General features: G+C 28.0%; 2 protein-coding genes across 4 annotated transcripts; one reads left to right on the forward strand and one right to left on the reverse strand.

The window, feature by feature from the left end:
* Positions 1 to 29669: 29669 nt before the first annotated feature.
* LOC107441269 (lachesin) lies at positions 29670 to 237322 on the reverse strand. Of its 3 annotated transcripts, none has more exons than XM_043039280.3 (9): positions 236921 to 237322; positions 76929 to 77032; positions 75958 to 76165; positions 66463 to 66630; positions 65317 to 65445; positions 64062 to 64358; positions 36813 to 36863; positions 34832 to 34921; positions 29670 to 31059 (listed from the first exon to the last, which is right to left on the reverse strand). In XM_043039280.3, exons 1-9 carry the CDS (start codon positions 236997 to 236999, stop codon positions 30977 to 30979), a joined length of 1209 nt encoding a protein of 402 aa, XP_042895214.2. In that variant the 5' UTR covers positions 237000 to 237322; the 3' UTR covers positions 29670 to 30976. The 3 variants fall into 3 exon arrangements, with proteins under 3 accessions (XP_042895214.2, XP_087022197.1, XP_042895216.2); XM_087166071.1 differs by having other exon boundaries at positions 30830 to 31059; positions 64068 to 64358; positions 236921 to 237270; XM_043039282.3 differs by lacking the exon at positions 236921 to 237322 and adding an exon at positions 87490 to 88421 and having other exon boundaries at positions 30830 to 31059.
* A 16656-nt stretch (positions 237323 to 253978) lies between these two features.
* Positions 253979 to 255118, forward strand: LOC147808165 (uncharacterized). Its single transcript, XM_087166905.1, has one exon. The coding sequence runs from the start codon at positions 253979 to 253981 to the stop codon at positions 255116 to 255118; it is 1140 nt and encodes a 379-aa protein (XP_087023031.1).
* The last annotated feature ends 33240 nt before the right edge of the window (positions 255119 to 288358 follow it).

A 288358-nucleotide genomic window follows, 5' to 3' on the forward strand; every position in this document is an offset into this window, starting at 1 on the left:
TCTTTTGACTATTTTTGTATTATTTGCTCTCCTGTGAAAGAAATAATGATCACTAATACAATATTATATAATATTGTTGCACACAATATTATATCATATTGTTGCTTATTGTTGCAAGTTAATAAGAACTAACAAAGAAACTTTTTTGATCTAAAAAAACCTTTATATATTGAATTTTTTAACAATATTTAACAGTTAAAAAATCCTTTACTTCGGAATGACGTTAATTTCCTATGAGGGTCAAATTGACCTCAAATGGCAGTTTTAAGGAAGTCCAAATTTCGGCTGTTCTACTGTTAAAAGTTTCATTCATTATTTTTTAGTGATTCATCCTCCAAACTTGAACACTTTGACGATTTGAGAAGTCTTACAGAGTATATTTTTGCCACTAAATATCTTTTTCTGATCCGGATTGCACCATCTTATTCTTGCAAGTTTTTATTTTACAATCATGCGCGGTTTTGCTTTTGGAAAGCAAGATTGAAACAGTAATTTATGAAGATGTTTTAATGATGCCGATCTAAAAACATTAAATCTTTCTTTTTTCCATCCCTGATGCAAATATCGTACTCGTCTGAATCAATCTTTTTTATACTAAGTCTACATTTATCTGCCATTTTTAATCAAAATTTTTAAAGTTCTAATTTTCTCAAAAAATTTAATTTCCTTCTATGCATTAAAATCCCTTTGGATATAGCTAGATCAAAATAAATTTACAGCATTGCTGTGGCTAACTAATTCTTCTGATATTTTCAGATTGAAAATTTATGAGAGATATGGAAGAAAGAACTACAAGATACTACTACATCCTCCTTTTATTAATTTTCCATTTATAATTGAATTTTTTTCTTTATAATGATACATTATAATATTTAGATTTTTACTAAATAAATTGTTGTATTGTTTTAAGCTCATTTTGATTTTTTTAATGTTTAAAAATACTGTTAAATATGTAGCTGGAACTCGTTAAAATTGAAATTCAATTTAATTAAGCAAAAACACAAATTAATAAAATAAAGACTTTTTGTCAAACGTACCAATCATTCTGGAAACGGAGGCGTATGAATATCTGAAATTATTACAGGATATAACATTTTGTTTACTAGGTAATTGTTGAGGAATAATTGCAAGTACTACATAGTGATTTAAAGCTTCTACGAAGAACTTAATTTCAGTACCGGAAAGTTATATAAATACAGTTTGCACAGTTAAATTGTTTTTGTTTGTAATTATATCTAGTGTATTTGTTATCGATTGAGGAGGAGAGGAGTTTTCCGAAAGATTTATCAGTTCTTAAACTTTTTCCTCTCCTAATAATTCTGAGAAACGATTTTCAGCAATAAAAGTAGAAGATAGATCTTTAATGAAAAACTGTATGTTTAAAATACCCAATTTAAAAGAAAACAACGTAAAATGTATATCAAATGTAAATTAATGTATTTTTTCTTGCTGAAAAGTTATGTAGTCTACCTTAAGAGAATTTTCTTTTTGAAATCCATTTTTCATTATGGTGATTTAAGCTTAGAATTCCGCTCTGAGATTCATGTTGACAGAACAAAAATTTTAAAGCACATCTCCGAATTCTACTGAACAAGAAAAAGTATTTTATTTATAAACGGCTTAAACATCTTGAAATTAGGTTTTGAAAAAAAATATATATATTTAAATATAGAATTATAATTAAAAATTTTTTTAAAAAGTATTTTTGTTTCAGCAATTTTCACTGTTAGAATTTTCATTCTAAAATTATGGTAAAATAATAAGTAACAGAGTCTGTCCATCCAATTAATCGTAAAGTATAAGGTAAGGAATAATTTTCCCATTTACGGTTTTGAAACCGTTTACAACTATCGTTGTAATAAAATCATGAATTAAAACCATACGGCTTTTAACAATTTACAACCTACTTGGTTTCAAAACCGTACAGAAGAATTTTTAAATGGATATAGAAGCTGAGCTTTTTGCTGGGTAATAGACATTGGAAAGTGCAGCAAATTGGGGAGATCACATCACTGAAAGCACTTCTTAAAGCAGAAAATGAAAATAAGTTGAAGAGAAAGACGGAAATATTATTAAGTCAACGCTGGGACTTGTACTCCCGGTTTTTCGGTCACGAAACTGACAGATTAGACCTTTCGGGTACAATATGTATACCGCTGCAAGGGAATAAGTGAGTAGGTTCAATTGGTGCGATAAAATTCTGGTTGTTTAACCGTATTAGGTGAAGGTCGTTAATAAACGGTTTATCTCACAGTTAACAGCTTGAATAACATCTTCATATTCACGACTATTTGACTGTTTTGTTATATATGATAAAATAACAATTAAATAAATTTTTATTTAACCATTTGTTTCGAGAAATTTCTAACAGTGTACTGCATTAAAAAATTACTTGTACTGGTATCAAAAGCACTTCTAGTAATGTAAATTGCTACCTTTAAAAAAAGTTCCTCATAATGGCGTCAGAAGTAGTTCCAGTGATTACCCAGATCTGTTTATTTCTAATGACAAATTTGATAAGTGAGGAATCCTAATAAATGTATATTTTTACTCTAAGTTGAATTTTAAACTAATGATATAGTCTAAAACAAGAAAATAGTATTTGCATCTTTTTATCTGTAAAAGTTGTTTGAAAAAAGGAAAATAATTTCTTTAAAACATATTCCGTAAAGTTGATCATCACAAAAACGTTATATATTTTTTCTTTAAGAAATGGAATATCTTTAAGAGTTAGGTATGTATAAAAAATATGGCGTAATATGAAAGAAATAGTAAACTACCCAAATTTATGTTATTGGAATACTAATTTCAATACAATGGCTGTGCTGTTCAGTAATGTTATTAAACAATTAATCCTATCAAAATAAGTAACTCTAAAAAAACAGCTGCATTTATGATTTTGAGAATCATTTTATGAGATGTGCAGAAACATAAACTCCAAGATATATGATGAAAATTTTCCCTCAACTCCTAACCTCATTGAAGTGCATTCCTAGACATTGACATTGTTAATTAGAATGACGAACCTAGAATGAAATCTGGATGATCGAATATAGAAGGTCCGAAACAGGTTACCAGGATCCCGAGTTCGATTCCCACTTCGGGCATATATTATATTTAGATTGAGACGCCGTAGATCCACCTATTTGATGATCTTGAAAAACTGGTCAACAATGGAATTATTATTATTATTATTATTTTTATTATTATTATTTTGTTATTATTATTATTTTTTTATTATTATTATTTTGTTATTATTATTATTATTATTTTTCAAAAAAATCAAATGGCGAAATATCGCTTTACTTTACGAAGTTCGTTTCCTCGAAAAAGAAGTGATAGTTTCGTCTCTGATGAAATAATCGCTCGGTGTATGACAGAAAACTGTTTCATAAAAGACGAAGAAGGTTTTGTGGAATTTGAGTATTCATTTTCAAAGTGGTATGAATGAAAGTTTTATAGTTTAACTATGTCATGTATAGAAATAAATGTTTTATCAATTGGCTATTTTTCATACAATTTATTTTTCTTTTCTTATTTTCAAATGTTGCTGTATAATTTTCTACAATAATTAAAAAATGAAGTTAACAGTTATAAGAAAATGCTTTTAATATGTTGAAGATTTAAAGACAAATCTTTTTAAATTAAGCAGCGAAAGGAATTTAAAAATATTATTTTTAAATTCCTTTCGTATATATTCATCTATTATATATAGCGAATATATTCATCTATTAATGGAAACTAGGGGGCTCCGGCCCCTGCTCGCTACGCTCGCCAACCCCCAGAACTGCTTCGCAGTTCCATTGCATATTGCTTCGCAATCTTATAAAAACATTTTAACAAATTTAAATTTTAAAATAAAAATGCCAGATATTGAAATCAATTACTTAATGAAATTTATACACTTCTCTGCCCCTTCACAATTTGATTATCTTTTCTTCATGTAGCTGAGAAATTTGGAGCTGTAGCAGAGAATATATCTCAATAAGAAATGCTTTCTCGTTTAGAATTCCGCCATTCATTTCTCTGACGTCTGCCAGAGATATTTCGACGCCTGATAGCAGGCATTTTATGTAGGCAGCAGGCACTAAATAAATAAAAATAGAACTAAATAACTAAGATATCGTTTTAAATCTCAAATCAAAATAATTGTTTGTAGAAAGTTTGTTTTGGTTTGAATATTCGCACGTTTGTTTTGGTTTGAATATTCGCACGATGCCATAGCCATTCTATTGTAACGAAACAAAAAATTTATCATGAAACTAAAAATTTATCAAAGGAACTAAAGATATTGAATTCTTTTTTTAAGAAATTCAGTTCCGTTTTTTTTTATCCACTCTTATTTTTGTTTATCAATCTATTAATTCAGAAATGCTTTAAATCAAACGATGCTTACGGAAATAATGCTTATGCGAACCACCCGAAAAATGATTTGCTGAATTCTCATTGGTTGAAACTAAATTATTAATTTTATTAATTAATTAAAGGAAATTTTCATAATTTAAGACCTTATTGCACATCTACATAACAATACCTTTAAAACGACACCTTATTTGTTTAATTCTGTTGCGTAGTTTGGGAGTTTTTAGCGAGACAAAATATTGCTAGCCTATTAATATATAGATTAGGAAAAATACATCACAATCATTAATACAATAGTCTATGAATATAGACTAAGGAATTGGAAAGAGCTTATACTGTTTAAAATTGAACTATTATATTTTAAAAGCTAATTTAGTAGTCCTTGGGGAATTAGAAATAAAGTCAAATTAAATTTTCTAACTATCTAATGTACAGATATAATAAATGTAATTTGTTAACAATAAAAAAATGATGGATTTAAAATGATATTATTGAATTTAGTTCCAAAGATTGCTTAATTAACTAATTTTTCTAACTAGTGAAAAATAACACGTTATGTTTGATCTTTTAATGATATCTATATTAGTGTTCATTAAAATCTTTATAAGCAGTAAATAAAAATTACTGTGGAATTTTAATTTAATAGTAAAATCTTGTTTAACTTATTATTAAAATTAGATTTTATGCCATTAAGTGCTAAATTAATTATCTGAAAAAAATATTGAGTCAATTCTTAGGTTTTGTATTTTCGATATTATTTAATAATATAGATAATTGTAATTGGGTATAATATAGCCTACGTCACAGGTTGTGTTGTTCCTACTAAATTTAACCCATGAACGGCATTTTCTGCGAGCCTAACTTCAAGCCACAAATAAACAAACGAAGTGTTCGATCGTTTAAATAGCTGCTCGCCAGATTTTATTGCATTATAAAGAAAAGTTATTGAAACTAAATACAACTAAATAAACAACAACAACTAAAACAAATAACAGCAACTACCAATGACAATAACTAACTAAACAACAACTAAATTCCATTCGTTTAGCATTGCGTCATATGTTGTTCCTACTAAATCGAAGTAGTTGTGTTTTTTTCATATTATACCCAATTGCTCAAAATATATTTATAAAATTTAAATCATTTATACATATTTTTTATTATTTTTTTAATGTTTTTAGCAATATTCTTCATTATATTAATAAGAATTTTTCGGAGATAATTTAATTAGAATGCTGTAAGTTTCAAAATTTAATTTGTTTTAAATGTCCTTTAATGTTTTAATAAAAAATACATTAAGCGAAATATTGAGATAATTATTCATATGACTTGCGGTTTATTTGTCTAGTTTTTCTTATACTGTAATTTGGTTTAAACTCATTTTAATTGGATATTTAATTTTTCAATCTGCTATTATAATTAGTACTTTAACCATAACATTTATTTTATTTTAATTTGGTTTGAAAGTATTTTCAATGAGATGTGTAATTTTTAAATAATAGGTTAATATTAGTGATAATACATTAAAACTATAAAACATATTTTAAGGAGATAAATTAATTTGACTTGCTTTAGACAGTAGGTGTCTGAAATATATCACGTTTGATCGATGCGTAATTATTTGAAAGGAAAAGAAAAGATTATTATATTATATAAAGATCAATTTTATTTCATCTGATGGGATTTATATTTTAAACACATTGCATTCGAATGCCTGAAAGTCTTAAGTAAATTTTAACATGCTTTATTCAGATGCCGATTACGTTCAACACACACTCCCACGTGATGTCCCTAACAGGTAACCAATTAAATCTGATTTAAATCACACGGTAAAGCATAATCACTTTACAATTCCGTGTATTCCAAGTGTAATTTTTGACTTTTTTTCAAACTAGGCAGTAAAGTATTTTTAAAAGTAATTGTTACGATTATTATTTTACAAAATTACATTTTGCTGGCTGAGTGTTATTAGATAAATAAATGACTTTCAATAGAAAAGACTTTTGGATACATAGTATGAACAATATTTATGATATGCTTGAATAGTTTAAGATATGGTGAAACAAGCAATAAACTTCAATGAATATAATAAGAAACTTATAATTTCCGTCATTTTCTTATTTATTCATCGGTACCCTATTTTTCAGAGAGTATGTACCCCGCTTATTTTTAATACACTTCATAAGTTCTTATCCGTTCATCTCCGTCGATCAATTTAATCCCAATAGTTCATATACAAATCCATATCCGAAGTCTTTATAATACCTGCAAATAAGTCCATATCAATCGAAAACTGTTCGTTAATTTGAAAAAAAAAATTTATTTATTTCCTTATTTGAAAAAGTTGCACGATCACTAAATTATTTATTACATAACATTAAAGGTCTTTCCCTCGCAAGCCAATGACACGGAAATTTGGACATTATTTCACAATTTATTTCAATGCTCGATTCTTTCAATATACATATTAAACAAGATAGATGTTTTTTTTCATTCAACTAAAACAAAATGGCCACAGCAGAACGCTAACAGAAAAAAAAACATCAGTTTAAATTGCTTAATACTTGCAATATTCATAGAAGATAAGAGAATTAGTAAATAAAAACAAATAACTGAACTGTTTAATATATGTCCTAATGGTAAAATATGTTGATAAAAGTTATTTAAAATAGTTATATAGATACATTAAAAATCTAGAGAACACGTAAAATAAAAATTTATAAAAGTTAAACAATAGTTGTGTGAAATATGCAAAATGCATACGGGTTTCTGTCAATGTTTCTGCCATTTTGTACAAAGTACTTAAATGAACGAAGTACTTAAAAGAAATACATTGCAGAAATAGCGAGTACATTTTGTATCAATTCAATTCTAAAGTATAAAGTTAACTAACATATTAAAATGAAAAATCACTCTAAAGATTTATATAAGTCACTAAGCCACTAGATGGAAGCAACAATTAACAATCTTGTATTTACTTTGGAATCAAATCATTTGGGACTAATTCCGCACAGAGGAACATGCATGAGCTGAAGAATAAGTATCAGTTTATACATTGATGCTTGTATCATTTTGCCAATGATTCGTATCTAGCAAAATGATATAAGATGATAAAAAATCATAAAATTCGGAGCATGATACTAGTAGATATAAAATGATTCTAGTGGACATATGATCTGATTTTACTAACAGCAAAGTAACCGTCTTGATCTGGCTGAATCCATTTGCTATGGGTTTGTCAGTTTGAAGCAGTTCCTTTTTTAAGCTTGATTATAATAAGTAGAAAAGCGCAGTTTAAAAGTTATAATTAATAGAAAAGTTTCCATAAATATTTATTATAACATTAGTTATTAAAGCATTTTTTTTACTCTGAGTGAGTTTTTTGATTAAAATTATCACCCTTTTGCTTTATGTTAAAGTAAGTTTTTTCTTTTAATTTTTGTTTTTCAAATTATTATTTTTTATCAACTTTGTTGGTATAGATTCAGATATAAATTACAAAATGCTTTTGCATGAGCTGAAGAAAATTAAGCTTTTTTGCAGGTAATAAAATTGTTGGGAAAAAAATTAATTTAAAATGTTTCTTTTAGTCATACAATGGTTTTTTTTTTAATATATGAACTATGACTTTTATATCCGTAGATTTAGTGCATTTATTACAACTGCCTTAAAAACAACGACAAGGAATGCATGTGGCACATATAAATGTTTTAGTAAAATATATGTAAGATTGGTATTTGCCATAGGTTGAATTAAGAAAGTGGGAACTCTAGACCTTAAAATATTCTGCCTTAAAATTTAAAATATATTTTTTTACATTCGTTTTGATTTTAATGAAAAATTCTACAGGTTCCAAGCTTTTCTAAGATACAGAAGAAAAAATTTGGATCAAAAATTTGTTATTTTTCACCTAAATGAGCTTTCTTCAATTTGAATGTACGTTTTTAATTATTATTTTATAACAGTTAACTTATGTACATGAGGAATTTGTATTTAATGTAAGGGATTGTTTATGTAGATTATGTTTTTTGTCCTATTAATTGTGTTTTTTGCTTATAATGTTTTTTTGTATAGTGTACGGTGCTTTTTTGTTTCTCAAAAATACATACGATGCATATTTTTGCCAAATCTACTTGCCAAATCAAACTTATGGGTTTTGGAAATGTTAGCAGAACATGTTACCTCTATGTTGCGTTTTTCTAAAAAATTCTTAATCGTCGGAAATTGTTCTGTTAATATTTATTCGTGCACGAGAGGTATTTTTGTAAAATATGGCATCCCGTTTATCAGGTAAATAAGATAGTGCTAATAAAAAAATTAAAGACAAAAACATAAAAAAATTTTTTAATAACCTTCCAGGTATTAATTAATGTCAGCTGACCCAATTCAGAGTTTACGACAGTCAGTGCACAGCGTTTTAGCCTAATAATTTCGATGATCTACAATGACACGGGAACTCTCAAATATAGAATTGGGACATACTAGCCTTCATGGAGTACTTTTTGATGGAACTGCCCAGCATTTGTGATGCATAGAGGGTAATATTTTGAAGACCTTCCAGGGTTAGCCCGACTGCAAAGGGATTCTAACTCATTATTCGTCTAACACCGGTGATATTTTATATCAGTGTTGTGGTCGGTGCGACGCGAGAGCAGAATTCGTATCAATTTACTACGGTTAGGATTCAAAGCTCACCTCATTGTTAGGCAAACGCTCGATTGCTTCAGATACCGCAGTTTTTACCAGGTATTATTAAAAAACCAAGCTCCACTCAGGAAATTAGATAATACTTTCGGAGAAAAAGGTGCTACTTTAAAGTGCTATTAGCCGGAAAAAAGGGAACCGACGCAATCACAGTGGAAACCCATGTGCAGTGCACACACACAAAAAAAAATATTAGCCAAACTGAATAACTTGAATTTCAAAAAAGTAAATGAAATTGAATTTCCCAAAGTCAGATATTTAAAATTCAAATTCTCAGGAACAATTCTTTTGGTCTTGCTCTAATTTCGTATTTTGACAATTAAAATTATAATCTTTCAAATGATGTATAAAATTGAATACCTTACAATTCAAATTTTTTTAGACCTTTATGAAACAAAATAATGAAAATTTATAATTACATGCTTCTAAAAGTTATTTTTCCCATGGATGAACGAGTTTGGATAAACGGCAATTTTACAATTGAGTGGAATTTTTTTTAATCCACTTTTCTCGAGTTGTAGCGAAGAGAGGAGAAGGTAAAATTAACAGTAATTAGTCCAAACTTTGGAGCGATGTCCTAACCAAACTACTTTCCCATATTGCGGCTACCTTCCATATTTTGTTTCTCAGAATACCAAAGCCATCGTAAAAAAAGTATGTTTACTTAGTGAGTCTGATTATGTAACTTAAAATATCATCTACTATTATTAATTGGTATATAGGAGGGTCATAACCTCAAGCCATTATGATTGAGTCCTAGAACCTGACGATTCAATCATTAGATCAAAAGTTATTAAGAATAGTTCGTTTTTTTGCACTGTACATACACAAACAAAATTATTTTAAGCAAAAATTTAGTCATTTCAGCAAAAAGTAATATTAATTTCAAATTGTTTAAAATTTGAAAAGAAAAAATATAAAATAAATATACGCTCCTAGAAAAATCAATGGAGTTCTGCAATGGGATGTGGAATGAAAATTTCTTGTTATAACCCTACGAAATAACAACTTAACTAATGTAAAATATATATCTTAAATAACGATGCTTCAAAGTTTTAGTCTTTTCAACCATTTTTTTGGAAAAAAATAATTTAAAAATGTGTTATAAAATTTTTCTAGACATAATTTTGCACTTTAGAAAACCATGAATTTTTTTTTTCATGTAAATACCATTTTAAATGTTTCCTGTAATTCAAAATTCAATAAAAAAAATTCGAAAATGTTTGCCAGATCATATGAAACAATTTATTTCCTAAACAAAATTGAGTCAATTCGACACAAAAGAAAGGACATTTTTCGTATTTTAATCCTTAAAAAGCAGACAACAAAGCATTTTTCAAACTACTTATTGCGCATCTCCATGCCTACTGATATTAGTTGGGTGTTTTGTGTTACTTGTGTTGCTTGTTTTGCGTTTTTTTTACTAAAATGAGTGTCTTTAAAAAAAATGTTGAATGAACATGTAATTCTTTTTTAAAAAAAGACGCACTTATTTTCGATGAAACAAGTTTTTAAGTGAATTCAGTGGTACGAAAAATTCGCAATTAGCCCACTTGATGACTAACAAGCAGACTTTAGCAGACAGATAGGAAAAGAACAATTCAGCAAAAAAAATGACATATTCTATTTTTTGTCTAACAATTATATTCTCAATTCTTTTTCTTTCTATGGATTTATATTGTAAAAAAGAATACTTAATACTTTTAATAATGTAAAAATAATTTAAATATGCAAATTTTGAATTCAAAAATCAACAAAAAAGTTTTTAAAGTAATGATCAGTGCAACCTATAGGCTATTATTTATAGATTGTATCAATAATTAAGCTGTAATTTATAAGTTCTATTGTAGAGATATCACACGAAAATAAATTACTAGTATATAAAAGAAAATAATTATTTCCTTTTATGTACTATTAATGCAGCTTTCTTTCTTCACAACTTAAAAAGAAAGAGATTAGTAAACACGAAGTTCAGCATAATACCATCAGATAAACTTCTAAAGATCACATAGGGGCTCTTATTGTTTCTATTGATATCACGGCAATCCCAGTGTATTACTTCTAATAGAAGTCTCTACATTTTCTTTGTGAATATTAGAGGAAAATTAATTCCTAAAAATGAGTTTTTCAACAAAAACATTAAAAAAAACAAGCAATTTTCTAAAAAGAAATACATATTCTTTAAATTTATTATCCCCTTACAGTTATTATAATCTGCATATAATAGTTTACCTGATTCATTTGATGATTATGATATTTTTAACAAATTTATTTGAAAAAAGGTCTTTACATCATTCACTAAAGTTTTTTTTTTCCAAGACACCAATTTATTTTTCGTTTCAGTACTTCTGAAAATTTTATAAGTTCCTTAATGTCCAGGTAACATCTTTAAAATGTGTCTCGTTCTTGCATTTTGTTTTATATTAAACGATGTGAAACCAAGTTTAAAAAAAAAATTAAATTAAATTCTGCTGGTATCAATAATCTCGGACATAAGGGAGCATATAACTTAAAAATTTATTATAAAGCTTTTCCATACTAATATTAAATTGCTGATATAATTGAATATATACTTATTAAATGTTTTGAAATTAATCTTTGAATAGCACTTTTTACCCAAATAATGAACGAATAAATAGACATAGTAGGAATTCTATCATAGTTTTGTTTGGTCATTGTTGACCTTTATATTTTAAGAGTTTTATTTGTAGCAAATGACATATTAGAGTAACGGAAATAAGACTAATTTTGGTATTTTTCTTTTATCTATATATATATATTCATATATCTATATATATGAAGTTCAAAATGAAGATAAAACAAAGAAAAATTACAGACATATGAAGAAAAAAGGGGGGGAAGAAAAATGATAGTAAAAAACTAACAAACAACTGGGAAAAAAAAGGATAAATTATTTTTGAAAAAACCGGAAAATAAAAGATATAATCTTTTCATCAGCCCACACGATTATATTCGCAGAGAGAGTTATATTCGCAGAGATATATATATTTACAATTGAATTTTGGACAAGCAAAAATTATTACATTTTTCCTTTTAAATATATTCATTTGATTAAAAATAGCATTTAAATAAATGATTTTAGAAACAGTGGAAAAATTCCAACTAATTATTTTAATTATATTAAAAATATAATTATTGAATCACTTAGAAGTCTATAAACAAATTAAATATTACAAGTACAATTTCTTTTCATAAGTGGAAAAAAAGTTAGCTAAGTAGTTAAAGCTAAGAAAAAATAGACCGTTGCTGTTTTCCATTTATTTGAACAAAAATGTGTTTATAATCATAGTGAAAACTCAAATGAACATCTTTTAGTTTCTAAAAAGGAACGTTATTGAAGAGATCTGGAAAATCGAAAGTCACAATAAATTTAATTATTTTTGGATAAATTAGTAATAGTTTGACTATTAGTGATAATCCAAAAAAAAACTTTCTTTAAAAATTTTACTCAAGTAATTAGAAAAAATAGTGCCAGGTTTATTTAAGTAAGTATTAGGCCCATAAGTGATCGTCTTAAATATAAATGGAATTTTATAAATTTTTGCTTTGCTAATTAAGTATGGAAATTGTATATTTTTAATTTTAATTTTAAACCTCTTATCGAAAGTAATTTTTTCAATGACGATATTATTATTTAAATTACTAAATTTAATATTTGAACTATTTTTGAGCTCCTCATTTAAAATTTTGTCATTAAATTTTTTTATGGATGATTACATAATTTTTCTGCTCTGTGTTGATAATTACAAAATTCTTTTGAAGTTGGTTAATTTTTCAATATATTTTAGAAATATTTTCTGAATTGTTACTGTTATTTTACTTTCCCTTATTATTAAAAACAAGGTTTTTAAAGTAGTCATAAGCACTTAATTTACATTCTGTTAACTTGCCTAAAAGTAAAAAGAATCTTTTAGATATCTTTAATAAAAAATTATAGAGATCATTAAGGAAGTATTTTAAAATTTTATTAATTGATATACGATAAATGTTTCTAAACTTTTTGCCATTTTACTCGAAGTTTCTTTGTTCTAAAGAATTAAGTTACCAGTAATAATAATATATTTATGATCTTTATAAGCAAATTCAAAATAATTCTCTTATTCACAGTGCCATTCATAATTGGATTTATTAATTTTGCCCGAATTTTTGCTAACATCATTTTCATTAAAAAATAGTTCTAACAAGAGTTAAATTATAATTATAACTTTTAACTATTAAAATCTTTTAACGAAAGCAATTTTTTTTTAAGTTGACAAATATGTTATGAAATTTAAATGTATAAAAAATTGGGTTTCGAAAATTATTTGAGAAATATAAGTTACCGACATTTTTCTTTTTATCTGGTAAAATTTTTCTCAGCTTGGCTTTCACAAGATCGAGACAAAGAATTTTAAAGTGTATATTAATAATATAAAAGTTGCAAATAATATCTTGAAGCTTATCGATATCAATCCAGAATACGAAATTCAACATGAAGCTAAATGAGTATAATTTTAAACGAATCAGAAAGCCGAAATTTTGATTTTTATTTATATCTTTAAATTTAGATGCATTTAAGAAATGTATTTTTTTATTGAAATAGCGGAAGCTATAGTTCTAAAATAAAGTATTAATGATAGAGTTTTTTAAAATACTTAAAATATACCATAGTGAAATTTTCCAGCCTTTTGCTCTAATCAAAAAAGTTGTTTATTTCGCGATCTGTAATACTCAATTTGTATTTGTTATGACAGGTTACCTGAATTATCAACGTGGAGATGGTGTCATAGAAGGTCTAAATCCCCAACTAGAAGATTTCCATCAACGATTTTTCCATTTTCCTATGCCGATAATCCAAAATATTGCAAAGTTTTTCTTTTCACAGAAGATTTTGCTACTAACTGGTGCTATAGTGTTTTCCACTGTCAATAGTTTTTTTAAGTGAATAAATAAGTATTTGTAATGTCTTTAATGTAGAAGAAATTCATTTACTTAAGCTTGTATGTATGTTGTAATTTTTCTAGATTACTTAATGGTAAGTATTTTCTTATAATCTGAAGTATATATATATATATATATACTCAAGAGCCAAAACATTATGACCACCCCTACATTTTGCAATGAACTCTCCTGGATGACGTGGAAGGCACGTGATCCGGTGGAAGTGATATTTAACTGTTGCTGGAGAGTTTGAAGAATCATTCTTTCACTTACTTCTGTGTGTGATGGCAAGAGCTGCGGATCTAAAAGACTTTGATAGAGGGCAGATTGTAATGAATCGAAGGCTAGAAACAAGTATTTTCGAAACTGTACGACTCGTGGGTTATTCGCGATCTACAGTTGTTAGTACTTATGCAAAAAGGATGAATGACGGTGAGACCAGCAGTAGACGACATGGTGTTGGACGTCCGCGCGTTATCAAAGAAAAAGTTCGTCGGATATTGTCTCGCTTGGTGAAGCAAAACCAGAGCCAGACAGCGGCTCAGCTGACAGCCCAATACAATGCAGGGTCAAGTAGAATAGTATCAGAGCACACTTTTCAGCGAACACTGTTGGATATGGGGCTACGCAGCAAACTCCCCACTCGTATGCCTTTGCTGACCAAGCGTCACCGCCAACTACGCCTGCGCTGGGCCCGGGAACATCGCGACTGGTCCATGGATCAGTGGGAGAGAGTTGCCTGGTCAGATGAATCACGGTTTGTCATTCATCACGCCCATGACCGTGTCAGGATACGCCGTCTTCCAGGCGAACAGTTGCTCCCTCAATGTACAGTAGGTCATACACAGGCCTGGTGGTGGCGGTATTATGCTTTGGGGGACGTTCTCTTAGGGGTCTCTGGGACTCGTTGTTGCGGTAGAGTAGACCATGAATGCTACAGAGTATCTGAACATCATTGCAGACCAGTTGCACCCTTTCATGACCACTGTTTTTCCAGCTGGAAATGGAATTTTCCAACAGGACAACAAGCCGTGTCACAAGGCTCAAATTGTGTTGGACTGGTTCCAGGAACATGATGCTGAATCCCAGTTAATGTCCTGTCCACCTAACTCACCTGATCTCAATCCGATAGAACATATTTGGGATGTCATGGAACGGCAGCTCAGAGTTCAAAGACCAATAAGTCGCAATATCTCGGATTTGCGTGACCGTTGCTTAAACATCTGGTACAATCTGGCTCCGGCCATCTACCAAGAACTTGCGACATCCATGCCAAGGTGAGTTGCAGCTGTGCTGCGGGCTAAAGGTGGGCTAACTCGTTATTTAGAGGTGGTCATAATGTTTTGGCTCTTGAGGGTATATATATATATATATATATATATATATATAGTGGTCACCACGGTATCAACAGTAAGGAGATTTGATCCACGTATGTCAGTATTATATTCGTATAAGTATGTCTACGTGGTATCCAAAAGATATCGGTGGGCCAAATCTCAGCGCTGTTGACATTATGGTATTCATACTAATCACATCACTATCGCATTTCATCAACACTACGTTCTGACTACTCGCACCTTAGAGCTAGTAGTCAGAATGAAGCGAAATTTCATATACGCAAGTACAAAGGTGATATTAGCAAGTAAATAAAAAATCAAAGCAGAATCATTTATAACAGAAAAAAGTACAAATGGATGAAGATTTTACTATTTTCTTGGGCTACCTCTAGTGTGAAAGCAAGATCATATAAGATCGGGAATTGATGCATACAAGTATGATGTCCTGCAAGTATGATATATGAAAATATTACTTAAATTGTTCATATATTGAGCAATTCTTGGAAATTATTTCAATAATATTTGTGTTATTAATTAAAATTGACTTTAAAAGTTTTGTTTGACTTTATTGAGTATTTCTGCAAGTATAGCAAAAACACGTAAGTCAAAAAAATTATAAAAATGAATATTTAAGCAAAGTTTGCAAAATTCTGCACAGTTATTTCACTTTTTAATCTACGTAATTGATATAAGTTACAACCTGTATTTTTCTTCACAGGGAATTCAAAAAAAATTTTTTTTTCGGCTGAAAATTTTTCCTTCAAAGAACATACATTTTTTTCCCCTCTAAAATTTCTCTAAAACATTGAAACTTTATCTATATATATATGAGAAATCGCATGGGTCCCGCAGTGGACTGATCGTTAAGACACGGTTCCCAGCAGACCACCGAAGTCAAGCATCACTGGCTACGGTCAGTGTGCGGGTGGGTGACCACTTGGATCAGTCTGCGTAGGGACCGAGGGTGTGCGGTATTGGTCCTCGTTAAACTGTGCTACCGTAAAGTGCTCGACTTCGCGCGCAGGTCGTCGGGCTACCGAAGCGGGGGTGCCATCCCTTCCGCAGAGGATCAAAATTGTGATGGCATGTCTTCGGATCATCCTCCGGGATGTTTCCCAGACCGTCGCCAATAGCCCATTGTGCAGCTCTAGTGCGTCGTGAAGTAACAACAACAACGAATCGCATGGCTTAAGTTTTGAAATAAATTTCCAAGTATTACGAGAAATATGAAAAAAATATTATATATAGAATATGTTACTATAAAAATGTAGACTTCCAACGCTTTATTTTTATTTTTTTTATTTTACTTATTTTTTTAAACACGAGGGTATTAAATAAAATAAAAATAAAAAGTTGAATGTCTTAGCACGCGGTTAGCCGAAAAGTACAGAATTTTCTTAATCAATCCTATAAAGATGAGCCTCAAAAAGAAGTCAGTTTTCTTTTTACCTGACTCTCAAGTGCTGATTTTCCAGCTGTTATTTTTAAAGAAATAAATTAAAATGTTTCTGTAAAGATACTGAATTCTTCTGATTTTAACTGCTCATAAGTTTCATATTTTGCCTTTTTTCTTCAATAGTGAATCAGCTCAGGATTTACCGTTTTTCTCACATTTATTTATGTGACGGTATTTTCAAATTATAAGATCATGTGGGTTAATCAGCACTTCCTGATGTACATGGTAACAGAGACGATCCTGGATTATTCAATGTCTTAGTAGGATTTTCTAATTGATACGAATTATTAATGAATTAGTGATTTAAACATTGGAATTTAAATATAGCAGACAAATTTGATAGTACAGGCGTGTTAAAGCAAATTTTTAGAATTTATTCTAAAATGAAAGATTTTTTTAAATCGACAGAAAACTAATTATTAAAATAGCTAAACGTTTTGCATTATATATTTCTCTTAAATTCACAAATTCTCATTGAATAACTATAGAAAAAAAAATCGTAATTTTAATAAGAAAAACAACAGGTAAAGCAACGTCTTAAGAGATCGCAAATGTTAGATATGTTTCGGCAAAAATGAAGAACTTTGGTATGTAATCTAATGAAAAAAAACAGCAACATACAATTTAAATTACATCCCTTGTTTATTCAGAAATAATTATTAATTAAAGCATGAGCTGTGACGGATAAGTGATAGAGCGCTCGTACTTGTGTGACTCAGGTTCGAAGCCTATTGATGGCTGGTCGATACGAATTATCTCGGCTCTCACCAACTGCAGTGGTGGCATTAAAATAACCCCAGTTATAAATATTTTATGGGTTAGGATCCCTTTGGCGACAGGCTAGCCGTTGGAGATTATCATGGTTTTCCTTCTCATGTAACGCAAATGCAGGTCAGTTCCATCAAACAATCCTCGGTGAAGGCAAATTTGGGAATATGTAGGAGTTCCCATATCTGCTGAGTTGGGTTCAAAATTTCAAGACTTTGGTGCTGGAAATGGATAATCGAAAAGTCAGAATGGGTTAGCTGTTCAACGTCGATTTTAAAATAAAATAAATAAAACATGCTTGTTGATAAAGAGTAAGATTTTATTTTGTTTATTTGATTATATATTTGCTAAAATAATTCGTAAAATCTACTAAGATTCGAATGTTTAAATAATTAAGACTACTTCAATTAAAAATCCATTTTTTTCTCTTCAAATGGCTGTTTTAATAGAATTAAAGGAATTTGTAAAAAATTTAAAAGTAAGAAACCCTTCTAAAATCAATAATTTAATTGAGAATTTGCTTAAAAAAACAATTGTTAATAAGAGAAATGCAAATTTATTAAATTTCATTTTCTGAATGAAAACTTTTCAAATCATATAATAACTACTCTCAAACGCAAAAATAATTCCTCTTTCTATTTTAATTTAAAGAATAAATTGAATTAATCAATATGTACACAATCCAATTTTGGCTTAAAGAATGAGAGCTAATAAAATTTCTTAAATTATTTGTTTTATGAACTTCAGGAAAAAGAATAAACTTCTTGCTTTAATTTTTAAGAGAAAAACAAATATGGTATCTTTAATCATTTTTCTATTTTAGTGGAAATATACTTTAATTACAATTTCTAGTTCATTGTATTTGTTGATTTCGAGAGTTTTCAAGTTATAAATGAAATTGGAATTTATTATTTCTTAAAACATTAGAATGCGGCACTGAATATGTATGCATAGTTGTATTTTAAGCTGAAAAGTTATATGTATTCTTTCAAGCATATTTATGCTTATATTTATATATTTTTATGATGCAAAATTTATTGTTTTGTTTAAAATAAATAGTATAATATTTATTTCTATCTAAACCATTATTTCATGAAATTGCTTTCATTTTATGTTTCAACTGAATATAAGTGTTTAAAATGAAATCTCTTGAATTGATGTTTACACATTTCTTGGTATTTCGAGACTTGAATTTTACAGCGATGGATTGCTTAACAATGCAATATTTTAAATTTTAAAATATCAAATTTTTAAATTTTTAAATACATCAGACAAACTTAAAATATGTTATATATTAGTTTTTTTAAAGATAGAAACTTACAATTTATTTGCGTTCTGGTATCTTTAGACAAAACAAATACTTTGGAAGTTTTGAGCTATTTTAGCTTTTAAATGAATAATTTTCCGCAGAAAACAATGTTTTTTATTCCCTTTTTTTTCAAAAAAAAAAGAAATAAACATAGGTAAAGTAAAGTTTTAGCAATTTTCTTCTACTTTTTATGCAAAGGAATTTTTCTTTGAACAATAGATGTTTGTGTCTTCTTTGTTTTGTCGATTGCTGGAAAAAACGATTCAAATTCTTTATCACTAAAATTGAAAAACGGGAAACTATTCTATATATAAGAATTGCAGAAATTAAAATATTTTTTATGATATAAAAAATTATTTTCAAAATTATTGGCTCTAACAAAATTTATATTCACGTTGACTAACATTGACTTTTTAGACGAAATGTATTTTTAAAACTATCCCAATATTTTTTTGAATACACGGATAAACAGTAAAAAATCTCATATAAAATTACTGTAAGAAGTACCGGCTCGATAAAAAGTACGGTATTTTTCCCCATAAAATTCTTTCTTACCGGAACATGTCGAGGAACGAAAAATCTAACCAACTATAGTTTCCGTAGTAATATTTACGCTAAAGTCACAGAATGAATCTAAATAAATTAATATTAAAATAAAAATTACCGTGTAAGATTTTACGGTAGAAATAGATTTCACTGTAAAATAAATTGTATTGAGGATACTGGTACGCTATACCATAGTTTGATCCATAATTATTTACAGTGTAGATAAAAAATTCATGAAACGAAGTATAAATCTAAGAAATTTTATCGTTACAAACTACAAATTAATTAAGACAGGTATTAAGGCTTAATTGGCATTTTTTTTTTCAAAAATAAAAGTAACAAGAGCATTAAACAAACTTTTTCGCCATGACATAGACATCTAAACTCACACAAGAATGACGCCAGACACATTTATCTGCCTTTTAAAAACACAATAATGGTCCTCTTATTTCATATTTGAATTCAATGGATTTTGACTTAGTTTATCTTGGAAACAAGGATGTCTGTTAAACCTCGTAAGACATTGAGGCATTCTAAAAATGAAAAGAAAAGGGCAAAGTATCAATAGCTATCTTTTAACTGAAAGTAAAAAAAAACTTTTCTTAGGTAATCAGATAAGTACTGTTATTTCAACAAACTAACTCCATTATTTTAATAAAAAGTTTAAGAAATTCACATAATTCAGCTTTGTGGTCGGTGCGAGTCAAGAGCAAAATTCGTACTACCAGTTGACGCTGAGAATCGAACTTGCGTCACCCACTGGGAAGCGCAGCTTTGAGGTACCGCAGCTCTAGTGTCTCATTACACAGAAAACTTTTGAACTGTTTTTATCATAAGAGTCTTAATTATTTAAATAATATTTATTGTAGAAACGTTCAAAACAATGTTTACCATCCCTATAAAAAATTTATGGCCACTTAAGGTAGGAGATATAATAATCAGGTAGAGAATCAGTTAGAGAATAAATTCGCAACGATATTTTTTTTTATAGGATGGCCAAAACCATAAAATAATTTGTGAAGAATAAGGTCAAGTATAGATAATAATCTCTAAAATTGATTGAAAACTGTGAGAGTTATCGTACGGTAACGAAAATTGCATGGTAAAAATTAGAATTTGTACTATTTTGCGCCCTTTATGATCAGGATGAAAAAAAAACTCTTTAAAAAAACCCTCTTTAAATTATCAAATATACATAGAAAGTCGCCAAAAAAGGGACTTTTTTATGTGCAAAAAAATATCATGCAAAGAATGACTTAAATAACAATAGTTAATTTTCAGCTCATCGCAGGAAATATTGTAACGTGTTTATCACCCTGCATTATGGAAATTTTAAAATTTGTGAACTATAAAAAATTTTTTTTGCTTTTCATATTTATTTGAAATGCTAGTGAGAATTTAATAAGCATTAACAATTTATTTCGCCTAATCTCAAGTTAATTGATTATATTCTATAACAATCATTTGTTGCAGAATAATCAGTTTACGATGATTGGGTAAAATTCTGTATGATTTGTATCGTTTCCGATAAAAATTCAGTTTTAATACATTAAAAGTTAAATTTTTTTGGTATTGTGATAAAATTGAACTGGAGTAACATTGCATTGAAAAAGCAGTGTATGCATTCTTTGTAGCAAAGTCTATGGGGCGAAACCGATTCGTTAAAATAAAAAGCAAATGTCTGTAAAAATAGGCACGTTTTTAAAAATCGACGCTTCAAAATACACTGCTGTAAATTCATCATTTCTGTTGTAAATGAATAGCAATTTTTTAAAATTTTATTTAACCATATTTATCCAAAATAGTCAAATAACTATGAAAAAGATGATATTCAAACTGCTAAGTAAGAAAAGAAACGCTTATTGATTGTTTTTTTTTTCTAATACGGTTAAAAAACCAGAAAAATATCAACACCAACTAAGCCCATTGTATGAAGGTATTTTGTATCGTACAGCATTGTAGATGAGAAGGCTAATCGGTCAATCTTTTGATCTGTAAGCCGAGGGTTTGAATCCCAGGGTTGATCTACAATATTTCTTTCATTCAATCAATAAATGAGTCAATTCAATCAATTCAATCAATTTCCTGTGTCATGCACTTTTCTAGCAGTGACTCTCAACTATTCGAATACGAAATTATCATTCACACATAATGGTGTAGCACTTACAGTGCTCCTAAGTCCGTTTAAGTTTCATTTTAGAAACTATACTAGTTGTGAATGGTTGCAAAACCGTATAGCTTGCTTCGTAATACATGAGTACATCATGGTTTTTTAACCGTAACAGTTGTAAACGGTTTCAAATGGGAAAGTTAAGAAAATGTTCCTAACCATAAAATGTATGGTTAATCGGATGGAGCCAATTATGTTAGTGAAATTTCAGAAGAAAATCAGTGTAGCTTAGGCAAATTCCGCACTCTTCCCCATTCACAATGTAGAGTCTATCAAAAAGGAGATAAAATAGCTATCATATAATCAAAATTGCATCAATATGCTTAAGGTGAAAGTTATATACTGTAAAAAACTCTGAATCTAATTATGATAAAAGGTACCGGCACTCAGGGCTTACCAGAACTTTTTTGGGAACAAAAGATCTGCTATACTGTATTTTTTATTGTACTAATTACCACGAAATCAGGGATCCACTCTATTTAAAAAATGTTAATGCATAAATTACTGTTAAAACGGATTTTACGGATGATGCACCCAAACTGCAAGTACTTTATACCGTTAATTGATCCTTGCAGTGTGGTTTTAAAACATTATGATACAGTATTTATGATTTTGCTTTTTCATTTTAACCCATTTATTCAAACAAGTTTTATTTCCTTGCCTTCCATTTTTAAACATAAATGATAAGTAATTTATAAGTATACAATTATAAGTTATTTATAAGTGTTAGATTGTTGTAAGTAATTTTAAGCTTAAATTATAATACTGTTTCATAACAAATAATAACTAAACTCCTTCATATGCCTAGACTTACTTTAATAATAAATGAGAAAACTAATCTTTTTTAAGATCACCTAGTAGTTCCTTTAGGCAAGCTAAATACAAAGAAAGCATTGAAGTTAGCGAAAATGAAAGCACACACAAAATAAATTTAAAAAAAAAGAAACTATTTTATTTTTGGTGCCTGTGAATAAGCATATATTCCACATCTGATCCACACTTCGAATTCTGAACAAATTTGGAATCTTTATTTGCTCCGAGGGAAAGAAATAGTGCGAGACTGCTGGGAATTCAAGTCAATAGCATAAAATATTTCCTTAAAGCAAGCGATTAATTTAACATTTAAAGAAATTCTTTTTCTCAAGCTTATTCAATTCTATTTCGGAGGGAAAAAAGTTATCTCAATTTTAACTTTATTTCTCCTTTAGGACGCAATTTAGGACAATAAGAGGATACCATTTGTTTTATAAAATGACTCTAAGCTTTAAGAAGATGGAGAAAACTAGTTTTTTTTTTATTACTTGTTTGATAGGTAGAAGAATATTTTTAAGATTGAAGTATTTTTTGGAAGCCATATAAATAATGGAGAGTAAGTTTAGTACTCTTGATTGAGATGAACTTTCCAGAATATAAAATGATGCCTTTTATTGTTTGAGATATTTCCAGCGTAAATAAGCTCTAAAATAATAATGAACGAAGTTATCAGAAATATATAGCTTCGAAATTCAATTCGAAAAAATACCAATTCAAGAGACTTTTGGTAACGACTACTGGGATTAAATAATTTTGGTAATATTATGATTTTGCATGGCATTGACATTTCTGTCAAAAAAATAAGGATCCTGATAATAAAACAAAGGCATACGGTATTTAAAACATTCATTTCATAATTTTTCCAAGTCATATGGGAATGGTTTAATAGAAATTATGTTGTTTTTTTAAATTATAGTTCTTATTACCGCACACCTAGTTAATAATACAAAATAAAATCTAAAAATCTAAATTTGGTGAAAATATAAATTTAACCAATTAAATGGTAATTATGCCATACTCTAAGGTACCAAGAAGAGGTAATTAAATTTTATGACATATTATAAGAATTTTATTTTTAATTTTAACAAAATCAGCAACAAAGCGCTTCTGTAAAACAATTGCCAAGCTTTTTTGGTATTTTCAATCGAGACAGATTACCGTGCTTTTCAGTATTTCTATTAAACAGGATTCATTATACCGTATTCAATTAGTTTTGTCCAAGCTTTTTTCATGAGTGTAAGGGGAATTGTCGGTTTAATCATTAGTTTGTATTCCGTAAAATCCCAATTCTTAATTATATTAAAACATTTAAAATACAAAAGGGGGTTATTTAAAGTTAAGAATAATTGGTAACTCTAGAGAAAGGTAGTGAATACAAATTTTAACTATGATATTAAATACAGAATTAATAGAGTTTAGTAATTAACACGGTACTTAGTAAAGTTTCAATGTTATGGGCGAAAGAATATAATCGTTCACTCCCATTCTATCTCTCTGTGTTAAGTTAGTGTTTTATTCGTAACTGAATTTATAAAAAAGTAATAATATTTACAGTTATTTCGTAAGACAAAATTTATCTTGATTTTAAATTTATTCCTCGTATACGTCGTAATTTAAAATAATAATAAGAGACTAATTATTGTAAGTGAATCTAAGTTTTAATAAGGTGACAAAAACTTATTTTTCATTAATTATTTGTTTGGGGTATGGTATAATATATTTCAAATTTAGGATTTTCTTCTTTTTTGCACGCTGTGCTAATAATGTCTGCAAAATAAGTAGTCTTGGTTAATATGAACTTCCAAGATTTAAATTTACCTACTATACTGTTTCATATATTTCCTAGAAAATACATTCTAAAATATTCTTTAACAACGAGAATTATAAGAACTCTAGTTTTGAGTATCAATTAAAAAATAATAACAGTTAAAGAGTTTTTGGTACACTAACCAAAAATAAAATTATAGGAAAACTAACTAAGTAATTAACACGGTACTTAGTAAAGTTTCAATGTTTTGTGCCAAAGAATATAATCTTTCACTCCCATTCTATCTTTCTGTGTTAAGTTGGTGTTTTATTCGTAACTGGATTTATAAAAAAGTTATAATATTTACAGTTATTTCGTGGGACTAAAATTTATCTTAATTTTAAATTTATTCCTCGTATAGGTCGTAATTTAGAATAATAATAAGAGACTAATTATTTTAAGTGAATCTAAGTTTTAATAAGGAGACAAAACTTATTTTTCATTAATTATTTGTTTGGGGTATGGTATAATATATTTCAAATTTAGGATTTTCTTCTTTTTTGCACGCTGTGCTAATAATGTGTGCAAAATAAGTAGTCTTGGTTAATATGAACTTCCAAGATTTAAGTTTACCTACTATATTGTTTCATATATTTCCTAGAAAATACATTCTAAAATATTCTTTAACAATGAGAATTACAAAAACTCTAGTTTTGAGTATCAATTAAAAAAATAATGACAGTTAAAATGTTTTTGGTGCAATATCCAAAAATAAAATTGTCAACTCAATAGCTCAATAGCTAATTATTTTGATCAAAGTCTAGGTCTATATTAATTATAAGTTTTTCCGAAAACTAAATTTTTAAAAAAAGTATTTTTAAATTAAAAAATGCTGTTAAATTCCTGAGAAAGATTGATGGTACAAACTCAAACTTCGATGATAAATTGAAGTAAATTTAAGAGTATGTTTAAATATCGTTTCACACTGTTCTCAGTTATGTTATAATGTTATACATAGAAGGCAATATTTATCTTTCATTGAGACAATACAATTTAATTAACTTCCGTTATTAAACTAAATCAAAAATGTAAAACATGTTTAGGATTTATTTTTACTTAAAAATATTCTTTTTATTTTATTGACTTCAAGAAATTACGCAAGTGAAATAGCAACAAAAAAAAATTTATACTTTCAGACATTTATACTTTCAATAAAAATTTATACTGTCGGAAATATCTGATTAATTAAGTTTCATGTGATTCACAAAAAAACTATGATTGTTAAGGAATTATTAACATGAAGCTTTTACTAAGGAATGTTACTGAAATTATATTTCATACATTGTTATTTGGATGGTACTTTTATTGCATGTTAAGATTCCATTTATAAAATAATCGAAAATTAGCATTTAAGTTTCTGGTATAAAAGTTAATTAGTTATCAGTATTAAATTTCAGCTTTCTTTAAAATGTTTCTACATTTTGTTCTGTGTTTTAGTTTTTTCTATTGAATCTAAATAACTTCTCTATAATCGGCTTTAAATATTAATAATTATTTTAAAAGCAAGATGATCAAATAAAAGTTTTTAATTTAAAATTAGGTTCAAGAATTTTTTTAAGATATCTGAATCGATTAATGTAAATTTATAATAAGTTTTCTTAAACACATTTGAAATAATTTAGCACTTCAAACAATGCAATTATTTTTGATGATTTCTAGAGTATGGAGACGTACTTACAGTAAAATGGCTTTATCTTTTTACAGCTTGAAGTATAATGTTAGGGGAGTAAAAAAAGCCTTTTTTTCTAAAAGCACTTTTATCCTTTTTGCGTGCATTTAATAAATTACTTTTTTGCGTGAATCTAATAAACTAAACGGCGTGCTATTCATGATTTGGAAGAGGTTTCACGATTGTTTAAAAATTTAAGTAAATCTTTTTAGTACTTTCAAAGGTCTGAATTAATTCAGATTTCTTATTTTTACTGGGATTTTTCCAGTAATTAAATATATACTGCTAATTCAAACTACATGTTTTGAACATATTTTAAATTTATCATTTAGCCTTATAATAATCGATTACCTTTTACGATTTTTCATGTAAACATTAACATCGTCTGACAAATAAAAGCAGTGTAAATTAATCATTCAATATGTTACGCATAACTTGTACTTATTTTATAAAAAAAAATTCCTTCATAATGGTACTACTAATAAATTGATCCATTTACAAGTTATTAAAGCGTTGCATAAAGATATATCAGCGTATAACGCTTTAGGTTTTCAATTGCTTCCTGAAAATTATAAGCTCTTGATAATAATATCACCATTTTCTAAGATATCATAAGAGAAAAATTGTTTTTATTCTTGGTGTTAGAAGGAGGTTTTAAAATGCATCATCTTTTCAAAAATCTAGATAGCTAAACTTTGTAAAGGATCATACGTTTCTATATACTGAAATGATAAAAGACGTTACATTTATTGCATTAAAGTAACATTTGCGACTTCAAAGATCTTTTAGGAAATTTTAAAAATATTTCAGATAAAGAGTGACTTATGTACCTTTATAAAAGGTTTTAATAACTTTCTAACAACGTTTCAGTAAGCTTCGAAGGTAAGGAGGGTGATAATATCTGCTTACTGTTGCTTATTGGATGTTTGGAAAGGCAGTCTTAAGATAAGCATATTATATTTTATCTGGTGTAATGCATAAAGTGTTATGATGAACTTTCAGAGACAGTGCCTCAATTTCCAGATAACACAACAAGCAAAAACGCAATTTTAAAAAAATGCTGTAAAAGCTGAGTTGAGGAAGGTTGTTAGTAAAATTTTTTAGGAAAGTCTAAATGGTCTCAGATGCAGATTCAAACATGTCTAGCATTCTAAAACTCCTAGAGAGTAAAAGCTAAGAAAAGGTGCGAACAGTTTAAATGCATTCAGGATGTATAGATTTCTCCTATTAGAAGTTTCATGATGGGAAAAAAACAAAGTAATCTGCACTTAAACTGAATTATGAGTTCAGTTCTTTTTATCTTTTTATTGATCAAATTATATATAAAAATCATATGGAATTATGAATATGCACGCATACTGCAAGCAAATCCAATCATAACATTAAAAATTATATTGGCTTCTAGGTCATCGTTTTGCAAGTTGTAAATGCATTACACTGAGCGTCTTGCTCTGTTGAAAAATATAATGCTTTTAATGTTTCAGGAATGCAAGCATATAAATTCTAGAAAATACCATACCCTCCTACAAGAAAATACCTTACATTCTTAACTAATTTCACTTTTATCTTGTAACAGTAGTAGCCAATGTTACAGCCAATGGCCAATTCAATGTTAATATTCGATAGTTTGGTTCAGTTTGGCACTATAAAAGGTTGCAGTAAATTCGAATAATTATATCATTCCAAAATTTCCAACAGTACACACTACCTCTTAATGTTATGCATTAAATTATCTCCAAAAACGTACTGAAAATGCAAAGAAACGTAAAAGTTGAGAATAATTGTTAGGCTTATTTTTCTAAATTGGTCAGTTTTTGTGTGTGAGTCGGTCGTGTCCTAATGTAATGTATAAATGTCTATTAGTTTCTCTTAGTTATTTAAAATTCAGCTTGAAAATTCAAAAAACAATAAATAATATTTTTTTCACCTATTATATGATTCTAAAATCCTATAAAAGGCAAGTACATTATGAAAAAAGGGAAATAATGCGATATCTTTACATTAAATCGAGAAAACAAAATATAAATTTTTTACATTAATTATTTTTTTATCTACAGTTTCAAACATTAAAAAAATACAGCAGTATAAAAACAGAATTTTATTTTATACACTTAGACAAGATACAAATGCATATTTGTTCCAAAATACATTCTTTAATACTTTCAAAAATACGCTTACTTAGCAACAACACTTACGTCCTCATTTAGTGTCTCTGATACTATGTCACATTTAACTTTTTCTGGCACCACAGTTTGCGTATTTTTAAACTTTAAACCATGCTTACAACTTATATGAAAAATTTATTAGTTACAACAACATTTGTACACCAACAGAAACGTCCATATTCAATGACATAAAGCTCATAACATTTTTTATATACGAATAAATAACAGTTATTAAATCACATTCAACAGATTTACTTAAATGCAGTTTTTAAGCAAATATATTTGTTAAATTGAAGTATAAATTTTTATTTATATCATTTGATAACAAAAATTTATAGGTTTTAGGAATCAAATCAATTTCGTTCATTTGCTTTCATATGTACATACAATTTTGAGCTTTAACGTGTCTTGCAGTCATGTCTCAATGTATAAATACGATTTGAATAAAGACACAAAAAATAATTCAAATTGGAGATTTCCAAAAAAACTGCATTCAAATGTTCACCTTTTTTAAAGTAGCAACTCATAACATTTCGTTTTTTTTCAAATAATGTGCTAAAGTATAAAAACTACATTAATTTAAATTTATGCAAATCATTCAAAATAAATTACATAATACCTTTACGTAATACAAGAATAATGAATTTAATTTCATAGATATAAATTGGAAATTCTCATTATCATAGAATTTTAATTCTTATCTATTTTTCAGACATTGTGTTTCAGATTATATTTTTAAAAAAATTGCCTAAAATTAATGTTCATATACTTGGATTCTCATAAATATTTTGTTTCAAGTGTACATTATGTATGAAAACAATTGCTTTCGAATTAAAACATCCTTTTTCTATTTTTAAATAATGCATTGAAGAATGAAGTTGCATTTAACCTCAAATAAGGCAAATCCTTTGAATATTTTTATATTTTCATCATTTCTTAAACCATATTTTATAAGTTATTGTAATTTGTAATTTTTAAAAGTGCTAGATAACTTAAAATATATGTTTATGTTTTATTTTAATAAATTGAATTTTTAACTGTAAAATGTTGCATCTAAAAGTACATGTTATATATTATTTCCGACAATAAAATGTTTACATAGTATTCTTATTTTTAAACTAAGTAAAATGCATCGAAAAAAAAAATTTGAATGAAATTATTATTTTTTAACACATGTGTTTTCGTTCATTTTTCTAGTGCGAAAATATTGACATAAAATGCAGTAATAACTTCATGGTAATATCATTATTATTTATGCAACATAAACATAAACTAAAATCCAAAGGGATTGTATGCAATAATTACTTCGAATATTTTGCTGAGAAGTTTGAGCCAATTAAAAAAACTTTGAAATTTGTAAAAAAAGTTTTAAAAAAATTAAACTGACAGCAATCAATACACGTGTAGAAAACCTTTATCATTTTCACTGCCAAAAGCAGAAGCAACCTGGAATACTAAATAATGCATTACTTAAAGTGTTAATAAAAATAATCTAATGTGGAATTAAAAAAAAATCCCAGGATATGTTTAAAAGCTAGAAAATATATAAAACATGGTACATAAATAGATTTCCAGTGAATGGCGTTACTGAATGCTGATTTTTTCTTTTAATTACAGATTAAATGTAATCCACATTAGAAGATTCTTGGAGTTGTTTTCCATAAATTAAATTTACTTTTTTTACTACTTTTAATTTTAAGTAATTAAGCTAAAATTCGTTATAACAATAGAGTACTGATGCACTTAAGCATTAAAAAGGCAAAACCACTTTATCATGTTGTATAAATTATAGTGCCTAATATTTTCCTCTCGCAGTAATTTAAAAAAATGATCAAATACATTTCTTTGAATTTTACAATCCAACTTTAAAACAAATACATTCTAAAATGTGATTATTTTTAGTAATATTATAAAACGATGTAAAATAACAATATTTTGGCTGAGATGGGCATACCTTCTTTTTGGTAATAAATTAGTTAAAAGCATCTTGCTTCTTACCAATTCTTATTATTCCAGATCTTCTTAATACATGAAAATAATGTTTATTTATATTATTTTTTCTTACAAACTGCTTTCAGAAAAAATTTAGGAAGTTAGAAAAAATATAAAAAATATAGTAATTATAAAACTTGTTGAATTCATATTATAAATAGTTATTTCCAAGGGCATAAAAACAGTGTGTTTTGGAAATTCTTATTAAGTAATTTTAATGAACTCAAAGAAAAATCAGAACCTCTTCTCTTTCTGCAATGATATGTTTCATACAAATACTCCATCAAATAAAATATACTCGAATTTATTTCATTTATTTTTTGATTGAGAATAACAATCGAAGATACTTTATTAGAAAACATAAATCAAAGAAGGATAGAAATTTTTCCAGAAAAAGAATTGTCATCACATTGTTTCAGAAAGATTTTTTTAATAAAATGTCAATTTTATAGAGGTGATATGCTTAGCGACGAATTTCGGATTCAATTTATGATTAATGCAACTTACGTTTTATTTTGTATTGAAATCAAGCAATACAAAGATTATTTCTTATAATTAAATTTCAATTTCCTCGTAACTTATACGAAAACATGATATAACATGATATTTTATCGTTTAATGTAGCAGTGGACGATTATATATATATAGATATATATATATAATTTAAATTAATCAAAATATACTTAAGTATTAAAAAGTTTATAAAGTAATATTAAAAACAAACAAATATTTTGGAATGAGCACTTGTCCATATTTTCAACACAATATGAAACAGTATAGTTTCTCAGCATTCTTTGGCAACAATGAATATGTTTTCGATTTTTCTGCACCATAATTGGAAGATTGTTCCATATCGTATCCAATCTTCTTGAACACTATAGTGTTATTTGTGTATTGAGCGTTTCGACTGTCGTCACATATACATCAAACATATACATCAAACGACGGACAGAGCATACAGAATAATGGTTATTACAGTAAATGATGGGAGAACTGCAACTGTATCGCTGAATATTGTATCTGCAAAAAGGATTTGTATGAAATCTGAATTTTATTCAAATAAATTAACATGAATTGATAAAACATTCTATTCCTTTTAAGCTCTTTAGATATGCACATATTTCGAAGTGTAAGATTATATTGTAAATATATTCAAATGAATGATTTTATTAAATAACTAGTTTCCATTATATATGCATATAGAGTTTATTATCGTATATATTAAACATTGTTATTTTAATCTAAAAAATATATTGCTACGAAATAAAGAATGCACTATTTTTGAAGTACAATTTGCATGTTTTGCTAGTTTTTGTATGTCTTTTTATCTGTAATTCAATAATTGTTCCTCTTAAAATTTTAAACAAAACTTTTTTTCGTTTTTTATCTTACAAAAGTCTACTTGTTTGGTTTTGTTTTCTGACTTTAGCAGATTATTTTCTTACATTATATCAGTGTGTCTTAACCTTTTTAATCAATATACGCTTAAAAAATGAATTTGTTATAATTTTTTTAAAGAAGGTTCAGAAATAATTATCGAAAAATATTCTTTTGAATGAAAATAGCTATAAAATAGAAAGCTAAACGAAAAATGTAAATGGTGAAAATATGGCAATTAAAAGAAAATATTGAAAAACAATCAAGTATTTAATTTCAGAAAAAAGCAAAAGCAACAGATTATTTGATTCATAAAAAGGAGCTCCATTTTGTTGTTCAATTCATTATTGACGATACGAAATATTATAGTATCTTTCCATAACAAAATAGTAATTAAAATTGTTTTAATAATATTTATTTTTAACTAACCCACGTATGGAATATAGAAGCTAAAATTAAATCAAAAAAGAAATATTAATGAAAAAAATTAAATTGTGTGGAAAAAGAAATATATAGCGGCTATGTATTTAAATATACGATAAAAAATGTAAACTAACTCTTATCTCTCTTTAGAAATGAGTCTAATTTAAATAATGTTTATAAATATCACAAATTTTCACATTACAAAAGATGAGCGTAAATAAAACTAATTAAATATAATTTAAATGCAATTTGACTTTAATTTTTTAAAAGTAAGTTCAGTTAAACATTCATAAAATTAGTTTTTCCTTATTTCTGATAAATAAGTTGAAGAGTCAGAAAATTCAACTTTATAAAAAAATCGTAATGAAATATATTTTTACTCCTGTCTCTAATGAGCAAAAATAAGGTATTCAGAATTCTATGTTGTTTAAATAATATAAAATAATGTAAAAAATATTAAAAATAGAAATTTAATCAAATCTTTTTTTCTTATTTAAGTAATGTATGAAAATGAATTTAAACAGAAATAGTATTTACTTGATAAAAATTTTTTATATTTTTCCATGCATGTCTTCAAGTTTTATTCGTCTTCAACTATTATTATTATTTTCTATTATTAAAACTAAAAATATATATTTAGTTTCATAATACTTCAATATTTTTTAGAAACAAAATAGCAAACAATTAACCTAATTATATGCCCACTATTACTTAAAATGTGAAATTTCGAATGTCAGTCAATTTAGGTATGCAGTAGGGAGTAGCAAAAAATAATCGTTAGTCGAAAAGCACTATTTTCCGAGAGTGGCATGTGAACTAACATATGACACGTGAGTTTTTTTTCCGAATTTTTATGTCCCATCTCCATTTCTCTCAAAAGTAATAATAGTTTTAATTCTGTCAAAAAAGTACGTTAAGCTGTGATCCAACTCTTGCTGGATCACAGCTTAACCCCGTCCCGCCACCCGTGAGGGCACATCCGGAGAATACAGTAGACTCTGAGTGCGTGCACGTGACCTCTCAGCAAAAGAAAAAGAGGATTCAAAAAGGTAGGCTTGGTGGCGATTCATGACAACACGTCGGGAAAATGGGCAAGGAAGGCAGAAGCAACTCCAGGGAAAACCCTGGTTTGTAGGTTGGGCGCCGCGCTTACAGAGCAGCGACCTCACGAAGATCCAAAGATTCCCTGCCCCCAACCTCAGAGAAGCCTCAGAGAATTTAGTGAAATCTTAAAAATTAACAAACGTAGTTACTCATAAAATAGAATTTAGGAGTTTGAGTGTTCCAACATAATAGGCGAGGCATCAGTAAACGTTAAAGAAAGGTAACAAACATAATGTGATGATGAAAAGTACCAGAATTTGTTCAAAGCCCGTGAAAACAGAAGCAATTTCAAAAAGAGTTACGGCGACAACTCTTGTTGGATAAAAAGATATTCACATAGGTTTACATTAAATGAAATATGACTAGCAAATTTCCCAGCGTTTACTTTTATCATTCTTTGATTGTCCGCCAAATCCTTGCATTGAAGATTACTTCCGAATCCAAATACATAGTGATACGTTTGTAGTTTTGTTTACAGATCAAAACTTTAAACGCTAAAAACATCCAAGGCCTTTAGATTACAATAAACAGGAAATTTTATATCAGTGGTGGCTATTTTGTTTTGAAAAGAATTTTTGACAAGAGTGAAATTCACTTCCCCTCGTTTTGCAGAAGACTGCTTGAAAAATTTAGCATACAGTTTAGCACAACAGCTCAAGTTTGAATTTCCACAGGATGCATATTATGCGAAGGAGTTAAATATGCTTTAATTCGAGATAAACTGAAGAGTTCTTTTTTCTGGTAGTTCAAAAGACACCTCACGTCTGTCACACCTCACATTCGTCTTGGGACATTAGCAAGAACATGTGAAAGATATAGAATTCCGCACAGATTTGAAGATTTGTGTGATGACTTGATGACAAAATAATGAAAGTTGATAAAGTTGATAATAATGAAGTTGATAATAATGAAGTTCCCTTGATCGGATATGAATTTCAAAATCAAAGTTCGAAGAAATTTGGGACAAAATATACAATGACAATTTAATTACCACCGTGAATAGCGTCATTCCGCGTCACGGTTATGCCGCATGAGTCCCTTTGCCAATTTCGTATATTACTGTTTCAGGAAATAAAAATATTGCAAAAAATTCATCAGAAATTCCGCAGAAATATCTCATTCAATATACAATTTTTAAAAAAGTAACTTGATTTTAACCCCCATTAAATTTTGAAAATTTGGTAAATTATAGCTTTTAATAGTCCATGTACAAATTTTACGCGTTGAGCTTTTCATTCATGGGATTCTTCTCGCAGCTCAGAAGCATGAATTCTCTAATTCTCTATTCTATTCTCTAGAATATATTTCAAAAATTTCGGAAAATTTTGCTAAAAGAAGCTAATCGTGTTGCATTGAAATCAATTATCTTTTTTTTAATTAAATAAATAATTAAAAAATAATATTTATTTCTTTATTTTGAATGGAGGCATTTTCTTGAAGGCTTTGATATGTAATGTTTCAAAATGCATTTCTTAAACAATTTTAAATCTATTTGAAAAAGCAATGCTATTTAACTTTTTTTTATTTTCCAATATTGAAATTTTATTTTTAGTTCAAGTTCATGATGTTAAAGAGATATACTACTTCAAAAAATTAAATATCAAAGACATTTTCTGGAATATGAAGGTATTTAAGATACGTTATTTCTTTATCATGCTCTAAAGAAGCATTAAAGTAATTTAAGTATTATTTGCTTCCAATTTAAATTCATATATTAAAAACATATATATATATTTTATTACAAAATAAAACTTATTTATCACTTTGGCGTACGAATAAAATGAGACTCATAGGGTAAATAGTAATAACATTTTGTACGTCAAAAATAATTTGATTTCGAATTTTAAAATAAAGAGACGTTGATGAGCAGTTAAAATACTTCAAATACCTTGTGCACTGGCAGGTGGATATGAGTATGATTGGTTGTGTGCATTTCTTTGGCTTTTTAAAATTCCATCCTGTAGTTGTGAATTTGTGTCTGAAAACCATAGCATATTAATATGATTACAAACAAATCTGGTAGTCAAAATTAACTAAATTAATTAATACCGCATTATGATTAATACATAGCATTTATTCTTTATTAAACTGATTTACCAACGCAGCTGTCTTATAGAATATTCAATTTAAATTCATAATTTAACTATTCAATTTAAAAATCAGTGCGAATTTTTGAACTCCAAATATGCTTGCTATTTTACATTAGCGTCTCAGAAATTCAAATAATTTGGTTGAAGTAAATATTACAATACATTATTTAAGGCAATAAATAAAGCATTTCTGAGAATATTTTAAATTTCAAAGACATCAGTATAACTATTTGCTACGTTTTTGTTCTGAATTACAATCATTAAGATCATTGCGATGTACTTTAGATATCAACGCAATTCTTTAAACGTTTAATGGAATATTTATGTATATTATATTCAATGATATTTAATTAAAATTTGAAATTAACATATTTACTTTACTATATCGATAGATGGCATAGTTAAAAGATGGAGACGAATGGTCTCCTTTTTGGTATCAAATCAACTAAATGGAATAATCAGAAAAATGAGTGTATTTATTATATCGCGAAAATAGTCCTTTATAAAATTATATAATTTTACGTAAATTAATTTTTTCGAATGGCAAATGCATTTCATCTCACGATATTTTTCAAAAATATAAAATTAACAATATTCCAAGCGTCATATTTTTTGAAATTTTATGAAGCTACGTTTGGAAAACATATCAAAATGTAAATTAAAAATATGCTTTCTATTTGATAATTAAAATTCATGATTAACGTAATTTTTAATACTGAGTTACGGGTAAAAAGTTAATAAACTTATATTGGTTCACTTAGACGCATGATGGCACTACATTCTACTACATAATGACTCCAAACTAACGAAAAAAGAGTTCTTGAAAAGAAAGACTTATTTTGCAGGTTATAATCTTTCTAACTACTCAATAAAATTGTAGACAACTTTTTTAAGCTTTTTCTTTTTACTAACTTATAAAATTAATTTTTAATTAAAAATATGAAGTTTTGAAAAATTCCCTATTATAAGTTATTTTTATTACAGATTTTTTTTCCAAATTAATTCACTTTTAAGTTTAATATTACACAATATAAAAAAAATATATCTTTTATTAACTAAAGGCAGATTTAATTCGTAAAACAATATTCCTATCTTTTGATTCAAAATATGTTGTTCGCGTTAAATCTAGTAAATACATAACCGCTCAAAGATTAATTACTAAGTATTCTTTAAAAAAAGTAAATATTATGGAAAATCCTCGAAATGAGAGGCCTTAATGAGTATTATAATAATGAAGCCTTAATGTAAAAAATTCACAAAAATATTTACATATATATTTCTGTTCATCGAACTAGGATTGCTGAAATAAAAATTTAATATGAACTTATCTTAATTCAATAACAATAACCATTTCGTCCATTTTTTTCATACTTCTATCATAAGCAAAATTCTATTTGTGTTTCTTTAAATTTCTTTCTTTCATTTAAAGTGATTAAAGTAATTTATCACTCAATTTAATTAATATTATTAATTTAAGTGAATAAAAGCAATTTTTGCTTTTGATTTTCTGTTGAAAAAATACTTAATTAGATATCACGGTATAGAGTAAATAATAATTAAATGTCTAGAAAATATTATCGTTTCTCAATTTCATTAAGAAGAGAAAGACTCTAATTTAATAAGAAGCAATTGTGAAGAGAAAAAATACGGAAAGAATAAAGAAATAAGACCCTTTAGCATTATTACATACTATGCAATGTTTATGCAGCATGTTTTTGAAACACATAATGTAGGAATATTAAAAACATTGTTTAATAAAATGGGAGAATGTAACTTTACCTTCTGCAGGATAAAGATTTGTTGTTGTTGTGCTTGATGAGTCTGATATATCTGAAAAGAAATGTTAACTTTTGTCAGTGCTATTTTGATAGGAAAAAGTCTTTTTTTCTAAACAAATATAAATGAAAAATTTATATATATATACATATATATATATATATATATATATATATATATATATATATATATATATATATATATATATATATATATATATATATATATGTATATATATATATATATATATATATATATATATATATATATATATATATATATATATATATATGTATATATATATATATATATATATATATATATATATATATATATATATATATATATATATATATATATATATATATATATATGTATATATATATATATATATATATATATATATATATATATATATATATATATATATATATATATATATATATATATATATATATATATATATATATATATATAAACAGGGTGTTTATGAAGTTTCGGACACATTTTGAAGCTTAATAACTCATAAAATAATAAAGATAGATTAAAATTAATAACATAAATGTTTAAATAGACTCTAAAAGTTTCAGGACCATTGTCAATGAACTTTCACGTGCGCCCCCTTCGTCTCACGGAATATATCAAGGCGATAGTCAATTTCCCGCCTGGTAGCGGCAAGCGTTATGAGTTATTAAACATCAAAATGGGTCCAAAATGGGTGTTTCTGGCATTGTTAATCGCCATAATGTGCGCATATAGAGATCTGAAAATCCCCATGAATAGCGGGAGACAGAAAGGGTTTCCCCAAAGGTTAATGTGTGGTGTGGACTAATGCACCACCGAGTCATTGGATCTTTCATATTTACAGAAAAGACGGTCTCATTAGTCGTATACTTAGACATGTTTGAAAACTTAGTATTTAAACAACTAGAAGATCTTCAGCCTCATGTCTTTTTGCAACAAGACGGTGCACCACCTCATTCGGGTATCATCGTTCGTAGTTCTTTGAATGACTTTCTTCCAGGATGATGGATTGGGCAAGGAGGTCCAATTCCTTGGCCACCCAGATCACCTGATATAACGCGGCTGAACTTTTTTCTTTGGGGATTTATAAGAGACAATGTTTACAGGAGGATCGTGTCGAGAATTGATGACCTTAAAGCCAGAATTACAACCGCAATAGCCTCTGTGGATGCCAACATGCTTGCCGCTAACTGGCGTGACATTGACTATTGACTTGATATTTTCTGTGCGACGAAGGGGGCACACGTTGAAGTTCATTGACAAGGGTCATGAAACTTTTCGAGTCTATCTAACCATTTATGTCATTAATTTTAATCTATCTTTATTATTTTATGAGTTATTAAACATCAAAATTTGTCCGGGACTTCATAAACACCCTGTATATATATATATATATATATATATATATATATATATATATATATATATATATATATATATATATATATGAGCAATTCTACAAATAAACGCCAGTTAGGCGGGCAAAAAAAAATAAAAATTTTTTTGGGAGGCACACTATTTCTACATGAATTTTCTTCTTCTATACACCCTAAAAAGGCGAGAAAAAATCGTGAACATGAAATTTTTTCTTTGTGACATACTTTAAATGCGACATACTCTTTCTGACATACTCAGATAAATCTGAGCCGTTTATTCAGATAAAACGATTTTTACATAAATATAATATTATTATAATGTCTCTCTAATATGTATTTATAGAGATTTCATACTATAAGATTATATTTTAGTATAAAAAACAAAAATAAAAAAATTTAATCAAAGTTCGTAAATTGAAAAAATCGGGAAAAATTCAAAATTGGTATTTTGTCATTTAAAGTATGTCACAAAGAAAAAATTTCATGTTTAATATTTTTTCTTGCTTTTTTAGGGTATAAAAAAGAAGAAAATTCATGTAGAAATAGCGTGCCCCCCCCCCCCCCCAAAAAAAAATTATTTTTGTTTGGCCGCCTAATTCGCGTTGATTTGTAGAATTGCTCATCTCGTCGCTTTGAAACAAAACCGTAAAACTCAAAAAAAATCGAAAAATGAGATATTTGGGTCACTTTGTGTAAAAAAAAATCACCCTTTTAGAGAAACAAAGTATTATCTTCATAGTTCAATAAAATAAATTTAGAGAGCAGATAAATCGTTATCGCATTGGCGCGATCAGCATTAACGCAGAAAGTTAGAAATTGCTCTCCTGAAAAATTTGCTTTTTTGAGTTACCACGGTTTAGTTTCAAGGCGACGATATGAGCAATTCTACAAATAAACGCCAATTTTTATACTAAAATATAATCTTATAGTATGAAATCTCTATAAATACATTTTAGAAAAACATTATAATAATATTATATTTATGTAAAAATCGTTTTATCTGAATAAATGGCTCAGATTTATCTGAGTATGTCAGAAAGAGATGTCGCATTTAAAGTATGTCACAAAGAAAAAATTTCATGTTCACGATTTTTTCTTGCCTTTCTAGTGTGTAAAGAAGAAGAAAATTCATGTAGAAATAGTGTGCCCCCCAAAATTTTTTTAATTTTTTTTTGGCCGCCTAACTGGCGTTTATTTGTAGAATTGCTCATATATATATATATATATATATATATATATATATATATATATATATATATATATATATATATATATATATATATATATATATACGACAAAATTTTGAAAATATTTGTTGTAATGATGTTGGTAGTACTGCTAACTTTTTTGATTTGGATATAGTTTTGGACCACGAACCCACTATCTTTGTAAGATCTCAAATTTAAAATACTCATTCAACAGAACTATTTCAGTAGCGTTAGTGTCAGGGTACTCAGAGGTTAAACCCGAATTTTAAACAATAACATTCCCACTAATTTTATCAAACGTCTTTTGATCTGATTTAATATTTAAGTTTAATATCTCTTTTCGGGAATTCCACTGTCCGCAAATTTCTAAACTTTAACCACCACTTATATTCTTTTATGAAGCGCCATCTTCAAACCATTAGTTTGGGAAGACGGCTGTTGATGAGCTTGTGTGTGTGAACGTGGACTTGAGTTTAGTTTGGTTATGCACTGATTACGGATTAAAAATAATTTTGTTATTATTTTCCTTATCTTTGAGTTCTCATGCTTTCATTGCTTGTGTAGGGCTCAGCCAAAAGCAACATACCAACAACCATATATATATACCTTGTAATTAAGCTTTTGAAGCCAAAGTTTTACGCAAATTATTGATGTAGATATTTGAATAGATATTTAGAATGTTGATGGCATTAATGCAAAAAGATTAGACTGTTCGACTAGGTACGGATAGATAAAATCAATAATTAAAAATGTGCTATTTCAAATATTGATTTATTGTCGCGCATACAGATTCATGTCTGTTTGCTTATTGCAAGCTATGATTTGTAATAGGATCAAGTCAAATTGAGCAACATGAAGCACAAGTTAGAGAAGATCATTATGAAGACACATCGATTGCAGCACGGGCGTTCTTCTTCTCCTTGGCACGACGGCCAAGGATAGGTTTTGGCCTTCTCACCAAGCCTATGCCAAGACATTCTTCCCTTGCCAAGGTTCGTCAGTTTATTATCTTTAAAAACACGTGCGTTACTGGTTTGAATCCAGTCGTATTCCGTCCTGTATACGACAAAAAATTGTGCTTCTCCATCAAGTGTTATCTGTTTTTCAGAGTGACAAGGGCTTGCAAGCCGTAATTTGCAAGGATCACACAAGCCTGTATATATATATGTGCAGTAATAAATAAATAAACATAAATAGATACATCCAGGGTGGTGGTGTGATTCGAAAATGATACTCCCGCTGCGCCATTATAAATTGTTTGAACAGCTTGATGTGCTACATTTTCTTTGCTGAACTAGTTCAACCTTACCCAGATAAATGTATCTTTATAAATAAAAAATTTTTTAGTTGCAAAAGTTGATAGATGTTAGCTTATATCTTACATTGAAATGAAAACAATTAACCGAGCTAAACGTTAACAAGCATTTACTTAAAGGAAAGAAAACGTAATAACTATCTAACTGAAAATTTTTACGAAATTTAAGATTCTAGCATTGTTAAAATTACCAACTGTTTAGGGAAGATTACAATATTTTGCTGCATTTACTACCACACAGCACAGTAATAAAACCACATTCAACTGTTAATTTTATCAAAATTCTCAACTGATGCGCTGGGGTAAAAATTACCGTAATTGTTGGTATTCTCGTAGAGTGAAAATCATAATAAATTTTACAATAGTCAAGTAGTTTAGGCCATATTTTTTTTCTCCATGATCAATCATACTGTTCAATTTTACACCAATTTTTTTATGAAAGTAAAAAAAAAAAATAAGTTTGACAAATGATAATTCAAACAATGTATATGTTTCCTGGACTAAAAGCCCCTTTAAATATTATAGGTTTATTTGCTTTGTAGGGAAAAAAACTTAGTTTTTGAAGTCTATGATTAATTTTAAGTGTGACATTTGTTTCGTGCTTCCGATAAATCTACCCGATCTATCCAGCGATGAAATAACTTAAATTTACAAGAAATACCTGCGTACACATATTTACAAAAGCAACCATTTTATTTTCGTAGAACACATCTCGCACAACATTATTTCCGTTGCCACTCACACTTTTCATATATACACAGGCTAAGAAATCATTTTAGTTAATATTTACACTTTAAATGAATGACGTCATCTTATGAGAGTGACGTAACACTCCCACCTTTTGATTATGTGTATTCCAATAATCAAAATAACAAAAAATCTAATATAAATTTAAAATTATGTGTCTAAATATCTTGATGGTATCTTAACAGTTCGGCCACATCTTGTGGTAACGATGTTTCGTAAGGTACTTGAGAAATTATTATGTTTGTCACCTTCATTTGAAGTTGCGCTTTCGTTTGGAGTTGAACCTTCATTTGGTGTCGAACGTATTTCCAGCGGATAAATCCGCTGCACTGGCCTCAAAAACTCGGTATGTGCTGCTTTAAGTCGAGCCACGCGTATCCTTTTATCTTTACCAGGATAGACGGCAATAACTTTAGCCATCGGCCAGTGTAATCTTTTCTTTAAGTCATCTTCGATTAACACAATCTCACCAACCTTTAGATCATAATAGTTATTCTTCTTGCGCGGTTGAAGGAGTGTCGCTAGGTATTCGCGGCGAAATCTTCTTCTCAACTGTTCTCTTAACGTCTGTTGATACCTATAGCGTTTTTTAAGATCTATTGTATCCAGCTGATCCAAATCAGGTACTCCCACCGTCGAGATCTCTTGTAAAAACATGGACGGAGAAAGAGGTATTAAGTCATCCAGATCTTCTGAGAGGTATGTGAGAGGTCTTGAATTGATAACGGACTCGCAGTCACACAGAACACTAATCATTTCTTCGTATGAAAGGCATGCTTTCCCCAAAATTTTTCGAAGAATATTTTTTACCAATTTCACCATAATCTCCCAAAAGCCTCCCCACCAGGGAGCAGATGGTGGATTAAATTTCCATTCAAGTTTGTATACTGATGTTTCAGCTTCAATTGACTTCCAATCTAAGGACTGAAGTAGATTCTCAGCTCCTATAAAATTACTCCCGTTGTCACAATAGATGATCTGAGGTCTTCCTCGGCGAGCAATGAATCTTCGTAAACTCAAAAGGAACGCCTTAGTTGAAAGTGACTGCACCAGTTCGAGATGTATTGATCGATAAACGGCACATGTGTAGATGACAATCCAACTTTTCACACCTTCCTTTAAATGAATAGGTCCGGCAAGATCTATCCCGACCACTTCAAAAACAGAAGCTTCTTTAACTCTGTCTTCAGGTAAACCTACGGGAACAGTTTTTATACTTCGTGCATTATATCGTTTGCATCTAACACAGGTTTTGAGGATGCGACGAACTGCTCGACGTCCATTAATAATCCAATAATTTTCTCTTAAATTGGACAGTAAAATTTGCAGTCCAGCATGTAAACATTTCAAATGCTTCTCTTTGATTAGCATATCAACCAACATAAGTTTTTCAGGAAGCAAAATAGGCAGTCTAAAATTCTCGGTATCATTTCTCTCTGTCAATTTTGTTTTAATTCTATAGATTCCTTTTTCATCTTTGAAGACATTCAATGATTTTAAGCCTTTTATATAATCTGCAGTAAATGCTTCATTTTGAATAACTTTTATAAGTTTGATTTCTGCATTTTCTACTTCAGCCAGAGTTAGTCCACCCTTTTTCCTATCTTTTTCAGACAGTTTGCAATTTTCAAGGAATCTTAGAATCCATCCAAACATTCTGACATTTTTTGTGTAGCTTGAAAAATAAGAAAAAAACTGATTTGTTCCAAGCAAATTTTTACTTATGAGTATGGTTGCTCTTTTTTCTTTTTCCTTGTTGATAACTTGTTCATCAATTATATATTCAGATAGAGGCCATGTGTTTTCAGGTAATTTCAACCAGGAAGGACCTTCCCACCACCTTGAACTCAATAATTTTGTTACCGAGCAGCCGCGTGATGGTAGATCGGCTGGATTAGAGTGACCGGGAACGTGTCGCCAATTTCCTGATGAAAGAGCACGGATTTCTTTTACTCTATTTCTGACAAACACACTCCATGGCTCATCTTTCTGGATCCATTGTAAAGCAGTTGTAGAATCGGACCAATAATGAATCTTGACATTTTCTATTTCTAAGCTTTTCTTAACGAAATCTGCTAGACGAGTACCAATGCAACAGCTTAGAAGCTCAAGTCTAGGAATAGATACTCTTTTTAAAGGTGCTATTCTTGATTTAGCAAGTAACAATTGTACTGTTGTTTGATATTCTGTCTCACATCTAATGTAAACAACAGCTGCATAGGACAGACCACTAGCGTCGCAAAATACATGAAGACTTAAGCTACTATATCTCAAAATAGCGTGACGGGGAATTTTCACTGTATGCAGTATATTCAGGTCTTCCAACCATTTGAGAAATTTCATTTTTATATCCTCAGAAACTTTTGAATCCCAACCTAATTTTGATTGCCAACTTGTTTGCAATAAAATCTTCGGATATAACATAATTGGACAAGTAAATCCGATTGGATCAAATACTCGATTAGCAAAAGATAACATTACTCTTCTGGTGATAATTTCTGGAGGATCAATAATTGTTCGAGTGTCACAAAACAATACGTCCTCTAATCTGTCCCACAAAAGACCCAACACAGGTGACGGTTCAAATTTTTCAGTTAAGTTTTCTTTCTCTGTAAACTCCCAACCTCGCAGTTCGAATTTTGCTGCAGCCATTAAGTCTGTCGAACACTGAATGAACTCTTTTAACTGTTGTTCAGAATCTACAGACGTGACACAATTGTCGACGTAGAAGGATTTTTTCAGCTTCATAGCCACCTCTTGGACATTGGAGGATTCATACTTGTTCAAATGATGTTGAATAACAGCTCCCAGTAAAAAAGGACTGCAATTTAAACCAAAGACAACTCTGTCGTGTTGAAAAACTTTAACTGTTTTCGCTTCCTTATCCTCCCACCACAGAAATTTTAAATATTTTCTATCATCTTCATTTACGGATATCTGGAGAAAAGCCTTCCTTATATCTGATATAACTCCAATTTTCTTTTCTCGAAATTTTATTAGTAAGGTAGGGATCATTTTTAACAAGTTTGGTCCTTTCATCAGGTAGTCATTTAACGATAAATTATCTCTTGTTTTACAAGAGGCGTCAAAAACTGGTCTGACGTTCGTGGTGGAATTGGACTTGAAAACTCCTCTATGAGGAAGATAATGGCCGGTACCTTCGTTTGATTCTTCGATGAAACCTTCTTTTATCCATTCCCCAAAAACTGCATTATAACTATCCAAACGGTTATCCTTGATAAGTTTAGTTGTCATCGTTTTCAATCTTCTGCCCGCAATATCTCTGTTACAAAGCATATCGCTTACATCTTTCACCCATGGAAGACTAATTTCATATCTACCATCTGGGTGTATTTTGACAGTTCTAGAAAAGTGTTCCGTTGCTAGAGCATCGTATTCTTCTGAAGTAATTGTCTCGCAAGGATCAGATATACCAATTGTTTCCAATTCCCATAAGTCAGTAACCGAAGTATTTTGAATGAAAAGTGATGTTGAGATAAGCCCAGTGGAACTATAAGTATGGTTTGGTTTTCCCATTACCGTCCAACCAAGGTACGTTTCCATTGCTACCAGTCCGCACTTTAATTGCATGGTTTGACCAGTGTATAGTTTTCCAATATAATCCGCTCCTATCAAAAGTTCGATTTGTTGAGAATCTTTACCTACATCAGAGATATGGATTCCTTTACTTCGTAATTCAGCTAACCAAGGACCATTCTTCAAACTTGGAATATAGCCACAGATTACCTGTTGGTCTAAAACTTGAATTTCGAACTTTTTATCTTTCTTCATATTTCTTATCCACAATGTGTATTTTTTATGTTCTTTTCTGGAACTAGCTCCACCAAAGACTACGTGTGTTAAAGTTTCATATTTGTTGGTCCTCCATCCCATTTCATTTATTGTTGATTTCAGGATGTACGACCGTTGAGATCCTGTATCACAAAGTGCTCTAACAGTTTTCCGTTGTCCATTGGCTTCAATAACTACCATAAGGGTTTGCAATAAGACTTCAGGTTGACTTTGATTCGACAAAGTAGTATTTTCTTCAGCTGATGTATCCACAGCCGATGTCTGATTTATTTGGCTCAAGTCTGGGCACATTACAGGCCAATGTCTTTTGTTACAGACAATACATCGAATATTAGCCCTGCAGTGTTTCGAGCGATGCCCCACCTTCAGACATAAAAAACAGGCCTTCCGTTTCTTTATTATTTCCTGTTTCTCATCTAATGATAAATTCTTACCTTTAAAACAATTTTCTGAATTATGTTGTTTCCCGCAAAAAATGCAGTTGCGTTTAAAATGTGGTGCTATTGGCCTATTCTCAGAGAGCAAATCATTTGCAGTAAAAACAGGAGTTGATATTTCGAAATCTTTGTCTCTTTTACGATGCGAAGAGTCATAATTTTTAAAACCAGTTTTCGCCATAGAAATACGTTCTTCGCCTTCGACTTCGGCTCTCAAAAATGTTAATAACTGCGATAATTTATTGCCATAGGAATCACTTGAATCATTTTCCTTAGTAATTACAGGATTTCTCAGTCACACTCTTAATAAATCCTCTGGAATACATGATTCCACAAGCGGAAACAACATTGCTGCGTATTTCTCTTTTGTTACGCCAATAGACTCCAGTGAACGCAGATATGACTCCAATTTATCGTAAAGTTGCATTATGTTCATCTTTGCTTTTGTGTTCATTACATTTTTCACCACTAAATTTAATAATTCTCTTACGTAATATTCAACGAGGAGTTCTTCCCGCCCAAATCTCGTTTTTAAACTTTCTACCACTTTGGCATAATTATCAGCAGACGGCGGATAACTGTCCACAATTTCCCTTGCTCTACTCCCGACAACCATGCATTGAATGAGATATTGGAATTTGTCCTCATCACTCATACATTCATCATCATGGATTCGACTAAATTGGCTCCAAAAACTTAACCAATCCTTGACTTCCCACTAAATTTAACTAATTCTATTTTGGGAAGCTTTAATTTTGTCTTTTCAGCCGCCACAGACAAAGCGGTTTCGGGAAATGTGAGAAATTTTTCCAAATATATTTTCACTTCAATACGAATTACATCAGTTTTTTCCTTGTACTCTTCAATTTTATCATATTCTTCAGATAAGTTTTCTGATTTGGCGTCAACTAATAATTTATATATTTCTTCATCTAATAATGCCAAATCGTTTGTAATACGTTCAAAAGATGAAAATTTAATTTCAATATCTTTACGAGTACTTTTATTTTCCTTACACATCGCCAATAACAGATTATAACGTTTTGTAAATGTTCCACGAACAGGAATTCGTTTGGCGATAAGAGAATCCATAATTACAGTCGCCAATTAATATTGCAAATGAAAACTAACCTTTAAAATCCGGGTCACCACAATGTTTCGTGCTTCCGATAAATCTACCCGATCTATCCAGCGATGAAATAACTTAAATTTACAAGAAATACCTGCGTACACATATTTACAAAAGCAACCATTTTATTTTCGTAGAACACATCTCGCACAACATTCTTTCCGTTGCCACTCACACTTTTCATATATACACAGGCTAAAAAATCATTTTAGTTAATATTTACACTTTAAATGAATGACGTCATCTTATGAGAGTGACGTAACAACATTGGCAATGAGTTAAAAAGTGAAAAAGTTAATAACATCAAACTCTGTTTAAAAAAATCTTAAATATTTTTTCTTCTTCAAAGGGATTCTAACATTATTTCTAACCCGTTTCGACAGAAAAAAATATATCAGCGTTGCCAGGTTCCTTTTCCGAAACCAATAAGATTAAGTTGTGACAGGTGCTGTCACATCGTTTACCAAGATATTGAGATAGACGATTTGGATAAAAAAAAATATTTTTGAATGGGGATTATTTAGGGATAAAAAAGAAAACTGCCCTAGCTTTTTATTGATAAATCTCTAACTAAAATCTTGCTAATCAAAAAAATAGCCTAGTTTATTTTGAACAATTACGAATCGGAAATTATTCATTGTTACAATGTCATTATAAGGAAAATTAAACGGTTTTTATTACACAGTGAATATATATATATATATATATATATATATATATATATATATATATATATATATATATATATATATATATATATATATATATATATATATATATATATATATATATATATATATATATATATATATATATATATATAATATATATACAGTAGAGTCCCGATTATCCGAGTTAATGGGGACCGCAACAAACTCGGATAACTGAAAAACTCGGATAAAGCGGAGAGTATAAAAACGGAAAGAAAAAGAGAAGGTATATACGTAATATATTTAAGAAATACGAAATGTATACGAGTATACCACATACAATTCATATTATAATTAAAAAGCTTACTTAAAAACATTTAAAAAGCATACTTTACGAGAATTAAATAGTTTTTACTTAAAAAAAGTCCTTAATCGTTTTTCATTCTACGTAACTTTGGCGCTTTTCTGTAGTAATGTTTCGCCTTTTTTAGGGATAGCAGGAAGGCTGGTGTCGCCTCTTTTTGTTGTTCTATATATTCAATAGTACATTCGATAGCTTTTAGTCCATTTGTATGAGAGATTTTTATATGTTGATTTTAATAATCATTGTCTTCATCATCTTCGCTAGATTCATTATCATTATTGACGATATTAAGGATGATTTCATCAGACCAAGTTGTTGGATTTTGTTTTTCTGAGTGTTTGGAAGATAAAATTTAGATTTATTTTTCAGCGGTTTTTTTAAAAATAAACTAGAACAAAAAAAAATCCTTGAAATATTTGATTGCTCGGTTAAAGCGGAAACTCGGATTACCGGGGCTCGGATAATCGGGACTCTACTGTATATATATTTAAAAAATGCACTGAAATGTATAAAAAAAATAATGTTTCAGTTGATTTTATACCGATTAATATCTTTGCAACGTAATAATGTAGATATTTTGAATTATTCCCACATTAAATACAAAATGTAAAGAGCGAAAAAAATATAAAAGAATTATTTGAATTAATTTAATACAGATGTAGACTTTCGCAATTTAATTTTCCTTAAGGTAATTTAGTACTAACTGTTAAATTCAGTAGGCGTCTAATTTGCTCAGAGGTGCACTAACAACATCCCTAATGATTTACGAAAAAGTAAATATCCTTCATAGAACTTCCTTTATGCAACATCACAAGAAAAATATTATCTTTCCTACCACAGCAACAAGGTAACGTGATTAAAATCAAATATTTATTCTCCTGTTAAAATTATAACATTGTTTGCACGTTGAAAACGTATAAAAAGAAGAATTATTTCTTTAGTCATATACTTCAGAGATTAAATACCTATTAACGTGATTTGAATGAAATGGCGTTTATTTACGAACATAGAAGAAAATTTGCTAACTGCCGATGTGGAATCCTTGTTAATCGACACTCGCAAAATAAAGTAAAAAAATTGCAAGGAATTCAAGTCCTTTTTTTTTTACCCCAAAAATCTTCTTTCAGTTGAAAAACTTAGTTTGTTAATCATGAAATAAATTCTTCAAAATGCGTGTTTTTCACTTTTTAAATTAAGATGTTTTTCTCTTTTTTTTTACATATCTTAAACATATTAAGGTGCCTCACTACCTTGAAAAGTCGAATTTCGATGAAATTTTCGAAATTGAGATTTTTTACTTTTAAAAATATTTGGAATCTTATCTTTCGATTGGTGGTAAAATTTCGTTGATACGATAATTCTAACCCGAGATATGTGCATTTGAAAAAGTATTAGTTTCAGTGAAAATTCACCGGAAGTGAAATTTCGAAACCGAAACTAATCATGTTTTTGACAGATTCAGTGCATAAATCATTGTTTTCCATTTTTTTTTGCTTTTAAAGAACTTTTTAAAGTAATTATAAGCAATTCGAAATATTTTAATAGTCTGTATTGTTTTTATTACTTGAAATATGGCAACAAGAGATTGTTGTCATTTGGCTCTCTTGTGATTTCGATTGTTGTTTGGAGTTAGTTTTCTTATTTTGATTTGATTTATACTAGATTAAATAGCTTTATTTTGGGTTATTTCATAATAATTGTTTTCAGCTGATATGGCAGGAAAAAATTATCGCAATAAAAAGCGAAAGTTCTATGGAAATAGGTATTCAAATTTACCTAACAAAAATAACGTGGATGGCACTGAAAAGGAGAAACTTTCTACTGCTAGTTTCTCTAAACTGAAAGATAAATTACAAACAGTGGAAAACCATGAGCGAGTTTCAAATGCTAACATTCAAGGTAATAGAATAATATCGATGGAATTCCTTGTATGCTTACTTTCTGCCCTATCTTGTTCTGAATGTTTTCAGCAATTGCTGTCAATAATTGAAGATTCAAGGTATGGACTTTTGTCAAACTTTACAGTGAAGTGTAACAGCTGCTCTTTTATGGTTCCTTTCCCAACATCAAAGAAAATTGATAAATGCTCTGAAATCAACACTCTTCTTGTTTATGGGTTGCGATTGATTGGTAGAGGTTACACTGCAGGCAGAAAGCTATTTTCTATACTTGATTTACCTTTCTTAGCGCCATACAGTTTTCAGAAACAAGTGAAAAAGTTATCTGATGCTGTTGTAAAACTGTCCAAAAGCAGCATGAATGAGGCTGCAAAAGAAATAATTGCAATGAAACAGTCTAATGAAGTTGTGACACCTTGTGGAATTTCTGTCGATGGAACTTGGCAACGTCGAGGTTATAGTTCATTGAATGGTTGCGTCTCTGTCATCTCCATTGATACCGGTAAAGTACTTGACTGTGAGGTGATGTCATCCTATTGTAGAATGTGCTTAGCATCAACAAATTCTATGAAACCTCATATTTGCCGAAATCATACGGGCTCTGCTGGAGGTATGGAGAGTGTTGGTGCTCTTAGAATCTTTCAAAGATCGGCTCTACTGAATAGCCTTGAGTATAGAGAGTACTATGGCGATGGAGATGCAAAAGCATATGAAACCGTTAAAAACGTATATGGAAAAGACAGTGTTGTGAAGTATGAATGCATTGGACATGTGCAAAAGCGTGTTGGTTCCCACTTACGAAAGGTAAAAAAAAATACAAAAGGACTTGGCGGGAAAGGCAAACTGACAGATAAGTTCATAGATAAACTACAAAACTATTATGGGATTGCAATTCGAAGCAATAGTGGAAATCTTCTGGAGATGCAAAGATCAGTAATTGCTGCTTTTTTCCACTGTTGTTCTAGCTCAAAAAAGCCAATGCATGTGCAGTGTCCTCCTGGCTTGGAGAGTTGGTGCAAGTACCAGCAGTTTCAGGCGTTAGGAAAAAACTATAAAGAAAATGTCCAAGGTTTACCTGAGAAAGTAATGGCGGCTATAAAGCCAACATACATGAAATTGTGCAATCAAGAGTTGTTGAAAAAATGTTTGCATGGAAAAACTCAGAATCAAAATGAAAGCTTCAATGGTGTTATCTGGCAAATCTTGCCAAAGAATGTTTTTGTTGGACTGGAAACTCTGCAGTTTGGTGTGTCATGTGCAATTTTGCAATTCAACGATGGGTCATGTGGTTTACTATCTGTTTTAAGATCATTTGGAATAAACCCTGGTTATTTCACTACTCTTGCATTCACAGAAATGAACAAACTGCGGTTAAATTCTGCTCACCGACATTCTTTACCGTCTACAAAAATTCAAAGAAAAAAGTTACACGCTTCTAAAAAGCGTAAGCTTTCAAAAATCGAACTGACAGAAGGGGTTACATACCAAAGCGGTTGTTTCTAATATTTATAAGTGCCTTCTTTTGTTAAACTCTTACTTCAAAACTATTATGTTCTTTTTCTAAACTGTGTTTTTTAAATGTGTGTTATAATACTTCTAAGTCATTATCTTTTACGAAGTGTATGCTTGTTTTTAAAAATGTTATTGACCGAAACTATATTTTGTTTAATCTTGTAATATAACTAGCATTTCACTTTATAAGAAAGAAGTTCTAACTAGCAAATATATTAAATGTTTACAATGATAAATGATGTTTACAATTTAAAATAAAACATCAAGGTTACTCCTTATTCATATTAGTAAATCTGATAATTCTCATTGGTAAAAACTTAATTAATAAAAAGGAAATAATGTTTTTATGAAAATGTTTCTACTTGAATAACAAAAATGAAGGTGTAAAATATCATTGATATGATTTCCTTGCATATTTATTACAATAAAAAATTTTTTTATGCAATTGTTTACTTTAAATGCATTTTCTGAAGTTTTGATTTTTTGCAACTTTTGAGTTACGATTTACATCATAACTTAAAAAGTTTTAGTCCCAAAGTCTTGAAATTTTGTGTACAGCTTTTTTATAACATTCTTTCAAAGATAGACTAAAATCTTTTTCATAAATATGTAAATTTCTTTGTTTGAGCAATTTTTGTTTATTTTGAACTGTATTTTTTTCGAAATTTTTAAATGAAGATATTTAAAACGCCATAACTTATAGTTCCTCTAATTTAGAGCTTAGCTTTTAGTCTGTTTTTAAGACACATTAATTACGAACGTAATAGTGAAGAAAATTGTTCAATAACTTAACTTGAAAAATTTTTAGAGCGTAAACAGTGGTTTCATAAAAACAGCATTTTTTACCATATTTTTCCCCAAATTTACAAAAAATAAAATTTTTTTTGCTGAAACAACTGCAAAAAAGCAGTTTTTATACTACAAGGCACCAAAAAAACCCTTAAGGTTTCAATTAATAAGGATTTTTAAAAAAAAAGTTGTCGAAGGTGTCCAGATACCTTAAGTAGGTAAACAAGATAAAATATTCCTGCATATATATATATATATATATATATATATATATATATATATATATATATATATATATATATATATATATATATGAAGGAGTTTTGAAAAGAAAGGCTGACAATGAAATAGAGAATTATCCCAAATAATTGCAAAAAAATTTTTCTTTGAACAAAGAAGTTCCTGATATTCAGAGATCTTACGGATTTTGCAACAGCAAAGAGTGCTTAAAACATCCAAGAATGGTATACACGAATTCCTACATCACAGGAATAACTATCACATTTGGAAACTTGAATTAAATGGATTATTACGCATGATCCATCTTAGAGACAAGGATTTTGTGCTAAACTTCACAAAATTTTGAAATTTTTTTAAAAAGTTCCTTTTTAAGAAGTTAGGCTAAATATTAGTTTGCAAACTGTAGCCCAAAGCAAAACAAGAAAAAAAGAAAAGAAAACGGAAATAAAACGTGTTTCCAAACTTGTCTAAGAGTTTTTAATTTACATTTCAGCATGTCACATCCATCCTATTTATATACTATCATCCTGTATAAGAAAATAACAATTTGCACTTATATGTAAAATGAAGAGAAAATAGCGGTTTCGCAGCAATTAACTTTGCAACAACTATTGCCAGTTAAAGAAATTCATGATAAAATTTCGGAAAAACAGAGTGGCACTCATTGTTCTGGAACTAAACTTATTTCTCTTTTTTACTGGAACATGTTGCACACAAAAAATCTGGTATATCATACTTTGCACAGTAATTATTACCATAAAATCACTGAATCATTACAATTTAATATTACCGTAAAAATTACTACATAATATTTGATGTTAATAATTGATTTTATGGTAAAATATATATTTTACACATGATGCGCTGAATTTTTTTATATTTTATACCATAGTTTGATATGGAATTTTTAATAGTTTTGAATAAAGTAAAGTGTAAAGAAACTATAAATGACAATTGCATGTAAAATAGAGTGTTACGTCTTTCTTTTAAAATATTTAGCAAAATATCCCTTTATCTGCTGAAAGGAAAAACAACTTTTTCCTTTCAAACTTGCTTACCCTTTTTCGACCAATTGCATTCCATATCATTATAGAGCTCCTTCTATTTTTCCTGCGAGGTTCCAGTTTCTATTCTTCCACCGTATAAGAATCCAGATTAAATTTTTTCTTTGGAAGAAAATAACTTTTCACCAATCAAATCCATTGCCCATAAGGTTTCCACCAAATTCTTTTCGATTGGTTTTGGAAAGTTAACATTGATTTCCACAGAAGTTTCCTTGAGAGAAGTCCCACTTGATTCAGAGCAGTCAAAGAACAAAAACTGAGAAATTTAATTTAAAACCAGTCACGAAACGATTACAAGTCTTTTTGATCTCAAGAGTTTCTTAAAGGAAGTAAGTTAGCCTCATATTTAAAATTTATAACATATATTTGAAATATTTTTGAGACAGGAAACTGGATAATCACTATTTCATATATTTTGAGAAAGGAATTAATGCTTTGTAAATGTAGACGTTTTTAATTTTTTTCGCTTACGGAGTGATCACAGTAAACTTTACATAATAGTAAACCTCAAAAAACACCCAAATATATAAGCGTAATGAGTTTATTTCTTCCTAAATTTTATACTCATCTATCGTTTACAGATCTTGAAGTTCATTACACATATTAGCGCCTCTTTTGAAAGTAAATTAAAAAGCAGAATAAAAGGATTCGCAACATGCTGCTGTAGCTTAAGTTTACCGATGCTTAAATTTATTACTCACACAGGAAATATAAGTATTTTAAAACTTGCATGCCTACAAAATTTCAGGGTGTGACAAAAAGACCCGGACAAACAATTTTTAACATAACTTTATTAAAAATAAATAATTAGCAAAATATACGCAACATAATAACGCAAATAGCATTAAGAGTAGACTTTTACTAATAAATAAATTTAATAGTTTTCATAGGTGCCGTATGTTGCAGCGACGCATTGCTAATTACAATTTCAGCAATAGGCTTCAAGTCTTTTTCAATATCTCCCGTTCCTACCGAAGCAATTGTTATAGGGAAACCAGACTTTAAGTGATTTATTTCAGGTTCTAGACTCCAAAATTGACCATGGTTTGGTTTTAAGTTTTCATAGGTGCCGTATGTTGCAGCGACGCATTGCTAACTACAATTTCAGCAATAGGCTTCAAGTCTTTTTCAATATCTCCCGTTCCTACCGAAGCAATTGTTATAGGGAAACCAGACTTTAAGTGATTTATTTCAGGTTCTAGACTCCAAAATTGACCATCCATTGTAATCCACAGGATTGAGATGTATCCTTTCTTCAGAAGATATCATGTCTGAGGATCCTTATCTCAATGCCCTCATCCATAAAAACAATGCTTGCTCAAATTCATCCTTTATTATAAGAAAAGGAATTTCTCCCTGAGGTGAGTTGTGTCCAATTGCTCCAAAATTTCATAAGTGTTTACATCTCTGCATCACTGCAAAAAGCTGTTACTTTGTAGCCAATTAAATACCTTTTTTTTATATATATGTTATGTTTCCATATACGCGTGATTGAATTTTTTTTATAATTATTAATTGACAACTATCTAGCATTTTACGATTTTGTTCCTCATTCTTTATTTAACTTATTAAATACTAAGTATGGTTTTAAATTTTAAACTTCAATATTTACAGACACATTTACATTGACATTTAACTAATGCAGAGCCTTTAAACGGAAGAATTATAATATAGATTAATTCTAATTTCAGATGAATTTTATCCGGAATAAGTTTAAACAGATGGTCATTTAAACGAATGCAGAAATCTGTGCTATATATATTGCATTAAAGAAACGTTTCAGCTTTTTTTTTTGATGGAAACATTTACAGATTTTGTTATCTTAACTGACCTGTGACTGTATACGAATAGTTTCTCAAATAGGTAATATTTTACATACTAATATAGTAAGAATATACCCAAAAGTGTCTACCGATTTTTTCCGGCGATGTTTAAAACTTTTATCTGAACTTAGCATCAAATGTGAAAATGTGTTGATCATCAGCAAATAATTTGAGACAACATAACTATGGAAAATGAAATGTTTCATAAATTATTGAAAGCGATAATACAGGTTATTGATATGTAAAATCCAGAAAATATTCGACAAGTTGTGTTCTAATAAGCCCTGCTTTGCCATATGAAATCACTGACAACTGCATCCCTTAAACGACAAAGACCTTCAATTCAGCATTATTATACTCATCTCTTTTACAAACTCGCTCATTAAGCAGGAAGCTTAAAGAAACAAGCAGGCATTTTTTACCATAATAAATGAGTTGGAGGTTAAGAGTTTATCCATGGATGATTGCAGCCCAAAATATGTGAACCACTAGACTGACACTTTGACAAATCGAATTTTTAAAAGTTCTAAAATTTTCTTCATTCCGATTCCATATCTGGCTCACTGAACCATTCAGGTTACATCCTTGCATTATTTCCCTCTGAGATAATCACTGCTCAAACGTCTAATGAAAAATATCACAGAATATTTTGTTTCTTAAAGTGAAAAACCCAAAAATTTATTTCTCTATTCAATTAACATGCGCATTCATTATTGATTTAATTCAGTCATGTAATTTTCTAAACAGTGAATAACAAGTATTTATTTCCTTCAGTTATTATGATAATCAAGACATTTTTAAACAGTTTAATTTCTTTAATAATTGAGGTTTAAATAAGTATTGTGTAATGAATGTAGTCAATTTTAATTTTTAAGTAATTATGTAATTATGAATTTATAAAATTTTAAAAACAATTTATTTTCAAGGAAAATTTTAATTTATGTATTTTATAAAGCATTTAAGTTTCTGTCTTTCATAAAATGTTAATTTAATTTTGTTTTGTCAAACAAAATTCCAATAAAATAACCTTTGAGGGTTTCTGCTCTTTACATTTTCAATTCTTTATGAAGCTGAATGATTTCAGAAAAATTTAGCTTTAGTTTTCGCGAATGAATAGTATGTATTTATTCGGTTTCTTTAAAAACTCATATTCATGTGAGGAAAATGTCTTTAATCAGAGATTGTAAAATGTTGATTAATTTGATTAAATAAACTAGTTCAAAATTTTGAGTAACTGCATGAAACTTCCTTTTAAATAGGACCAGTTAATAAATTAAAAGTATACATTAAAAGTTGCTTAGCACTCAAATTATTTTCAAGCGCAAAAAATGGTTTTTAAAAGCAATATTAGCTATATGAAATTGGAAAGGTAAAAATAAATAATTAAACACATTCCCAGGTGCATTTCGAAAAGTCGAAGTCCAGAAGCAATGAAAAATTAAAATTTTATATATTGAAAAAACAATTAAATTTACTGAATTGAATGCTAAAGAAATTTCCGGTTAAAAAAAAGCATTTTATTCTGGAAATGAAACCAAAAAATATACGTGATTCAAACCATTCATATGGTAATGATTTCTGTTCATAAGATAACGGCTTACTGACAATATTGGCTATAAAATTATAGTTTTTATGAAATTATATTATTAATTATAGTAGTTGCGAAACGAAATTTAACTCAGTTATTTAAATTATAGTAGTTGCAAGACTGAAAAGTAAATTTAACAGAATAGATGGTTTTTATTCTAAGCTGAAGGGTATCATGACAGAATTATCAAATGTTGGCACACATTATAAAACAATATTTTACTGCAAATTTTGCCAAACTCTTAACCAAACCACTTTGATAAGAAATACCGTGTTTTTAAGTGTCCCCATACAACCAGAAGCACAGTAGATTTTGCTATATTCTGTTAGTTTCAACCATACATTTTTCTCGGTGTACAGACAACGATTCAATACTTCAGTTTATACAGAAATAGTATTTTCATTTTTAACTGTATAGCCAGAGAGGTTTACCTTGTTTGAATTTATTTATTGAATTTATTTATTTATTTACTTTACATAATATATGTATACAAAACGAAATAAAGTTGTTTTTTGCATTTAAAGGAACTCATTAAACTTACTGATTCTACTGTCAACTTTGATGTAGTTACAAAGAATTTTACTGCTATCTGATTCTGATTGATTCTGATAACATAGTTTTTATTAGAGTAAAAAGGAAAGTTGGTGAGAAAGTACTCCCAGAGTCGAAACTGATTTTGTACTATTGTTTTTCACGAATCTAATTCGAACCTTTTACAAATGATGATTTTACGAAAGCCTTTTAAGCTGTTTGTGATAACTGTCTTTAGATATTAGGAACTCCATTCCGAATTAATAACGCAGTTTAAAAAATAGGTTAACATACATATCTTAAAAAGAAAAAAAAATGCATTTTTGGAAAAATAATTTTCAAATTATATTTTTCAAATAACCATGCCTATTCAATCATTTATTATTTATTTATTTATATAAAGAATCATTTCCTTCTGAATTAACACGAAGCTCAAAATAAAAGCGAAGCTAAACATCTTGCTCGTGGAGTTCATACTGAAGCAACTGTATTCGAGAGACGCAATGAAGCATAAATTTTGTTTAATAAATAATACTTCAAGGTTAAAGAAAAATAGGTATAATGTTAAATTTAATGTTATAAAGCATTTTCCAACATATTTTCAGAGCAAACTAACTCAATTAGCTCGTAGAACTTTCTTATGAAACGAAACCACAATATTCAGGTTTAATCTAATTTTTCTAAAATTAATCGTATTTGATACAAAAACAATTTTTTTCGAATTTATTAAATGAATAAGAAATCAAAATATCTATGCATTATATATTTTGCCTGTGAATATGTTCAGATTACGCTTTAAGACAACATGTTTCGCATTAAATAAGGGAAAATAAATAAATGCGTCTTTTTTCGACAAGTTAGGTACAAAGAAATGCAGATTAATCCATGTATTTATAATTTAAATCAACAAAATTATAAACAACATGAGTGTTAAAAATTCTTTCGCGTTGCTAAATGTTTTTCAGCTTCCCTTTATGCAAAAAGAGAAAATTAAAACTGAATTCTGAAATGCTCTCAAAGTGATTCATTTTCCATTTTTTTATTCCAAATTTTAATATTTATATTTTTCCGTAATTAATTTCAAGTAAAACATGGAATTTTCAGCATCATAACCATTTTCTGTTTTAAGCTAATAATAACTTCATTTGTTTCTTTTATCTACATTAATTTCAATGATTTTTTTATTTTATTTTAATTTACTCAAATAATGCTTTTACTTATACGTTTAATCATATTTTCCTGCAATATGTAGTAGTTACAACAAAAAAAAGTTAGAGATAACATTTGTCTTTTTAGACTCTTCAAAGCAAAAGGCTTAGAGTAACATGTCAATTTTAGGTACGTGAAAAATGCTCAACAGATCATCATTGTTTATGCTCGTTTTTTTTATTTTGTTATTTAACATTCCTTATTCTTAAAAAAAGTTTAGGAATCAATTCTTTATATGAAAAAAATGCAAACAAAAATGAAAAGGTAATATTCCAGAGATTTATTTGAGGCTATTTTTTAATTTCAGTTCCTTATGATTCACTATTACGTTTATAGCTATAGAGTCAGAATGTGTCAGAAAAATTATTTTATTGATTTGTAAAAAAAAAGACAGGCATGTCAAATTCTATAAACGAAATAGACATACTATGATTTTCATATTTATAAAATGCACAACATTTCGCAAAATGATTCTTTCGTCTGAAAAATTATTAAATTATATAAAAATTTTATAAATAATATAAAAAGTAATCATTATTATAAATTATATAACAATTAATAGACAAAGGAAGATTAAATTATCTATTTTCTAAGGGTATAGGAGTAATGTAGTTTTCGACATAATATAAATATTGAAACAATCAAATCATCTTCTTTATATATTAAAATGTTGCCTTATAGTTGGTGTATACTGTAGAAAATTCCGGATCAAATTACGTCATAATATACTTAAGATGCATCATCAGTAAAAATCATTTTTACCGTAAAATATTTTACAGCATTTATTGCATTATTATTTGTTTAAATAGAGGGATTTATTGATTTTGCGGTAATTACCACTGCAAAAAACTACGGATTTCAGACATTTTGTTCATCATCATCTTTCGATTAAATTAGATTTTGGAGTTAAAGTATCGGCACTCAGAGCATACACGGTTTACCGTAATTTGATTAGAATTTCTTACAGTGTACTCTATCGATGTCATAGCAACTGTTTTCGGGAGTGACGTTGGAGATACAATTCTGAATATTGTAATATATGCAGGAATATAATCTTGTAAATTATGTTGATGTATTTCTGCATATTTTGCAAGCAGCACTAATTGATAACTCAATTAGTTATAAAAACGGAACAGATTAATATTACGTAGTAAAGGCACAAATAAATTTTAAAAAATGCTAAGCAAAATTAAATATTTTTTTTAAAACTAATTTGGTAAATCTTATTTCTACATATAATATTTCATGTTTATTTTATCATCCATACGTCTTTAATATGTATTTCATTTATAATGTAAGAAAATTATTAAGAAAAAACTGAATAAATCATATATATATATATATATATATATATATATATATATATATATATATATATATATATATATATATATATATATATATATATATATATATATATATATATATACAAGTATATATATATTAAACCTTGGCTATTCTTTTTGATTATATGCTTTGATCTGTATGTTTTTATACATCTTTCATTACGTTGATGTTGACGTATGCCTGTTTCGGCAGAGGGGGTGCGATTGTTCTTGTTTTCCAGTGGCGTCACCTAAGAATTCGACTTCTGCCGCACCATACGTTGCACCCGCTTATAGGGAGGAACCATTCATGCATCCACTCATTCCTTCACAAATCGTAATCTTGACCTGAATCAGAGAACGATGGATCTCCAATCCAGTACCCCCAGATGTATTGAAATATTTGTTACATATTTATTATATAATAATGATATAAAATTTTTACATGTAATTTATATTATATAAATAACATTATGTAATATTCGTTATAAAATTTTTATAATATAAAATATTCGTATTTTGTTAGAAAAAATATTTTTGAATAAGCCTTAAAACAAATTGTTTGATAAAAATGATTTGATTTGGAAATAAAATCATCCGGTTCCTTGAACCAAAATGCAAGGCTTCGTTTCTTCATTCAACAATGGTTGCGAATTTATTTTTAATATAATTACAATAAACTAGAAATATTTCATTAAGCTGTATAGTTACATACTTGAATCTCTAAAAGAACATTTTGAAATTAACTATGATGGAATTTACAATTCAAAAAAGTTATAACATAAGCTATTTTTTATTCTTCTTTACAAACATGTTAGGTTCGTAGCTTCCTCACAATAAATAAAGACTTAAACAATCAACATTTTCAGAAGTTTTGGTGTTATCACGGTGTCATTATATTCTATTTAATTGACTATAACTAAGAATCTTTCACAGATAAGAATGTTGGGATTAGGACGAAATTTTATATTTTTAGGGATTATAAACAAATTTAAATTTTGAAATGCTTGAATTACATAAAAAAGTTTTAGAGACAATTTAAATAAATAAATCATTAATATCCATTTGTATCATAAGTTATCTAGTATACTCCTGACTGAAACACCAATTCTCCCAGCAATTTTCGAAAAAAACTTTTTTGTGCACTGTTTTGTTGTTTACGCAGAATGGTAACTCTCATTGTGAAGAATTTTGAGTTTTGTTAAACAACAATGCAAATTTAGACCAAGGTTCCCTTCGTTGAAAGTTTAATAGTGATCCCCAGTGGGACATAAACATTCACCTAAAAAATTCTGACTCACTTCAAACTAGTTAATAAGAAATTGGAAGGAATTTGCTTTTCGGTTAGATATGCACCGTGAAACTAATGGAGCACATGTTAAACGGGTCTTAAGAAAAACTTAGTTCATATTCAATTTTATGTGTCATTGGTTCTAAATAGTCTAAATTAAGCCATTGAATTATCTACAGTTCACACCAGCAATGAAAGTATAATAGTCTAATGGGACAGCCTTTGGGAATAATTTAATGGTCCAATAACTTGATACGGTAAACAAATTTGAATATTATTAAAATTAAATTTTAAAAAAACCTAAAATAATATAAGTAAAATGATTCAATACAGAAAAAGTGAAACCGAACAAAATATTATATCAGAAATTAATTATCTAAAAATTATAAAGTTTGAAATTAGATGAATTCTTAAAAAACTAAAAAAAATTATTAATGAAAACATTGTGCTCTCTATACAGGAGTGCTATGCCCTATGAAAATGTAAATTTGAAGTTTTAAAAATTTTTCCAAATTACTCAATAGATTATTTGATTTTAATTTTTGAGCCAGTCTCTTTCTGTTATGTCATTTAAATACCACGTATATGAATTCCATACCTCGAAAAACGATAAAATTAGTTCATCATTACGTTTCAAAAAATTCATATAATTTGATACAAAAAAGTATAATTCACATATTTTTTCACGAATATATATGTAAAATAATATATTACATATCATTACGCAAATTTTTCTCTTATTCATATAATTTTAGCGATATTCAAAGAGCACTGTTGCCATATTACAATTGTTGTCATACAGACATGAATCCTTAACATTTTTTTCTTAAACATATTTTTTAAAACAAACCCCAATTTTTTTAAGAAAAATAATTAAAAACATGCATTAAGTTTGCATTATACATCAAACAGGTTTATTTTTGTAGTATTTCATTTTATATGAAATTATTACAAGAATAATAGCCATTCAAGATTGAGCCAGATAATAGCCACCTGTCCAACTTTTATCAAAAACTAAGATATATTAGACAATTAAACATTTATTTTTTTTTAATTGTTCTTCTAATTTAATAAGTTTTTTTTATGTTTTCTTAATTATAAACATGGAATATATTTTTCAGGTTTATTAATGAATAAGTTCTGCATGCAATGAGAGCAAATTAATTAAATTAGACAGGCTTCAAAATGAAAGTGAATAGAGACTGAAACATGAGTTATTTGAAATTAATTACATGTATTAGCAACCAATTACATTCTACAAATAAACATTTCTAAAAAAACGTCATGTTTTAAAAAAAACTAAGGAAATGATAGGCGAATAAAAATTATGATTTTTAATGTGAAAAATTTGTTTAAAAAGCTATTTTACGCAGAATTTTCTCCGAATTACAAACATTAAATATGTTTCGCAGGCGTATTTATAAAGAAGTTCTGCATACAATGAGAGTAAATTAACAAATTTAGACAGGTTTCAAAATGCAGGTGAACAGAGACTGAAACATGAGTTATTCGAAATTAACTACAAATATCGGCAAACCATTCTATACTAAGGATAAACCATAGGAGTGAAAATATAATAACATTCTGTTTGTGACCTTGCTTACTCTACACTAACGAAGGTAAAATGAATCAATATTATACGAGTTTGAAACGGGTGGAGTAATGTTACAGGTAAATATTTAATAATTCAGGATAAACATATTTCCATGAGTACAGAATAATGATGTATGTTTTAATTACGTATTTTTCCTCAAAGTAAACTGCAGAAATATAGCTTTGCATGATTCTAAAGCGAAGGAATAATCGTTTTTTAAATAAAAAAATATCCTAATTATCTAAAGATTATCTAAAGAAATAAGGTCTGAGACTACGCACGCGAATGTAGGAATTAAATTCACATAAAATTGATTCTATCAGTAACTTTCAAATTGTGCATAAGTTTTAAACAATTTTAACTCATGAGTGTTATGAAACGTGTAGTAAAATTTTTAGATTTTACATTAATGATGGAAACCGTAAATATAGTCATGGAGTAAAATTATTTGTAAATTGTCGCACTGTATGACATTTCTGGTAAAAAAATGAGTAAAAAATAAGTAAATAAAAGATAAATTTACAAAAATGCGTAATTCCGGTTAATTGAGACAAAATAAGCATTATTCAAACATTTAATTTGGCATTTTTTTTTAGTAATATAATAACCATATACCTGAAATTCTGGTTTTCAAAAGTATGGTTCTTTCAATGCAGTATAAAAATCAAAACTAAAAAATAAATACAATTGAAAAAATGGTTCTTATGCCATACTCTAGGGTATCGTGAGAAATTAACCGAATTTTAAAGCATTTACAAATTTGGTCTCAAGTTATAGAGCAGTATCTTTTCCAAGTTATAGAGCAGTATCTTCGCCAATTTCTTTATTTGTTTGCTTCTTCAATCAATACGCACATGAATATTTTTTTATTTTATTATTAATTCATGGATAATTTAAGCATAAAATTTATATCGAATTTAATTTTTATTGCAGAGAATAAATATCGTAAACATTTTTAAATATAAAAAATGTAATTGTTATAGTATTTTAAGTTGCTTTTAAGTAAGCTAAAAGCCTTCAAAATATGTATAATTTCCAGCTGAAATTAAAATCTTTAATCCCTATTTTTTTAAGAAAATAGGGCACGATAACCATTAATTGTATTGTAATTGTAAATCAACTTTTTGCTGTTTCAAAATATTAATTTAAAATTATGTACTTGAATTTCTATGTTAAATTTATCTATTTCATAATTTGTCGTAGTTACCACACAACGTAGATATCTATTTTTTATTTATTATAAAGTTTCAAAGTATTGTTTTTAAACTAAAATCTATGCATGGATTTCGTTTCTTTTTGAAGATATATTTAAAAATTTTGCTTACTTGTACCATTTATCCTTATGACACCTGATGTGGAACCTATGGAATTCTTGGCTAAACATGTGTATTTTCCAAAGTCTTCTGCTCTCAGTTTTACTATTGTAAGTCTCATGTGCATTTTATAAGTACTTTCTTGAATTGTAGTTATAAAGTGATTTCCTGAGTTTACTAATTGATCATCCTCGTGTCTTGTCCAATAGTTTAGAGATTTTGGAAAAGCTTCTACGAGGCATTCAAGAGTGATATTGTCTCCTATTTTACCTACAAACAGCTGATTAGGAATCCATAACATTGGCGGAACTGAAAAAGTTTGCAACACATGAGTGCTTATTGAGGCATAAAAATTTTAATATTATTATATATAAATTTTTCTGTAGTAAATAAGGAAAAATGACTACATTTTGGTTTAAACATATATTGACGAGACAGTGTAGAAAATGGACATCAAATTCGTTACTAATTTTAACTTTATAGCATATAAGCTGATAAAGTCATGTATTTTGAAATATTAATATTAAGTAATAAATAAAAGTATCTATTATTGTGTCTTGGTGGCTCAGGGTATAGAGCGTTTGTCTTCCAATGAAATAAACCTGGTTCGAATTTGCACACGTCAGGGGTTGGGCACAATGCTGGCATAAAATAAACTCAGCTATTGACGGATCATGAGTAAGAATCCCCATGCTGCGGGGCAAATTATGGGTGGTGTTCGTGATTTCCATCTGCATAGAACGCAAAAGTGGATTAATTCCATGAAAAAGTCGTCCCCAAAGGCTGATTTAATCTAAAAAAGTTCACTTGACTTTTTGAAAAGAATCAAGCTTATAAAGCTATGGAGTTAAACATTGATAGTCTCAGAGCAAAAACTCAGTCAACTGCTTAACGCCAATTGTAAAATTTTTTAATCTATGTACTATTAAATTTTTGAATAACATTATTATTATTGCTTAGAAAGAGAGAAACAGATTGCAGATCCGTTAAAAAGAATCTCATACGAAAAGAGGAAATTTTTTTTCTCAGTGTAATGGAGCAAATTTAACTTTTTAGTGGACAAAAAAATGCTGGATACTACTAGATTTTCCCTTTTTTACTAAAATAATTATTGTTCAATAATAATTTATTACATGCGAAATATAATTTCTTATAGTTTAAATTGTGGTTGAAAACCCTCACAAATAGTTTAATCTTTTATATGAGAATATTATATATAAAAATATTGCAGAATTTGAGATTCTCAAAATTGCTACAAAATACGTACAATTTACATATAACTGTGTTCTTCTTGATACAGATGGAGGCACTCCATTGTCTGCTGTGCAAACATATGTTCCCATATGAAGTCGACTTACTTTATTTATTAATAAACGTTCTCCTTCAAATGTGCTTTCTAAAAGACAAAAAAAAAGTAATTCTTTCAATAACTGAACCTCTATGCAAGCATAGCTGTAAAATTAATGATTGAATATTGAATATTATAAAATACGTAACTAGGTCTAAAAATATGCTTATGTGACCCATTTAAATTAATTTAAAAAAAATTTTGGTAATGCAAACTTTATGATAATTGATAATTTTTGAAGAGTACACTTTTGTTAATTTGAATACACCCTTATGAATGTCAAAAAACATAAATTATATTTTATTTTTAAGTTCTTTTATTAATTTAAAGCAAATAATTATTATTCAAAGATAATTATTATAATAATTCAGTCATCGCACTCAAGGAATATATATTATGATATTTAAAATGTTAATATTTTTAGTTCATGATGTGAGTTTTTGTTAGTGTTAAAATTAATTAAAAATTAAAAAAAAAAGAATTTTCACAGCTTATACTTAGAGATTATCAATTTATTATGAAATTTATGTTTAAAGGAGCAATATTTAACTAAAATACATCTTTAAAATTCATAATCCATGCATTTAGGATACAAATATTTTGTGTCAAATTGACATTAGTTTGCTAAACTGATACAGATTTATGTTAAAGTTTTTAATCCTCACTAGTTCCTTGTTTTACGAGGAATGTTAATAAATTGTCTGAAATTTAAAAAGCTTCAATAAAAGTCTCGTTTTGCCTGGAAGGATATTAATAACGATTACTACGTATATTATTGCGATTTTTGTCGAACATGTTTTCAACATTAATCAAAAATCAAACATTTATCTGTGATTAGCAACGACAAATGATCATTTAAAAGATCGTAAGCACTGTGACCGCTTTTGAAAGAGTTGAGTTTGAAAAAAAAAATTATCATTAACCTTTTGCATTATGGTTACAGTTTGCAAAATAGTTGATTTTTTACCTTGCAAATATACAAAAATAGTTGAAAAAGACGCATTCTTATAAAATTATTTCTGAAACCAATGAATGTAATTTAACAAATATTTAAGAGCTCCTTACGTTGAATGATAGGATTAGCTAATCCTGCATCAAAATTTTTTCCGTCCTCCCTATGCCACGTGACTTTTGGTGTAGGATATCCTTTAACAAAACACGTCATTGTGACATTTGTTCCTTCATGAGCTAATACTTCTGTCGTTCGCTCTGAACGAACGAACTGTGGAGGCACTAAAAATTAAGTTTTATTAAAAAAAATATTACAACAACTGTAATTTCATTATTTTATCAATATAATAACAAAAATAATGATTGAAATGAAATTCATTTAAGACTGCTTCCAACATAATCAATACATGATAAAATTACATTCTTTTTTTTAAAAAAAAGTAATATAACTATTTTATATATTCACATTTTGATAGATATATGCTGTGAAATCTTCAGGAAAGACGACCTCTACGCAGCGACCTCATCTATTTACGACCACTTTAGGGAGGCAGGGAATTCTTTCCAGAATTTGTGATAAAGGAAACCTTTAAGAGAGGCTGTTAAGACCTCTCCCAATGACCGGTAAAATCTCTGCACCAAATGCAGAATAGGTTAAATAATGAATCTCAAAAAAATATCAAAACAAAAACTATTAACAGGACAAATAAGTTAATTAAAATGTATTCAAAATATTTGAGTGAGGTCCTCATTTACATTGCTCTTTTTGACAATCTCTGAAAGAGATCTACAACCTCATGTTGCAGGACGAGTACACTAAAAACAATGTTATCAATGATTTATTTTCAGAGTTTATAATTAAATTCGAAAAATAAGTTATTTTAGAAGACAAACATTCCAACAAACAAACTTCTCATTTTTTAAAGCTAACTGATTTTTATGCGATAAAATTAAATGCAATTTTAAAAGAAACATAAATATGTTATTTATTTAAAATAGTTCTATCATTCATAATTGGTAAATTTGGTTTTAATTTTAATTACATCAAAAGGGATCATTTTTAATGAGGTTAAATTTTATTCATCGATCCAGTTTTCACTACGCCAACACAAGTTGCATTTTAGCTCCAAGAAAGAGACAATGAATAAAATTAAAATTTCTAACGAGAAATCAGGTATCTTCTATAACATTTTGAGGTCAAGATAACATCTGAGAACAACCAACTTCCATTAACGACCGTTTTACTGTGGAACAGAGAAGTGGTCGCTTCCGAGAGGTTTCACTGTAGTTACAAAATATTTTTTACCTAATTATTAAAAAATAAGTTCCATGTTTTACTTGGGAGAAAAAAACGGTAGAATAATCTTCTCAACTAATCCCAGATTCCACCTGATTTCACATTTTCCCAAGTCTTATTTTCAGGTACACTTAACTTGAAAGTAATACCAAGAAGCATAGGCGGTAAGTGATAATTGTTAGTGGTAAAACTTCATTCGCTACAAAAACTTAAATAGAAAGAGTTGACATGTTTATAGTTTCTTTTAAATCATTCTGAGCGCGAATAGTAAGAATAAAACATATTTGAAAAAATAATGAGACGCTGGAGTGGGATAAAATAATGAAAAAAGCAATGCAAGGCAGAACAAATTTCCGGTTGGAAGTAAAAGTGTAATACAAAACTCGAATAAAAAATATAGTAGGAAGGGGATCAACATTGTCTGTAAACTGCAATGCAGGCAGGACACATTTCCAGTTGGAACTAAAAGCCATGGAGAAAGAGACGACATTGACAAGGGAATGAGCAATCAAATGAATAAAGCAAGATTCCAAAATATCAAGATGAGTTGGGATGAGAAGAAGGGAAAATGTTCCCGTTGCAGACGTCGAAACAGTTTCACCTGAAATGTACGTGTCCTGATTTGCCATTTTCGGACTGAGTTACAACTCTTGCTTACCGACGTCTTTCTTGCTCTGTAATTTCACTTTGATATTTTATGATTTTTTTTCACTGGCAACATAGTGTTTCTCTTATCAAATATTTCTTGTTTTCACTGTTCACTTATTAATTTGTATTAATAAAGGGCATCTATTTTGAGCCATCTAAAATTTTTTACCATATTTTTTGAAGTTGTATGGTTAAGTACAAATTTAACTTATTTGTGCTTCGAAGTATTTACTTAAAGCTTCTCACGCAAGTTTGCGGTACTTTAGGAAAAATTTTAAATTGTTCTGTCCACCTAAAAACTAAAAAAAAAACATTACCTATTTAAATCAATAACACATGGAAGATTTTTTCAATTAAAAATATATTAGTATAATCAAACCGTCATTACACATTAAAACATTAGTATAATGCAATGAAAATAAGAATCTTATAATAATAAACAACTCAGATACTATTTTATTTAATGTAAATTAAACTTACTATGTTTTATATTTTCAGGAAAATTTTAGTTTAAGTGCAATTCCCCCCAAAAAAATTATTTTAATTGCCAAAAAAATAAAATACTCTGTTTTAAAATGAAAAACATTCTTTAAAATTAATCGAATCAAGTTGTGAAGCAAAGCACTATTAAAATTGCTTAGTTTTTCAATATGTTTTCATTTAAAAGTTTAGCAACAATGGCAAACGGCAACAATGACAATATGAAAGTTGACAAATGTGAAAGAATGAATAAATATCGTTGTAACTTGTAGGTTCTCAAATATTTAAAATTGACATTTAAAACTAATTTTCAATAAATAAAAATATTTCAGTCGTATTAAAATATATTAAGAGTTCAAATTATGTCTGTAATACGGTAATAAATTAAATTTGATATAGATATTGTTTTATTTAAATTTATCTTACATTTAACTCATTCCAAAGAAACTTTTAGTTTACGCGTTCTTACACCAGGAAACATATATATTTACCAAAATAATAAAATTGGTCAGTTTCAAAATGAACATCTTTAAAGAACATCTTTAAAGATAAAGCAAATCAAATTTTCAAGCTATTTTTAAAACTACGTAGATTATTCGACAACAATTCTGCAACAAAGACTGAAAAAAGGCTATAACTTATATTTCTTTCTTATTAATTTAGCAACAATGACAAACGAAATATAAAAGTTGACATGCGTTGAGAAACATCTTTTTCAGTAACAAGACATTTTAATCTGAAGTTAAAACTTCGTTCAAGAAAAAGTAAAAGCTTCATGACAATTATTTCCGAAGTAAGTAAAAATATATTTTCCGTTGAAACGAAATCAATAATAAATTGAATAGAAATGTTTATTCTAGCGAAAGAAAAACTATTTTTACAAAGGAATATCTGTAGTGACAGCAATCATTGAAATAAATTGTTCTGTCACAATTAATAAAGCTGCTTTTTACAAGGTAAAATAAACGAGATGTTGGATTTGTGTGCAAGTGGCATAGATGAATAAGCATTTAAGAAAGTACAATGATTGGTAGACACATGAGAAATTAGTGGAAATTTTGACATTTGAAGATAAGTCAAAAGTTTGGAACTAATATTTTTGACATTTAAAGAAAATGATTACAATTAATCATTTTAAGTCGCTAATGAAAAATAATCAAATAAACAATGAAAAATTATCTGACGATAAATGTAAATTATAATTACAATTTGACATTATTACCTTAACTGAACATGAATATGTACTAATCTTAATTCTACATGTTTTTAGTAAACCAGTTAATTGATCAAAGCATGATTTGTCCGTTTATTTAATAACCGATTTCTATTTAATAAACTATTTCGTATATTATTATATTTGTCAGTTGAAAAAGAAATAAAACTTTTTGGAATAGCAGGAAGTAAACAAAATGATGCATGTTATGAAATGTAATAAAAAAAGTTAGACGAATTTCGTTTTATAATAGTTAATAAGTATATTTTTCTAGAAACTAAAGAAAAAGAAAACTATTTATTAAAACTTAATTCTATGTATTTTTTCTTTGAAATACATAATATAAATAAGTCATGTTTGCATAAACAAATAAATTGTTATAATGCGCGTGCATACCGATGTATACAATACGCTTTAGAAGAAATAATTTGCATAAAATATTTCTAAGCGATGAAATTACAAATTAATTAATGAAAGTCATAGTAAATATTTCACCCAAAATGAAATAATAATTAAAAAAATAATTATTTCTCACCTCCATCTCTGAAACGTTTGTCCTTTCACCCAAAAAATATATTCGCTAATTACTAAAATGTTTCTATCTGAATTGACTATACTCACTTAAAGGATTTGTGCGAAATATTTTAAGCACTCAAACTACAAACTAATAAATAAAAGTTAAAAATATTTTGCGAAAAACAAAAATGCATTTAAAAAGAAAATATATTTACTATATTCCACTTTGAAACTTCCAGCCATATCTCTTGACCAACTAGCTAAATCGTTCGACATAAATTAACTAATCTCAATTATACGATCCTAAAAGTATACTTTAAAGTTCTTAAATTATAAATTAATTAATAAAAGTCATAGATGTTTTGCGCAAATTAGAGCAATAATTACTGAAATATTAATTATTTACTACATTCCTTCCTAAAACCTCAAACCATATCCATAGACCAATTATCTGAAACGTTCTACATAAATTCCCTTATTTCAATTGTGTGATTCTTTTAATATATTTTAAAGTAATCAAAATATAAATTAATAGATAAAATTCCTCAATATTTACTGCAAAATAGAATAATAATTTAAAAAAAAAATTTCTTTTCTGCATTCCTCTCTAAAATATCAAACCTTATTTCCAGTTAATGTCTACCTATCGACTAAAACGTTCAACATTAATTAACTTATCTCAAATATTTAAGTTCCCTAGTTAACCACATGTCAACAAGGCACAGAGAATCCTGACATTCACACCTTTGATTGACACATAAATGATTACCTATTGCTTTAACACGCACCAACTTGAAAATAGAAGGGCTTTGATTTTCCAGCAGCACACGAGAGCTGATTGGTATATATTTACACGAGAACACACTGTGTAAAGCTTGAACGAATTTCTTGCTCATTAACTATTAAGATATTTCATTAAATATTTATTTTTAACTCGAATACTTTGTAGAAATATAACTGTTTTTTTGCGATTTCTTATAAAAAACGTTTTTATGAACATTTTCTAAATGATTCTTGAAATTTTATCTGCTATTTCCGTACCTTCGAGCTTTTTAATAGGAGTTTTAAAGTAGTATTACACATCTTAGCAATTCATAAATTACACTGGAGAACATTTGTTTTTGTTTTCTGCTGAATGAGATTTTTTAACAGACCTTAGATGCCTTAACGCTTCTAATTTTAAATTTGCATTCAGTTTCTCTCACCAAGCTACAATTTTCTTAAAATGATATTTGCAGTTTATTTTTTGCCGAAATATAAAAGTTTGAGAACATTATATATAAAAAGAGATTGAATTAATCTCGCCACAAACTTCCTAGTGAGTTAGGCTACATCATCTGGATTATAACTGCATAGAAATCTATGCCCGAAAACGCCATCGTACACTGCTAGGATCGCTTCCCAACAACGAATTGTTTCTTCATCTTTTTCTTAAAGTGCCATCGTCTAGACGCTAGACAAGCGCCTAGAAAATGGCATTTCCAGCATGGGTACTTATGCAATTTTAATCTTGAGGATGTGCCTTTTAACTCTACATGATACCCTGTTGTAAATAACGTTTTTAAAGTTGTATATTTCAACAAAAAAATAGATTAAAAAAGTCCTTTAAAATTTCTGCAGCTTCAGGAGCAAAACTAGTTTCAGATTTGAAACTTAGAGCCTGATTAAGGAAAGATCATGTATCTTTATAAATGAAACAAAAAAATTGCTCCCCAGAGTTTCCCATGATATTTTATTTTCCTTCAGAATAGCATGGAAAAAATCACTATTTTCACATTAAAGCGTTTTCAAAATAGTATTTGTTTTACAAATTTTAGTTAGAATTTTATAGCTATGGGAGTACTATGCTGCAAAATGCATGCCTTATATATTCTAATGAAAAGTTAGGATTAACAATATTCAAAGCTTTAGGAGAGCGTAAACTCATCTAATATTAATGTATTTTTTAAATTGCAATAACTATTATAAAATATATATATTAAGAATTAAGAGCTGATAGCTATTTTTATTCAAGCAGTTCCAATTTATGAAATGTCTTACATTAAAAATGAGTGTAAGCTGATTGCAGATAAAAGTAGCCGCATATGCTTATAATCTTATGGAAATTTAGAATCCCTTTTAAACTTATGTATCATGTTATTGCACAGTGAAATAGTACATATTTTATGCATCAGTTATTATGTGTAATGTTATTGTTGAATTTCGTTTTATGTAATATGCACACAGCAATATTTAATAAAAGTTACGAAGAGGCGTCTTGCTTACAATACTTGCACTTTACTTACAATCTATGCTTTATATTATGTATATAACTAAATTATTCAGAAAATTAAAAGTACTTTTATACTGTTTAGATATTTTAGATTTTTATCAAATTAGACTGTTCAATTAAAAAAAGAAACTAAACATTAGAAATATAGTGAAAATATCTAATAGAATAAAAGCACATATCTTATTTCCTCAACTGTATTTAAGGAAAACGTTAGTTGGTCAAAACATGCCAAACCTCAAAGTTTCATAGCTTTTTTTTTTTTAACTAAAATGTATAACGATCGGCATGAATATCTAATCTTATCTAGTTGTTTGCCATCTTTACGCTATTCACCGACAAAACGTATTTATCTGGAAAAGTCTATTTTTCTGACAAGTCAGATATATTTTATTGCTATCATTGGAAAAGTTTTTGTGACATATGTCAGCCTCAGACGACGTGATGAATTTTGTATATATCCCCAGTATCTATAAATTTGAATGTACTGGTCTTTGTGTTTCCTTTACAGTCGATTACTTTAAAAGATTTATCAGACTTTCATTTTAAAAGTGAAATTCTATAAATTAAGGCATGTAATCTATCATTATTTTGAACATGGGTGACCATGTAAATCCATCATTATTTTGTACATAAATATTGCTTTAAGGTTTTTGTTCTCTTAAGGAGTAATATTGAGCACTGATTTTGTTGCAAATTTGGAGGTTCATGCGTGTTCATATGTTTACATTTTTAAGTACTCTCGATCTTAGGTTGGAACGCACATATTCATGTACTGTGCAACAAAAAGGGACAACCCTACATAATTTTTGATCTAATTATCGGATCTTTACGTTCTAGGACTTAATCTTAATGGTTAGTGCGGGTGACCTCAAATATGCTGAATAGTCGCATTTTATGATAGTTAAAAAGATGAATATTTTATTTTTTTTTATTTCTTTGGAATTATTTAACCAATTTCACTAAAACTTTGTATTTTGTCATGCAAAATTACATACTTTAAAATGACGCAAAAAATAACTTACCTTACAATTCAATTTTTTTACTATTATTAATAAAATACTAAAAAAAATAATCAATATTTATTAAAATTTATTTTTTTACTTGACTATATTTCGTGTATCACTATATTTGGATAAACAAATTGTATAATTGTTTACAAACATTTTTAATTCGCTTAAACAGTTCTCGAGATACTGCGAATTACGCAAAAATTAAAAATAACTTTAAGGGGTCCAAATTTCCGATCGCTCTCTAGACCAAACTATGTGGATCATATTTCCCAGACCTGCCTACTATATTTTGAGGATCAGAAATCACAATCCGTCAAAAAAAAATATGTTCACTCTAAGAAAGTTAGTTTTGTGTTAGTTTTTGCCGATTGAATAAATGAAGTGAAATTGTCCTGTTTTGCTTTGTTGTAATTTGTAGGTAAGAAGGAAACACCGTCAATGATAAATCATAGATGAAGAATAGTCTAAATTGCAACCGTAGTAGCAAAATATATGAAAAAGCAGGAAAAAGTAATGATACAAAAACAACTAGGAATTCGACGACAAATAGAATAAATTCATGTTAATTTTTTCCCCTATCTTGTCGCTGTTTATTTATGAGGATGCTTGTTACCATTTCTATAATAACTATAGAAAAAATTTTCTATACTAAATATAATATACTAAATATTACATGCTAAATGCTTTATACCAAATATTGTATACTATACATTATATACCACAAAAAATTACTTAAATATATAATGTGAAATATTTTTGAATAACTTACTTTCTGACTGTCAATAAACTGAACGTTTAATGCCTGTTGTATTTATTGCTTTTAAAGACTAAACATCTTGTTTCTGGTTCCGGTAGTTATTTTTTTAAACCTATCTTGTTTAATACTCGAGTTCTTACAATGTTATATTAGACTTTATTTTAATTTTAGTTGATATCAATTTCAAATTTAAATAAAAAAAATTAACAATTTACACTTTTTTTATAAAGAAGACGACATCTTGTTATAATTACTCCTCAAATGTTATATTAAAAGTGACAAAATCTTCTATTCTAATATGACTTTAGCAACAATGCATTTAAATTTACTGGATTTAATACTTGAAAATTATTATACATATTATTGAATGCAATTGATTTATTTACTCCAAAATAAATTCAAAATTTTGCATCTTGTCCATTTTTAGATATTCCGTGTCTGCTTATATGCTACACTGAAGAGACAAAAAAACTGGTATACCTGCCTAATATTGTGTAGGACCCCCGCGAGCACGCAGAAGTGCCGCAACACGACGTGGCATGGATTCGATCAATATGTGAAGTAGTGCTGGAGATAATTGACACCATGTATCCTGCAGGGCTGTCCATAAACCAGTGGGAGTAAGCGGGGGTGGGGATATCTTCTGAACATCACGTTGCAAGGCATCCCAAATATCCCAGCGATGTCGTAGATTTGTTTTTTTTACCGGATTTCCGATACTTACGGTATATTCGTGAAATTGTCGTACGTGAAAATCCAAATTTCATTGCTATCTCGTAGTTTCTATGTCCCATCTCCCGTGCGCCGACTATGACACCACGTTCAAACTCACTTAAATCTGTATGACCTGGCATTGTAGCAGCAGTAACCGATCTAAGAACTGTACTGGACACTCGCTGCCTTATATACGCGTTGCCGATAGCACAGCTGTACTTTGATTGGCTCCATACCCCTTTATTTTCATACACATGCCTGTACCAGTTTTTCTTGGCTCTTCAGTGTATATTTCCCATGCTGAAAGTTTTCGCTTAACTGAATTATCTAACGCAAAGATAACTTTGGAGCGTAAAATAACTGAAAAAAAGTTCATAATCACGTCAAAATTATTTTGGCAATAGTATATTTCTTTTCATTTTTCTAGGAGGTTCCAATTATTAGTTTTTTAGTTATAAAAATGATAAGAATGCTCGGTAAAGTAGCAGCAGGAATAGAGATGGCGGCATTGCATTTGCGCAAAAAGGTTCCAGTTATTAGTTTTTTAATTATAAAAATGAGAAGTATGTTCGGTAAAGTAGCGGCAGGAATAGTGATGGCGGCATTGCATTTGCGCGAAAATTTCATTTTGCAGACTTATCATAATAAATTAAAAACATGCCAAAAAATAATATCGATTTATAATATCTACTAACAACTTACCTACTACTTCTAAATAACCGAGTTGTTTTTTCATGGGAACAGTATTAATTTGACACATATAACTTCCTCTGTCCGATTCTTGAACATTAATGATATGTAAATTCCAATACTGAAGATCTTTGTGTCTTAAAGATATCCTATAGTTCCTTGTGATAACGTGTGTATGAATGGACAATATTGTTTGACTCTCCACTCTTATCCACGCTACCTGCAAAAAAGGTAAGCTACTATTTTCTTCGTTTTGATTAGATAGTAATGCTAATAGGAAACAATATCCCTGTTTAAAATACAATTATTTTACCTAGAGATTAATTTATGGTAAAGAGAGTAATACGAACATGAAAAATTTACACGGTTATACAAACAATACGCAATCGAAGGTTTAGATTAGAAAATTTCATTGAAATAGAATACTATGTGTGTACTTAATTCAATTAGTTTTTTTTAAATAAAGCATAAAATTTTTTATTATAAACATATAAATTAAAAGCAATATTTTGCTCACTTTTGCAACTTACGAAATATGATATTTGTTTTATAATTGCATAGCTAACAAATTAAGATGTCTTAATAAATTCTAGAAATTGCCGAAATCTTACTCGAATTAAACTCGAAGGTTACAGTTACATTTATTTCTCAGAATTATTGAGTTAAATAATACGCAACGAAAATTTTAATCGTAACATAGTTTTGTTATTTTAACAATTACCGTCCTCAGAAAAGATAATATTTCACCAAATTACTTAAATCATTTTTATACTCTGATTCGAAATTATTTTTATATCTTGATTTAGTCGATTGCATTTGTTTGCAATAGGATTATGGCAGTGAATGTGCTTTGCATGAAACCATTTTCAAAAGAGTTCTTTTAAATAATAGTTTGCATGAAAAGTATTTGGTCACTGAAAAATTAATAAATATAGAATTATTTTAATGCTATTTTCTATAAATGTATATTTCTGTCCACTTACTCTATATGATCCCAAATTTTCAACTACGCAGCTTAACTCTACTTCCTGACCGACGATCGCTGTAACATTTCCAATTCTATCCACAAAATCAGGTTCAAGATCATCTAAAGATAAAAAGAAAATATTTTTATCAGCATTAATGAAATAATCCAACCATAAAACATAATAGAAATTTAATAAAACTTAATAAAATGCAGAAATTTATTACATAATTTTGCTTTGTCAAAACATTTTTATAATTGTATCTGCAAAATAGGTATGTATTAATGATGTTTGTATTAAGGATATTAGATAATTATTTCGTTTTATTAAAATTCGCATAAAAACTACATAGCTAGTTTTCTTATCAGTTTTGTTTAATTTGTTACGAGGCAAATCAAATATAGATATAAAGCTGTTTCTTTTTCAGTTTAATAATAAAATTCCTTGTACGTACAAGCATTCCTTGTACGTTTGAAAGGTTTAAAGGAAAGCCGTAAAAAGCGTTTTCATTCTTCAAAAACTGAAATAAAAGCTTTACATAAAAATAATCCATTTACTTATATTGTATAAATGTGATCCTCAAAGGACAATTTATGCATCTCTGCATTGTTTTATAAATAAAAAAATACGCATTTCCCAGCATAACAGGAAATTAAATATGTGCTATTTCAGGCAATTAGAGGGACTCTAAAAAATACACATTCTTTTATTTCCTCACATGAGTGGATCTTTAATGAGCAGCGGGAGCTTGGTTATCAATTCCAGACTTTGGAAAGACAGTGTAATTAATTGAGTATTAAATCAGCGTATTAGCGTTTTTTCTAAGAACTGAATTAAGTTTTGCCCAGTTCCCACAGGAAACCGCGGGATAAAATAGGATAAATTAGAATTAGGAAAACTGCGCGGACTAGATAATTTGAAAAGAAAATTACCTTTGAATAATTCTTTCAAATTTATATTCCCAGGAAAACCTTATAAATGTTTCCAGCTTAATTAAATTACGATAATACAGTTAGATAGTTATGATTACTAAAATTAGCAATTGCTATGGTGGTATTCTTCATTCAGTACATGAATATTAAGAATTAAAATATATGAAACATTTATGATAATATTTGGAGACTAATAGAGGTTGGTAGAGATATTTAAATATGCATTTTTACATTAGTCAATGCGTTAGATTTTAATAATAAAATTGAATAAACTATTTCAGCAGAATTTTTACTTTGTGTAAAATTTAGGGAATCTGAAACTTTTATGAAACATTTTATACAAAGTTAATGCAAAACTTTGTATTTTAATTTCGTTTAGTTCAAATTAAATTTGCAGTAGAAATAGTGGGAATTTAAAACTATATATTAATAAAATTTTAAACATTTAAATTTTATATCAGATTTTGAATTAAATCTAGCATTTAATTTAAAATCTGATCCTACGTTTTGGAGATACATTTATTTTTACATTATTTTGAGCATCCTGAAACCTTAGAAATGTCCGATTTTTTGCAATACACATGACGCGCTAATTTGGATCGTATTACCGTAGTACCTAATCGTAGTATCGTAGTACCTAAAACTGGATTCTCGTTTCATTTAGATCAACTTTAATATAAACATGTTTTATTTTGCACCGTTCATCAGGCTGCATGAAACTTTGATTTAAATAATTGTATTTGGCATGGAATTTATTATACTAAGAGTATAGCAAAAAACATATTCAATAATGTCTGATTTTCTTACTATATATAAAATTCTAATGATGGTGTCGCAGTTTTCCAATGTTGTCGGTGCATTTTTATTGGCCAGAAAATCACGTGGTAGGATCCAGTTTCCCCCCATTCATTTCCATACTGTTTAGGTTGTCATCAGCATAAAATTAACAAAAGTCGTAAATGTATTGTTTTCCTTTAAATATTTTTGTATCCCTAATTTAAAGTTATTTTTCAGTACTGCTTTTATTAGTGAAAATTTTAAATTATGGTTGTGAACTCATCAAATTTGTTTGAACAATATAATGTATTAGGAATATAAATGTTATTTTAAAAAAAATGATAATTAAAAAATCACTTCTGTTCACCAAGAGATCTAAATGTTTATAATACTAATAAATAGTAATATTTGGAGGTGGGAAGTAGAGGCGCAAGAGCGTAAGTAAACAGAAATCCTTTTAGTACATAGATATTAAGTGAATATTTTTAATTTTAGTAGAAAAACTGTTTTCTGGCAAGAAAAAACAATTATTGCGAAGCAATCATCGGGGTTGGTGAGCGGTAGCGAACAGGGGGCTTTGCCCCCTAGTATAATTATATTGATCGAAAATTAAAAGTTAAATAATGAAGTGGTAAATCGATTTCAATGAACTCATAAGTTGACTTCATAAATCGACTTCATAAAATTTTCATGCAAGTTATTACAAATCATGTTTTTTTTCACAAATTTACTTATTCCCTTGACACTTAGTTGCGTTTTAATTTTACGGTTTGCTAATTACTTATTAAGAGTGAACGATTATTAAGAATGAACTGAACTCGGCAAAAATATATCCCAATATTTTATAGTAAAAAAGTAATATTCAGTATTTTTATCTGCAACTATAAAGTTGTCAGTTAAGTTAGATTAATAAGTTAAAAAAAATATATGTGAAAAAATCCCTCAGTTATCCTCAGGATTAAATCTGAGAAAAATGTTAAAACCCGCTTCATACTCACACAAATTAGAAAAACCATCATGACGAATTAAAAAAATGGACCCTTATGAAAATGACGAGAGGAAATACAATAATTAGCTACAATGACATAAATTTAAACTATTTTTAGTATATTTTATTGAACATGCTGAATAGTATTGCAGATGCTATATTTTAAACTTTTAGACGAAAGGTCCTGAGGACTGTATTTAAAGGAGTAAAAATCAGGAGCAATAATGTTTAATTAAAACTATTCAATTCTAAATTATTTAAAGTCTTGAATGAAACAAGCTATAATTCTCTTTACTAAATAAAGTCGACATAAGTGGAGAGTTCAAGTTTTTTGTATGCATGACAGTTGCACCTAGAATCAGAATTTTATGGTGAAATTATCTGAAGAGCTAGAGAAAGAGGAAGATAGGATAGTGTAAAGGAAGACCTAGTCTTCTATGGCATTCAAAATGACTTTCTTATTCTATTCTAGGTATTAAATATTATAGAAAAATTGTGTCAAAAACAGATTTCTGAAGGATTCTCACAAGAAGGTTACACACACTAGACTATTAAGACAAGGGATGGTGATAATGTAACGTTCTTATCAGGTTGCTGCAAAATAATCCACTATGTTTCTTCTGATGCTTAATAAATAAATTAACCCTAATCCATATCGCACAACTCCTATATTTTGTCAAGAATAATTTCTTACACAAATGCTCATTTAACTTAAGAATTCTGTGTAATACATCTTTTGAAAATTTAAGAAATTATCGATACTGATGATGAGAAAACATAACGTTATCATGAGCAAAAGATAAGTAAACTAATTTCTGATGTAAACATAAGAGTTTACATAATTTTGACCAAAACTTCAATGTCATTCACAAAATACTTTTTTTCCACATTTTGTCAGACAGTAATTGATAATGCTAAAATGCTTTTAACTTAAGTGTTCTACAGAAATTACTCTTTAAATACTCAAGTAAGAAGAGTGCCGATAAAAATTTTATATAACACTGAGCAACAGATAAACAAACTTTTTCTGTTGTAACTATCCGAGATAACATAATATTGACCGAAAATGTAATATAGATCGAAAAATACTTTGTGATGAAGAAATTTTCCCTGCGTCAAACTATAAGTTGCGTGACGAAATATATGAGATTTCTGTCAGATCAATTCCTTTTATAAGGAAAAATTGATTTTAAGTGTATGTGAGAAATGTATATATTTTTTAAATAAGAACTAGTTTTCAATGAGTAGGATTTTATTCCCATCACATAGAATTAGGGATATAAATTTAGTTTGGATAGCTGAAATAACCTAATTATCTATGCATGAAAGAAATTTATATTGCAATGATATATCTTAGCTTGTGCAACTTTTGTAATTTAATTTTAAGTTCTAAGAAGATAAAAATAATTAGAGTTAGACTATTTTTCACGCTTTCAGAGTTATGTAAACATTGAAATTATTTTTCATTAAGACCAGTTAATCTAAAACTGTGCTCTCGTAGCTTGAGAATTCGTTGTATTTTCTTAGAATAAAAGTTCGTGTGAAAAAAAGGGAAAAAATAACATCGTCTAAAACATACGATGAATGAAATAATTATATGACTACTTTGCAAGTTGACATTATTTTGTTACCATAGAAGTTTACGTTATTTAAAAATCTTTAAATTTCTTTTTGCAAGGTGTAGGCATTAATTTAACGACATAAAATAAATTGTAAAATAATTTTTTAAGTACACGAGAAAAAAAGTAAGAAATCATTGAAGTCAACTTGCCAAACCCATATTTTTTACATACAATTGACCTTTTTAAAGCATTTATGAAGTAAGTGTTTTTTTATTAAAGGCTGAATCAACTTTTTATTACTAACTATTTATAACTTTGGTAAAGTAGAACAATTTAATGATTAGCAAAATTTTTCAGAGTTCACATAAGCTTTTTAGTTGAGTTCTACATGAAGATATTAAAATGCTCAGGTTGTTGTGAAGAGGACCTAGAAACTAATAAATTTGGCATATTTTTCTTAACCTAAAAAATAATAATTCCTATCTTGAAATAATACCATAAAATAAATTACTTTAAAAAGTGCCACCTTAATAAAAAAAATTTTCATTTTTATTTTATTGACTCAAGGATTAAAATTAGTTTAATACATTCAATAATAAAATATGTTATGTTTTTCTGAAATCTGAAGCCTTTAAAAATAATAATTCTTAGCTCAAAATAAAACTTTAAAATAAATTCCCTTACAATGTCAAAAATGCCATAAAAAGTCTGTATTTTTATTTCATTTTTCTAAGGATTACAATTAATATAATGCATTTGAGGAAGAAATATGTATCACTAATTTTTTTGTATACATCAAGAAAAGCTTTTAGAAATTTAATGACGTGTGTCTTAGTAAAAAAATATATAGTTTATGAAAAATAAACTAAAATTTTCTGAAAACTAGTATTTTTTTAGCTTTTAGACCAGTAAAACACAAAAAAAAATTATAACGTACCTTTCTACAATCTTGGGTTTGTTGGTAAAGGAAACCGAATTGTTGAAAGAGATGAAATATTTTATAAAGAAACAATATCATATTTTTTCCCTGATCACATGAAGCATACACAGTTCTTTTTATTTATTTTTGCTAACTTAGCGAATATAGGATTCAATTTGAGAAATACTGAATGCATTTTTCAAGTGAATTCTTTCTTTGTAAAATTCCAAACGTATTGTGAATTTTTCTTACCGAATCGACTAAAAATTTACATTTTTTTTAATAAATTTTGAAAATAAATATTGAGTAAGTCTTTTCATATGGTTATTGTTTTTCCAAAATAGTTGAGATTAACTTTATACAATTCGACATACACTTTATAAAATTTTTGTAGATTTAATTTTTTTAAATCTTTTGCGACCAAGCTTTCCTTAAATAAACATTTAAAAAGCATATAATACATTTTACTAAGAATAAGTGATCCCTTAATTACAAATAATTAAAATTTTTAAACGCAAAACATTAAAATGTTTGAATACAAAAGCAATTTAAAAACTGAGATTAGATTAGCTGCGCAGAGTATTATATTTAACATGATTTTTACAACCAGATAAATTAAAGTTATTTCCATTTAGCAGGTGGTTTAATTGTAGTTAAATAAAAGACTAGGAAGATTGGGGCAAGATCGTTATGTTTCATATCGCTGTATTTGGCAATATGGTAATATACGGGCATTTTTTTTTAAAAAAGTATTCATTTGCCTGTATATATATCTACTAAAAATATTTAGTAAATAAATTTTAATGCTATAAAATATTATTTGGATTATTTTTTAAAAATTAAAGTTATTTAGTCATTTGACTTCAACAATTTAAGTTTGAAAATGACTCGAATTGAAAAAATATTAATATATTTTTTCCAAAGTGGAATTTATAATCATTTTATTATTTTTTTGTTTAATAACGTTGATTTAAATTGAAAGTTAATTATGAATTAAAAATATAATGAATAATATTAATTGAAACTTGAGGCTATGTTGGAGTTTAACATCCCAAAGAAGCTAATCAGTCTCACAAGAATGACACTCAACAGAGTTTCGTGCAGAATAAAAATCTCGTCAAGTCTCTCTGAACCATTCTTCACCGAAAAAGGCCTGAGACAGGGTGATTCCCTTTCTTGCCTGCTATTTAACATAGTTTCGGAAAAGGCCATTAGAGACTCTGGTATCAACACAAATGGAACAATCTTACAAAGGACTGTCCAACTACTCGCTTTTGCTGATGATATCGACATAGTTGGAAGAACAAAACGCTCAGTCATTGACGCTTTTGTAGTGCTTGAGAGTGCGGCGAAGGAGATGGGACTAGTTATAAATGCAGACAAAACCAAGTTTTTGATCGCAACAAATAAAACTCCTGATCGATTTCCCCTGGAGATAATGACTTACTCTTTTGAAATTGTTAACCAGTTCAAGTACTTAGGAACCTTGATCTCTAGCCACAACAACCTGAAAATCGAAATAAATAACAGAATTTTCATGGCTAACAGAAGTTTCTACGGCCTCAGAAACCAACTCAAATCCAAGTTCATCAGTGTGAAGACAAAGTTAAACATCTACAAAACTTTTATCAGGCCTATAGTTACGTATGGAAGTGAGTGCTGGACCCTAAACAAAACAGAGGAGGAAAAACTGCTAAGTTTTGAAAGAAAAATCGTTGGATCTCTTCAAGAGAATAACGTTAGGAGAATTCTTTACAACCACGAAATTTACAGAAAAATATGACAAATTCGGTGGAACCGACATTGTGAGAACTATTAAAGCATCACGCATTATGTGGCTGGGCCACCTCTTCAGAAATTCTGATGCCGTCCCTGCCAAAAAAGTGACTTTTTCCGCAATTGAAGGGACGAGACCTAGGGGACGACAAGATGGATAGACGACGCTGAAAAGGACCTCAAGCTATTGGGAGTCAACCGATGGCGGGCCGTCGCACCTGACAGGGCCAGATAGAGGAAAATCTGCGAGTCAGCCTTGGCCTGTGAAAGGCTGTTGCGCTTATGAAGAAGAAGAAGAAGAGGAATTAATTGAAATGAGTGGAACAATATAGTGTCGAAACACATTTTTTTCCAATAACAAATTTTTGTACATTTCCGTTGTGATATACAATGATTTCCCATTTGAAATCTCACCTGTATCAACAAACTTTGCATTAATTGAAATACTTTCTAAAAATAAAGTTGACATGTATTGCTCATATTACCTTGACTTTTTCGTCTTCATAATATTTCTCTTGCGTGTTCTTTTTTGTGTGCATATGAATACAGAAATGTTTTAAAACCCCATAATATAATTTCTTTAAAGGTTTCTGAATGCGTTTATAATGTTTTTTCTTCAATCAATTAAAACTATAAATCTAAGTAAGTTATAAGTTCGTTACCTTGTTTCCTAATTATAAATCTTTTCAAATAAGAAAATAATTGTTCTTAAGGACAAAATAATTAACTCCAACGAAACTAAAAAATATATTTAACGATATAATTGGCAAGTAACAAGTTTTCGTCGAAATTGTAACAATTCATGGCTACAGAAAAAAAATCAGAAATTTGAAATATGTTGTAAATATTTTTTAGTTGAAGTAGTAAATTAACGGGAGTTTGCTTCATATTTTTAATGTATTTTCTAGGAAGTATGGAACAAAAAGACATAACTGTAATTTTCAAAAATCAGAGTGACATTAATTCTATGCTTATTATCCCTGGAATGAAATTTATGTTTCTTTACTGTTCTCAATGCGTCCTAAATTATTTTACTTAAGCTTAAGTTATTTTATACTTATACTTAAGCTATTTTATTTAAGCTTAAAGAAACAGGGCAGATACATTACAGTTTCAATTTTATAGTATTTCATTGAACAAACACTATAGGGAAATTTGTTTTTCATAAAATTAGAATTTCGTTGTAATTAAAATTGTTTAAAAAATAAAAGATTATTTTTTTCATTTATACCAAAATATATTTTTTTCCTAATTCGTCGTTAAGTCTGTTTAATGTACATTTTTTCACAAAACTTAAATTGATATCAACTGATGTTTGCATATGAAATTTATAATTATGGTTTTATAAAAATCAATTATTTAAATAAATCGGAGATTTTCTTTTCCTGCATCATAAACCTAAATTTAAGTAACCATTTTGAAAAAAAAATTACTAAAAATGTTATTTAAAGTCAAGTGCAATGCAACGTTATTAATTAAACTAAATTTAATCTGATATTTAAGACTAATGACAAAGTAATATCTACGCATAATAATAAAATGTAATCTCACAAGTAACAATCAGAAGTAATAGTATGTGTTAAGTTTAGACTCATTTTATGAAGTAATTTTCAAAATATATTTTTAAAAAATAGAGATTGAAATTACAAAATTCTAGTTTTTTTTAAAGGAAATAAAAATGCAATGGATGTATGTATGGCCTATGTTCATATTCTTAATAAATGCAGATAAAAAGTAGCTAAATAGATAAACTAAAGAGATAGACAAAAATATTATATAAAAAGAAGGTTGTTTAAATATTTTTATACAAATATTTACAATGGCGTGTGTCCTTTTAGTGAGATATAATTCAGTAAAAGTTTTTTTTTCTATGTAAAGTTTCAAGACATTTCTATATCATACTTTAAAATAATTGCAAAAGAAATAACGTCTGTACAGTACATTAGAGTAAAATCTGTACATACGAGTTCAAAAGGATTTTTTTTCATTTAAAAAGTTATAAACAGTTTTGTTTCAACAAAATAAAAAGACAAATATTATCAAAATAAGTAGACAAAAAAGATAGACTAAAAATATTAGATAAAGAAAGGAATTATGAAATGTTAAGTATTTTATACAAATATTTACAATAAGGTGGGTCCTTTTAGTGAAATATATTTCAGTATAATTTTTTTATCTATGTTACGTTTCCAAAATAAGTTTTATCACCGTTAAAATAATAGTAAGAGAGATATCGACTACGAAGCAAATATATACATAAATGGTTAAATGGATTTTTTTCACTTTTAATGGTATAAATAGTGTTGTTTCTACTAAGCAATCATTTAAATTGACTTTTTTAAAACAAATCTTTATAGATATGTTTAACATATGGACTAAAATTATTTGAAGAAAGAAACTAGGGAATTTTTAAGTATATTTAAAAAAGATTTACTATAACCTGGGACCTAGTAATGAGATTAAGATATAATATGAGATTTATTTTAATAGATGATGTTACCAAAACAATTTTCACAAAAACATATAGTGCTAATAGAAGAAATAACTATCCAAGAAAAATATATTTATCAGAAAGAAAAACAATATTTTGTGGATTATAAAATATAAATAGGTGCATTTATTTAAAACAGAAATGCAACTAAATTATTTTTATTATAAAATGTGGAAAAATCAAAATGTATGCACTTAACAGTTAATAAAACCTTATTATAATAAAATATACGTGATAAAGTATGAAAAAATATTAAATTTGATGAAGTAGATAAGAAATACTTAAAAAAAAACAAGAAATTTAAAATGAGTGAAAATAGAATAATGTAAAATAGATAAAATGATCTTTATTTTTTCAAGCAATAAAAAATAAAGCTAACTATGTATGCCGAATACAAAAAAAAATTAAGAAGTAATTAGTATTTTTAAACAAATTTTGATAACAAAATATTTTGTTGTATAATGCAAAATAATTGCAATACTATAAAACTAAAAACAAAAAGAAAATGATATTAAAATATAGATACGATGAATAATCGATTAAATTATTTTAGACAGGAACTTCCTCTTTTCATTAAAACGGGTAAATACGTATAAAGCAAAAATTGCATGTAAAATAGCAATTACTTTCCTTTAAAATTTCAATAGTATTTACTAATGAGACACCATTTAAACTATTCTATCATTACTATTTAAAAAGACATAATATTAATAAATTTACTATGAACTATTGTTCCTAACAATAAATAAAAAATATATATGTTATAACAAATTAAACTCCATAGAGTGTTGAAAAATACAATGAAAAAAAATTCGAAGCATAGATGCAAAATCAGTGACAATTAAAATAATTTTTAATCATGTTTCATATGCAAATACATGAGACATGTAAATACAAAAAATACAAAATTACGTAAGTGTTGATGCACTTATTTACTTTTAAAATTGCCATATAACTTAAATGGAATGTAACACTATTAATCAAGTTATTATTACAATAAGTTATTATTAATAGAAAACTTATAGTCTTTAGGGATAAAATGAACAAAAAAAAACTTTTTTCCAAAGTTAAGCCCAAAATAAAAATATACTACAATTTGAATGAAACAGAGGATTTCATAAAATGTATACATACCACTTTTTATGGCTGACGAAAGTCGAAGTGTTAGAAAACAAAGTAAGGTTTGAAAAAGCAATACCATTTTGGTCTGCTGACGTAAGGAATTTAAAGGTTTTGTCTTACTTTTTTTGCCAATTTGGTGATAGGCTGGATTCAATTTTGATCTCTAAAGAGCGTCGTAACCAAAAATATGAAATTTACTTTTCCAGTATACTTTTGCTTGGATGAATTTTTTCGGGTAAGGAAAAGTTTAATATATAAATTTTATCGTTCTTCGGTAAATAAATGTTGAATTCTTTGCTATGTGGGTTGTGTTTTTAGGGTTTTTCTTTTTTAAAGCATTTTTAAAACAAATCGATAAGCTTGTATTTACAAATTTTCATCCTTAAATGCCAGAATTCTTTCTTTAATATAAAGAAGAAACACTGTTAAAATCTGTGTAAAATTTCGATTTTAGTTTATTTATATCTCTTACATAAAGTTTTTAATTTATTTGCAGTTAAAATTAAATTGAATATTAAAATATACCAAATAAAATAAAAAAGAAATAAATATATTTTAATAGTCGTACTTTAAAGTACAAAATTACTTATTTTAAAATTTTAAAAGGAGATGAAAATAACATTCGAAGCAAAGAAACATGAATCCAAACACTAAAATCCAAATTATATTTGCAGATTTCAGAAGGAAAAAAGAACTATTTAAGATTATTTGCATCAGAAAACGAACGCATTTTTAAAGTACAGAAATCTTGTTTCATAATTAAAAAAAATATATATATATATGAGGCTTCTGAAAAAAAAACTAATTAAAAAATTAACATTTTAAAACAAATAACGCGTTAGAAAAAGTCAAAAGGTGATTAAAGTAGTTTTCTTAGAAGAAATTAAACTTGTTTTCCAACAGTAAAAACATAACCACGATTGCGTTTCGTAAAATGAGAGAACAACAAAAATCTTTCATTCTCAACAACCATACTAGGAAAACTAAATGGACACTAAAACGGCGCATGCGCAGAACGGATGATTACTCGCCATTACTTTAAATGAAGTTTGACGTGAGATGGGTAACAAAGAAAGATGGCTAACGCGGTTGCTTAACGTTTGACATGAAAACTAATTCTTTGGGAAAAAGTGAAAGTTATAAAATATCATGACAGATGTGGTTTTTATTTTCATATAAATTCCTATCATGTCAGCTGACGAAAATATTATTTTTTTTCATCGCTTTCCAGAAAATATTGGTGTTGATAAAAATTAATGGCATCGTTTGGGGGTAATAATGGATAGATAAGCTGCCGAATTCTTTAATGTGCGAAATATTTTTGGTTTACCCCTTATCAATCATATCTGTCAGCATATTTTTAGAAATATATAGCCTTAATAACAGTAAATGTATTTTATTGTTGCTATTTTTCTGTTAATCTTCTATAAGTTTAAAATTTCTTCATAGGCAACAAAATAAATGGCATTTATAAAATTGAAATGGAAGTGGTTTTCCTGATACTATGAAACATAAAGAGGATGAAACAAATAAGCTAAAATAAAAAAGTAACAAGCGGACGATGTCAATGACTACTGTTTAAAATAATGCGGAGCATAATGAAGATTTTTTTTAAAAAAATATATGGCTTTTTTCTAATAAATAAGAAATAAAATACAATAAATAAAAAATAAAATATTTCGGTAAACAATAATAAGAAATCTACGGAATTAAAAGATTTTTATTAATAAACTTATTCAGTTCAAAATTTTTAAATTTCAATTTAAAAGAATACAAATTTTACGCATAAACAAAAAAGTGAGTGTGCTTTTCTTTTCAAATAAAATCTTCTGAATAATTTTTCGAAATGAAGTTATAATAAATTAGCAGTATATAATAATCCATAAATTAAAAAAAGATTGGTAGCTAATACTTTTAAAAGGAAATATCTTTTATAATGAAGGATAATTTCTTTTGTAAATCTTTATTTTTCAATACTCTTATGACTATATTAATAATTATGCTTATTCTCTTCTAAAAAGTAATTTTAAATTCCGCTATATTTTTATTTTTTTAGAACAGTTTGTTCCCACTAATTAATTCAAATGTAATATTGAATATAAAATATATAATATACAATATATAATATATAATATAAAATATATAATATACATTATATAATATGTAATATAATATGTATATTATTTAATATACTATGTATATAATATAAAATATATATGTGTACTATATGTATCACGAACAGTAAAACGTACGAATTTTGATTTTGTATGTAAATTAACAGAATATTTTTTTAATTACAAACACATTTGAGTTGCGTATCGATTTTAAATAAAGTAAAGTTAATATTAATTTAAAAAATATACATTTACCTGTAGGCTAAATTACCTTCCTCTCTTTATTTAGCAACGTGATTTTTTATGGTTTCCTCCACCTTAAAAAGCGATATTTTTAATCAGGTAACGCAGTTATCTTCTCTTTATTTATTTGAAAATAAATAATGAATAATTCAGTTGTATTCATATAGTTTCTATTTATTTATTTATTCTTATTTATTTATTCATTCAAGAGAAATAAAGAGATAATTAAAATGATATTGATTATTATTTTCTATTTATTCATCTGCATTTATTAGTCAGAACATAGTCAAATAGACTATGAAAACTATTTTATATTTTTTAAGCTAATTTTTTTCTTTCTCTTTTCAAAGAAAAAAAAAATATGTTTGACTTTTTTTCCGAATGCAATGCAACAATGTAAATAATTGTAATATAACATAAACTATTATTTCTTCGAAAAAGAATATTGTTTAACTTTAAAACTATTGCACTAGAGTTTATTATTCACATCCGCATTTACGCAAATAAAAATAAAAATATAACAATTTGAAACAAACAATCGGTTTTAAAAGAAATTTGCCTTTTGACTAAGCGTTTCAAAGTTTCGGTGTATTGATATCATTTTTTTTAGTGTAAAATGTGCATTGTAGTACGCACATTCAGTATTCATAGCACATTGCTGTACATGCATTCAGTACACAATGCACATTGCGAAGGACAGAAGTTTAATTCCCTGTCACTTCCAATTTATGAGTACCTCAGCTTATTTGGGAACTACAGGTATTACAGGCTCATCTGGGAACTACGATATTTGTGCAACTCTGACTTCAGTCAATCACCCCAGACAAGCAATTATTGAAGTTTTGAAATTATGGGACTTTCAGCTATTTTCTGTCGCAAGGGAACTTAGTTTTCATGCATACAAATTGAAGTTTAATGTGAAATTTTAAACAAGCATTTCGAAATTTGGCTTCTTAAGTACTTGGGTACCTCTATAGACAAGTTATAACTAAAGTAAAAATTCAAAATAAATAAGTTAAAAAGCTGATCGTTTACAATAGGTACTGATAACAGAAACAATTTAATTATAATTTGGAAATTGTAATAATATATAAATTTAAAGTTGTACAAATATTAGCTTTTTGAATTTCTGGTTTATGTAAATAATGAATGAATAATAAAAAAAAACTGAAATCAGAGGACTAATAAATTCAAGCATGCATATCATTTTAATAACTCATTTAGTAATTGGTTCTTAAATACATAATTAATCATCATACAGAAAAATATAGAGAAAATATATCCGTAAATAAGAACGATAAAAGAATTTGCTCATTTAATGAATTCTTAAAGGTATTGACGTAATAAAATCTCGTTATGAACTTCTGGAAATAAATAAAAATCAAAACTATTTTAAGGTAATGTGCTTTCAAATAAAATGAATAAAAATATCTTGGATCTAATTTCCTGCTTGTTAGAGGAGTGTATTCCATGAATTTAATTTGTAAAAAAATATATGTATATATATATATATATATATATATATATATATATATATATATATATATATATATATATATATATATATATATAAATCAAACTAATCTTAAAAATGACTACTAAATTGTGGAATCTCATTAAAGACATTAAAGACAAGCCAGAGAAGATGGTATTTGGAACTTTTTAATTTCCTAATGGAAGGTTTTAGTCATATAAGAGAGAGAAACATGATTACATGATCAGTTTATCTTGTTTTTACATTAATTTCCCTAATGAAATTCATTTTCATTCCCTTTTTAATCAAGTATAAGCCTTATTGAATTAGCCTAATTATTTTAGACATTAAAATATAGATCGAGATTTTATTTTCAGATAATATTGTTATATAGTAATAGATCAATGCTTGCTAAATATATTATTTGAATATATATTGAAATGCAAATAATAATTATGGGAAAAAATATCCCATTTTAAGTGTAATTGCTTATTGCGTTTATCATCTTGTTTTAGGGTCTCTTATGAATTGATCAAAGAATATAGGCAAAGTTTTGTATTATTGTTGATTTTCAGATAATATTGTTATATAGTAATAGATCAATGCTTGCTAAATATATTATTTGAATATATATTTTGAAATGCAAATAATAATTATGGGAAAAAATATCCCATTTTAAGTGTAATTGCTTATTGCGTTTATCATCTTGTTTTAGGGTCTCTTATGAATTGATCAAAGAATATAGGCAAAGTTTTGTATTATTGTTGATTACCTTATTTAAGCGAAAAATTTCACGAAATTATTTCAAAATTTTCAAATGATTTTTTCAATTGATTTACAGTCTCATTAATAATTATGTCAATACACATCCCATTTTATATCAAAAACGGATGGTTTTTCGCGTTAACCAACGTGTGTTTGAATATCTCACTTTTTGAGAATTGTTGCAACGTATTGAATTGTTAATTATTATTTAATAGCAAAATTTTAGAAAATTATTTATAAATTTAGAAAAAAAATAAAAAATAAAAAAAATAAATTTTACATTTATTTCAAAGTACACTTAAATTTCTATCAAAATAAAAATTAAACTCTTGCAAAATACTGAATAACAAATTACACAAGTAAATTTGGGTTTAAACTTTTTCCTTCATTTCAATAAAAAAGAATAATATTTCGAAATAGTCGAAAAAGTGTATTTTGAAAGAATATATATAAATTTAAGTGCCGTGAAATTCTGCTGATATATGTGATATAGCTCTCAGAATTCACATAATTTTTCCAAGGAAATTTTTACAACATTGACAATTTTTCAATGCAATCAAAGAAATTTCTTTCACTGGGACAGCTTTGAGCTCGTAAATATGCAGTCAAATGCTTTTCTCGAAAAATAAAATTCCTCAAAATTTGACATTTACTAATTAATCGCTAAGCATTTAGCTTTTCTAACTTACTGTTATTATTATTGAATGGAAAACCTCACTATTAAATAAATCAATAAAAATAAATATGCATCAAATGATATTGTTTACAAGTGGTTTTTGGATGAAAAATTTTATAACTGTGTGCAAAACGTTTTCGCACTTAAAAAGTTCTTGGTATATGGCGAAATACGCAAGAAGCAAAATTAACATTAAGGACTCCAAACTTTAAACCACTCTCCTGACCAAACTATTAAGATCATACATTCCAGATGGCGACTATCCCCATATTTCGATGGTCAACCATCTGAATCCATCGAAAAAAATTAATATTTATTCAGAGAAAGTACGTTTTGTGAATAGTTTCGTAACTAAACATATCGTCCGCAGAAATTAATTGGTCATATTTGAGGCCATGTTCTTAAACCATTAAGATTGAGTCCTAAAACATAAATATCTGATCATTAGATCAAATATCATTCAATGCAATCCATGTTTTTATCGCACGGTACACGAAAGTATACTTGTAGAACGAGGAAACACAGAAGGAAATTTAGCACTACCTATAATTATATTTTATAACCTTCGCTGAGCAGTCATCCCAATTTTGGGCTTACGATTGCTAATGTTCAACTCCGTATCCTTGTAATTTTGAACCCAATCCGGAAGACAAGGGAACTCCTGGATCAAGTATTGGGAGAAACTTTGCTATCGTTGAATACTTTTTTATGGAACTGACCCGCATTTGCGCCTCTTAAACCCCCCTACTGTTGGCCGTACGCCAAGGAGACTCTAACCCATGATCTGTACCACCGAGGATACTTTACGTCAGCTCTGTGGTCGGTGCGAGCCGGGTGCAGAATTCGTATCGACCAGCCATCTCTGAGCTTTAAACCTGGTTCAACTCTTAGAAAGCGAGTGCTGTTTCCCTTCAGCCACCATGGCTCTACTTAGAATTATATTAAATATAATAAGAAAACAATCAAATAATATTTGAAAGCAAATTAGAATCTTAGTTTTATTTCGTCATACAACATTGTAGCATGATATGAGACAAAAATATCTATAATTATTTAAAAGAAAAGTCCTTCTCCTGATAAAAGTAGTGTTACCTTCTCGTATACATTGGGAACTAAACACTGGGGGTTCCGCGTTCGGCTGACCACCTGAACGGAACATCTGCTCCTGCACCCCAGATCCCAACGTCAAGAAAGCTGAGATGAGCACAGTAGGCCTTGGCCCTCTATGGGCTGTCGTGCCGCTGAGTTTAGTTTTACCTTCTCGTATAATGCCAAAACTCTTTGCTCTAACGTCCTTAAATTTGGATATTATGTGAAAGGGGTAGTTTTAGGCATCCATAATAAAATTCGTTTAAAAACAATAATTAGATTGTTTGCGAGAGAAATTTGGAAATGGGAATTAATAAATTAATTTATCATTAAACATTGTTTTGTTTAAATAAACTGCAGTGTGTTAATTTTTTTTCTAATACTTTAAAAATGAGATCACTGGTGTTTTTGCTACCTCATAGCTTTAATTATTTTTTTAAAAAAAAGAGATTTTACATATTATTTACTAATTAATTATTTATTATACGTTAACTAAATTATTAATATGAACGCGGTAGCATGAATAGACTATGCCTCCAAATTAATACTTCTAAGATTAGAATAGTCCTGATAAAACAAAATACTGTCATCATCAACATTGCAGCGCTTCAGGCACCTGACTTCTAGAAGTTCCATATTTTAATAAAAATGCAACGCAGTTTTATTTTTAAACAAAAAAAATTTTGTGCTCTTATTTAGAATTAGCATTATTAAAAAAATGAAATAAAATAAATGCTAAAATATCGTTTGACCCCATTTTAAAACAAATGTTAGACGTTCTTGAATAAAAATAAATTAACTAATGAATTTCTTAGCAAAAATAATAATGAATTTATTTGGAGAAAGATTCTTAATAAATTAGACGGCTAAAGGGAAAAAGAGAGCAGGAAATATAATTGGTCACGCTCAATCAACCAATTAAACAAAGAGTGCTACAAAGAAATAATAATTAGAGATAAAGGAACCGGATGAACACGAAGATCTTTCAATTTATGACATCTCTTCAGTTAATGTATTATCAGAGGGAAAAGTTAAAAAATTACGTATTTGTTTTATTGGGGACAAACCATACATAAATTCCATTGTAATTTTTTATTTTAGTAAAATTTGATTTATAATGAAGCCTAACATTATAAATGGATCTTTGTTTTTGAGATTTATAATCATTACATATTTTAAAATTCAGCTTACGTTAATACGTTTATACATAATTATATTTGTTATAATTACACAGTAAATACGTTTATATCTATAGCAGTAAAAATGCTTTAAAATAAGCAATTTCTATTGATCATTTATTCGTAAAATAGTGCTTTTATTAAAAATATATTTTATTTTATTAACTAGAAAATTAATAGTTTGTAAATATATAATTAATATTTTTAACATTATATTTTATTATATTATATTTATATTATATTTAATATTATATTTTTTAATATATATAATTGTATTTGTTTTATTGGGGACAAACCATACATAAATTCCATTGTAATTTTTTATTTTAGTAAAATTTGATTTATAATGAAGCCTAACATTATAAATGGATCTTTGTTTTTGAGATTTATAATCATTACATATTTTAAAATTCAGCTTACGTTAATACGTTTATACATAATTATATTTGTTATAATTACACAGTAAATACGTCTATATCTATAGCAGTAAAAATGCTTTAAAATAAGCAATTTCTATTGATCATTTATTCGTAAAATAGTGCTTTTATTAAAAATATATTTTATTTTATTAACTAGAAAATTAATAGTTTGTAAATATATAATTAATATTTTTAACATTATATTTTATTATATTATATTTATATTATATTTAATATTATATTTTTTAATATATATAATTTTATTTGTTTTATTGGGGACAAACCATACATAAATTCCATTGTAATTTTTTATTTAAGTAAAATTTGATTTATAATGAAGCCTAACATTATAAATGGGTCTTTGTTTTTGAAACTTATAATCATTACATATTTTAAACTTAAACTTACATTAATACGTTTATATATAATTATATATTTTTTAATTATACAGTAAATACGTTTATATCTATAGCAGTAAAAATGCTCTAAAATAATCAATTTCTATTGACCATTTATTCGTAAAATAGTGCTTTTATTAATTAGCCAGAAAATTAATAGTTTATAAATACATAATTAATATTTTTTAATATTATATTTTATTATATTATATTTATATTTTTTAATATATATAATTGTATTTGTCTTATTGGGACAAGCCATACATAAATTTCATTGTAATTTTTTATTTAAGTAAAATTTGATTTATAATGAAGCCTAACATTATAAATGCATCTTTGTTTTTGAAACTTATAATCATAACATATTTTAAAATTCATCTTACGTTAATACGTGTATATATAATTATATTTGTTATAATTACACAAGAAATACGTTTATATCTATAGCAGTAAAAATGCTTTAAAATAAGCAATTTCTATTGATAATTTATTCGTAAAATAGTGCTTTTTTCTAAAAAGACAGAAAATTAATAGTTTATGAATACATAGTTAATATACACATACCCATTTTAATATCTATAAGCATTTGCATGTGAAAAAAAGTTTGGATTATTTATTGTAGATCTAATTAACTACGAAAATCATTAAAATCAACAAAACTATATTTTAACACTAGATATAATTGAGACTATAATATCAATATCTAATTACAACTCGATAAGTTATAACATTGTATTTTCTATGAAAAAATATATATTTCTTTTTGAAATTCGTATATATTAATGGAAAATGCCATGAAGAATTTAAAAACATTCTAGAGAAAAAAATATTCGTGCCTTAAATTTAAAGACACGTAAGCTGGTGAGTTTCTTAGAATAAATAAGTTTATTTGTTTTTATTATTTAAGCATTTTTTAATTTTTTACTTTTATTAATTGACATTTGTTAATTATTTTTCTACTTACTTATTTACTTTTTTTCCACTACAGCTCTGCTACCAAATTAATAACATACCTTTACTTCGACACGTGAGGTTTAAACGACAGCAAATTACCAGAAAATCAAAGTTTAAAAAATTCTTACTGCCTTCTTAAATTGATTTAAATGGAAAATTAAATAAACATCAGCTAATGGATATTGGATGCTAAATAAATGACTTGGAGGGAAAAAAATAGCATTTATTTATTTAAATGACATCTACTGCCAATGAAATCTACATAATGAATTCCTTCTACTGTAATTAAGTCCCGTACAATTCTATTCAACAAAGAAGGGAACAAAGAATCTAAATACAATTTAGTCTACTTTCTAACGTTCAAGCTCGCACTTCTGTTGAAAGGTTTCTAATCTAGAATTCAATGCATATAAATGTTGTCCTTAACATGTTTCGGAAGTATGTTAATTTTAACTAGAACAACAACTAACATACAGCAATGTTGAAAAGCACTTGTTTTACGTTTTGTTTCATTGTAAAAAGAATAATCTATGTTTTTTAATCCATTTCAATTTCGAGAATACAACATTTGCTGCATTCACTAAATGTCAATAAAATATTTTAGAAATAAAGTAAAATATATATTGACGGTAACTGTTTCGTTTAAAAAGAAAAACTCTGAAAAGAAAAATACTGAGCTAACGTCATATTTGCTGAAATTGTATAATATTTTAAATGTAAGTATGTTCGGGTTAAGATGCGTTTTATCGAAAAATTCTTGAGAAATAATATTTTTCAAATAAATATTGATACTTAAACATTTTCAGTCATTATGATTTCAAGCTTATAATTATGTATTTCAATTAAAAATGATTCAAAAGAATCTCGATTTAAAGAGATGGAAAAATTCAGATTAATCAACTTTCCATGTTGGATAATTAAAATTTTCGAAAATTATCAAGAATAGTCTAATACAAAATTAGTTATTTTTTGCGACATACAACAAACAACTAAAATTTTCTGCAAAAGGTATTTAATGAAATATTTTAAAATTATTTATTTCTTAACATTAATTCGTTGAACGTCATATAGCTTTTCAAAGATGAATGAAAAAAAACAAGTCTTATATAACATCCCTCATTTTTTGAAATAAAATATATTGGATTAAAAATTGTTTTTTGTTTAACCATTTTTTACTTAACGTTTTGATTCTTTGCAACAATGCATCACGTAAAAAATTGTTTGAAAAGTAGATTACCATTTTCAAAGGCACCATAGAGTCTTAACTTCTTTGGCGCTATGCATAATAAAACTAATTTTAATCCTGCTTCTGAGAGCAAAATATATTTGCTCCATGTACTTGTTCACGGGCAAAATTTTTATACCATTAAATATTTTCAAAGTGTATTTGAAATCCAGGACTGGCGTAAAATAAAGCAATGAATAGCTGAATGTGATATTTTATATGACAATGTCTTTTATTTAATATATATATATATATATATATATATATATATATATATATATATCAACGTTTGTAAAATTTTGTGTTAAAATTCATTAATTGATAAGATTAAAACCTTGAAAATAGATTTTTTGCAAAACATACAAAATCAAGATTGAAAGCAATAGGCTTGTTAACATTAGATAAAATATTTTTAATCTGTCAATAAGCAGAAAATAACTACAATTCACTTATTGATGAGATAGAGAAAATTTTAAAATAATCTTAAATGAGAGGTATATTAATTAAAACTTTTCTACAGTCTAACATGGAACCTCAATAGAAACTATGAAACTATATATAAAGAGAGCAATCACTATTTGTGTATCTAATTAAACAGTTTTATTAGAATGTAAGATTTCTTGTTGTTTTTCCATTATTGAATGATTGTGTTGACACTTATTTTCTGGATTAATCTGAGTTAAAAAAAAGCTTTTCAAATTATTTTTATTAAATATGAATACTTTTTATTAAAAGTGCTTTCAACTGAATCAAAAATTGGGGAAATATCCAATTTGTCATTTTTTTATTTGCATATCGGAGATTGTGTGCATGTGTTTTTACCTTTGAAAAAACATGAAAGTCAAATAAAATTCGAGAAATAAATGTTTATTTTAAAAAAATATCAATGCTTTCACCACCACATTTTATGAAATCACCATGAATTTCTTATTTTTTACATCAAAAGCATATTTATTTTTTTATAATTAAATGTATTTATAAATACCATTTTCCGATATAACTGTAAAGTTATCTTGATTCACTGAAAACTTAAAACTCTTATAATGAAATAACTTAAGCATATTTCAATTAAATTACTTTCATTTATGTTAAAAATACAGTCATTCCTTTAATAACTAATTCAACTTCTATTGCCCTTTAAAACTATATAATTAAAATCACCAACAATGGATAAAATTTAGCAAACATCTCTCCATTGATATAAATATTGTTTAAAATCACTTATATTGTTACAAAATCAAAAAAAATATATATATAAATTTTGTCAAATGAATCAAATTTCCTATTACAAATATTCATAATTCTTTTACAATTTTCACAAATATAATCCGGCTTAAATATTGTTACACTACATCCTTTTCTAATAAACCCTTTGGAGAATAACTATCTAATGCCGGGGAAAACTCATTTGCAATTTAATAGTTCTGAGTTCCCCATAATGTGATGAGAATAAATCTATTTATTAATTAGCAAACGCCCATTGGAGAAATGTAGCGACATTTTATCATGAAACTAGTTTTAATCCAAAGAAATTTACTAAATATTTTATACTTTTCTCAAATGTTCTTCTCATTTTAGAATCCCGGTAGAAAATCTGATTATTTTATTGTGAGGCTTCTGTTTCTGGAACTAAATTTTCAAGTAGGCAATCTCTAGGGAGGATAAAGTGTACACCACCATCAATTGCCTAAATTTCTCGGGAAATGGAAATGAAGAGATAGTCAAATTCCATTTTCTTCGATTCACTGGACAGGAGTCATCTTCCATTTATGCCTTTGGCTACATATGTATTCATTTTATGGTCTTAAATCAAGCTAAATTTTAATTAATTTGCATTCTAGTAGCGTTTTCTATAGAAATTTATTATTTATACCACTTTCATACATCCAGTTTTTATGTATTATCACATACATTTCTCGGGCATTGGAAATAATGAATAGATAGTCTAATTCTAGTTTTCTTCGATTATGATTCATATTCCATTTCTACCTTAAGCTTCATTTTAAATCATTTTTACTTCTTTAAATCAGACAAAATGTGAATTAATTATATATTCCAGCAATATTTTTTAATTATTGATTGATTTTTTAAATATTTTAAGTATCATGATTTTATATATTAAGTAAAACGTTTCCCGGGAAATCGAAATGAATAGATTGTTAAATTTCTTTTTCTTCCATTCACCGGGCAGGAACCAGAATTCCATGCTTTGAATGCATTCATTTTAACGTTTTTAAACCAAACGAAATTTGTATTAATTTTAAATTCTATCATTTTTTTATTGCTTAATTTATTATTTATTTTATAAGCAATTATTTTGTATATTATGTCATACGTTTCTCCAGAAACGGAAATGAATAATTCCGGTTTCTCAGGAAGCAGCATGAATTATAATCGATTTCCAGTTTTTTTCGATTCACGGTTTAGGATTCATTTTTCATTTCTACCTAAGGTTATATCTGGACATTTTTAAATCGGACCAAATTTTTCTACATTCTAGATTGGAAATTTTTGACTATATTTTATCTTATAATTCATTTTATATATTATAATTCTGGTTTTCGAAATAAACAAAAATTTCTCATTTACAACACGCGAATTGTAATAGATTTCTTACAAAATGTGCATTTACGGGAAAAAAGTAACTATTTTATAATTTTCTTAATCAACTTAATTTTATATTTATCAACTTAATCAACTTAATTTTATATTTATCAGCAGCCTACGAAGAAAATTATAAAATAGTTACTTTTTTCCCGTAAATGCACATTTTTCATTTCTACCTAAGGTTATATCTGGACATTTTTAAATCGGACCAAATTTTTCTACATTCTAGATTGGAAATTTTTTGACTATATTTTATCTTATAATTCATTTTATATATTACAATTCTGGTTTTCGAAATAAACAAAAATTTCTCATTTACAACACGCGAATTGTAATAGATTTTCTACAAAATGTGCATTTACGGGAAAAAAGTAACTATTTTATAATTTTCTTAATCAACTTAATTTTATATTTATCAGCTTAATCAACTTTAATCAACTTAATTTTATATTTATCAGCAGCCTACGAAGAAAATTATTAAATAGTTACTTTTTTCCTGTAAATGCACATTTTGTGGATAATTTTCTTCGTAGGCTGCTGATAAATATAAAATTAAGTTTTCAAAATGTATAGTTGTTTTTTATAGTTGTTAAAAAACATTAATACACAGTTTTATAATTGTAAGTAAAAATTTCCTTGGACCGGGATAGCCTGGTCTGTAGGGCTCTAAGTCCATGTCCAAGAGCTCGTGGGTTCGAACCCAGCCGGCCGAAGACTCCCCTTGTAGTAAAGTGACTGATGCACGCTAAATCCGTCGAGTCGGAAAAGTAATCCATGCTCCCATAACAAATCAATTCCTCTGGGAGTTCTGGATTGGAGATCGATCGTATCTGATTCAAGTCAAAATCACGACCTGTGGATAAATGAATGGATGTATGAATGTGTCCACCTTGAGACCAGGTGTGACGTATGATGTGGCGAAGTCAAATTCTTGGCTATAGATGGCGCCAGTGAAAAAATAAGAATCGCAAACTCTGCCTTAAATTTGCTCGGTTTCACCAAGCAGACTTGCCTTGTAGCAAGAGTCATTAGAACCCACCAACCAACCAATCAACCAACCAATCAACCAAAAATGTTCTTTACCGTATATTTCACTGTTAATTGGATGGACAAACTGTTATCGGGTAATTAACCATAATTTTAAAATATAAATTCCAACAAATCTCTTAATATTTGATTAAACACTTCAAATAAACGTACAGGTTTATTCACTTCTTTTCTGATTTTTAATGATACATTTAGCCATTCTTTCACACGTTGAGGTAAAACAAGAATTATTACTCATTTTATTCTTAAACTTTCATGGACCTTTTACGAGATCATGTATAATTTAATATTTTGTTTTGAAGTGACATATTAAATTATTATTTATTTAATTATTTTATATTTAAAAAGCATTGGATTTAACAAATGTTTTCTTACTAGCTAAGACTACTAATTTTGTAAACTAAGTTATTAAGCATATGTGACAACTGGCTTATAGCTAGAGCTTTCTGATTAAAGAATATGCAGGAAAGTGGATCTAACTAATACATTAAATGTATATGATCACGAAACTGAACAGATATTTTTATTGCTAGTTTTAATAAAAAAAATTATAACAGGCAAAAAATTAAAATTTCATCATGATACGAAAACTTTTGAAATTTTATGTAATTCGTACCCTTGTGAAGGACAAAAATTACAGATTTGAATTAAGCAATAATGTGTCTAGGTGCTAAAACAGACGATTTTGTATTATTTTTTTAATAATTTAAAAAAAATCAACAATAAATGAACTTAACTTTTTTTTAAAAATTAAAGTTAATTTTTATTGTACAGCTTTGCACTGAAATCTTAATAACAGTTCTCACCCACTCTTTTAAATCATCTATGCACTCTAAAAAGAGTACCAATTAAATTAAAGATAAAAACACTTTATACCAATTATTTTATTCTTCTGGGAGTTATATAGTTTATGTTCTTCATGAACATAGAATGGAAATCCATCATCCAAATCAAAGGAGGGAAAAAGGTTTTCATTCATTGAAAGGCAAGAAAAAAAAAATAATTTGCCAACATTTTGTACCTTTGTAAAACAGGGACACTCTTTTTCGGCAGTGCACGAGGATGACTTGCAGAGGTACGCACGAGCAAAGAATTTTCGGTACATGCGTATCGTCATCACTCATTTCATTTCTGGCATCCGTTTCCAACTGACGTTGTTGCTCTAGTAATTCCCATTGCAAAATGCATCTGAACTTCAGACACAGATATATTGAAGATAGCTGACGCTAGCGGTATATATGGACTGTACGCAAAAGTTGGGGCTGTGATATCATCCAATGCGGTTTACGTCAATAATGCACTTTGAGGCTGTCATTAAGGTCACGTTGCTTGCATTTCATCATTATTATATATAAGATTTTTCAGTATATAAAACAACGTCTTTCGAAAATATTATTCTATCTCATAACTGCTGAGAGTTAAGACTTATTTATAATTGTTAGGTTACGTTTTGTGCGTCTCAAGCCAATGCACTAAGTTGAGTACGAAAATGGTGCAAAATATCAAGATCTGAATGCGTCTTAAACAAGGATATACAGTATCGCTTGAATGCATGTATTATTGAAAGGAACACAGATAAGAAAAAGTGTACCTTTAAAATATGTGTTTTAATAAGCGGTACATATTTCACTTTTATATTTCAGAGGTTCTTCCCGATCTTTCCCGTTCAGAGTCAAAAATATTTCATTTTTGCCTATAAATTGAGTGGTGCTGTTTTCAGAGTGTATGGATAATTGATTAAACTATACTGCCTTTAAACTAGATTTAAAAATTAATTAAGTCTCTTTTATTTTACCTCAAAATAAAGGAAGACTGAGAATGAAATGAAAGAGACAAAATGAAAGAGAGAGCAAGACAAAAGTTTTGCGTAAGTGATGTATAAAATTTTTTTTAAATTTCATGTATTAACTTGTGAAAAGTCGAGAAAATCACATTATTAAACATATTACATAAAAATGAAGAAATGCAATTTTATTATTTATTTGCTATATTTGTCTAGTTAAAAATATTTAATAAATTTATACCCATTACCTTCTATAGTAAATAGTTTGATTGCTGATTACTTCTTCAGTAAACACTTTTAATGCTAATTACGTTTAAGAAAAGTTTTGTAAAATTTCTAAGTTGTTTAGATATTTGAAACAGAAAAATATACTGTTTCATTTAATTAGAACCTTTATTAATGAAACTGCATGATAGCTTCAAAGTAAACTATGATGTCTCGAGGGATTAGGCTTAGAAAAATTATGTCTTATTAAGAATATTATGTTAACTCCATAAGTTTCGTGAAAGTTCAAGCGGCGAAAAGTGCCATATCTAATTTAAAAGGAATCTTTACTCAGATTTCTTCATTTATCTTACTTTATGTCAAAGAAACTTGTTTTGTAATATCATTAGGCTTTGTAAATCGGGTGCACACATGAAATAGTTAGAAATGATAAATACTTCAAGTAAAATAAGTGGACGTATTTCGGGAATAGTTATTAAGTATATTTCTATGCATCGAGATTATACAAAATTTCATCAAAAATTGAAAAGAAGTAATTTTAACCTAATAATATAGTAATATAAACCAAAGAGGGAATCAAAAGGATAAATAAAATATGTTTTATTATAAAACTTGAGAGACTCAATTAATTATTCCACACTTATATTTGTTTTTATTATAATTTAGCATTAAAATGCATTGCAAGGTACTATTTTAGTTATTCGTAGACCTTATTTTGACTTATTAAATTGAAACTTTTATATAAGTAAGTGAAAAAGCACTTGAAGACAAAAAGTCTTTACATTTGAAGAACAAGTAATGAAAAACAAGTTAAAATAATGGATTTCAAAATGAAAATATTGAAATCGTCTCATGGTCGACATTACGTAAATTAGATACTTACCAGTCATTCATCTACCAGTTAGCATGTTTTACGTCTTGGTAGTAGCTATGCGACTCAAGAGTACTGCACAAATTGATTAGTCATTGTTGGGACATGAACCTGGGTTAACTTCATGGGACGTTATTTACGAGTTTTTTTTTTTTTTTTTTTTTTTTTAAATCATTACAACTGTGATTAGTAGGGTTTTTGTCAAAGGAAGAGCTGGTTTCAATAAATTTTTTTCTAAAGATACGTACAACTACTGTAAATGAATATTTTTTCTCAAAGAAAGGAGCTGTTTTTATTATTTAATGGTCAGATTTCTCAATTTTATGACAATGTTTATTACGTGAAATTATTCTTGCCTCATGTTACATAAAAAAGATAGACCCTTCTTTAAAAAAATGTTTTAGCACGAATATTTCTGCACAAAGCACATTTTTTTCAGAAAAAAGGTAAAATTATAAAGGATGAATTATAATTATTAATATACTGTAATAAATAATTCCATTCACAATAATATACTAATATATCAAGGTAAGCAATTACATTGGAATCTAAAGTATAAGCTTTATTTTTTAAAATAAAACAACAAGAAATACTCCCTGGTTATAAATAAATAAGTTCTACTATTTTTTTTCTACAAGGTGTTTTTAATATACAACCGACTTTTCATGACCCGTCGATGCGAGAATAATTTATTACTGTTGTGAATAAAATATTTACATAAATCATAGAAAATATCAGACGAAACAGTCTGACAAATTATGGTCCAAATTAAAGTCTCATTATACACACTTTGCATTAAAAATGCATATTTACAACTGAAACATATTTTAGTACATAAAAAATAGCAGTTTAAACTTTGTACTGATATCTGTAACTGTCGTCTTTTCATATGAAACTGCTTCTGCAAGGACTAAATGGTGGAAATCAAAGTAATAAAATCTTATGTATAGTTAGACTGAGAAAAACGGGGATATATTTCAAACTTACGATTCCCTTTCGCCATAAAATGGAGGGGGGATATAAAATAAGAAGATATCTTGGACAAGAAAGAAAATGATGGTTCTCTTCTTTCACATCAGTTGTAAGGGGAATGGTCCAAACTAGAAACTGACTCCAGAGCTCCTATAGCTTGTAACTGCTGTAGAATAAAATCGAAACGGGTTGTTATAAACTTAGAAGACTCAAAAGAAAAAATAAGGAAAAAGCAACTACAAAGAATCACGTAAACAGGCCTGGGGCTGAAAAAAAAGTAATATTAAAAAGAAAACAGCAATTTTCTTTAGCCCTTTCCAATCTTTGTTTCTATAAATGTGTCAAAATATCTCTCTAGCAGCATTCAACTGGTTTATATATTATTTATTTTGTTTATACACTGTAAAATCGTCTTAGATAAACTTGGTTTCACAACAAAACTTTATATATATATATATATATATATATATATATATATATATATATATATATATATATATATATATATATATATATATATATATATATATATATATATATATATATATATATATATATATATATTATTAAGGAAATAAAGCATTTGTGAGTAAAACGAAGAACGTTATCATTGTATAATAAGAGGAATGAACAGTGGTAAGATAAATAGATAAATTTAATGCCTACAAAAAAGAAATTGTTTAAGGTAATGTAAAGGATTTTAAAAATAGACTTAACTTTTATTACATTTTCTACAATCAATACTTTAAGGCTGTTTTTCGAAGATTCCGTCGTAATATGAAATGATGCTTTTTCGCGAATAATATCCTATTTTTATAACTGCTGTGAGTTTGCAACTGTTGCTCATGACGGCTAGGTCAAATTTAACCTATCTAAAGCTAGCGATGACTACACTTATTCTTATTTAGAAATTGGAGTAAAACATCAATATGGTGGAAAAATATAGTTTTTTGAAAATGAAAAACGCTTGTGGTCTTATTTTTAAATATTTAAAATCTTACTCCAATGTTGCGTTACTTGCGCTCATTTAAGCTTGAAAAAACTTAAATGAGGCAGCGATTTTAATCATTTTCATCTAGGTACAAAAATGTCACCAAATTGGCGATGTTTTAAAATGTTTAATCTATATTTCTATGTGGGAGGCGGAGTTATCGACAATGCCTTCATCTATCAGAAGGTACCTTGTGATTGAATCAAGTTAGCATGTCTTATATACCAGTAAATTGATGTTTAATAATAGTAGTGGTAGTTACGCCACAATACTCCTCCATCAGAATTTTATCGGGGATAGAATTCGATAAAAGGATACCACTAGTTGCTGTACTTGTGAAAGACCGGGAGAGCTGGATTTAAGGTCCCCGGGTTTTTGAGTGCTGAATGTGAGAGGTGTATTAACTTCACAGTCGTAGTCGCTCCTGTGTTGCCATTAGCAATTGAGTGTATGAAGGCAGACGTTGTGTTTTTATAGAGACAAGACTGAGTAGCAACAGCGTGAGGAGGTGGACACTGTCGCAGTCACAAGTAGCAAGTCAACTATTCAATGTGAACCATACAACGAAGTAGGCGATACCAGATTGAAGTGGGCGTTACTGTCAAGATTTTTGCGAAGTGGGTGTTACTGCGTGTTCAAATCACGTCCGGGTCACCAATGTGGAAGCGGAGTTATCGTCAACTGTCCGCTCTAATGCCCAGATAGTTCTTTACAGCAAGATTAAATCTATAGTTTAAAATCATCGCATAGCTTCAAGTGCAAGGCACTTAAATCATGGCAATTTTATTTTCCTTGCAGACAGAGCTTCGAAAAACAGCGTTAATCGATCCATCAAGACAAAAACGCAATCAATTAAAAGAATTAAGGTTTATACTTTAAGTGCTTTTGTATTTAATTACACTAGAATTTGTTAGGGGGGGGGGGTTGTTTCCTTATAACTATCCTCACATCGCTGAACTTTTGTAAAGTTTATAAAGAGACAAACGCTTTAAAAAATTCAGAAAATTTGCAAATTTTGCAAAACTAAAGCTTTTCGAAATAGCACGGTATATTGATAAATTACAAACCAAAAACAGTTAAATTACATTTAATGTCAATACAGTTTCAATAAAAACATTGTAGCAATGTGTAACGAGAACATAAATTAAAAACATCAACTGTCTCAATAGAAATTTATATCAATATTTTGAAAAATAAGAAATTTTAACATATAACTAAGATCAGAACTTTTTGAAAACATTTTGCGACATACAAATCTACACTTCCTTTCTTCGTCCATAAAACCATTTCCTTGAGGAAATTTTAAATAATTAAACTAACTCGTTTTAAAAAAACTGACTCAAATTTGTCTTACAGATTTCCGTATTTGATAAGCTCCATTAAATATTTAACCAACTTATTTCATTAACTCAGTCCCATTTTAAAACAATATAAAATAATAACAAGGAAAAAAAATTAAATAGGAGTTTAAAGAATACGATATAACTTTACTTTGAATGTATTTATAAAAGGAAAGATGTCAATAGAATAAAGAACAAAGCAATGCAAATATTAGATTTACTCTTTGATGCAGAAATAAAATCTACAGCATATTAATAGTTATACATGTAAGATCTTCTAATTGAGAATAGTTTAAATGATTTATTAACACAAATTACACAAAAATGCTTTTATTACTTTATCTAAAATTTAATGATTCTTAGTTTTGTGCATTTTAATATTTTTATTTGTTTAATCTTTATTTATACAACTACTGCATTTGTGATTTTGAATATATAAAATAAAAAGAGAGATAACTCCTCAGAAACTCTTCTAACTATATATATATATATATATATATATATATATATATATATATATATATATATATATATATATATATATATATATATATATATATATATATATATATATATATATATATATAATATATATATATAAAATTTTATTTGTTTCTCTAATAAAACGAAAGTTAATTTGCTTTTTAAACTTTTTACTCATAAACTTTAAAAGGAAGCATAGTTTCAGGCGAGCTTCAAATCAAATTTTATAATACATTAAAAACAATCAGCAGCATATAATGGTTAATGCGAACCCTAAACGTAAGCTCATTTTAATATGCTTTGGTTTACTTAGTTTTAGGTTTGTACTATAAAATATTATACTAATTAGTAAAAATAAACAATAAATCGTTGCTAAATTTTGCGTTTGTTGTGCACTTTTTGGTGTAACTAACCCGCATTTGCGTTATACGAAGAGAAAATTTACGAAAAGCTCCCAAGGTTAGACTGAATTAAAGGAAACTCAATGATCCTTCTACCACAAAATGTTACCACAAATGTACCCATGGTTCGTCTACAATTGAGGATATTTTACGTCAGCACTCCTGAGCCATCACGGCTCTTGAAATCTCTATTTTTATAAGTGTCGTTGAATAGCTGACCCAAATGTTAAAGTTTCCGACTGCTATATTTCAACTCCGTAACCTTGAAATGTTGAGACTAATCCAGAATAGAAGGGAAAATTTGTCTTTTAGATTAAGTTCAGCCCAGTGCTATTGATTTGTTATCGGAACTTGGAGAACTTTGGGACCTAGAGAGATTTTAACGTGATCACCATTTAATACACGGGTATTCTACGTCGGGCTGGATTCAAACTCTCATTCTCATCAACACGAGTCAAACACCCTACCAACCAGGCTATCACAGCCCTTAAAGTCTCTATTTTATAAACATCGTTGAGCAGCCTATTAAAATTTTGGGGTTACGATTGTTAATGTTCAACAGCATAGCGTTGTAATTTTTAACCCAGTGAAGAAGACAAAAGAAGTCCTGGATCAAGTATTGGGAGAAATTTGCCATCGTAAAGGACTTTTTGATTAAAACAATCCACATTTGCGTTGCGTGATGGGGAAAACCATGAAAAGCTCCTACCTATATCCTGACGGCAAGGGGTCGTTAATCCATCATTCGTCTACTACTGAATATATTTTACGTCAGCACTGTGGTCGGTGCGAACTGGGTGAGGAATTCGCATCGACTAGCCCTCGCTGGGATTTGAACCCAAGTCACCTCATTTGAAATTCAACTCTCTATCCCCTGAGCCACAACGGCACTTGACACCTCTATTTTACCTCGATTGTCGGCAAGCACAGGGTTTCAGTTACAATATGCTTCAACTATTTGGAAGGTTGTTGAGTTTCTGTGTTTATGCATAAATTCTATTTCACATTACAAAAAAGATAAACAAAGTTTTAAGCGATTAGAAACGATTGAATCTTGCTTTGACATCAAACAGAAAGGTTTGGTAAAATTTTAGCTCTCTGCTTATTTCAAATTGCAGTCTGAAATCTTATTCTGCAAGAAGGATTCTGGATTACTTCAAATTACATTAGCGATTATATTGCAATAAATTGTGTCTGTAGCGATCAAGCAGCTGTAGCGATTTTTCAGCAGTGAGCTCCAGTTAATACTGTATTGCTTTCAATGGTCTTAAGTTAATAAATTCGATATGGTGATAGGGTGATAATAAATTCTGCTGGTATAGGACAGGAAGTGATTATAATTCTCTTTATCATTTGATATTAAGCTTCAGATATTATCAAAAAGGTTAAATTATTGATTGCAAGATTCCATAGTTAAAGTTAAAGACATGGTAATAAACACTTTTTTTTAAAACATTTTTAGTAAATATTCCTACCTTGATAAATGAATGCAATGAAATGTTAATTTTAGCAAAGCCCATTCAATTTTATGTAAATTGTTTCTGAAGAACATAGCCTAATTTGCTAACTTAAAACAATACTTCCAAATTTGCTTATTAAATCATATTCCAAACGTGAATAGGTAGATGAATTCTCACTTGTTCCTAAAGTATACTTTATTTGGACTTTGGTGTTACTATCAATACTTTATTATGCAACTTAATTATTTCCAAAAATTTCAATTTATAATGTTTTAAATTATTGATTACAATGTATACCCCATTATGGAATAAAATTTGGAGCAATATATAACTATTCGATAAAAGAAAAAACCATCAGTAAGGATTTAATTGAATTAGTTCAGTTACAATAGATGGCGCTACGAAATCAAAGAGTTGGATCGATCTCAAATAATCGAATTATTCTAATTGCAAAGAAAAAGTTGCGACTCTAAAGAGAGCCGTACGTGATTTGAATGTTTCTTGCAAGCTCCATTAGCCATAACATAATTCAGAATCCAAAAAGCACATTTTGACGTTTAATATTTTATCCGGTACATTGCATTTACTTAAAATAGGTTTCTCCTTGCAAATACAGTAATTGATTTGACGCATCATTCTAGTTTAACTCAAATGATTACATGGTGGTTGATTTTCATGATGTTAAACCAGATATTATTTTACAGATTATGCTGTTAATATATATTGGGATGTTTAAGCAGTAATAGCACAAAAATAAGGAATTAGTTATAAAAATGAAACAAATTCCTTTATTAGTACTTAATTTGTTATCACTGTTTTTTAATAGAAAGATGTTTCTCATATGATTCTTTTTTTAACAGTACCATAAATGCCGATTTTTCGAATGGAATTTTTAAGGGCTAAAGCTTAATAAGCGGGTGCTAAAGAAATTTAGTGATTATTCTCGAGATTATTAAACTCATAAATTATTTAAAAATTCTGATTTTTTTTAAAAAAAATATCTTACTTAAGACTTTTTTAAAACATTCTAAAACGGAAAAAATGTTATGATGCATTGCATCCAAATATTTAAAGCAATAAAACAGTTATCCTAAGAAGTTATAGGTATCTGTATTTCATCAATGTAAAAACTATATATGATTATAATGAGCGATGTTTTAAATATCCTTTGGATAATTATGTTTTTTTAAGTATTAAGTGAATAAGAACATGAACTTCCAAAACAAAATATTATGCAAATGATGAAAAAATAAGTAAAATAAAATTAGAAGCTATGTATAAAATTTTTAAGTTTTATCATGAGCTTATTTGAAAAAAAAATACTCACGCAATAATTGATTAAAGCTTAAAAATTTATTTACATCGTTTCAATTTTTTTAAATTTCAAAACGCCCAATAGACGCGGAAAAATTATATTTGCTTAACTGTATTCAGTGAATTTTGCAACAAGTGATTTTTCTCACCGTTAATAATTTGATTTGTAAATTTTTTTTGGTTGTTTGCTGATTTCATTACATATGGGGAAATAACATTTGAATAAATTGTCATTAAGCATTTTTTTCCGAGAAATTTCAAACTATAAAGACGATGACTAAAATATATATATGATTCATTGTTGTAATTAAAACCGTCAACGCTCAAGTTATTCAAAAGTGAATTTTATCCCACAGTTTCAATTATATTTATACTGAAATTAAGGAAAAAAATATTATTATTTTACTAATATACTAGTTTTAAACTGTTTTAAATGTTTTATTACATTAAACAAATCTTAATTAGTATGCTAATTTAAACACTTTGTTGGTTTTAAAGATATTTTTTCTTGAATTATTACGCATCTAATAGCTCTTAAAAACGAATCAAAGCAATAAATATAAATTTCAAAATTGATGCTTAAACGCAGACATATATTGATGGGGTGCTTTAAACTTGAAACGCACAATTTATCTGTGATTAAAAAGCGAATTATCAAGATATAAATTGTGACATATTACATTGGCGATGACAGAAATATATAAATGGTTTGGTGTTCGTAATAAACAACTTTCATCAATCAAGCTACTCAAAGGAGAATTCTATCCGACAGTTTCAAATGCATTTCTAGTAACAATTTGTAGGTTTGAAATCCGAAGGGATTTTTCTGACTCACAATGTACTGTCATTTATCTTTTGGAACGCTCGTGTAAGAAGCGATTGATGAAACAATGGAAGTCAAACTTCCTGCAGCGTTTGCTTTTTATTATCGGCGGGGAAATAAATCGAATAAAAGACTCGTTTTCTTTCATATTTTTGCCACATACTTTGATACACACTTTGTGACTTTGTTCAATGAGCTAAAAAAAGTTGGCATTCTGAATAACTTTAAAACTAATGATCGGATTCTCACTTACACTGTAAAAAGTTTGGATAAAACTACGGAGAAAGTACCTGTACCTTTTACGGTAAAATACGTTTTTACCGGAACATATTATGGAACAAAAAATCAGACATACTTAAATTTTTGCAGTAATAATTACCGTGAAATCACTGAATTACTCAAATTAAATAGTTTAAAAGAAATAATTTTAATTGTTCTGTAGTACCAATTTGAATGCAAAGAATTAGATTAAAAGAATTTTATGAAATGGATTTCGCAGATGACGCAAACGGAGTGCCGGTACTTTATACCATAATTAGATTCAGAATCTCTTACAGTGTATTTGATCTCAATCTTAATGTTTCGAGGGCTTAACCTTAAATATGCTGCTAAATTACTACAGGCGATTTTTTTCTGAATAAACGTACATTTTTTGGACAGATTTGTATTATTTGGACATGATAGGGGGGTTGAGAGGAACAGGAAAATTTAGTTTGCATGTATTTCTACATAAATATACCTAAGCATTGTATATAGTATACTGAATTCTGTCATACACCGTAAAAAATTATAGTATGTCATATATCTTTGTTAAGTAACATGTCCCGGTAAAAATAGATTTTGCGGGGTAAAAACGGTACTTAGAATACTGGTAGTGTGTAATATGCCATTGGAATCATATTATGTCATTGGTAACCTTATCTAGTTTTTCTTGTTTGTTTCAAAATATATAATTCAGAATATATCAGAATATTGTCCTCAAAATATTTTCCGATTTTTTTTTTCCTTGAAATATTGTTCAACAGTTCAGGCAGAAGCGCAGTTTAAAGATTGGAGCCTTTAACGGGATTTAACTTGTTTTCTTATCTTACCATATCTCGAGAATGTAAACAGAAACATTTCTGTCCACAATTATAACTAATACATTATTACAACTGGATAAAGTTTTTTTTCAGAATGCACAAAAGTTTGTAACTATGTGTGGAAGTAGGAATTTTTATATTCCACTAATGAAGAGAAATCTATCTCGAATATTTAAAACAAACATCATACCAATACGCAACTTTTTAAATAAACAATAAAAATTTTCTCTGTCTAGTGCTGGATGTTTAAAAATGTTTGTAGTGGCGGTGAACGTTTTAAATTAATCAGTGATAGCTTAGGTATCATCATTGTCTTTTGACCGTTACAGATAAAGCTTAGTTTGGATGTAATATAACGATAATTATCTCAGAGAAATATATATAAAATCTTTTAAGAGAAATTTATTTATTAAATAATGAAATTGGCCATAATTCGAAACATAAAAATAAAGAAAAATCCTTAAAGGGATCAAGAAAAATATTGTCTTTCATCGAGCATTTTTTTAAGATTGATATTCACAAGTTGAGACTGGAAAGCTCAAAAGGGCACCCCTATTCACCAGAAATTTTAAATTGAGAGTGAATGAATTGCTCCTAACGGACAGTTAAGAGCATGGGAAAAGATCCATGGTTGGCGATTTATTGAAAGATAACGTAGCCAAAAATAAAGCCAGCCATCCATAAGCAATATTAGATTTGAAAATACTTTGGCGATCGTGAATAGCAACATGACTATGAGAATTAGTATAACCATGTAGCTGAAGCATATTTGGGGTAAGAAGTTAGGAATAAAGAGTTATAAATACATTTTTGTTTTCGATTTAGTGAATCAATGAGTCTACATTAGTATTGAAATAAAAAGTCAGCTGTTACATTGATCGATAAGAAAAGAATAAAATATTTTATGTTCGCTTTTTATAAATTATAATAAAAATTAAATAATTTATTTAATTTTGTTAAAAAAAATAAGCTTAAGTAATTAAAGAAATTTTAAAAGACAGGAAATAAATATAAATATATATATATATATATATATATATATATATATATATATATATATATATATATATATATATATATATATATATATATATATATATATATATATATATATATGTATATAAATGGCTTTCTGGCATCACAATGTTATTTTTTTTTTTTTAAATATTTCTAAACCAACATATTTTAAAAATAATTATATTATACAAATTTTTTAAATTGGAGACAGTATAATTATGCGCACATACTCTTTCATTTGATTAAAAAATATGCAGTCACATTAATGAGTTATAAAGTAATTGATAGTTTCAATAATACTGAAAAGCAGCACACATCCAAAAGTAATATTTACTTCAAATTAAAGATTTCTTAATTTTATTTCCTTTTGGTTTGTTCAATTTTTAATTTTAAGTGTCTTGAATTTTGACATTTGTGTTTTTCTTAATTAAGAACTAGAAAGTGAACAACAATCGATAATCCAAGAGAAATGCAGACTCACAACTCATTAATTTCTGAAAACTTTTGAAAAATATGCCCTTGGCGCAATTGAAGAAAAGAAACAGTACTGATGAAAAATTTATTAAAATCTTTATTTACTTGACGCTTTTAGTAGCCAGAAGCAAAGACTAAAACTTTAATATTTACTTTTCCTTGTTTTCAATACTAAAAACTATTTTAGAAAATAAAGCTTTTCAGTTAAAGTTCTTGTTTCTTTTTTTATTAATTTATGTTTTGGACAACTTCTTAATAACCGTCACCATTTTTCCCTTTCGAAAAATTCAAATGAAAAAGCTTTGAACAAAATAAATTTAAATACTTTATTCCCTGAAGTTTAAAAATAAGGCGCCTCACCTTACATACATCTTGAAAATAAGTCTGGTAAAATTACCGCATTCCAAGGCAATGACATTTCTGGAGAAAGAAACCATAATTCTGGTAATAAAATCAAAATATGTGGTACTTATAAACCATTTATCCGGTAATTCTTTGTTTAGTAACAGGTTCAGCGAAAGTTCGGGATTTAAGAATTAGAGTTCTATAAGAATGCATTTAGAATAAAAATGCATAGATGAACACTAAGATTACCGAAGATATGGCTTTTACGCCATGCTCTAAAGAACTGTGATAAAATTACCAGCATTCACCACATTTTCGTATTATTATAACATTATATATTAAGGTTAATTTAATAAAAAATATTTTAAATTCGTTCGGTATAAATTACCGAGTGTTTTGGTGTTTCCATGTTTCTATTGATCAGAATACATGTTAAATTTAGCAATATACTTGTAATTTAGAAAATGCATTTTTTTTTCAGTTTACGTATATGAAAGGGCATTTTTATACTAATAAGATCTCTATCTATCTCTCTTTGTATATATATATATATATATATATATATATATATATATATATATATATATATATATATATATATATATATATATATATATATATATATATATATATATATATATATATTACATTATGACCACTGTATAAGTTTCGGTGATGGGAATGTAAGACTTTCAAATGAAACAATATGGCAATGTAACATCCTCTTTAATAGTAAAAGATAACAAACCATCAAGAAACTTCACAAACTCCAATTAACAAGTTATTCTTTAAAAAAACATTGAAAGTTGTTATTAAAGAACAATTAAAACTTAAACTTTTGATTGTAAATATCTCATACTGCAGGTGGGCGTCACCGGGTAGAAACGGAATATTGGGACGAAGTCTCGGACGCTGCACAACAACCAAACTGTCATCTCCTTAAGTACTGGACATCAGCTTTTTCACTCCCTACCTTGGCCGCCGGTTGATGCTCCTCCGCCGGTATTCATCCGCGTAGGAACTATTTCGGTTCGTCCTCCTACCTTCGGTCTTCGATCCAATACTCGATCCTTCTGCCTCGGTTTTCCTGCTATCTCAGCTGTCGCAAAAAACAGCCTCTACAACCACCCTCCATCTATAATGATGTACTCGTCCAGGTTTTCATACTTTCTCGCCCAGGAACAATGCTTTCATGGGGCACATTAGGACCCATAATCCTCATAGAACAATCCCTGACGTCTGTAAGCTACTTGAACATAGTTGCAGACCAGGTTCATCTATTCATGGCAACAGTTTTTCCTGCTGGGGACGGTGTTTACCAACAGGATAATGCACCATGTCATAAGGGTCGAATCGTCATGGATTGGTTCGAGGAACATTCCAATGACTTTCAAGTCATTTCTTGGCCCCCAAATTCACCTGACCCTAATCCAATAAAGCATTTGTGGTCCTACTTGGAAAACCAAATTCGTGCTGCGTCTCTACCCCCTCGCAATGAGAGGGAGTTGCAGGTCCAGTTGGTGAGCGCTTGGTACCAGATACCTCAGACTACCTATCAGCACCTTGTGGAATCAATGCCACGGCGGGGGCAAGCAGTTTTGAGGGCTAAAGGTGGCCCTACATGTTATTAGCAGGGTGGTCATAATGTAATGGCTCTTCGGTATATATATATATATATATATATATATATATATATATATATATATATATATATATATATATATATATATATATATATATATTATTATTATTATTAATTATCCTCATTGCGAAAGAACAAATGGAAGACCCAGCTTTATTTTTCAAGTCATGAGTTTTGGACTATTAGACTAACTAAAACACCTACGAATTCCTGATATGGAGTGTATGGCAAATAATTAGATTTATTATTGGAATTTTTCTGGATATCTTATGTGACTAATAACACGAAGAGAAAAAGTAAGTGGGAACTGTCAGATTTTAACAATTGTATAAGTTTTAAACTATACTTAATTATCTAAATTAGAAAGTATTTTGTTAAATATTGATGGCTGACCAAATTTGCGTAATTTGCTCTTTGAAATGAATAAAATTAATGATTCGTGTGAAAAAATGAGAAAAAAGATTTAGAGAGATTTTGAAATTGGGAGCAAAGCTAACGTATATTCAATCTGCTGAAAATAAAGTGCAAAACCTGTTATTTCTGTTGCTTCTTTTTTAAACAGTTTTAACGAATATAAAGTTGAATATGCAGATAGATAAATGGGCTTTTCTGAACGTAAGTAGATATCTAGACCAAATTGTTTGCGGATGTTTGTTTCTCAATGATCTTAAAGCTTAAAACAATTAATTAGAAACAGTACAAAATAAAGAGTTTTACCTCATATAGTTAAAATTCGAGAAATGTAAGCGTTTAACATGATTACTATACGGGCATTAATAAACAATTTTGAGGTATTTCTTAGTGAGAAAAGGAAACCAGAAAAATGACATTTACAGAAAATCATCAAGTACCAAAAAATAGTTTTTATTTGATATCCTAGTAAAAAATAAATAAATATTTAAAAAGTGTTTATTGCATAGAAATAAAATGAATCAATGTTTTTGTCAATTGAAAATGTTTAGCAAACTTGCTGAATACAGATAACACCCGAAACATTATGATAAGGTGAAGCCAAATTCTCCTAAATACACAATAACATGTTGGCATAATTGTACTGACACTCAGTTCAAATTTTCTCATTTAAAGCAATAAATCAACAATGGGAAAAATGGGAAACTATGTTTTCATCTTTAATTATATTAAAGATAATATTTGAAAAGTCTAGTGGGAGTAGTTAATTATCTCTTTGTCACTAAAGAATCACGTCGCAAAAGAAGATGTTTTCTTCTAATTAAAAGTATTATTTATACGTTAAGAATAAGTATTTCCCCATTTGAGCCTTTTATTTCTCATAAATCATAATTAGGGATACATTTCAAGTGTTAAAATATATAAACATTTATCTGCAATGTGAAAATATTTTTCCAAATACTTATAACCTTCCACATATACAATTTAAATAGTGTAAGAAAGCGATAAACACCTAAAATGCAAAACAGTTTATACAATATCACATACCAATATCAGCAATAAATTTTTGGAAAGTGATTAGTTGTTTACTGTCTTAATTAAATGTTACTTATTTAAGTTTCATTATCAAGATATATTTAGTTCAAACGTTCCATGATATTAAAAAAATAAAATATTGAAGTTTTAATAAAAAGCCATGTGCAAACCTACGTCGCAGAACGGAGGAAAACAGTGAGGTAGAAAAGAACTTCACCTATAGGGTCGCCAATGGCCAATCTGCAATCATTATCTCTTTCGTAACCCCACGGTTATGGACAATTTTGGAGTTATTTTTGTAAGTGCCTAACTAAAGTTAGAATCAAGGGACTTTTCTTTTCACATTATAGTGCAAAGAACTTACTTGGTAGTACACAACACCAGTTTCTGTATCACTTTGGTATAAAGTGGTGGACGCAATTTATGGTAATAAAGTACGTTAAAAGTTTTTTACAGTGCACACAAAGAAAAAAAATCTGTTAAAATTACCGTACTGTATAGTAAAGAAATTTACGACAGAAAAAAAAGCATAATTCTGGTAATAATTCCAAAATATATGATATTTAAACGAATTATTTGGTAATATTTCCGTTGGTATGGTAATAATTAATTTGAAATTCAAGCTTTCAAAATTATTGTTCATATTTGTTCATACTCATTTAATAAAAATATAAAACCGAAAAGTAAGTCTAATTAAATGAATGGCATTTATGCCATGTTTTAAAGTATCCTGTGGTAAATTTATTAAAGTTTACCACATTTACCAAATTTTAACACACATTCCAATTTTTATCATAGAGCAGAAAATTTATCAAGAAAGCAATCAAGGCATAAAACAAAATTTTATTAAAAATTCTGCTTAAATCATTTCCAAAGCGTTTCGGTAAAAATGACCGAGTTTTTAGGTGTCACCATTGAGATAAAAACATGTTAACTTTAACCACATTCCTGTAGTTTGGGCCATACTTTTTTATTCGCAGTGCACATTTTTTTTTATACTTAAGTAAAATAAAATATGCGAAAAAATATTATAAATAAATAATGTTATAATAAATACCAAAAATTATAATAATAAATAATAATGATAAATATTAATGTTAGAAAAATAATATTATAAAACTAATATTATAAAAATAGTACTTAATATGATGTTTGCACATAAATTTTGTAACTGCAGTTTAACAGTTATTTTTTGAGTGAATTTAGTTATTTAAGTGAATTAGAAAATTATTTCAAAAGAAAGAATATTATCATAAAAATAAATATGACCCATTTTATGGATCATTAATTGAATCATAACTCAGCTATTTAAATTTCTGCTGCCACAATTATACTTAAAATCATTTTAAATTATATAAAAAAGATTACTATTATCTAAGTTTTCGTCACTCAACATCATTAGTATCAACTTCTTTTACATCACCTAGACATTTTATATTAATCATTTTTATCTTTTAAACTTACCGAGAACATCTCATGATCAATTTTTTTAACAGTAAATAAATAAATGTAATTATTTACCTTAATATATCGTTCAATAGCTCTTGCAGATTTAAGCATGATAAAATTTAGTATGGGATATAAAATGGAAGCATGATTAATAAGAGTATTCAAAGTATTTGTAACACTTAATGAAGTTTTTAATCTTTCTTTCTAGTACATATCACAAGACATGTTACTTCTTCTGACTTTTGCATCACACAGTTTAAATTTTTGGATTATAAACTATCTTTTAGTTCGAGCATACCATTAAATTCAAACATTTTCCTCATTCAGCAAATCTAACACAAAAAATATTGTGGTACTTAAAAGTTAATTATTCTTTTAGAATCCCCCAATCTTGATTAAACACCATCGCTTCCACTCCTTAAATCAACAGTACAATCATGCAAAGTAGTTAAAGACTTCACTTCTTTTAAATTACTTTTGGGTTTGTAAAGTGAGATGAAGTGATCAAAATGAACTGAAAAAACTTGATAGATAGAAAAAGTTGAGCTGCTTGTTTAAGAAAATGATCTTGCGAAAGAATGTAATTACGAAGAGGACTGCATGAAATCTCTTTCCATCTATCTTTGAAATTGACAATGGAAACTAAGATACGGTTTACTGAATCAAGCATTATCTAAAAGATTAATTTCTAGGGAGCAATTTCTTTTCACATGTGCTTTGAATGCTGGTAAATAAATTTTTCAAATCAAAGAGGCTTAAAAAACCGATTCAAGGAAAAGCCTTACAATTCTGTAATATACAGAGAATGATGAAAATGTTTCTTCGGGCTCCCATTTTGTTGCAATTTAAAATTTAGGTCAGTTATTTTATTATTATTATTTATTTTTTTCATTTAAATTAGAATATTTAACACTGTAATTTACATTAAGGTATTATAAAATAACAAAAGAAGCAAAAAAATAGCAAAAATTGAAGAAAAATAAAGAATTTTAAAAGAAAGACTGTATGGAATAGTAAAACTTATAATAATTAAAAATATTTTGGACTTTTCCTGAAAAGGGAGAATTCGAAAACGTTTGAGGTAAAACTTTCTTCTGCTATTAGAAACTGGAAAATTGCTAAAAACAATATTACCACTGCAATAACTGTTTTATCCATGCACTAAATGCTGCTGTACATATTTGAAACCCATAAATTAAAATTATAAATAAGAAAGCCCTGCGTTTCAGTAAATAATAGCAAAAAGTAAATGAATAAATAAGCAAGATAAAAAAATTTAAGACCTACATAAAGCACAAAAAATTATGCACTAAAATCATTAAGTTATACGCATAACCCTTAATTAATTCAAATTACATGCATAGCCTCTAAAAGTGTTCTATGAGTGAAATCTTGATCACATGGCAAGCATAAATGAAAATAAATGAATAATCGCGAAAAAAATCCCTGACAAGCAAATTTTAATAAAATTTTTATAAAATTTAGTAAATTAATAAAATATAACAAATAATAACAAGAATAGCCTTTTACTGAAACAAAAATTTTATTGGTTTCAAAGAAAATTCTTTTTTATTGAAGCACAAGCACCAATGCATATGAAAGTTTCTGCAATATATCGTATGTTTTCAACCTTTAATATATCTGATTCCTGCTAAATCGATTGCTTCAGTGAGTCCAAACTTTTGAGTACAAGCATTGTGTGCGGAGCAAACGAATGATTTCTCACTGTAGTTTTACTTTTTTAAACAACTCTAAAATAGTTTATCTTTTACTTGATATTACGAAAAAGAAAAAAAAATGCGTGAATTAAGAGATACATTACAAATTATTTCATAATTAAATTAGTATACGAGGAGAAAGAAACTCATTAATTAAAGAGAAATTAGCTAACATCCACTCTACGAGTCCCTGAATTTTTGCCACATTCGGTATTTCTCCTTCTTCTCCTTCTGCTGAAATGAATTCAAATTTGTGCTACAGTATTCAAAACAATTAAAAGTCTTTCTTTTAAACTTTTTAATGTCTTCTCCTTGTAAAATTTTTTAAAAGGAAGAAAAAAAAACTTAACAAATATTATGGAGCTTTGCGATAAGTCCACGCATTCTGTCAATGTTGTTGAAATGTTGAGTTAAGTCTATAAATGCTGAATAATGTCAGTCAAGAATAGAATTGTCACAAATTCAACACTTGCGAAAGCTATGAATAAAAATTTATTATAAGTAAAACGTGATCACCGTCTGTATTTAGCGAAATGTTCTTTTTTGCTTCATTCATAATTAGGTTTTATAAGTTCATACAAGAAATTGAACGGACAAAAATTATTCTTAGGATCTTTCGGATAGCTCAGAAATGTTGGGATTGGAAGGGAAAATGCTTTGAGATATAAAGAAATCACCACTGAAAAAAAATTATAAAATATTTTTTTCAGATTTTTTGAAGCACTTTTACGATACTAGTATTTTTCTAACGATACTAGTTTTAATCTTAATGTGAAGCAAAATGCATCCAGTTACTCGGAAATGAAAATTAATGACGAGTAAATTTAAAAATCCACATGTTTAAAATATAGAATACATTGTAAAAAATACCAGATCTAATTACGGTAAAAAGCATCAGCTCTCAGGGTGGTGGTGCGTTTTACCGTAAAATTCATTTTCACTGGATCATATTACGGCATAAAAAACTCTGATGTACCGTGATTTTTACAGTAAACATTACAGAAAAATCACTGAATCGCTTTAATTACATAAATATTACTGTAAAATTTACGGTATTATATTTTACGGTAAAATGTATTTTAAGGCTGATGCACTCAATATGCCAGTATTTCATACTGTAATTTGAACCGGAATTTTTACAGATTAATGATGTAAATGCACTGAGAAAATATATTTTTACAAACAGAAAAGTAAAAATAAGAAAAATGCATAGTAAAGACTTTTCTGATGGAAAAAAAGTTAATTTTAGTAATAAACACCAATATTTAAGATACTTAAGTGATTTATTTGATTCTCATTCTGTTTGTAATCGTAACATTTTAACGAAAATTCTGAACTTAAAAACTTGAGCTCTTATTATCAATGAAATTATAAATAAAAATACAAAGCAAAAAGAGTAGTTAATCAGAAAAAAAATAGCTTTAGTGCTATACTCTCCATTTTCGTGAATAATCATAATAAAATTACCAGATAAGTCATCAGAACGTATTAATCATTTTATCATTTATCGGGATTTAAAGATATTGATGGTATTGCGTTTTATTAATTAGAATAGTAATGTATCTTGGTAATAGCAATTGAACGACCAAGTTTTCCGATGAATTATACAAAAATAATCGAGAAAATGGCAAATTTCAAATTTATTTACTTGATTTTTTTACCATATTCAAACAAAACAATGAATTAATTATAAATAAGATATTATCCAAACTGTTAACTGCGAGAAACTGGGGTTCGAGTTTCAGCGTTGATACTACTACACATCATCTATTTCCTTCAACAAAGAAATAGTTTCAAGCTCTCCCCAATTTGTTTCCTGCACTCTACAATGCCCATTGCCTAACGGAAAGCCTAGCTCCAATGTCTAGCTAAATTCCGTTTTTTACAGTTTTTAAAGCATGATGGTTGAAAAAAGTTTAAGAAACCGTATAGTTTTGCATTCATGATTTTATAACCATACTAATTGTGAACGGTTTCAAAACCGTAAAGGTACAAAATGTTTATATATATATATATATATATATATATATTGTAAGAATCGTCGACAATAGATGGCGCTGCGAGATACGAAAAAAAACTTAAGAAAAAAAAATAAGCTGGGGGGGGGTTCTCTAGCTTGAGGTGAGAAGACTGGAATGTTCTATAATGGAGCGCGAAGTTTCATTGATTATGTGATTAATTACTATTATTTTCTATATACTTAATGTTTGTGCCGTGGCATAAGTATGCATCTAAATAAAATCGTTTATGCCAAGAAAGGTTTATGGTGAAATCATTTCACATTGAAAAATCTGAAAAAGAACCTGCGAAATATTACTGGCGCAGCCGCCGAAGATGATGCAGAACCAAAAACCAGGTGAGAGCTCACTTTATATTTCTAAATGTATGCTCCCATAAATAAGTAATTATAATTATTTGGGCGAAAATTATACAAAATGGAAATTAAATGTTTGTGTTCCGACATGGAACATTAATTTAGTTTACTCGTCAGAGTACGAACACGCCAGTGTTCTAAAGTGAATTCTTTTACTCGCCAGAGTACGCAGATAGCATATTTCTAAAAAGAATTTGGTTGTTCTTGTTGTTTTGATTTTCGTCCCAAATAATTGAAAATTTTATTTTATTATATTGAATTTATTGTGGTTTTTAAGTTCTGTTTTGGAAATTGTTGGAAGCACGCCAGTGCATAACATATAGCGTGGTATCGTAATTGAAAATTTTATTTGATAAAATTGAATTTATTGTGGTTTTTAAATTCTGTTTTGGAAATTTTTGGAAGCAGCATAAAATATAACATTGCAATCGTATTTCGAAAATAAAGAATGCTGAATGATCTATTATTTATATCAACTAAGATTTATTAAACCAAACAAAAAAAAGCATAGGTTGTATCAAATAACGGAATATAATTTGGCGTCAACCAACCTTGGAAGTCTCATTCTAAAACGATTGTTTTGTTTCTTTTATTTTTGCATAAAATGTTTTTTTTTATTTCTGAAAGAAGAGGCAAGTGTCTTTTAATAAGAAAAAAAAATACAAAACTGAGTTTGTTTCATTCTATTTGATTATTTTGATATTGAATTGTATCATTGTTGAATTTTTTTTATACGTATGATATATTTTGTTTTCGTACATTTTAATGAGAAATTTATACGAAAGTTATTTATAAATTTCTTATCGCATTTAATGATTTAAAATATTCAGTTAAAGTTTTCATTCTCACGTAGAATTTGATTTTTGTTCTAAGAATAATTATTTTGGTTAAAATAATTTTTATGTTTTGAATTTGTGAACTTGTAGGAAAGTATATATTATATCTAGTTTAAACAAAGTATTGATTTAAAATGTTCATAAGTGTTAAGGTTTATTATATAAGGTTTATTATATAACAAATCGATAACTGAATATTACAAAGTATTCTCAGTATTTTGAGGTTGTTAATTTCGTTTTGAGGTTGTCAAAAATAGACATTTTCTATAGATTTGTGAATGATGTTCATTTATGTGTTTTCTTTTAAGAAATTATTGGAATATTAATTAGGAAGTAGTCAATTTTTTCCGTTAATTTTTTTTTATGATTGAGAATTATTAAATTTAAGCCATGGCATTTTTGGGAAAGGGTAAGAAGGAGGATTTGTTAACGTTGGCCACCGAATTAGAAATTGATGTGGAGCCAAGTATGAAAATTATAACACTAAAAAGCAAAATAACACAAAGTGAAACAATATGATGAAGCGTTTGCCAGAGAAATGTTTTTCTCAATTGTGGAAGAGAGGAAAAGGAAGGAAGAAATTGAGGAACAGCGAAGGAAGAACGAAATCGAAGCTCAGCAGAAAAGAGAACAAATGGAATTTGAGTTGAAAAAACTTGAAATTGAATCCCGTACTCAACTAACTCAAACTTCATCGCCCAATGGAAACGGACAACATAACGTTGACTTAATTAAGCTCATACCTAAATTCAAGTTAAGGGATGATGATATCGTGATTTATTTATCTTTATTTGAAAGACAAGCTAAAAGAACAGGGATTGATTCTAAAGACTGGGTGTCATGTTTATTAACTTTATTGCCTTCTGAAATCATTCAACTAATTGGTAGAGAATCTGAAGAAAAATTTGAAGACTACGAATACATTAAGACCATCTTATTAAAGAGATTTAAATTGAATCCTGAAAGTTTTAGAAAAAAGTTTGTGATGCACCAGAAAAGCACTGAAAAATCGTGGAGGGATTTTTGTTATGAAATCACGAATTATTTCGAAGAGTGGATTGATGGACTTGAAATAAAAGACTTTGCCAGTTTAAAAAATCTCATTATCACTGATCAACTTAAGAAAAAGGTACCTCATGAAGTAAGAGACCACCTTCTTGATGAGTGGGCAAATTTCGTTTCTCCAACCAAATTAGCGGATAAGCTTGACGAATATGACAGTGTACGTAATGATTCAAGGAAAACTACTGGAATTCCCTCAAAAGACAAAACTAATGAAAAGTGGCGACCTCGTTCTCCACCTTCAGAAAGAAATTCAAGAAACAAATCATTCTACAAACAGGGCTCATCAAGCGCATATACACCCCGTAAGAGTGATGAACTACAGAGGTCGTTTTCCAAACTATCTTGTTATACTTGTGGAAGAGAAGGCCATACATCCAGATTTTGCCTTAAAAATCGGCAACCTAGAAACACTCCTACAACTGCCCAAAACAATTTAATCCAATCGTCACCACTCCCTTTAGAGAAAGAAAAACCAGAAGTGCTAACTGCCAAGATTTCTATTCCTGTCTCAAAATCCGTGGATATATCTGGAAACATAGATGATTTAAAACTCGTCAGAGTTAAATGCGGAAACGTGGTTCTAAATGGCATTGTAGACACAGGAGCCCAGATATCGGTAGTCCGCGAGAAGTTAGTCGCCGACATACCTTGTGAAGGAGAAAGTAAAATAGAGATATCTTCTGCTTTCGGAGAAAGCGAAGTCACTCCACTGAAAATTTTCCAAATGAAAATAAATGACGAACTTCATGGTAGTGTACCTATCACATGTGCTGTTTCAAAGAAGCTGGTAACCGATTTGCTGCTAAGTTCTTCAGCTTATGAGATACTGAGTGAAAATATTGAGCTTTGTCACAGTAATCTTCAATGGAATACCTCTTCAGAGGGGGAAGACTCTAGCGACGAACCATCACCATTGAAAGAAAATACTTCAAATTGTGCTGTCATTACCCAAATTTCACAAAAAGACATTAAGAATGCAAGAATGGAAAATGACACTAAATTGGATTTTAAGACTCTTCAAGAACAAGATGAGAGTCTAGCAAAATGCTTTGAATGGGCGAAAAGGAACAAAAATGCTTATACAGTTCAAAACGAAATTCTACCTCACTCGGAGAATATTTGTGGCGAAAACATCAAACAAGTTGTGTTACCCTTAGAGAAAAGAACAGAAGTTCTGAGAATGGCTCATGAAATTCCTCTTGCTGGTCACCTCGGTGAGAAAAAGACAACTCAACGAATTAAATATTCATTCTTCTGGCCTACTATCAAACAAGACGTTAAGAAGTTCTGTGAAAGCTGCAAGGAATGTCAATTGAAGCGAACAATCACATATAAAGATAGAATTCCAATCCAACCTATCGTCAGACCAGAAACACCCTTTGAAGTATGGAGTGTTGATTGCATTGGACCGTTAGAACCATCATCCAGAAGAGGTCATCGGTTTGTGATATGTGCAATTGATTTATGCACTAGATGGGCAGAAGCCATCCCTGTCAGAGAAATAAGTGCAAAGACCACATGCAACGTCCTGATGAAGATTTTTTCTCAAACCGGATTTCCAAAAATGATTTGTTCTGACCAGGGAACTAATTTCACAGCCAAACTCACACGATCTTTTGAATATTTACTTGGCGTATGTCCCCGATTTTCCACTCCCGGACACCCCGAGAGTATGGGTGCTGTCGAAAGATGGAATAGGACTTTAAGGTGAAATTGCATGGAAGAAATTGGGACCTACACCTTCCCTATCTTCTGTTTGCCTACAGGAAAGTGCCACATAGCACCACTGGTTTGTCTCCCTTCCAGATGGTGTATGGAAGACTGCCACCGGGACCTTTATCCTTATTGAAAGAGATCTGGACAGGCGAACGTAGCGTTCCAGTCACTGCATCCCGCTCAATTGAAACTTACCTACATGATCTTATCGGAAAAATAAGAAATGCTCATGACATTGCAGCTGAAAACTCCAAAATCTCTCAAGACGGATACACATCAAGATACAACTTACGGTCTAAGGATAAGACTTTGAATGTTGGGGACAAAGTCCTCGTTCTAATCCCATCGTCATCTCACAAATTGCTCAGTACTTGGCAAGGACCAGCTACTGTAATCGAACTTACCAGACCTCACTCTGCCAAAGTCGAAATGAAAATGGGAGTATAAGGGAACTCCACATAAATAAATTAAGGCCTTATATTGTTCGAGTGGATCATATTGGTATCATTTTCGACCAAGATGAAGACTTTGGAGATATCCACTATGCACCAGCGGATCTTATGGACAAATCTACTGAAGACTTATGGACCCACTTGCAAAAGATGAAAGGTGACCTAAAATATTACCAGCGAAAGGAACTATTCAATGTGTTAAAATCATACACCGATGTTTTTAGTAGCAAACCAGGTCAAGCCCATGTCGATGGTCATGACATAAAAGTTACAGCAGACTGCAGTCCGAATAGATTAAAACCCTATCGTGTCCCCATTTCGCTACAAGACGAAGTTGATCGACAAGTTAAAGAATTACTAGAATGGGATCTAATAGAGCCCAGTGACAGTGAATGGGCACATCCTGTGGTATGCGTTGCAAAAAAGGATGGTAGCGTTAGACTGTGCATTGACTTTAGACTTCTGAATAGCTTTACAGTTCCTGATGCATACCCAATGAAGATCGCAAAAGACCTACTTTTTGAAATAGGTATAGCCCACTTCATAACAGTAATCGATTTAACTAAAGGGTACTGGCAAATCCCGATGAAGGAAAGCGCCAAACCATATACAGCATTTGTCACTCATGCTGGCCATTACCAATGGAAGGTTCTTCCGTTCGGTTTAAAGAATGCTGGAAGTACCTTTCAGAAATCCATGAATAAAGTACTAGCTCGGCATAGTCGCTACTGTCGCTCATATATTGATGATGTGGCGATATTTTCCAGATCCTGGGATGAACATCTCTACCACATCGACCAGGTGGTTCAAACTCTGCGAAGAGTTGGTCTAACCGCAAATCTAGAAAAGTGTGATTTCGGAAAGAGTCACGTGAAGTTCTTAGGCCATATAATAGGTTCTGGCACTCACTCTCCAGATCCTGAAAAAGTAGAAGTCATCCAAAATTTGTCTAAGCCTACCACCAAAAAGGAAGTTAGAAGTCTATTAGGGCTGGTGAGCTATTATAGAGAATATATCCAAAATTTTTCTGAAATAGTTCTACCTTTAACGAACCTTACTAAAAAGAATGTTCCGAATAATATTTCATGGGACTCGAAAGCAGAAGCATCCTTCAACAAACTTAAAGAAGAGCTGATTAAAATGCCATCACTACATACTCCAGACATCGATAAACCCTTTCAACTCTATACTGATAACGTGTAAAAGGAAAAAAAAAATAATAATTTTTTTTGTAATATTTTGAATTGTTTATATTTATGTTTTTATTTATCATAAGGAATATAGTTTTTTTTATATACTTATATATATATATATATATATATATATATATATATATGTATGATTTTTGGGAGCTGCATATTTTGGAGCTCTCACTTGAATTTCATCACCTGAATAGAAGCTGTGTTGCTGTTTTTTTGTTTATTGTATTTTTCAGGTTTTCTCTCTCTCTCTCAGCAGCATTGTCTCTAAGGTGACGAATGTGCTTCCTTTGGGGGGACTTGTAAGAATCGTCGACAATAGATGGCGCTGCGAGATACGAAAAAAAACTTAAGAAAAAAAAAAGAAGCTGGGGGGGTTCTCTAGCTTGAGGTGAGAAGACTGGAATGTTCTATAATGGAGCGCGAAGTTTCATTGATTATGTGATTAATTACTATTATTTTCTATATACTTAATGTTTGTGCCGTGGCATAAGTATGCATCTAAATAAAATCGTTTATGCCAAGAAAGGTTTATGGTGAAATCATTTCACATTGAAAAATCTGAAAAAGAACCTGCGAAATATTACTTATATATATATATATATATATATATATATATATATATATATATATATATATATATATATATATATATATATATATATATATATATATATATATATATATAAATATATATATATATACACTCCAAGGTCAAATTATTCGACGCAACATTGTAAAATCTTAATTATTAAGTAATACTATACAGCATTATTGTTTTTACACGACTGAAACCGGTACACTTGTTTATGTTCGTGTATCAATTGTTTAACATTAAATGAAGTTACGTTAATTTAATTATTGTGGAAATTTACGACATATTTTCAGCGATATATTGGAACCTGCGTATATTGGAGTTCTGCAATTTCAGTTGCTTTATATTCAAAGAAGTACAAAAACATTTCATTCAATCAAGCTTAACCAACCAACAATTTTTTACAGAATTTCTTAGAGTGGACAAGAAGAAAAAAGACAACGAAACAACTGTCGGTGGTGCTAATATATTTGTTTAGTTTATGAAATGATCGATAAATGAAAACAATTATCCAGAAGGCTCTGTGAAATCCTCTTACATCTATCACAAAAAAAATCGACAAAGGAAATTGAGATACGATAGATAAATCGACTACCGTAAAGAAATCAATGCATTTGATTGCTATTTCCCTCTTCACCTATTCTGCAAACACGCTTATCACACGAGAATTTCTTCCATCGATTGTAAAGCATAACTACCATTTCTTTATTTTTTTATGAGTATTCTAGCTAGTAATATTGCTTGATTCGGTTATCATTTACTGCTAAAATGAAATAAATAATAGAAAAAAGAATTTGTTTTTGTTTTTTTCTATTTATCTTTCTTCTTTTATTTATTTTCTTTTTTTGCTATTATTTTAGGTTGAAGATTAATGCAGGTAATTGCTATCGTTTTAGTTATATTGTAATTAATTTGGAATTCCAACAATTGTTTTTCTTGTAGTCTTAGCTTTTATTCAATTTTCAATATATACCGCGGTTTATAACAACTGTATTTTTGGAATCTTTGTCAAAAATGAAGGATTATTATTTTATTCTTTTTTTTATTTAGGCTGGAGATTAATGCAAGTAATTCATATCGTTTTAGTTAGATCGTAATTTATATGGAATTGAATTAGATATTTTCCTTATAGTATTAGTTTTTATTCAATTTTCAATATATACCGTGGTTTATTACAACTGTAATTTTTAGAACCTTTGTCGAAAATGAAGGATTATTATTTTATTCTTTTTTTTATTTAGATTGGAGATTAATACAGGTAATTAATATCGTTTTAGTTAGATCATAATTTATATGGAATCGGATTAGATATTTTCCTTATAGTATCAGTTTTTATTCGACTTGTGATAGATACCAGGTGTTATACAACAACTGCCTCCTAAAAACCCTTGTCAAAAATGAAATGAACAAATGTAAATTAAGTTTCTTAAATTAATGCATATTAAAAAAGGGAAATAAAAACAAAAACACTATTGAAATCTAACGATATATACTATTAGGGAAGATAGAACTAAAAATAATTGTAAACTTTTTGAGTATTGGAAGACGAAGGTATGGTGTAAAATTCAATAATATAAAACATCTGGTTTTGATCATTTTTTTTCCATAATTGTTGAAACAGATTTCTATAACTTTCATGTATTTTTCTCTTAAGTTTTAATGTCTGACTCCTGATCCCTAAACTAATTTTATTTAATTTTTGACAAGGATTCTGCAAGTATATATTACGGGAGATTATTTCAGAGAACTCTTTTAGCAAGTTAAATAGTGAAAATTCCATTCTAGAATTAACAAAATTTTTTTTAAAGATTTATTCAAATGCATAAGAACTACTCTATAGACAATTGAAAATTCATGTATTTAGTTGACTGCATAAATTCTGTGAAAATCGGGAAGAAAAAATTATTGTTGATCTAAGCAGAAATATTAAATAAAAGTTTTCATTTATGTTACCTAGTAATTCTAATTGTTCGTAATTTTATAAAATTTTTGTCATCATATATTTTAGTGCTATCTATAGTTTTTTACAACTTTTACTATAATTATTTACAACCTCTTAACCATTTTTCTTTCCGAAGACGCATTCACCAAGCGGTAGTGAAGAACTATAATTTAAATGCGATTGAAGACAAAATTAACTTTTCACAATTGCTATGGCTTGTACTCATTTTTGTTTCTGAAAGTTGTTCTTATATATAATACTGATTTATTTGCTTTTTGATTTTATCGAAGCCATATTAAATGAAATTTAGAAACATAAGAATGAAACAGGAATTTTACCACTTAAATATTATTACCACGTTACTATTTATTCCCACTTTAAATATAAAAATGAAATAATACGAAGAATCTGTAATTGCAGGCAGCTATGTTTATATTAGCAGACGAGCTAATTTCTGAAGTTTTGTTGCTTTTGGGCATAACATAATGAATTATATCATTACGTGAATTTCACATTACGTGAAAACTGGTAAGATGGAAAAAGCCCGTTAAAAGACTATTTATTGAATTATTTACCTGTGAAGTCTCTTTTAAATACTTAAATCAAAAGATTTTGGAAAAAAAATATATTTTTTTTGCTTTAAAAAAATATCATTGAGGAAAATTGTTAGCAGAACAAAACGGAACTACGAAAAGGTGATTGCAAAAGGGATAGAAGCAGAATGCAACAATTAAAGAATAAAATCAGGGCAAAATGAAAAAAAAATATGAGAGAAAAGAAAAAGAAATATTTTTTTTTATTATTTGAAAGTCATTATTTTCACCATTTGCATAGACACATATTTTTTATTTAATGCTGTTAAACTTTCCTGTTTTTTCCTTGCTATTTTTTTTATCAGATTTTCGCCCCTCTTTTCATGGATCAATTATCATCTTACTTTCTGTGTGTTCGATCTTAATTAATTCCGAAAGTGAACAATGGAAATAAAACACAAATCAAGTACTGAATTTGACATTCAATAGTTTCGATTCTCTAGATGCGAAATTGCTTCAGTGGGTATGCCTATTTTTATATTTAATTAGTACTTTATTGACATTGTTTTTTACTTAAGTGCAAAGTATTTACTGTACTTTTTAGATTCTAAATTCCTTCCGTTTTCTTTAAATATTCATTCTGTGTAATGGGGTATTTGCAAAATCGAAACAACTATTAGCATTTTAATTATTTTTATCTGCTATAATTACGTTCACTTTTGAATTTTTGGTACATTTAAAGTTGAGCTATCTGTTCACAGACCTTAAGCCAAGCTGAGAGTGCAGATTTGCAATCAAGATGAACGGCCCACTGAGCGTCAGATAACCTGAGTTTTTAGACACACGTAGTTATAATCACAACTTTGATCATGCTATTAAAATCAACAACTTAATTATACCAGTTTTATCACATCTGTTGAAAAAGTAATTGCAATTAAATAACTAGAGAAAACGGGAATCAAACAGGAAAAAAAACCAACACGGAAAACCGGAAACTTAATTTAGAATTTTGCCGAGTACACTCAGTACCACATTAGAGAGTTGATTCTCATTTGCATTCATAAATTCGTAGAAAAGAATGAACTAAATACGCATTTCACAAATTTTTAAGCTTTTTTTTTGTAATATAAGTTATTTTTAAATATAAAACCAGTTATCATTATGTCATAAAACTTATAGAAGTAATGAAAACAACTTAAATATTTCTTCGTTGCAACCAGTACACCACGAATCAGTGTAGATACTGTAGCGTCAATTAAGAAATATAACTGCACACAAAAATTATTTCTAGGTAATCATTCCTACGTACTAAAAACCACTTTAATTATTTTAACTTATAATTTATTCGTCACAATAAGTTACTCAATCCAATAAGTTTCCAATCACTAACATAAGTATTAAGATTTCTATAAAAAAAATACTTCCTCAAAGTGTTTTGCTGCAGGTTTATGCACATACATTCTGCGCAGTAACAACAAAGTAATTTCGGTTTTCTACAAATCTTGAGCAGGACTACGTGAAGATCTAAGTCATACATTTATACCCTATATTATCTAGTCATAATCAACAAAAATTCAATATATCAGACTATTTCATGTATGCATATGAAAACAATAAGTAGTTTAACAAAATGTACAAAAACATCGATATAGTTGGTTTCATCAATCTGACTTTACGCCTCAACCTCATCTGTACGAATTTAGCAGATTTTGCAAGCAGTCATGTAAATTATTAATTGCAAGCCGTTCGAAATATTTTCCCACAGTGTAGATCAAAAATGAGTTTGTGAAAGAGGGAGGAGGAAATTCTTTTGTGATAATAAATCTTGAATGTTTACAATAGTCCTAATGACTCCGAGAAATATTCGAACGAAACATCATTAACTCAACCATGGTCATTATTTTCTTCAGAGTAATGACGTACTTTGGGTAAATTACCCACACTTCATTTTGCTTTTCAGGAGCTACTATCAATTTGCGCAAAAGCACATATAAATTTATCACCTAACAACATATATTTGTATATTTTTTGCATAGTTTTGATTAATAAATATGTGCGAGTGTGTATCTATAAACATAAACAGTTCATTTAAGTGAGTCATCATGGTTCAGTGGTAATGACAGTTTTTCTTTTAAAGGCTTGTGATTATGAGTCTAGCTGGACTTTATATTTATGAAGACCAATTTATTTTGAAGTAAAAGTGACCTGGAACAATGTTGACTATATTACCACCGTAAAGTCATTGGTATCGAAGCTGAGAAGCCTTGATCTCCTTGACCAAATAATTGTCTCGAGTTACAAAATCATTTTATCTGAAATTATCATTAAATAGACAGCAGATAGAATTTAATAGAATTAAGCTTTAAATAGACAGTAGATAGAATAGGCAACCAATGCCGTTTTTAAGTGGAACGTTATTTGCATGGTACCAAAAAGTTGGTAACAGACAGTTAAAAGTTGACAAATGAAATAATAAAGAAATGTAAGGCAAAAGAAAATAATAAAATCTGTGCCAACTACTACATAATGATAATTAATGTATCGAAGAATTATTTTTGTACAAAATGTAAATTTGACGAAGTAACTTCGGGGAGCTACTCAGTATTTTTTATTGTTTCTTTATAAATTCCCCATTATTTCCCCTATAGATATTTATTAACAAAAAAGTTTATTAATTTCTCCTGTGCTAGTGTTCTCCTTAAGTGTACTTCAAAGAAGATAGTAATTAAATGAGCTTGTTGATCCTTACAAAAAGGCATCTATTATTTACATTGTAATTATAATCTCTTTGAAGTGATTTTTTTTTGTAGTTCTATTAAATGTCTAATTAAACAGTTAACAAAGCAAATGGGTAAGAAGAATAAGATGTTCTAAAACATCTTTGATTAAAAGAGAGATTATAAAATAAGAAGGATAAATTGTCATTGTTTTAAACACTTCAAGCTTAGAAAGATTAATAATAACAGGACGTTTGTGTAAAATTGCTCAAAGATATTAAATGTTTAATTATGAAGTCGCAAGTTCTTAATGTCATTTAACTTAAAATTGAAGCAGATCAAATAATAATAACCCTAATTTTATAATTTTAATTAAAAAGGAAATTTTTTATTTAAATGAAAATAATTCCATATTTATAATATTTATAACTTAAGTTATAAATATGACATGTATAAATCAAATGGAACGTAATATTTGAAAAAGATAGAAAGAAAAAGGAGAAAAACGTGGAAAAATAAGAAAATTAATTAGTGTTATTTACTGCGCATAAGTTGCAAGTATATAGAATTCATAAAATAAGCTAAAAATATAGATAAAAGATGAAAAATATCAAAGATTAGTGAAAAGAGAAGCAGAAAAATTAAGAAATAATATTTAAAAGCCTGAGAACAAGAGAATGAGAAGATATAATCTCTTCATCAGCTCACACGATTGATTCCGCAAAAAGATGTGCTTTCTAACATTGTATCAATATAGCCAAAGTAAAATATATCAAAACAATAGTGTGAGGAGCATTTAAAAAAATAAATAAAATAATAAAAGAAACGAAACAGAATAGAACACATTAAGTAAAAAATTTATCACATAAAAACAGGAAATAAATTGTAAAGAAAAAAAGAGAACAGGGCACAAATTGAAATCTATAAAGCGAGTAGCGAATTTAAATGAACTTACATGTACGGGAAACTGCCAAGACAAACTTAAACGTGTTTCAGTAGGAACGCACCATAAGACAAAACCCTCCTTAAACTATTGTATTGATATATTTTTCTTTGGCTATATTGATACAACGTCAGTGAAGCGCCATTTATGCGTGAATGAAAATGTTTATAAAATTTTAGTAGTTCAAGGTTACTCATCGAAGTATGAAGGACACTGGAAACTCTTCATTAAATATTGCATAAATAAAAGAAATATTGTATTATTAACTCTGGGATTCGAAGCTCTGCCCATGGGATTGATCGATTAGCTCTTTCAGCTACAGTATACATCCAGTTGCACATTATAAGGTGGGCTTAAATATCGCCTGTATAATTCTTGTTTTTTAGCCTTATTCTAAGAGATGCAAAATAGCAAATTTTGCAGCAAATGCTAATGTTAAGAACACAAATCCCCTTCCTTTGGGCTATAGTGCTTGAATCGGAAACTAGAAGTAACCTCAAAATAAACATTGATGACTTTCATGCCTTCTAATTTATGTGCACCAAATTCGGTGTGACTCAGTTTAGAAATGCATGTATGTATTAGAAATACATAAATAAAACTTCTGCTCTAAACGTATATTAAGGACATTTTCCTAAGGATAGCTTACCTCGCTAAACTCTCGAATGGTAAATTTTTTTGCTTCCCGAAAAAGAATAAATAATGCGTTTATTTATATTACATAGAAATATTTGAAATTTTATTTTTATTAATTATTTTTCTTAAAAGAAAATGAAAGTTTTCAAGATGGTTCATTGCATTAACGCATTTTCAGTATCACAAATTTAACTGCCTATTCTATTAAGATGAAATTAAAGCTATTATTAATTTAAGCTATTATTAGTATATAATTTTTACTACTGCATTTCATACACTATTGTTTTTTTTCTTCAAATTTCTATGTAATAATTGGTTTGTATCAAAACTCGTTACGTTTTGTTTTTTTCTAAATGGGTATTTAGCGCAAAAGCACAAAGTTAATGCCTAATAATGTTATAAAATGATTCGAAAAATTATTGAAAATAAATTATTGTATGTATATTAATTGGAAAAGTGTTAATAGAGCCAGGGTGGCTCAGAAAATAGAGAGTTCACCTTCCAATGTGAAGAACCGGATTCGAAACCGAGTTCGATACGAAATCATGACCCGACTCGTAATGAGAACAATGCTGAGATAAAATATCCTCAGTGGTAGACAGATCATGGGTTAGAGTAATCTTACATTCGGGCTAACCGTGGGTGGGTCTCCTAGTTTTCCTCTCCTTGTAACGCGAATGTGGGTTATCACCATAAAAAAGCCTTCTATGAAGGCAAATTTCTCACAAAACCTGAGCCAAGAGTTCCCATATCTTTTGGATTGGGTTCAAAGTTACGAGGCTACGGAGTTGAGCCTTAGAAGTCGTAAACCTGAAATCTGGTCAGCTGTTCAACGAAGTTAATAAATTTAGACGCTAACTTAAATATGCTGATCCTAAAATACTGTTTAATAGGTTATTGTAATAAATTATTTTTAATAAAAAAACATTACTTTCCATTTTAAGCCTGATAATCCAAGCAAAATACGGTAAGATACATATATTATTCTTGATCCTTGACAAACAATAATGTTACTCCTTTTTGAGGTTATGGGCAAAACTGCCGTCTCGTCTGATAGGAGAGGCTTACATATACTGATTACTAACCATACGGTTAAGATGACTGTTTTTCTTTTCACACACCGTATGCAGAAAAATAAAGCTTTCAAAGCGCTAAAACACACCCAAAAAGGGAAAAAAGTCTTAAGAGACAATGGAAATGATTGATATTATACAAATTTGGTAGAAGAAGTAAAAACTTGCTTTTGAATTATGTTATCTAATTAAAGTTTCGTTTTCGACTTGTTTAAATAAACTTCCTATCAGTTTTAGAAACGCTTTCTATTCGGTATCTAATGATACAAACTCTAAACTCTAACGCATCAGTTTCAAAATTCAATGAATTGGCCGAACATTACTTTAGATTACATGATATATTTTTACACACTACTAATACCAGCACTTTTAATTTTCCTACCTTCCATTACAGATAAGAGAGAAAAAAATGGAGTTCATTTCTCTTATGATAATAATAAAAAGGATCGGCTGCTTTTACCTTTCCATATTGAACAAAATGCTACAGATATATTTTGGCTGGTTTCCAAATGTTCTAAAAGAACTGCGTTGCCATTTATCATTACTGTAAACGCAGGTGCTGACATGTCAAGATCGCTGTGAATGGTTGATTTAGCAAGTGGGCTATGCAATTATAGTATCAGCAAAGAAAAAAAGTAACCAGTAACATTTCTAGTTTTGAGTAATTGCTGGTACCTGGAAAAGGAAGGAAAGTGCTTACTGAAAATGTCATTTCTTTTTAATTTTGTTTTTCTTTTACTTTAGCTATATATTTTACTCTCACTTGAAACTGAAAAATTAATTAGTAGGGGAATCTATCACATGGATGAATTCAGGAAGTTTGAAAATAAATGTTCCTTTATAATAAGCATTGTCCTAAACTCGGTGAGAACAAAAACAAAAAATGATAGTTTATTCAGTTACTTAAACTAATTAAACTGCTAACAAGCTAGAGTTAATGATTTTAAATGCTGACACACATTTAGAATTAGTTTGGGGTTTAGGGATGATAAATTTTAAAGTTAATTATCCAACATTTCATTGATGTTAATTAATTTAACTATGATCTTAAAAGCTTATTCTGCTGGAGGGTGCATGTAGAGAATGATTGAAGTTCTTCCAGGCCTCTCATGATTGAAAATGAGTTCTAAATGTCATGAAAACGTTTTGAAAAAAAGGGATATTCATAAATGCATAAAAGCAATAGAATGTGATAGTGGAAAATGTGATAATAAATCATATTTTTAAACTCCTTTGAATAAGAACACTGCTTTTTCTTAAAAGTATTAATATAAATATATTTATTTTGCTGTTACCAAATAAAAATTTCAAAACTTCTAAATTACTTACCTTGTAAAAAAAAAAATACGAAACAGTTTTATGTAACAAAAACCACCTTCTGAAAAAAATGGAGATGATCACTGTATTTCGCTAATTGGAAAATTCGCATTTTTAAAATTTGATTTCTTTGGAACTATTCGGACGAATTAGCTCAAATTTAGTATTATACGCTTCGAAATTGTATTCTTTCAAATGATATAAAAAATTTACATCGTACAAATCAAACTTTTTTCTTGTGAAATGTTTGAAGGAACAAAGAAAAAATGATACATTACTACTTAAAGTTACATTTTGCAGGGAATTAACTTAGAAAAAAAGGGGATTTTATAATTGTGCGCAAAAAATTTGTGATGCGTTTAAAATGTTCTTGATATATGACGTAAAATAAACGTTAAGGGGTCAAAACTTTGAACCGCTTTCCTGATCAAATTATTCGGAGCATATTTCATACAATACTGCTACTCCCTATATTTTGTGTATTGTATCAGAAATCTAAATCTGCCTAAAAAAAGGTATGTTTATTCAGAGAAGGTAAGTATTTGCGTCTGATTTTGTAACTTAAAATATTGTCTACACTAATTTATTCGCATCTCTAACTAATTTTAGCATCTACACTAAGCATTTAGCATCGAATTAGCACCCATACTAATTTATTGAAGTCTCTATCAAACCATTAGGATTGAATTCTAGAAAGTGTAAATCATTAAATCAAAAATCATAAGATCAAAAATTACTACCTATCCAAGGAATATTAGATTAAAAATTATGTAGGGTAGTCCGTTTGTTTCTTTTCGCACTGTACATTAAGTTATTAAGCTTTAAAAAATATTGTATTTATTATGCAAGAAATATTTTAAAGTATTTAAAAAATTACATTATTTCAAATGGAAATATTAAAAGAAAGATTAAAGATCTATATGAGCAATACATTATAATCAATAGGTATTTGAAAAAAAAATATCTGAAATTATATTTTTAGTTTTTAAAGATATTTAAATTTTTAAAAGTAATTACAGTGCTTAGAAAAAATTTAAGAGCAGTAACTTATGCTTATTATGTACGAAAAATTAATGATGTTAATGAGTTTTATGCATCATTGAATTGCTACATTCTTTTAAGTACCAAACCAGAAATATGCATACATATAAGACACATAGCCATATATATATTTTAAAATAAAACAAGTCTGTTTTAAATATAAGTATGATATAAAAAAATTAAATATGTAGCTAACTATTCAGGATTTTGAATTATTTCATTGAAATTTTCTATTGAATAATTAATATTTTTAAATTTCATATAACGTCATACTAAAGTGAAAAGTAAAATTATGCTCAAGAATTGAAATTAAATTTTTAACAAACTTGATCTGAGATTGAAAAAAAAGTTCAAATTGGAAAGATATTTTAATATAAAACCAACCTTTAAAGTTGTTTTGAATACTAACAATAATAAAAAACTCTATGGAAATGCGAACTCTAAGAAAACTTACGGTGAATAAAGTTCGTATATTTAAGAGAAAGAAGATAAATGTAAAAATACAATTTAGATTTTAATCATTCGGAATGATTGTTACGTAGTTTAATACCCATAGGTTTTGTTCACGAAATTATTTACGCTATTATATTTCAATAAAATATTTGAAATGCCGTTTCAAGAACAAAAAAGAATGTAGAAAGTTACATAGATATTATATTTAATTCAAATATTCTTTCAAAAGAAAAACAGATAATGAAAATTGGAAAACCACTATAAATAAGTTCTATATATAAACTAGTATATATTATAAAATGAAGGAAACAAATTGAAACCGTGAATAATTGTTTTTTTTAAATGAATAAAAAGGAATTTAAAATTTAATAGTTTTTAGTCCTAAGATCGTCAAACTAAATGTGATTTTATGTTTGCGAAATTAACATTCACTTCAATTAAATAAGAAGGAACAGTTTGCAAATATCAAATATAAAAATATTATTTTTATTCCTTTATTTTCGTTTTGAACTTTGAATATTTAAAAACGATGTGACAAATAAGATTTTTTTTGATAAAAAGTGAAACAATTTGAACCAGGTTAATGTAAAACAAAAAGCTACATAAGTTTTATCTTAATCTTTGGAAATCTAAAATTATATAAGCCGCATTTTTATTCAGTTAAAGTTTTATGCTTAAATCATTATAATATGAACACATTATTTATCGCAAAAAATAAGTTTTATTTAATAAATTAGCTTTTATTGAAATTTTTGAGAGGATTACCGAGTAATTTTTTTCCACACATGAAATATGTTGCTTTTTATATTAATTTTTACACATATTTCGCCATGTAAGTATATAAAAGTTGTTATTATATACCCGTTAATGCATTTCAATTTTCAAAAGGAATCATTCCAAAAAGAATGATGTAATTTTTTTTAATTTAAAAGGACACATCGATAATTGAAATAAAATTGATTTGTTTCAAATAATTAATATTTCGTCCATTTGTTTCTGGCTAGAATTTTAATAGCTAACTTTCACTTGGAATTGATATTTTAATTACAAAACAAATCTACCAATTTGTTAAGGAGAGAGAGAGCTTTAAAATTAATATCCATTTAAATTAAGCATTGCTCTTACGCAAAGATATAAACAACTAAGGAAATGTAATTTTCATTAGTTAAATATTTAAACTCTACTTCTAAGCTTGTAAAATTAATGGAAGAGAACTCATTTTAAAGAAAATGTTTGTAAAGTGAAACTACTTTAAAATTATCCTGTCTAATTTAAAAACCAATCTTTAAAAAAAATTCTATATTCAGAAGGTAATACAATTTAAAACTAAATTATTCATTTTAGTTAGAAAGTTTAAGTCAGAAGTTCATTACGTTTCACTGCATATATTATTCAGATTTAATATTGATTACTCTTAATTTGAAATGTGAGCTTTTAAGCACTGAATATTTAACTTTGTACAGGTCTCATAAAGGATAACAAGTATTTAAGCTAAATATAGCTTCAAGTATCTAAGCAAAACAATTTAATTTTACTTTATCATACGGCCCATGTTTAATTTTGTTTACGAAATGTTTTTGAAGTTTCATAATTTAGAAAATATGCTTTAAAAATATCTGAAACTGTTTTATTTCTCCTTTAAAACACCAAAGTAAAAAAGCAACTGATAAACTTTTTATAAATAATTTGAATGATAGTATACTAGTCCTTCAAGAATTGCAAATTGCAAAATCGTGCAGAATTTCCTTTACATACTAAGCTGTGAAAAAAAAATGTCCTTTCGATTGTGTTCCTGCCTTGACGGGGCAGTGAGGCTTGAGCGCACTAATGACCCGGAGGGCTATGCCGGCTGTAGCTTGCTACTGGTAGGGTCTCCCAAGCCGGACAGGCCGAAGGGTAGGTGCCAGACTAAAAAGAACACCACCAGGAGCCAAGACAGTCTTCTACCTCACGGTGCTCCGGTCTTTGGACAACAGAAGCTGCATGCCCCCCTTCCATGAATCAGTTGAATGTCAACGGATTTATTGAAGCAACAACAAAAAAATTTTATATAGTTGTTGCCATTTTTGCTGTTGAGATTAACTAAAAGGTTTTTCAGTACATGTATCACATTTCTTATTTACTTTTCACAATTATTTATTTACTAGCTGTACCCTGCGTGCGTTGCAACGCTTTCAATTTGAATTTTGTATTTAAGTGTGTAAATGACATTTGCGATTATGATTTGAAATGCAAATTTTATTTAATGGTGAAAAAAAGCAGTTAATTCTCTAGGATATCATTAGTGCATTTTCAAACAGACATGTATGGTGATGCACACGGAGCATGAAACATATTTTGGACAATGATCTGAAATAAGACTGGATCTATGGTGACATCAAGAATTTCTGCTGATATCTGATCAGTTTTAGAAGGTGGTTTTTTTTCAATAAGCCAAATTAGAATGTGTGCCTGAGGCAATCCTCGTTTTTGCCATTCAATAGAGTACACCCAACACCGTGTCTCTCTAAAAACATGACGCTTCACAATGAAATCAAGTAAAGATTATCATTTTTGTTTGAACACACGTGCTGTAATATCATGACGATCCGATGATGATTGTCCTGGTAACAAAATATCTCTAATTTCAACCCAAGCAGAATTGCACGTAAATGTAATAAATAAATCTAGGAGCCCATATGCGAGAACATATGTCATTGCATCCTGTGAGTATTCATACATGTGCCTTGGAGTCCAAGGCACATGTATGAATACTCAGACATGTATGAATACTACATTTGCAGGGAGTCCAAGTTTTTCTCCCTGCAAATGTAGTCGGCAATATAATCATTTTCCCCACATCATTAGGATTAACGTTACCATCATTAATTATTGCATCCCGTAAATGAATGCATTCTTCTGAACGTAATTTGGTTTGATTTAATTTAATATACAGTAAGCGTTCAGTTTCAATTTTCGCATACATATCGACAATGTATTGATGAACTAATTGTCGACATTTTAAAGTATGATTATCAGCGTTTTGGCAATCATTAATCTATATGCATAAAAACTTATTGCACTTGCTTTCTTATTGGTTTTCTCGCCTGTTTGCAGACTTCTTAATTTTATGTTAAAATAATATCCCTCCTCTCCTCACCAAAATAAAATAGGATATTGCAATGCATCATATGATCGATACGTTTCTGAGAACTCTTTGAGCGTCACGATTTCTGCGATGAAGAACTGTATCGCGGGAGGTAAATTCTTCGCCAACTATAACAATAGCCACTTCATCCAATGTTGGCGCATTGTATTTTTCTTTGTGGTGGCCTACAGGTGTTTTTTCAGCTCTAATAACAACTTTGTAAATATCGGATGACATTTAGTCTAGGGCAATTGTGAACAGCCTAATTAACTGATTATGTTGATCGAAAAATTTTTGTAATACGGTAACAATTTTTCGTTTAGTGCCATTGTTTACCTGACAACGTTGATTGACTTGATCATTTGTGTTATCCATGAAATAAATTTGTAGAAATTTATGATCTGCGTTAGGCATTGAAAGAAGTGATCCTTGCACGATGATAAATTTGGCCTTGCACTTTGAATGTTGGGATGTAATTCTCGTTCAGGATACGTGTAGCACCGAATAAAGTCATTTAGAAACACGAATTGTACCGGCGTATATGCGCCAAAAAATGTTTCGATTGGTTTGTTTGACCTGATACGAAGGTTGATAATGTCTCGGCAGGCGACGTAAAATCTTGTAGTTTCTGTATGCTTCTAGAACAGCAAATTTCAGCTGTTTCATTTTTAAATTTGAGAGCATTACAAAACATACATAATTGATATATTTCTCCGATGATGACACTTGGGGGAAGACTATAGTTTGTTGTCGGATCATAGTGAAATGCACTGAAATTCAAATCAGAGTATTGGCAGCGTCTGAATAGCGAAATGCGTTCTCGGTCGGTTTTCATTCTTGCTTCCCGTTGCTCTGATGTTTCCGACGAACGGGCTTGTGTAGTTCGTAGTTGATTTGTTGACAGTCTTCTTTCCTGTTGCTCAGACGTTTCTAAGGAACGGGCAAAAGCATTCTGTTCTCGATTAGTTTCAAGTCTTTTTCCCGTTGCTCCGATGTTTCTGAAACACGGGTAGTTCTCTTTTTGCGCGCTTGAGATGTCGACCGACTAAGAGCGATTTGCTTAGGCGGCATATTTTTGCAAATATTCTTTCTGACAACGAAAAAGAAATGTAAAAGTTGGCAGTGGTCGCAAATTTGCTAAATCGAAATATCACATACATATTTTAAATAATAAAAAGAGCAATAAAAATGAGATGAATAAGAAATATGAAAATTATAAGATTTAAAACAAAAATCAATTTTATAAATGAAAGAAATAAAATGGATGAATTCGAAAACTTTGCATAAATAAACAAACAAACTAATAGTTTTCAAATGACAACTGTCACAGCACTGAAATCTTCGAAAAGTATATTTAATTTTGCTAACCTAAAATTACGTACTAAATATAAATATTTCTGAAAACGTGCAATTTGAATGAAATTTGCTTTTGTCTTTATATTTATTAAACAGTTTTCACAGTACTGAATCCGTGATACGACCAACAATTAAGAAATCTATTCTCGTTGATTTTACTTGCTTGTGCTCACTTGACATAAAGAAAAGCGCGAATTAAAAATTAAAGTATATGCAATTTACTTTAATTTACTTTTCTAAATGAATAGAGTTATAAGATAGAAAATATCACTCTTGTTATCTTCAAGATATTTGAAAATTGAATCGTTTATAGCAAAATTTAAAACAATGGCTAGCTTTTAACCAATCAGAAAATTCCATTTCGACTTTCACTGATATCGCTGGAACGGTTTATCGCACGGGATAAAAAGTATCCTATGTCCTTCTCCTGGCTCTAAACTACCTCCCTGCCAATTTTCAGCTAAATCGGTTCAGCCGTTCTTGAGTTATAAGTGAAGTAACTAACACGACTTTCTTTTATATATATAGATTTATTTATTAATCTTTTGTTTGTTTGTTAATTGACATAACATATTTCATACGCATTGGAATCAATTTACGGCTTGATTGCAAAATCATTTTATTTAAAACAAAGCAAACTTTTAGTAATACAATTCCCCTAAATCTTTTAAACAATTATTTTATTATTTTGTTAATTGTTAAATTTATATAATTTTTTCACGACAACTTCAGCTTTGCAGGGAAAAAATATCTAATTTACCTTAACATCAAAATGGAGCTGACTATACAACAAAATGTTTTACAGCGTACTTTTTCTCTGACTAACATTAGGATCAGAATGTTTTGTAGCAAGAATGCCAACAGCATGAACACTACTTCTAAATTTGCTCCCTAAATGAAACTCTGTTAGAATTGTTTGTCTGTGATCGCATACACATTTTCAGCAATCACAAAATAGTGTTAGGCAGCTCTGAATGTAGAAATATTTCACATGCAAATGACAATAGTAAAACTAAAAACTTTATATCAAGGGCGTAGCGTAGAGTTACCTTCATTCGAATTAAGCACAGAAATAATTAAGATCTACGATTTCTTATTTTTAAAATTATTTAAATATATGACTGATGTGAAGCAATCGGAGAATTTGATTTATTTAAAAAAGTAGGAAAAAGAGAAACTGAAATAATATAATTTTATAAAGAAAAATGTATACAAATTTTTTTTCGGAACAATTATTTAAAAATATGCTTTAAGAATTTCCTTCTTAGAAATTCTATACTTTAATGCTTGAGGAAATCTAGTGATTTTTTCTCTCGTTTATTATTTTTTATTAATCGTTCACTTTTGATAATTTAAATAATTGAAATAACTGTTTAAATTTTTCATACGAACTATGATATCTCTTATTATTTCCAATACTGTGAAAATTAAATCTAATCAATCTTATTCTTTCAATTTGATTATGATATTATGATTAAAGTTAAAGCGGAACATGGCTAAACTTAATCCGTTATTAAGTTTTCCCAAATTTTTCTCTGTATTATGCTTCAACATTGAGCTGTTAACAACACTGAGCCCTTTGAGTTAATCTTTGGACCCACTAGTTGAGTTAATCTTTGTTAACCAATTTAGGACCGTATTTACAAATGCACAATAAATTGATCCTACCTTCATGAGCAACTTTATCACATATAAGACTGTCCATGATCCCACGGACATGTTCTCAATTTTTCTCTCGTATTAAATCTCGTATTAGTATGTGCACATTTTCTTTAGTATGCATATTCTCATAGTTTGCGGGCTTCTTGCTCTTCCTGTTGACGGTTCAGGAAGTTTATCGAAATTCTTCCCTTTATTATGTTTTATTAGTGAATCGTTACATGGTTAATTTAACACTTCTTTAAATATGCACAAAGTTCACACAGAAAATTGGTCCATCGTTAAAAAGATTTGTCATAGAGTGTTGGGAAGATTTTTTGGTTATTTTGTGATTTTAAATGGCATTTTCTGTCAAACAATCATTATTACTCATTTTCAAATAAGTTTTTTTAACGGTTTAGTTATGGCAACCAAAATCGTATATCAGTTCAGAAACGGTGAAGTAACTTAAGGTAAAAGAAGAACATCCAGTTAAGCTTATATGTCTTACTGTACGTAATTGATAAAGAAGGGGACAGCAATTTCCTGAAGATCAGAAGCGATACCTCTGTTGGCTTTGCAAGAATCGTTTCCTGCATCGAACTAAACTCCTTGGTGTCCAAGAGTCCAAGCTACAAGCAGCTCACACTGGAGGTCATTGATAAGATCCAGAGGGACGCAATCAAATTAGACACAGAGGGAAGTAAAAGTGGCAATAACGAATCAGGTAGATGTATTTATATAAAAATCACAGATGGAACAGAATTCAGAACAAAATACATATTAAAAAAAATAGAACTCGACTTTCACTAAGTCTTTAGAAGTGAACTTATTGCCACTGGAATAGAAGAAAGGATCATATTGGTTGAAAAGCACTTTGGAAAGGTATGTTGTCCATGAACAACAAGGGTACAATCCAACATCTAAGAGTTTGGAATGCCGAGGGAGATATGAGTATTATTTCCACACAAGATTTTTTTACATCTGCAATGGATGCCCTCGCTCGTAGTTATTTACTGTAATGAAGTTAAATTAACTTTCAAAGGGGGGCTCAGAGGACACAATCAATGCCTTATCAGGACATTCAGAGAAGTCTTCTCAATCAGGATTAATGGGAAAAATCGGAAGTGGCAATTCCTTCCGGAAAATAAATATTACAGGAGAATGAGCACTGGTAGCTCATTTTGCCTCACTTTGAGCCTCATGACCGAAAATTCAAGACGCGCTTATCCAGATTTTCCGGTGATTATTTGATGGGAAGCTGAGCAGGATCACAATTTGAGCTGATAGCAATTCACCAACGACGACTTTTAAATAGAAATCTTTTACTGGCCCTTTTAGAAATGTATGAACTTATAGAACTATACTCCGTGTAATTAAAGTTGGCATTTCAAGGTCACCTTTTCTCTTCGTCGCCTTGGTAACAATGAAATGCTACTATTTTTATTCACGTGGTTATGAGTTATAGATACTCTATAACTCATAACTGTATATCATTATAATATTATTATAATAATGACATACGATCATGGGCAAATAAGTAGGATTTGTGGATACCATGGTTACGGAGGGGAGGAATGGGAATATCGCGTAGCTTTGAAATGCCTATCTGATTTTAAAGAAAGATAGCCTAGCTCTCCTTAACGCGGAGGAAATGAAATAACTAGTTTTTTTTTTTAGTATGCGAAGGCAATTTTCATAGCAAAGTTAAAAAAAAAATAATACTGAATTTGATTGTGAAATATCATTTGCTAGTAATTTGTTACATTATTTTTTGTTCTAAATGAAGATTTTTTCCCTTAAAAATGACCAAAATTATTTTAGAAATAATGCAAGTAATAGTTTCTTTTATTGCAGACTATAGATTTGCTTTTGTTCGTTCATCAAGTTATATTTTAAACTTATGTTAGCTTATAATTTCATTAACAATATCTTTTTTCTAGCAAGCTTATATATTTTAATATAAGCTTCAATTAATACACTTTATTTCACCATAGATGTAAAATTGCTGACTGCAGCACAAGTTTTTCTTTAAAATGTTCATAGTAGTTTTAATGTTATTATTTATATAATGTTATTATTTAATTAAAATCTGTAATTTTGCACTATTAAAGTACTATAATTACTATTTTCACTAATTCATTATTTATATCAACTCATATGCACTAGTTTTACAAAAGGGGCACATAAATAATTTGGTTAATTTTGTTATCTGAGGTAGTTAACATGATAGTACAGTGTTTCATTAAAATAATGCTGAATGAAGTGATATGTTAACTTAATATCGACGTTTAGTAAAATAGCATAATGCTGCTAATAGCAACTGTTAACAAATAAAATAGATGTTTTAGTGCTTTAATCTTCATTTTTGACACTTTTATCTACAAAGGATGAAAAATGACTCTGCAGAGAAAGTACGACATCAATAAATAGAAAACATAAAATTCTCCTACAAATAATCGATGAATAGAAACCTTTTATTGAATGTGAGTTTTAAAACAGGGTTCTTTTATCATATTGTAATTCATCCTGTCACCAGTTTCATTCATTGGACCAAAGCTGCGCTTAAAAGATTTCAAAATTAGATATATACGTGTTTGATATTTATTTATTGATATTATCATCAATATTAACACACAACAAAGAAGTTCACTACACACGGGCAAAACTCTTGTAGCATGTCATAATTGAGTTTCAGGCACGAATTTTTAAATAAATACTATTATTATTTTATTTTTCTTGGGAAAGTGCTTTAAGCACTCAAAATCTGTGATATTTTTTTATTTCCCTTTCTTTGTTTTCGTTTTGGTGTTATTTTCTTTCAATGAACCATAATGCGGTGTGAATTTTCTGCAACCATAACGAGATATTGAGTTGAACTCAATTGAACAATATTTATGGTTCCATGCCATTTGGTGCAAACTGAAGGAGAAGATGTTATGATTTTAATTAAGGACTATTTATATGATGTGATAAAAATGTTGTGAAGGTAAGCAATATTACGAAATATTTAATTGCTTTTTTATAATTGATTTCAATTAAAGTTTTTACGTGTCTTGTACTTAAAAATAGATTTAAATACTTATCTCACAAAAAATAATTAAATATTACTTAATTGTCTTAAGTGAAACCCTGCAAAACAGTAAGCAATCCTTGAGCTATTTTATTATGATAAGTTAATTAAATATCCTTAATTAATTAAAAGCTCTTCATTTTTTAATGGCTTAAAGGACTTTCCTGTGATGCGCCAACTAATATGTGTTAAATACTAAGTAAATTACAGAATAAGACATTAAGTGTATTTCAATTGTACACTACCACAGACTCGTATAATACTTGTCTCTAATAATCATGTTAAATTTAAACCCAAGATTATATCAAACTATCAACGGTAAGGGTAACTGCGAAAGGTTTTCTAAGTCTAATAGAGATCCATAAAAGAACCGGACGTAAATAAATTTGATAGGGAAAAAATGACCAATCATTAGGCATTTAAATAAAACAAGGAAGTATATTGTCATTAATTCGAAAACAGGAGCAAATGATTTTTTTTGTTGAAAATTTCGAAAAAAAAAATTGAATGTTCTGTAAGGAACGATATTAAACGACGAAGATGAAGCTTTTTGGAAATACTATTTTCTAAGCTTAGAAAAATACACGTAGAGGTTCAGAACTCCCGAGGCTAGGTAATATGCATAACTAAAAAAAAATCGCTGTCAGAAAATGAGTCCCTCATTACATTATTGAAAACTACAAGAAAAGCACAAATAAGACACATCGAAAGACAAAAAGCTGTCGTCATTTAAAGCTGATGTTAGCTGAAGTCTTTTAAATAACAAGTTAAGAAGAACACTCTGCGAAATATTGGAAAACAAGGGTAAAGTATCGAAATTTTTCGAAAATTTCGAAAGGACGAGGAAGGTCTAGCGGTCAAGCAGGGGATTGATAATGGTTTAAGAAGACAAAAGTCTAAGTCAAACAGATTTCTGGAAATACTATTTTTCAGGTATGACAAATATACGTTTAGTTTCAAATCTCTCAAAACTAAGTAAACAAAAGAAGAAGAAAAACGACTTGATAACAATTCTTTACTTACAAAATAACCCCACATTATATTATTAAAAACACCAAGAAAATCGCAAATAAGAAATGTCGTAAGACAGAAAACTGTTTTATAAAAAAGTACCAAAATATATTTAGGCAGAGTCTTGACTCTAATGATAGCACTTATTCAAGTGGCAAAAACATCTGTCTCTGCTTTATCATTTATTCTGTGCTTCCACATTGTTTTTCAGATTATCATAATTCAGCACAAACACAATTAACAATGCGGTCAGAACGCTTTCATTCCTTAAATGTTTACTATCATTAAATACATTTTCTTAAATTTTCTTTTTTGCTTTTATAGAGCTAATAGCGTAATAAAAAATGGTTTTATACAAATTTAATAAATTATTTATTTGGAAAATTTCAAAAGTAGCGGTTAAAAAAACAAGCATACATGTATGGTAACATTGTTACATCAACAACTTTAGATTATCTTTATCTCCAATTCTTTAAACCTGAAATATTTTTTTTAATTAAGTGAAGAATTTCGCACAAACGGAAATTTTGAAAAAAATTTATTCGGACTGAAAAAAAGACATTTGGCAGTTGCACGTTGAAGAAATGTGCATGCTATTCACGCATTTGTTGCGTTGCTCCGACTAAGTATGTTACTCAAATGGAGGCCAAATACTCTGACCTTTTAGGCAAGCAAACAGGAGGAGCTGAAACTTCTATTTGAAGTTCTGAAGATGACTTTATCAAATATCCTAAGTGGGCAACAGATTTTTGCACTATTTTTTTAGACTTGTGAAAGTGTAAAAAAATTAGTAGCAGAATTCCCTTCTTCTCTTAAACCTGGGATCAGTTACTGTTCCTAGGATTTTTGTCCAACCTGCTAACTAATTATGAACAACAACAACATATACTCACACCTCATACCCATAACAAATATATATATATATATATATATATATATATATATATATATATATATATATATATATATATATTAACGTATTCACATTTGCAGCATTGAATTTATCAGTTATCACCAAAATAAATTATTTTAATATTCCGAATGCAACATTTTATTATTTATTTTTCAGTTTAATTTGTTGTTTTATCTTCAAAATTACACAAAATTTATTTGTGGAGATTAATTTTTGGATTGCAATCAATAAAACAATTATTCCTTATTTTATTACAAGTCTATTTACAAGGTAAAAAAAATGTAAAAAGAAATGATACACTCTTGCATAAATCAATGAAAGAATTTAAATGCATACATTTCGCACTGTCAGTGAAAATTGATGAGAAGGAATTCATTATTTTTCAATTTCGTCCTTTAAGACTAACGGAGAAGAGAAACATTTCTCTGGAAGTGAATATATTATCACGGGGTCATTTCTTTACCTATATGAATAATGCAAAAATATAGAGGGAAATTGAATCCGATCTGTGGTCTTAACATGCAAAGAATGAACTAGCTCATTAATCGTGGATATTGCGCAGAAAATAAATCTTTGTTTAACGATTCTGCGATTGTGAAATGTGAATTTATCAAACGTATGTTTGTTTCGTTTATAATGGATCTCAAGCAAATGAAATATAATTTTTCATTTCAGCCCTTCGATTAATTTTCTATATATTAAAGAAACATTATCAGCATCTCCAAATAAAATAAGCGGAAAAAATATACAGATTTATACCTTTGAATAAATAATTTAAAATGTGAATTAAACAGTAATAATTTCAGTACAATTCTCTCAAAATTAATACAATTTAATGTGGTTTTTAATGTAGCTGATAATAAAAGTTTACTTGAATAAAAAATAATTTTACCTTCCACAAAAATAAGTATAATTAACTGCTTATAAATAACAAAAATAACTAGATGATTAAAATCTTGATTCTACTAAAAGTACCACATTTCTCGCTTTAAAAAATTTGAAGCTATAACTTGATAAAACGTTACGAAATTTTCAATAATAAATTTGATAGTAAATAAATCTTTAAACTGTAATGAATTTTTCCAAGCTTAGTAAAGTAGAGCAAATTAAATGGCCAGCTACCTCTTTGAAAAAAAATTCTACTGAATATTTAAGTAACTTATATGATAAAAACAAGATCTGCAAGCAAAGTAGTTGCTATTTTTTGTTGAAAATCATACCGTTATAAGAAAAAAATTCAAAATACCAATATCAACATATTACTGGGACGTGCAGAAATAATACCAGAACCTTTGTATATATACTGGAAATTTAAAACATGGTATGTAGCAATACTAGTTGTTTTAAAATCCTAAATTTCATCAAACTTGAAACCTTAAAACCAGTTTGAAACCAAATCAGAAGTTTTTATTGCAATTAGCAAACATCTTGGAAACTTTGAAACTTTGTAGAAGACATTATTAGAAGTATTTGAAACAGAATATGGTCTTAAATACTTATTGCAGAAAGTTTTAATGTTTGTTTTTCTCGTTCCTCTAGTTAGTAACTTGTAAAAAATTTCAACATTTTATTTTTTATCTTGATTTAACTGTTTATCAATTCCAAAAGACCACTGCGTTTACATTTCTTTTATTCATTTTTGAAAAAAATCAAGTTTAAATATTAAAAACAGTTATTATGCCCACATTGTATATATTTTTTTTATTTTTATTTCCAATGGCAGACATGAAAGACAAATTTGTAGCCAAGAACAATATAAAGAAAGAACAAAAAACGGAAACAAGAGCTACAAAAATAAAGAGTCTATAGGTCTGTAATAATGCATCTCGCCCGCCAATATCGTTCCCACAAGGGCCCAGGAGAAAGTGCAGGGCAACGTCTTAGATGGTTAGCGTCCATTTGACGCTTGAAAAGATTTTGATTTAATGCAGGTGCTTTGATAAACAGTCATGGCCAGTGGCGAGGCGAAAAAGGGCCACAGATTTTTCTCTTGGCCATGACGGAATATCTTTAATTCCTTCCAACCAGTCCTTATTTTTATTTGCTTCTTGGAGTTTTGTTTCAAATGTTGTTCGCAGAGAGATTTTTATTAGCCTTTTCGCGGTGTGGAAAGGAACTGGCTTAAGAGATATTTGTAGAATCTTGGCGGTTTTTTTGGCCAAGAAATCTGCTGTTTCGTTACCTTGAAGTCCACAGTGCGCTGGTACCCATTGCATGGCGACATTTTTGTTGTGTTGGTCAAGCCTGTGAAGGGCTTGACGACAATGTAGAATGTCGGCAGATGCGGGGGCTTTGGAGGAGGCAATAGCTTAGAGTGCGGCTTTGGAGTCAGAGAGGATGACCACGTTATTAAATTTCTCAAGGTGATACATTGTATAGATAGATATCTAACAAACTCATATGATACACATTTTGTATTATTATTATTGTTGCTTCGATGCAAAATTTTAAGTAAGAATTATGCATTTTTTTATTATTTTAAACTATGCTTGCGTCGTAAAATAATTTTTATATATGAGTAATTGTTAATGTAAATATATTTTTATTATGGCGACATACAGCGACGTACTTGAATTATAATGTCGTTGTCGTATTGTATGGTAGTCGTTTAAATCTCATATCACTTGCTAAACTTATAGGAAGCTAAACTACTACCCACAAATTAATTGTAGTAAGTTGGTATAATTTTTTTGAAAATTAATCAGTATTAATTACTTTGATGTTTTATTTAAGAAAAAGAGAAGGAATAAAACCATAACAAAAACAGTAAGTATTTTATAATAATTAAAAAAATCGCATTCCATGGCAATGGTGCCTATATTTACCGAATGTTAACAAATAGAAACGTTTATTCGGAATATTTTTTAAAGTATTTCACAAAATAAATAAATGAATGAAACGTAAATAAATTAAACTTCATTACTTATATTGCGTTTTTTTGACAGTGATTTTGGACGTATCACAAGTTTTATGTATTATGAATAAAAAAATGTTAAGTTGGATTTTAATAAAAAATATTATGTTTTACTTTTCAAAGATTCGAATGTAAATTAAAAAAAGAATATCACAACGTATTAATTTTATCATTCACTGATGTCCTAAAAAATATTTGACAAATTATGTGTAAAAGCAAATGCTATTGAGAAATGAATGTGTGTACGTCTTCAGAAAGGATAAGTGAATGTTCATTCTACATATCATTCCCATAAATGATATCATGGTCTAGACCTTCCAAAAATACTATTATGTCTGTGAGTGGAGTAGCACAAATACCTTTGCTATGTATTTCCCCGGTACCACTAGATGGCAGTTGGATGCGTTTTGTTGGTACCAAATCGAGTAACGAAAGAGTGACCCAACATTTAAAATTAATATTCGGAAGGGTCAAAGATAATTAACAATTAGAGGCCTATCCTCTTGGAAGCTGGAAGTTGACAGGCTGTAAAATGTTCTTGACTGCGTTTCTGAGACTGCGTTTGATGAAATGCTGCGTTTTCCCATAGAAAACATGGGGTTGATATTTAATGGCTGCATAGGTCATGTGACAGTACAAAATTTAATTATTTTCTATGAGTCATTGTAATAGAAAGAATTGAAACTATGGTACTAAGGTCAACGGTACAACTTGCTTAGCATTACTCAAAAAAATGTCATTCAATAGAATATATATTAAAAAGCAAAATGATGTATCGTGAAGCACTATATCGTGATAATGGTGTTTGTTAAAAAAACATGTTCATATGATTAATCATTAATAACAAATCTTTCATTATCAAATTTAGGGTAATTATCAACAACTAAAATGCCAGGATAACTTCGCAAAAGGCTAATAATTTATAGCGATGTATTGAGGGCATTATTCACAACAATAGTTATACAATGACCAGTGCCCTCCTAAAACTAAATATAATCTAGTAACAAGATTTCTAAAAGAACACTCAAAAACTCGTCTCTGTTTCTTTTTAGTAAAATTTCTGTTGATGAATCTCATCGAAAGATTTCTGTTCTTAAAATATTGACATGAAAAGGTAAAACATTGTGCTTTAAAAGATCTGTATAGAAATTTTACTACCAGTTATTTAGTTTCAAGAGGACGCTGGTCAACAATATTTATTAGATATTAAATTTTTATTTCAGCACAGAAAAAAATTGCTTGAAAGTAAAAATAATTCAAAGTAAATAAATCGAAAGAAAACACTACAACTATGTTTATTCCCCTTTTTTTTAAATCTGAATTAAATTGAGATTTAAAAACTGTATTATAATAATATATTATGAAAACAAACTTCCAATAACTCTCAGCACTTATTTAACGTAATGTTATCAAAAATGATGAGAAAAAAGCTAAAGCTATGGCAAAGAACTAAATTTTTTTTGTGGGACCATTTACATCATCATAAATGATGAATCCATCGTCTATACTAAACATCATTATCCATCATTCCATCATTACAGTATACTGAGAACATTATTGATATCGAAAGTTATAGCATACGATATCATCATGTGTATTGATACATTTAAGTAGAGTGGAAAAATATTGATCGATAAAAAACCAATGCAAATTTTGTAAAATGAAAAAAAAAATAATAAAATTTGTAAAATATCAATCTTCTTTTATTTGATTTCATAATAATTACATCAAAAATGATTTGAAAAGTGCTCCATCATGTCATAAAAAGAAAATTTCTCTCGTGCGGAATACAAACTTTTGTTAGAAATTAATCAAAATATGTCCCCTAAAAATCAAACTGATAAATATAATGTGCTATTGAAGTGATTTCATACAGAGAAAAAAATATAATCAAAACTACCAGAATATGGAAAAATTTGAAATGTTTCTTACACCATGGGAACACCAAAAAGCTCGTTAATTTCTATCGAAGCTCTTTAGTAATGATTTAGGAAAGATTAACAGTAAAATGTCATTTTATAATGTGTGTTGAAATTTCGTAAATGTGGTGAAAATTCCTAATTTTATATAATACCTAAGAACATGGCGAAAGAAACATTTATTGGGATCAATTTACTATTTTGATATTTTTACTATGTGTGATAATAAGAACTGTAATTTTGAAAAAGACTCCAACGATTTCCGGTAAGCCGTTACATGTATGAGCGGAAAACTTCACATAATGTTTAAAGTCCATATATTTCGGTTTCATTAACAGAATTACGTTTTTTTTTTTTTTTTTTTTTTTTTTTTTTTTTTTTTTTTTTTTTTTGTAGCAGAAATGTCATTATTATTAAGTGCAGTCATTTTACTAGATGACCAAATCAGTAAGTAAGTAAGTACAAATTTGGTAGTCTAATTTATACTAAAAAAAGAATTATAATTTTAAATAATGTTTTTTTTACAGAAATTACAATTACAGAATTAAAAATTACAGAAATATTTGAGTGATTTTGTCTAAATAAGTCATGAGGCTATTAAAAAAAGTAATGTATTTTTTTTTACTTCTAAAATGAAGCTGTAGTAGCCAATCACATAGGGAAGAGGTGTCAAACAATATATGAAGAAATAGCTTCATTCAAAATTGAGGATGTAAAAGCTCTTCCGATGTTAATGTCTCTAAGGAGAAAAAATATTCTTAAAAAAATATTCGCTTATTTCTCGACCAAACTAACTTTTAATTATATTTTTCTTCATGCTTCGAGAAAATGTTTTATATTTCAAAAGAATAAAAAAAAATGAGTTTGGCTTCTTGTTATTTAATTATATTCCTTTTTTTTTCTGGCGAGTTTGTGCTTTACTGAACTTCATAGAACAACGCTTCTTTTGATGTTATTTTTATTTTAATTTTCTTTTAAGTTGAGAGGCAAGCCGATATGGTTTTTTATACATATTATAATGACAAAAATGCAAAGAATTTTAATAAGGGATGCAAAGTAAAAGTGTTTTTAAGGCGTAATTAAGTGTGATATTATTAAATAAATATATATTTATGTTTTTATTAAAAATAGTATCTACCTACATACTTTACTTATCTTATTTTAAATAGGAATTTTAAAAAGGGCATTACTGGCTAATTAAGCCTCATAAAGTTTAATTTTTATAGCCATCTGAGATAATTATAAAAATATTCAAAGTAATTATTTTAATTCCTGATTAAAAATAACTTAAATATTTTTCTAAAGATAAAATTCTAAAGATTAAAAATAACTAATTTTTAAAAAATAAATATATTCTAAAGATAAATATTTTTCTAAAGATTAAAAATAACTTAAATATCTAAGTTCTCTACACATAAAATATGCTAAATGAGCAATTAAGATTATTATTTCCTTATTTTAACTAATACGAATAACTAAATTCATAATTTAAAGAAAGTATTTTTATCATATGAACTTTATTAACATAATTTTGGCATGAAAATTTGGACAATTCCTTAAAACGAAGTCCCCATAAATAATTTTTTTTATGCGAAATAGTACTTCACATTATTTTCCAATCATTTTAAACTTCCTTAAGTACTTGTAATTTTTTTTTGGCTTGTCAAATGTCCACTTCAAAAGGCCTATGTATTTTAAAGAGTGTTCTGAGATTATAACATTTGTAGATAAATAACGATGCTTTTCCGCAATAGCCAGATTGAGGGTCAGATGTTAAGATCACAATTTCATGAACAGATGATTGTCAGCATTGTACAGCAAACAAATTTTACTCCTGAACAAGCTGCTATCTGGGCTTTAATAACCCACCAGGGATTGAAATCTAGTCCTTCACAAATGCAGTTCAGTGGCTCAACTACCCAACTATTTCAGCTAATATATAATTAAAATATAACTGCATATTAAAAAAATGGATGTATTATGCATTGACATTACTCCATAACAGACTTTGTTGTCATTTGATAAAAACGGAAGGCTAAAATGACATTCAGTATTTTATCTCGAGGGTAATTATTTATTTACATGAAATATAAATTATATATAATAATTCTTACTAACTGTTTCCCTGTAAAGAGTTCAGTGTTGGTTAGAGAATAACATGTATTCAACATAATTACTTCAGGAAATTCTGGTATTTTGATAGCATGCCCTTGTATAAATGCAATTTTAACAAAACGTTATATAAAGAGTCACTTTAACCAACCGTTCATCAACTTTAATTACTGAAAATATGCTTCGATAAGTAGAGTTTAGAGGTTGAAAAGGTTATAAATTCAGCATAATTTCCACTCTTTCCAAAAAATAAAAATTTAATAACAAATGAATATGTTAATTATTATTGGAAAAATAAAATTTGTTGTTAATTGTTAACAAAAATGCTTAACTTTAATGATCTTAATTTTTTTACATATGGCAAAAGTTCATGGAAATAAGAATATTAAATAACGTCTTCATACTTTAAAAGGCAGTAAAAAGTATAATTTCCTCCAACATCAATGATTGAAAACTAATTTCTCATCTATGGTCATCTTCGCTGAACTGGTGATAGCTTTATGAAAAAAATTAAGGATTTCATTTAACAAATGTAGATAATATTAAAAGTATGGGTAGGGTCACGAAGAATGTCCAATATCCTTTTAATTTGATAATTTTTATCAAGTTTATTTCTAATTTTAAACACATAATTACGGTTATTTATAATTATAATTTAATTTATAATTATAATTTAATTTATATTTATAATTTAATTTATAATTATAAATTAATTTATAATTATAATTTAATTTATAATTATAATTTAATTTATAATTATAATTTATTTTATAATTATAATTTAATTTATAATTGTAATTTAATTTGCAATTATATTTTATAATTATAATTATAATTTAATTTACAATTATATTTTATAATTATAATGATACTTTAATTTCAATTTCGTTTCTTTACTGTAAATACAATTTCGAAAATTCAAAATTCCCCTTTTCCTCCAAATAATTTTTCTTTTTGAAAGTAAAATTAACACAATATACTAAATGAATATACTAAATTGTGAAAAAACAAAATGACTTTCGAAAACTTATTTTAGATAAAATACTACATTGTCGGAAACTTTTAGTATCATCAGTAGAACTAAAGTGTGATCATCCAGTCGATGCCTAGCCACAGTGGCTTATGCTCTAAAGAACAGTTTGATTCCTTTTCTCGAAAGGACACTCAACTACTCGTACCAAATAATTGTTCAGTTCTACCGCTAAATAAAACGCTGTAGGGAGCACGCAACAAAAATAGGGACCTTTTCTTGACTGTAAAGAGGTGTAATGAATTAGAATTGGAGTGAAAAAAGGTAGAAACAATACCAGAAAAGCCTCGTGAGTCTCTTTCTGACTCTAAACATGCCACGATTGTTAGGGAGAACAGTTGCAGTTTTTATATATCTATTGTCATCCTATCGGCAATTTTTACCGAAGCATTTGGAGAATATTCTGGTAAAATCAGCAAAAAAGTATGATTTTAGAAAGTGTGATTAAGCTTGGAGAATGGCATTTATCATAATATGTTAGAGCATGGAGCAAAAACCGTTACTCGGTTAAATTTACGTTTAAGCTTCTTAGGTTTTTCTTAATGTGCTGTTATAAAAGTATAATTTTGAAAACCAAAACTTGCAAATGACAACCATATGAAAGGAAAATAAAAAAAAAGAATTATTTAAATACCATATGTTTTGCTTTTACAAAACAGAATTATAGCACTTTTTTTTTTAAACAAAAAATGACATTACCATACAAAACAGTAATTATTACAATTACCAGATTTTCTTTTCTCCGTGCATGTTCTAACATACCCTTTGCATATCCTTAGATTGTAAGAATAGAAAAGAAAAGAATTTTAAACAAAAATTATAAGTTATTTTTTTATAATTTTGAATAATGTATATATATATATATAACTAAATTACAATTAAGTAAATTTTAATTACAATTCTTAGAACTCAAAATTGTTTTATTATTTAAACACTTCTAAGTAAATAAGATAGTAAGTAAAAGATAATGAACTAAATTTGAGGTAAACCTCAACATTTAAATACATTGTGAAAGAATAATATTTTTGCTTAATTTTTGAAAGAAAGAAACTCTTATCTCATAAAGAAAACTTGTTAAATCCCATATGATAGATAAAAAATGTACTTCTAAATTTCTGACATTGATTAATGCATAATCAGGTTGGCGTAATGAAGTTTCAAAACAACAACAAGTTTCATTTTTCATCGCCAAATTTATTAATGACTTCGGCGCTTGTTTATATAAAAGAAACTTACTTCAGATAATACTTAAATATTCAATTTCTTTTAATATAATTTTAATTCTGTTCTTAGATAGAGATTTAGACGCTAGAGATAAACACTTTTTTCGGAATTTCAATGCTGAAAGGTGTGCATGCATAAATTGCTTAAGACGGAAAAGAAAGGTTACATAAATATGTTAAAATTTCCTCCTAATTCAAAATGCATTGAAATTTGAAACAACTGTTACAAGAATAATCTAAAAGAATTCTAAGATATCGAAACAATATATAGTCTTAGAGTTTAACATTAATGAAAATTGAATTAGGTTCAATGAAAATGCACGGGAAAGATATTCTCATAAATCATCACACTCTACGGTATCTGGTAAAATAAATCATTATTCTGATAATAAAACGAAAATATATGGTACTTCTAAACTATTCATTCGACCATTTTTCTGTCCATATGGTAACGGTTTACTGTTTTCAAAATTATTCTTCTTATTACAAATTATTTAGTAAGAAATACAAAACTGAAAAGTCATTTTAACTGAATAAATTGCTTTCATGTCATGCTCTAAGATATCATAATAAAATTGCTATTTTTCTCCGCATTTCCCAAATTTTATCACATATTATAAGACAATATTTCGTTATTAATTTTAATAAAACCATCACTAAACCGCTTTGGTAAAAATACTAGAGCTTTATGATGTTCTTATAAAACGGAAACCCGGTAAATGTTACCATATTTTCGTAGTTTTGTCCATATTTTTTTTTCAGTGCAATTATGGCAAAAATTCAATTTTTCAGTAATAATTTGTGTTTATTGTCCGAAAAAATAGTTAATCTTGTAGTTTTATATTTTTGTAGTTTTGTCTATAATTTTTTTCAGTGCCTTATGGCAAAAATTTAATTTTTCAATAATAATTTGTGTTTATTGTCTGAAAAAATGGTTGAACTTTAAACCATAATATCAATACCTTGAACCATAACAGAGATAGTTTAAATTTGCCAATCCATCAAGTCACATTTCTGTTTAAGTTGAATCAAAGGTAATCAGCTGTATAATCAGCAGTGTAATCATCCTTATGAAGCACGATAACATGAAATATTATATGATAAATATACTTTAAGCACCGAAATCTTTACCAAAGTACTTCAGTAAAAGTTACTAATCATTTTGGTTGCCAGAAACATGGTAAATTTTACCACAGTCTTGACCATAGTTTACCATAGTGTCGACCTTATTATTTTTTCATTGCATTCATGACAAAGTCAAAATTTTTCAATGATAATTTATGCTCTATCAGAAAAAGGTTTAACGTTGATCAGTAATATCTATACCGCAAACCTTATTAGAGTTCAAACTTGATTCAACTTGAACGAAACCGTGATTAAATGATCAATTTTTTTTCAAGCTGAACCAATTGCAACCAGTTTTATAATCAATCGTGTAAGAAGCACGATAGTAGGAAATATAATATGATAACTGCGTGTTGCGTATTAAAATTATTTACAAAATACTTTGGTAAAAATTATCGAGCTTTTTGGTGTTTCCACAGTGTGAGAAACTCAGTAAAGTTTCTCTCTATTTGGGATGTACTTTCCAGCTTACAGTTTATCAGCAGAAGAAATCAATTTTCTGCTTATTCGTCAGTTGAGAGACTATCAGGATATTAATACAGAAATCTGTAAGGCTGCGGTAAGAAAAATAATTAAAATCATCTCTGCCATTTTGCTCTCTAAACTGAGATTTTGCCTGATTAACTGAGATTTTGCCTGTTGTAAGTGGTGACTGGTACTCGTTAAATCTGTCAGGTCACAAAGTCGTCCATGTTTCCTTAACAATTCAATACCTCTGGAGGTACTGAATTGGAGATTGATCACTCTCTGGCCCAGGTCACAATTATGACCTGTGGACGAATGAATGGGTGTATGAATGGGTGTACGAATGAATGGGTGTATGAATGCCCTATAAACGGGTGTGACGTATGGGTGTGGCAGAAGTCATATTCTCGGCCAAACGGGAGCGCAACAACAACAACTGCGATTTTAACCTTATCTGATGACAGCATTTTAATATTTCATCAATTAACTCTTTTCATCATTTAACCATTCATCATTCAGAAATATGGCTAATAATATGTTGACAGCAGACAAAGTTGAAGAAAAAATTCTTGAAAAAGATACAATTTGAACGGAAATGGTGTTTATTTCCTTACAAACTGCATGGTTTTATCTTTTGTAATTCTCGCTACAAAAATCTTAAGGAGAAATTCTTCCAGCGAAAATTTCCTCAGCAGTATTGGAGGATAATCATGACAACAAAGCTTATGTGAAAAATTACGAGCTGCAGATATGAAGGATGCTTCAAGAAATAATGCAAAAATACTGCTGTATTTTTGTTGTATATGCTCAAAAAACGAAAACTAAAAACTGTGTAGATCATTGCTGATCAACCAATCGTTAATAAAAATAGTCGAATATACTCAAATGCTACGGAATATACTATTTGAAAAAAATAATGAGCAACATTTTTTACATAATATGATATTTTATAAATTATTTATAGTGGTCACAGTGTAAAAAATGCTGTTCTCTGTATCTCTAATCTATCATTCTAAATTTAAGTTTTTCAAAAAGTTTTCCAAATATAAAGTGATTTAGTGCAGCTTTTTAACTGTCTAATTAATCCGAAATTCAGTACAGTCATATTTTTTGTTAATTGGAGAAAAATCAGTGGGTGGAAGCAGAAAAGTTTTAAACGGCATGAAATTTTCATAATATGCAAGACCGAATCATAAATCTTCCCCAAGAATGAAAATTAATTTTTAGTGCGTATTTGGAATGACTCCTGAGTTTCCCTTTTAAAATATCCTACTATTGAAGATAGTAATGCTACAGACGTTATAAAAAACCAACGAATTTCGTATCTCATAGCAAATTTCTTTAATAATTATCCTTTTAAGGTTACGTCACGTTTTGTACTCTTGTCGTAAACGACATTAAGTGGCATTAGATTTTAGTTGTCGTCTGCAAACGCCTTGATGTGCAGTGTATCCAAAAGCATGACATTCCTTGCATAACAACATGTTGCAAGTGACTGGTTCATATTTTTCAATTCACAGAGTAGAATTGGATGGCAAATTGTGGAGGGGAAAATGATTTAATTTTTCCTTGTACGGCGAATTTGTTACGTAGTTGCACAAAAGTAAAAAAAGGTTGATTTAGGATTTAAGATGTATTTCCAATAATTTTAATACTAGTCCATTCTCTAATTATAATTTACTTATTATTTTTCCGTCCTTTACTTAATATAGATAGTCATTCAAACCATTTTTGGATTTCAGATCAGACGACAAGTGGAACTGTAGGTAAACTTCTCCAGATTGCGCGCCAGGATGTTCTTGATTTATATGGCAGTTATTGTTCACCGATCGTTTTTGAGAGTTGATAAACTGAAAGTAACAAGTTTTATACTCTATTAAAGTTTTTAATTCAATCGGCATTCAACTCTGTACTTTGAATCTGAGATACTATCGAAATATTAAATGGGAACGATTACGTGCCACTATTTTTTTTTTCGTCATGGTGGTTCATATTTTTTGTTTCACAAATTATCTGCATAATGTTTTCAAAATCAGAAGCGGACTTTTACTTCGAAATTGCACAATTAATTAAATAATAATCATAGATACAGAAATTTCTGTAATAGCAAACTAAAACACAATTTAGAAAATTAAAGGGAAAAAAAACATATTACCTTTAAAAGTCGAGAGTATATTTTAAAAAATAACTTAAAAATAGAAGAAAAAAAGATCGTGCTGACCCTGCTAGAGCTTTCTAGCATCGACATATTACGAACATTATCTTAAACTTTTGTTTAAAAAGCAATTACTCAGCCTATTTTTCAAACGCTTTATTTTTGCTGAAAATTTTAATATTTCATACTTAAATTCACTTCAACTTTAAAAAGTTTTATCTTATTCGACGGATAAAAGTTTGATATGATCTTCTTTCTATCCTATTGAGCAGTAAATAAAATTAAGAAAAAAGCAAAACTATAAAGCATATCAATAAAACAGTTTCTACATTAAATGTGGCTCCAAAAAGTTTTCTTTTTACAAAGCAATAAACGGTAAAATTGTATGAAGCCTATATTGTAGAAATTGCGCTGTTGGTCTTGAGCAATAAAAAGGAATTGGTTTGTTAAATGGGATTTATTTTTCGCAATTTTCCGGTAGCTATTGCAATAGCTAGAAAGTGAAAACAAGCTCTCTTAGGAAATCGAAAAGATTATTCAACTAAATGTGTTTTTTGAATAAATATACCAAATGAGGTAAAAGCAAAGCGAATTGTTTTCAAGCACGAATAAGGAAATCTATAAAAACATTGGAAATTTATACTTTAAGAGTAGCGACAGAATAACTGCTCTGTGTCTTCCACTTAAATGTCTAACTTTCATTTAGAAAAAAAACAGCAAGGTGCACTCAACTAGTGTATTTTAGAATGAAATACATAAAATTTGTTTATAAAGCAAAGAGAAAAAAAAACTATGAAACGTTTCTTGTTTTATAATTTATATCAACCTTCTGCCTTACGAAATTATGTAATTAATGCAACAAAATAAATTCGGTTCTGAAATATTGTATCTGATAACGGTAACTTACAAAAAGCTGCCTTTGCCTGCAATGCATGGCGTCAAATTTTCATTATTTATATTTAGTCCCAAAAAGGCAGGGTAATAAAAAAAATATGACAATTATGGCACTATATACATAGTATAGGTATATTATACAATGACATGTTAGTAAGGCAAAAAGTGGAAGTCAATCTTGAAGCAAGGAAACTTGCATAGTTTTTCTTGGCTTTTTTAATAATATTATTGAGTTGACAACAATAGAAAGGTCCACTTTTTTACTCACTAAAAAAGCACAAATTTTTATGAAACACGAATTCTAATTTCACATTTCACTTACTTATTTAGCTATCCTTGTTAATGTCAAATTAGGAAAATCATCAATGCATCAAACACCAGACAAAAGTCGGAGACATTTTTTAAACTTTTATAAAGTAAATAGAGGCAGATAAATTTAAGTTTACTGAATGCTTAAATTTTCATTTACTTATACCTTATATTTACACAAACGAAAAATAAAAATACAAAAAAATATAACTAAATTCTTTAAAAAAATAGAATTAGATTTGAAATCAATTTTAATTTGTGATATAAATTATCATTATTAAATATCCTCTTATTTATAGATGTAATAGATGTTCAGATTTTGAGATAATAAAATTTTATTTGATATCCTAATTTAAAGTTAAATATTTATATCTAAGGAATAGGGTTTACTTTTTTATTCACTTAATATGTTTAACTAGATATTTGCTTTCTTCCAAGGTAATACAAATATTGACTTAATTAAATTTATCGTTTCCGGAATCAATTTCTTGCTGTTTTTGATTAACAAAAATGAATTTTTTAATTGCTTTAACATGTTATGTATATTGAACTAAATGAAAATTATTTATTTATATATATATATATATATATATATATATATATATATATATGCAGGTGGTTATCAAAATTATGGAAACACCATAGATTTTGAAGGAAGGCCGTTCTCTTTATGAAGGTATCTCCTAACTGTAATTGTTGACACTGGAGAATCCAGATGCTGATTTAACTCTGTGGTCACTTTGGCTGTAGTTGTTTTCTTTTAAGACATTACAATCCGCTTCAATACCCGTCGGTCTCTTTCACTCAGCTTCTCCTGCCGTCCACTATTTTGCTTTGTTGAGCTTGTCTTTCCTCGCTGTGTGTATGCTGTCATGATTTTAGACACCGTACCTCTAGAAACGCTTAAAAGCTGGGATGTTTCGGTCGCTGTTGCTCCAACTAGTCGGGCTCCTACAATTTGGCCTCTCTGAAAATCTGCGACGCTTCTGGCGCTTCTGACAAAAATTCAAAACGCAGACAACTCTGCTAAAGCTCACTCATACCACCTATAATATATGTACTTTTTATATTAAAAAAAAAACTGGTAGCTAAGATTTTATTTTAATGCTTATGAAGCGAATTCTTAAATGTCCCTTTTATTCACAAGTGTTTCCATTATTTTGATAGTCACTATTTTATTTGTATGCCAGTATAATTTCTATTCTTGACTTTGCAGTAAATCAAATGAAAACAAATTTATTTCATCTCTAGTTTTCCATTTTGGTTGAAAATCTATGTTATTAAATTTTACAAGAGTGTAGAATACAATTTTTATACTGAATACATGATGGTCAGTATTCTTGTAAAGCAAAATTATTTTTGATTATTATATTTGCATATAATTATTTGTGCGCTCATTACAAAGCACCTTTTATAAGTTCTATTCAAGTTTAAGAAAAGACTGCTCTAATTAGAGAAAAACATTACAAAGATGAGTCTCTTTCGACGCGGAGGTTGTTTGTTTGAATCCCACAGTGTCCAATGCTATATGTGTGTGCTGCCTTACTCTACCTTGTGCTATATGTATATCGCTTTGACAAGGGCACATTAGCCGAGCTTTGTAATGAGCACACAAACATGCCTATGCGTGGATAACAGTAAGTACATAAATATAAAAAATAGGTTCCCGGGTGAGATTTGAACATTGCTACATCAATACTTCCATTTTGAATGTTGGGACAGGCCAGAGGTAGTAATTTTCTTTTCCCTAATGTAGTATTTATTTCGAAACAGTTAAGTGACTTGTTTAATTCAGCTTTGTCCAGGATTCGTACATTAACAAGTGTATATTATTTACAATTTTAAATGGTGGTAGATGTTGACCTACAGCTTGAATAGAAAAAAAAACTTACCGACGAAAAACAAAGTTAAAAAGTGCTTACCACCCGGCTAAAAGTACTCATTTTTGCTTAAAATTTCATTATTTTTCAGCATTTACTCCAAACAGCTTGAAAATAAAACCGTACTTTAAAGTTAATTTCACCAAAAAGCCATTACCAAAGCGCTTTGTTTAAAATTACCTGATTATTTGGTGTTCCCATAGAGTCAGAAACACTGTTAGTATGAGCATATTCTGATAGTTATGACCATACTTTTTTACTATGATGAAACTTAAAAGAAGAAATATTGTATAGTAGTCTAATGTCATAATTCAATAAAAATTGTCCCTTGATATGATTTTTGCCCACGATAGCATAATACTTACATTTGACCTTGATATTTGTCTCATGCGTTATATTATATTTTAATAAATGGCAACTGCTTTCTGGAAACTTTTAAAAATATTGAAAAAAAAACCAGCTATTTAACTTTATATCATTAAATATAAGTCATTTATTTGTTACTGCGAGATCAAGCATCAAGACAAATAAAAAAGTATGCAAATTTTCAAATGAAGGAGATCAATAGAAATTCAGATAGGACTTAAAACTAGGAAATTTCGAGAAACTTTGTTGAAATTCAATCCTCGGGGTGTTGCATGTCTACCAATAAGTAAATATTTTTTTCCTTTATATATTATAATTTATTAAATAATGAGAGAGTGAGATAAAACTGTTAGATGGTCTAGGGAAAATTACAAAAAAAAGTGTTCGGGAATATTAAAGAATTATCCTCAATGTTTAAGTGTAAAACGAGAAGAAATTCTATTTTTGTATTCTAAATCTTTGAAAATTAAGTCAAATGTAATAGACCTTATGAGAAGGCATTTCACATTTGATTAGATGCTGAAAGTTTGGTTGAACGTATTATTAAACAAAGCATCATTAACAATATGGCAATTGTTTGTTTCGTAGGATAGAAATTAGTATTTGTCTACTGAAATAATATCTATAATCCTGAATTAAAAATATCTCGTCAAACTTTTGCTTTGCTAAGTATTAATCTCTAATTTTAAATAATAATAGTAAAATTTATTTTTAAACAGCCAATTATTAGTAAAGATTTAGCATTAATAAAAGAAGTTAAAGTAACGTAAAACTGATAAGAATTCTATCATGTTCGCATCATTATATTTATTTTTATAAATTATGCTACCATGAATAATATTCTAATTATGTTTAAAACATTCCAATTAAATTTAATAAATATTTATTAAAATAAACTTAAATATATTGTCCTATAAAAAAAGATTTGTGTTTCTTGATTTTACAAATAAAATGATATGGTATATTGACAAAGAAAATAGGAATAGTTACTTTTGATGCTGCTCGACTTTTTTTTTTCAATAGCCCGCATAGAAAATTTATACATCATTAAAAAGATCAAAAAGTTTTTCTACCGAAATATTTCATGTTGAACTTACATTTTTTTAGAATGACTGAAACTAGAAGGCTTTATCAGTTTCCTTCCATAATTTTTTTTATTATTATGTTTGCATTCCTCAGATAATGATCATTCGATTTCGAAGGCTTTTTTATAATTACTGTATAATAAAAATCGTATCTTCTTGGTAACAGGTACCCAGATTTCTGTATTTAAATTTATTACCAATTTAAAAATTTTGAATGTCAAATAATGTATGATCTTTCTCCTTATTTGTTTGAAGAAGAAAACTTCAGCTTTCTCATTTTTATTTTATAACTAAATATCTTCAGCTTGAAAGGAAATGCTAATAAAATGTACAAAGCTTATTCTTAAAATTGCTTTATTTAGTAGCGACTAAAAAATACAATTATAGCCCCTATGAGTTTTAAGTTGCTTTTTAAATTGCATTGCAAATTATATAATTTGCTGAGAACTTTAATAAAAGAATTTTAAAGTTCAATACTTTCATGTTTAAGTTAGCAGATGCATTTTTATAGTAATTCAAGCTCTTTTAAGAAGAATAAAAAATATATACTTTTTTAAGTTTAACTTAAATAGGATTTAAAACTTTAGATCATGTTATATCTGGAAAAAAAATAATATTTTTTGTAGCATAAATAATAATTATTGTAACATAAGTAAAAATAATAATTTTTGTACACTAAACTTGTTTCAGGGAATCAACATTCATATAAATGGTGATTCCCCTGTTAAAGATAATCTAGATGTATTGGACACTTTGAGGCCACTATTGACTTCAGTTTATTTTTATTTTTCTGTTTTTTCATAGTTTTATTTTTATATATTTTTTAGATTTACTCACAATTACTGTGATTTTACGTAGTTTATTTTTGTCACCTTAGTTACGATTATGAAATCCTTGCGATTTTTCGTTGGAAACTTTTCGTTTTATATTTCAAAGCCCTTCTGTTTCTTCTCATTTATAACTGGCAAATCTTGTGAATGGGAGCCTATTTTTGAGCTCTTGAAACACTTATAATTTTAATTCCATCTTTTTATTCTTTTAGCTAATGAAGTTCTTAATAAGGTGCTTATGCTTAGTGAGTAATAATTTTAAAGCTTGTTCATAATTACAATATTTCTTTATGAATAGTTACACAAACGATGTTCATTTTAAAAAAAAATTGGGAATTTATCAACTAATCACAAATAATTGTACAACACATTTTGTGATATTGTTACCTTATATAATGTTAAAAAAATAATTATTAATACCTTAATTAAAAATAATTAATACCTTATATAAATAAGATTAGTTTCAGAAATTCTATTTTTTCCTAAACTTGTCGCGAAGTGCATGCAGAAAATAAGTTTAGAGCACCTTTATTAATCTAAAAATTCTTCAAATTTACCAACAAGAACAATAAATTTATATCTGTATTAAATTCTTCCACAACGACAATTCAGATAACTAAAGAGAATTGTGATTATTAAGAAAACCTTCTGATATACACAGACTTATTGCCTGAAGAAAAATCAGTTACCGAAAAAAAGTTACTTTTTTTTAAATACTGAAAGCTCTTAACGATTGTTTTTATGAATTCACTTCAAAAAATAAAAACGCAATATAAATTCACTTATTCTAATTTAAGTAACTTTAACAAATTTCACTAAAAATGCAAATATATTAATTGATTCATTTTTTGGTAAATTAGATTTCACATATTAAAATCACGTTTAATTCTCAAGTTCTCCGGCAAAACTATTCTTAACTATTTCTTAACAAACCAGACACTAATGGTTAGTGAATAACTAGTTTAGTGCAACTTTAATAGCATAATATTCCCTCAATAGTTCTACGAAAACAATGTCTTTATAACAATATTAAATTCTTCGTAGCAGATAGATGACTCTGAAAATCACAGAAGATTGTGAATACTTAAAAGCCATTCGTATATATATATATATATATATATATATATATATATATATATATATATATATATATATATATATATATATATATATATATATATATATATATATATATATATATATATATATATATATATATATATTTCCTAGCCTTTGAAATTTCTTTCAGTCATTATTTCTTTTTAATCATTCTTAACCGAATTTCAGCTAAATTAAGCCAATTAATTAATTTTTATTTCAATTAATAAGAAGCGAATGTAAAATATTTTATCCTCTTCCTAACGATCAATGAAACGGCTAATTTTTTATTTTAATACCAATGTAAGACTCATTATTTCATTTTCGTGACAAAATCGAAATACTCAAATTCAAAATCTATTTACTCCTTATTCTTCCATTCCTTACCACAAAACTGTTTCAGTTACATGGTTATTCTCACAGTCTTTTTGGCGATTCAATTTCGCAAAATTATTTTCAAATTCAATTTTGATTATTAATTTTTGGGTTAATTTTTGGCGGTGTCATCTTTCGATAATTTTCCAACCATGGATCTCTTCCCAAGCTCATAACTGCCCATTGGAAACAATTCATTCACTTTCAAGTTCCAATTTTTGGCGATTAGACTGGAGGGAGGGGGCTTTGTGCCTCTCAATCCCAACCGATGAATTTCAATCTGACCAAAAATTCGCGACGTTATGAAAATGATTTTTCTCATCCCTCAAAAGGACTTCTTTTCTTTATTCTTATATTTTTGAGTGTGGCCATATTCAATAAAATTTTACTTGTAAGATAATTATTAGATAATTATAGATAATTATTAGATAATTATTAGATAATTATAGATACTTATTAGATAATTATAGATAATTATTAGATAATTATAGATAATTATTAGATAATTATAGATAATTATTCCTATATCGCATCCAAGTGAAGATGTATCAGTAACGGCCAAAATCATGCTTTATGCTACAATGATGCTACTTGAAGGAACCACTATAATCACCACCATCACATATACAATATATTTTCAACTATGCGCATAAGTACATCACATATACAATATATTTTTCAACTAATTTATTTTCAACTCAACAAAGCACAAGTGTTTCAAGAAAGTCAATAGCATAATTATGGAGAAGAATTTTTTCATTCATAATTGCAACTCCAAATCACGTTTTATCCTTTTATTTAAATAAATTCTAATTTTAACAAACCAGTCGCTTTTTGTAAGCGAATGATAAGTTTATAGCAAATATTCTGCAATCAAATATTCTTTCGGACTCATTATTCTACGAGAACAATGTCCTCATAGCAGATTTATATTCTTCGGAAAAAGATGACTAAGATAACTGTAGGGAATTGCGATTATTTAAGAACCATTTTAATATGAACTTAAAAACTGAAGAAAAAAATTTAAACAGACAAAATTATTTTTAAAAAACTGAAAGTTCTTAAAGAGAAACTTAAGTTTCAAAGAATCCACTACGAATGAATCTAAAAAGACAAAAAATTAAATAACCAACAAGAATCCAACTAATATAATTTAAGTAAGTTTTTAAACTGAAAGCAGAAATATCTCAAGAAAATTCGCTAGCTTATTAATCGAGTGGAGTTTACTTTTCCAAATGATTTCTGGTTAATTAGTTTTATGAATTCTAATTCGACCAAAGCAGTCTCTAATGATAAGCTAATAATGAGCTTAGTTTAACTTTATTAATCAAAAAGTTTTTCTAATTTAAAATTCCCCCTACATATATGTGTCTATAGCGAGATTAAACTTTTTCGAGAATATGATTCAGATCATTGCAGACAATTATGAATATTTAAAAATCAATCGGAAGTAAACCAAAAACCTTTTTGCACATAATTCTTTTTAAACATTCCATGACTTTAAAGTTAAACTTAGGTTACAACGAAATCACTACAACTGAAACTAAAAAAAAAAAACCTAAAGTAAATTCAGAACACAAATTCAACACCATTCTATTTTAAGTAAGTTTTGCAAATTCCATTGAAAGAGGTAAATATTTCAAGTAAAAACACTGTTGATAGAGAAGAGTTATTTTTCTTGGTCCCATAAATTCCCAAGTAATGTTTGATTAACTAGCTTCAGAAATTCTACTTTGACCAAACCGGTCGGTAATATCATGTGAATAATAAATTTAGAGTATCTTTTATAATAACGATTTCCTTCAAATTCATCGTACTAAGAGAACAATGTCTTCGTAGCAGAATTAAATTCTTCTGAGAAAACCATAAAATCCTCTTACACTTACAGATCAGAATTAACTTTTTAAATACTGCATGGTCTTAAAGATAAACCTTAGTCTCTATGCATTCACAACGATTGAACCTAAGACAAAAATAAAATACAGAATAGAAATTCAACTATTTTAATTTAAATAAGTTTTACAAATTCCATTGAAAGGCACAAGTATCTCAAGTCGCTAGATTATTGATGGGGAAGAGTTTACCTTCCCAAATGAAGTTGGATTAGTTTCAGAATTTCTACTCTTACCGAACCAGGTGCTAATGGTAAGTAAATAATAAGTTTAAAGCAACGTTATTAATCAAAAGTTCCTTGGCGGAGTTCTACGCGAACAATGTCGTTTAAGCAGCATTAAATTCCGAGAAGCTGACTGCTAATCACAGAGAATGGTGTGTACTCAGGCCCTTTCGGATATAAATCTTATGAGCTGAAGTTTAAGAAAAATAACTCTTCATCTAGACATATTGTCCAGGACACACGAACGAGGATAGTGATTTAAACGAAGTGAAAGTTTGCGTAACCTAAAATAATTGATTTTTAAGACCGGAACGTAAACTACGTGACAGTCTTCAAGCTATCATAAATCATTACTGTATAAATGATTCTCTGAAAATGTTACTCACTTTCCAAATATTCTGAATGTACAAAGGTAAGTCCGTAACTGATTGTTTGTTATTTAATAGCTGAAACACTGGAATATATTTAATCAGATTCTTGTTTCAGAGTGGATTGCAAAGTTTTAATTGAAGATATTTGTTTTAAGTTGGGTATTTGTAATGAAGGTGAAAAAATGTTTTTAAGAAATTAAAATTATTTGAAATTGAAATAGTTTCAGATGATCTAACATTATTCATGATTTCAATTCAAATAAAAAAAATTTCATTTAAAAAATTTAATTGAAAAATCAAATGAAAATCTTTTTAAGGGAAATAATGTGTATAATAATAATATGTTAAAATATTTGCTTCAATTAAATTTTATAATATATATAAGTAAAATCCTTTTTATAAGTAAAAAACTCTTAACTATTAACTAATTTTTAAAAATAAGCCCTTTTGTATTTATATTAATAAATAATTTATAAATAATCTTTAAAGTAAATTCTTTGACTTTAGATCGATAAATAAGTACTTATATATTTGTATATTATTGTAGAATGAAGTTTCTTAAAAATTCCTCTTCTTATCTCAAAAAAAATATGCATGGTCAAAATTACTAGAATATGGTAATGTTTTGGCTCCGTAGGAAAATCAAAAAGCTCATTATTTTTTACTAAACACTTTATTAATGATTTTGGTCAAAATAAACTATATGTTTTAAAATATGTGATAAAATTTGGTGAAAGTTGCAAAATTTGATAATTTTATCATGCTCTTAGGGCATGACATAAAAACTATCTATTCGGTTAAATTTACTTTTCAGTTTTTTTTTTTTGGTTAATGTGTGATTATAAGGACTATAATGTTGAAATCCAGAATTTCCGGTAAAGCATTACCAAATGAACAAAAAAAAAAATACCAAATGAAAGAGTTAAAAACTTATCCTTTGGTTTTTATTACCAGAATTATATTTCTTTTCTTGGCCGAAACTGCTATAACCATATTGTACGGTAATTTTTCCAGAATATTTTTTCCACGCGTACATTTGCTCCGCTGAGTAAGAAGAACATTTTTTAATAGAAATATTGGAGCAAATAGGTTAAAATATTGCGAGCCGGGAGCGGAATTTATATCCACCAACTATCGCAGAGATTCGAACCCAGGTGTCCTCATTTCTCCATCCCCTGAGCCCCCACGGCTATGACACTTATTTAAAATTTATTCCCATTGAACAAAGTAGAAAAAAAATCAGTTCTGCTGGGTAAAAGAGTATATTGTTCTGTTTAGAGTGATTTTTCTCTTAACCGGTCACAGAGTAACTATTATTGCTATTTTTTTACAAAAGAAATATACTTAGAATTTACGTAGATACGAAGACAATTACAGTTTTGCTTCAAATTTTTGCTAATTACACTGATTAGAATTTTCCTTTCAAAAAATGGTTTACTGACCGGCAGTAGTTTTTGTATCGAATTAAATGTTGAGTTAACCAGTAAAGAACAATTTTTTCCTTTACGGTTTTAAAACCGTTAACAACTAGTATGGTTAAGCAACCATTAGTAAAAAACTATAGGGTATCTTACCATCTTCAACTAGTTTGTTTTAAGAACCGCAAAAAAATAACTGAGCATTTACGATGGTTTAGATACTTTTTGGCGCCGTCATCTATGCGTGAAGGAGATTATCGAATTATAGTAGTCCAGGGTCTCAAATTGGAGAGTGGAGAACATCGGAAACGCTTCTTGTATTGAGGGAACGAAGGGAATATCGTGCTATCAACGCTGGGAGTCGAACATCGGTTCTGTCTATCATAAGATGGACAGATTAGCCAACTCGACTATAATATATACCCATCCGCAAGAAACCAAGAGACTTCAATCGGTGGGCCTTGATAGTGCATTAAAATTCTGGTTGTTTAACCGTATTTTGTAAAAGCAGTTCATAAATGATGGTTTTTATCATATTAACTGTTTTAATGCTATCTTATTTATCATGATTTAACAGTTTTGTTTGAATATGGTGAAAGGACAATTAAATAAAAATGTTATTTGAGTATTTCAATAGAGAGGTTTCTAATAGTGTAGTTTTCAATAACATAAATTGAATCGTTCACATATTGTCACTGTTTATTAATTTCGTCTAATGACCAAAAGATTCTATACACTCATTCACCATTTCAAACGATTTCAATCTATTTTCGTAAAAAAAAATAATAAGTTATGGTAAGCAAAGGAACTTTTTTCCGTCCTAAGAAAATAAATTACTTGCAGGTTCTGGGCAGGTGTCATCATTCAAAGTGTTGGGAGGGTAAATTTTTGATTGTGAGTCACAGGTCATTAACTACGGAAACCTTAAAGCAACTTCGATAACATTCTACGCTGAAAGTTGTGGAACACATCTGTAAATTTATTATTCCTTCATCTAATTCTGACGGCAGGATTTTTCGTGCGTGGCTTTTTGATGAATCAATAGAAGCTCTTCTGGAATATTCAAGGATACTTTAGGTGAGAAAAAAGTACAAGAAAGAAAAAGCAATATTCCAATAATCGATTTCACATTTTTTGTTTAGTATTTGCTTGCTAATATTAAAGCTTTCTTTTATTTTTCTGTCACAATTTTGTTTTCTTAGCTTAACAGGGATTTTGTTAAAAGAAGTTAAGCTAAGAAGGAAAACATAAAGCGACACTTTGTTTACTTAGTTTTTAAAATTGGGGTATAAAAAAAACAACTTTTATTTTAGTTTAACTAATTGTGTATTCTTAAAAGTCTGAACAAAAGATTTTTCCATAAGCTTGCAAAGTGACGAGATAATCTGCTTCTTCTTTGAATTATTATCAAGAAAATGTGATAGAAAGATATCTATCAAATTATATTTCTTTAAATATCTGAAACATTTTATTGTTGTTTATATTCTTAAATGAAAGACATTAAAAAGTGTTTACGAGATTCCCTCAAGATTTTATTTTAGGAAACTGTTATTTATAATATAAAATTTTAATATAATATATTAACAATAATAATAATAATAAGATATATATATATATATATATAATTGAAATATTTTTAATTTCAAATGTGATACAAAAATTCATATTAATCTACATTGATTACCAATTAAGACATAATTTGCAATAAAAATTTAAATAAAATAAAATTCTGTAATTTGATTCAAAATCTGCATCAGTTTGAAAAATAAATTTGTTATTTGTTTTAAATAAAAATTTAAAGTATTTTAAATTTACATTAACAAATTATTAAAAATAATTTTAAATTCTGTCATAAATGCATTACGTCTTTATAACGTGTTGATTTTTAAAAAAAGGTACTCAATAATTTATACAAAAGTTTTTAATAACCAAGAAGCATAATTTAAAATTTAATTATTTTTAAATTATAATAACTAACGAACACATTACAAAGTCTTTATCTAGTGAAAATATACTCTAATTATTGAAAAAAATCATCAATATTTTGCTAATTTATAAATGTTCCATTGTTGTTTTTTATAATGTTTTATTCTTCAATAAAAAAACCTCTATATTTTTGACTTCACCATACATTTAAAAGTAGGAATATCGAACAATCCGGAATTTAACGCATAGTTTCGAACATTTTTGTTGAAGGCAACGATGTATGAACGCTTTGAAATTGCATACTATTTTTGGTTAAAATATTGCCAAATTAACAATTTTTTTCTTAATTTTTTAATCTCGTGTCTATAATTTTTAACAATTATTTTTAGTTATTGAGGGTCTTCCTTCACCTCTTCTAACTATTTAATACTACTGGTTTACCTATATTCACTGTCTTTGCCTCGATCTTTTAAGATCTTTGTTGAGCATCGCTAACAATTCATTTTCTCCATATGAATCCACCACTCCATTACTTTTGATATTAAATATCTTATTATATCCTTTTTCGAAACATTTTCAGAATTTCATGGTTGAATCATTTTACCTCATTCAATCTTATTTTATCATAATCTTTTATCTTATTTGTTTAAAAATATGAATTTCATGATCTTCTTTTCACAGGTAGTTATTATCTCTTCATATTTTCAGACCAAAATTTCTAAAGTGAGATTGAATTTTCGGTGTTATTTTTTTTAATTCATCATTTAAAACTATTTTTTTCTGTTTCAGTTTAATACCAGAGCAGTCAATGTAACTCTTTATTTCTTTTGTACGTATTGATGAATGATAAAACATTTTAAATCAGTAATAGATTTATATTATTGCGATTTTTCCAATAAACTGCACAAAGAGCCGTGGTGTCTCTAGGTATAGAGCACTCGCATCCCAATAAGGTGAACTGGGTTTGAATCTCAGCAATAGCTGGTTGATTAGAATTCCGCTCCCGGGTCGCAATGATCACAATGCTGACGTAAAATATCCTCAATGGTTGATGGATTATGGTTTTGGATATTACTTGTCTTCTGGATAGAGTTCAAAATTACAAAGATACGATAGTCAGAAACTGAAAATTCTGTCGGCTGCTCAATGACTGTTATAAAATAAAATAAAATAAACTTCACTCGGAGCCGCGGTGGCTCAGAATTCAGAGCTATCACCTCTCCATAAGATGACCCAAGCTCCAGCCCCGGAGGTGACTGGTTGATACAAATTCTTCTCCCGGCTCACACCAATCACGTGGTAGACTTATCATTGGTTACATTGGTTAAAATCCTTTTGCAGTTCAGCTAATCGTAAGGGGATTTCTTGTTCATGCAACTCAAATCCAGTTTTGTTCTCTCAAAAATTCCTCCAAGAAAATTTATTTGTCTCAATGTCTGGCTTAGAAGTGCCCTTGTATACTGGGTTGTGTTCAAAAATATAAGGCTACGGATTTGAAGATCTATCGTCGTAAACTGCGAATAGGGTAGGCTGTTTAATACCGGTAATATAATAAATCAAATTACACTAGAGCTGTGCTTACTAAGAGTATTCGCCTTCCAATGAGGTGCCCTAAGTTTAAATCGCAGCAATAGTTGGACGAAGAAAATTCTTCGCACAGATTACACCAAATATTGTGCAGGAGTAAAATATCTTCAGTGGTTAGATGAACTATGAATTGCCATCGGGCTAACCATCAAAGCTTTTCAGAGAGTTTTTTTCTTGAGTTCTCTTTTTTTCCGGGAGAAGGAATCCAAATTAGATTGCTGAGAATATAGCAGCCTTAAACTCAAAAATGATTCAGCTGAAGAACTCCATCATGAAAAGAGGCAATAATAACACTGGGAAAAAGAAGTTAAAATATATATATATATATATATATATATATATATATATATATATATATATATATATATATATATATATATATATATATATATATATATATATATATATATATATATATATATATATATATATATATATATATATATATATATATATATATATATATATATATATAATACAAAAGATAAAGTATTCAAATACTCAAAATATAATAAGCTAAGTTAACCACAGTAGAAAGTTTCGCTTACTACATAATTGAGTAATTATGGCATAACTGGTTTTATAAATTATTATTTTGTAAGCTTTTTCTCTTTATATTTTACAGTATAGATTGAACCAGTAACACGTGTTGGCAGCATTTGACTTCTTTTTTGCCAATTTATATGCCTTTTTTGATCCTCAAAACCTCCAATGAAAATACATTTTACTAATTTTGTTTAGTTAAATTGAATCAAATAGCAATAAATGGAAAACGTTATTTAAAATTGACGGTATCTTATAAAGCGCAAAATGATGCAAAAATATAGGTAATAAAATAAATATGTTTCAGAGCATATACTAATGGACACATAAAGAATTACAATAACAAAATAAAATTTCAAGTTGAATGAAAGGAGAAAAAAAGTCAATGACAAGTATTTCGCATGAAAGGCATTCGGCATCGTCAAAATGCCATTTTTAACAATCGATATCGTCAACGGAACATTCATTGCTGCGTGAAATTCTTAAGTTTTCATAACGGAAAATATGGAAAAGAGTAAAGGGGGTATTTCTGATTTATGCCATTTTATGCTACTGAAATATTGACTATTTGCTACTCATACGTGTGTGAAAAAGTAGTCTACAAAATTCTTCGATTAACACCAAAAATAAAAACAAATAATACAAAAGCTCAAAGTTATTCTTCGATTAGCTAAAAATAGTTGAGTATATATAGATTTATTGATGGATAATAAAATATCAACTAGTTCTTACCTATGTCACTTTATATATTTTTGTTTGTTTGAAACATATTTTCATGCTCTTAAATTAATACTATGCGTGATTCATATCGTTTGCAACATAAAAAAAAATGAATTATAAGTACACAATACATTAAGTTTGGTACTAATTGTTACGTGATAATAATATTCAATATTTAAGAGCTCGTAGGCGCATTATTTTCAATCATAAAGACATTTAGCAAGCAATGGTGTACAAAGAAAGAACGCAGGGGAATATATATATATATATATATATATATATATATATATATATATATATAATAACATTAACCAGGGACGCCAAGTAAAGTGTATAAAATAATAACACTTATTGAAAATGAGTAAAATTGTTTTCCTTTGTTCATATTGTTTACTATATCGCCATCAATATTGACTGTGCTAAATTAAAATGTGTAAGCTGAAGGATTTAATATGTCTATTCAGATGTTTCTCATGAATTCCCAACCCACCTAGTTCTGGATCTATATTGCGTCCTTCAATTGTTATGAAAATTTGTACGGAATAATTGTTTAGCACTAAAAATATTTTAACTAAAGCTGGAACTCGATTCGTAAATTGGTTGATAATACTAATCTCATTAATGGTGTTGACGTGGACAGAAATTCGATCATGTAGAAAAAAAGATACAGTTTTGAAGTACATTATTCCTCGAATACTCCTTGGTAAGAGTGATAATTTTTTAAAGGTTATGTATCTCAATCATGTTGCAGAGAAAATAAAAGTTTTTGTTTTAAAATTAAAAAAAATTTTAAAAAAACTCAGAAAAAAAAATTATTGTTAAACACCGGAATATAGCAAACTTTACCGTGGATCTAATTCTGTTTTTATTTATATATGATAAATTTTGGTAAATTTATAAATTTCGTTAAATTTATAACTTTTGATTATTTTATCACTATACCTTAGCAGGGATCCCCAACCCTATGCCCGCGGGCACCATGGCATCCGTCGATCGGTCTAGGTGCTCCCGCTGCTTGTGCCCAACGATAAAATACAATATTTCAGTTTTCAATTTTCCCATAAAATGATATGCAAAAATTAATGCGGTAAATTACTACAATTGTTACACAAAATGAAAATTAATACCGAAATAGTTAACTTAATTCTGGCAGCTCCTTTGCAACCTCGACTTTTCAAGGCACTGTTACAAAATCCTGATGATTTTACATACTGAAATACACTGGCTCAGTAAAGGCAAAGTGCTTGATAGATTTATACATTTAATCGAAGAAATAAAAAATTATCTTGCAGCCAAAAAACAAATATTTTAAGAACTAGCAGATCCTCTCTGGCTAGGAGATTTGTCTTTCGTAACAGACATAATTGAAAAACTAAATAATTTAAACTTGGAGCTGCAGGGAAAAGACAAACTTACAGCAAGAATGAGAAGGATATACACTCGTTCAGAACAAAGTTAATTTTCTGGATATCACATTTGAAAATAAAGTCTCTTTTGTATTTTCCAAGCATGAAAAAAATGATAGGTGACAGTGAAATTGTCTTATTAACATTTGCCATCAACCTCCAATTGCTTCAAGATAAATTTGAAAATTGCTTTTAACAATTTAATATCATCGAGCCTATGGTCACCTTTTCTGTAAATCATTTTACCATCAAATATACGCAACCGAAATAGCAACATGCATTTCAGAATGTCTTCAAGTTAGGCGAGAAGAAGTGGAGATAGAAATTTTGGATCTTCAGAATGACATTATTCTTAAAACGATTATATCAGATGAGAGATTCTGGAATATAGTTGAAAGAAATAATTTTTCATTCTTTAAAAGAGCGTCATATAAAATAAAGTAGGTTTGTGGTTTCACATACTTTTGGGAATCATTGTTTTCGACAATGAATTCGAAATATAGATCCCGATTTACAGATGAACACCTTGACAATTGCTTGCAATTAGGAATTTCATCATGTTCTCCCTATTATGTGGCGATGGCCAGTGAAATGCAATGACAAAGATCACATTGACTGTATTTTATAAATAATTTTTATACTTCGTATGTTTTGCAAGCAATTCAATAATCATTTATTTTACACAAGAATATTAATACTAATTATATTCATGTGTTAAATTAATTTTTAAAATTAAAATTTGTGTGCGCTATATGTAGTGTTTGTATTATTACCTATGTCTACCAACTATAAGTTTATCTTAAAAAAATAAGTGGTGCTCGCCATTCAACCGATATTCTGGTATTTGCTCTTGGGTACAAAAAGGTTGGGGACCCCTGCCTTAGAGCATTGTACAGAAGCAGTTTATTCAGTTAAATTCACTATTCAGTTTTGTGTTTTTTACTAAATGTGTGGTTATAAAAACTATGATTTATAAAACCAAAATTATGAAAAAATATCAAATGAAGGATGATTATAGTTTTCTTTACCAGAAATATCGTAACAATACAGTGCAGTAAGTATACTTGTATTTTCTCTTCGGCAATTAATGGCAAAACGAAGAAATTTTTTTAGCTGCTCTTTCAGATTCAAAGGATTGCAATTATCTGTATTTGATCAAATAATATATTCACAACAAACAATTATGTTATATAATATTCTAGTTTGTTATTTTTTTTTCAAAAGGATATATGCGAGGAACATGTATCATCACAGAGTAAATGTGAACTTATCGTGATTAAAGAAAGTAAAAATTGATGACAAAATATAACTAGTTTCGCATTTTTAAGTCTTGAAATATGTAGTTAAATGTAGCAAGAACTGAAACAGGCCATTCTATATCCGATTTAATTTAAATAATAAGGACACAAGCATTGTATTTTACAGAGCGGAGAAAACTGAAAAGTTCACTTTTTGTGTGCATATCTCTATAAATTTAATTTAACATAATGAAATGGAAATAAACCTTTGAAACCTTACCACGACCTCTCTGACTGCGCTATTGAATACTATTTTAAACCATTCACATGTTGACAGAAGAAAAAATAATTCCAACAAAAACTTCTACATTATATTTTGCATTAAAATTTCTCCGAATTAATAAAATTGAATTAAATGCTAATCGGAATTTTTTTTCTGAGTTGATTACACAGGAAATTTTTATATGCTATATTTTTAATAATCTGCTTTCAAGTTTAACTGAAAATTTTTTAAAATATTGAAATGGATATACTTTTAATGCTTTTTATTGCATATATGTTGCTGTGGATTCATATTGCAATCATTCATCCTGCAATCATAACTTACAAAATACTCATAACATGTTTTTAAACTAACTACTTTATTATTGAATTTATGTTATGCATATTAATTAATCTCATTATTCAATGCTCTTAGGCGCACTCTAACTGAAATTTTAACGATATGTTGAAATATTATTGCATTTTTCTTTTGATGACATTTAAAAAAAAATACGTGAACAATAATTGTTTCCAAAAATAACACAATATAAGATATGATTAAAACACACTGGCTCTTCCCCTTCTGTAAGTTATATTTGGTGTAAGTTGCCCACTAACCTTCGAACCACAAATAGTCCACTTTCTTTAGTTTCACTGCTCTTTAGAATTTCTTCTGTAATATGCTACAATATTTTCTTTTAATAATGACTAGCATTTTGGTTGCATCTTTTTTATTAAATTCAGCTTAACTGAGTTTAAATTATATAAAAGTTTTACAATTTCACACATGAATTATTAAAATATAGGAAAATTGGAGTAACATAACACATTTGTAATGTTCTAACATATAGCAATATAATAAGTCCCTGAAAGAAACATATTTTCCCCAGCATAATGAGGGAGTAATACTGTTGGAACAGATTTATATATATATATTTCTTTCGTTTATGACCTATATCTGTAGTTTGTCTTTCTGCAAGAAAGTATTTGCAAAATTTTATTCTGTCCCAGAATTTCAAAACGTTGAGCAAATCTCAATATGAGATAATGTTAAAAGTTATATGCCCCGTCACGCACTTCTTTCGATGGTCGATAGGGTCATATCGAATTTCAGATGTCATTTCCACAAACGCAGAAATGTCATCTTTACAGATCAAAAAATCCGAAGAAGGTGAAGATGTTATGGAAAGGGAAATATATGGCTCCATATTTTCATTCATCAGGCATTTAGTCACGTAATGTACGGGTATAGAAAGTGAAAGGGACGTCCAATCATAATGCTTACATGAACACAGACGTAAATGACAATAAAATTCTTGAAATATTAAATGTCAATACAAAACGAACTGCATAGAAAGATGCTGTAAAATAAAAAGTTGTTGAAACATAACAAGAACCTTTGATAAACAATGATGCGTTATCTATCAATTTATCTTAACGTCACGCGATTTTTTTTGTTGATTAAATTCAGTAAAAAAGAAAAAAATCCGTTACTAGTCTAGATAACTCGATACTAATATCAAACAATTAAATAAGTACACTCAAAATTTAGTACTTTACTATAGGGTAGGTCTTGAGTTAATTGCATGGAAAGATGCTGTAAAATAAAAAGTTGTTGAAACATAACAAAACCCTTTGATAAACAATAATGTGTTATCTTTCGATTTATCCTAACGTCACGCGATTTTTTTATGATAAAATTCAGCAAAAAGAAAAAATTACTTTACTTGTCTAGATAACTCAATACTAATATCAAACAATTAAATAAGTACGCTTAAAATTTAGTATTTTATTGTAGGCTAGGTCTCGCTGATCTTTTTAACACAGATGTAATGTAGACGTAAATATCAATAAAATTCTTGAAATATTAAATGTCAGTGCAAAGTGAACTTCATAGAGAGGTGCTGTAAAATAAAACGTTGTTGACACATAATACGCGAATAAGTACTCTTAAAAACTTTATTATAGGGTAAATTTAGCTTATATGGTTTTTAAAAGAGAGATAGCCGATTTAAATATAGCCGATATTTAAAAGTGACTAAATTTCTAACACAGACGTAGTTCAAACGTGAATGTCAGTAAAACTTTTGAAACATTAAATGTCAGTACAAAACAAATTTCATCGAAAGATGCTTTAAAATAAAACTTTATTGAAACATAGCTCGAATCTTCATGAAAAAAATTTTTATATCCCTTGATTTATCTTATCGATTCACGTTTTTACATTATTAAGTTCAGCTCAAAAATATATTCAAAAAGATAACTAAAAATATAAAAGATAACTACTTGTCCAGATAACTAAATATCGATGTTAAATACGTCAATAAGTATACGTGAAAACTAGTACTAGAGTAACTAGTAAAAACTAGTGCTAGTTATAAAGTAAGTGTAATTTAGATGGCTGTAAAAAAAGATGGTCAATTTAATATCTCCAATAGTTTTCAATATACACAGATGCGGAAAGCAGTTAAAACTTTTTATCGATTTGAAAAAATAATTTCTCTTCTTGGAAACAGATTGTAGATGAAAATGTAATATTATTTTATTTAAAATATTTTAATATTTTTCTTGAATTAATTTATTAATTATTTCATTAATTATTGTAATTGTAATTATTTATTAGAATTCATATTGAATTAAGTGTTATCTTGTTCCTCAAGAAGGAGGTTATATTTTTTTTCAACTAGCTGGACTTTTAAGCCACATTTATAGACTGATTTATGTTCCCAAGTAAAAAACAGAGGAATATTATAGTGACTTGACGTATGCTATAAAGTCGGTGGACATAACATCATCAACTTTAGGAGAGATGGCCAATTTTCCTTAAAGCGCATTAGCATATCAAAGATTGCAGAGTCCTTAAAAATTTAAAAATAGATAGAAAAATAAGATGCATTTTAACAAATTAGACTTCACCACAGCCATTAATATATTCAAATAAATAAATATAGTCACAGAATATTTGGTTCGCAAATGATTTTAGTTCGTTTTGGTTTCTTAATTTTAAGATGAAAGCAATATTTAAACATCATTTTAAATTTTTGAAGACAGTATAAACCCTGCATATTAGATACTGATTCTACAGAACTAACATCTTATTCTATAAAACCATATTATCTACTTGAAAGATCCCTGCATATTATCCATTTCAGCACACTCAAATTTTGATGAATATCATAGGGCTAGCTGAGAAGCAGAGTGAAATATCACTACTAAAAACTATGACAGAATATGAGGAATAAATGTATAAAATTTTAAATACGCATATTTTTTTATCTTTATACGTAGCATTATTATCTCAAATTGAATAACATTATGGCCGTGTCTCCTTGTCTTTACCTATAAGAAAATAGTTTCAGATATTAGATAATAATAATACTATCAATATTTTACTAGCCATGTGCGTATAATTCTACTTTTTCATATATAAGGCCCTTATATTTTTGAAACTATTATTCCTATCGTAGTAGTTGGTTTCATTCAAATCAAAGTAAACGAAAATCATCTAGAAAATCATCACATTTAAGATTAACTGTATTTAAATTCCTCTCTTTCACAACATCTTCTATTAAATCTCGTTATGAGATTTGGAGGTTTCCATATAACTCCATTGGTAACTCACATGTTTTACATGGAAGGCTACATATGACCCTCATAAACAAATCACTCTCGACCACGGTTTGTTACATTTCAAATATCTGGTACTTAGCTTGAGAGCTTAATTTAACTATGCCATTAATGAAACGGTTTTAATGTACGTCTACATTTATTATAAAATATTACGAAATTAAATTTTCGTTTTAGATTGAAGTTACCGGAATACGATTTTCAATATATTAACTAATTTTAATTTTTATTTATTACCAAATTAGAACAAATTCTGAATATTTCAAAATATTTCTTATTATTTTTTATATGGAAAAAATCATCCCAATCAATAAAGGGAGCAAGCTTAAAACAAAATAAAATCACATTCAAATATGTTGCTTTTGATTTTTTTTAATGAAACCGAAAAATTTAAACTTTATCTTTCTTTAAACAGATTAAACAAAGCATTTCAAATTTTCTTTATGACGAAACGTTAAAAATCATTTATCGGATGTAAAATGTAAAGCATTTCTTGCTCTACGTTTTTTTCTCCACCCTGCATTAATCATTTGTTTATAAAGACCACGCATTTCAAAAATTAAGGAATTTAAGAAAAAAATTCTAGTTTCAAAACACTAATGAAGCACGCAACTGAATAATAACATGCGGTGAAATAATTGTGCAAGTAATGAGCATGAAAATTTTGGAAAAAAACCATTAGTAAAATAACTTTTAACATTTTAAATGTTTTATTACGATCACATAAAATTTGTATTTTAAGGTCAGTAACTAAAAATATTGTAAGGGATAAGGAATTATCAGATAAGGAATTATCTTTAAAATCAACCGATATTCTGCTTCAATACTGAAATAATATTTTTAAGAGTGTAGCATTAGCATTAATCAATATTAAAATTAAGTTAATAACTGTGGAATTAAGTGTTTTAAACTCAATATTTTTAAATTTAATTATTTAATTTAAGTCTTCATAATAAAGAAAATATTAAACTACTACTTACATTGTTAATTCATGTATCATTTTGTTAGTATAGACGATTCAAAAAGCTTTTGAAAGGGTTATAGATTATTATTTGTATATGTATTTCAAGCAGGATAATTTAGAGATTCCTCCTTCATGAGTTTAAAGTTTCAAAAATAAAATGAATTATTTTGAGAAATTATTAAGTAATGCTTTTTTAATTAAAATGATGCGGTATATAATTCTATGAGTTTACTTCGTTATTTAATTACTGATATCATTTTATTCATTAAATATTCATTTGCAGTCTTAATAACTGTGTTACGGTCAATATTCCCTTTAGTACTAAATAATATTTAAAAATTAACAGTAAAATAATATTTCTAAAATACGAGTTTGAAGGTATGTAGATAAAACAGTTGATAGAAAGAGAAAAAAGTGAGACGAAAAATTTTCGAGAAAATTTATGTAAATAAAAAGAAAAATAGGAACAATAACTATTCGCATGGCTTATTTTAGAAAAAAATAGCAAAACTGATGCATGTTTGCCTGTATAAATAAAGTAAATAAAGTAAAGTAAAGTACTAAAGTATCTTATAACTAACCAAACAAATTGGAAGTTGTTTAATTTATTGTGATTGCAAAGAGAAAAATGTTTTAAAAAAATACGATAAACTTTTTTAAAGTGAAAGTTTCAGTAGAGCCGGATGCTATCTAAAGTATGGAAAGAAATATCAATATTTCATAACATGTTTTGATAACATGTGGGGCAATTTTTACAATTAAATTTATTTACACTATTTATTACAATTGCTATTTATAACATTTTCATTTATTATCGTTATCGATACTTCCAACAAAATGAAGAGCTAATATTTACGATTATCGCTTATTTGGTTTATGAGATATTAATCATGGCACTTAATATTAACGATGCACCATCCTATCAAAATATTATCATAAGATTATTTATTCGATATGTGCGTGATACATATCAAAATATCAGTATTCAAAGTCTTAAATTTATCGATGATTTAATACATAGCTATGTTTACCCTAGTTTAAATTATAAAACAAAATGCTGTAAGAAGAAGATATGCTGAAGATATTAAGCACGCATTTCAAGCATTCTATTTTAATAAATCGCAAAAATATTATTCCATATATTTTCATAATGATGATTAAATGATAGTACCTTATTCGGTCGTATTAAATATTACATTCTCGTATGAAATTGACGCATTTTTTACAGGAATAACCTTAAAAAACATATGCTGCAACTGAAAAAATTAGAAAAATTCGGTAACCTAAGTAGCTTTTTTTCTGTTGCTTTTACGAAATCTGTATTAGTCTTAAATTTAGGAAGGTTATCTCTGCCAAATCCGAGAGAAATGCTTAGAGAATTCTAAATGTTCACAAGAGTTCGGGATCAATGCTGAATTTAAAGTAGGTTTGTTGGAATGTATCGCAGGCTAGAGGCTCAGAATTCAGAGTAAATGGTAACTATTTCACCGTTTCAATACTTATTACTGTATTATATAGTTTGTTGCTTTTTTTAGATAAGAAACATGTGTTAACATGAGTAATTTTTTTAGAAGTAAAAAAAATTATATCTTTTAACATATTTGCTGATCACAAAGTTCGCAATTATATAAAGTATTTTAATAATACGTTTAAGCTTTTGTTAACTTACATTATACTAATTTAAACTAATAAAAAAAGAAAAAACTTGATAATTATTTAGGTAAAAAAGCATGACGCAAAATAAATTGTAAGAAAATCTGTTGAAAACCATAATATTCTTTAACCTCCCTACAGAGAATTTAGTTCCTTAAAATTACTGAAATGTTCTGTGAAACTGCATTGTAATCTGTCAAAAGAGACGTTTTTTTTCTTAATAAATAAAATCTGTAACCTTTTATTTAGATTGTATCTGTTTGCTACTGTTTTTTTTCAGTTTCAAATATAAAAAAAAATTGGCATTAAAGCGGCAAGAAATAATTTAATACATTGAATTGACAGATGTTGTCCGTTCTGTAAGGGGGTAAAAGAGCTGGTTCATGCTAGGAAAGTCCCGGGTTTGAATCCCGCTTCGGGATGGATATACTTAACGTTGGTAAAATATGAAAATTTTATGAAGATTCTTCATATCGTATCGTAAAATATCACACAGAAAAGGAAATAATTAAAAACCAATAGTTGTTTTATAAAACTGGTTAACTCTCTGACAAACTAGAGGGTGTACAGCTACCTTCCTGTTTCTATACCGTATCCTAAATTACAGAAAATATTTGGTGCTTATAGATATTTTCTGTAGTTTATTGTTCCAAGAAATTTCGGTCAACGTGCTTTTTTCAGTAGCATACGGATAATCTCTGGCAACTTTGCAGTTATACAAGAGAATGTTGTTTGCAATGTAGTATGCGCTATTGTCCAAGTAATTTCGTCGATTTCTTTCTGTTTGTGATACGTTTATGAATGGTTTTCAGTCAACTTTGGGATAAAGAAGCCGCTGTGCAGGCAACAGATAGATTTATAGATATATACAATTTGCTTAATTGCGTTTTCTATCACATTTACCAAATAACTTTTAAGTAAACATGTAAAATATGTTTCACTAAATAAATCAAGGTAACGCAGAAAACAATCATTTCACTTTAAAACGTAAATTTTAAAACCTCTTTGTAATTGAATTACGGCTGGAATTAAAATGTTATAACTTGTTTAATCTTAAAAAAAAATATTTGAACTTTCTCTGAAATACATTTTGTTAAATCGTATGAAAATTCGATGAAATGAATAACGGATAGATTTGAAATGCCATAACATTGTAACATTAAAAAAGCATTCATTTTTATAAGAATATATTTTTTTAAATTTAATGAAAATAAGATGGAATGAATGATGAATGGAATTAAAATGTTTCAGTATTTTAATATTAAAAAATATATCTATTTAAACTTTTACTGGGTATATATTTAGCTAAATAGAATGAAAATATGATTGAATAAATTTTCCAATACCAACATCCCCAAGACCTGTCAAAATATGTCCATATGCTGATAAAATAAGCCATTAAATGTACAACAAAATATCACGCAACACACCTGAGACATATTTAGAACATTATTTAAATCTTCTATATTTATTTCAGTGCACAAAGAAATGCCTCCTAAGAACATTTATTTCTGCATATAAGAATAAATATATTTACTTTCTTTTTCTTACCTTCGCTTAATATAAATGGTTAATGTACCGCACCAAGTTTCTTCTCCCTTCATGCATTATCGAGATATTAATATTTACTTTAAATAAACCCAGAATCCATTTGACTTAATAATAATACTCACAAAAATAATGTCAAATGTGAGCCTTGATATCGTATAAACTTATTATATTAATAATTATAACATCTTTTGAGTCATAGTACGGTGTGAAATAAAATTACTGCAATATAAATATACAGCGAGAAAAAATTATTATTGATTAAATTACCTGTAGAGTTATTTCTTGCAAAAAAAATAATAAATAAATAAAAATTTGGTAATGAAACCAATATATACAGTATTTAAAACATTCATTAGGTAATTTTATAGTTCTAATTACCACACATTTAGTAAAAATTAAAGGGTAGTTTTAATCAAATAAATAGTTTTGAAAATTACCATAATGGTTTAAATGGTTTCTGCTATGATGATAAAACTATTAAATTTTACCACAATTACGAAGCTTTAACATAAATTATGAAACAAAATTTTATTGTAAATTGCACAAATATAGTTCTAATTACCACACATTTAGTAAAAATTTAAAGGGTAGTTTTAATCAAATAAATAGTTTTGAAAATTACCATAATGGTTTAAAAGGTTTCTGTTATGATGATAAAACTATTAAATTTTACCACAATTACGAAGCTTTAACATAAATTATGAAACAAAATTTTATTGTAAATTGCACAAATATAGTTCTAATTACCACACATTTAGTAAAAATTAAAGGGTAGTTTTAATCAAATAAATAGTTTTGAAAATTTCCATAATGGTTTAAAAGGTTTCTGTTATGATGATAAAACTAATAAATTTTATCACAATTACGAAGCTTTAACATAAATTATGAAACAAAATTTTATTGTAAATTGCACAAATATAGTTCTAATTACCACACATTTAGTAAAAATTAAAGGGTAGTTTTAATCAAATAAATAGCTTTGAAAATTACCATAATGGCTTAAAAGGTTTCTGTTATGATGATAAAACTATTAAATTTTACCACAATTACGAAGCTTTAACATAAATTATGAAACAAAATTTTATTGTAAATTGCACAAATACCATTACGAAAAACTTCGGTAAAAATTGTCGAGTTTTTCGGTGTTCCCATAAAGCAGGAAACATGCTAAGTGTTACAATATTCTGGTAAATTTGAAAATAATTTTTTTTCCTGTGTGTCATTTAGATATGTTTTATTTCACTGAATATGAACAATAACATTGTGTGATAAAATAAAAGAAGAAGAAATATTATTTAATTTAACACCTTGTTAACCTTGAACAATTATGTTGTTTGATATTTTTCTTAATTTCTAAATATTTTTTTACAGATCTTTCATGTCTGTCATACAGAATAATTTTCTCAACCATTAGAAATTTAAAAAAAATGATATTTATGCATGTATGTATATATTTAAAAAAATATTCAGAATTATTATTTTGAATAAATCCTTTACAGTTAGAATAATAATCAAATTTAAAGTAGTTAATGGAAAAGCTTCATTGACTTCAAAAATTATTAAATTGTAAAGTATAGAAACGTGAAAAAGAGCACATATTTTCAATAAACAGCAAATGTGAATAAATATAAAGAAAAAAACAGATTAAAACAATAACATAAAGCTGCCAACGAAAAAATTAAAATAAAACAAATGTAGGAAAAATACAAAATACTCCGTGGTAGTCAAGAGAAATGCCAATGGCCGAAAAAGTAAAAATAAAATTTGACTGGAAAAATTTATATCATTTCCAAAAAATATGAAAGACTGTATATTAATATATTTTTTCTAAAGACTATTTTTGCAACATTTCCATTTCAGTTTCATGGTATTATTTATTTCGCTATTTAAAGTCAATTATTTAAATTTTTCCTAAGAAGCCCATTTAAATGAGACAATTATATTTTGTAAAACAGAATCAAAATATCATAAATAATTTCTTTTAAATAATAAATACCTCAAGGGCTGACAAAATAGGCCGAAATATATCTAAGCCAATAAATATGCAATAGAATTTCACACACACCTGAGCTATATTTAGAGCATTGTTTGACTCATCTGAAATTTATTATACATACAAAGAAATGCCTCGGAGGAGCATTGATTTCTGACATACGACGCATTATAAGAATAAAAATAAAGATACTGGCTTCTTCTTATCTTGATATGTTATAAATGGTTAATCGCACGAACCCTTCCATTCGAGTATGCCCCAAAGTCTCTTCTACTTTCTCATAGTTATTGTTCAGATGGAACTTTCTTCTTCAAATAAAACTGGTAATCATTTTGACTCAATATTAGTATTTGGCTTTTCCAGATCTTTCTTGTCTCTTGCGCGGCAGAGTAATATTGGAAAACCCTAAGGTAAATTTGTTAATTTAACTAATGGAAAGAAATATTTATACTTTCATTATATTTGAGTGACACAACTTATACATTCATAAGGTAGGTATTTTATTTTATTTTATTTTTAAATATTCGGGAGTTTATTTGCATATTTCAAAAAGATTAAATAAGGGAAATGATAGTATTTATTCAAAATTAAGAGGAAAAATATCTAAAACCTCAATAATTAGAAAATAAATATTGTTAACATATATGCTTATATATATATATATATAATCTTCCTATATGTGTTACTATATGTTGCATTTATGTAATATGATATTCAGACATCCTGAAACAAATTACTTTACTTGAATGTTTAAACTTATTTAACTTAAATTTTTACTAATTTTCAGCAACTTTTGCTTTCAAAAACTATCTAATTGTACCAACATCCGAGACGTAATTAGTTTTGTGCTGAAAACCACAAGCAAAATTTTCAATGACTTGAAATTTCAATAATTTAATGAATCATCCACAAATTGTTTAATATCGAGTTTTTCTTTGCTGTTTTTTATACCATTAAATTGACTAATGTTTTAATTATATGCCATTTATAGCTTTTATGGAGACGTTAAAGCATCAATCAGCTACAATAGTATGTTTTCTATTATTTGTCACATTTTAAATCTATTTATTGCAAAATTTCATTTCTGGTTTTCATAAATTTAGATTTTCATATTGTACGTATTATTATGCCTTTTTGAGCAATATGCTGCAAAAGAAAATTTTTCCGGTAAAAGATAATTCAGTTTTAATAAATTCCACATAGTAAGTAGTTTAACTATAAGATTGCAATTAATAGTATTGCTGTTTCAAATAAAAAAAAGTCGATAGGTGCTCAAAGTGCATATATTACTATAGTTAAAATTTAGTTAATCAATAAATATAATTTTCAATCAAATGCATTATTATTTTAGAAGTTAGAAGATATAGAAAATTTAAGGTTTGCTCAAAATTAACTTTCATTAAGAAAAATTGAAAAAATAAGTATTTTAAAACATTGAGAAAATAAAGTAGTTTAGAAAGCACTAATAAATAAAACCTTAATTGTATTTAAAAAACAATAAAAAAATACGTTAGTGTTTAAGATTATTAGCATTTCTATTTGAGTCTGAAAGACATCAACTGAAGAATGGAACACGAGTGAGATAGTGTACAAAAAGTTTCCCATTTTACATAGCATGTGAAAAAGTAATCGAACAAAGATACTTACACCTTCTTTAAAGCTCAAGAATTGCAGTGGAAGTTCAAATAAATTCAACGCTGTAGGCGCATTTTGAATCAAGATAAAATGGAATGTAAAATGAACTAAGGAAAAAAAAAATACTTAAATCTCGAGGAAGATAACCAGAAAAAGAATGCTATCAATTTTCTAATAAATTGGAAGCTTGGTGGTTTGAATAACTTTTGTAAAACGAAAAAAAATGCTTTCACCTGCCATTCAGAACATAGAGTAAGATATATTTTTTTATGTTTTATCTTTGATTGGTTAAGGTGGTGGTTTTAGCGCTCTCAATCTACTTCTACTATATATATATATATATATATATATATATATATATATATATATATATATATATATATATATATATATATATATATATATAAGTTTAAAATGTAGAGAAAACATGGAGAAAATTACAGAACAATGAAAAAAAAGGGGGGGGGGGGAAGAAAAGAATGAATAAAAATCCGGAAAATAAAGGATAAAATCTTCTCATCAGCTCACACGATTATATCCTCAAAAAGAAATCCTATCTAATATTGTATCAATGTAGACGAAGCAAAAGCACTCCTTTTTGCGGATATAATCGTGTGAGCTGATGAAAACATATCTTTTATTTTCCTGTTTTTTTGTTAATTTTTTTTCTTTTTTTCGGTTCTTCTCCTGTTTTTTTGTTATTTTTATTATTATTTTTCTCTTTCCCCCTTTTTCAATGTTCTGTAATTTTTTCCATGTTTTCTATACGTTTTGAGCTTATTTTGTGAGTTCCATTTTCTTGCAGTTTACGCGCAATAAATAAAGCTTATTATTGTTTTTTTAATTTTCTTCGTATTTTTTTCCTTTTTGTATTTATTTATTATGCTATATTATATCTATCTGTCCATCTCTCTCTCTCTCTCTATGTATATATATATATATATATATATATATATATATATATATATATATATATATATATATATATATATATATATATATATATATATATATATATATATATATATATATATATATATATACCAAGAGAGAGGGGAAATATGGAAAAATTTAAAGATCTTTTTCTAAATAAAAAAATAATAATTCCTTTTAAAAAAATAATACTTAAACATTTAAATTTAAAAAAAATCATAAAAGGCCGAGAAACAAAATTAGGAAACGATAAAATCTCGTCATCTTTTCACCAGATATTATCCTCAAAAAAAAGTAAGAGAATATATGTATATATATATCTGAAACTTTCAAGAATCTTGAGTGATAGTTCTAAATATAAATAATTTTTAACTAATTTATCAGAAATTGACTACTTTTCGAATGCATTCTTACATACTATGATGTTCTTTCATATTTTAAATGGGTATTTTTGCACTATAGTTTTTTATTTTGTTCTATCCATTCTATTTTAAACCAAAATTACAATTTCTTACCATTTTGTTATCATTACAAAATACTAACATTTCATACATTTGTGGTGAAATATATACAAAAACTTATTTAGCGTAATTTTATCTTTTGGAACATTTCATTTCTTTAGTCTGATAAAATGAATGACTGATATCAATGTATTTTTAATAACATATTCCTTTAATTAACCTAATTAATCTCTATTGATAAAAACGACTGCTATCAATGTATGCTATCAATGTTTCTTCAATAACATATTCCTTTACTATCAATGTATTTTCAATAACATATTCCTTTAATTAACCTAGTTGAGCTCTATTGATAAATATCACTAACTTTTTTTATTTAGTGGTGAAATAATGTGCCTCAAAACGTAATTTTTTAATAAGCTATGCATATATAAATGGATTATTATTTGCGATAAAAATACAGCACTTAAAATCTCTGTAATATCTTAGGTTTAAACGTGTTATGCAGCTATAATGCTAAACTTTCTACATACTTGAATATGATAAAAAAATGATAATAAAAATGTCTAACAACCAATTAAAATGTTTTCAATGTATTCCAATGCATTTCAATAATTAATTATAAGAATACTTTCTTCTTTCAAAATGCCTTCATAAAATAAATCTTCCGTCAAAATAAAAGACCTTTCCACCAAATACGTGAAACAAATTAAGTTATAAGATAGCATGATAAAAATTTTATGGGGTTGTCAAAAAATGATTGCGAAATTAAATTAAAACGTTTGGAATTATCACCCAGTTCTTTCAGTAGAAGTAAGTAATTAAATTGTTGAAATTCCTTCTTTTTTTTTTCAATATTTAACAGTAGACATTCATTTGTATTTTTCTCATTCTTTTCAGTTCCTTTAGGCAATATATAGTTTTCGTAACGACAGCGGTAATTGCCTTAAACACCTGAGACGTACAGTAATTTATGGAATTCTTAAGCTTGTAAAAATTCAGCCAGCAATTTTTCATTTGTGTATGGCTGCTGACAGCAGAAATTTTTAAACTTATTTGTTACACTAAAGCCGTTGATTAATGATATTTTAGATAATGTTGGCGCTAAAATTTGGCTACTTCCCTGCTGCTTTACCTTCGTTATTGAGGGCATTATTTGTAATGAATTGTAGGAACTTTAATCAGGATTGCACTGGTCGCAAAAAGCAGCTATGTTAATATTTTTAATGTAGTATGCAAGATATTAATGGTTGAAAATAAATTCGACGTAGCTAATTGGTTTTTATAAGATAAATAACCTTTGCAACAATTTAACAAAGTATTGATTTTACAACAGCTTTATGTACAGATAGAAACAAAGTAAATAAACTAAAAAATGTAAGGATGTTTTTTTTAATTAGGATAATATGATTAAAAATTTAGTATGATATAAAAGAATATATTTCAAGGAAACTGAGAGACGCAGATTTTAATTTATTATTCCCTCCATTTTTAATTTGACATTTTCATAATTGTTACGTTTTACTAAATATTGTCTTTTTTAGATTTTTTTTGCATTAAAGTTGTGTTACCCTATTTCATAGTGATTATCATGAGTTATTTTTACGACTAATTGTAGACATAAATTTTACTTTTTTTCTCTTATAGATTGAATATGCTTTCAGATTAGAAAAAAAACACGAAAGTAAAAATAGTCCGACAAAAACAATCCTCCGACGACTTGTCGGATGATTGAGCATTGAATGAAGGATGCATTTTTCCTGTTTGATGATGGTACTGCTCTTTCCAGTCACGAGTTTGGAAACCCGTATAACTTTGCCGTCAATAAGTTCTATTCGTACATTAGCAAATTTTATCTATGTTCCACTCTTCGCAGGATCTGTGTTCCTTTCCTCGCACACAATTTAAACAGAACAAGATTAAAGCACAACTAATAGAGTCCTTAAATTCAAAAAGAAAAACTCAGCAAGAAACTATGAATTAAAAGAATTAAGCAAAAAATTTCATAAAAATCTAATGCAATCAGAGAGAGTTTAGTGAACCCGTGAGGGAACTAACTGCAGTACGAAGATAATAAAAACAAGATCAAAGCATCTAGTGAAAAAGTATATTTAAATTCAAAAGGAAAACAACCTCTGAAAGAAATTACCGACTAAAAAGTAGAAATTAATACATACTTTTCATGAGTGAACTACATTCAGTACGAAGGTAATAAAAACAATATTAAGGCACCTAGTCAAAAGGAATATTTATATTCAAAAAGAAAAACTCTGAAATAAATTACCAAAAAAAAAATTACATAATTTTTATTAAAATACATTGCAATCAGAGAGAGCCCAGTGATACCACTGAGTAAACTACATTCAGTACAAAGATAATCGAATAAATATTAAAGCACCTAGTCAAAAAGATTATTTATATTCAAAAAGAAAATCTCTGAAAGAAATTACCAAATTAAAAAAAAGTGTACATAATTTTCATTAAATTACAGAGAGTCTAATCACAGAGAGTCTAATGATAATCACATAATAATTTTGATAATCACAGAGAGTCTAATGATACCACTGAGTGACCGAAATTCAGAATCGCATTTTCATTTCTCCAACTCGCGAATATAGCTTTCGAATTCCAATGTTGCTGTGTTTCAATTAAAAATGTGTCTTAAAATCACAATTTATTTTTTAATAGCCAACTTCCCAACTCTAAAATTGAAATGCCGAGATTAATTAATGGTGACCAACTAGAAGAAGATAGCGAGATAAGAGAATGAGATGTTTGCTAAATTTCTGTAGTCTACGATTATCGACATTGAAGTCAGATGTAAATGATAAGTGCAATGGAGAATGGTATTTTATCCAGATGGTTTTTAATTCCATAGAGGTACTTCTTAACAACAAAACTGAAGATAAAAATAATGAGAAGATTGGAAATAGCGAAGATCAACTTTAGATATTTTCTAACAATCATATTGTAAAAAAAAGCCGGCTCGCCGGTTGGCGGAACTTTTTACATAAACATTTATTTTTCTGGAACATATTGCTGAACAAAAATCTTATTTACTGTAATTTTCACAGTAATTACCATAAAATCACTGGATTAAATAAATATTACTGTAAAAATTACGGTATAATGTTTCACAGTTAAATGGAATTTAAGCGGTAGATGCTACTAATACTAATACTGCAATTTTAGAATACAAAGAAAATTATTTGTTGTAATACATGAATATTTTTTATCAAAATAAGTGTCTTAAAGTAATATGATGAGGGAACAGAAAGGGTATGGTCTCCCAGTTTCCTTCTTGATCCTTTAACTCTACTATTATAAAGACAAGTGTAACAAAAAAGTATTCCTCACCCAGGAATTCATGGTTTGACTGTTCGTAGTAAAAATTATTGCCAATTTCCTTTTTTCAATCTATGACATTCAAAAGTGCTGGCATTGGAAGATAAGAAAAAAAAAGTGAAAAATGATTAATTCTTAAAGTAACAGCTAATCAGCTATGTTTTTTACTTTCATTTATATGCATTAAACAAATTTAGAAAATAGAATCTAGCTTCGGTCTACTCGATTATAACTTTATTAGACTATAGCTATGATGGTTTATAAGAAAACTAAGTTTTGATTTTGTAGTAAATAACTTTAATCATGGAAATTTTAGGTTTTCCTTTCTAAGAATAGAAGCTTATTTTATTTTCTGAAACGGCTTATAAATATATTTTTTTTATAAATGTCGTTAAACAGCTGACCTAATTTTGGGTTTACGAACTCTAATATTTGACTTCGTAGCCTTGTAATTTTGAGCCGTATTCAGAAGACAAGGGAACTCCTGCATCAAGCATTTGGGGAAATTTGCCTTGGAGAAGGACTATATGATAGAACTAACACACATTTGCGTTACATGGAGAAGAAAACTACGAAAACTTGTCATGGTTAGTCTGACGTCAAAGAGACATTAACCCAGGATCCGTCTACCACTGAAGATATTTTATTTCAGTACTAGGGTAAGCGTGAGCCAGGTGAGGAATTTGCATCTATTAAGCATGGCTAGGATTCAAACCCGGACCTCATTGGAAAGAAAACACTCTATCTGCTGATTCACCGTGTCTCTCTGCTCATTCACCGTTTATAGACACTATAAATAATTTTCATTTGCTTTCAAATATTACCTTCCAACTGATCCTAATTGATCGATTAGAAAAGCTTGACCTCAATACACGCTTTTATTTTCATTTCATAAATTAATTGTTAAAGATATAGATATTTACATTATAGATACATCTCTGTAAACTTAAACCCATTCATTTGCTTCTAATAAAAGAAACGTAACTGAATCTTTTATAATTTTAATATAAAGTTTTCTTTTCTTCATGTTTGTTATTAGTTTGCGTGTTTGTAAGTCGCATAAATACTATATTTATATAAAAATGACAGCAACAAAGTGACATTTTTAAGACAATTTAAAGTTATAATATATGTTTGAAGAAACAATCGAATCTGTTACATTAATGTTAACTTTTGAGTTGTATAAGACGGTGTAAATGATAGAGATCCTAATGAAATCAATGAAAAAACTCTTATTAAGCAGAAATATTAGTAAATACATTTTATTTTAATTTTAAAACCACTCCTTATTTTTTAGTGTTTAAATCTTTCTTAATTTGGTCAATTTTATCTTGTTTTAAAGAAGCATTATTTTTTTTTGTAAAATGTGGTATTAAAAATAACGCAGAAAGCATTTTTAAACATATTTTGAAATTGATTTTACAGTCCATTTAACAAAAAAAAAACGTCTTTAAAAGCACTTGTTATAATTAAACTTCAAATCAAATGTTTAACTATGCAGAAAGATTTAAAACGAAGAAGGCTAATTATAAAACCATGTTCAAAAATGAATAAAACGTATCAAGCAAACAACTCATACGAAAGGAATGCATAAAACTGAAGGAAAATTTACTCACATTAAAATTCCATGAATTCTCTTTCTAAAATTATTTTGTCTGAGAAATCTTAAGATAATATGCATTTCTTAAAATTTCAATTTGCCGTTAACATGTAAAAGGAAGCGGTTGATGACATCAACGAACCAAGGCAAATACTGCGGTCGGTATTTAATCATTTTTAACGATGCAGTAATCTAAAGCTACTTAAAGAAGACAAGATTTAAAAGTGCTTAATGGCACTTTTCTTAGTAAAGGCGGATTTCGATTAAATTGGTAAATGTGTAATTTTACGAGGGTGCATTTATCTTTGGGACAGGCGTCTGATAATGTGTTGCGAGAACATTTCAAGGCTGAAGTACTGCATTATTTGGAATGATTTCTTATCAACTTCTTTGGTACTAAGCGTGTTTATGTAATCTAGTCAATTATCAGAAAATTTAATTTAATGAACTATATTAAAGTTAGACGCGTCGTCGTCAAAAGTGAAGTAAATACTGAGCGTGCTTAAACTTTTTTTGATTAAACTGGGGTTTGAGAATTTGATAATGATTAAGCGTCAGTTATTTCTTTAAGTAATTAAACTCCAAGAAAGCTCATTTTTGTCACATGCTTAGAATAATAATACCTATATTTTGTTAGTTTAGTCCCAGAAGGTCCCTTAAACAGTTTTAAAACCTGTGCAGTTATCCTTCGAAAACTAGAAGTCTATATGGACTAATTTTACCTTGATCTTATTGGAATTATTTCTATTACAAATTTCTATTAATTATTAATAGTGTTCAAAATGATTTGCGAAGACGAACTTCAATTAAATTGATAAATGTGTATTTTTACGACGGCGCATTTATTACTCAGACATGTGATAATGCGTTGCACGAACATTTCTAGGTTTCAGTGCTGCATTATTTAGAATGCAAAGCGTGCTCGTGTAATCTATTCAATTATCAGGAAATATAATTTAATGGACTAAATTATGGTAAAACCGTCTTCAAAAGTGCAATAAATTATAAACAAAATTTACTCTTCATTTATCGATTAAATTGTGTATTGAGGATTTATTATTTATAATGTGTTAATTATTATTTTAATCATATATACAGCGATAACACTCTTTTTAGTCCCATGTTCTGATTTTTAATAGTTATAAGCAGTTTCGTTTTAGTCATAAAAATCCCCTTAAATGGTTTTAAAACTCTTGCATCTATCCTATTAAAGCTAGAGTGTTATGCTGACTAATTATATATTTTCTAATTGGGATTATTTCCATAACAAGTGGTTATTAATTATTAATAATAATAAGAAAAATTTTAGCTACTGGTTAGAAGTAAGGGTGGTTTTCGATAAAAAATCTGCAAATTTATAATATTTCGATGGCACATGTATCTTTGGAACAAGCGGGTGATAAAGTGCTGCGAAAATATTTGAAGGCTAAATTGCTGCAATATTTAACAGTTAATAATGATTTATTATTAACTGTTTTGGTACTAAGCTTGTTTATGTAACCAAATCAATTAATGGAGAATTTTATTTTATGAATTATATTAAATTAGAACGAGCTGTCTTCTGAAATATAGCAAATTATAAATATTGTAACTCTTTATTTTTTGTTTAAACTGGGTTTTGAGAATTTAAAAATTATAATGTCGTAGTTATTGGTTTAAATATTATATTGCAAGAATACCTAGTTTATTGAAGTCACTAGAATAATGATTCAAATATTACTAAATTTATTCAGTTTGTTTCGTCACTGAATTTCCTGTAAAAGGCTGAATATTTTTTGTAGCTCTCTGATCTGAACTATAAGGTTTCACGAAATTAAAATTGAACCGACCAGATTGAACTAACTATATGCTGCAAAATGTTCGGAAACTTTTAATTTTTCCCACATATATATCCCTTAGAGCATTTTCTTTATCTTGAAACTTGACGTCAATTTATGTACATATACTGTAAGAAATTATTAAAAAAAGGAGTAAAATAATAAATAGAAATCGATATTATCATTGCATTTATAAAATTTCATTTATAATGCCCTACACATTGATTTATAAAATTAAACTTCATATACTATTATTTCTGCCATGTAAAAAATATCAAAATTATAGTACCTGATTTTTTTTCTTTTGTTTTTACTTATGAACACATACATTACAATTAATGATACCTAATTTCGTTGACTATAGATGAAAAATGTAAAAGTTCCTTATACAAAAATAGTAAAAGCTAAGAAAAAGTAAAACATTTAAGAAAAGAACGTTAAGTAATTTCGTGTTCTAAATATTTCTTGAGAAATTCCTTTGTAAACTAAAAAAAAAAAATTTCATTTACAAAATTTAATAATACAAGGCAAAATCTTCCCAAACTTTTTTCATATTGAAATTTATTACATGAAGAAATTGTTTTAGTATTTAAGAAAATACCTTGCTTAACATAAATTGTGGTAAAAAAGTCAGATAAAATATTTATTCCACGTATAAAAGTAAAATATCTTTAAATTACTTAACTCGATATTTCATACTAAAAAGAAATATCCCCATATCTGACTTTGAAGTGAAAACATTCTCTAGTGTATATTCGTATAGGAAAAATAAAATTTTAAATCCTAGTCTCGAGTTGAGTTATCAGGAATTTTATGAAACATTATACTTTCTCTGAACTTTAGACTGTTAGGGATGAGTTTTAAATTAAATTTTTTATCTATACTTATATATATATATATATTTAGATAGGAGAGTAATAGGTTTAAAGAATTCAAGAATTTCAATTTAGACTTATCCAAAAATCTTTAAATATCTATCAAATATTATTTCACAATAAGATAGATCAGATTTCAATTTTTGAACAGAATTAAATTACTATTAATGTGCTTACTAAAATGTTAAGTACTGGGAAATAAAAAGAAATTTTCAGCCAGGATAATCTTTTCTATAAATTAATTTTCCCTTTTATGATTGATTAAAGGAATTTTAAAGATTAAATAGAATTAAAATCATCGATTTTATTAAAAATTATTATTTTTTTGAAAAGAAAGGTTCTTGAGACTCCAGAATTTTTTTTTCAATTCCTGATTATAAATATGAAAGCTAGTCAGTAATTAATGTGTAAATTGTTATTTTCAATTTAGTAAAACCTGTTTAGTTAAACCAACTTTTATGAAGAAAACTCAACTCTCAAGCTATTAGAACGAGTGCGTAGGATTTATTAAGCTTGAATGCTTTGTAGTTCAATTTGAGCTCGCAAGAAAAATATTTGGGACCTAGGTACATCTGTATATGATACGAAATAAGCAATCTGATATACCGTGAGTTATTTTTTTATTATTACAGTAAAATCACTGAAACACACTAATTAAATATGAAAAAAATATACTAAAAATTATGGTATCGTATTCTACGCTATAATGGATTTTACGGATGATGCACCCAAAGTTCTAGTACTTTATATAGCAGCTTCATCCTGAGTTTTATACAGTGTATATAGATATTTTGTAACAGAACTTTTCCACTCTTGTGTTTTTAAGAGGTTACCATTTTTGAATTTGCATTTTTATATCGCGTATTATAAGCCGTTTGCGTTGTTAGGGATTTGGTAAAATAACATTATACACATTAAAGTATTAAAAAGGAAAAAAAACACCTTTACAAAATAACCGTATTGGTTCTAGTTTCAGAAAATTTGTAACCAGTATTTTAAACCATTGGCCGGAATGTTACAATGTTTTATACAATGGTGCGAATTTCTTTCCATTGCCACATACACCGAAGAGCCATTACATTGTGACCACCCTGCTAATAACATGTAGGGCCACCTTTAGCCCTCAAAACTGCTAGCACCCGCCGTGGCATTGATTACACAAGATGCTGATAGGTAGTTTGAGGTATCTGGTACCAAGCGTTCACAAACTGGTCCTGCAATTCCCTCACATTGCGAGTGGGTAGCGTGGAAGCACGGATTTGGTTTTCCAAAAAGGACCACAAATACTCTTTTGGATAAAGGTCAGGTGAATTTGGGGGCCAAGACATGACATGAAAGTTACTGGAATATTCCACGACGATTCGACCCTTATGACATGGTGCATTATCCTGTTGGTAAACACCATCCCTCTCAGGAAAGACTATCGCCATGAATGGGTGAACCTGGTCTGCAACTATGTTCAAGTAGCTTACAGACGTCAGAGATTGTTCTATGAGGATTATGGGTCCTAATATGCCCCATGTTCCTGGGCGAGAAATCATGAAAACCTGGGCGAGCCTATTGTTGTAGATGGAGGTGGTCATAATGTAATGGCTCTTCTGTGTAAGTACCTTATAAAACTCAATAATTGATGTTTTATCCAGAATCAAATTAATGTTATGAATAACTGCATTTATTAGTATTATTAAGAAATTTTATGTTATCAATAACTTATTAATAATTTAAATTAATTCTGCAAATCAATTTGATATCTAATTTAAGGGTAAAAGCATTGTTATCGTATCAATAACATGCCAAAGTTCGGAACTGTTCGAATTTAATTCATGTTGTAAATAATTCCTGTGATAACTAATTCATGTTGTAATTAGTTCATGTTGCAATTAATTCATTTTGTAATTTATGTTTAATTTATGTTCGAATTTAATTCATGTCATTCACGGAATAATCCATTCTTAGAGTGAATTAAGTCTGAATTAAGTATTAAGCGAATTAAGTACAATAAATTTAAATTAAATTTGGTTGAAGATAAATATGTTTATAAATATACAGAATAAACGAACTTTAATATGCTCCAGTGAAACATCAAATAAATATTTTAATTTTACATGAAAATTTGAGTCATTTTTTAACATGGTTTATAAGCAATAAAATTTAAAGAAAATTTTTTTATAATTTGTTCATTTAAAAATTCACTTTATCTTCTATAAATAAATTTTAAAATGATTATAAAATAAATAACAAATTCTTAAAAACTATCACAATGGCAATTTGTAGCTAAAGTATGAATTAAATTCGAAAGAATATAGCAAAAATATGGCCTTGTCTTACGTAATTTTTATAAAAACAAACATTCTTAATGAGTTATTTTATCTGATTTTATACTCTAATTCGTACAATAATTATGGGTAAGGAAATGCTGCATTAATTAGTTCATTCTTAGTAAATCTATTTGGCTGTGCCTATTTAAACTTCTGATATTTGATCTGCAGTACTCAGGCGTATTAATTAGCATCATTAATGAAAAATAAGAAATACATTTTCAAAAAGAGCAAATTTTAATTTACATTTTTACACTCTTTAATACTCTCCGTTCTTAAGCTCATAAATTTAGTAACAATAAAGAACATAATTAGCATTTGTAAATGATGTTAAAATGCTTAAGTAACCTAATTTTCGAAACACTAAATCGCAATTTTTAAATTAAAAGAGTGTCTAGCACACAAAATACTGAAAAGATCCTTCATCCACATGAAAAAAAGAGATTCCCAAGTGTCCATCAATGATTCAAAAAGAGAAATTTAAGATTTACGGACTTGAAACTTTATACACAACAAAAATAACAAATCCGTGATATTCAGATCTTACCTCATTTCAACTTTCCCAACTCTTTCTTCCTTTTCAGTTATCTTAGTGTCGTAAAAAGTATTCTTTTAAATCGACTCTCGTAAGTAATTCAATTTTCTCTTGAATTTCATAATCCTGTTAAGAGAAACTCACTCTCAATTTCATTCTTATGAGTGTTTCGAGCTTTACTTAAATTTTGCTGAAATGTAAGAAAGGGAGCACAATGAAAATGAGGATGGAAGAAAAGTGTTATAAATGTGAGAAAAGAGAACTATGCACAAAAGCAGGAAGTGTTAATAATCCTTTTAATCCGGAATTAGGTACTTTGGTAAATTGCTGTACAATGAAAAGGGTACATAGCGTGGAACTTTACTGTGGTTAGCACTCTTGAGATTATTCTTTGTTTATTTTAGCAGAAAAATATAATGAGTTGCAGAAATGTTTACCTTTTAATGAATTTTTGGATTAAGTATAAAATAAAAGGATTGTTATTTTGGTTTAAAGTGAAATTCAGCTGACGTGATAAAATATCCTGGAAGTTGAAATTAATTGCAACAGAAGAATTGCATTTATTACAGAAACACGATTGATACATTTAATAATGTTTTATTATGAATTGAAATGTTTTGTGGCATTCTGTAGTTTCACTTAAAAGATGATAATTAAGAATAATAAAAAAGTACATGGGGTTTTATTGCAAAATTAGTCTTTTTTTAAACCCTTTCATAAAGAAAACAAACCTAGCTAGAAATTGTGAGCCATGATAACTAAAAGGATAGAGTGTTCACCTTTCAATAAGGTTTGAATGTTTCCTAACGTGTGGACTATTGTAAAATAAAATGCTTTTGGATTTCTCAGCGAGCTTATGGTTACTTTTAGCTTTCATTTCAAAGAAAACAATAATATGACCTATTTTATTCATTTCCATATTATGTATATACATAAAAACAAATTACTTACTAGTCTTTACGGATCCAGGACTTAAAATTTTACTGCCGGACATAAAAACTAATTTAGGATTATTAATCATGAAACGATGAAAAATCTTCAATCTTTTTATATTATATTTTCAATAAAAAATCTGTTATTGGTTAATACATTCACAATTGATATTTTTTTTTATACTTTATCAGAGTTCATCAAAAGAAGCTTAATAATTTAGGGATCCATAACAGAGAAAAATTGGGAACCGCTTCATTTTACTATTGTAACTAACAAAAACCTTGTCATTTTTAAGTATTTCTTTACTTTAATAAATTATGTTTTGAAAATAGTTTTATTTGAACAAAACTTTCCAAAAAATTTATACAAACAGTAATATTATTGACTCTATGCATGCACAAGTTTCAAGATCCCTCAGTAGGTTAATGAGCAGATGTTTCAATTAGATAGAATGTCTATACCTGTAGCGATTTTCCAATCCAGAGGTGTTCAACAACCAACTGTTTAGCTTTTCCTTAAAGAGAAACTTGAAGCCAGAATCAGTCTTTTTTTAGTGAAGTGATTAAATGATTTGCAAATAAGATCTTAATTTAAATCTTCCATCAAAAAAACATTTTTTACTTAAATTCAAGAATTATTTTGCATCAAAATATTGGCATCAATCAAGATGATAGTTGTATAATGTTTATATTTTTTATTTTTTTTCTTCTTTATATAATAATTGTAATATTTCACATTAGTCGAAGTTTATGACAGATTTAACATAACTTTAAATTATTAAATCATAATATTAAAACTGAAATTATTTTATGTATTTTATTTTGTTTTATTCTATAACCGTTGTTGAACGACCACCCAATTTTGAGTTTACTACTAACAATGCTCAACTCCGCAGCTTTGTAATTTTGACAGATTCCAGAAGACAAGGGAACTCCTCGATCAAGCATTGGTCCAAACTTGCCTTAGCGAATGACTTTTTTTAACAGCAGTCTCCCGCATTTGCGTTATATGGAGATTGATACATCCCACGTTTATCCTGACGGTAAAGGGAGTCAAACCCATGATCTGTCTACCACTGAGGATATTTAAGTTAGCCCTATTGTCGGTGTGAGCTATGTGGAGAATTCATATCGACCGGCCATAACAGAAATTCAAACCCAGTCACCCAATTGGGATTCGAATCTCCCCTGAGCCATCACGGCATAGTCCTGAGCTACCCACTGAGTCATCACGGCATAGTCCTGAGCTACCCCCTGAGCCATCACGGCAATAAATGTCCTTGATTACACCATTGCTGACATGTATATATTTTTAAGGAAATAAACTCCTAAATTTATTATGTTTGCGGTCTAATATTAATAACTGAAAACATGACATTTAAAAATCGGACAATCATTACGCATTCAAATGTAAGTCCCAAATCGACAGCCATTTGCATACGGATGGAGTATTTCTCTTAGGAAAAATAAATCTAATTTTAAAAATGACCTGGCATGAGAAAAGGTGTTCAAAAATTATTTAAAATATCTAATTAAGGTAAGTGGACAGCACATTTCTAAAAAAAGGAGCTATCAGGTGGTTGAAGTGTATAATCCTTAATAATAAATTTTTCTCTTAGTTTTATGACTTTCTTGGAGAGCCCATGAAATGTCCAATCTTTGGCAGTTGTCCAAATACTGGAATATGGGTTATACATGGCAGCAAGAACCTTTCAAAATATCATTTCTCCTTATCTCTAAGAAAATATCTGCTTTGGGGGTCTCTAAATCAATAAATGTCTCTTGTACTACGCTAAACGATCTTTTATATTGAGCATTCCTGCCTTCCAAAAGATCGAGCCAATTCCATTGTAATCTTTTCTTTTATGACGTGTTTTTGAACAGCAATATTTATAATGGAATAATCAAAATCAAATATTCTGAAATTCATAAAGAATTATGTAAGATTTTTTTTCCTTATTTTTTCGGGAGAGGAGAAGAATTTTATATTATATATTAATTGTTTTTAAATTGCATGCAAAATATTATTATCTGATCAGTTTCTAGTTATAATTTTGCAAAAATGGGATTTGTGTTAAAAGGTTGCAGAAAAGACGTATTATGAGTATAGAATATTTATAGTTACAATTTTCTAAATAGGACTGAAAAAATATTTCTAATGAAATATTATATATATATATATATATATATATATATATTTATACAGGGTTATTCATAATTCCCTCCGGGTTTTCGAGGTGTTATAGTAAAAAAACGAAGATGAATATGGCAAAAAAGAACATATAAAATTATTCCGAAAGTATTCAAGTTTTAATTTAAGCAGTTGCCGATAGATTGCAGTAACATGTACCACTGAAGACAGTTGTAGTAATGAAAAATGGCGTTTACAGGCGGAGGGAATTATGAATAACCCAGTATGTATGTATGTTCCTTGATTTTAACGAATGATTAACTAAATATCTAACGTTACAAAAAGCCTTTCATCAAAACTAGAAAATAAATTACATTAAATTAGCAGTAATACGTCTAATACGTTAAGTACTAGTAATACGTTGAGTAACCGATCTACCCCCGAAGGAGTTTTTGGATAAAGATTTCACCGTTGTCACGTGAATTAAACACTACAAAATTTCAATAAAGTAAAGTCAAATCCAAAAAGATTGATGCACATAGGAAAAATCACAAAATTGAAAAGATCAAACTGATAAAAATAAAACCAAATTCTCAACAAAAATTAAAAGCCCTTAAAGCACCTAAGTTAGTAAAATTAACCAACAATAAAAGTGTCAAAAATACAGGTAAAAACATATAAAAGTATATATGGCAAAACATCAAATGGTAAAGAAAATCACATTAAAAACATATAAGACTAAAATTAGACTAATAGAATAATTAAAATTTTCGACTGAAAGTTCAAGTGTCCCCCTTCCAAGGCTACGTCTATTAAGTAACAGCAATATTATAGTATTAAACTATCATTCGTATATCTATCATTATTCTTAGCAGTATTAATATTAGTAATAATGGTAGTAGTAATAATAATTGTGGTAAGTCATATTCATTTTAAGTTTAATGATAAGAACAGATTTTATTATTAGCAATATTATTATTGATAGTAGTTTTAGAAGTAATGAAATTAACAGAAATAGTGAAAATAAATAATACAATTTTAGAACTCTATTAAATTTATTAATAAATCATCACAGGGCAGTTGAAATATGCAATTATATCTCAAAGATATTTTAGTTGTTTTTCACAGTGTTATTAGCATCCTTATTGCTATCTTTGTTATAAATATTTTTCTTATTATCATTTTTATTAATATTAGTAAAAACAGCTGTGTAATTCATATGATTGCAAGTTTATTATCTTTTTGAGTATACTTAAAATATTATTATTATTATCATTTTAGAACAAATAATAAAAATATATATTTTAATTGATAGATGTAAATTCGTTGCAGTGCATTACCTTCAAATAACAAAACTCTGTCTTTAATACACAAAAGGAAATTTCTAAATTACTTCCGACTTCACAAGCACCGTTTCAAATAGCAAACAATAGACTATTTTTTGTATTTTATTTCCTTATGGTGCAGACGAAAAAAGTTTTGATGGCTCAGTGGTTTAATTTCACTAAACTGTCTTTGAGAAGGATTGGGGTTCGAGGCTTACAAGTGATGAAAAGCCCTCCGAGCTTCAGATGGGTGGGTATGAGCGTATCTAGGTAGCATAGGTGGCATGTTCGCAATGCTGAGCACATTGCCACAATTATGCCAAAGTTTACGAAATTGTGGAGCTTCGATTGTTATGGTTCTGTTGACTCACAATTAGTTGTTGATAGTTTTAGCAATCAAGAAACGAGGTGTTTAAAATTGAATGATGTGAGGACAAAACTATTGCTATGAAAATTTGTATTTTTGATTGAAAGTAGAGGTGGATTATTTGACATAAACAAATACATTCCTTTTTTATTTAAATAAAAATACTTTGGTAAACGATGGATATTTAACACCTCATACCACTCTTCGTATTGTTAGATTCTACCAGGCACAATCAAATACATAAAAAAAGTAAATTTCTGAGCTTACTTTTTTATGTTTTTAAAGTGAGAAAATATTTCTAATTCTTTTAATTATAATTATCACAAAACCATTTAGAAACTTTGAATAAATTACTTATTTTCTATGCATTACAACAACTTGAAGCATATAAAAAGTAAAGTTCATATTTTTATCTAATTTTTTTAAGTGTTGACTATCCAACTAGATTTTAAAGAACTTTAACTCATATGCATCATTCATAGATAAAATATATTAGGGCTATTTCTAAATAGTCTATTTCACAATAAATTTTAAAAATATAAAATAAATTAATTTTTATACACAGTCTAAGTCCTTTTCAGGAACACCTGAAAGCTTTTTATTCGTCATTCTATAAAATGACTAAACAAACTGCGAAATTTTGAAATCGATGGAAGCGTATATATTCTTTTGATTTAATCACATTTTTGTTTCAGAAGTGTTTTACTCTTTTCAACTCTTAAATTTTTCTATTTATGAATTGAATAAGCATTTTCAGAAATAAAAACCCTCATTAGGATTTTTTTATAGTTTATAATCAATTTGTAATTTCAATTAGTCTGGGATTCTTTGTTGAACGCTTAAGCCTCTTTCAGCAATATTTTAAAGCGCACTCAATCCTTGGTAAACTATTGTAATGTGATAATGAAAATCGAAGAGTTCTAAAGTGTATTCAGGCACAAAGAGGTTGGAAAGTTTTCATGCTGAAACCAATGATGTCTCAAGTGCATTTATGCATAATGGCTCAAACCATATTTTCCTTGTATAGAAAAACAATATATTTCCATGAGATTGTCTAAAAAGTTTACTTTTTTCCTATACTTCTTATAAGAAACAACATATGATTGTAAGTCCACTCTCGCATCTTCAATATTGATACTAATCAAATGCTACTCTATTATCATTCCATCAAACAGCTGCAATTTCATTTCTTGAGCTAAACTTTCGATCGGATGTTCCACGATCTATCTTCCCCAACATTTTAGATAATTTTGAAGGGAATTTTTTCCCATTCTATTTTCTCTAACAGTCCCTGTAGCGAAGAAGATTTTACATTTGAGGCTAACGAAAAGATCTTTAGAAGTGAAAAAATAATCCAAATAAATTTTGAGTTAAATGAGTTTACACTATTGATAACTAATTTGCAACAACCATTTGAGATAATAACTTTCCCCCCTTCTTTTTGTGAGACCCAATATTTTTATTTGCTCCTTGATATGATATATGAAGATCATCGAAAGTTTCAGTGGTTGTATCCGAATTTCACGGGTTTCTCTTTCATATACATTTTGCAATCATGTTTTCCGAAATAACGAACCGTTTTTGATCAATATTTAAATTTTTCGAAAACACACCAAAGTGTTGTATAGCTTCATTCAACAGTTCATAAATTGAATCAACTTTGTAAATAGCGATATGTAGTATCAATAGCAGTGTTGTCCGTGAAGTGTAAATACTTATAAATATCAAAATTCCATTTTTCTCGGCATTGCTTGACTGACGAGCGTTGTTGCAAAATCAAGAGTATTTCTTCCTTTACATTTTTTTCTCCAAGAAAATGTGATAACCTCTAACGAACATTAGTCCCAAAAGCTGCATAATTGATCAGTTTTTAAATGAAATCCTAGATTTTTTTGTCTAGCATGCTTGGTACTTTCGTGTACTATTTTGGCAATAATATTTTTAGCCATCATTCCTGAAATCTTGACCACTATTTTTTGACGATGTTCACTATGAAATAACTCAGGAGGTGACGAAAAATTCGATTAGTTCATTTCGGTGATAAAATATTTATTTCTGCAGTATTTTTCCCCTTATAACTTCAATAGTTCCTGCAGTTTCTTCTTGTGGTTTTCTATGAAACATAGCATGTCCATATTCAATGCTAGTGCAGACATCATGAATGTTTTCATCATCAGTGACTTTGCCTAGATCATGTGGCAATATCATCATTTTAGGGTCATTATCATCAAATTCATTGTACCATTAAATAGTTATGAGCCTCTTAAATTGTTAAAAATCTCCGACTCAATTTCGACACTTTTTATGCCAAAAAGGATGCGCATTAAGTGTAAAGCTCACCTCTAAGTTAATTTTTTCCTTCCAAAAGATAGCGCCACCAAGTGACTAAACCTTATGTCAAATGAGGAGTAATTCTAAAAGTAAAATATGGTCTTATGCTCAGGGAAACCCAGATTTAATTGAGTTTCTCAGGTGGGCGCTTACAGTAGGGGATTTTACCATTGTCCTCCAAATAGGTAAACCAGTTGTAAAACCAGTTTAAATATTCATTTATCGATTCAGTTTTTACTGAAATGTAATATTAAAAGCTTCGGATTAATAAATGCAAAAAAAAAATATAGTTTTCTTCTTGCAATTATTTGAATAGTTCACGTCAAATAAAACAGTAAAAAATAGCTATTTTAAAAAAATCTAAAGAAAATACGAAAAACTTATAGCTAATCATAAAATGAGTTTAATTAATGTAAATCTATCCAAAAATTTTATTTTAGAAGTGAAAAATATTTTATTATAACAATATCCGCTGTAAAAAATCAACAAATTGTAGCTGTTCTTAATATAGGACGATGGTAAAATACGGGTTAAGAATTTAAAAATAAAACTTGGATAAACAAAATGTATATAAAATTATTCTCCTTAAAATTATTGAGAATTTAATTTCTTTTCATGTTACAAAAACAAAAGGTAATATATTTTTACATATTTATGCTTCCATCCTTGTTCAAATCTCTTGAAACTTTTTACCCCTTTAGAAAAAATTTTTCAACTCACTGTAGAATCATGAATAAACTTTATATACTAGTTTTTACTAAAATTACCAGTCTTTTAAAATGATTAAAGATTCATTTTACAAATTTATTTTTTAGTTACTTTTATCTTCTTTTGTATTATTTTACTCTAATATCAACAAGTTTTTTTTTAGAGTTTTTAAAATTAGCTGCTGTCGAGTGATTAATATTTATAAATTTTTAATGCTCTCTTTGCATTCTAAAGTGACTTTCGCTTCTCAAATATTTGCCTTACTACCAAAAAATTTAAATATTTTATGATTGCAAAAGAATTTATGTTTTATCAACTACATAAATTTAAATTTTGACGCCTTCTTGAAAGCCAAAACAGTACATACATATTGTGTAGTTCTTGTTAAATTATCCTCGCCTCAAGTATTTATAATAAAGAAAGGTTTCGAAAGTGCAAAAATTATCAAAATACTGTTTGAAAAATTTAAATGAAAATAGATAATATATTATTTCCCTTTCATGATAATTAGTTTTTAAGGTTTTTATTCGTGTTTTTGGGGGAATACTATTATCGGTATTGCAGAGGAGAAAATTCTGCATCAAATTATTTCAAAGTTAAAAGTACCGGTACTTTTCTCTTAAAAACCTGTGTTTTCCTGAACATGTCACGAAACGAAAAATATGATATAGCATAATTTGTACAGAAATAATTATCGTAAAATCACTGAAATAATTAAATAACTATTACCGTAAGGTATTATATTTTACAGGAGAAAGGGATCTTCCTGGCGAATTGAATTTTACGAGTGATTCATCCAAAGATCAAATCTTTTACCCCGTATTTTCGCAAGGAATGTTTTTAAAATATGGAGTAACATGTGCCATGTATTCAATATATGTTCTGCGAGAAAGAGTTGTTGTTTCTAATGACACTCGGACAAGCCAAGCTGTCCTGTTATTGTCCTTTTGCGAATTAAGTCACTATAGAATTAAGTCACTCGTTCGTTTAATTTCAACTGTCCCATGTGAAGAAATTTGATTTTTCTTGAACAGCATTCCCGCAAAGTAAAGTACTATTTCTTTTATATTTGCAATCTCTATTGCGAAAATGAACTATGATTTTACTCATATTATACTTTTTTTATCTATAATAATTCTTATTTATTTTTATTGCCTTTTAATGCTTGTTCTTTATGCTTTTGTCTGCTATTCCATCAATTTATTTTGTTATCTTGTAATAATTGTTTAAGTTGCATAGCTCTCTTGGTTCTTGAAGATCATAAATGCGTAGATGTGCTATGTCAATTGATATAGTTACAAAAATTTTGTTATTTCGTAGTAATTTTTATCTATGTTATCTCATCAGAATTATTCGATATACTTTCTTTTATTACTCTGTTACTCCTTGCTATTTGCTTGAAATATGTTCTAGTGTTAACCTATAATTATCTTTAATTATTTAATATGCATTATTCTACTGTAACAATCCACAGTGATTCGTAGCATCAGCTCTTTATAATTGTCCACTGAGCTTTTATTTTGCTTTCTGAAAGTAATTGTTCGGCATGTATTACTCTGTTGTGCCATAAAATCTATGCACGCTTTGTTCTGTAATCGCATCATTACATTCGCATGATAAACATTTTTTTCCTTCCTCGTAGATATTCTTTAATATTCTCTTTTCTGTGGTTACACAATACTTTCAGTATTTTTGTGTACAACCTAATACTCTGATTTGCTAAATTGAAAAGTGTTACTTGGACAGGATTGTAACCTAGTCAATAAAATTTCCATCCACAAATAATACTATATAATCAGTGTATATCGACGAATTAATTGAATAAAGTTTACATACACATTTGTATCGATGCTATTACGATCTGTATAGGAAACTTGGAGTTATCGTTACCGAGAGAAGAAGAAATATTGCTAATCAGAAATTCTCATTTTAAAAGTTATGAATTTATTTTTAAATTGATGATTTAATTCAGTTTGAAAGAAAAAAGATGAAAACATTTAATTAGAATAATAATTGAAATCTAAAAGTAAATTTTTTTGATTTACTAAACGCTGACTTAAATTTAACAGCTCTTATTACTACCACGGCATACTTTTTCTGCACGAATTATAAGTTTCCCCGGTGTACCGAGCACCATTTTTAACTTATCTGTTCTGAAATAGGAAAGTCATCAAGTGGTCCGGTTATTTCTGTACCTTCTAGTTGCTTTACACTACAAATTTGTTTGTTTAAGTTTTAAAAGCAAAATGAAAACCAAAAGAGGAAAAAAAATAATTAGCTTAATAAGAAAAAGATAAGAAAAATTGTTTCTTAGATACCTAAAAGAAGAAGTTATCTATTGGAGTTCAGGAAGGAAAGAATGGAAGTTCCTTAAATTTAGAACAGATGGATTTTGGATTCATCTAAAACCGCATTTTTGGTGTCAATTTGACTCACAATAGAAATTGCTGTCCTTTCAAAGTAAATGATTTTTTAGATGAATTATATTGTCAAATATACAATATGTAAGAGTTTTAAAATATTTAATTTTCTTGTGATTTTTAATTAAAACAAAGACTATATTACATATTGTAATATTATATTGCAGGCTATTATATAGTATTAATGCGAGTAATAAGTAAATAAGCAAACTAAACAAACGACATGAATATAAATAATATACATAAGCACGCAACATGTTTCATAATTTTGAGTTCCGTCACTTGTAGAGTAGGCGTATACAGTAGATTCACGTAACATAAAAGTGACAACAAAATATTGACAAATTATTTTCTAGCATTTTTCATCTTTAGTATTTGTTTCATTCTGTGTTTTGCGATGTTAAAAAGCCAATTTCTTATATTTTAGGTTTTAAATTTTATCAATTGGGGGTAATGAGCAAAGAACGGATTTGTAATGCTTGAACTAACACAAGAATGAATTTATAATGAGAGATGGGGGGGGCAAAGGAATCAAACATTGAGGACAGAAATATCACAAACATTATAAAGAAATGACACCTGAAGTCGCACCTATTACAGGATGATTTTTTAGCATTTAGTTAGCTAAGCCAACGTCACATTTCATACTATTACAGAAAGTAACATTGCCTTTCTTCAAAATGTGCTATCGTTTGAAATACGTTCGAATGAATACTATTTAGAATTATGAAACTACTCTTCTTTTGCAACTATATAGTAAGTAATTAGTTTACATTTTGTTGTGCAAAAGATGAATGTTATGAAGAAAAAGTAACGTTGAAATTAGGAAGATATTTTTCCTTTTTTCAAGCTTAGTATCTGTGTAATGTAAGGCTTTTTATTACGAAAAAAATGCTTCTGCAATTTTTACGGAGGTAAACGAAAATAATTTTGCTGCACCAGAAGCTTAGGAGTGGTTCCATAATTAGAGCACTTTACTTTTCTCAGGTCGTAATTTATACGTCGTACAATAAATTTTCATTATTATTTACATGGCAATAACTGTTCCCCAACAATACTGCCATGTTCAGGATTATAACAAATATAACCTCTTATAATCAGCATGTACATAGTTTCTTTAAGACGATACAATATAATTTCAAAACTGTCGACCCTGACACTTTTTAACTCGGTGGACTATAACTTCTGTTCTACAATTACTCATTCGTTTAATATTTGAAGTTCTGCAAAATTAAAAATATACATAATTTTTTTTTTAAAGAAATGAACGTTTTTCGTATAAGGGCCAAAATAACACCATTTAGCTGTTTTAAGTATTTCCATAATTATTTATTTTATCAATCAACAGAAAGGCATGAAATTCCGAAATAGTATACTCAGAAAGAATTAAGTAAGAGTAAAAGAAAAAAAAATGAGCTTTGAAACTCAAGTGTATCTTCATGTATCTCAAGTGTGAGCGTGGAACTTTAAAACTATTTAGCAGGAAATAATAGTGAAATAGAAATATATCTTGTTTCGCAAAAAACTGTGCTTAGCAAGGAAATTGCGTACATTATTAAACAGGGTGTTTATAAAGTCCCGGACCCATTTTGATGTTTAATGACTCATAAAATAATAAAGATAGATTAAAATTAATAACGTAAATGGTTAGATGGACTCAAAAAGTTTCACAAACCTTGTCAATGATCTTCCACGTAGGCCCTTTTCGTCGCACGGAATATATCAAGTCGATAGTCAATTTCACTACAGGTAGCGGCCAGCATGTCGGCATCCACAGAGGTTATTGCGGTTGTAATTCTGGCATTTAGGTCATCAATGTTCGACACGATCCTCCTGTAAACATTGTCCTCTATAAGTCCCCCAAAAAAAAAAGTCTAGCTGCGTTATATCAGGTGATCTGGGACTCCAAGGAATTTGACCTCTTCGCCCAATCCATCTTCCTGGAATATGGTCATTCAAGGAACTACGAACGAGGATACCCCAATGAGATGGTGAAATGAAAACTTCGTATTTCCACAACTAGAAGAGCTTCAGCCACATGTCCTTTTGCAACAAGATGGTGCACCACCTCATTGGAGTATCATCGTTCGTAGTTCTTTGAACGACCATTTTCCGGGAAGATGGATCGGGCGAAGAGATCCAATTCCTTGGCCTCCCTGATCACCTGATATAACGCCGCTGAACTTTTTTCTTTGGGGATTTATAAGGGTCAATGTTTACAGGAGGATCGTGTCGAACATTGATGACCTAAATGCCAGAATTACAACCGCAATAACCTCTGTGGATGCCGACATGCTTGCCACTACCTAGCGTGAAATTGACTATCGACTTCAAATTCTCCGTGCGACGAAGGGGGCACACGTGGAAGTTCATTGACAAGGGTTGTGAAACGTTTTGAGTCTATCTAACCATTTATGTTATTAATTTTAAGCTATCTTTATTATTTTATGAGTTAATAAACATCAAAATAGGACCAGGACTTTATAAACACCCTGTATTATACTAATGAGTTTAATTAGAATTATTTGTAATGGTCTTGTGCCGAAATATTTGCGTGTATAACTAAATTTATTTTCGTTGTACCAATCAGTGAAAATAGAGTAATTTCATTAAAAAAATTATCATAGATTAAATTAAATGAAATAACATAAGAAATTGCAAAAAAGGATCAAAGTGACATCAACGGCAATTCTAGTATTAAAGGTGTATAGTTTTTTTTAACTAATAAAAGTTCTTTTTATTTAGTTATATGAAACCTTTTTAAAGATGAATTATGATTTGTAATGTTTATGTTATATCACACAAGGTAACAAAATAATTATAAATTTGCGTTGCAATATTTTGAAAAGTAATGCACTCTATTAGGAATTTTAAATCAATTGCTAGTTGAAAATCAGGCAGGTGTTTTTGTTTGCATAACTTTGAAGCTTAGTGCGTTTGGAAAGTAGTTCCTGACTTCGGAAAAATAGGTTTATACCGAGGAATCACCCACTTAGCGTACTCTAATGGACGGAGAGTGATTCGACATTAGAAGAGCAATCAGAAACTATTATTTTACGTGGATTCCTAATATATATATATATGTGTGTGTGTGTGTGTGCGTGCGTGCGTGTGTGTGTGTGTTTGACAAGTGTACAGAGTGCAAAAACAAAAACCTTACCATTCTGAATAACTTTTGATATAATGATCTGATCTTCACATTCAAGTACTTTATCTTAATAGCTCGAGAGGTTGACATCAAATATTCTAATTAATAAGAGCAGACTATTTTTTTTTGAAGTTACAAAATCAGGCACATAAATGTACTTTCTCTGAGTTTTAGCGGATTCGGATTTCTGATCCCCTAAATATAGGGGTAGCTGATATCTGGGGAAAATGGTCAGAAAGAGCTCCAAAAATTTGGACTCCTTAATGTTAATTTTACCTATGCATATTTTATGCGTATTTCTCTCTATCTGGAAAAAAAATTTCAAGTGAATTGAAACATTTTTTCCCACATCTATAAAATTCGTTTAAACAAAGATAATTCCTTGCAAAAAAAATTTAGTAAATATTTATTATTCTTTATTATTTTATTTAATAATGGTTGAAAAAAATTTGAACTTGAGTTATCAATCATTTTAAAGAATGTAATTTTACAATGCAAAATGAAAAGTTAGAGGAAAATAAGTCGAATAGTATTCAGTTGATTTTGCTCAAATTTTGTATTTTGTCCTGCATAATTACATCTTTAAAATGATGCAAGCAATGCTTAACCTTACCATTCAAAATGCTTTCGTACAAAATAATAATAAATAATAACAAATATTTACTGAGAGTTATTTTTTGCTTGGAATTATCTTTGGATAATCTAATTTTATAATTGTGGGCAATTTTTTTTTAATTCACTTAAAAAGATCTCAAGATATAGCGAAGTACGCAAGAAGTAAAATGAACATCATGGAGTCCAAACTTTGGCGCATTCTCCTGACCTAACTATTTTGACCTTATTTCCCAAACTGCTGCTACCCCCTATATTTTGGGGGTTAGAAATCCGAATCCGTCGAAAAAAAGATATGTTTATTCAGAGAAAGTACGTTTTTTGTCTGAGCAGGAAGATCCAAACCATTAAATCAAAAGATAATGAGGGTGGTCCATATTTTTAATTGTACATTACGTACGAGAAAAAATTGGTACATCACCTAAGAGTGTTAGAATTTCCAATTTAAAATTATGATAAAATAACCAGAACCTTTCTGTCTTATCAAATTATCAATTTAAGTGTAATTTATAGGGTAAGAAACACTTATTTAGTTTACTGGTTTGAAACCACTAACATCTTGCATGATAAAAAAAATATTGAAACGAAACTAAATGGCTTCGTAACCATTTACAACTTGCATAGTTTCAAAGCGGTAAAATGAAATTTAACTCCACATTTCTGTTGCATTATGCTAGGATTATCCTTAGGTAATGGGAGTAAAAATGGTGTTGTGCTATATTCTGTCAAGTGAACTGCTGAATGTAGCTTAAATTATTTATCTATCGTGAGAGATGGTGAATATTGGATTTTTGAGCTAAGGAACTCTGTGGTACTGTAATATAACTCGTAAAAGGGAGTTTTATATTACAATTGTCCAGGATCACCAATTGAGGAGTGCAGGACGCCGAATACATTTCAAATATTCAAGGAATGGAAAAAATTGAGGTGTCAATACTTAGATTTGAACCCCCATTCAGTCTGTCATGTGATAGTCCGATTAGCCCTCTCGAAGTATATTAAGTACTCGGCAGCTAAGAGGCAATTGTCTTCAAAAGGTGTTCACCATACAATTATATCTATAAGATTGTTAATAATCCTTTTTTGTGTTTATCCGATGATGGAAAATAATCCTTATCATATGGTTTAACTTCCGCGGGTAAAATTCCGGATGTTTAAATGTTTCTGATGACGATAAATAATTTCTCACAAAGTTAATAGTTTGACCACTATGTTTTTTTTATGGTTATTTGGCTGTTTTGGATAGAATATGGCAAAATGACGATTAAATAAATTGTTATTTAAACTTTTTTTGGAGAAATTCCTAACAATATAGAAATCAAACGAAATCTGTGAGAGTAAGTTTCTTGTTGCTTTATCGAAGTTTTAGGTTTATTTTTAGACCTTGCTCTCGCTCACATTGAACTATGTTTTCTCCTTTTTTCCTTCAGATTTCTTTTTTGTATTCTTAAGAATCATTCTATTTACGTCAGTATGCGTTTAGAATAAAATTAGAGAAAGAAATCAAATGGAACATTTTAAAGGTCCCCGATTATCAATTATTCTAGAATGCGGAAGTAAAAAGAAACTTTTCTTTTATCCACATCATTGATACAAAATAAATACACCTGAAATTCAGTTTAAAAAAAACATACCATTTCTTAACTTAGGAGTTTAGGAAATAGTATCTTAAGATTAGTTTAAGCTTTGGTGAAATATAAATAAAATTTGATCATAGCAAAGTTAGCTGTTTATTTATTTATTTATTTTTATTTTATGAAAAGCGACCTAGTGTTACAAATAGAAATATTTACTTAACACAAAACGCAAGAAATAAAGTAAAAAACTAATGTTAACTAATGATTTTATTTCAGATTATGAATATATATTTGAAATGTTACATCTAATTCCTTTAACTTATTATGCAATTCCAAAACTTAAATGCTAAACTTACATAAATAAATGGATACAAATATAAGTAATGCTTCTCAGAGTATAGACAAGATTTCTTCGACGGCTGATCAGTTTCAAATTGAATGTAAAATATAGAGTGGAAAGCTGAGATATGAATAATTCAGGCTTTAGAATTTATTCAGCTCATTATTTTTTTAATCCTCTTTTTCTTTTTTTTTGTTGCAAGTTTGAAACAATAAGCATAGCGCTCAATGTAAAAAGCATGAAACTTCAAAATGTATAACATCATGGACTGTTACACATTGGAAAATGCACTATACGTTTTCTAAAAAATGCATGTAAAATAGATATTTATAGTAATATATAATATAATATATAAATAATATATAGTAAATATAATATATAAACAACAGGGCTCGAAAAAATTCTGAAATTTTACCCGTCCCCGAGGACGGCTTGTCCAACAATGTACCCGTCCTCCTTTGAAACTAACCCGACGCTTCTAAATAAATAAAAATATAATTTTCTCCTGTTTATTACAAACATTTATATAAATTGCACAATGAATTAGTAGTTACTAGGATTACATTATACAGTAATAAAAGACATACTAGGTTACTAATAGTTAAACCTAGTATTTCTATTATGAAATAATTTATTTCTTTGATGAAATAATTTAAATAACAAAGGTTAAGTTATCTGTCAATTTATCCGATGGTACTGCGTTTTTTAAATGAATCAAATATGACGTTTACCAGTTCCACAATCAAGCCAATGATTTACAGAGGTTTCTGCACAGAAATTTGAAAGAGGTTTTCCATTTAGGTAGATGTTCATAAATGCGTTTAACACTTCTTGTTTAAGACCAATAAGTAATGTGTTTTTTTGTAAGTTCATTGCTGAAAAGCCCCTTTCTACCGCTGCAGTACTCCCAGACAGAGAAAACATCAATTCCACCATGCGCAGTATGTTGCTGTATTTCGAGATTGGAGGGTCATTTTAGAAGTGAGGCGCTAGACTCTTGTAAGATAACAGAAATTGAAAATGTATCACGACGCGCGGACGCTGGATTCGAGGAATTTGTTGTCCGCGGGGAATTTTTGTCTGCCGAGGACGGGCGGACGGGCGGTTTTTCGAGTCCTGATAAACAACTATAATACACTGCTAAAAATTGCATTCTAAAAGTATGGTAAAATAAATGGCAGCTGTCTGTCCATCCTATTAACCGTAAAGTTCACGGTAAAGAATATATTTCTCCTTTATGATTTTGAAACCATTTACAAAAAGTAAGATTATAAAAGCATGAATACAAAACTATACGGTTTTTTAACCATTTACAACTAACATTTTTCAAAAGCGCAAAATAAAAAATAATTATTTTCTAACTAGACATAGGAGCTTGGATTTTCGTAACGCAATAGGCATTGGAGAGATGCCAGACACTGGAAATTCTTCATGTGTTGAAGTGGATGGAGGAAATATTGTGGTGTCAACACTAGGACTCGAACTCAAGTTTTGCCGGTCATGAGATTGACTGATAAGCCAGCTCGGATATAATATGTACGCTGCCGTAAGGAACTAAGTAGCTTCATTAGGCGGTTCTAGTAGAAATGAAAAAATTCCGGTTGCTTAACCGTATTAGGTGAAAGCAGTTAATAAACAGTTTTTCTCAAACTTAAAAGTTTGATTACCATTTTATTTAAGGTTATTAAACAGTTTTGATTAAATATGGTAAAATAACCATTCAATAAATTGTTATTTAACTATTTTTTTCGGAGAAATTTCCAACAGTGTACATAGAGAAGTATAATATATAATTAAATATAATATATAAATAAATATAATATGTAATTATATAATAATGAACACAGATATAATAAGCTAACAGAAAACACGATTTTCTAGAAAAAAAATTAAAGTTTGTAATCCAAGTTGTTACATCTCATTTTTATTTGTTAGAAAAAAATAATCTATAAAGAATTTAAAGACAAAAGCTAAATTTGTAAGCTCTAAAGAGAGTTAAATTTATTTTTGCATTCTTTTTTAAACATCTACATTTCATTAAATAAACATAAAGGTATTAGCAAAAAGAATTTTCCAGTTACGACAAAAATATTTTTTTTTTTTGAAAAACTTGCTGGACATCGCTTAAACCCTTCAGAATTAGCAAAATTTGGAAAACCAGAAGTTTTTAGAAAGAAAGCATTTCAGTTCACCACCATTTAAAAATTAATAAATAAGCAAAAAAATAAAGCAACATACCATGACTTTTGATATTGACTATTGATTTCGTATTGACTATTGACATAATGCTATGTTGTGAACTGACTCCTTTTAATAAAATACATAAATAATAATTAAGTAAATAAAAATAAAAATAAATTGCGTTTAATATTGAGAGCTAGCATAGACAAAATTTGAAATACAGATAACTTGTACGGTCTGCATGAATATGAAGTTAAAGAAATTTAAGGCAAAAATAACAATAAATATTATTTTCTACTAATGCTGCGAGTTTGTTTATGATAAAAAGTATTTACGAAATGAAAAAAAGTGCTAAATAATAAAAGTATCTGACAAATTTAAATCATTTTCAAAGTGAAAATGATATGTTTTATGCTATTTTGATATATAAAAAAAAACTTCGTTAAAGCAAAACATTCTTTACAGCTTCTTTTTTCCCCGTTCTGAAATGTAATAATTTGAAAAAGTAGTAATTTGAACAAGTGCATAAGTTTTAAATGCTTTTTTGTTCTTTTTGAAACTATGTAAATACATTTTTAAGGTTCTCTTTCGTTCAGAAAAAAAGAAAATTTCAACATTCTAATAGAATGCTTAAGGAAAGTTCCCATTTGATTATTTTCAAAATATTCTTTAAAGGTATGGAAATTTAGTAATTAAAATTTATTTTTTTCTTTTACGGTTTATATTTTCTTCTTATGTTATTTAAAAGTGTTGTTTTTTTTAATCGTATTTTATAAGTATTTTGTAATTTTTTTGTTGCTTAAGGCAATGTTGTAGTGAAAAAAGTAATTGTTTGAAATTTTTAGATTTCAAAATCATTTTTTGCTGTACACAACATTTATTTGCAGAGTCTTGTTTAAGGTACATATATAATTTTTCCTTTCTTTTTGAAATTTCTGTAGTCGTTAAATAATATTAAATGTGCAAATGTTTAAAAAATGACGCAAGCAATTTTATAGCCCAGTATTTTGCTAAAAATTATTTATTATATAATTTAATTTGTTATTTAGTTTAATTATTTAATTAAATTTACTCATTGTTTATTTATTATAACTTAATTGCTTCAAATTAGACATTAGACTAGGTTACTCAAATTATGATATAATTATTTCAAGTAAAGCAATTTATTTCAGTTGTTTGGCAATTAAAGCTGTACAAAACAGGCACTTTTCAAAAAAAAAATTATGACCATGATGATAAATAACAGTTTGTTTAAACTTATTAAATTTTCAGTCTTCCATTCTTTAAATAATTACTAATTTCTGGAACTTTTCAGAGCTTTAAAGTTTAATTAAAACACATTTTTAAGAGATATACAATGCAAGAGGATTAAACTAATTGAAATGAAGAATTATTTTCCGAAGATTAATAGATGTGCGTTCTTTGCGTTACTTTTATCGATCAGGGTGATTATCTTAATCTGGATTTAATCATTTTAATATTTTTTAAGCTGCAAATTTAATTAGTCATAATCTCTTTATGCAGCATGCTAAAGTTGAATTTTTTTTTATTTAATTCGTAAATTAAAATTTTTCTGTTTGTCATTTATGATAGGCCTGTTTATCCTGATTGTATTATTTAATATTATATATAGTAGTATATGTATAATACCTTATATTAGCTTATATTTAATAGTATATAGTATACCTTAAATTAGAATTCTTTATTATTTTCTCACGTTTCGAAATCGAAACCACATGCACACATAGAAATGAAACCACAAATAGATATTGATGTCATTTTCAAAATTTAAAATTTCTAGGAAAACAAAAAAGTGGAACTTATCGGATTGTTGTAACTAAAACTTATAAAATTGACTGTTGTTTGACTTGATTGTTTAAAATAGTACTGTTTATTGATTGTTTAAAAATAATCTCCTTACACGTTCTCTTGGAGTTATAAAAATATTTTTTTTTTAATTATTGGACTAAAGAATATATTTTTTATCTGTCTATGAGAGTCTTAATGTATGTAACTAAAATGACTAGAACTTATTGGATGCAAAAGCAAAAGTAAAACAAAATGCTCTTTCCCTGATTGGTTCCCTTTCCTTGATTTCTCATGCATAGACCAAATATAAATTTATCGATGTTGGCAATTGGTTTACATTATATCAAATGGTATATGTACGATTGTTTATAATAACTTATATATAATAGTATATTTATTACACCTTATGTTTGACTTTTAATTACTTACACGTTTTTAAATAGAGACCTTATGCTATTTAAAACAGATGATATCATGCAATTTTGTAAGATTTTAAACATCTAAGAAAACTAGGGAGTAGAATTTATTGGATTTTCCTACGATGAAATAAAACTTAGTGTGTTAGACTTCAACAAACAGACACACAAGTTTACATAATTTCAATGACAAATCGAAATAGTTTACATAATTTCATTTTTGGTAAATATATTTTGCACCAATAAATATCGTCTGATTTTGCAGCTCGAAAAAAAACATCTATGTATGTGCAACTCAAAAATGAATATGACGCAGCGAATTAAACATTTTATTATCATTAAAGCAGCATTGATGATTATTTGTATAACAGGAAAAAATAAAGTTGAGAAAAGAACTTTATCTTTTCTACCTATGAGTATTGTAAGAGTTCAAAACATTTCAATTTTATATTTTCCATTTGAAATCAATTATTAAAAAAAAATAGTTTTTTTAATAGAAATTGTTAGGAAACTTATTTTTTTTTATTATAACTCACATTTTTAAGTCCTATTTTGAAATGTTACGAAAAGCGCACAAGTAATTCAAAATATCCATAACATATGTGATAAATAAAAAATCATAATAATTATGAATAAGATTTAAATTTCAGCTTGCACATAAATCTATGATTATTTTTCTATAAGCAGTTACCTCTATGCATAGTTTAAAATAATTCAAAATATTCTCTTTGTTTTCCTCTATTGTTTAAAAAAACCGTTGAAATTCCGTTCGTATTAAATAGTTTTCTTTCTTCTCTTCGAACATCTCGTCTCGAGCTGAAGTCCAGAGAAGAATTGATGAAAAGGGAAAAGTAATCATTTGCAATCCTAAACGATTCCAGCCTATCGTCTAAGCGAAATATTTTATGGTTAAATAAAAATGTGAATAAATTTCTGGCAATCTTTACCCAAACTATTTTCTTTTATTTTTGGATCAAAAAAGTGCGAAAGTAAATAGTGATAAATTTAACTTTAAAAGTGCTTTCTTTTTTCGGTAGAACCTTTCTTTTTTTTTTAAACGAAAAATAGCTACTTTAATAAAATAAATTGACACATAAAACGGAATTTTTTCGTGTTGGATTTAGAACTTGCGTCACGTTAATTATTTTCTCCATTTTTTTACATATTTTTTTTCACTTGTGAGAAACTTAAATTTTTTTAAGAAAAATGGGAAAGGCTTACAAGAATAGGAAAATATTCAACGGAAAATTGATGTTTTAATATAAAAAGTAAACTTAATGCAAATAAATTTATTTCACTTTGAAACAAAAGTACATGGAACCTGAATTCGAAATATTTTTCTGTACAGTTTGACATCAGTACAAGTTAAAATTGTTTCAGTTTGTTATCCACTCATGATAATTAGAGAAACCAGAATTTATTATAAGAGATAGATGATAGAAACAATTTAAAAAAAGGCTCACACTATTACCACACTATTAATTGTGAATAGAATATAAGCGCATTGTAATTAAACCATCTCAAAACGCTTATCATTCTAAAATGTAAAAGCTGTTGTGAGATATCTTTCTGAGTTTGCTGTCGTTTTGTTGTCTGGATTGTTATGTGAAGGAACGCTTTACGTTACACCAAATCGAGCTTTCATATATACTTTAAATAATGCAATTAAATTTAACCACCATAAAACAAAGCTTGCAACTATCTCATACGGATTCAAAGTATTTATAGATTACGTTTGCAGAAAACAAAATTGCCAATATCGACAGAATTCGAATATTTATTGCAGATTATTCACATCTGAGTACAAAATGGTGGTAATTTCCTTACAAAATGTATGTAAAATTTATGTATGTAACTTACATACATTTTGTAAGCTGTTATAAAATGTATGTACGTTTTAGTCTTACAGTAAGGATACTTATAATTTAGTTCCAATGTATCATCTTTCAATTGTACACTGTTAGAAATTTCTCAGAAAAAAATGGTTAGATAACGATTTATTGACTGGTTATTTTACCATATTTAATCAAAACAGTCAAATGACCATAAATAAAATGGTAATCAAACTTTAAAATTTGGGAAAAACTGTTTATTAACTGCTTTCACCTAATACGGTTAAACAACCCGAATTTTATCGCACCAACTAGAACTACCTAATGAATCTACTTCGTTCTTTTCAACAGCGTACATATCATAGCCGAGCGGGCTTACCTGTCAATCTCTTGACCGGCAGAACTGGAGTTTGAATCCTAGTGTTGACACAACACTATTTCCTCCATTTTCTTCCACACATGATGAATTTTCAGTGTCCGGCACTCTCCAATGCCCATTACATTACGAAAAGCCGACCTCCAATGTCTAGTTAAATAATAACTTTTTTTTCTGTTTTTGAAAAATGCTAGTTGCAATTTTTTTTCAAAAACCGTATAGTTTTGTATTCATGGTTTTATAACCAAACTTTTTGTAAATGGTTTCAAAACCATAAAGGAAGAAAATGTTCTTTACTGTAAACTTTACGGTTAATCGGATGGACACACAGCTGCCAGCTATTTTACCGTAATTTCAGAATGAAACTTTTAACAGTGTATATTAACAGTTATATTAGAACATGTAAGCATTTTCTGATATTTAATTTCTATTCATTTATATTCTTTTAATCCTAGTTCAAAATCATCTTAACACTCTCTTAGTAAAGCGGATGTTTATGAACAAACAAATTTTATTTTAAAAACTGGAGTATGTATACATTCTAAACTAATTGTAGTTACCTTAAAATGTATGGAAATGAAGGGCTTTACTGATTCTTATGTGTATTGCATCTTAGTCTTTTTATAAACAATAGTGTTACTGAACACTATAAATAGTGGCAACAACTTCACACCAAAAGTTATGCAAAAACTTTTCTCTTGCTTCACGTCATCAAAAACTGTTCTTAAATGTTTTATTACACAGAGAGTTATCACTGGGGTTTAACTGCACCACTTGTCAAGTTGTTACCTTCATTTTAAAATTAAGTCTTAATGTTATAATTAAGTGCTTGAGATAGGCCACAGTTATCATTTTGGGAGTTCAACTTTACATTACATTTAGCTTACTGTGCAAAAACTGATATCTGAAATTAAGGAACTATTCTGAAATATGAAATCATTAGAAACAACAGCAAAATTATATTATTTGAATATCAGTTGTAAAATTACTTGCAATAACAACAAAAACACATTTGCGTGTAGTCTTGCCTTCTATAATGAAACAAAATGTAGCGAAGAAATCAGGAATCACATTTTCGTTATTAAATAGTGAAATTAAGTTTAATTAAGTGAGTTAAGTAAGTTAAGTGAGATACAACAAGAGACCAGTTTTAATGTTTTTGATATAATACGATATATAAAATGCTGCTAATTAGTTGTTAGAATTATAGTGAAATACTTTAATTCTGAATAATGAACGTTTTTGGTAAAATAAATTAAATTTACAAATCCCTATTTATAAAATGGCATTGAAAGAACCTTTATTGTGAAAAAATGCTTGCGAAAATATTTGTGGACAAATATTGCAATTCATTAAATGCTCTGAAGTTAAACTATTCAATTCCATTCAGTGCTCTTTCATTAAAATCATAATTTTCCACGTAACTAAACTTAACTAAAAGTAATTTTTAGAATATATGCAAATAAATGATATTGCTAAATAGATGAATAGTTGGAGAAATTGCTCCTATAATGAATACTACCTTGTTAATTCCGGAAACTTTCTCTACTGAACACAAAATAAATTCTTGCACAAAATTACATTGCTAGAGAAATTATATTAAGGTTTTGAAAATTGCATTACTTCGTGATAAACTGATTAAATTATCCAAAGAGTTCATTTATTTTACATGTTCTTATGGAAATCGAATTTATTTTATAACATTTTTCGAGCATGTATTCATTAATTTTCTAAATTATCTAAATTCTGATATATTTATGTAAAAATTTAATAAAAAAGGGAAATGGGTATACCACCAAATTATTTTGCATTCTTCTTTAAAAAAATGTTTTGAGTGCACTAGTGGATTGATTTTGTAATTCAAATTTCAAGGTATAAAACAATATTACTGTTAGAAAAATTAACTATTTTATTTTTTTAAAAATATATCACGATGAAAACTTAAATTCTAAAAAAATCTGTTTAAAAGTAAACCGAATGTCGTGTAGAAAGAAAATAAAAAAGTAAACATCCTGAATATTTTTTGATATGATGATTTGAGGGCTTAACCTTAAACATGCAAACGAATATTTAAGTAATGAAACCAGACACAAAAACGTACCTTCTCCAAATAAACACAATTTGGAAAATATGGTCTGAATTGTTCAGGCTAGGAATTTAGCAAAAGTGAAAACCTCTTAACATTAATTTTATTTTTTGCGTATTTCACTGTCTGGCAAAATTTTTTGTCTGAAAAAACATTTGCTTACAGATGATCCATAATTTCGTTATCTTAAATCGCAATACAGTATAGAGTGCGCAAAATAAGTAATCACAGTGAATAACTTTTGATCTAATGATTTAAAGGCATAACGCTTCATTTAATTTCACACGAAAAGCATTTTTATTTATAAGGCATTGAAATTTTTATATCATTATAAAGTACGTAAAATGTTTATTGACAAAATAAAATTTTTTATGACATTGGCCAAATAGTTTTAATAAAATGAGGTTTTTAAATTTATGACTTTTAAAACTAAAACTAATTCGGAATATTCTGCAGATTTTATTCTAATTTTGCACTCTTTTTCATTTAGTCTCAACACTGAAAATAAATCTATTTTATATCTTACAATTTAAAATCTTACGATTACCATTAGCAAAGTAATAAAAAATTTATAAATAATTTTTAGAAACTAATATATATAAACTAATATTTTGAATAATTTTTTATCTTTGATGAGGTAAACTTTATAGTTTTGTGCAAAAACTTTTTTTATTATCTTAAAAGGCTTTCGAGACATAGTTAACTAAGTAAAAAGTAACTTGTGGACTGCGCCCCTTGCTCGCTGACGCTCACCAACCCCCGAAAATTGCTACGCAATCTTATATGGTTTGCTTCGCAAACCAAGCTCGCTTCGCTCGCTACTGACTTACGTGCATTGCAAATGCACAAAATTCTAAGAATTCAAATCCATATAAAAACTTTTTTTTAAGAAGAATTACATCTTTTTAATAAATACTAAGTCATTAAAATAAATTTGAATTCAAATAAATGACATGTAATTCGTTAAACCTGTTAGAAATGTGCTATAGTATAATTCGTGATATAAATCAAAAATCGTCAAATAAATTCAAAAAAAGCGCTCTCGACAAAATTCTAAAATAGAGATCTATCGATAAAGACTACTCACTTCTGCCTAGCTTAATAGTATGAGAGTGCCGCAGCTGATGCTCTCTGGTTATTTCAGTTTCCGTTCTTAAAACGCTATATGTTGAGCCACCTCAGCTATATTTGGTATGTGACATTTTTATCGGCAATCATTGGTCGATTCGCCGTGTGAGAGAAATAGTAACGTAAACAAAACAAAGCAAGCGTTGCCACCGGCGGAAAAGAAATACAGCCGAAATTTGGGAGCCACGTAATAGAATTATATATATTAGATATTAGTATTACGGGGTTAAAAACTTCAACTGCTCTCCAGTATAAACTATCGTGACTATATTTTCTAGATTGCGTTCAGAGGACAGTGGATAGTGAAATTCAGGGACCACATATCTAAACCCTTTAAAATATGTATAATGTTTATTAAAAAAAATTGCATTTTAGTGTTTTATTTGATGTTTTAAAATAATGAATACAGTAAATAATTAGCACATTTATTGTAAACTTTTAGTAAACATTAAGATAGAAAAGATATCCAATTGCATTTTTTTTAAACTTATGTATTTGCATTTTTTTAAACTGTAAAATTGAACGGCGTTTCAGTTCAAGTTGAAAAATTGTATTGAATAATCAAGCTCAATACGTACAATTTTTTCCTCAAATATTAAAAATTCAGTAAATGTAAATTATATAAAGGCAACAGCCCTTTAGCTGAAACACATATTTACCGTTAAGACTTTTATTCTAAAATTATGGTAAAATAAAGAGCAGTGAGTCTGTTCATCCAATCAGTCGTAGAGCTCACTGTAAAGAGCATTTTTACTTTTACCGTTTTGAAACCATTTACAATTAGTATGGTCTTACCATTTTATTTTTGGTAATTTGACTGTTTGTTTGAATTGTTGTTTAATAAATTGTTATTTAACTATTTCTCAGAGAAATTCCTAACAATGGAAGAGAAAGAAAGATAAATATTACATTGATAAGAAAAATCCAAAACTAAAGTATATATCTATTTCTCTTTGTTTTATAACCAGCGTTAAACAGCTGAACCAATTCTAAATTTACGACTATCAATGTTCAACTCCGTAACTTTGTAATTTTGAACGTTACACAGGAAAAAGGGGGACTCTTGGACAAAACATTGGGACTTACTAGACTTCAAGGCGAATATTTTTTAAAGGAACTAGTCCGAATTTACTTCACGTATAAAGGAAAAGTACGAAAACCTCCCACCGTTAGCCTGACTGAAAGGAGACTCTAGCTCACATTCCATCTGCCACTGAGCCGCCACGGCTATTTATGTAATCTTTAGTCCCACTAAACGACTTAAATATTTTTCAGAGCAAATTCATGATTTGTGTGTTTTTAATGTCATTCACCTGCTAGTAGATTTTAGTACATAATTAGCATTTGCTTGTTGTGCCAATTATTTTGTTGTAAAAAATGCTTTAGCCAAGTTTTTTTACATAAATTTTTTTTTTTACACAATTTTATCATAATAAGTCCCTTATTTACAAATAAACTTACTTTTTTTCTCAATGATTTGTTGTAGAAAGTATTAATTTTCAAATTCAATTATCATGTAGAGATTTATTTACCAGACATCCTAAAATTCAAAATTTCTTTATCATATTTTTTTATAATTGGTCTTATTTGCTGCTTTTAATATTTTAATTTTATATTAAGCTAATAAAAATTATTAAAGCTGAATTTTCGAATGTCATATAAAATGTTAAAAATTTTTTTGAGGGAAAGCATAAGCATTTACTTGTTACGAAAACATTCATTACACGGATTCCAATCTTTGTTAAATAATTTATTATTATTCAACTGCTAAATTTTTTTCGACTTCTCGAATTAAATTTATCAGACTTGCTTATATTTTTATTTATATTGAATTGTACATTAGTTTTCGTTTAAAAACTTCCTATGATAATATATTGTTGAATTGTAATATATTGTTGAATTGTAATATATTGTATTTGTTTTAATTTGAAAAGAAAATTACTACGACATTTTTTTCAGAAAATATCTTAAATTGAAAATCAAAGGAATCTTATATAATTTAATGCCATGTTAACATTGAATCTAATATGACAACTGACGAAACATTGTGTTTTGTGTAAAAATTTTGCTACTCGAATTGAATTAAATAATTTAAAAGACGACTTATTCACTATTGCAAATAATTACAATTTAATCCCGTATTTGTTGAGAAAATAATGTTTCCCATAAATTTTGAGATTAAGTGTAAATCTGTAAGTACAAAAAATTACAAAAAGTAAAATTACATTTTATCTTAAAGTATTGCTTACGGTGAATTATTTCTTATAAAATAAAAAAACAACAAGTTGCAAACATGATGAAAAAACTAAAAGTAAATGTGCGAGTTTTCGAATAATAGAATAATAATTGAATAATAGTTAATTGTTACTTTACTAATTATTCTCTGTTACGTCAAATTACTATTACATTTTTCTTTGGTTTACGAAAATGTCTTGAATTTAAAATCAAAAAAATCTTATTTTCTTTAATAACCAGTTGACATTTAAGCTAATGCGACAAATGAAGTAACGTTATATGTGTTTCATATTTACCTAGTCAGGTTGAAGTCAAACATTTAAAATGTTCTATATTCACTGTTGTAAACAATTACAATCTAATTTTATATTTGATTAGAAAATAATGTTTCCAATCAATTTAGTGATGGAGCATATATCAATGAACAAACAATTTAAAAAAAAAAGAAGAACTAAACATTATTTTGAACTATTGCTTAAAGTGAAGCATCTCTTATAAAGCAATATAAGCAAGCAGCAAACATGACAAGCAGTAATAAGCAGTAAACACGATGATTAAATACAAAATTAAATATTATGATTTTTCTATTGCACTAATTTGTGATAAATTTCACTTTCGCAAAATTAATTTCAATTGCTAAAAATTACTAATGCATGTTTTTTCATTTTTAGAAAATATCTCATTTTGAAAATCAAAAGAATCTTATCTATCTTAATACCATATTATCATTGAAACAAATGCGATAAGGGAGCATTGTGCTTTTTTTTAAAATTCCCTAGTCGAATTGAATTAAATAACTTAAAAGGAGCATATTCGCAACTGTAAATTACAGATAAATCTTGAATTTGTTAAGAAAATATTCTCTCTAATCAGTTTTGTGATTCTGCATGAATCTATAAAGGCAAATATTACAAAAAGCAAATGCAATTTTATCATGAAATATAGTTTACAATGAAGTATTTCTTTTAACGCAAAATAAACTAGTGCAGAAAGTAGTAAACACGATGGTTAAAACCAAAATTAAATGTCATGAATATTTTAACAATTTATTTGTAAATAGATAAATTTAAACACTTTTTTTAAATATAATTTATCTTAAATTTGTTCTGTGGAATAATCTTAGAGATATTATCATTATTACAAGTGCTTGAAAAGATGAACTTTAACAACACCCAAAACATTGCTTAAAATAAATCTATAGATTTATCAGTAGTCAGTATTAATATTATGCTTTGATAGAGAACTCCAGTAATTAATACTATTATTATCATTTCATGTTACCACTTTCATGAATCTGCTTTCCTATTCTGCTTTGGTCGACAACTGTATGTCTATAAATAAGAAAAAATATTTTCTCTATTATATTTGCGGAAAATTTTCCATTTTCCAATCTTTGTATTACAACTAATGAAACTATATCCATAAAGAAATAAAAAAAGGAACTTCTTGTAAGTGCTATCAAAAATAAATTATGCTATCACAAATCCGATATTCCTGTATCATCTATTTTATTTTGTTACCATCGTTGAACAGCCGACCCAATTTTGAGATTACGACTGGCAATGTTCGACTCCTTAGCCCAGTAATTTCAAATCAGACCCAGAAGACAAGGGAATTTCTGGATCAATTGTAGGGAGAAATTTGATTTTCTCGGAGGACTTTTTGCCGAAACAAACCCTCATTGCGTTACATAGAGAGGAATAACTCCCACGGTTGGCCTGACGATAAGGGGCTTCTAACTCATGATCAGTCTACCACTGAGGTTCATTTAAGTCAGCACTGTGGCAGGTGCGAACCGGGTGCGGAATATGTATCAACCAGCCATCGCTGTAATTTAAAACCGGGTCACCTCAATGGGAGGGGAGTGCCCTATGCCTTAAGCCTCAACAGCTCTGTAGCATATATTGTTGAAAACGTTTTAAATATTTTTATATGGGAGATATATAGTTGACAAGTACTACTTAATTGTAGATCCGTAGGCGCATAAATATATATATACATAAATATATATATATATATATATATATATATATATATATATATATATATATATATATATATATATATATATATATATATATATATATATATATATATATATATATATATATATATATATATATATATATATATATATATATATAAATGTTATTATGAATTGGTTTTTCCTTGTTAAATCAGTATTTTAGGCATTATTCCTTAATTCAGTTATACGAAATAAATAAACTTAAACATAATTCATTATTAAATGGAAGATAATACCATTTTATACGTAGTTGTGCTGAAATATTGAGTTCTGCTTAGTAATACTTTGTTCGGGTAACATATAATTTAATTATAAATATAGTTGCTTTAATGAGTCAAAATTCAAGTCAAGAAAAATGATGACTAAGTTTCTAAACATTGTAAAGTAATTGTTAAAAAAAGGAAAGATGCAATTTAAAGATTTCGCTTCATCTCATTAATGTAAACAATCGAGAATACAAATCTAATGTGCCTCATATTTTTATCTTCATTTTACTATCTACATTTTTAACCAACTACGCTGTGCAAATAGTTCAAAACGTAGAAATGTGAACTTGAACTCTAGCTTTATTTCTTTTGTCTAAACAAAATGTTAAAAAAAGTGTACAGTCATTACTTTAAAAGATTAAATCAATTTCATAATATAAAATTAAAGTTTATATTTTAAAGATAAAAATTTTTTTTTTTATTGTTTCTAAAAATTCTGTTTTTTTTTTCCTGAAATTGACATAAACTAAATTTATTTTAATTACTTACCATATCCATGTGAATACACTCTGTAAACCAAGTTTATGAGCAGAGATGCCAACAAATAAGATCTCAACCTGTTTTTCATCACGTCAAAGTTTTTAATTTACCACTCATAAAAAAATTACCAGAAACTTAAAGTTTCCTTCCAACTGAACATTTTAGCACCTTTCGTTCACGAACTCAAACCTCTTCACTTTCCGAAACAATCATTCCAATCAACCAATCTATTTAATTTTAAGTGCTTAAGTTTCTCCAAATAAATACAAGTTCGCAAAAACAACCGGAGAAAACTTTCGCTTCTGCTTTCCCGCAGACCGGGAAAAGTGGGAATGTTTTTCCCTACTCTAACTCAGCACAAATAATGTTCCCTTTTTCCCAGTATGTCGTGGCTCTCGCTCAGGTAGTTGTGGATTGATGTGCGCATGCACCTAGTGATTGCTTCGGATAGGGGTGGGTAACATCTTCACCCCTTTCTATCTCCTAAATACTGTTTGCGGTAAAAATGAGTACCAAGTTTAACAATTACTAGCCTCATCATCATTACAAGTCCTTATTTATCGGCCTTAACAACGGAAGTCATGATACTCTACATAAATATAAGAAGGAAGATGAAAAGTTAGCTTAATGTGATTGGATTACATTACTTACTCCTGCTGTGGCGAAAGGGTACTTGAATGGAATTTCGAACGCCTTTTATGCTCATATTCATTAAGAATAGTCTGTTACTTGAGAAAGAATTTTATTTTCTTGAATTTAAAGAAAAGTTTTTGAAACTTTTTACATTATTTTCTCTTTTAGATAAGGCTACTATTAACATCGACTCACATCATAGCAATGCATATCTTTACAAAGTTAATTCTTGTTAGAGCAACAAAATGAGTTAAAAATTATTATTTTAGCTATTTATTTTTTCTTCTTCAAAATGTAATGTTTGATAATTACATTTTTTGTCGGAAGTTGAAACTTGCCATTATAAGATAAGAAATTAAAGTGTTACTTGGAATACAAAGTAATGAACTAAGTAAACATTTAGAACAAAGAAACACGGTTTAAATGAATTCCAATATAAAGTACGCTTTTTTAAAATATATTCCAATATAAAGTACGCTTTTTTAAAGCATATTCCGATGTTAAGTTCATCTTTTTTAAAAACACATCCAATATAGAGTTCATATTTTTTTTTATATAAAGTACATTACAAAAATATCTAATATTTCACTTTTTATTTTTAAAATAGTTCATTATCGTGTTATTTTTTTCAAATTGGTTTTTTTGATTGAATTTTTTTAATTAAATATTGCTAATTAAATTTTTAAATTAAATAAAAATTTTATTTAGTTTAAAAAATTTATTAAATTAAATTTAATTTCTTTTAAAATTAATAAGTAATTTAATTTATTTAGATAAATTACATAATTTATAAATGATTCTTTTAATCAAATTAAATACAAGTTTTATTGAATTTATTTAGTTTTTTTTAATTATTTAAATTAAATATTTGAATTTTTTATCTCATTTAAGACATGTATATTATTTAATAACAGTTTTTCATTCATCAGCACAACAAGTTCTTTTTTTTTTTAATTTACTCAGAATAATTAAAACTGGGAAAAATGAGTTTGAAATATTTATATTTGAATTTGAAACATACATGAGCGGACTTTTTAATGTCTCTTAAAGTCAAAAGTTTTAAAGTTTTAATGTCATTTGAAGGGATTTTTATTTTATAAAACTGAAGAAGACTTGAAATTAAATCTTTATTTTTTTTAATTGATACATTAGTCTCGTAATTTGTGAAAACATGTCAATTGAACGTTATCAAAACAAATATGAGAACGGAATTAATTTTTTAAATTTATTACATGAATATATATGAATATATGAATATGAATTTAATGTATATTATTTAATTATATATATGAATTTAAAAATAAAATAAACAAATCACATGCCTTACATTGCTTCCAGAAAATGTAACACTTCTTAATTTTGCTTCATAACAAATGTTTAAATTTAGTTTACTTTAAAAAATAAAATTCTATAAATAGAAGAAAATTAAATTAGAACAAAAGATTTAGTTGAGACGAGGACATTGCCATTTATTCCCAGACGATTTACATAATCTGTCACAATCTCGAACTATTGAGTTGATAATTATAGATTTTTGTTAAAAAATTCGGACAATTTATAATTTAAAAGGCCAGATAATTTATTTATGTGTAAGTTAAATTTAAAATTTAGACGTAAATTCCCTCTCAGAAATAAAAACGCTCACTTTTGATGATATACCAATCCTTGAGCGATATTTCATTGATTTGGAGAATAAATAGATTTGGATAGATTGAATAGATTTGGAGATTTTCGTTGATTTGAATGATTTCGTTGATTCACGTGCTTGTAAATAAGTGTGAACTCTTATATATGTTACCGGCAAAGTATGAAGTGCCAGAATTGCATAGAATTCCTAGGCATTGTATAGAATGCCGGATGTTTTTAGGCAAAGTATGAAACTTGAGAATTATTACATACTTTCCCCGGGCATTGTATAGAATGCCTAGGCATTCTATAGAATGTCAAATGCTATTTAGGCAAATTATGAAATAAACGTCCTGATGAGGTTATTATGTAAATGATGTGCATGTTACTGTGAATGACCGAAATCGGCGGTTGTTGACTTTCACCGGTGAATGTTGAAAATCACATAGTCGCTTTGGTGAATGTTCGAAATATTTATTACATCCAATTTGATATTAATTTATTCGTGGATATAATTACATTTATTCGATATTTTAATGCTTACTGACTGTAGATTAGAAGAAACATCAGTGTTTTGAGTATCGGGTAAATGGCACTTAACTAGACCTAGTATGACTAGACCGTAGGTAAATGTCCGAAATATATACTAGGCCTAGTTCCACTGCCCGGTGTACATTTGCCCTGTATATCCTACACTGATGTTTTTTTTAACGTCAAGTGTCAGTTCCCGGAATATCCTACACAGAAGTATTTTTAAGGTCAAGTGCCATTATTCGGTATACATATGCCCGGTATGCCCTACACAGATGTTTTTTAATGTCAAGTGCCATTGTCCGGTATACATTTGCCCGGTATACCCTACACTGATTTTTTTTTAGGTCAAGTGCCATTGCCCGGTATATATTTGCCCGATACTCCAAACACTGATGTTTCTTCTAATTTATCGTCAGTAAGTATTAAAATATCGAATAAATGTAATTATATCCACGAATAAATTTATATCAAATTGGATGACGTTTTGAATTTGTCACTTTTGAATGACATTTTGACGAATCGGAGATGTATTTTATACTTTGCCGGTTTCTCATTTGGCATTCTATAGAATGCCTAGGCAATGTGGGAAATATAAATCATTTCATACTTTGTCGGCTAATTTTAGGCATTCTATACAATGCCGGATTTCATACTTTGCCGGTAACATATGTATGACGAAAGTGTTTCAAATCGAAACCTCATTGTGGGAGATTGTTATTTAGAATGACGAAACTCGAATGATGATTCGACGATCGAAAATGAAGTGATGGAGTAAAAACAATGTCCTGTATGATAGTCAAGGATGCTGGTTAAAAATGATACATGCAAATTTTGAAAAAAAAAAGTTTTAAAACAAAATAAAGTAAGCAAAATATAAACTGAAGGGAAAATTAAAGATTGACATTCACAATATAAAATGAACACATCCATTCTTTTTTATTGTAGGAAGAAAAAATAAATATATATATAGTTCTTGGTATTTTTTTTTTCCTTTTTACAACACATCCGTTTTTAATTGATTACTTTTTAGAACCTAACCGTTATTTGTTAATTAATTAATTGATAACCGTTTGATATTTGAAAAAAATAAATCAATTTAATTTGAATCATTTTTAAAAAATTAAAAATGCTTCTAAAATAAAATTTAGATAAGACTGCGTAAAAAGTGAGAGATAAAATGTAATTATCTAGTTCATGAAAACGAGCATTACGTGTTACATTTTTATTATTTTTATAATAAATAATGACAATAATATATAATGGCATGTTACTATTTATAAATTACTTAAAACTATGTTTCCGTAACTAAATTTAAAGCTAAGTACTAATTTAATTTTTCTGGTCACCGGGGACTTACGTGAGATGGATTTTAACATTGTAACTATTATATTTAACAAGATCATTAAAAATGTATTATGAATTTCAGCTCGTATTAACTCTATCACATCACATCATAATTTTCTATGGAACGTAATGAAATTTGTTGCATTATAGTAGTGTTTAACGAAATTTCGGAAAAGTTATGGCCATTTTGTTTTTTGGATGGATACGCATAACTGCATATTCTTTTACATTTTGAAATTTGCATATAAACAAACAATTTTCAAACTATTAGAATTAGTCTCAATTTGTTTTTTCAGAATTAATTTACAATTATTCATTTAATAATATGTGTTAAATATGTAGGTTTCAACTTTGTTTGTATTACTTTTATTAAAAAATAAATAAAATTAATGCTATCGTAATAATTGCGAAGCACAACTAAATCCTTGGGTGATTATATATTTTGTAAATATTCTGTATTTCAGTAACTTAAGAATAGTAAATCTATTATTTTTAATTCACGGACTCATGTTGTCTTATTTATTATAATATTGTAAGATAATGACCAATAATTAAATTCTTCTGGTGTATCATTTCTTTAAAAATGAATAAACCATAAACCAAATTTTTAAACGACAATTGTTAATATTTTGTGAATATTTTTCATTCATTAAAAAAGAGCAAAAACTTCTAAAAAATAAAAAAAATAAAAACTAAAAGAGAAAACATATTAGAAATTGGAACATAAAGTGATCTTGGAATTTCAAGGAAGCAATAGAGTTAATTTTGTTTTATTTTTCAAACCTGAAACAAGTTAATTATTAGTTATTAGTGGCCAAAATATTATTGATGAATATCTAAATAGATGGAATACATAGTTAAGTGATTTAATAAGTAAGTATTCCGCAAACAAAATTATAAATTTATTGCATAGTTTATGTTTTTTTTTCCTTCATTTTTCTGTTGAAATTTTGGCCTAATTATTAAGCAGGATAATTGCACAGATCAAAAAAAAACGTAACTCTCTGAATAACTTTTGCTCTAATGACAAAATTTTTTATTTACTACCAGTCAATCTTACAGGTTTAAAGGGTCGACTTCAAATATGCTAATTGGTTTGTAGGGACGATATTTTACGTTACAAATCCAGACACAAAAACATACTTTCTCTGAAAAAACAAACTTTTTTCTCGATAGGTTTCGAATCCTGATCCGCAGATTATCTCAGTTTGTGTTCCCTAATATCAATTTTACATTTTGTCTATTACTCACCATACCTCGAGTACTCTTGCACAAAATTACAAAATTTGCTTGAGCAAAGATATTTTCTTTAATAAAAATAGATAAATAAATTAAATATTCATAATTTATTTATTTTCAAATGTTGGATATATTTTTTCCCCTCTTTTCTAAGTTCATTTTGTGCGGAACTACACAAAAATTTGAATAAAATCCATCATATGGTTCCTGATAAATTGAAATTTCAGAATGCTCTACATTTAAAATACGATTTCTTAAGAACTATTCGAACGATTTTGTTTAAATTTTGTATTTTGTTACGTAAAATTTCTTCTTTAAAATGATTTAAATATCTGCTTGCCTTGTAATTCAAATATATTTAAACCATTTTTTAAAATCATAATAAAAAGCAAAATAAAATTTTGCGGAATTTTCTTTGAATAAACAAATTTTGTAATTGCTTGCAAAAAATTTTAATTTTCCCCTAGAAAAACCTCTAGAGATACGATAGTTATGCAAAAGTGAAACTAACATTTAGGGTCCAATTTTAAAGCCGTTTTCCTGACAAAACTGTCGGGACTATATTTCCCAAATTGCGACTACCTACCTTCCCCCATGTTTTGAGAAACAGAAATCCTAATCCCTTGAAAATAGTTACGCTTATTCAGATGAAATAAGTTCTTTTGTGTCCAGTTGTGTGACTCAAAAAATTGAATATGCTAATTTATTAGCTTATTCGTAGTCACCACTATTAAGATTGAGTCCCAGTGCGAAAAAATCCAATTTCAGTCAATTATTCCGAGTTATTCCGAATGTTGCGGGTTTTTTTCGTACTGAAAGTTATTAATATTAATGTTTTACTTCTCATAGAAACTTCTTTAACGTTTTTAAAAATCTTATATTCATTTAAATATTTTAATTTGAAAATTAACTATTCACTAATAATTTAAAAGTTAAAACAAAATTTGTTTACACATGATTTTGAAATTGTTGTTTGAAGGATTTATGACAAAATTCTTCTGAAATTGTTAGATAGCAAGATTAGATTTTGAAAAGAAAATTAGTTTCATTTGCTATCGTCATTTAAACTTTGATTTATAATTAAGTATTACTTTTGAAGTACAACTATTATCATGAACCCTTTCTATTCTGTAAACTGAAAAAAAAGACAAATAAATTCGATAGGAAATTATTAGAAAAAAATATGCAAATAACTTTGAAAGTAGTTTTGAATTTTACTAATAAATATGGTACATAGGTCTAAATTTTCAAGATGTTTCTAAATCTTCTGTGATAAAGTTACAACCAATAATATGTTTCTGATATTTATCTAAATTTTATATGCTTCTCCTCTTCACTATTGCAATTATTATCAAATATTCCCAATTTTCTTTCAATCATGCCAATCAAAAATATATTGGTCCATTTTTTTACTTTCAGCTTTTAGTTATATTTAATTATTTAGTTGGAAACAATTTGTGTCCCACACTGTAATAAATTGCGGTTTACAGTATTGGCACCTTGGGTGCATCATCCAAAACATAAATTTTGCAGTAAAACTAGTTTTTACAGTAGGATGTTATAGAGCAATTTTTACAGTAATATTTATTTAATATGAATGGTTAAGTAATTTCATGGTAATTATTACAATAAAAATAACTGTTTGTAGATTTTCTCTCCATAACATGTTCAAGTAAAAATGGATTCCACCGTAAAACGTAAAATACTAATATACAAATATAATACATTTTTTTTTTGTTACCGTAAAAGTAAAGGGCAAATACAGTTTATTGTAATTTTCTCCAGAATTTTTTTACTGTGCGCGTGTTGGGCACAACATACGGAATTAATTAATCTACTACAGCTACAGTATTTATTTTTAGAACCATAATAATAATAGGCTCAAAGGCAATTCCTCATACTTCACAAAACATAAGCAACTTTGAAAAAAAATTTAACTAACCGAAAGAATTGAAAATGAAAGTATAGTAAAAAGTTGTAACAGTAAAGTGAAAACAGTAGATTATAAAATATAATTAAGGATAACTTTCGTAATTATATTAATAATTTCACGTATTTTTTATCTTATGCGTCTGGGTTATAAAATAAATTTTCTAACCCTTCAATATCTAAAATTTTACCATCTTATCAATTAAAAATATTTTTAATCAATATTTAAATTCTCCTCTGATATTTGAAATCTTTTTTTTATGAAAATTTTTTTAAATTTATATAATTAACTAAAAAAATGAGAAATGTTCTTTTAAAAAAAACTGCCTAAGCATATCACTTAGAAAGTTTTTATTTTGTCATTAAATGGGATTACAAAAACGTTTTTTTTTCACTTCTAATATCAAAAAGTTCCTCTTTTCAAAAAAGTGTACCTAAGTCTAGACAAAATACAAAAAATTAAAGTGGCATAAAAGTCATCTAGAGTGAAAAGATATCCCAAAATCGACGAAGTTTTAAGTTAAAATTTGTCAAAAAAAAGTAGTTTTAATCTGATTATTTCAAAATTACTTAAGCATCTAACTTTTTGTTTATTTTCTCTACGATGTTAAGAAATATTTTGAGATGAAGTCAAAAATAAATAAGCTTAGCTTGAACTTAAAATAGAAAAAAATCAAAAATAAGATTTTTGAAGTATTGGAAAATTAATCTGAAATTTTTAAATAGTTGCTACTAAAATTGTATTTCTGAAATTTAATTAATATAGTAAATATATTGATTTGCATTTTCGAAAATATAATATTGATTTTCAATTTATCCAAGCCATTTAAAAACTGTTTAAATAATAAGTATTTAAAAGTAATTATTTAGGAATAAATATTTAAGATTAAAATCTCGTGATTTTTTTAATCTGTTAAACTAAGCTTCGTTCAACTTTTAATTTTTTTAACAATTATAAACAATAAATATGATTGAATTTTAAATAAACTAATAAGATTTTTTCGAATCCACACAACTCGGTTAAAAACATCCCTTTGAATTACTTTTACATAGATTTTATTTAATATTATTTTCACCGTTAAAAGATGTATTTGTACTGTTAAAGACGTTTAAAGATATATTTTCGTAAATCTTATAAATTTATTTTCACATTTCATAATTTTTCTACGTGTTGGTGTTTAGTATGTTTTTTTTGCATATTTATTAAAAAGCACTAAAAGGAAGCAATATGAATCGTAAATCTGTAATATAGAACAAAAATGACTGCATCTTCTTCATTTTGTGTAGATTAATGTATCAACAAGTTTTAAAAAAATACTGTTTTGGAGAAAGAGTCATAATATAAATTTGTAGTTTTTAAATATTTCAAATTCCATTGCATATGTAGTTTTGTTTTAATAATGGTTTAATAGGTTTAGATTTTTTTGCCGAAAAGCTAGCAATGATTAGTGTTAGAATTTGCCAAATATTTCCTTTCCTTCTAATAAAACTACAAAAATAAAACTGTTTATGTAATTCTTCGAAATGGAATTTCATTTATGAATGCCAAATTAAGAAAAATGAATTTTAAGACAATTGTTTTGATTTTTCACAAATAAAATAAATATTTTTCTCTTTTCAAAATATATGCACATAACACATAAAATGTAACACAATAAAATATAACACAGCAAAATGAATTAAAAACATTTTACTAATATTTTATTGGACCTCTTTTGAACTGATAATAGCCGGTATACGAGAAGACGTCGATTCTGAAAGCTAAGCTTCTGAAAAACATTTATGTTCAGAGAACACTATGCATAGGCTGGGGAAGTCTGTAAGATTATTTAAATTAGATGGTAGAAGCAATATCTGCCGAATGTGCCATCACGTTGCCAACATTTTCTATCGAAGATTCTAGCTTTGTGAAGGCAGAATAAGAAATCAATTGATGTTCATTTAAACAATTCTGGACGCTTCTTGCGAGTTGTTTATTTGCATTATCGTCCTTTAATTATCCATCAGTTTCGAATAATCCCATATTCTTCAGAGTAAAAATTTTACTTGATGAACCTGATTTGATAATGAACATGATGTACTTGATTTGGCAATCTGTCCAAGAATTGCTTGTCATTTTTGTTTATCTTCGAGATACACACGATCGCCTCTTCCATAACAGCAAAATCATTTCTTTTTCGTAATATTCTCATCCAAACTCATACACAATGCCAACAAGGTAAAATAGTTCTATGGCTTCAAGGGTGCTCTCGATGGATTCCATGCCTCTCATTAGTGCAATGGTGAACGTAGTGTGCATTATTCGCCCGCAGATCGCGTTTCCATTCTCATGATGCCCTGCGTAATTTTCTCTAAGCAAATAAGTTATAGCATTCTGGGCACTTGAAATTCAAACAGGCATATGGCTATGTTTTCTCATCCTATGTTTTTTCTCTGCTCATGGTTCTCCCCGGAATCGGTTTGTGCAAGCTTTGGTTGAATATCTTTGCTCCTTTTTCGTCCTTCAATCGGCTTAAGACGACGCCGATTACGGTCTTAGCTAAATGTGTTCGAAACACGGTTACCTCTTGTAGACAAGGACTATAAGATAGGAAATATTTGATATGCCTGCTTTTGCAGGTACCCTGATAAACAGAATGAAAATAAGCCACATTTATATGGCGGGAAGATGTGCCGCCTTACTCATTCTACTGCGTTTATCGTAAAATGCACTTGCGCAATTTACTAGAGTTCATATAAATTTTTGCTCACGTCATAAGCAGGTTTGATATATTTTGCCACTAGTGAGCATTTAACAGAAAATCTTACAGATTTTCATTTAATTGGTCATTGTGGGTTTATAAAATGAAAACTAAGACATCCACTGGTGATATTAAAGTATAATATAAGTTTATAAATATAAGTTTATAACAAAATATAAGTTTATAACAAAATATAAGTTTATAACAAAATATAAGTTTTTAACAAAATATAAGTTTATAACAAAGCTATGTAAAACTTGACTGTTAAAAAAATATGTTGTGTAACTTAAAAGGAAATAAAATAAGAAAGGAAAGAAACAATTAAAATAATAAGAAAAAATTGAAATAAATAAAAATACTTTTCGCACTTTGAGAATCGAAAATATTCAAAATATAAAAAAGAAGAAAAATATCGGAGAAAAGTCTCGAGGTTAACATCGTCGATCGTAACATCGTATAGTCGACATCTAATACTATTTACAGAATTCATGAAAATTTATTATTAAAAAAAACGATAGTTGCCTAAAATGTTTAATTCAGTCCAAGATTTTCTAAAATTTTTTAATCTATCAATAACTCATTAAATTGGAAAACAAAGTTGAGTATCATAATTTTGGCAGTGACAAAAGAAATACAATCAAATTCAATATGGTATCATTAAACTAACTGGGCAAGACAATGAATAGTACTTCTATATCTTAATGCCACAAGTATTTTCACGAAAAATATACACTACACATATTTCATTTTAAGACTTATTTACATAAAATGTAAAAGCAAACACACAGAAGAAACCTATTATCGATTATTTTCTTCATCTCGGTATTATAGCATAACGAAAAACTACACGCCAAATAATATTTATGATTTATAACAAGGATTTCAATGATGAAATAGGACGTCAAAATAAAATTTATCTATTTAATATTAAAAAGGAAAGAATTTCACGCATTTTAATGACGAACACTTCATTCTGAAAATAATTAGCTAAAACAATAGTTAAGCCAATGCTGTACCATTAATCTAATTAAACAAGGCAAGGGATAATCTTTTTATTGCCTAATACTACAAGTATTTTCACAATAGATATTCACAAACACATTTCAACCTTTTTTCACTGAAAATGAAGAAACAAACACTCATAAAACAAACATATTAATGATTTATTTCTTTGACTCGATATTATGACATGACTAAAAACTACATGTCAAATAATATTTATGATTTGTAACAAGGATTCCAGTGATAAAATAGAACGCCTAGATAAGAATTATCTTTTTTACATAAAAAATGAATTTCATGTACTTTAATGGCAAACATTTTATTCTTTTTAGGAAATAATTAGCCGAAAATAATAGTCTTCTGTAAATCGAAACATAAATTCTAAGTATATCTCTTTGCTTTTTAATTTTTTTTTATTTTACCACAAAGAAGAAAACCATTTATCATTTACACAAACAGAAAGCATTCACATAATTTTGAGAGGCTTTTCTAATTTTTCAAGTAATTGGGATATTTACGGTTATTGCCAAAACTTTTATCGCCATAAGAGAAACTACTTTTGTAGCAAAGCAGAGCTCTTCCGAGTGCTTTCTTAAATATTTGATGTCATTTGAAAACAGTTTTTCTCTCTTAATGCCTTTTCTTTTAGCAGTCTTTTCATCTTTTCGTCAGCCACGTTACTTAAATATTCAAGATTATTCTTTGAGAATATCATCTTAATTTAGATTTGAAAAGAAGAGCAGAAGATAATTGTGATTCATTTTCCTCTCCATTGAAATAAATTTTATCGTTTAGTGGAAACATTGCATTTTAATGAAATTTTTTTTTATGCAAATATTTCAGTTTTAGTTTCAATTCAAATAAAATCTGAATTTCATTAAAAACTATCATTCATATGCCACAAATGTCCTTTAGAGAAAGATTCTGTCCTAAGGCGTCTGTTTAGAGAATATTTTATTGAACAGATGGCAGATAGAAACTCGACATCAAATAATAAACTTAGTTAATTTTTGAAGTCATGTCGAAATTTAATGTAATTTCAACGTCCAATGATTGGCATATTTACACTTCATATTTAATTTTGTCCCATATTTGTTGCTAAAATTGCTCAAAATTTCCACAAATGTCCTTTCGAGAAAGATTCTGTCCTAAGGCGTCTGTTTAAAGAATATTTTACTGAACAGATGGCAGATAGAAACTCGACATCAAATAATAAACTTAGTTAATTTTTGAAGTCATGTCGAAATTTAATGTAATTTCAACGTCCAATGATTGGCATATTTACACTTCATATTTAATTTTGCCCCATATTTGTAGCTAAAATATTGAAGAATCATGCTCAAAATTACCAGTTATTAAATTCTATGAATAGTTTCTGTTTTAATCTTATGAATACCTTTCTAAAATTGATGGACAATACAATAAACTATATTACGACGCATTTAACCATCATTGTCACATCTTTCGCATTTCTAAATATTAAAGTTTCTCGTTTAAAATTTCAAAGTTCTCGTTTAAATTTTTTTGCAGTCATCTTAATAGCAGATTCTTTGCCAGATGTTTATTAGCTACAATAAAGTAATGATATCAGTTTTTTACTAAATATTAGTTTAATTATTTCTAAATATTTTAAAACTATGCAGTCAGCTGAATTTCCGAAATAGCTAAAAACACTAAAAGATTATCTTAAAAAAAAGTAAAATTTCTAGATATAGAAGAATTTAAAATGTTAACAAGATTTCTTCTATTTTTTAAAGATGTTATTAACAGTATACCATGCTATATTGAAGAAAATATTTAAAAGATGCAAAAATAAAATACCTAAACTTAAACTCAGGCGACATATTTTTTTATAACAATAGAATTTTACAAGTAAACAAATTTGCTCTAAGATATTGAATAATTTTATTTCTCAGTACTTTTCCCGCTATTTTAAAAATAAAATATTCCTATTAGTTAAAAGAAATGATACGTTCTCTCAAACGCTCTCTCAGATCACTAATTTCAGAGAACAGATTTTTATTATTTTGAAACACTGTATAAACGAAATTTTCCAAGTTGTTGAATAATATTATTAAATGGGTTTTGTGACACTAAAATTAAAAAATAACGAAATGTCTTCCTGGTGTAAAATTTTCTATTATACACATTAGAAATATTCTTATTAATTCTTACTGGTATGTTTAAAATAGTACACAGCACCAGCAGGCGAAATTTTCGTTTTGCAAACCAAACAGCGAGATATTTTCATAAATATTAGTAATGCGACATCGATTATACATAGAAAATATTGTTTGTAAAACTGGGTCTTGTTTTCTTTCGGTAAGTAAAGAGAACGTTAATTATATTATCAAAGAGTTAACTGGAAAAGCAAAGTTCAGCTGTTACTTACAGTAGTACTTCTCCATAAAGATCGTTTCTCATTTAAATGTTTGCATCTGGCGAAAAGAAGCAGATTTGCAGAGTTGCTTCCCTTCAGTCATATTAAACTAATTGGGACTTGACTTGAGCTAAAATTAAACGGTTTGTTTTCTTCATCTTTGTAGCACAAATTTGCTAGAGCACCTTTGTATCAATGTTTTGAAATGAATAGTATTATTTCTGCTCTGCGTTATGATTCATCGTAGGAATTTGTGTTAGGCAGCTCCATTTCTTATTATGTAAGATAGTTCTTAAAAAGATTTTAAATATTAAAACGGAACTCGCAGAAAAGAAATCGTGTAAAATAACCGTACTTTTATGACACTTCTGGTTTAAAAAATCATAATTCCGGTTATAAAACCAAAATATACGATATTTAAACAAAACATTTTTATTAATTTTTCTGTTAGGATGGTATAACGGTTAACTGGAAATTCCTGGTTTCAGTATTTTTGTTGTTATTATTGCGCATTTATTAAAAAAAATATATATATTAAACTGAAAAGTATATTTCGCTAAATATATTGTAACAATTTCCTAGTCAAATTATGGTAAAATGTAGCGGTACTTTTTGAAATGAAAAACAGAATCAGTCAAGTTAAATAAATATTCGGTAAAATATAATTGTAAAATATACTGTCTCATAATTTATGGTAAAAACTAATTTTTCTGAAACTTGGATGTCACTATAAAAAGCAACGGCATTCAGGGTGCCGTGGTACATCTTTCCGTAATATTCATTTTTTATCGGAACATTCTACGGATCAAAAAATCAGATATACCGCAATTTTTACTGTGGTAATTACCACGAAAACATTGAATGAATCAAATTAAATAAATCTTACGTCTAAATATAATTTCAAAAAGTATTGTATCATAATTTATGGTATAAATAGATTTTACGGTAAAATGGATGATATGATCACAAATAACAGCACTCACTGTGCTGGTGTTTTTTTATCTTAATATACATTTTCACTGGAGCATATTAAGGAACAAAGCACATGATGTATCGTAATTTTTACTGTAAAAATTACCGTGAAACATTTAATAACTTAAAATTAAATAAATATTACGTCAAAATGTAATTGTAAAAAGTAGTGTATCACAATTTATGTTAAAAATGGATTGGGCTGTAAAATAGATGCTATAATTAAAAGTAGCGTCAGTCAGGGTGACGGTACTTTAAACAGTGAAATCCAATTTTTGCTTTAAAATCTAACGTATTACAAAAAAAGAAAATCTGGTTTAACGCAATCTTTAGTGTAATAAATTTATACCGTAAGAAATTTAATTATAAAATTAAATAAATATAACTGTAAAAAGTACTGTGTGATAATTTTCGGATAAATTATGAAACAAAATTATTCATAAAAATAGATTTTGCGGTAAAATGAATGTTACGATAAAAAGTAAAGGCAATCTAAATGACGGAACTTTATACCGTGAAAATCATTTTTATCAGAACATGTTGCGAGACAAAATTCTGATAGACCTTACTTTTTACAATAATTACTGTAAAATTGCTCTAATTAAATAAATAACCCTGTAAAAATAATGGCATAATATTTTACGGTAAAATGAATTCTATTTATGCTGCATCTAAAATAGATATTTTATACCGTAATTTGATTACCATATTCGTAATTTTTATACAGTGTAGGAAAGCATTAGGATATTAATGATTTTGCTTGATATTATGGTTTACATCAGTATCTAGAATTTATAAAGGTGCCACTTTTTTTTGTTTTTTTTTGTACGAGATAAGCCAATTACGTTTTTTTTTTCATTTTATATTTTATAGCAAGATTTTTTGATGTACAAATCTTCAGTATCTTCTTACAAAACCCACTGAAGCTAGAAACTCTTAAAAATATCTATTGTTTTTCGTTAATCTCTTCAAATATAATGTACGTAAAACAAAATATGAATGTCTTTAACACGTGTAAATTTATTTCGTATTATCGCACATCTGACATGTACTAACCACACTGTTAGTATACAATCAGCCAGCTGAATAATGATATATAGTCTTCGTTTCAATTCTGGCTGTAGGTAACTATTGCACGTGGAAATGTAGAAATGAAAGGATTCTCATTATATCTGCGTGACTGAAATTGATTTATTGTGGGTTACCGCTTTGAAATACAGTTGCGCCGGCGAAGACAACAATTAACTCCTGCGTGCTTTGTTTGCACAGGATGTCCTGCTACATTCTAAAGATACGATAATAGTTTATAATATTTGATTTGTAACTTGTAAATAGTCATAAGGAATGAAGCATATTTCGCACTAATATGTTGTGTCAGGTTTAATAATTCTAGATTTGGTTCTACTGGTATTGTGAGTCATTTGAATAGAAGTCAGAGAAATGCGCATTTTATTTTCTAGTTTATTCATAAAATCACTGTATTTATTGGTTATTCTGCAGTATGTTATAAAATTTACGGCAATTGAATGCATTTTCTGTTGTTTGATATTAATTATAAAGGCATAAAAAAAAGGTATTTTGCTTCTAAACTGTGCAAAATACGGGATCAAATTACGCTAAAAAGCATGGGAACCGTTATTGTCCGTACTTTTTGCAGTGGAATCCATTTTCACCGAAAAATTTTATGGAACAACAAAAAAATCTGATGAATTGTAAATTTTACTGTACAATTTACTGAATCAATGCAATTGAATAAATATTCCTGCAAAAAGGTACGATATAAAATTGTACGGTAAAAATGAACTTAGCAGATGCTGCCCTCAGGGGGTTAATGCTTTTTTATGATTTAATCTGCAGTTTTTACAGTGTAGTTTCTATATAGAATCGTGTTATATTGATAATTCTGTGGTATACGAAAAAGGAAACTTAAGATTGTTCTACTCTATTGAATTTGTTAAAAAAAGAACTTAAATTTACATTTGTACATATTTTGTTTAGAAGGTAAACGTTTATTCAAAAGCAAGTTACGATGTCATTTTATTCTTTAAAAAAGGAAATTATCAGGTATCCAAACATTTCATTTCTGTATTTTAAAGAGTAAACTAATTATCGCGCGAAAGTTAAGGCATTCCCTCTATAGCCCAATATGGGACAAAGGAGGGTCATTCAGGTAATGCGCAATTTCATGACCAACGGCATGATTGTGTCAATGCGGTCATCATGTCTGTTGGAGTGGTTTGTTACTCCACTGAATACATTAAATTAACAGAATTAAGTTTCGGTCATGCCTTGGCAACAAATTTTTTTTTTCAGATAACGTAAGTGACGTCATCCGTGCATATAATTATGGAATCTGTGCATGTGTTCTTGTCTTATCTCTTCACTGTGTGGCTGTTTCCGGTGATGTACCAAAATTTTTGTTAAGCTGTATTTATAGTTAATATCTTCAGTTGTACGCTGTATCGAGATGGTACTGTATGAAGTAAAGAAATGTTTAAATCTTCATGTTTCTTTATGTGAGATAACACTTTCACTCACTACTGTGCTTACTCCGATAACGCATCAACAGTTGGTTATGGGCCACGATCCCGCAAACCTTTAGTCTGGAATATGGAATAAATAGACTAATAAAGAGTGAAAGGTGGAAATAAGTCTTCAATTTTCAATATGGCTGAGTCTACTGATGGAGCAGTTTTTGCCTTTCCGAAGCTCGGAGATTTTAATTATGGAAGCTGGAAAATTGATATGAAAGTTTTGCTAATGGAAAAAGGATATTGGGACTTTATAACTGGAAAAGAAATACCGCTAGATGATACAGCAGCTGAGAGAGGCAAATTGGCCAATCTTTTACGAAAACAAAGAGCCTACACGACAATCTACATGGGTATCGAGCGAAATTACCAATCCCTGATTGCTGATACTGAAGACGGTAAGACAGCTTGGGAAACGCTGAAAGTAAACTTTGGACCTACGTCGAGAGCTCATCTGGCTGGTTTAGTCGGTGATTTCTTTTACACAAGATTTTCTCCCGACGAGGAAATGATCGGAATATACAGCAAAAAAATGTTGGAGAAGAATAAACAAATTGAGGATGCTGGTTTTAAAATGCCTTCGATATTAGTGTGTTTTCAGCTGATAAGATATCTGCCTTCTCAATATGATGACTTGGTACAGATTCTTTACCGAGGAAAAGATGAAGAATTTGCGATCGATTCATTTACTAAGCAACTAATTACGGAATCCGGAAGGATTGAACTAAAACAAAAAGACGAGAACAAAATTACGTTTGTAAATGATGTTTATTCAACCAGAGTTCGAAGTTGTGATGGTAAGAGAGAAGCAGAGAATAAGAAAAACTTCAGTGGAAGCAGTTTGGACCCTAATAAGAAATTCGAAGTAACAAATCCTCGTCGTTCTGTAGTATGCAAGTTCTGTAAAAAATTGGGTCACACTGAGGATAAATGCTGCAAGAAAGTGAATATGCAACGTCGAAAGAAAGCTTTTTTATGTGAAAAAGACTATTCGAGCCTGAATGAAATATTTGAATCTTTGTGTGTGGAATCGTCTAATTCCAATCAATTCATAGGAGAATTTCTAGTGGATACTGCAGCAACATCGCAGCTCTGTAAAGAAAGAGCATGGTTTTCTTGGTTTAAAAAGATTACACCAACAGAAGTTCTGGTTGGTGACACAAATAGCTCAACAATTTCCATTGGTGTCGGAGACATTGACTTTACTATATTGGACATTAAAGGTAAGGTGAAAATTACTTTAAGAAATGTTCTATATGTGCCCAACATGAGGTGAAATTTCATTAATGGGGCGAAAATTGATATTGCTGGTAACTATGTTGAATGGGGACTAACGATTTGAAGCTGATTTTGCTTCAAGCCACAACTGAGAATCAAACTTAACTTTTTTTGTCAATATAATATTTAGCTACTTGTACTTCATATTGCAAAAGGGATACAGGCTTACACATTCTGCTGTGGTGCTAGTTCATAAGCTTAGAATTTAAAATATCGAATGTGATATTATCCCGAATTCGGAAATGTTGCTAATATAAATGCTACAACTGTGGTGGCTCAGGGGATATAGTGGTCATCTTCCCTTGCGGTAAACCGAGTTTTAATCCCAGCGATGACTGGTCGATACAAATTCAGCATCTGGCTCGCATCTGCCATAGTGCTGAAGTAAAATCCCCTCAGTGGTAGACGGATCATGGGTTAGAAAACCATTGCCGTTAGGCTATTGTAACATAATGCGGGTCAGTTTCATAAGAGAGTCCTCCACGAAGGCAAATTTCTTCCAACACTTGGTCCAGAAATCCCCTAGTCTTCTGAATTGGGTTCAAAATTACAAATATAAGGAGTTGAACAATAGAAGACGTAAAGCCGAAATTTTGTTGGTTCTTCAACGACGGCAAATTTTGCAAAGCATTTGCATTTTATAAAATAAAACATAAATGCTTTACAAAAATGCTGATGTGTGGACAGAACTATGTTTTGGAGTTAAAAAGAATAAGGAAAAGCATCTCAAAAAAGTACCTTGGTAACTTTTACTCTATTATGTCTAGCATTGTCTAAAATAAGGATTGCACGTCTGGCTGATATTGACAACTTTCAAGTATCAAAAATGTTTACAAACGTTCTGAAACTAGAACCAATGAGATTATTTTGTAAATGTGGTTTATTCCCTTTTTAGTAATTTAATGTGTATAATGTTATTTTACCAAATCCCTAACTGCGCAAACCGTTTTTAATGATTGGCATACAAATGCGAATTCAAAAATAACAACTCCTTAAAAACACAAGAGTTAGAAAGTTCTATTTTAAGATATCTCAAATACTATATGCACTGTATAAAACTCCGGATCAAACTGCGGTATAAAGTACTGGGACTTTGGGTACATCATTCGTAAAATTCATTTTACAGTTAAACTCATTTTTACCGTAAATATTATTCAGTAATATTGACAGAAATATTTATTTAGCTAGAATAAATCAGTGGTTTTTACGCTAATTATCATTTTGAAAATCGCGATAGGTCAGAATATGTATTCCGTAACATATTCCTCAAAAATGGATTTTACAGTAAAAAGTACCTACAATCCAAATGCCGGTACTTTATAAGGTAATTTTATCTCATACCGTATACCGTTCTAAACCGTAATTTTTTCAGTGTGTATAAGTAATTATATATAAAGCACATCAATTCAGCCCTTCATTAACTGCTGAAAATAAATTTATGAATTTTAAATTTAGGAATTACTATTTTTATTTTCAACGAGAAATATGCGTTTTAAATTTTAACATCAAAGGCGCATAACAAGATACTTGATCAAAAAGTAAAGATACTTATTTCCTCGATACTCTTTTAAACGTATTGTATACAAAACCAGAAGAAACAATAATTGTTTTAATTTCAAACTCAATTTTTATTACTTCCAAAATTTTTATACATAATTTACGGCTTCACTAGCGTTTATGCCTTATATTTAAATATTCATGAACAGAAATTAAAACAAAAACAACTACTCTTGTTTCAAAAATATATTAATTTCCAAATGTTGTAAAATGCAAAACATAAAAAAGTAGAGTTTATTATTCCCCCTCATAAAATCCTAGTATAATTCATAATATTATAAAAAGATAGAATTTAGAATTAAAAATGTTGTTAACGACGCTCCTGGGAGTAATGTTGTACATAATATTTTCCTCATATAAAACACTACTGTTGATATAAATTAGTTAAGTTTTTATGTTTTATTTAAATGTAACTGCACGCATAAGAAAATAATTTTATTTTGCTGATTATTTATTTTTTTATTTATTTAATATTTTCGTTTTATAGTGAAGAGAAGGATAATCTAACAATACGATTAAAATTGTGTCTTAAGTTTCTTAAATATGGAAAGCAAATAATATTAATTAACTAATTTTAAACTAATATTTTTATTCTTAGAATAGGGAAATAATATTCAGATTGATAATTTTAAATATTGACTGATGTTTACACACTTTGATCAGAGAAAAAATTATAGAGCAACAAGCTAATCATTCCATAGCGAATTATGTGTACTTACCATATAAACAAAATAATAATTAAACTTAAAAGATACTGTTTAATTATCAATATTGTATAGTTATCGATAGGACCATCAGTAAATTTCATAACAAAACTGCAATTTAGAAATTATAATTTAGCAAATGTTATTTTATGAATCGGAATAAATACATGTATTTACATGCTACAAATATTATGTATTTATGTATATTACTAAGATATTTTAGGCATATATAAATATTTACATTCAATATTTGACAAAAAATATTAATTAATTTCACACGTAAAAAATCAATAATGCAAAAAAATAATCAAAGCATCTTTTTGGACTTTAGTACTCCTTAAACGTATTGTATCAAAAATAGTGAAGACTTTTGCTAAAAACAATTTTTATATTAAATATCAGAAAAACAATAATATTTTAAAGTTTTTAATATTCTTTATTTTGTATTTGTATCCACAGAAATGATGCATTATCTTTTATTAAATATTTGTACTACGATTGATTTCCAATTAAATGAAAAACTTTCGCCTTAACTTGTTTCAAGATTAGCATATTTCGAAAGCAAGTTTTTATCAAAACTTTCTAAACATGCAAATGGAAAAAAGGCAGCAGTGAATTAAATGTTTTCGGAATACATTTTAATGCCGGTTAGATTAAGATAGGGATATTTTTATTGTAATCGATTTTAACAGAAATAACAATTAATTAAAGATCATTGTTGCGCTTTATGTCCCGAAGCAGAAACAGTTGATTAAATTTCATTTATTTTGGTAAAGACTAAGTTTTATCAACGTCAATTATTGTCTTACATGCATTGCTAAAGTTGCTTTCTTACAGGAGTTTAATTAAAATATTCATGTCAAATGTTCCAAACCTAAAATTAAGAATCAAAACAAATTTTGCATTGCATCTACATTGTATCAAAAATTTTTATTGAATGAATTTAAATATAATAAAATACATTAATTGTTACCTTATTTATATCAAAAAATTCTCTGAATCATGTATACGAAGAACGTTTCTTTTTTGATTGGATTGTTTACCAAAAAAATTGTAAATTTGCTTGTTTTTAGAATGTTTAGATAATGTCACATTAGAAAATAAAAAGCAAACTTGAAAAAAATGAGCATAATTAACTTTAAGGCGTGAGGTAGTAAAGTTATAATACCCATTTTTACTAAAAAATGCATGACTTCTGCTAAGTGCTTATTAGTATTGTTTTTAGATATGTATTGTACAATTTTCGTGAAATTCATACGATCAGTAGCGTTACAAAATATTATACTAAACACAAAAGTTACAAGAAATATGTTTCTAAACACATTGAAAATGAGGCTTATTATTATATCACCCGAGTTCATAAGTGAAACTAATTTAACACTAAAAGATGAAACTCGTTAGTACCTTAATTTTTGTCACTTTTAGAGACTATTCTAGACATGTACTATAAGTTCAAAGATTTTTCAGTTTACTTTTAAATTATTAAATTATTCACTTTTAAATTATTGTTTTTTTTCTTCTAATTTTGGAACCAGAGTACGTATTGAAACTTTGGAAATTAGAGAATATTTTGCTCATAAAAATAAGTATTTTTGCAACAACAAGCAGAAGAAATGTATTAATTTGCTCAAATATTCACCAATTCACCTGCAAATATTTCAACAAATACTTTTGTTTGAATAAAATTTGCGATTTGGGCCCTCTCAGGGTCTAAATTTTTCGAATTGTTTAGCATTTTTAACAAAACTTTTTCAAGCATGCTTATTATTAAAACATTTCATTTAGTATCTCTCGATAAAATAATATTGCAAAACATTGTATGGAAAGAGTAGTTAATAGCATTAAAAAATAGTAGTTCTGAATCATGTATGCTTTGTTTAAACTTATTTCAGAAAATTAATTAAAACACAATAAAAGTATTAAAAATCATTTTTTAAAAGGTAAATATTAATTTCAAATATAAAAATTTAATATTTAATATTTTAATAAATATTAAATTTATTTCATAATTTTAATGAAATTATGATCTCAAACAAATTTTTCCCAAAGTTATATTTTTAGGCATATTATCAATAAAGTAAATAGCACCATTCCTTCCAATCATTGTTTTTTTTTCGACTAAGTTCTGAGTTGTTCTTAGTAAATTAAATATTATATATATATATACAAAAAAAAAATCAAAAACTGTAAAACTTATTTGGGAACAAAAAAATAAAAAATAAAATTTTTAATTTTTTTAGTTGTTTCAGTCATGTCAATTCCCATATAATTCCATTCCAGTATCCAATACATATTGAGAAAGTAGTTCAGTATTAAAATATAAATGTTATGTTCTATGTTTATATTTGTTTGTTCCGATTACAAAATTAACACAAAGTCATAAAGTCCTATACTTAATTCACGCCTCCATAGTAATTGCATGAATTTAGCTTCATTATGGGCGTTGTGAAATTTCGTAGTTCCGATTAAGAAACATTTATTCAAGGAATTAATTCAGTTCATTAAAATACATCACACCATGACTCATTACGTAGTACTCGTTCTGTAGTATATGTATGTGTACTGCTAAAGTAACACATCATATCGTTTGTTTACCTAAACTTTAAAGTCAGCATCCGTGTCATTCTCTTAATTTTACGCTTACGCTAATTACACAAAATGTTCACAAATCAAAATTCTCTTACACGCCTGCTCTCAAATTTTCCCATTAAATTAGGCTTAACCGGTTTTACCATGAACGATCAAACGATTCCCACAAGGGGTGTCAAACGACTTCCTAAACAAAGATTTATCCTTAGTGCCTAAATAAGTAACATCACCAAGTTCCTTTCTGAGCAGTCAAATTAGTAGAATGATCACCAAGTTGCCAGTGTATTGATTGGACAAGAATTACAATGTCGCGGTGTTGAGATAACTCCTAATGTTCTAATCACGCGCGTGACTTAACTTTGGAAGAGAAGAGGTGCTTACACTTCATCCCTATTATAGAGGTGTGGAGAAGGCCTGCTCCGGGAACTTAGATAACACGTTAATTTATGGCAGGTTGTGCTCAAGTGCAAAGATCTTGGGCCAATGAAACTAGGGAGGCTGTTAATAAGGCTTAAATTCCGAGATTCGAGCACTTAATAGGGTAAACTATGAATATAAATTGCAAGCAACAAAATGAGTCTTCGTTAGATGATACTAGTTTTGAAGAAAACTTAGCATCATGTTTCATCGCTCCAAGGTGGTAAAAGCATGTGCTTATTATACCCTTTAATTTTCACTTAGGTGCTATGTTATTATCTTACGAAAATCTTTACAAAATTTGCAAACCAGATATAATTACTTCGACAAGTTTATCGTTATAACTTTAATTAATATTACTAACAATTGCACCAGAATTTCGCTTTTATAAATGGATTTTCTGTTTATTTAATAAAAACCTCATTTTTTAATGTAAGCACGGGATAAACGAATAAATTATATGAAAGAAAAATTGTAAGTTTCATCTAAATGATTTATTAGCTTTAAATGCTAATTGCAACATTTCAAATATATATATTTTTTTGTAATTCTCAGATTCTATTTCTTTAAATAAATATGAAGAGTTAAAATGAAGGGTTTTAATACTAGTAAGATTTCACATACTGAAAATATTGATTTGATTTGGACCAGTTTCTTTCTTTAAAAAAAAGAAATTTAATTATTTGGCATAAACACGCAATTATATGCATTTTAAATATAATATAAGTAAAAAAATCACATAAAATGAATAAATAACTTAAATATTGCAAACTTTCGAAACATTTACTTTTTTTAATTTTTTCCTGGCTATTTTTGGAACAAAAAATCTCTGAAATAATAAAAATTGGACAGTAAAATTCCAATTGTTTATTATTTTTATCATTATAATAATTCATTTTCCGCAAATATAATTTTGATGAACGATTTAATCTGCTTATTTGATGCGCATGCAATAAAGGTGAATAAAAATATTATATAAGACTTATATAAATTAACTTATAACTCAATTAGCTGTTCCAAACAAATAGCACTATAAACTATTATTTTCCTCAGCTCTCACTTCCCAATTAAAAGTCTCTTAAGCGATGCAGTTGAGAAGAAAAGAGTTTTATAACTATTTTAACTATCAGTTAATAAATAATTTATATAACGAAGGTAATACTTATGTAAATGACTTATTATATTTATTTATTAAAAGATGAGTTATAATCTTTGTTTCACCTATTTGTCTATAGTTATTTATTCCTGGTTTCTCAGAGGTTTTTCGATATTTCTCTTACATATTTTCAGGAATAGATTTGAGATAGAAGTGTATAATTGTAACTAATTAAACAATTTCAATTATAAATAAATATTTCTTTAACTATTATAAGTTACTCATTACTAGTTCATTTATCTATTGAGTTAATGCTTGTTAAGGAATTTTTCACTGTATGATAATAGAACAAAGTAGATTCTGTGTACTATTCTTATGGAATAATAAGAAATAAATTATATTAAAAACAGTAAGATACTTTCGACATGCACTAAAACGCCCGAATCTTTTATTTTTCCAATAACCTTGTAATCTACTGATGCGAACTTTTTCCAATGTAAACGATTTTTGCGAATAAGATACCCTTGTTTAAAGCATTTCTCTCCCTTTATTTTTTTCTTCTTTTGCCAAATAAATTCACTTGTTTTAATTAAAAAGCTCTCGTTGAAATAAAGTGATAACAATTTCTAAAAATTGAAGATTATAAACAAAAATGGTATGCAAACTAATTGTTTTTTCTAATTTATTTTTCTTCCTTTTAATTATTAGTCAGGTAAAAAACAGCATTTTAGCAGCATATATAAGATACTGTTTTAATATAAAGTTAAGAAAAGTTTTTTTTGGACACTACAGGGTAGAATCAAGGTTAGATCAAGGTCATATCTTTAAGGATATTTCTTAACAATGTGTAAAGTACTGTTTAAGTGTATACCCACTGAAAGACCTAAAGGAAAACCAATCAAAATCTATTTGCTGTTTGATACTTGCTCAACAGCAAATTGCAAGTTTTCAACAAAAATAGTTCTCTCTCTCTCTCTCTCTCTCTCTCTCTCTCTCTCTCTATATATATATATATATATATATATATATATATATATATATATATATATATATATATATATATATATATATATATATATATATGCAACAAAATAAATAAATGCAAGAAAACATGAAGAAAGTTAAGAAAAACAATAAGTTTCATTTATTGCGCATAAACTGCAAGGAAACTTTAAATGGCACTTTAAATTCCTCTAGTTACACTCAATTTGCGCCTTTGTTTTCATATTTTGTAATCTGGCAATCTTGTTGCGAAAATATTTTTAAATCATTCTTGAAAAATTTCCCGTTTATGTAAGTACATCTCATTTTGCTACTGGCTTTACATATTTTGTTTTATACTGTTTTTTCTTTTCATTTTATTTTATTTTCTGTTTTTACGTTTTATTTTAACTTATTGTGTTCCATTTATTTGTTGTAATTTTGTAAAAAAAATTTTTTTTGAGTGCTCCTCACACTATTGTATTAATATATTTTGCTGTGGCTATATTGATACAATATCAGAAAGCACTCTTTTTTTGCGGATATAATCGTGTGGGTTTATAAAAAGATTATATCTTTTATTTTCCGGTTTTTTTAAAAAATTTCATCTTTTTTTTCTTAATCAGTTGTTTATTATTTTTTTTCATTATTATTCCCCCCCCCTCTTTTTTTTCATATGTCTATAATTTTCCTTTGTTTTATCTTCATTTTGAACTTTATGATACTATAGATGATGGTAAGAGCTCCTTTTGCTCGAATAGCTCATTTAGTTTCAGAAAAGAAAAATATTCTTTTTGTTGCAATAACTAAACATTCGTTACTTTTAAAGTGGCTTTTCACCAACCATCATTTTTAAATATTTGGAGTACCGTTTTCTAAAGATGGCTCTGGCTGTTATTAATGTTTCATAGTGACAGCTGGTGTCGGTGGTTCAAGACAATCTAAAATATATTGCCGTATCATTTGCTTCTTCGTTTGCGTCAAGTTTTATGTTACGCATGAATATTTTGTGCAATGCATACACTCATAAAGGTATATACATTATGTGTATGAATGCATTATACACATCATAAATATGTAAGCAATAAATCAATTATTACTTTTGTCTTCACATATGTCTGTAGTTATATCAATAATAATTAAAAAATACTCTTTACACTCAACTTTTGTCGACAATTGAAAAGAATAAATTTTTGTGAATTATATTTCAAATAAAATACTAGTCTTATTCAATAATCTTATTCAATAAATAAGAGCATGATCTTAGATATTTAGTCAAGTAACACTCCAAAATCGAGTTACTCCATAACTTAATGCATATATATATTTTTTTAAAAAGTTTTATTGTTAATGCGATGCCAATTTAACAGTTAAAAAAATAAATTACTGATTTCTATGACAAATTGCTAGAATTAAATTTTTTCGAAACAGGGGATTTTTATAAGAATTTTTATATGAGTTTTGTGTGACTTTTAACTACAAATCTACTTATATTTTATAAATAGAAAAAATTAAAGACATATTTGTAGATGTATATATTTGTCTAAATTTAATTTTAAGGAAATTCTTAACTTTCTATAAGAAAGAACTCTGGGTAAGTCAGTAGACAAAAAAGTTAAAAATTGATATTTTTAGTTAGAACTTTTATTGTTTAAATTTTTCATTAAAATACAAAACTTGCAAAAATTTGCTTTCCCATAAAGATAAATTTTCCCTTTCTGTAACTCCGGAAGTCTTGTATATACATTAATAGACATTTAACACTTAGATATAAGCATTCATTTCTAATAATTATCTCTAATTAGAAAAACACACATTTCTGTTATGTTTCTTATCATAAAACACTAATAATTACGAAACTAGACACGCAAATGAAGTTGAAGTAATTCTGTATTTCTATTGAAATTAATTCAAACTTAACCTTATTTTAACTGATATGCACCTATCATTTTGTACGAAAGAGGTTTTTACTTTAATGCATCGAAAAAAGATCTTTCATGGCGTATTTTATCTTCGTTGAAAACTGTTAACCTGTGTAAGGCTTCCTCATAAACCATAAACTTTAGTGTTCATATTTTATGATCAAGAACTTAATCGACCTTAAAAAAGTCGTTTCGATCTTTAAGTAATCTTTAAACAGCTATAAACAACAACAGCACTCTTAAAAAAACTGGATGCTCAAGTTTGATGCATTAAAATGAGTCTGTTTTTTTTCTCGAAAATTATGGTTTCGAAAGGCGACGAAGAAATATTACTTAATATGATGTGTCGTTATAATTGCGAATATGAATAATGTTTTCCAAGTTAATTTTATCATTCATCTTTATTTCCAAAAGGTAAGTTAAGAACAGCTTAATTATAGGTTTCAGAATTAATGATATGCGCGTAACGCACTTAATGAAGTACATGAGATGCACAAGTTTAAAGCACAACATAAATTTTGGTCGATATGGGATATTTATATTTTTTTAAATGAAATAAAATACGTTTATATTTTAATAATAAGTAAACTTTTATTCTTAAATTTAAGAGGACACATTTAACAAAACATAAAATAGTCTTGAACGTAGCGTACTCTAATGGTGTACAAGAATATCGCACAATTTTGATCTAACTGATGTACAAGATTAATCTAAATGTGTCATATATCTAATGCGTGATAGACATATATATATATATATATATATATATATATATATATATATATATATATATATATATATATATATATATATATATATATATATATATATATATATATATATATATATATATATATATATATATATATATATATGTAATAACAAGGCTACAACCCTGTTATCAGTGTCGTATTTAGCTTGAAATAATTGCAGTCTTAAGCCATCAGACGTTCTAAACAGGTTTATTTAAATGTGGGCTGGTATTGCTAACAATTCACGTCCCCACTCCTGCAAAGGAGGGGGAGTGGACAAGACTCCGGACAATTCCGGAACAGCTTATCAGGATCACATAATGAAGAAAAAAGCACGCAAAACTATGCGTTCTTACGTTTTATACCAACACAGATTTGAGGTAAAAAGGCACACTTCGTACATTCCTTGTAACCTTACGCATTAAGGAAAATCAGTTACTGCTTCCTTATATGGAAGTGAAAAAAGGGAACAATTCTAAAAATAACTCTTCCTTTGAAATATAAATCTATTTATATTTCAATGGTATGTTTTCAGCCTTGAATTCCCAAAATAGAATCTCTCTACGCTTATTCTTTAACAAAGACATTTTATGAAAACGAAAGAGTTTAATTCTTTTATTAATACAAAAGTATTTAATATTTGTATTACATATATATATATATAATCACATCGAGTACTTATTTACTTTTAAAAATACTCCTCGCTCACGATTTGTGACACGGATTTTGGAAATGGAAATACTGTTTGCTTTTAGCAGGAGCTGTTAAAGCGATGCGAATATCGAGCATTCCTTAGAGTAAATTTGCGTTCGAATAACTGTTTGAATAACATTACGTTTAGACTTAGCGATTATTTCTGGCTAACTTTGTTGTTTATAGCATATTTTTTGTTCAAAGTGCATCTATCTACAAAAAAAAAGGAAGATTCAATGAAACTTGCAAGTGTATTTAACAAATTTTATCACTATTATATATAAAGGACTAATTTATAGTTCCTTAATTTGTAAAGGGGATTTATAAAAATAATTATTAATTTTATTAAAAATTTTATCTGAAATATTAAAATATAAAAAGCATAGAATAGACTAAGAAAATAAAGAAATTTAATTGAATTTTTAAGAAAAAAGCTCAATCTGTGAAGAAAAGTTTGATCAAAACTACCAACATTAATTAAATGTGCTGTCACTGGCTCTATAAAAACATCAAAAGGCATGGTAATGTTTACCGAAGCTCTTTGGTATTGAATTTGGTAAAATAGCAATTAAAACATTTCTTAATAAGTGGTAAAATATGGTAAATGTGTTAAAAATTGGAAATTTAATCTTGATACATAAAGTAATTGCATAAAAAACATTTATACGGACAAATTTACTTTTCGGTTTTACAGTTTTAATTAAATGGGTGGTAGTACAAACAAAAATTATTGAAACCAAAATTTCCGGAAAATCATTGCCATATAAATGAAAAAAACTACCTAATGAATGGTTTAAATACACCCAATATATTGGTTTCATTAACCAAAATCATGTTCTTTTTTTTCCAGAAAAGTCATTACTATAGAGTACGGTAATTTTCCTGTATCTTTTTTCTCCCTGCGTTAATTAATAAGATAAAGTCTGACACATCAGGCTTGGTGTGACTTAGTTATTCATATTCGGGGATTTGTAAGATGATAATGCACATCAAAACTTGGAAAACTCCTCATAAGTGTAAAAACACTAACTGTCAGTTTTTTCACAAAACCAGAGAATTATAACTTGTTTTTCAAAAAACTGGTAACAGCATTTAGAAGCAAAATAGTTCCAGGTCATATATAGGTCTTTATATCATATTATAATAGATCCAGGTCAAAGCCAAAGAAAAAAAAATCATAAACGTTTTTGACTAACTAAAAACTATTCAGTGAAACTTAATTAAGAGCTTTAATCTCTCAAGAATTCTGTAGTAAAAGTGCATAGTTTATTAATAAAACTTTGTTTGTTATGTAAAAAAAAATCTTATTTATACTTATGAACAGTCATCTTTGTGAATAGTTATGTAGGAAAATACGCTTTTTTTATTTGGAACCATTTAGTTCATGATGTTTCTTTTTATAAATTTATCAGCAAAAATATAATTCTTATTTAGTTTGTTTTTAAAATATAATTAATATTTCCTTAAGTTTATATAGATCTAAGCAACGAGCTCAGTTATAAAGAAAAGCAGTATCTTATTAAATCGAAGCAAAACTGGATTGTAAAATATTATGCAGTCTGTCATCGCCAAATCTATAACCCAGCTCTGAAAGTGAAGCTGTAATTAGGCGAATAGTTTTACTGTCATACGCCCGTGCCTACGATAACTTGTACATGGAGATGTCAGTTCCGCTTCGCCAAATAATTCTCTGTGACAAAATCTCGACTGAAAATCAGTGATGTCAGCATTTCATTAAATTCTCGCCAAATGAATAGCACTCGTCAAAAGACTTCGCTATTTTGCAAAGGGAATGCAACATTTTGATCTCTGACAGTAATTCAAATAATTGTCAATTCAATATGTTGGCTTGAAATGCTCTTTGTGAAGTCCGAAACTCTTATTATGATGCTATTAAAAGATGAAAGGTTCCAAATCGAATTAAAAGAAAATATTTAATTTAAGAGGCGATTTTATAACAAAAAGAGCGAACTTTATTACTTTATGAAGCTGTTAACATTTCGAAAAAGTAATGGTACTTTAACATTTGCCACCTTTCTATATTTTAATCCTTTAAGATAGATAAAATATTGTCAGAATATTGAGTATGCTCTTTATTGAAGCATTAAATACACGGAGAAAAATAATCTAGGTAAAATTTCCGTACTGTATGGTAATTTCAATTCTGATAAGGAAAACCACTATTCAGGTAACAAAATTCAAAAATAAGTCATTAATTTGACAATTTTTTTCATTAATATGATGACGGTTTCTAATTTTCAAAACTATAGTTCTTATTATCACGCATTTAATAACGCATGCAAAACAAAATGAATAATTTAACCGAATAAATAGAATTTTACCATATTTTACCACATCTACCAAATTTTATCTCATTTTAAAAAATTATATCTCATTGATTCACCAATTTCATTGATTCTCTAAATAATTTATTAAGGCACTTTGGTAAAAATAAACAATCCTCTTGTTATTCCCATAGGGCCAGAAACACTGCTTCTTTAATTCCTTTCTCTCGCAAATGTAGCATTTTTATTTACCTTCTCACTAGCATTGTTTTATTAATTTATTTTTGCTTATTTGTTTATTTTTGTTTGCTTATATACTAAAAAACTGAAAACACTTATTTTCATGTACATTATAAACCATTTAAGGCATCGTTGTAGAAATATTTCATTTTTAAAATCAAGTACATTTCTAGTAATATATTCGCACTAATAATTCAAAACATTTTTCTTTTAATTTTAATAAAAAAAAATTGCAGAATAACTACAATTATGTACTTAAAATTATCTTTGGTTTATCCTAAGAAAGGTGTGGCAAATATACATCGAAATTTCTTAGTATGTACTATAGCTGATATATATGGGGTGGTAAAATTGTAGTTCTAAACAAATTTAATTCTTTAGATGAATCTCAAAAATTAAGTGAGATTCAATTTAGAGAGGAATAGCAGGAAATATTATTTTGTGCCTACAATTTAAATAAATTATAATAAGAACTGTGAATTTTTCCATGATCTCTTAACATATAAAAATAATCAAATGCAACCAATTTCCTGAATTGTTTCCGTGCTTTGTATCTGACTCCAACGTGAAGTGTTTTTCTCTTTATTGCGCTAACAAATTAATAATTTACTAAAAGCATGATTATTAATTGGGTTTTTTTCAAATCATTTTCAACTCTGAAAAAACTTTTAAAATTACCGTATTCCAATTTAGAAAAAAGTATACAGCCTGAAATTCTGAATTGATAACTGAATTGATAACTGATAAATAAATTTTTTCCAGACCAGCCCGATATACTCAAATCAACGCTTAGCTGATCCGCTGCTCCAATAAAATAATGATCATGACAAATTTCGTTCACACTTTATACAATTTCGAATAATTTCCTATCTTATTATTGTTAACACCAATGTGAAAAATTGAATCTCTCGTTCAATTGATTTGTTATTTCTAATGCTTTCAAAAAGATTAAAAAAACTCAAAAATACTCTCCGAGAAAAATGCCTACTGTATGATTTAGAACTCGCTGTTATTAATATTATTTTACGTTTGCAACTGTTATTTCTCACCACTAATATCAATAGTTTAAATGTGTATAATTTTGAGTTAAGATATAAATTGGCTACCTTAGTTTTAACTATAAAGAAATTTTAGTTGAACAAGAAAATATTTATTCTAGAGGGGAGTGTCGGGTATCCCCGCCCACTGTCAATTTCATATGTATAGATTATTTTTTCAAGTCAATGGGACATTAATTGTTATATTAAAAAAAAGGTTATTTTCAAAGTTTCAAGTATTTATGCAACTGGTAACATGGTAAACAATAGATTTGAAAATATGTTGAGTACAGTAGTCATGAAATTAAGAAAAATTTGTTGAGTGTTTCGTAATGCTTTTTTTGGTTTATTCTTTTTGCATTATTTAACTGGATGATAAAACAAGAAAAACATACAAAAATATTGATTATTACTCAATATTATACAGAAATATAAGCAATACTCCTTAAGTGGGCGGGGCTACCCGACTCTCCCCTACGAAAATTTTTATTTTTTTATTTAACTACATTTTGTTATAAAATGTAAAATTAATTTCCAGTTCACTAATGTTACTAACTTTAAAAAACTTTCGCTTTTCCTTTTATAATTAAAAGAAATTAAGAAATGCAGAAGTTGTTATATAAGAATAAATTTTTTTTTTCTAAAATGTTCTTTATTTTTTTCTCATGAAACATAAGGAAGACTAATATAAATTCTTTTACATAAAAAAATTAAATCAAAATTTCATTTTTTTTAATGAAAAGAAAGTACAAATCTATGTCTGAAATATTACTACAAAATATGAAGTTATTTAAATAATTTTATTCACTTTTTGAATAAAATTAAATTTTTATCAAGTTATAAATTTTTATTTATATTTTTAATCTGTGCGATATTTTAATTTCTGATACTCCATATGACATGGCATTATCCATTAAGGAATTTTCAAACATAAATCATTACTCAACCTAAATGTAACTTTATAAAATTTGCTTTTTAAATATTTTTATAGTGAAAATCACTGATTTGAAATTTAACTATATATATATATATATATATATATATATATATAATTCAGTTATTTCGTGGAATACCTAGTTATTCCATGAAATAACAGATCGTGTCCGGTAAAGTGTGTAATATGCTATTAATTTGACACTTTAACTAGTTATTCTATGAAATGACTAGGTATTATATAAATTAACTAATGAGAGACAGTTAAAGTGTAAAATAAACAATTTATCTAAAATGAAATATTTAGGTATTCTATAAATAAACTAATGCTAGACAATTAAAATGAAAAAGAAGCAATTTATCTAATTTATGCAGCGTATAAATGGTATTTATGGAAACATACCAAAAAATCATTTGTTACAACAAGGATTACTAAAATGACACTTGGAATTACAAAGAACATTATTTCGAAAACAAAAACTTTTTTTGTTGACACACTGGGTTTTACACGAAGATTTTTTAAATCCCTGACCAGTACCTAAACTTTGAGCTGTAGCAACCGACAGGAGCGATAGTTCTACATCCGGTACTTCTTCTATTTTAATCCATTTTTGTTCGCACACAATGAACTTTGATCGGGAATATAATTGTTTTATGCTATCGTTTCTTGTGCCCAATTTGAAAAATCCTTCTTCGGTTATTTTTATGATGACAGCTAAAATAGATTTGGCATCTCCTTTTCCTCTGTCAACTTCAGTTACTGGGATTCTGACGGTAAACCCCACAAAAACCACTATTTTACACTTAAACGGGCTGCAGATCGTTATTCTATGAAATAACTAGTTAAACCATGAAATACCAAGTTCATAACGAACCAAGAACCATGAGAACCAAGTTCATAACGAAGAATAAAACAAAGAAAAATAATAGACATATGAAAAAAAGGGGGGGGAAATAATAAGTAAAAAATAACAAACAACAGTTTATTAAAAATAATAATAAATAAAAAAAATTAAAAAAAAAAATCATGAAATGTTAATTAAAAAACCGGAAAAACAAAAAAAAAAGGGATATAATCTTTTCTTCAGCCCACACGATTATATCCGCAAAACAGAGTGCTTTCTGATATTGTATCAATAAAGCCAAAGCTAAATAAATTAATACAATAGTGTGAGCACTCAAAAAATTTTTTTAAAAAATAACAACAAATGAAATAGATCACAAAAAGTACAAATAAGTAAAAATAACATGTAAAAACAGATAATAAAATAAAATAAAAAGAAAAAACATTAAAAAAGGGGAGACTATAAAGCGAGCAGCAAAATCAGTTCAACTTACATGGACGGATATTTTTCAAGAATGATTTAAAAATGTTTTCGCAGAAAGATTGCCAGATTACAAAATATGAAAACAAAAGATGAAAACAAAAGCGCAAATTGAGTGTAACAAGAGGGTTTTAAAGTGTCGTTCTTACTGCACTGTTGAAGTGATTTGTTATTCTGAGTTTTGATTTGTTAGTTACCAAGGATGGGCCCGAAATGGATGTGCGCAAGGTAATATTATACTGGATAATTTTAAAAATTGATCATAAATAGTTTTAGAAGATAGATGTTTATTTAAGAAAAAGTATAAAATAGAAAAGAGAAACATAAATTGCCTGTTTTGCAGATAATTTTAGCCGCGGATTTGCACGATATGGATTAGCACATAGAAAAATTATTTAAATTATCAAAGAAAAAATTCTTTCAATAAATAATTTTGACACGGATTTGCCCGAAATGGATTTGCACATGGAAAAATTAACAAAGAAAAAACCTAAGTAGATAATTTTAGCCACGGATTTGCCCGAAATGGATTTGCACATGGAAAATTGTATAAATTAATAAAGAAATTTTTAGCAAACAATTTTATCCACGGATTTGCCCGTAATGGATTTGCACATGGAAAAACTGTATAGATTAACAAAGAAAATTATTTAGTAAAGGGATTTTTAGTAAATAATTCTAACCACGGATTTGCCCGAAATGGATGGAAAAATTATACAAATTAACAAAGAAATAATTTTGGCAATGGATTTACCTGAAATGGATTTGCACATGGAAAAATCATAAAAATTAACAAAAAAATGTTTAATAAATATATCCACCAAAATATACGATTAATTCAATGATTTTATATAAAATTTATTACATTAGTTGGGTATCCATTGTTTTTTATCAGATTTTGAAAGAGTTTATCGATTTGTTTTTTGGATAAATAAATATTACTACATATTCTTTTAATTCTGTTCATTTCATTAAAAGTGGTATTTAAATAGATGCTCCTAGAAACATTAGAATTCCAAGTAACTAGTTTATTAATATTAAAATTAAAATCATTTCTTTTATCGTATAAATCAACAAAGCAGATATTTTCAACTTTCATAATACCCAAATCCAAAAAATTGAAATTAATGTTATCATCATGATTACGAAGTAAGATTAATTCCTCAGGGTATATATCACTCAATAAAACAGTAAAATCTAGGAAATTAAAGATAATTAAGTCATCAATATATCTAAAAACAAATTTAATACTAAGAGTAAAATTTTTTTCATAATAATGCAAAAATAAGTTAGCTAAGAGAGATGAATAATTAGATCCCTGTGGTATTCCATTAATTTGAAGAAAAATATCCCTTCCATTGTAAAGATAATTATTAAAAAGACAAAGATTAATCAGAATTTCCCAATAATCAAAATCGCAACAAAGGATATTTTTAAAATCATGGTAATAATTCAAAAGGACATCTTTTAGTTTAGAAAGGGGAATGCTATTGAAAAGATCCTGGAAATCAAAAGTCGCAATAGAATTAATTTTATTATGTTTAATGAAATCTAAAATCGGTTGATTATTAGTGACAATCCAAGAGAAACCTTCTTTAGTAATATAGTTAATAATCTTATTTAAGTAGTTAGAGAAAAGGGTGCCAGGTTTAGTTAAATAAGTATTAGACCCACATGTGATAGTTCTAAATTTTACTGGAATTTTATGAAATTTAGGACTGATAATTAAGTAAGGAAATTGTATATTGCTAATTTTAATTTTTAATCTCTTGTAAAAAGCTAAAAAATTTTCAATGACAATATTATTATTGAAATTACTAAGTTCAAAATTTTTACTATTTTTTAATTCCGTATTTAAAAGTTCAGCATAGAATTTTTTACAGAATATAGCATAATTATTGTTAGCTTTGCCTATGGGAGTAATTACAAAATTTTTTTGAAGTTGCTTAATTGATTGTACAATATTAGAAAAATTTGTTGAATTGTTATACTTATTTAAATTATCCTTATTATTGAAAATAAAGTTTTTAAAGAAATAATAAACTCCCCATTTCCATTCTGTATTCTGTATATATATATATATATATATATATATATATATATATATACGGTCAAATTTACCGTGTATGTGTATTTGCTTCAAAATACAATAAATAAAATTTTGAAAAACAGAATTATAAATGCAAGTACAACGAACAAAAATTACCATATGAATGGTTTAAATACCGTATATTCTGCTGCAGTTCATAGAATTGTAGTTTATCTCGCTAGAACAATCTTTACCATACAAATATGATGAGTTTTTTAGATTTCTTTCCGTCTAATAGCAATCAGAAAATAATTTAAATATTTCGGTTTCATTAGAAAAACTGAAATTCTCAGCAGTCTTTTATTTAATATTGGATATATTCTTCACTTTTTCATAACTTTCACGATTTTATTCCGTGGCATTAGAGTAAATAAAAATCGAAATATTTTTTTTACAGTAAATAAACACAGGGGTGAAAGTATGGTAAATTACCGTAATGAATGGTATAAACATTTCTGATAAAATGAACCGAAATTCTGGTAATGAAATAAAAATATATTCTTTTGAAACCATTAACTTGGTAATTGTTTCATCTATGTAATAACGGTTTATCGGAAAACTGATTTGCATGATTATTGCTCGTATTAACAAAATACAAATCTATAAAAAATACAAACATAACCATAAAGCAAATTTTACCAAATAAATGGTTTTAATAAAGGAATTTCTTCTTCATTATCTTAGCATTAAAAATTTTCGTGATTTTTGGTGCTCAAATAGAGCCATCTAAGTAATAACGGTTTATCGGAAAACTGATTTGCATGATTATTGCTCGTATTAACAAAATACAAATCTATAAAAAATACAAACATAACCATAAAGCAAATTTAACCAAATAAATGGTTTTAATAAAGGAATTTCTTCTTCATTATCTTAGCATTAAAAATTTTCGTGCTTTTTGGTGCTCAAATAGAGCCATCTATGTAATAACGGTTTATCGGAAAACTGATTTGCATGATTATTGCTCGTATTAACAAAATACAAATCTATAAAAAAATACAAACATAACCATAAAGCAAATTTAACCAAATAAATGGTTTTAATAAAGGAATTTCTTCTTCATTATCTTAGCATTAAAAATTTCCGTGCTTTTTGGTGCTCGAATAGAGCCAGAAGCACCATTTTATGATCTTAATGATGACATATTTTATGATAAAATTAACATAGATTGCATACTAATAAAGATGTGTGCAATGCTATGTTCAATATTCATAATTATGAAAACTTTCTTTACACTTTAATATATTAATGGATCACGAAAATATAATCAGTTTACGCATTTTGCTTCAATTAAAATAATTTTGATCAAATATTGATTTATTACACTATTTTAATAATAGAAAAATATCAGTGAATGCAATATTTTGATGAAATTAAGTAAGCACGTAAGGGTTCCTACTTCTCCATTCTTTTAAATGGAAAATATTCACAATGTATGGATAAAACAATAGTATATATTTCTTATAGCTTCCTCTGACAATATAAAATCGTACTAAGCAAACATTAAAAATTTTATTGACATTAACTAATAAGGAAAAAAATAACAATCTGAAGTTGCTCAAGAGTATATATTATCAGTTTTCATTCTGCTGTTGCAAGTAAGAAAGTGACATAGTCTATAGTATTTCTGACCCTCTTTAAATTCCTTTTACTATGTAATTTATTGATAGGAAATATATTATAATCACATTTAAACGAGCAATAATATTTGTGCGAATTGTGAACCATGAAATATAATCTTCGGTAATGATATTTTACGAATTCCACTTGGTGTTAGTCTACATTAGTTGAAATAGTCACGTTTCCTATTAGTGCAGACTTATCCAGTTTTATCTATCGACATCTAATAAAGAGACTACATCTTAAAGAAGAATCTACAACCTATAAAATCCCGGCTTCATATATGCTACTCAATAAATTTTTATTTCCATAGATTTGGTAATAACTGGCATCAGATTTGAATAGTTCAATTCGAAGAATTTTCAGTTAGTTTCTCAATGCACGCATTAATATTTTACTCAGAATAAACTAGAAGGCTCATTACTTATAATAACAATATTATATTAAGACTGCTAAGCATTTTCTAACATAATTAGTTCTATCACTTATTTACGTACGACGTTACGTAACACAAAAGTTATTGGTTAATTAACAAACTATTGCTCTTTTTTTCTGTCATGACAATTTTCAATATTATGAGAAAATATTACACTATGCACTTAGCCATAAAATTATTATGTCTGAAGGAAATATTTTTAAATAGTTAGGTCAATATCATAGTGAATGTCTGCAGTGTATTTATAAGTAGTTTTTCAGCAGCAGTTTGGGGTAAAGCAAAATCTGTAAATGTTCTTCCTTAACTAAAGCGAAAAAGTTAATTTTTGAAACGCAAACAAAAAACTTTTTTGTTTTGTTGTCGGATTCCACTCTGTTAGAAATTTATTGGAAGAATGGTTAAATAGCATTTTTTTATTGTAATTTTACCATATTCAACCAAAACAGTCAAATAACTATTAGTAAGATGATAATCGCTTTAAAACTGCTTTCAAATAATACATTAAGCAAATAGAATTTTATTGCACCAACTAGACTCACCAAATGAAGCCACTTAGTACCTTGCAGCTGCATACATATTCACATAACACGACACGTCATTCACATGACCTGCAGAACGGGAGTTTGAGTCCCATCGTACACCACAATATTTTCTCTTGATAAAACACAACTCAACCATAACCTTTCTCCAATACTCATTACCTAACGAAAAGTCTAGCACAGTTCCATTTAATTTTAGTGATTTTGAAACCCTACCAGTTGCAAATGGTTTAAAAATCACATAGTTTCGTTTTTATAGTTTTTAATCCATATTAGTTGTAAACAGGTTTGAAACTGTAAAGGTACAAAGTGTTCTTCACCAGAAAGTTAATAAGATAGACACACTGCTGCCGGTCATTTTACCTTAACTTTAGAATGAAAATTAAGCAGTGTACACTCATGCAGTGCACTGTTTTTCCCCTACAACAAAAGTGATTTTATTATAATGCTCAATGTTTTCTTTGGCATCATTCCACGTCTAATTATCACTGCAAAAGTTGCAGCAACAAAGCAATGAAACCTACGTTTTTAGAAATTCTCATTGGTTTAATATGTGCTTACTTAAAAAGAAATTATTTTTAATCTTAAGTAAAGGAAATGCTATTCCCATCATTGGCAAAATCTTTGCCCTTAAAAAACATTTTTGGAAACAATTCAAGGAATTATTGTTTTTTATGTTACCTTTTATATTTCCATACTAGCTAAGGTTTCAAGGAAAATAAATCATTTTGAATAACAGGAAAAAAGTAAAATTATAATAAAAGAAATTCTACAAGGAACTGCAGTAGAAATATTCGAAAGAGTAGAAATAATAGAAAATTAAAATTATCGGAAGAAATTTTATTCGTCATTTATTCGATACTTAATTGAAACGTAATTCTTATTTTTTTACGTACTTACTTTCGTTAACTAAATGAATCTTTGACATCTCAGTATATGTAACTTAGCATGTACACCTAATTTAATGCCCATAAGAAACTACCTGGCATTAATACCAGACCAAACTTCCACATCGATACTTTAACCTAGTTAAGTGTCCACAATATTGTGTAGATATAGTCAGTATATATTATATTTAATCCCAGATTAATATTTGTAGATATATGATCTTTGATCAAAGTCTGCACGTTGTTTAGTTTCAGAAGTATTTAGGCTATATATATATATATATATATATATATATATATATATATATATATATATATATATATATATATATATATATATATATATATATATATATATATATATATATATATATATATATATATATATATATATATATATATATATATATATATATATATATATATATATATATATATATATATATATATATATATATATATATATTATTTTTAATGAACTTTAGAAATTTCATATAATTTGTAAACGTTATACAATTTCCATAGTACGACTACAATGCTTATAAAATTTTAAAGGAATAATAAAATCCTTTCGGAGCCATGAATTCAAATTTTTATTTTCAAACCAAATACTGAAATATTAGTTTGAAACTTAAAGATCCATATTTGGAACACTGACGCTTCAAGGAATCCATTTTCATATTTCCAGTGATTCATTGAGTTATGTTGCGTTTATTTCTTTTAATTGCTTTAAGACATATATTATTTAAGATAAATAACTATACTCAAATTGAAAAAGGAGATTGAATGTGTCTAGTATCAACTTTTTTTGACTCTGAAGATCAGAAATATAAAATTATGGGTTGATAACTGATTTATAGTTACAAATGATATTGCATCATCTAAAAATTTTAAACTAATAATATATTTACTTAAAAAAATATTTTGAATTTATTTTCGTTTAAGTGGATACCATTTTGCTACGACCGAATATCTGTACTGGCACTTAGTGGCAGCAGTCTTGACCGCCATCAGTAAAAAAAATATCAGATTAAACATCCCATCGTCCAAATATCAATGTCCTAACCTTAAAAACTTATTTGGAATTTTTTTCTTACTTTAGTGTTTTTAGATGCACTTTAGTAGTAAATTAAAAATTCGAAGTTATTTAGTTTACCCTTTATTAAATTGGCATTTAAGCACCTAGTCTAGATAACTATTTTTTAAATATATTTTTTATTAATTTTAATACACAATAAATGCAATGATTATTTTAAAAAAAGAATTTAACTACATTTGATTTTTGTCAATATTTTTAATTTTTTTTTGAATAAATAAATAAAAAAAAATTTTTAATTCCATTTTTTGAATAAAAATAGTAATGACTGCTTTTAGAAACACAAGAGCACCATTTAATTAGCTTATTAATTTGAAGCTAAATCATATATTATTTACAAATTGGTTACTATTAATATCTAAATAATTTTAGGCAATGTTAAGACAGTTAATAATTTGTCCAACAAATTTCCCCTAGCGAAACCTGCAAGTGATTATAAATAATATTATTAAGTTTGCAAGCAGATTTATGATTATCGCTAATTCGAACTCTATGTTTTATATATTTTACCAGACGTTAAATTGTTATTTTTATATTTATAGTAAAATAAGGAAGCTCAAAGAACAGCTTGCAATACTACATAAATATCTTGATAAATTTATTTAAACAAGAACGGAATAAAAAAAGGAATGTAGATGAAAAATTTGTTTTAAGCATTAAGTGTTAAAGCTTCATTAAAATATGATCACTAATAATAAGAAACAGTACATTTAAAAAAAAAAGCAAAAAATTTATTTTTCGACGTTTTAATGGTAAACACATATATCAGAAAGTCAGTCATCTTTGATTTAGGAATTATTCAAACATAGAATCTTAATTTCTATTTGAATGAAAACCAGGAATATTTGTTTGCATGTAAACAGCTATTGTATGACAGTAAGAAATTTGAATCTGCTGAATAATGAAAATCATAAGTAATTATTTCCAGTTTAAGAGGAAACTAATTTTAATACCATATCTTCAGTTGCAGTAAACAAATATATTATATTTTTGCTGATCGGAAAGAAAAAAATATAGATAATGAAATTCATTGTATATAAGTAGTTGTATCAGGTTCAGTAAAAATGTATTGTTAATTTCCGCTCTCCAGTCATTTATCTTCTTGTTGATCTAGATAACCGAAAAGTATGTTAAACACATATTAAGAACATTTTTCAACAATACCCTGTAGAAATCATTCCGATATTTAAGCAAATATTTACTGTTAATGAAAGATGGCAATTTGTTCCAAGCTAGCAAATGTTTGCAAAATTTAATTTTTTAGGAAATATGTTGTTTATTTGCTATTTTATCAAATATTATTCTAAAATAATTTAAATCCATTCTAATTTTGGTTATTTCTACTTCATTTAAATACTGAATAAAAGGTAACGTTATTTCTCCAAAGAATAAATACAGATGATAAATACAAAAATTAAACAAGCACATTAGAGTTTACAAACTATTTGTTTTGACAAAAATTGCTGAAGCAATAATAAAATAATTCATTATACATAAACAACAGTTTTTTATCGTTACTACATTGTTAATTAAAAATACATTTTTAAATTGTTTCAATATTCATCAAATATTTAACATTATTTAAATGATATATTTACAACAAAAGGCATCAAAACACAATAATATCTGAACTTATGAAAGTCTTAACTCCTATTGTCTAAATTTGTTTAAACATACTAGAGTTAGGGTCATTGAAACTGTCGGTTCTTTCCAAACTACCGGTATTATATCACCACGCTCTAAAATAGTTGGAAAAATTATCCTTTTTTATAAACAAGCTATGTGTTGAGACGGAAATTTCGGGTGTGGCTGGAAGTGGTATAGATACATTGGCCATTTGAAGATTGTGATGAAAGCCGAAGATGATGAAAATAACAGTTAAAAATGAAAACCTGATCATACTTAATATATAGCTTTATTTAGTAGCATTTGTAGAGCTCGAGATACAAAATATATATTTTATCCATAAGACTTTCAGTTAAATAAGTTTTGCATAATAATACATTAATAAGGACAGGCAGTGGGAGACAAATCTCCCATGACCTGCCTAATCAAAAGCCGAATTAAAAGTAAACGTGTATTTGTTCCCAACGGACACAGGAGAAGCATGGATCCAAAATTGGCGAATTATCAAATTATAACATAGCCTGTACAAAGCCAACAATATTATTTTTTTAAACCCAATATTGATATGTACAAGCGCATATAAATATTGGGTTTAAAAAAATACTTTGGTGATCACGAGTCGCCAACAAATTTATGGGAATTATTACAACCATGCAACTGAAACATTTTTGCGGTTAAAAATTTAGAATTTAAAAGCTATAAATAGATTTTTGTTTTCGATTAGGCGTGGAAGTGAATTAATAAGTCTGCATTAGTATTGAAATAAAAAGTAACCGTTACAGTGATAGATAAGAAAAGAATAAAATATTTTATGTTCGCTTTAAAAGATTAAGTCTTTGATTTATTTTAAATATAATTCGAATAATAAAAATAAGCTTAAGTAATTAGAGATATTTTAAAAGATAAGAAATAAATATGTAATTCCAATTGTGGTATATTTCCGTCTCAACACTATGTTTATAACAATCAGCCTTGCAGCATATACCGTTCAATTAAACTCATTTATTTCAGTTGTTTACTAGCGAATAAATGTAATAAGCTTAAGCAAATTTAAGCTAAATGAGAAATTTTTCACAGATTATTAAATTACTCTTAAAGCAAAAGGGATGGTTTGAATACGCCTAAAAAAATTCAGACTGAAAAGAAAATACTGGATTGGATACTTTTTCGATAAACCTAGAGCTTTTCTTAAAGATGGTAAAATTTGTTGAGTGAAAGTTTTTCATTTTAGAGTACGGCATATAGAACTGAACAGGAAAATTCAAAGTGAGGTATTTTCTTTTTAAATTGCAGCTGCAGCTTTTCTTATTCAATTATTGTTAACTTTTTAAATTCTTAAAGTCCGCGATCACTTCGGTAAAGTCATGAATAGCATGTTTTTCTACAAAAAACAAATTCATAATTGTTTTAAGAAATAAGTAAATAAATTATCTTTGCTTCTTTTTATGGAAATTCGTCTTTTTTATGCTATGCATGATTGTCTTAGCATGAGCATGACAGTTTGTTTCATGATTGTCTCGGGTAATTATTGACATTAAAATTTGCAAAATATTTTGCTTGAATAAATTGTTTTATTGTTATAAGTGATAATCATGATTTAAGATAATTTTACTTGTTAATTTAGTTAATCTTCGTTTATAATTTTAAAAAAAGAATTTGTAAATTTATCTTTTTTAATAAAATTCTGAACTGTTTTAGTTAATGGAAGAAATAGAATTTTAGTTATTTTCATGCCAGAATACACTTAAATTATGTTTGTAATAAGAATTACAACTTTTAGATATTTAATAAGATTTTAAATTGTTATATAAATATATTTTGAAATCGAGTTGCATTTCTTGATTGCATAACATAAGGTTTTTCCCGTGCTCTCAATTAGTTCATATAATATTCTTCGATTTCAATCATTATTCTGAAAAATGTGTTTAATTAATTTAATTATCTTATGTTATTACATCATTTCATGACAATTTATGATAAATATTTAATTATGTTTCATAAGCCTTTGAAATAATGTTCTTTGATCCTAATTATTATTCAAGTTCAAGCTAAAAATTAAGTTTAATTAATTTAATTATCTAATGCTTTTACTTCATTTCATAACAATTTATGACTAATAATGTATCTAAATATGTTTATAACTGTTTTATATTTATTATATAGCAAATAATTAATTTTTACTCTCATTATAAGATTTGTATAAGTCTATGTCAGGTCTACACATACAATTAAAATAATGATTTCAAAATTGAAAAATATTATTAGGAGTTAATTTAAAGACATTTAAACTAGTAACAGTAGCTAATTTTTCATATTGACATTTCTTATTGGAACCAAAGCATTTTCAGGAATTTCACGTTAAATTTTTAACAAGAAAATACAAAGGCAAAATTGTAAAATGATTTAGATTAAATTTGATCATAACAGAAAAATTAACTAAATCCATAGAGCGAAATATGTATATAAATATTTACACATATTGAGATTGTTCATTGGAATGCTTCTTAATTTAGATGGAACGAAACGTTTATCAATAAAAATTGTACCAATCGCAAGTGTTGTATCAAATACATCAATTTTAAATGAGCACAATTTTCTAATAAATGAAAGAATTACTTCTTTAAAATAAAACTTAAATGATCGACAAAGATGATAGATCTTTTATTCCTCAAAATCAATTTTATAAATAAATGAGATTGCTTTTACACGTAAAGGCAAAATAAAAAATATCGCCAATAAATAGCTGTACTCGCTTAAGAGATTTTGTGGGTTATAAAGGAGTTTTTGACACTTTCATATCGAGACGGAAAACGTGACTGGAAAAGAAATAGATCAAAATCATGTGTTCTAGAATGTTTTTCGATTCAAAATACTGAACTTTACAGATAGCCTTTATGTCTATTTTATTCAGCACTAAAGACAGAACATTTTGTGTCCAGGAATTTTCTGAATAATGTCGTAACGGAAAACAAACTTCAGGAAAGTGATATTTTAAAAACCAAATTTGTTTTATTGTTATGGACAATATTTTTCGAGGTCAGACTATTTTTAAGTGATGTTAAAAAAATTCATAGAATGTCTGAAGAAAAGCATCTAATCCCTATATTCGTTATTTTTTTAAAACTTCAAAAAAATTCTAATAGCAAAACCTTCCATTAATAAAATCGTGTGTAAAGCAACTATAAACATTGAACTGACACTAATGCATGTGCATTCAATTCTTATTATTTTAACTACTATTTATACCCTGAGAAAAAAAAATTAAGGTAGAAACTTCTAGAATATCGTAAAATTACTTTGTTTCTGGCTCAATGGAAACACAAAATGCACGGTAAATTTTTACGTATATGCTTTGTTAATGATTTTAGTAAAATTAACAATGAAATACTAATTTATAATGTATGTTAAAATTTAGTAAATGTGGTAAAATTTGATAAATTTCTCATGATACCTTGGGAAATGTCTTTAAAAAAACATTTTGGTAAAAGTTACTTTATAGTTTTGTATTTTTTTGATAAGTGTCTGCGGTTGTACGAACTTGTATCATTTTAAAAGCCAGAATTTCTGGTAAACAGTTATTTGTAGACGGAAAAATTACCAATGGTTTAAATATCTTATAATTTGATTTCATTACGAGAATTATGTTTCTTTTAATCAGAAATAGCTTTAGCATACAGAACAGAAATTTATCAAAAGTTTTTCTCAGTGAATATTTATTGTAACTTTTTTTTCACTTTTTACTTAGTCTAATACCACGGAATAAAATCGCAAAACTAATGAAAAAGTGAAGAATATATCCAATATTAAATATGAGAAAGTAGAAAATTTGATTATTTTCATGAAACCTATATATATATATATATATATATATATATATATATATATATATATATATATATATATATATATATATATATATATATATATATATATATATATATATATATATAGGTTTCATGAAAATAATCAAATTTTCTACTTTCTCATATTTAATATTGGATATATTCTTCACTTTTTCATTAGTTTTGCGATTTTATTCCGTGGTATTAGACTAAGTATAAAGTGAAAAAAAAGTTACAATAAATATTCACTGAGAAAAACTTTTGCTAAATTTCTGTTCAAATATCGATCAAATCCAAACTAATACCCATTTTGCCAATAGGTAATAATAATAATGTATGTATATATATAAAACAAGAAATAACATCCTAAGGATAATGGTTGTTTGCGGTGATTTGTCGCCAACTGCAGAAAGTGCCACAGCAGTTGACAACGTGGTAATGATCCCCCCCCCGAACGTAGCTCCCCTGCTTCAATTTCTAATTTAGAGCATTTTTTTCGGTTTGATAGATATAATGTTTTTTTCTGTCACTGCTTTTTGGTTTTTTCCCTGTTGTAGTTATCCTTTCAGTTTCATGTGAGATAATAATTAATTTTGCTTAATTTTTCTTAAAATTTTTCTTCAAATATTTTTTTTTCATTTATGACATTAGCTGCTTGACGCTGTCCTAACTTAAAATTATGTATATTTTTTTTCTTTTTTAAATTTTCCTTCGTATTGCATTTGTATTTTTAATTGCATTGCGTGTGTACATATATATATGCAATTAAGAGAAAAATGATTTCAAATGTGATATACAGGTGCAGTGCAACCGCCAGAATTTTGATTGCAAGCATGCAAACGGGCACGCGTTGCGTCTTACATATTCCGTATGTAATTTCGTAATATGAAATTTCATGTCTATTGCTCTTGGTCAGCCAATACGGGAATAGTTAATGCTGGTTGTGGATGATGCTAAAATTGTCGTCGAATGATGTCCCATACATGTTCGATTGGTCAAAGATATTTTGATCTAGCAGGCTAAGGTAGCATGTTGACATTGCAAAGAGTATGTTGGGCTACAACACCAGTATGACAGCGAGAGTTCTCCTGTTGGGAAATACGCCCCTGAATACAGTTTATGAATGAGAACAAATTAGAATAACCAGGTTGGCGTACAGATTTGCAGTCAGGACAGCTTGGAACAACCACAATAGTGTTCCTGTTGTCACAGGAAATTGTTTCCCAGATCATAACTCCAGGTTTAGATTCAGTGTTCCTAGGCCGGAGACCTGAGCTCATCTGGCCTCCTTCTAACCAATATATGGATATCAGTGACACCATGGCAGAACCGACTTTCATCTGAAAACACAATAAATTTCCACTCTGTCCTGCAGTGAGCGGTAACTCGACACCACTCATGTTGTAAAGGGCGGTGGTTTGGTCTCAGAGGAATGCAAGTTACTGGGCGTCTTTCTCGGAACTGTAATTGAAGTAGCCGATTTGTAACAGTTTGCAATGCATCTCAAATTTTGATGCAGACGCAGTTCGGAGTGCTACAGAAATACTGAGTTCTTATCTCTGAGTAGTGCTACGTGGAGCCCTGAACCCGGTCTTTTTGAAGTTATACTCTCCTTTGACCACTGCTTCCAACTATCATGCTCAGTGGATTCATTTCTTCTCAATTTTCCAACATTATCGTGGAATGAAAATCCTCCTTCTTACAGTCCTATTACGCGGCCATATTCAAATTCAGTGAATGGTTGATAATGGCTTTATTTAATTTTTAAGGCATTTTTGACTAACAGTAATTCACTATGTCAAAAGTTAACGAAAAATAACGCTTGCATACTGAAAAGCGCGTATTTAAAGCAACAATGATTTGCATGATCACAGTGGCGCTACTAACCCCAAACGTTTACACCAAAAGCGAATTTTGAATGGACACCATCTCTTAGTTGTATAAATGAGACCTCCAAATATAGTTTATCTACCACAAATCCATCGTGTTGTTAAGAGTTTTTTTGCATATATGTATATAAATATATATATATACAGTGCACTCCCGATTATCCGGGTTAATCATCGAGACAGGGAGCACGGAGAATCGAAAAACACGGATAATCCGAAAACTCTTTTAATTAGAGAAAAAATCAATATCAGTACAAAAAATATAAAAATTACTGACATTTGCATGCTGTATAACATCAAACTAGGAATTTTCCTTTTAAGAAAATGTGTAATGCGTCTTCCTCATATGTTTTGCACATGGTTTACGATCCACAGTAATGTCACCGTAATCAAATCCTCCCATATAATCTAATAAAATTTCCACAGAGCAGCAGAAATAGAAATTGTATTTCCCTCATTTACTACATCTTCTGCTTTAGTTACTATCATCACTATTTGATTTAACAACATAACGATGTATTCATCTGTCAAATACAGGAAGTCACGCTCACATGCATCACTTTGAAACCAATCTTCAAAATTTTCTTCGTCAAGAATTTCGAAACCTCAGATTTCTTTTGCTTGTTTGAGAATACTGTTATCATATTTTTCTTGAACATCTGAAGAATATTGCTCATCAAGCGATATTATCTTTCTCCTAGATCGTGATAAAGTAGACGATTTTACCTTTGACCATGCTGCTGATATTCAATATACTTCAATCCACTAACGAATATTGCTTCCAAAAATTTGATAGTGTTATAACTTCATGAATAAAATTTTTTTAATCTTTAAAAGTTTCTCTTTATATTTTTCGTGTAACTCCGAAATGAGCACGGATAATCCGCAAACCGGATAATCGAGAGTGTACTCTATATATATATATATATAGCATAATAAATAAATACAAAAAGGAAAAAACACGTTGAAAATTAAAAAAAAAACAATAATAATAACAATTCCTTTTATTTCATTTTCTGTTTTTACATGATATTTTTACTTATTGTGTTCTATTTTATTTGTTTTGATAATTTTTACGTAAAATTTTTTTGAGTGCTTCTCACACTATTGTAGTGATTTATTTTGCTTTGGCTATATTGATACAATATTAGAAAACACTCCTTTTTGCGAATATAATTGTGTGAGCTGATGAAAAGATTATATCTTTTATTTTCCGGATTTTTATTAATTTTTTTCCTTTCCCCCCCTTTTTTCATTGTTCTGTAAATTTTCCATGTTTTCTCTACATTTTGAATATATACATTATATATATATATATATATATATATATATATATATTATAGTGCTATGAAATTAAATAAATTATGTTTTGTCAAAAATGTGTGAGAACATGTGTGAGAACAAAATGTGTAAACCTAAAAAAAAAATATTTCTTAAAATAACACACAATACACTTTTTATGAGGCCTGACTGAAAAACGCCATAAAACGTGCAAGAAGTAAAAGAGCAAAGAGAGTGAGATAAAAAAAATAGAGGAATATGAGTTATTTCTCATAAAAATCTAATTAATGAAATTCCGAATAAGCGATTTTAAGCTTAAACATACTGGATATGACATTTATTTTCTAAAAGAGCCAATCACTTTTTCATTATGTAATACTTCTTATTTGTATAATTATGATCTATTAGTATTAGTTGATAGTATCAAATAATCTTTTAGTATTAGTTAGTAGTATTAAATTATCTATTAGCATTAATTGATGGTTGCTTCCTAAAGCAACAAGTAGATACATATTATTGTTATAAGTTGGAAAATGCTTAAACTTTTTGCAATTGCACATATTTTGATTTTAAAAAAAATATCGAATGACTGATATGAATCCCAAAGCGTTGCCTTAATTGATTGAATATAATGTTCGCAATGAATTATCTAAATTAATGTGAATTGTAAATGATGCCTTTAATAAAATTTTTTTTTCCAATCTAGGAGCTAACATGAAGAGTACAGGAAGTACATTAAATTTATGTTATTTAAATGTTTTTTACAACTGAAGTTTTTTTTTTGATAATAAAAACTTTCAACCCCCAAAAAAAATTCTTAAAACGTTAAATCTGTTGTTAAAAAAATTTCAAAATTAATTTCATTCTACTTTTAAATATAAACTTACATGAAAAATTATTGTTTCGGTCCTCTTGTTTGGTTTTTTTTATTCATTCTAGTCTTATAGACTTATTGTTTAAAATTACACTAATTCACACTAATAAGTTACACTAATAAGTTACACTAATAAAGTTACACTAATAAGAGCTAACATGAAGAGTACAGGAAGTACATTAAATTTATGTTATTTAAATGTTTTTTACAACTGAAGTTTTTTTTTGATAATAAAAACTTTCAACCCAAAAAAAAATTCTTAAAATGTTAAATCTGTTGTTAAAAAATTTCAAAATTAATTTTATTCTATTTTTAAATATAAACTTACATGACAAATTATTGTTTCGGTCCTCTTGTTTGTTTTTTTTTATTCATTCTAGTCTTATAGACTTATTGTTTAAAGTTACACTAATTCATATCTCCAAGATCCATACACTCCTTTCAAGTGTTTACATGAAAATTCAAATATATTTAGCGTCTTCTGAACTTTAATTAATGAATTATTGACTGGCAAGGAATTTAGTAGCC

The sequence above is a fragment of the Parasteatoda tepidariorum genome, chromosome 6 (assembly GCF_982258835.1).
Source record: "Parasteatoda tepidariorum strain Cologne lab strain chromosome 6, Ptep-v5.0, whole genome shotgun sequence".
Lineage (NCBI taxonomy): Eukaryota > Metazoa > Arthropoda > Arachnida > Araneae > Theridiidae > Parasteatoda > Parasteatoda tepidariorum.

Coding starts and splice junctions, on each gene's coding strand:
- LOC107441269 (XM_043039280.3), bottom strand. CDS start 236,999: ATGAAAAACAGGTTGAGATCTTATTTGTTGGCATCTCTGCTCATAAAC. Junction 76,166..76,928: donor AAAATTTGGGATCATATAGA/GTAAGTGGACAG, acceptor CCTTTTTTGCAG/GTAGCGTGGATAAGAGTGGA. Junction 31,060..34,831: donor TCCACCTGCCAGTGCACAAG/GTATTTGAAGTA, acceptor TCCTTTTTGCAG/ATACAATATTCAGCGATACA.
- LOC147808165 (XM_087166905.1), top strand. CDS start 253,979: ATGGCTGAGTCTACTGATGGAGCAGTTTTTGCCTTTCCGAAGCTCGGA.